The sequence below is a fragment of the Pararge aegeria genome, chromosome 13 (genome assembly GCF_905163445.1).
Source record: "Pararge aegeria chromosome 13, ilParAegt1.1, whole genome shotgun sequence".
NCBI lineage: Eukaryota > Metazoa > Arthropoda > Insecta > Lepidoptera > Nymphalidae > Pararge > Pararge aegeria.
In genome coordinates, this window is record NC_053192.1 from 2,596,601 (window position 1) to 2,831,110 (window position 234,510).

A 234,510-nucleotide genomic window follows, 5' to 3' on the forward strand; every position below is an offset into this window, starting at 1 on the left:
TAAAACACGTCTTTCTACCATTTGCCTTCAGCGCATCCTTAGTTATTTTGGACATATCACACGCCGCGGATACGAGAGCATTGAAAAGTTGATAGTGGTTGGAAATGTAGAAGGCAAACGTCCCCGTGGCAGATCTCCAACCCGGTGGTCAGATCAACTAAGAGAAACTGGTGCCCGTACCTTCTATAACGCAATACAAATGGCCAAAGACAGGACCCGATGGAGAGAGATCTTATATGACAAGATTACTCGCCATACCAGTGATCACGATCCTCAGTCATAAGGGAGCGGCTAAAGAGAGAGAGTGATCGTTAAAGAAAGAGTCGTAATCGCATTGTTACTTGAACCGTGAACTGTGTGTTGAATTTCGGGATTAAAATATTCTATATCCTACCTACCTCGAATTATGAACTTAAAATCTTGCTGTCTTCAAAGTCGTTGTGCGGCTAAGATACAGACAGTGAGACAGGCAGACTGACAGACAGTCCGACAGACTGGACAGACAAAAATTATTCAAATTAAATAAATAAATAAAATAAATAAATATATTACGACATTACATCCATACGCCATCTAGCGCCAAAGTAAGCGTAGCTTGTGCTATGGGTACTAAGATGACTGTTGAATATTTTTATAAATAACATACATAAATAATTAGAATATACATATAAACACCCAGACACTGAAAAACATTCATGCTCATCACACGAACATTTTCCAGTTGCAGGAATCGAACCCACGGCCTTGGACTCAGAAAGCAGGATTGCTGCAAACTGCGCCAATCGGCCGTCAAATAAATAATAATAATTTTTTTTTTATATGCATTGAAATATATATATATATATAAATATGTATACAAATATATAAATTGTGGAAGCGGTGATAGCCCAAAGGTTAGGACTTCGGCTTCACTTTCGGGGGGCCGAGTTCGAATCCCAGCACACACTTCTATGTGCGTTATAAGTATTTAAAATTTTATTTGCTTCCAAGGTGAAGGAAATCATCCGTGAGGAAACCTGCCTGTGAGTTTTCTTTAATGTTCTACCATGTCACGCTTGGCCATCGCAGTGGACTACGGCCTAAACAATGTGGGGGGAGACCCGGTTTAATGGGTTTATATGATGATGATAATAATATAGATAGTTATATTAATAGTAGCTTTTTGTGGCAGAACTCGCCCGGGTCCTAGTCTTATTCCCCACATATAGCGGTGTATCATCAGCACTATACAAATACCTGAAGAAAAGAACCGAAAGGTATTGTACTCGCGAAATTGCTTTCGGATTTTTAAGTGAATTGATATATTATGCGGTCCATCAAAATCTACTTTAAGTAGGTATAATATGTAGAAAAATAGGACAAGGCCACTAATAAATAATTAAGGGTCACGAACACGCTTCTGAAAAACATAAACATATTAAAGCCTAAACATACACACACCCATAACCACACACACGCACAAACGCATATTTGCACATGCAATCCCTATCCCTACTAATATTATAAATGTGAATGTAAGTTTGTTTGTTACGCTTTTACCCAAAAACTACTAAACAGATCATCATTAAACTTTGTACACATATTCCTGAAGGTATTAGAAGTAATATAGGATGCATTTTATCCCGAAATTAAGCTCAGTTCTTTTGGGAGAGGCGAACAAAGTGTTTGACGATTTTACACCACAACGCCGTCAAATGATAACCGATTTAAAAACCTAACCTAAATTGAATGCCACATGTCTTTCGAAAAACAAAAACAAACGCAGACGAAATCGCGGGCAACAGCTAGTCAGTAATAGATTGTTGTACCAAATAGATTGTTGATTGTTGTTGTTGTAAGTAAAGGAAAACCTGGGGAGATATCTTAACTACTTCTACCGACGCAGCGGGGAGCGCTGTGGTTTTTAATTGGGAGGTCCCGAGCTCGATCCCCAGCAGAAGCAATTTGGGAATTTATAATTTCTGAAATTTCTCTGTTCTGGTCTGGTTCGTGGTCTGGTGTAGCTTCGGCCGTGGCTAGTTACCACCCTGCCCATACCGAAAATTGGTTTAGCGTTCCGGAATGTTCCGGATGTCGCTTAGAAACCGATGAGGGGTTATAGGTTTAATATAACTGCTATATATGGAGGATGCTCCGTTGTCGGAACGATACGTGCGTTAAGGAGCGCTGGGCAGATCTGTGTGGTGTAAAGTATAAAGATTGAAGAAATTATAAATTACACCATACATATTCTCCTGTTTTTAGCCCCGATGCAATAACGACGGGACGTATTAGTTGGACTGTTTGTGTGTGTGTTTGTGTGGGTGTGTGTGTGTGTGTATGTGCGTTTGATGAAATTCGGTTTAAGGTAGCCGCCACGATTCACATATTTTTCACACGATATGATATCAATTTGATATCACAATATGATCCTGCTTTCTGAGTCCAAGGTCGTGGGTTCGATTCCCACAACTGGAAAATGTTTGTGTGATGAACATGAATGTTTTTCAGTGTCTGGGTGTTTATCTGCATATTATAAGTATTTATGTGTATTATATTCATAAAAAAATATTCATCAGCTATCTCAGTACCCATAACACAAGCTACGCTTACTTTGGGGCTAGATTGCGATTTGTGTATTGTTGTAGTATATTCATTTGTAGTATATTCATAAAAGGGCTTAACTAGTAAAATAATGTACACTATATTTTAAATTCTAATTTATACCTTAATCACGGAGCAAATGAAGCTTTAGTATTCAATCAAGGTCGTCACTATTTACTAAGGCAGATTCTACATAGCGTTTACCAGAAACGCAGTAAGGTTTATAGTTAAGTTTGGCGTTTGGGCGTCCAATCGATATTTTTAATCGGAATAGTGACTGGCGGCATCAATTTGTTGGACGACTCAAATTGGCTGATTGCTTTGGTTTTGTCGACGCGATTTACCCATTATTATTGAGTTATTTGATAATTTCAACTATTGTCACTCTATTTACTTTAATAGTGGCTGTATACAAGAGTTTTTTTAACGCAAGTGAAACTGTCGACCTCAACTTATATAACTCTGTACGCTAAAAATGAAATGATTTTACCAAATATATACTGCATATATATTTGGTAAAATCATTTCATTTTTAGCGTACAGAGTTAAATCTATAATTATAATAAAACTGTAACTGGAAGATTTTTGTAAATTTAATATATATTGAAAATGTTGACCGGGGGATACTTTATAATCGATACTGAGTCCAAAACAGATTTATATTAAATTTCTGTCTGTCTGTCTGACCGGGCATCACGTGAACACTACAGAACGTATTTAAATAAAATTTGGTATAGTGGTAGCTGATATTCCGGGTCAACAAATAGGATACTTTTTATCTCGATGAACAATAAGTTTCCTCCGGGAAATGGGATAATTTTTTTTATCAATTTTACTTCATATCTCCGTTAAATTTGCACCGATTTTAATAATTTTATTTGTCGCTTCCCGCTCCGCCAATCGGCCGTTATTAATGGATAAAGCGGTGATAGCCCAGTGGATAGGAGCTCGACTAAACTTTCGGGGGGCCGAGTTCGAATATCAGCACGCACCTATAACTTTTCAAAGTTATGTGCGAAGTAATTAAAATATCACTTGCTTCAACGGTGAAGGAAAACATCGTGAAGAAACCTGCATGCCTGAGTATTATTAATATTTAATGTGCTTAAAAGTATGTGGAGTCCATCAATCCGCATTGGGCCATTAGGTGACCACGCCCTTAACCCCTTCTCATTAATGATGAGGATGAATGGATAAGACAGCATCCCTACAAGAACTATCCAGTTGCATCTTAGGTACTTAGTAACTTAGTAGCATGCTAGCACTGGCGATTGTAGAAAACGAAAAAATCTTTGGAGTAATAAATATAGGTACACAGAATTTAGAACATACAGAAACCGTGTACATGATTAATATTGAAGCATCAAACTCCACCTCAGTAGTGTTTCTCGAACAGACGGTTAGTCACTACGTTTCATTTAGCAGTAGACAGTAATTATTTTCGCTAACTAGGAAGGCTCAGAGTTACTCAGCGGGTGATCGAGAGAGGGCTATGCTACGACTATCTCTACGTGATCAAATCAGAAATGAGGAGATCCGTTGGAGAACTAGAGATACCGCTGGCGAGTCGAGTGGCAATAGGCAGGGCGCATAGCTCGAAGAACCGATGGACGTAACCGGTAAACGCTGTGTAGGTCGGCCCCCAACGCGTGGATAAATGACATCAGGCGAGTCGCTGGGAGCCGCAAGCGGCCCAGGACCGGGGATTGTGGAATTTTGGGGCGTCCGAACTGGGAATTATTAAAAAAAAACATACCTACTGAGTACTGGCAGAAGCAGTTTTACTAACAGTTGGTACCTCCACCTTTCTTTCGCGGTGCACATTTTGTTTCTTATTATTCGGTTCTAAATTTATTATGAAATAGCTTTTGCCCGCGGCTCACGTTAAGTTCAATTTTTGACGTGACAATGTCTTATAATTCGATGGAGCCGGCTGCACGCACGAAACAACATGACGTATGCGGCGTTACATCGCTTTGAGGCGTTCCATTCAAGGCTTGAAGTGCAAGCGAGAGCGCGGAACGAGCGACAAAGAGGCACAGTCGGCCTACGCGTTCGACATCTGTCTCTCTCCTACTTGAGTGAGCGATGCGTTCGCGTGGACAGCTTCTATACCATCATACATTTACATGTTTTCGGCTAGGATGAAGTGCAGTGAAAAGTGAATGTGGTTTCAATTGTTTATAGCAACGATAATATCTATCAAACGAATAAAATTAAAATTTTCTTTTGAAAAATGCAAACATTCCATCACTATTTTCTTACGACGTTGTCACGTTCAACTATCATCAGTAAGCCGACTTTACAGACAACCAATTTTTTTTTGGTAAATTTTAACTACAAAGTTTTGTCTTGCTGCTAGTAGAAAAATATGAACGTAAATTACCTACGAAATCTAAAAAGTTCATATAAATTTTCATCCCCTATTTGATGTCTTTCGAGGTTGAATTAATACCTACGTTGTAATAACTATCTGTGCAAAATATCAGCCCGATCCGTCAAGTCGTTAGAACTGTACGTTGTAAGATCAGTTAGTCAGTCAGTCAGTCACCTTTGCCTTTTAAATATAGATGCATGAATGAATACACTTTTATTGTACACCACACAAACATATAGAAAAATTGTAAATAAAAATTTAACGAAAAGTATACAATATATATGTATAATTATGTGATATTATGAAGTTAAAGTCAACGACCGTTCAGGCAGGAGGTTCAGCCATCCAGTTACCCGTCATCCGCCGTAACTGCGAATTACGAAGTCTTTATGCTAATGTCACACTTTATTATAGGCATATGGAGGACAATGCCTGTGTACACTAATTGCCGTTTTCACTAAACCTAGGTAACGCTAAAACCGGTTACATAATAATTAAAGTCAAAGTCAAAGTCAAAAATATCTTTATTCAAGTAGGCCCATAGGTGGCACTTTTTATGCGTACATAAGAATTACACGGTAGTGAGATGATGGCGATAACCACATTCGTAAACTTAAAACTAAAGCTACGAGGGTTCCAAACGCGTCCTGGTCTAAGAAAAAAGCCCACAACAAACTTAGCCGGGTGTTTTTTTTTTTTATCACAACTCACAATGTCATTTTAAATTATTAGAAGAGCAACCTGGTTAGAGCAATAATTTACACCCAAGCTTTTTTATCGTTTACGTAGTCCTTTATACTATAATAGGACTTTTCTATAAGCTTACGTTTAATACAAACTTTGAACTTTTTAAGAGACATCTCCAAGATGTCAATCAGTAGTTTATTGTAGAATTGTATGCAATTAAGGTGATGCCTAGAGAAAAAAAACGTTTCAGCAATTCATAAATGATTAAAAACGACGCTAGGCTCCATCTTAAGTTACGACACCGATTTGGCGGTCCGTAATGTTTAAAATAAATTCAGTTATTTTTTTTAATAAACTGAAATCCCTACGAAAACGGATAAATATGATAATGCAAACACAAAATAAGGCAACTCTGTGCAATCATAGACATGTTTAGTTATATGAGTGGAAATCTATTAGTGAATGTATCCCTAGGAATCTCCTTACTCTCCGTTAGTGATAACGGGATTTAGTCAATTTAAAATACATTATCTAAATTAAGCTTAATTTGCTATACTCCGCGAAAAGCAGGAGAATCTGCGTGGTGTAATTTATAATTTCTTCAATCCTTATACTCCACACCAAACAGATCTTCGGCAATATACCCTCTACGCACGTTTCGGAGATCATCCTCAGGAGATATTGACTTTACAATGAATAATTGTTAAGTGACTTAACAATTATTACATCATCCATCAAACGTAGAGTGCGTAGAGGGTATATTGCCGAAGATCTGTTTGGTGTGGAGTATAAGGATTGAAAAAATTGTAAATTACACCACACAGATTCTCCTGCTTTTCGCGGAGTATAGCAAATTAAGCTTAATTTTGATAATATATCATGGATTTCCGCAAAGTAACGCCTGCTTCTATCCAAAATTTAAAATACATTTTTACCAATTATCGTTCAGTCTAATCAGCGACAGCCAATCATATACGAGTAGATATTTAAGTATGGTGCACACGGTTCATAATTATTGACGCAGACATTGCACGGGTATACAAACATGATAAAATTCATACTGTCAAACATAAAACCTAGGTAGTTACTCCGAAGTGGTCCGTTTACTATTTAATCACGTATAATGTCTATCATAGATATCTTATAAATAAAATATAAATATACTGCGACAATACATACATCGCCATCTAGCGCCAAATTAAGCTTAGCTTGTTTTTGAGTACTAAGATGACTGATGAATATTTTTATGAATACTATAAATAAATACTTCTATAAATATATTCAAGAATATATTATTGAAGTATAGTTTATCCTTATAACATACGGATAAACTATACTTGAATTTATCTTCTTCTCAGTCGGTTCGCTCTTGTCAGAGCGGTCGTGGTCGTCATTTAAGGGTTGTGGCACGCTTAACTATTCGTCGCCACTCCTCTCTGGCAGCCTTTCTAGCACACTCATGTAACTTTAGTTGTTAACTTTAGTTTATATGACGCCTTGTCAATGCTATGTGCACTTGTAATTGACGTGTACACCAGTCCATGTTTTGTGTGTGTTATATTTAAAAACGTGTAACATGCATGTTTTTAGAGCTCTTAATAAATAAATAAATAAACATCCAGACAAAAAAAAAACATTTTTATCACACAAACATTTTCCAGTTGTTGGAATCGAACCCACAGCTTTACACTCAGAAAGCATGGTCGCTTCCTACTGCGACAGTCGGCCCTCGATAATACCACTTGTTATAAAGATTTCTATGTCTGGTTAGATCGCCGTCGTATCGTAGAAAAATAAACGTTGAATACTTAAATGTTGATATTTTAAAGGGCAACTGCGGAGTTTTTCGGCTGCTCAGTAAAATTATTGTAATAATTAACTAGCTTCAAACCCAGTGGTACCCAACATCATGAATGCAAACTCATTGGCTTCAAGATAATCTTCTTTTAAAGCAATTTTAAAACGTCATGTTTTTGTGGTCAGTATCAAAACAAAAACATGACGTTTTAAAATTGCTTTAAAAGAAGATTATCTTGAAGCCAATGAGTTTGGATTCACGATTGAAATTTGAATAATGCAATATTTAACTATCTTTATATCAACTCATTTACTTAACAGAAATTAAACGTCACTCGCACAAATTAAATGCAAGCCCATTATTGAGTCAAAACCCCTGGTATTATCTGCACGCGCAACAATTTCAATCCAGTTTTGGGTTTACGTAGTACTTAGATACAGAATGACCCGGTAAGCTTCGTACTACCTAAACAAATGAAAGTTGACAAAAGAGGCAATTTTCATATAAAATTATCGATTTTTATATATTTATAACTAAATGTATATTTAAACTATACTATACTTATAATAAAACTGTAACTGGAAGATTTCTGTACGTTTAATTTATTTTGAAAAATTTGTCAAACTTTAGGGATTTTTATAATCGATACTGAGTCCAAAAGATCACGTGAAAACTACTGAACGGATAAAATGAAATTTGGTATAGTGGTAGCTGGTATTCCGGGTCAACATATAGGATACTTTTTATCCCTCATAGTTTCTAAGCTTTATTCTAATTAGGTTTCGCAATGTAAGCAACATGCGTGGTACACGGACATACGCAGCGCCAGCGCAGGTGCTAGGTTCACACAATGACGTGTCAGTTTCGGTTCGATGCTCGCTCATTTTTTGGTTCACCTCAGCACATCTGATTATATCTCGCGTTTCCATTATCCCACGACATCGGAATTACCTACATTATAATGCGGGATATTTTAGAAATATCTTAGTATTGTTTGATTGCTTAAAAAGAACATAATCCACCAATAACCGGCCCATTGGCACGGGCTCTCCTTTTATTTTATTCCACTACAAGTTAGCCCTTGACTGCAATCTCACCTGGTGGTAAGTGATGATGCAGTCTAAGATGTTAGCGGGTTAACCTGCTTGGGAGTATGGCAGTCATAGTTCATACCCCTAATAGGTTTCGCGACATCGCACCGGAATACTAAATCGCTTAGCGGCACGTCTTTGTCTTCAACCAATAAACTAGCCACAGCCAATGCCTCCCACCACATCAAGACCTCCTCCTTCAATTACAATATCAAGGAGTTAAATTACAATTTAAAAAATCTAATCTAAACTCTTCTTAATTATTAATATTACTTACCTTTGTAATTGAGTATTATGTAAGTTTATAATAGCATCAATATATATTATAGTATATATATATGTAATGTATGTTCATGTAAGTTTTTTCAAAATTTTTTTGTAACTTACTATTTCGTGCGTATTATGCACCATCCACTTTCCACTTTTTTATCGGCTTCGCACGCTTATGTTGCCTTTAAAAGATAAGGCAGCCTTTAGCACTAAGTACACTGTTTTCCTTGTGTTTTTCCTTTTGTGTTGTGTTGCAATAAAGTTTTTCTATTCTATTTTATTCCATTCTCTTCATTATATTACCTACTACTTAAAAAGGTTTGTCTTTTTTATTTCACGTTGTAACGCAATGGATACCAGATCACACATTACAATAGCGCTTCCTCTTCCTGATTATTTGTTCGCGTTCGGTGCAGCTTCTTTTGCTAATATTATTATATACGTCTTCGTTAAGTAATAATAAACTAACTATTTTTAACGTTTAATATACAGTAAACGCTTTTATAATAAGACTAGCGGACCCTCGCGACTTCGTCTGCGTAGGTATGAGTCAATCGAGAAACTAGAAAAGATTTTATGATAACATAATAACCATCGTGATGCCATCCATTATTTTACGTGGTATACTGAGTTAGAAAGTTGTCATTATTTTACTTATACATCCTTACAAACTTTCGCATTTATAATATTAATTACTATGGTATGCATTCGATCGTTGTCCCATTTGCCTTGCTACTTGCTATTATTTGTGAAGAGTTATGTTCTTTATCTCCGACAATATTTATCAGATCTTCATTAAAATTAAACACTAGATGTTTGATAGTATACGCTTTCAAAAAAAAAAGAATTATTAAAATCGGATCAAATTTAACGGAGCTATGAAGTAAAATTGAAAAAAAAATTCCTCCCCTTTCCCGGAGGAAACTTATTGTTTATCGGGATAAAAGGTATCCTATATGTTGACCCGGAATATCAGCTACCACTATACCAAATTTTATTTAAATCCGTTCAGTAATGCCCGGACAGACAGACAGACAAAAATTAAATAAAAATCTGTTTTGGACTCAGTTCTCGATTATAAAGTATCCCCCGGTCAACATTTTCCATATTTATTAAATGTACAAGTACAGACATCTTCCAGTTACAGTTTTATTATAAGTGTAGATTTCTAAGGTAATATTGGACCTACCAATGCATAAGTTTAAAGAATATGTTAAAACACATTTATTACAGCGAGGTTACGATACAATTGATGACTTTATTAATGACAGGTTGCTTGGAAGCATCCGGCTCCGCTTTCATCTCTCACAAGATAGAAAAATGAATGTTAAAATGTAAAATGTAAATAGCTGATGTTGGAAAAGAGTAACTGCTGAGTTTCTTTCCGACTTCTTCTTGGTAGAATCTGCCTTCCGAACAAACAGACAGACTTGACGTTTCAAAAGTGCTTATATTAGGCCTACTTGAAATAAATGAATTTTGATTTTGATTTGATTAGGTTAGATAGGAACACGCACGCGTTTTCTAGCACGCTTCCCTAGAAAAAGCCTATTCACTCTAGCCTTGAAGGTACTTAAATTATACGAGGCAGGAAACACAGTTGCCGGGAGGGCGTTCCACATCTTAGCGGTACGTGTCATAAACGTTGATAAAAAACGTACGTGTTGATGGAATATCAACCGCATAAGGATGCCACCGCTCACGATGTCTCGCAGAAAAGATGTAAGAAAAGGATAGGCATTTTTAAATATAGAGACCTAAAACCTGTCAATTACCCGTTAATTCGACATCACAGCCTGTAAATATAAGCGTTGTTAAACAGAAGGAAACAATAATTCTATCAGTAAATCAATTCTGTGTTGGGCAACAAAAAATTCCCATGAATTAAACTCTATCTTTACTCGATCTGTTAACAAAAGAATCATGATATTATTCGACGCAAACCCATGTAAGTACATACATAATAATTCTTACTTAGGTATAGCAGGTGTCATGTAAAACGAAGACTGATGGTGTTCCTGCGCAGTGGATTATTGATAGGTAACGAGTGCGCTTGCGAGTTCCAAAGCTGAAGTATTTGAAGTTATACTTCTTTTGGCGCTTTAGGTAGAAATGATGAGAGTAAATTTTTACGATGCGACGACACTAAAAATCGACACCCTGAAGTTAGCTGTAGTCAACATTTAGTTTTTCAAAAAAGTTACAAACAAAGTAAAAGTAAGGTACGTATGTTTGCGTGAAAACTGAGAACTGTATTCAAGATATGTATTTATTTGTGATATTTAATTAAACTTAATTTATCTTGATAATAAACTTGATAATAATAAAACTTTCAACGTTTAATACGTTGAAAGTTTTTTCTATTGTAAGGCTCGTTTTATCTGCAAACGATAGAATAAGGCTGGTTGGCTGGTTAAAGATAAAATTTTTGAAAAATTTTTTATCGTATACACACGTTTTTTTTTATCTTACTGAAAAATGTTAGAAGGCTAACCTGTTATATTCAACCCATATCATAATCGGTTTTTACGTGGCATCGTACCAGCAACAAAAAATTATGTAGCGGTACTTTGTCGGTAGGGTGGTGGTAACCACTGCTGAAGGCTCCTTCTAGACCAGAGAAAATACAGAAGTTACAAATTGCCTCTGCCGGAACCTCCTAATTAAAACCAAAACGCTTGTTGACGAAAGTGGCAGTGGGTGGAGTACATGGAGCTTGGAGGAACGACTGACGTATGTGTTCCAAGGTGTTGAAATGGCGAATCCGCCTAGTGAAGCGCAGTCTTTATAGCCAGGTCAACAGAGAGCTTCGCAGTCGCGGCAAGCGAGTCGCAGAAGTCCACTGGATGCAGGACCATGGTGTGTGGAATATGACCAGCAGTGGGCGTGCATCGGCTGCGATGGTCATAAGTTGCTAACTGATTTCTGCGACTTCATCCACCCAGAATAAATTTGAATTTAAACGTATAAGAAATTCGTTTAAAATGTAAGTGAGGGATTTCGAGATGGTCCTATTAAAACATCGAAATTTCAAGTTTCTTTCTGTAAGTTACTTAGTCAGTAAGTCATTTTTTATAAGAAAAGGATGTACTGTCCGTACTGTTGTAAAGGCAATTCTATAAAGTATCAATCAAATGATAAAAATAAATGAATTTCATATGTAATTGAAAATTAAAATCGCATAAGGCATAGTAAGAAAGCTCTCTTTTTATGTGACACTGTCTTCATATTTTGTTCACGAACATATTTTTTTGTGTTATGTGGATCTAAAACTATGCGTAAGTCCTCTTTTCACGCAGTAAAGGAGAAATTGCTCAACGAGACTAGTAGGCAGTTAGGGACCCGGAATGAAATAAATTCAGTAATATTCTATGATGACGTCGTAAAACTATTTTTTTGGAATTTAAAATATCTATGAAATTCACCCACGAACATAATTTTTTTTTATAATATAAATATATATATTTGAATAATATAAACCAGTCACGTCAGCCCAAACTCCGTCCGGTAACCTCATACGTACGAACTGAAGCGTAAATAAACCACAAAACCCATGTACTACTTGTGCTATGTATTTCACATACACTATGAGAAACCTTCAAAACGGTATACAGGCCCCGTGGATGGACAGACAAAAAACAATTGCACTATAATTATTATAAGTGCCGGACGCAAGCGCCGCTGCCCAGTTTGACGTACGCAGTCGTGAAACGCACACCAGTTCTAAATTCAAATTTAAATTTTAAAAAGTTTTTTTTTATGTGATAAAATCACAGGCAAAGGACGAAAAAAATTCAGCATATTAAATTAGACTGCCTTATTTTTAATATAGCTATAATTTTCAGTTGATATTTATTTTTAAATAAAAACTTGTAAGCTATAAATAAAAGTATGTATGAGAGTTGACTGTATAGTTTATAGTAATTTTATAGGCTAAACAGGTTTAGCATAGGTCAGTGCCTTGCTAAGTGTGGTTTGTAGATAGGATGCGCTAGGTTTCTGCATTTCTATAAAAATGGATCGATTGCCGATATTGGTAAGTTACGTTTTGTTTATAAATTAAATCCTATCCTATCCTATCCTACTGAGCACAAAAGGAGGGTCTAAGTACATCCGCTGAAGCGGGCCTCATTACAAGATAGATCCTATCCTACTAATATTATAAATGTGAATGTAAGTGTGTTTGTTACGCTTTCACGCAAAAACTACTTAACCGATCCTCACGAAACTGTGTACACATATTCTTGGAAGTGTTAGAAGTAATATAGGATACTTTTTATCCCGACATTAAGCTCGGTTCCTTTGGGAGAGGGGATGAAAGTGTTTGACGATTTTACACCATAACTCCGAAAAATTATAACCGATTTAAATAATTATTTTTGTACTATAGAGGTATATGTGTTTAATTTTGCCCAAACTGTGGTTTGCGATAGAGGACAGAACTCCACAGCGGACAGCAGCAAATCACTTATTTAAGGCTTAGCGATACTTAATACTTAAATTTTTTTTAGAACTACAACTAAATTGTCACATGAAAAAACAAACGCAGACGAAGTCGCTTACATATGGGATTAAATTGTACTTAGTCAAATAATAAACTATGTAAAAATAAGAACTTCAAGTAACAAAAAAATATCGGTAATGAAAAGTTCGTTGAAACCAACAACACTTTGATGTTTGTTTTTACTACTCGTATGTCTATGAAATATCCATAGATAAGCACTTAACGAACTTTGACGACCTTGGCACAGTTGTAAGCACTTTGTTCTTTTAATGCGAGGTTCCGGGTTCAATAACAAGGCTGCTTGAAAGCGGGCCACTCCGCTCTCATCTCTCACAAAAAAAAATTCTAAAGATTGTTAAAATGATGCTGAGTTTCTTGCCGGCTCTTCTCAGTGGAATCTGCCTTCCGAACCGGTGGTAGAGTCACTACAAACAGACTAACTTGACGTTTCAATTGAAAAGTGCTTATTAATTAGGCCTACTTGAAATAAATGAATTTTGAATTTGAATTTTGTATTTTGATACCCAGCAGAGGCAATTTTGGAATTTATTATTTCTGAGTTAGCTTTGGTATGGTCCGGTTCAGCTGTGACTTGTTACCACTCTACCTTGGGAAGAAGCGTTACGGTTCAATGCCATGTAGAAAACGTACAGGGTTTCACCGTTTTATATTATCACTATCCACCTGATGGTAAGAAAACCATAGCCTACAAAAAAGGCAATCGTAAGCAGAGCATCCAAGGAACTATTCTTGCATCATGACGTAATGTGTCTACCAATCTTAGGCGTAGGTGCTAAGCCTCAGTTGTAATTACACTGGCAACCAAACCGTTCAGACCGGAACACATCATTGCGACAATGCTGCTTTGCGGTAGTACTTCCGCGGACGAGCTGTCACAAAAAGCTCTACAAAACCGGGTTCAATAGCGTTTTCTATAAATACGGCATAAAAAAAAGTGATGAAAAAAAAAAAAGTGTTGAATTTTACGTACCTATTTTACAATAGTTTGTTATCTATGACACAAATTAACTGTCATATCCCCAACCTCCATCTTAGCCTGCTACTGCGCCAAGTCAGATAGGATAGGAGTCCACGGCTAAGATAATAAAAAAAAAGTAAAGAATTTATATAATTTGTTATCTATTACACAAATTAACGTCTATGCTACGTTATTTACTCTGTAGAAAAGCTTTTATTACAACATGGCTTTTACCGGTTAATGGCACGGATTGTGTGACATGTGTCCTTCAAGGCACCTCCCTCGCCAGGGTTGCGCATCGTGACCTCGCAAGTAAACCGCCCACTCGATCCCATGGTCTTTCATTGTCAATGCTACAATTATAATGCTATTAGGAATATTACATAGTATTACAATGGACTAAATAGCGGCTTCTGACGCCATTTGTTGTACACTATCATCATTCAACAATCAGGTCGGTTCTCTCATATAGGAGAGAGAATTTTAGAGCACAGACTAACTTAGCAGCTTCAATAATGCATGCTCCAATTCAATAGTATTTAGGCGCTGTAATAGCTCAAATATTAAGGGTTTGCCTGATCTTCACCACCTCGCGTCTTAAAACTAACTCGTCTTGCTCATTAGTTATCCGTGGCACGTAAAGCTTAACCCCCACGCCATAGGTTTGTGGACACAGGGCGACATTTTATAGGGCGTATTCATTGCATTCCTGGGAAGTTGCTTTACTAGTTCTAGATAGTTGTTATATCTGCTTGGTTTCAATTATCTTATTTACTACTTACTTTATAAATTATAAAAATACAATATTATAAAATATTAAGAGATGTTATAAAAAGTAAATAAGGGTATCTATAGTCAAAATTTGAAATATGTAAATATTACTCAACTGCACTCATTGAGCATGGCCTCCGTAAACAATGGTATGATGTCACGAGTCGCGACGTGTGTGGGGCTGACCGACAAAATTCAGTAGCCTTAGTACAAAATTGAGATCGTTTTCGAGTATGGTAACTCCTTCCATTTGATCGGATACAAAAGCGGGCTGTTCGAGTTGTTGTAAATCCCAAATTGACTTGCAGTTTGTAGTCCCTGGGGCACCGAAGATATGTTAGCTCCCTTTGTGTGTTTTATCGATTCTATAATGGAGAGTGTTCTGAAGAGTTGTTTACATTGATACCTCCTTCCCTGTTCTCTGACCGCACCTCACGCCGTACAAATAAATTCCACCCTCATCATTTTGATGCCTGGTATTCGTCTACTATTCTAAATACCAGATCATTTCTACCGCGCACTTGCAAATTGTGGAACAATCTCCCATCTGATGTGTTTACTCCAAAATACAATCTAGGGTTATTCACGGGGCGGATAAGCAAATTCCTTAAAAGCCGGCAACGCATCACAAAATCAAAAGACACAAGTACAGGATTTGCGACTCTAGACAGAGAAATTCAAGTCCATTTTCTATTGACGATACAGAGTTTTATATGCGAAAACAATTTCTTGATTGCGACTAAGCAACTCTCGTACTAAGGCTACAGGCCTTGGCCGTTTACGCTATTGTGATTTTTTCGACCGTTTTATATTAATTGCCTCCGCTTATCATACGATCACTGTAGTTTTTGAATAAGCTAAACCCCCCATCGAGTCCCTGACACGGTGCTTAAATTTACATGTAACACAAAATAAAACGACAATTAATGTGGTATATAAATTTATAAATTCATTCATTAGCCTGGTTCTAGACGCCATATGCAAAAGTCTGTGAAACATTAAATAAAACATTTTGGCAAAAGTGGAAACGTTCTCCATTAAAGCAATTGTATCGGCTAATTCCGGTCCTAGAGATATGCCTTTCAATCCTAATAATTGAAAAAGTAAATAAAATTTTTACATTTCTAAAAAAAATTAAAAAATGTTTTGTTATTAGTTTTCATATTCTATTTTTTACTTAGTTAGAATTTTTTTATTTCAGAATAGCAAGTTAAATTTTATTTGTCGGGGGTTTTATACATTTTTAATCTGTGTTTATTTATTTTGTGTGTGTGTTACATTATAAATGTACGTTTAGAAGTCAACTAAGAGGCATTGATGTCATTATGTTTGTTTATGTTACAGATTTGTATAGCAGCACTAACATGTATTCTGCACTGCCAAGGTGAAGGAGAAACGGTTCTATCAGCTGTCTTAACTCCTAACGAGAAATCTCTGCTACGGCAAGGAAGAAGCTACTACGAGAGATATGGCTACGGTCGACCGTACGACAGGTTAGACGACAGACCGTCAAGGTGCGGCCGATGTGATGACGATGATGATGATGACGATGATGATTATGATAGAGGGCGAGGCAGAGATGACGATAGACGATCCAACAGACCAACATACGGCAGCAGGAATGACAAGAATGATAGAAATAAATACGATGATGATGATAACAGAAGATACGATGATAGAAATGATAGAAACAACAAAAACGGAACTGATGACAGTGATGATAGGAAACATAACGATGACAAAGACGAAAAGCCTCATCGAAGAAGGAACAAGAACAGAAATAGATACGACGAGAGAGACAGATATAGGCCTGATTACTACGACCGCTTTTTAAGGGATCCGTACAGAGATAGGTACGATGATCCATATAGGCGGCCTGCTTACGACAGGTATTACCCGGATAGGTATGACGATTATGGAAGAGATGGGTATTACTCTTCATCGGGTTATAGACGGCCGTTGTATGAGGACAGATATGATAGGGGTAGTGGATATTTGGATGGTTACGGTGGATATGGACCAGGAGTCGGACGAGGACCTCATGAAAGGTAAGATTGATTATAAAGCACCTATAATACAGCCTCTTGGCAACAACTTTTTGGATATTTCATTGCTAAGACTCTTGCTAGCATTTTCCCTCTATTCATGTGTTGATATGCATCCCTATCCCTATCCCTACTAATATTATAAATGTCAATGTAAGTTTGTTTGTTCCGCTTTCACGCAATAACTAGTAAACCAATCCTCATGAAACTTTGTACACATATTTTTGGAAGTATCAGAAGTAACATAGGCTACTTTTTATCCCGACATTAAGGTCAGTTCCTTTGGGATAGGGTATGAAAGTTTTTGACAATTTTACACCATAACTCCGACAAATGATAATCGATTTAAATAATTATTATTGCACTATAGAGGTTATAATATGTGTTTAAGTTTTGTTGCAACTTTATAAATAAAAAAAATGATAATAATAATTTATCGCTCAAACTTGTTGACTAATCAATCCACGTTGAACTGTCATAGCACACTCATCCCGCACAGGATGTGAAACCGTTACGTTAAATCAATCAAAATATATCATTATCCGGTCATTCAATGTATGAACCGTTTTGAGGGAAAGCGATGAAAATTGTATTGATGCGTTTGAAATGACACCTTAAAATAATGAATATACCTAGTTGACTATGTTCAGTGACCTCATTAAAGAATAACGGTGGAAAATTGGCAGTTCAGTTTACAAGCTCTTATTTAACGTGCAACGTTGGCATTACGGCTCAAAATATAGTCATTGATTTAATTACACCCGATTTCACCTATGCTATACAAAGCTTTGGAAATAAAACGTTCCTTTTGGGTAATTAAGCCATCCTTACGGTATCAGTTCTGCTCAGGAGTTCGAAGAAATTTACCCGATCTTCAAATAAATTAATCAATATAATAAAGTAGTTTACCCTTTAACTTGTTAATCAGTCTTCCAAATTTTGTTATGGATACTACTTTCGAAACTCATTGAACTATATCATTTTTTTATAGTTCTTCTCGTATTTCTGATTTGATTAAATCTGGATACTAAATAGTACCTATAGGATCCAACTGTCCGCCAGAATGACTAAGAGTTTTATTTTTTCCACATTAAGTCTCCTTGTTTGTAATAAGTTGAGTTAGTGACTAATAAAGATTGCAGTTAATGTCGGATGCGAAACAAATTACGCCTTGTATTTGCCGACACTAATTTCACCAATTATATATTTTGCTATGAGATGCTTGACACGTTGTAGACTTAGCATTGTTAGTGTTAATAAGTAGGGTTATTTCTCAAGAAAGTAATGCATTAATTATCATAATTATCGTCAGCTTATTAATTGTCCTACAGGACACAGGCTTTTCTTTCAAAGGACCGCTTAATGTGATCTCCGAGGCAGGGCGTTGCACAACACCAATTTCCTGATTCTAGGCTGGTTGTACGAATATTTTATCAATACATTGACAGATTCGTGGTCGTCGATCTGACCACAAGATGGTTTAAAAAGGCTTTATTATTCGTTTAGAGTGATTGTCTAGTATGATAAGTTGATATCTACAGATTTTTAATATCCAAGTACAACTTCGGCCAAGGATCTTTAATTTATAACTTATGATCTAGATGTGGGCACCCAAAAGTGAATCAACTCCCGGAAAGTCGCATAATCAAACCGTTTTGCTATTAAGTTCTCTCCATTTTCGAGATCATAAAATTTGAAGCACCATGACCTTTTCCGGGCTTTTATTTCCCAAAAAGTACTTAACTAAGCACTTGATTTATTAAAAAATGTCAGTTTCAGGCCATGGGATGAGACGTATCGGGGTCAGGCGGGCTGGGATTCGGCTGGTCGCGGTTACTACTTCGCTTCAGGTCGACCGGATTCCACTGCTTGGGGGCAACAGCAATACGCTAGGTAAAAACTGACTTTGTCTTGATTAAAACTAGCTATTTGTTGCTTATTTGCATACGCTTCATTAGAAAGACAACCGAAACCCCCCAAGCCATGTACTAAAGCTTAAACCTCAGCTTGGCAAGCGTGATGTACTTATGGGGACATCTTAGCCCAAATAATACTTACGGCATACTTACGCTCCTGCGATCACCTGCCCGTCACTTGCCTTTTAGGAAGACAACCTTACCGATGCCAAATACTCAGTTACCAACCATCGTGAGTTTCACTTTACCTGCAACCATCTCAAGGAACTAAAGTACGCTACATACTAAAGCCTGAACCTCACGAAATCTCATTCTGTGTGGAGACCCGCGCCCGAAGCTATGCCGGTAATGCGCTAATAACAAGGAATGTTTTCCGATTTTGTACAATTTTTATGGCAATATTTCCAATTTATTTTCCACTAAAAGTTATCATCTTATATTTTCAGGCCTGCTACGTCTAGTGGCGGTTTGCAGAACGTTGGCTACACAACCGGGTATAGTGGAGGATACAGCGGCTACAGGGATCCGGTATACCGAGGATCCGCGTACGCCGGGGCCGCTGGAGGATACCAGGATCTGAATGCAGGAGGATACAGCCAGTCCAGCGGCTGGCGTAATGTAGGGGAGCGAAGACCTTACCGGGATCAGAGGTTGACGTTTAATATTTTAAAGCCATGTTAACTTATTCCCCATTGTTACTCTGAATCCCTCTATTTAGTCTTGACATATTAGATAGTACAACAGTCAGTAGGTATACTCGCGATTTTACAGGTGATAATCATCATGTCTACCGATGGACGACCACTGCTGGACAAAGGTCTTCTGTAGCGATTTCACCACGGTCATGTACAACTTGAGACACGTTGGATGTCATGTTATATTATACAAAAATAATTTAAGGAGAATGCTCACATAAAACGGAATTAAAAACCAGTCTCGACTGGAATGATATTTGCCTCAGCTTTTTTGCTATAAAATATAAGCGTAACAAAAATATATAATTTTTAAATTCATATTCAAAATACATTTATAAGCAATTATAAAACGTAAAGCAGTAGTGACCTGTGACTCTACCACAGGCCCGGATTTTGCCGAGAAGAGCCTGGCAAGAAACTCAGAAGATTGCTTTTTTCAACACCATGTTGTAATTTACAATCTTTAGAATTTATCTATCTTTTGAGAGATGAGAGCAGAGCGGACTGCTTCCAAGCAGCCTTGTCGTTAAGAAATTCATCAATCGTATAGTAACCACGATTTATTAAATGTGTTTGAACACATTGTTAAAAGTAATGCATTGGTAGATCCAAAATAACTTTATTACCCTATATTATAAAAGTATATACTCAATCCCACAAATGAGTTCTGTACCTTTCGCAGTTGATATGCAGATGTCACTTACTTATGTCCCTTTATTCAATTATGTTATATATTATATAAAAATATTGCTTTGTGTTTTACTTCAGGCGAATAGCTGTTTCCATTCACTTCCATTATAAGCATACCCGTCCAGTATAAAGGTCATAAAAAACTGCATATCGTCTGCGAAATTTGCAGAAGTAATTTTTTGGGGTTGGGTACCTACACATGTTTTTATGACGTGATACCTAAAAATTTTGGACCCACCAATAATAAGTATCTACCTTAGGACCTACCATAAGTTTAAACAATGTGCACGGGCGTAGCTAGCTTCTGGTCTAAGAGGGGCAAGTGAGATTTTTTAGGACAGATCGTAGTAATACACTCTTTACACTTCGCCTACTACAAAAACAAACGGCTATCTTATAATAAAACTGTAACTGGAAGATTTCTGTACATTTAATATATTTTGAAAATTTTGACCGGGGGATGCTTTATCTTTATATCTTGTCTGTCTGTCTGTCTGTCTGTCTGTCTGTCTATCTGTCTGTCTGTCTGTCCGGCCATCACGTGAAATCTACTGAACGGATTTAAATAAAATTTGGTATTGTGGTAGCTTATATTCCGGGTCAACATATAGGATAGTTTTTATTCCGATAAACAATAAGCTCTTCCCGGGAAATGGGATGAAATTTATTATCAATTTTACTATACTATACTATACTAATTTTAATGAAGATCTGATAAATATTGTCGGAGATAAAGGACATAAATTTTCACAGATAACGGCGAGTCGCAAGGCATATGGGACAACGATCGAATGCATGCGTACCATCTTACTTATATTATAAATGCGAAAGTTTGTGAGTATGGAGGTATGGATGGATGGATGTATGTATGTATGGATCGATGGACATGTTTAAAGTAATCATTATTACTTTAAACAAGTCCGGGAGGCTAAATGTTTGACTGTTGAGGCACAAGAACCGCTTTTTGTTATAATTTGTCTATCAAAACACATTGATGCAGACGAAGTTACGCGGGTCAGCTAGTATATTTAAAAGTTAGCCAGCGGGACTGAATAGGTATAAAAATGATAATATATTTTTGTTATATCATAATATCTTGAGCTAAGTTCCTAAACGAGCATTCTCCTGTAATCCATAAACTCAATACATAATTTCCTTTCCAGCGGCGTGGCACATTTAGACACAAAAGTGACTCAAGAACAAGCCCCTACGTACGACCGTTACGGACAGAATCGACCGAGCTACCAACCGAACACGTACTCGCCCCAATCAGGGAGCTACTCGCAGAGCTCCTCCTCAACTCCTGGCACCAGCTACCTCTTCCAGAGAGAGGATGAGGTGGTTACGCAGCCAGACACCACTGTGCCTCCAGCGTAGGGGTACATAAAATTTAGGGTAATATTATTAATGCGAAAGTATGTTTGTTTCCAATCAACTTCATTTTAAACATAGAGTTTTTTGAAAGAACGGTGAATAACCTATGCTAATGTCTATCCCAGGATAACAAATTGTTCTCACGGGATTTGTAAAAGACGCGGACTGGCAAAACAGGCAACAGCTCTTTATAAATTGATATATAAGATTGGATAGATAAAAGCATTACTTTATTGAAGTCCATGACATGTAATGAACAGTAAAGCGAAGGTCACGAAAAGGCATCGGACTTGCTTCCTTACTTATTTTCAAGTTTAAATCAAGTGTGCGACCATTAACAAGACACTCAAACGGACTTTACTTTGGATTGGCCGCGCGCAGGACTCAATATAAACGCCGTCGCGAACGCAGGTTTTGTCGCCGCGATTTGGCTTTGCCTTTAGCGGCATTAAATCACAATACTCTTGCTGAAACGGGCAAGTAAAAACCTTTCACAATGATACGATTATTCCAATCTCAACACACTTATCTTGGAATTTAATTACTGAAAAGATGGTGAACTGATACATACAACTATGAAATGGTGGATGGTATATACATATATATATATATATACATATACCATTTACCGTTTGTATATATTTTAAAGCCAGCAAGCAACGCATCAGTGGCTCAAAAAATACAAAAGTGCTAGCGTGCACTGCGTTTTATAAAGTCTTCTTTTTAGGACATTATTTTCGAATTGGCTTATTACTCTTTTTGAAAAAGAGTATTATATATAGATATATTTATAACACGATAAATATAACACACTATTAAAAACCGAAGTGCATTCTTGCACACACACATTACCGGTACAACAGAGCACCTCCCACGTGCCACCTCCCAGAATGAGTAGTTTCTTATTGAGTGAATTGTAAATGAAAATATTACTTTTAAGTTATGCCTTTTGATCAATAAATAAGTTTTAAAGTTCGCATTTTTTATTATTTTCTAAAACCATTATTTTCTATTTCTTTAATGATATAACGAGTAACAAAAACTGTATAAAAATAAATGCACTGCTGACGGAGTCACCTCACTGTGATATATTTGCGGATCCTTGGAACACCGTTTGTAACCATTTTCTACAGTACAGTGAGAAATGTAATAGCACTATGTTTTTTGGCTTAACAATTTTTTTTAGTATTTTGATTAGATAGAATAATTACTATTAGGTAAAACTATTGTAAAGTTGATTGAATTGTTGTAATAATGTTTTTGTTTGTTTTTTTTTTTAATTTTTTCTTTGTTCTCGTTTTAATCTGCTATGTATTTAACGATGTTCGGTAACGATAGATCGGAATACAGTTATCACCTTATCTTCCCGCGGATGTCGTACGAGGTGACTAAGGAATATAACGAAGAACAGTCAGTATCGTCCTCTGTACTACTAACACCCTCCACTGCGATCACCAGCCCATCATCTCAGCGTGACGATTATTGATAAACCCTCCTGTTAAAGACGCCAGCCGTGAACTGTTATGATAGGCTTTTTAATTGATACCGTTACTTACCCCACTCGGGAATCGAACCCAAAACCTCGCGATCCGATCTAAAACTTTAACCACTAGACCAACGAGCAGTTTCTTTTTTTTTATTCAATAATATTATTACAATAAACTTTTAGGCCTACATTCACAAAAACAGGTGAATAATACAATCAATAATACAATAATAATACAATACAATAATACAATCTAGGCAGGTCCGCCCCGATAAATAGAATTGTCTCAGCTTTTTTAAATGCACAATTGTGCATTTAAAAAAGCTGATTATTTTTCACAATTCCGCTCTGAGTTATAAGCGCAAAATTTAAAAACTGTTTGTTACGTAATCCTCTTTTATTTTTATTTTTATTTTATTTTAGTTTGTAGTATCTTTTATATATTTTTTTAATTTATCTCTTTAGTTTTAGGTTCTGTATATTGATGAACGTCTATATTTCATGATGCATGCAGAGTTAGACTGTAAGTGGTGTATACAATGTAAAATTCAGAATATTACTGTTATGTTTATAATAATTTTATAACATTGTATATAACGTTGGCTTCCTAAATAAATAAATAAATATTATAATACATTATATTAAAATATTAATATGAAATTAGTCAAATATGATTCGAAGTACATTTCGACCTTGGAGATAAAATGCATATATCTGATAATAAGTAAGCAAGTGGACAATTGTACCGAAATCCACTTGGCGATTTCTAATCAATTGATTCACCGATATCGATCGAGAACGTGAGACATATAAAACATATCAAGCAATTAACGATATAATATTGCGATAAGATGATTATTTCGTTTCCACACCAACTCAAGTCCGACATTTTGTCCCCATATCCTTGTGGGTACCACGTAGGCAATATTACAGTGAGTGAAATTTCTATGGAATATTAAGATTTCAATACATTTGAAATTTCTTAAGACTCTTGTGGGGGAAATTTAGTGATAATCTTATCTGTTTTTCCTCTTGTTTTTATGTTTCATAATAAATAAACTCTTGCGTTTGCATCACTTATTTTAGGCGCAGTTTTTTTGTATTTGTAATTTTAATATAACAGAGGAAATACAGATAAAAAGTGTTTAATATTTAGTAGTGACAAAGACTAAAGAGCAATAATGACTCAAGACTCAGTGCTTACCGCTGAACCGTCTACAGCGAAGGCTCAAGTTAACCATGTGGAGTCAGCGGCTCATACTAACGGGGATGTGGAGGTCCGAGTGAATGGGAAAGTTGGGAAGAACGAGGAATCACCGGCTAAAACCCTGGGAAATGCAGAGGTGCAGATCCAACTGGTAAATGGAGATGAGACGTCGTTGCTTCAGGTTCCTGGAAATAGAGGATCTTTGCTTCATCCAGCAACTAAGAAACCGTAAGTATTAAAGTGATATAATTTTAGATGGATAAATAAACTCTTTATAATAAGCGATATAAGCTCTCTCGCTGTTCGCGGAGTATAGCTAATTAAGCTTATTTTTCATAAACTCTTTATGGCACACAATTAAAAGAATAGATAAGGAATATGAGAAATACGAAACAAAAACAAAATTAAAAATGCGCAATGGCGGTCTAATCGATTCTCCAGATAATGCTTATAATGAAAGAATTAATTATCAAGCAAATGAAACTGCAATTTCTGAATACCCTACGTAAAAGAACCCTACGCTTTAACTATCATAGATGCTAATAAATAAATACTATTATGCGCTCCGTTGCTGCGTGAAAGAGAGGCAAGAACCTAGCGAAATATTTTACTATACCAATGGAAATTATGTTGCATACAAAATGTTAGAGACTAGAAACAAAATTGCTCTACAGAAAATGTATTGGAATTCTATGTTTATTGCTTGCACGTTTGAGATATTTATAACTAAGCATGATTATTATTATATATTTCAATACTTTTATTATTCATAAGTCCCATTTTCGAGAAAATTGTAAAATTTGTCAACAAATAAAACTTCCGAGGCTTAATAGGTACATTATTGACAGTCTCTGGAACTTATCTGTAAAACCGAAAGGCTAATAGTTTTTCAGTAAGCCTTTGACATAGTTTTTACTGAAAGAAATCTGATACAGCCCTAAACATCAGATGCAAAATTAAAATTATGTGACTACTGTCACTTTTTTAGGTACGCGTAGAGTAGGTACTATTCACGTGTCGGTCTTTTATTTTCAATAGGGTTGTCATAAGTCAACACTGAGAATATTTTGAATTAGTTCGTATGAAAAAGAAAATTTGCCCCTTTTGATTTAATATTTTCACAGGGTGATATCTTATGAAATATATCCTCCTTTAATATTATTTCGTAATTCCGTTACACGTTGTATAAGTATTTTAGCCGCGTGGCGCGGCAGATCAGAATACAGTTGTCAGCACCCTTCCTCGGCGTCGTACGACGCGACCAAGGGAATATAACTAAACTTCAATGGGGCCCTCATGTAAATAATTTATCGAACAGGCTTAGTTCTGCTGCCTATGCGGTAAAGACCATACGCCATATGACCCACGTAGAAACTGCTAGACTGGTATTTAGTTACTTTCACAGCATTATGTCACACAGTATTTTAAAATAATGACAGTGTATAGTCAATACCTATTTGAAAATTTAATGTACGTTCATAAAACATTTCTTAATTTAAGAAACAATGTGACTGCAACAATTTAAACATTAGAAGTAAGAATAAACTTACAGTGCAATATACTAGGTTATATAAAATTCATAATTCGTTTAAAGGAAATCGCATACAATTCTACAATAAACTACCCATTGACATCTTGGAGATGTCTCTTAAAAAGTTCAGTTTGTATTAAACGTAAGCTTATAGAAAAGTCCTATTATAGTATAAAGGACTACGTAATCGATAAAAAAGTTTGGTTGTGCATTATTGCTCTAACCAGGTTGCTCTTCTAATAATTTTTCGTCAGCGTTTTCATTGCTACTACTACCATCTGGTGTGAACACCAAACCGTCTGCCCAGCGTAATGCTAATGGGCAAACAAAAGAGGCTTTGAGTATAGCAGTGGATTGTTAGAGGCTATTGACGGTTGGTGATATATTATTCCACATTATGAGCTCTTGTGTCGTCTACTATGATATCAAATCTTCTAAAGTCCTTGAGACTGTTACAATTTTGCAATAATAACAATTGGGTAAGTATATCAAGATCGCTTACCTAATTAGACTTGTATTTTGTGCTTATCTCATTTTTTTAATAATCATTTATCTATGCTAAATATGTAGGTAAATACATTTATGTTTGAATTCTTACAAATGTAACGCTGTTATTTAGATTGGGCATTATTGTTTTTAATTTTTATTGCTGCATCGATCTTCTTTTCTATCCCATTATACGTTTTATCCGATTGCTTGTGTGGATTATCCTAACTTTGGAAAAATCCGATGTAGACGGCCGATTGGCGCAGTTTGCAGCGACCCCGCTTTCTGAGTCCAAGGCAGTTGGTTCGAATCCCACAACTGGACAATGTTTGTGTGACGAACATTATTGTATTTCGGTGTCTGGGTGATTATCCTAACTTTGGAAAAATCCGATGTAGACGGCCGATTCGCGCAATTTGCAGCGACCCCGCTTTCTGAATCCAAGGCCGTGAGTTCGATTCCTACTACTGCATGTTTGTGTTATGAGCATGAATTTTTTTCAGTGTCTTGGTGTTCATCTGTTGGTGTATATAATAAGTATTTATGTAAGTCAAAGTCAAAGTCAAAAATATCTTTATTCAAGTAGGCCCACAGGTGGCACTTTTGATGCGTACATAAGAATTACACGGTAGTGAGATGATGGCGATAACCACATTCGTAAACTTAAAACTAAAGCTACGAGGGTTCCAAACGCGTCCCGGTCTAAGAAGAAGCCCACAACAAACTTAGCCGGGTGTTTTTTTTTTTTTTTTTTGTTATCGCCATCTCACAATGTAATTTTAAATTATTAGAAGAGCAACCTGGTTAGAGCAATAATTTACACCCAAGCTTTTTTATCGTTTACGTAGTCCTTTATACTATAATAGGACTTTTCTATAAGCTTACGTTTAATACAAACTTTGAACTTATTAAGAGACATCTCCAAGATGTCAATTGGTAGTTTATTGTAGAATTGTATGCAATTTCCTTTAAACGAATTATGAATTTTATGTAACCTAGTATATTGCACTGTAAGTTTATTCTTACTTCTAATGTTTAAATTATTGCAGTCACATTTTTTCTTAAATTTAGAAATGTTTTTATGGACGTACATTAAATTTTCAAATATGTACTGACTATACACTGTCATTATTTTAAAATCTTTAAATTTATCTCTCAATGACTCTCTCGGACCCATTTTGTAGATAGAACGAACAGCCCTCTTCTGCAGCACGAAAATAGTGCTAATATCAGCAGCATTACCCCAAAGTAAAATTCCATATGACATAATGCTGTGAAAGTAACTAAAATATACCAGTCTAGCAGTTTCTACGTCGGTCATATGGCGTATCTTCTTTACCGCATAGGCAGCAGCACTAAGCCTGTTCGATAAATTATTTACATGAGGGCCCCATTGAAGTTTAGAATCTAACGTTATTCCTAGAAAAACTGTCGTATCCTCCAGTTTCAGTTCCTCATTATTAAGTAGTACAGTGGTTTTTATTCATGTTTAGTTTAGTTGTATATTATTCATGTAAATATTCAACAGTCATCTTAGTGCCCGTAACACAAGCTACGCTTATTTTGGGGCTAGGTGGCGATGTGTATATTGTCGTAGTATTATATTTTAATAACTGAGGTATACGGCCTAAGCATCGTGCATGTCCCTACGCCCGGTACTAAGATGACAGATGGATCTTTAAAAAAAAAATAGAGAGATTAATAAAATGAATATTAAAGACACTCAGATTAAATAAATAAAATAAAAATTTAATTTAGAATAATATACATAATTTTTTATGAATAAAATACATAAATACTTGTATTATACAGATAAACACCCAGACACCGAAATACAATCATGTTCATTACACAAACATTGTCCAGTTGTGTGAATCAAAGCAACTGCGTTGGACTCAGAAAGCAGGGTCGCTGCCCACTGCGCCAATCGGCCGTCGGAAATAAAAATATACTTTTTTTCTCGTACTACGGGCGCATTTGATCGTTGCTTAAATCCGAACAAAGATTCGGGAATCAATTAGTGTTATTTCGTTATCATCGCTTACGTAAACGTATCTATAATCAATAGAGTTTCGAGTGTATTATTTACATGTAAATGTAATATCGGTGTTGAATTCCTTTGATAATACCTGATTAAATACTTAAACTAACTGTTCTCTATGACTTCTTATGTGGAGGATTTTGCTATCTAGATTACAGATACTTAAGCTACTTAGATTCAGTCAGGCTTGCTAGGAGTTACGATCGCTACTCAACTAGAGTACAAAGATTATAATTGCCATTTAAGTTATATAATTGCATTAATACATAGCAAATGGTATATGAGACTTATTGGATAGAACTTTAATGCTAATTGCAGTGATAGTTTGTAATAGTGTGTGGAAATAATGTGTTAATTATTGGATATTACGAACGTTAAATATTAACAGCTAGCAAGAATAATACATTGATACTGTGTTGATTGTTAGGCTGGGGAATTGACAATCAAAATCACATTAAATGGATGGTAATATCAATATGAGGTACGTTATCACTTATTAGCACTATTATTAACTCTTTATTTTTTTTTTTTAATGAAACAAAATGTTTGTATTACCTATTTTTTTTTTAAACGGGTGCGCTTGTCTAGTATATGCCTATTCACTCTTGATTTATAAAACGAAATGAAAACTTTAACGTCTTTAAAACCATCGCAGCGAGGCATAGTGACTTATCAGCTATTTTCCCTTTGAATCTTGAAAGTTATTCTTTGGTGAAGGTAAGCCAACTCAAGGAAATTTTAATAGCTTTACATCGATATAAGGAAAGTAAACAGTTCCTACGGGATTTGTAAAAAAAAGAACGCGGACGAAGAAAGCGGGCAACACCTAGTTTAGAATCTTCTTTACCACACTGATTTATCATATCAACGCATTACAGACCCACTACAGGGCACGGGTCCCACAATGAGATCCCACAATGAGAAGGGCTTAGGGCCTAGACCTAGATGGCCCAGTGCGGTTTGCTGGCTTCCACATGCCTTGGAGAACATTAAATAATAATAAATAACAATACTACGACAATACACACATCGCCATCTAGCCCCAAAGTAAGCGTAGCTTGTGTTATGGGTACAACGATGACTGATGAATATTTTTATGAACACTGAAACACATTCATGTTCATCACACAAACATTTTCCAGTCGTGGGAATCGAACGCACGGCCTTTGACTGAGAAAGCAGGGTCGCTGCAAACTGCGCCAATGGGCCGTCAATTGTGGAGAACTCTCAGGCATGCAGGTTTCCTCACGATGTTTTCCTTGAAATTGAAGCAAGTGATATTATAACTAAGTATTTAAAACGCACATAACTTAAAGCTACAAGTGCGTGCCGGGATTCGAACTCGGCACCCCGAAAGTGAAAGCGAAGCCCTTAACACTGAGTTATCACCACTGATTTACATGATAATTAATTTGTTATTAAAAAAGTAGGTACACTATCTTTAAAATGCTATTATCAATAAAGAATTTAAAGCCTCGTTTAAAGAAGGTCAATAAAGTTGTTCCTTATCAAGTAGATAAAATTATCTGATACTAATCTAGACTATCTGTAAATCATAAATTTGGTTACAATATTATTGATGCAGTACACTGAATTCGTAGAGCGAAACTGATACCTAAACAACAATGATTCAAAATTTTGCTTTTTTATAGGCACTTTGCCTATAAAAAAAGCAAAATTTTGAATATTTATTATTTATTCCACTACAAGTTAGCCCTTGACTGCAATTTCAAGTGGTGGTAAGTGATAATGCAGTATAAGATGGTAGCGGGCTAGCCTGTAAGGGAGCGCGACATCGCACTTGAACACTACATCGCTTAGCGGTACGTCTTTGTCGGTAGGATGGTGGTGATAACTAGCCACGGCCAAAGCCTCCCAACAGGAGATTTTTATTTTGTTATACTATCAGCATCATTATCAAAGCAAATCTCCCCTCAAAATATTAGATAAGATAGATATTTTTCCTTCACCGTTAAATGCGGCCATCTTGGACTAATTTTCATTAGACATAGCTGAGGACACTCCCGACATTACCGATATTTCCGATTCCGATTGGACGGCCGATTGGCGCAGTTTGCAGCTACCCTGCTTTCTGAGCCAAAGCCGTGGGTTCGATTCCTACATGTGTGTGCGATGTGCATGAATGTATTTTAGTGTCTGGGTGTTTATATGTATATTATTCATAAAAATATTCATCAGTCATCTTAGTACGCGTAACACAAGCTACGCTTACTAGATGGCGATGTGTGCGTTTTCGTAGTATATAAATTATTATGTAATTATTTATTCACCTTTATAACAAAATAAATCAAATTAAAATCGCACCCACACACGAGGCACGACCCATTCGCTTTTGCGTCGAGGGTGAAAATTCAGCGAACAGACTGCCTAGCCAGTAGCCTGCGCCGTTCTGTAGGATATTTAAAAAATAACGCATATACGCAAAATGTCTAGCGTAGGTAAATAATACCTAAGTAAGTAAGTAAGCTAAAGACTAATTCACAATGATGTGACTGAGATGACGACAGACGAAGTAGCGTAATCAATAATACATCTGCGCAAGCTCGGCCTACACAGTTCAATTTGTATTAATTGAACTTAAATTCGTCCGTTGCGGGGGTGCCACATGTCGACCTAGACACTCATATCTAAGGCTCTATTATGCATTTAGTAGCAGCAGATCTTTTTGTGACAGTGCTCGTCCAGGGAAGTACTACTTAATACGAGTGTACAACGAAACAAAAAAATTGTATTACTAAAAACTACTATATTAATATTAATAATAATAATAATAATAATAAAAATCCTTTATTGCCATACACTATTGTTAATACAAGATTAATAACTAAAAGAATCATCAATTAATATTAACAATATGGCAAATGGCCGCAAACTCAGCCTTATGCTGTGCATTAGCAACAATGCTCAGCGCTGATTTTCAGTCTGCACCAGTATCAGACTGAGCAAACAACCGCGACGCCCGAGTAAATTTAAGAAAGAAATTTAAATTAAAAAAAAATATATATTAGTTCCAGAGACACTCGTACGTCTTATGTGGCGCTTCAAATGGGTTCAAAACTTAACGTGTCTTTTATCTGTGGATAACTAGGCCTGTGTGTTAATCTTACCTCTATGGTAAGAGATCCTTTCAACAAAGTAAGATTTGATTTTTAGGAAAAAAAAGTTTATAACTATTGTTAAAATATTTTACTAACTTATTGATTGAAATAGATAAACTTAGTGACAGCCTTTTATTATTGTTCGCAGTTTATAAGAAAGTCACTACTTTTAAGGATTAAAATGGATAAAATCCAGTCGTTCTGTTTGTTGACTTTGGCAGAAAATGATTTTTGTACTTGATGTAGTACCTACACGTCGAACAGACAGCTAGGTATCGATATTTAAGTATAGATTCAGAACTTAATAACGGCGGATCCTTTATTATAATAAAACACAATGAACCCTACACTTCGTGTTATGAAAAATAGTTTCTATTTTACGTTATTTATTATTTATCTACTCAAAAATTTTTATTTAAATTTTCTTTAAAGTTGTCTTTATTATCTATATCCGTCATTATAATAATATAAGAATGATATAGAAAAACAATTAATTCAACCTAAAAGTACTTACAGCAAGAGCAAAATTTACAAAAAAAAAAAATTCAGTCGAGCCAAATTCTCCTGCCAATGTACCGATACTATTAAATTTAACAGACTTTGCCTTCTTAAAGTAGAGTTTTTCATGTAGTGGGGAGCATATTTCTTGTTCTGAAGTTCATAATAATTCTACTATGGTAAAAATATTGAACACTAACGGACCCCAGCGCCATCTGCAGGAGAAATTTGTGAATCGAAACCACCCCGGGTGCCACCCAAACGTTTACCAAAAGGAGGTATACGTTTGAGCCCTCTAGGAGGAGTTCAGTGACATACTCACGCACACTAGAAATATATATATAAAGATACAGAGCATGAGTTTTCATGTTAAATTTATAATTTGTCAATTCCACAGTAAATTTACAAATTATAACATACTCGTAACTTCGATCACAATTGTTAACTCACTCTCTTTTAGTGGCAGCCCTAACTGTGTCGTTTATTATTGATGAGACTGTATTGCGTTTGTATCTGTAATTGAAGACGTTTAGTAGGTTAATGAATTTACGATCCCTGGGTAGGTTTGTTGCCTAAGAATCTGAGCTTTTGAGGGCCAGATGAGATATAAGGTAATATAATTCACTTCTGTTTTTTAATCCGAAGACTCCTTCTTATCTTAGGGAAGGTTAAATTTCTTGGAGTGCAGTCGATCTTAGATCGAGTCGTACGCTGATTTTGAGCATGCCGTTCCACAAATCGAAGTTTAACAAGCATTCGTTCACTGTCAAAGCTACTGACTTGTGGAATGCACTCCCATTGAACATAAGACAGTCGAAGTCACTAGGCATATTTAAAAATACTGTTATTTACTTGCTCAATAAAGACGACTATTATTTATTTACCTACTCTAACTCATATTTAAATATTTATGGTATGTTAAAGTATATTTATTTTGCGTATTTAACAATAGTATTGTTGTATTTGTGTAGTCTGGTTTATGTATTAGTATGTAGTTATTTGTATGTTTTAAACAGTGTACCCCACCTTTTCGTTTTTCTTTTTTAGTCTAGTTGGCAAGTTGAAAATGGTACAAAATAGAGATACTGCTCTTAAAATTATGTACGATAGCTCATTGGATCCGGAATGACGTCTAGAAAAATGTGCCAAAAGCGTGTATTAGCACATAAAAAAAGTTATAAACAATTAAAGATGAAAAGAAAATGGCATTTAGTTTTTTGCCAATATTTAATAAACTATTAATATTTAAGAAATTTCCAAAAAAGATTCTGAAAGAGGAGGAAATTTCCAATAAAAATCTCCTGACTCCCGGAACTCTATCTCTTAACTTGTCAACTAGACTATTTAGTTTTCCTAATCCTAAGGTTGCCTGGCAGAGATCGCTACTTAGCGATAAGGCCGCCTTTTGTATCCTACGTTTTTGTTCTTTTTTATGTTTTTCTGAATGATGTGATGTGGTGTACAAATAAAGAGTATAACTAAATAATTAATAAAATATTATACCATGTGAAGTTACTTTAATGTGAAACTTTTTGCGTTATAACTCACGCACTATCCTCACCCAGCTCTGATGGCCTAGCACGTAAGACTACAGCACTCTTTCGGGTTTATCGAGGACAATTCCCGGTACATGTAACTTTTTGGAGTTATGTGCGTTTCAAGCAATTAAAATATTTCAAAGGGCATTTCTGTCGCGCACTTGCAAATTATGGAACAATCTCTGATTTGTTCCCAAACTACAATTCTAGTGTAATTCAAGGGGCAGATAAACGAATACCTTAAAAGTCAGCAACGCATCGGTGGCTGCTCTAGGGTTGCAGATGTACAGGGGCAGCGTTGATCACTTAAAATTAGGCGACCCGCTTGCTCGTTTGACCGCTATTAATATTAAAAAAAAAATCACCACCATTATTAATCTTTACAATTTTTTATTGTAAAGTCAACATTGTTTGCGGATGCCCCGGTGTCGAGGCGAATCGTGCGTACAGAGTACACTTCGGAAGATCTGTTTGGTATGGATAAAGACAGAAGAAATTATAAATTGCACCGCACAGATTCACCAGGTGGAGTATAGCAAATTAAGGATAATCTACATTGTATATTATGAAATTCCCAATATATAATTCCGAATGTATAAGTAACTGCTTTAAAATTCAGGTACACTGAGCGGTCTGAGCCTGACTCATTTTGTATAATTTATCAATTTCACGGTCAACATGTCGTCTTTCATTGAGCACTTGAGTAAACACTTTGTATTCAATTCAAAATGGCGTAAAGATAAAATTAACATTAACGAGTACATTTAAAGGCTGTTTCCTTGATATTCTCAATAATCTTAGTTGTTATTCAAAGCATATGTCCACTGTATCATCATCATACGCAGCCTAGTCTCCCACCTACCAGCCTATCCCACTTCTGAACACAGGCTTACACTCACATAGGTGAGACGGTATTAGAGCATACACCAACCACGTGTCTCCAATGCGGTTTGATGGGCTTGAACGCTAATTATCACAGGTTTATTTATTTATTTACCAACAAGTTACATACACTGTTTATCAAATCATCTTATTATGACATTTTAAATAAATAAATAAATAAATATACTACGACAATAAACACATCGCCACATAGCCCCAAAGTAAGCGTAGCTTGTGTCATGGGTACTAAGATGACTGATGAATATTTTTATGAATTATATATACATAATTCATATATATAATTCATAAAAATATTATCATCTTAGAAAATACATATAAACACCCAGACACTGAAAAACACTTATTGCTCATCACACAAACATTTTCCAGTTGTGGGAATCGAACCCACGGCCTTAGACTCAGAAAGCAGGGTCGTTGCCCACTACGCCAGTCGGCCGTCGTTGAACAACTGTACGTCTGTCAACCACAGGCGTAACACAAGAGACGAGTACAAGTATTAATTAGCTTGATCATGTTATAGATCCCTAAAGATAGAAAACTAAGTGGAAAGACAAAACAAAAATGAGGAGTAAGTACTGATATATTGGTAGGATACCAACGTCCGTTTCCCATATTCAATCCAACCGTAATTCGATGATAAGCTAATTAGCTAAGTTATTATTTTCAATCCGGTCGTTGGTCTACAGAAAGCTACCTTTTAAAAAAGGAAATTTCGATAAACAGTTAGTCATACGTTTGACTCAAGGGAGGGTCATGACCCCCCGTGAATTTCCCGTCACTTTTTATTATTGGTATTCACGCTATACAGTTATATTATTTACTTAAGTTTAACATACTTTGCAGCGTCTTAAGGTTAGTAACCGATTATCGTAAACATTTCATTCTCTAACCAAATGTATCAAAAAGTGACCTTGTGTAATTGTCTGGGTGTTAAAGAAATCGGGTACCACGTGTGAGGTCGTCTTTAACGTATGCAAACGTATGTTCTGACAACCTCTTAACCCGTATCCCATTGCAATAAGATCTTGAGTCGATAAATCCAGAACGCCGACTAAATTTGTGTAGCGAAAAGTATAGTTGCCACTGTACCGAAAGAAACCTGTGTTGATGCTCTGCATAGAACCTTATTGATAAAGAACCTAAAAAAAAATTATCTGTAGATAAATAAAATTCAGTTTTCAAATTAAGAGCTCTTTACTATGTCGATGTTTTGAAATTAAATTGAGTCCTTATTCTCACGAGACCTGAAGTTCAGTAACCAGAGCAAAGAAAATAATAAAGTTAGCACTGTGCTCGATTGTGTCTTCAGTTGGAAAACTAAAAACGTGAGCGATGACACAATGCGAGCTCTCACTTGACCGGTATCGTGTCTGAAGCCAGTTTACCGCCAACGCTTGCAAGGGTTCCATGTCAACCGCCTGGCGACGCGTCGGTTAATGACTGTTATACGTTACGTTAAACATTCCATTTTTAAATAAAAGTTACAACACAATTATAAATAAAACAAAAAAAAAAGTAAACGGAAATTTGCGTCATAGATTATATTAGTATCAAGTGATAGTAAAGTGATAGCCGAAATCGATAAAATTGATTGTTTTCTCGATTAACAAAAAGTTTTTGGAGGTTTTTTGTGTAGTGATGCATCAAGGGGAATGTGCATTGACGAATGTGTTATAATCGAGTTTTGGCTTGATCGAGGTGAGTGTCTTTTAGCGAATCCACATGGTTGAGGTCGATGACTTGAAGTTCGGCACGACTTTATTTTTATAGCCAAGCTTTAATTCATTTGATCTACGATAAATATCCTAGTCAAAACAAAAGGCAAGCTGGTTAAATTTGCTTTTCAGCGTAACTTACACTGTATAGGGATGGTGATTTTTAAAATGCTCTAGATACATTTTATTTTCTGTAGCTGCTACTAAAGTCTCTCAACAAACCAGACCTAAGGCAAAATAGAAATTATAAATTTCAAGTTGACCTATCCATCAATAATGTTAGCTTGGTTTAGTTTGCGTCCTCTCTGATATATCCTCATTAATTATTATTATGCGCTGACGATATGTTAATTAATAGCAAGTAGGTATACAGGCATTCTTATTTTAAATAATTAAATGTAAATTAACCAGCCAAGTAGAACCTTGCACAGATTAAGTATACAATTATCAGATGACTACTAAATAATTAGGCAACTCCATAACGCCAGAAGCAGAATCCAAAAACCACTTAAGAAAATTATTATTGGAGAGAGAATGCTTAAAGGTTCTGCCAAATAAGACACGGTTTTTGTACCACAGAAAAAACCGTGGCTAAATGAGGAAAGCACTCAGGCCGCGATTGACGGAGAGATGCGGATTGAAATCCTACCGGTCCAGAAATTCAATGCATTTTTAATTTATACATCGTCATAGTTTATGAATGAATGAATTAATAAATAAATAATAAATAAAATAAATATACTACGACAATACACACATCGCCATCTAGCCCCAAAGTAAGCGTAGCTTGTGTTATGGGTACTGAGATAGCTGATGAATATTTTTTTATGTATATAATACACATAAATACTTATAATATACAGATAAACACCCAGATACTGAAAAACATTCATGTTCATCACACAAACATTTTCCAGTTGTGGGAATCGAACCCACGACCTTGGACTCAGAAAGCAGGGACGCTGCCCACTGCGCCAGTCGGCCGTCAAACTAAAATGAATGAATACACTTTTATTGTACACCAAAGAAAAAAAGTAGTTACAGAGATATAAATACAGGGCAAGAGAGTATAATTCCATACATGCATTAATAACTTAAACATCCTCATAGTTTATGTCATTCATGATTAGGTTATATTAAATAAATAAAAAATAGCTTTTACATTTAGAGCAGAATAGGTTGTACTTCAGTGAACATTTTTCAAAAATAGTTAGTGTTTCTTCACAGAGAATGCTAATAAATATAATTTATCGATTTGGTTTTAATCGATTAATAATCGGGGTGAACCCGTTGCAGAACAAAAGTAAGAAATAAATCTACCATACTAAGATTTAAAAAAAGTATAGTGCTATAGTTATATAATGTTTACTTTATGACAATCACCTTTTTGGATCTTCCACGTATACCTGACATTGGCGAAGTACAACGTGCCGATTTGGCACACCTAAAAGGTTCAAAAGCAAAAAAAGAAGAAGAAGAAGGAGAAGAATACGTTACACAAGTTTATTTGGTTTTTGTGTGTATATATTAGTTCACATTAAGCAATTTTGTTCTGATATTTATGTGAACTTGCAACACCGCTAAGCTAACAAATGTATAATTAGAACGAGGTAAATGTAATAAAGAATGCAAAAAGCATGAAGGCAAATGCATTAATGACTACAGCCTTCAGAGATAAACAAAATATTTGGTGCATTCGTTTTTGTGTAAGTAATCATTGTTACTGTGAAGATAAAAAGCCTTGAAGCCGACCAACGTACACTTAACTCCAGTGTACACCTATGGAGTTAAGGGTACGCTGGGCGCTAAGGGTATACTAAGACTTTGTATATCATATTACTTTATATCGATGTGTTTCGGACCTGAAAGTATTTACCTACCGAAAGAGGCGAAGTTATGAAAGGGCTTGCTGTTAATAAATTATTATTTCAGTCGTGAAATATAAAGTTCCTACTTTTATCAAATTTGCGAGGAAACAGTATTTATTTTAATCATTTAAATTTATTATTTTACTTCACAATTTAGCTTTGAAACTTTTTGCATTCGCGCCATTTTTTAACTTTTTAAAGAAATGCAAATATTTTAATTCAAATAATAATTCATCTTTATATATTATATACATACATAAATTAATATTTTAAATTAATTATTTAAATATATTATTTTAAATAATTGCCCCCTTAATTTAGTGGTAAGCATGTTGTACAACGAGATCACGAGTGCCCAAGTTAGAACCACTAACATGTGAGCCGGCCAATACGCATTGGGGTAACGTGGTGGGTCTGTGCTCTAAAACCAGCAAGGAACCTATGAAAAGGCATACATTTTTGTTTTTTTCATTGACGGCCGATTGGCGCAGTGGGCGGCTACCCTGCTTTCTGAATTCAAAGCCGTAGGTTCGATTCCTACAACTGGAAAATGTTTGAGTGATTAACATGAATGTTTTTCAGTGTCTGGGTGTTTATCTGTATTTTATAAGTAAGTCATCTTAGCACCCATAACAGAAGCTTACTTTGAGGCTAGATGGCGATGTGTGTATTGTCGTAGTATATTTATTTATTTATATCATGTTTTTGAAGTTATACTTATTGTGGCTGTTGCTGTAAGGTTGGACAGTTAACTTTCAATAGTTAAAACAATATTTTTTTTCTATTGTTAGTGTAGTTTTTTCTACAAACGTAGAAAAAGGCGAAAGATTAAATTTTTGAAAATATTTTTATCTTGTTACGCCAAAGAAGTATAACTCCTAACGCGTGTACATAAGTACACAAACGTTTTTTTTATCTGTATAAAGGTAGAGGGAGTAAAATATAATATTGGATTGAAAAGAGTAGTGTTGTCACGGTTGGATGGTCGTGTGCTAAATTTTAAATCAATTGGATTCGTGAAAGATGTTTTAAAACTCTACTCAACTGTAGACTCAACTGCCTCGTAGGTTTTGATTAGCAAATTTATCTACAGGTCCCAAGTTCGATTCCAAGGTCGAGATTAGACTTATTAATTAGCTTCTGCCCGCGACATCGTCTGCGTGGACTGGAATTGGGTCTAAGGCTTCGATCGTTAACAATTTTTAATCCTACCACGGGAACTATTTGAGAGATCGGCATGGAAAGAACATGTCATTGTCCATAGCATAGGTGACATGCATACCAAATTTCAAAGCTGTCTGCCTGCGGCTTAGCTCGTAAACAATTTTAAATTTTCCCTCGGGATATCCTTAAGCAATAGGGATAAAAGGTAGTCTATGTTTCATTTCTATGTCAAAGGCTACATGCATGCCAAATTTTACCCAAATCCGTTCAGCTGGCCGGTTTAAACTGGCCAACGTAGTTATCACCCTAGCTGACCTGTGCAACTTCATCTGCACCAAATCAGTTATTACCGGAAAACACGAATAAAATGAAATTTTCTAAAAATGAATCCTAGCTAGATCGATTTATCGCCCCGAAACCCCCTTGAAAATCGTTGAGCCGATTCCGAGATTCCAATTATATGTATACAAGAATTGCTCATTTAAAGATATAAGATATAATATGTACTTATGAACGCTCCATAAGTGCCTGTGATAGGTCTACATGAATAAAGAATTCTTGATTATTTTATTTCCGGGGAAAAAAAAAATGTCTATGTGTTAATGCAGAAAATCTATCTAACTTCCAACATTTCGCATTTATAATATAAGTGGGAGTGCCTATTGACTTTTTCAGCGTTTATTATGTTTGTCACAAATCCGTAAGTGTTCCGGATTTAAAAATTAGTATAATTCCAGGCTCGGATCTGAGCACAGAGTTTAATTAACTCTGTGCTAAAGATCTCAGATCCGTTCAACCTTTTGGCTTGATTGAGGAACTGACACATCTAAACTATAATAACACGTAAATAAACAAACGAACACTCTTTCGCATTAATAATATTAATATGGATGTTATGGATGTTTCTTATATTATTTGTATGTATTATTTTCTTATCAAACCGAAGTTAAGTATTCGAACAGTTTTTATCAAATTCGTTAAAGGTAACGCATATATTTTTAACGGAATTTTGTAAACTAATTGCTCGTTGAGGCTACGGTTATCCTTAACGAGGAGTTAAGTAAGTTACCTAATTAGGAGGGAATGACTAAATATAAACATGAAGGTATAACCGCATAAGTAATCGCAATTACTCTAAATACGTCATCTATAATAATTAAATACCTGGTAAGAATTGCATTATTTGAAAACAGAAATTGGGACGATTTAATTTTGACACTGGTTTTTTTTTTTGTAAATACGTGTTTTTTCTACGTTGAAGATACTTATTTAGATAACTGCTTAAATAACTATAACGCAATTGTTCTAAGAACGTCACTTATTATAATTACTTGGTAAGAATTTCATGGCAATAATTGGAACACTAGAATTTTGACACTTGTTTTTTTAATAAATAATATGTATTTTTTCGTTGGAAATAGGTAATTATTTATATAAACTTGAAAAGGAAAACAATAACTACAGATATTTATATACCATTTGTTAGAGCAGTTTTCGAGATATGAGAGATAGAGATGATCATCCTGAAGACGAAAAAAAGTTGAAACTTTGTGACCTATGAACGGTTTAACAACTTAACCGATTTCGAATAGAAATAACTTGCATCCTGTTGGACTAGCATGCGCACTACGTGAAAATAATCTGTACCTACCCATTCAATCGATCAAATCTTTATTCAGTTTAGACTATGGATACACTTATTAATACGTTGTTCCTATTATAAATATGTCAATGTAATTTTTTTTTTTGCGCTTTCTCGCAAAAACTACTTCCTCATGAAATTTTGTACACATATTCTTGGAAGTGATAGAAGTAATATAGGATACTTTTTATCCCGACATTAAGCTTGGTTCCTTTGGGAGAGCGGATGAAAGTGTTAGACGATTTTACACCATAACTCCGACAAACTATAACCGATTTAAATAATTATTTTTGTACTAAAGAGGTTATAATATTATGTGTTTAATATTCCCCAAACTTTGTGTAGATCTGAATGCGGTTGGAGATAGAGGACAGAACTCCTCATTTAAGGCTTAGCGATACCGAATACTTTATTTTTTTTAGAACTACAACTAAATTGAATGCCACATCAAAAAAACAAAATAATGCAGACGAAGTCACGAAGATACTGTTATCTTATATTTCTTTGTAAAAATACAAGTAAACTTGTACAGTACAAGTAAAGAAATTTTTATGAATAAAGATTTGATTGATTGATTGAATGGGTCGAGATTCTCGTGGTACGCATGAGAGTTGAGACAGTTATTAGATAATATAGTTGTTATAAAATGGTGCGTTATGTAATTTGTGGTCAACCTACACATAATAAAGGTATTTTGAAGGGCTATCGGCACAGAATACTTGTGTCAGTAAATATTATAAGTTATGATGTCACCGGTGACTTTAGTTTACAACTGTTGATACTTGAGCGCTATTGTTTAGCCGTAATACCAGAATTGTAATACATGAGACCACAGATAATACTGAATTTGAGACCGCAGTCTCGAATTCGTTGGATCGGCAAACTCCTGCCTTTTTAGAAACCAGTGTACATATAGTATGCTAAGTCACGCTTAGCTTTTTGGTCAAAGCTCCTTTATGGGATACTATTTATTTCTTCCGGTATTACTAAGGTCCGGCTGAATGGTATGGGTCATGCTTGATCAAGAAAAGCAATAACTAAATCGATGCAATATGACAAATGTGATGATCCATAAAAGCAGAATGCCTTGCGGACATTAAGAAGAAGACAGTATGGGTAGAGTTGCTCTATGGAGCAACCTACTCCAAATCAATCTTGTGATAACGGCTAAGACACCGGAAGGTGTCTTTGCATCGTCCATACAGGACTCGATGTAAAGTAACTTCGCTGTAATCTTTAAACTTATGCATTGCTAGATCTAAAATTACCTTAGCAATCATATTATAAAAGCGTACCTATATTCAATCCCACAAATGACTGTACCTTTCGCAGACGATATGCAGATGTCACTAATTTGTGACCATTTCTTGTAAGTCTACTGTTAATATTCACTTTTTGTTTATTTCTTTATTTCTTTATTCGTAATCAACAGAGTTACAGTAAAAATATATTTAAAAATAGTTTCACTTAAATCTAAGGCCACAAAGATTACATAAACATAGCACTTGAAATAGCACGGTAAAGACTAATATGTTGTCTTACAAATACTTGGTTATTATAAATATATTGTGAAGCACAGTAAGTCTACCTATTTCTTTAAACTGCTCACGGAGGGATTCGCGTGATTTCAGTTTATTATAATTTATATTGATCGTACAGCTCTTTATTGCAATATGTTATATTCTTTCTTCTTCTTTTCTGCAATAAAATATCAAAAGTTTAACTTTAAGACACGCAACAGTGGGCAGTGACCCTTTCTGAGTCCATGGCCGTGAGTTCGATTCCCACAGCTGGAAAATGTTTGTGTGATTAACGGTGTCTATATTATAAGTATTTATGTACATTATTCATTAAAATATTCATAAGCCATCTAAGTACCCATAATGCAGGTTTCCTCACGATGTTTTACTTCACGTAGATATTTTATTTGCTTAAAACGCACATAACTTAGAAAAGTTAGAAGTGCGTGCTGGGATTCGAACTCGCTTCCCCGAAAGTGAAGTCGAAGTTGTAGTTTAAATTTTCGTTGCAAGTCCAAAAATAACAACTATTACTTCTATATTCTACTAGTCGTTTGCCGATGACCGCGTGCCTTATCAACGCGAAACGTGAACGAGTGTAGAAATAAAAGACACTCTTTATTGCACACGGCAGGCGAAGTGACTCAATCTACATTGATGCATTTCATAACACACCTTTTTATATAATAAATAATACTTACCACATCCGCACGTCCCGCTGCTATGCACGGACCATCTCTCCCATAGCAGAGATGGTTTTAGAGCATAGACCCAACACGCTGGTCCAATGTGGGTTGGTGGGCTCATCGATTATTGCAACAAGTTAGTGATAATAACCGGGACCGTAGCACGGGGATTGACATTGCCAAATTCCTAACTCCAAGCTAATACTGAAAATTATTTACCAAAAAAAACACAATAATGTGTTAAGATATTATGTCGTAAGACTACAACACGCAAACTCAAATATAAATTAATTAGGCAGTTAAATGAGACAACGTGTGAAATACTTAATCACTCATTTAAACGAAACAAATACAGTTAAACAAATTCAATATGTAACAAAACTATCGACATTGAAAGTAAAACACTGCGCTTGCGCCGGAATCTACCCCACAATAATCCTTTTTCTTCGCGCCCGCGCCCTCTTGACTCCAGCGCCGCCGCCGTGGCGCCGCTTACGTCATCGGGGTTGCCAACACGGCCCTCCTGCACCGTGCATGTCCCCAGGCACGTAGTAAAGTCCAGTAGGTTCCCATCACTTATTTGTACTATGAAGAACGTATCTGCAATTAAACATTGAATATTACATAGCAGTATAACAATTACATTTTTCACCTATTTATATTCCTTTAGTCTTAGGAATATTTGCTCTATTCTTTGCATCCTATAACAGCATCCTTTTCAAAGTTCTTTTATGCTTAAGTAACTTTATGAAATCCGCTGTTTTCTTATGCACTGAACTGCCTGACTCAGAAACATTGTCTTTATGCTTAGACAAGCTGTACAGATACCGTTCACTCCTTTAGTCCGAAGCAGTGCCTGTTCCAGTTTATACCTTTATACTTAGGGAGTGACTGCTTCAGCTCACTACTCCTACCTTGGAAAATGAACTGAACCTGCATAAACATGCAATGAGACAGATCAGCACACTCTATGGTATAAGTATATAAAAACTATAAATAGCGACTCATTAGACTATTCAAGAGATCAAACTAGTTTGGATTGAATTTAATAAAATGCCTTACTCAATTTTGCCAACACACATGTTCCTTGTTTAGGATCCATTTTAATCAATGCACCAATCATCAATTCTGATCCGCGGTTTAATATTTTCCGCAGCGGCCACTCCATCATATTTCTTATTGCATCTCTCACTGCCTCTCAAGTCATTGATTTGAAACCTATCTCGCCCCAAACACTTTCCTATTTGGAACGGACCCTTGAATGCTGGTAGTATCTGCTTTTTAAATCGAGGTTCGTAAAAAACGTACACCCATGGAGCCGATCAATTAGGTCTTCAATTCGTGACATTGAGTACTTATCTTTAATCGTTAGTTTATTAAGTGCCCGATAATCAATGCGAAGTCTCTTTTCTCCATTTTTTTTTTTTTGTATTTACAAGCAGAGCCAGACTCGCATATACCGATTTACATTATTGGATTATCTGAGCTTCTAAAGGTTCATTAACCATTTGCCTAACAATTATTTTATGAGCATTACAAGTTCTGTACGGTCTTAAATGTACTGGCTTATCACTGTTCAAATTGATAACCATCTCATGACCCTCGACTTTACCTAACTGTTCTATATTTGAGGGTATACATTGTTTATATTTATTAAGGAGCGGTGTTAATTCGTCTCGATGCGAGTTAGTGTTGAAACATAAAGGCGCATCGTTCACCATATTTCAAAATTGATCAAAATTAGTAACGTTTTGAAAAGTCAACGTGTCACCTATTCGTGTGTACATCAAATCAGATCGATCTGTTACGTTATGACCAATCAATATGTCGCATCCAGATAATTCATTAAGGATATAGACTTCAACGTCACTGACACAAGGAGAATCTAACTTGATGTTCACTCGAACTGTCTCTGACACTGTCTTGATACTATCATTTGAAAACCCTTGCAATGTTACCGGTACGTTCAATTCATTAATTTTGAAATTGCATTGCTTGGCAAAGTCAGATGTCATTACTTTTCATGTTTGTCTGTTGGACAAGTTTGGTTTTCCTGATTCTCTATTGAACGGTCTGATTTTTCACCCTTTGAATTTTTCTTATGAAAACATACGGATTCTGAGTGCCCTCTTTTCCCGCAAAATTCACATTTTAATATGCACTGTACTCTTTTATGATTGCCACCGCAATTGTAGCATTCTAACACCTTACGCATTGGGTTCGCGATAGTTTTGTTACATACATTCGGAGTTACCAAAGCGGAAATTACGGCGGGAGGTATTTGACTTTGAAGAGGTGTTATTACCTTATTGTTCAGCTCACGACTACCTACCCTGATTGACCGTCTGTCTACTCTGTTTTGGTTTATAAATGCGGCTATGCAAAAACCCAGCTAAACTATCACATGATTTTAATTCGCTAGCTTCGACAAACGCCGTTATATATTACTATCACCTATGTTACCTAATATGATAGAGATAATGTTACTTTCTGAAAATTTTAAGCATAAATTATCAATTTTATCTTTTTGTTCAAACAAAAAATCATATAAAGACTGATTTTCGATGGGTTTCCGATCAATAATATCGCGTAATAATTCAAACATATTTCTTTTGACTTTGAAAGTATTTAGAATTCTATTTTTCCAGTCTTTCCACAACCAAGCCGTCCACAGGTGATCATTCCGTAAAATAGACTCCTTAAGCTTGTTAAGAGCTGATAACGTACAATACTATCGGACCACCTAAACGTCGATGCATAAGATTCTATTATATTTAGCCAGGCAGTAACATTATCGGTTAACGGATCAATAAAGCATTCGTATTTGTACTTGCGGTTCCAGCATTGTGTAGTTTTACCCTTTTTCGCACTCGTGGTGTCATCGGCGGAGTCTTTGTGACCACTACTTAAGCTGCTCTCCGTCGAACTGCCACTACTTGACGAAGATCGTGTGCGTTTTGACAGGCGTTTGCGCTTATTTTTGCGTTTCTTGCCCATTTTGTAGGCTAACTGTTACACTAGGATGCGAGAAACGTATGCCACTTCTGATGTTAAGATATTATGTCGTAAGACTACAACACGCAAACTCAAATATAAATTAATTAGGCAGTTAAATGAGACAACGTGTGAAATACTTAATCACTCATTTAAACGAAACAAATACAGTTAAACAAATTCAATATGTAACAAAACTATCGACATTGAAAGTAAAACACTGCGCTTGCGCCGGAATCTACCCCACAATAATCCTTTTTCTTCGCGCCCGCGCCCTCTTGACTCCAGCGCCGCCGCCGTGGCGCCGCTTACGTCATCGGGGTTGCCAACAAATGTTTGGCCCGATGCGTGATTTTAACCCAGGACTTCGTGGTGTTGCAGCCACTAGACCAACCAGGCGGTTCTACCTACTTATATACTTACGAACCTACATATAAAGCGTTATTTCGAAATATTTACATTAGTACAAATGCCATATAGACTCTTTAGTTTATATTTTCGGTTTGTTTACTTTTCATTCCAATTAAAATTACTTCCCTGGTACAGATAAAAAGTATTATAATTAAACTCTTTGCTTTGTAGTAAATCACAAAGTGAACCACAGACGATATATCATAGGTAGAGACAATATAGAGAACGGCTATGCGTCCTACTTGTAGCTTTCTGCTTACCGCATGCTCGCAAGCCTAGTAAAATCATTTAATTTCAATTCATTTAATAAAAAAACTTTTATTAATTACTAGAAGATCAGGGTGAAGATAAGGCATACCGCTATAGCTTAGCGTTCCGGTACGATATCGCGTAGAAACCGATTTGGGGTATGGTATATTTCGCCAGTGTTACCACCGCTAAAAAAATTACAAGCTATGCCGCTTTCGATAAGAATTATTTTTATTCCACTACAAGTTAACCCTTGACTGCAATCTGGTAGTAAGTAAGTGATGATGCAGTCTAAGATTGTAGCGGGCTAACCTGTTAGCCGTATGGGAGTTATATTTTACCTACACTCCTATTCCGTTTCTAAGCGACATCGTACCGGAACGCTTAATCGTGTAGTGGCACGACTCTGTCGTTAGAGTGGTGTCTAGCCACGGCCCAAGCCTCCCACCAAAGTAAATAAAATTCAGAAATTATAAATGGTTCATACAAGTAGGCAGCTATAGATTCAGCTAAGTAAACAGTAAGTTATGCTTCGAGTTTATATCCCACAATAGAAATTAACAACTTTACAATTGTGTGCTTGTGCAAATAACACTTACCTACGGTAAAAATTGCGTTATAACGTTCCATTATCCATAACATTGGGTTTGACTGTTAACGAACTCTCAGTACCAGCCAAGAGGTAGGAAATTGGCGGTGTCAACCCACGTGCCTCGGAGAGCACGTTCAGCCGTCACGTTTTTTTTATTTTTTATTTATTAAATCGAAAAATACAAAAAAGTTTTCTATGTTCAATTTTAAAGGTGTAAAACATAAACTGTTAAGAGTTTTACCGTTACACCCTGCCCATGGTGAATAACTACATGCTAAATACTAAAATTATATTTATGCTAAACTAAACTAAATGATCATTAACTAATGACAAGTTATTACTTAACAAAGATATACAGTGAAATGTGGGTAGTTTAGTTTAGTTTAGATAAATGATTAGATAAAAAATGAACAAGGAGAGTACAAATTATTCGTATGTACATCAATTCTGTAGTATACGGTATTGACTATTGTATACGCACTGCGGTTATGATCACTAAAATGTTTGTGTGATGAACATGAATGTTTTCCAATGTCAGTGTGTTTATCTGTATATTATAAGTATTAGTGTATATCATAAAATACTAATGTATTCCCATTATAATATTAAGGATTGAACTTGAACGATAAAAAAGCATGGGTGTGAATTGCTCCAGCTTCATAGTTTAATATAAATAAACTGTGAGATAACAAAAAAAAAAAAATAACCGGCTAAGTTTGTTAACCAAAAATTGTACTCTCACCAAATTGTACTCTCTTGATATGTATTTATATCTTTGTAACTACTTTTTTTTCTTTGGTGTACAATAAAAGTGTATTCATTCATCATTCATTCATTTGTTGTGGGCTCTTCTTAGACCAGGGCGCGTTTGGAACCCTCGTAACTTCAGGTTTAAGTTGGCGTACGAAGTTATCACCATACCCTTACAATTATGTAAACATATATGTATGAACGCTTCATAAGTGCCTGTGATAGGCCTACATGAATAAAGAAATTTTTAATTTTTAATTTACAAAAATATTCATCAGTCGTCTTAGTAGCTACGCTAACTCACGGACTGGATGGCGATGTGTGTATTGTCGTAGTATTACTTTTTGTGCTAAAAGTCGTTAAAGCTCACCAGTCGGCATTGAAGCAGCGTGGTGGGTCAATGACATAAACATTTGTCCCCTATGACAGTGTAGGCCTGTGCCCATCAGTGGGGCGTTAAAGGTGGCTGAGGGTCACGGATAGAGCTATCAAATTAAAATCCAAAAATTATTTACTTCAAGTAGGCCGTAGTAAATAGTAAGAGCTCTTGTAAAGTCTGTCTTATTGTAGTGACTCTACCACTGGTTCGGAAACCGATTCTAATGAGAAGAAGCCTGCAAGTAACTAGACAGTTTCTCTTTTTCATATTTTTTACAATATTTTTTTTGTTTTGAGAGAGGTAAAAGCGGAGCGGTGTGCTTCCAAGTGACCTTGAAGAAATTCATCAATTGTATATTAACCTGTGGTAGACATTATCAAAAGAGTATTATAGGCTTTTTTTAAATATTGACTTGTAGAACTATTTTACCTATTTTTTTTATATATAATTTTGTTATAATAAATAAACAAATACACACCAACTTACTGGTTTTTGGCATTAAAGGTTAGATAAACTGTGAATAGATAGAGAAGTTAGTCAAGAATCTAGGCCACGTGTGCCAGTATTGCAGCTATAACCTATAGTTGGTTATAACGTATTAACTCTACTAGAGACGACGTTTTTATACGTAGCGATTAATATCTGACCTCCGAAAGACATAAAGGGCAATGTAATATGTTACTACAATTCTCTATGTTGGGCAAACGATTAATCACACACAAACAGTCGACTCTTTATATGCGAAAATAGACCTATAGGAGGAAGGAAGAATGATTAACAAATAGAAGGATAAAAAAAAGGCTAAATAATAGTTTATTTTATTTATTTTCATTGGGAACTATCAAATTAAATGCCATTTACCGGCAAAACTGGTAGTGTTTATATTATCTTTGGCGGATAACGTGTCATACCTTATTTAGACTCTGGATTCCTGTTGAAATGGAAGTCTAGAAACTGAACTTTTTTCATTTCGGGCCACGCTACTGTCTACACGTACGTCTCTATTGTCTTTGCTAATGCGTCAGCATAGTGTCTTATTATTTATTTGTGTATTTGTACATATAATTATTATTAATCAGCGTACCTATATTTTTATTCAATTTTAAAAATAATACATTTTATTTCAAATTTATAATTTAAATAATGATGATTGTAGCTTAAATAATTATAATATTTATTAAAGAATAAATTAAAATAGCAACATCATCAAACACATAAACAGCCTACATTTCATTAAAAGATGTAGCAATCTACTAAAAAAAAAGATACGACTAAATAAGCTGTGATCTTTGCCTGTCCTGAAGCAAAAAATAACAACATAACAAACATACTAGAGTATGAGATGAGAGTTAAATTTTCAGTTTCTCTAACTTTTATTAAACTTATAGATACCTAAAATTGGCTAATCTGTGTAAAGCCAGAGCCAAAAAAAAAAGAGTTGAAAGGCTGTTCAAACTGTTCTCTTTTTGAATGACTTTACCACCCGCGGTAAAGTAATGAAGTCTAGATGAAGAACGCCAATGTTCCGAACATGAGATATGAAAAAAATATTAACTATTTATTTTTATAATATTAATTGCTGAATCGGATTTTTTGTTAAGAATTTTCCGACGTTGTGTTTGTCTTTTATAAGTGTAAACTAGACCCTTCAATCGGTTGTTAACCTATCTGTTTCCCATACACAGAGACAATGATGGGAAGTTTTAATGCGGTAGGCCAACTTTTTTGTCACTTTCCCACTCCACGCTTATTGAGGCTTTGCTAGTTAGAAAAGCGATATTCACATGACAGTTTCCTAAATAAATATTAATTATTGTGAAATCAACATAATATGTAGGGATGCAAGAAATGCCTAAGATATCGATATATAACGTTCCGTTATTACAAAAATTAAATAAAATTGATTGTGATATATTGGAAAACGACTCTACTCGGGCACTGGTATATGGGTCAGCTTCCACCCGCTGCCAACAGGACGCAACTCACATCCACATGGCAGGCTTTTCAACACGGTTTTGTGTTAAATGTGTAAAAAGTATCATTTGTTTCTATAAACACATAGAACGAGTTAAAAAAGTACAAAGCCAGTGTGGCTGTACAAAGGATGTGTTTATAAAGGCTTGTCGTGTGCCTGCAAGGTGTGTCCGGGTGTGCCAGCGGGTGGTAGCTGACCTATATGCTGATGTCTATGTAGAGGCGCTATACGAGTATCGCAAGGTAACGATTTTGTTTTAAATACGTAACAAGTATTATTTGCTTCTATAAACACGTAGAACAAGTTGAAAAAGTACAAAGCCCCGTGTGGTTGTACTGGCTTGTCGTGTGGCTGCAAGGTGCGCCCGGGCGTGGCAGCGGGTGGCGGCTGACCCATATGCCGGTGCCCGTGTACCAACGTTTCGTGTCGCCGCACTGGGGATAGGGAATTCCGCATAATTTACTACCGGCCAGCTGTTTAATAAATATAATGCGTTTTTTTCCCACTTTTGTGTAAAACAACATACTAATATTAACTTATGCCACGTAACTCACATAGTCTCAAACCACACAGGGTTTGACGGCCGAGTGGCGAAGTGGGCAGCGACCCTGCTTTCTGAGTCCAAGGTCGTGGGTTCGATTCCCACAACTGGAAAATTTTTGTGTGATAAACATGAATGTTTTTCAGTGTCTGGGTGTTTATCTGTATGTGTAAGTATTTATGTGTATTATATTCATAAAAAAATATTCATCTGCTATCTTAGTACCTATAACAAAAGCTACGCTTACTTTGGGACTAGATGGCAATGGGTGTACTGTCGTAGTATATTTATTTATTATTTATTTATGCGATAAGTCATAGTAATTATTTAATTTTGAAATTTTAATCACACATAGGGTATACACACTTATTACACAGGGTATGCAGATGATAGAAAATGAAGAAAATCTCCAGTACGAGCTATAAATACTTAAGAGTAGGCTTTTTATAACTCTTACAATGCCTATCCTTGTCTTTCGTTTAAGCCCACCACACCGCATTGGATTTATGCTTTAAACCATGTATCCTGTGAGAGAGGAGGCCTGTGACCTGCAGAGGGACGCTAATAGCTCGACGATAAGATGTGTTTTTGAGTTCTACAACCAATAAGGGCCTAGATTTTATCTGGTGGTAGGCTTTGGCCGTGGCTAGTTACCACACTACCGACAACACGAGCCGCTAAGCGATATAGTGTTCCGGTACGATGTCGCGTACTAACCTATGACTACAATACTCCCTAACAGGTTAGCCCGCAATCTTAGACTGCATCATCACTTACCACCAGGTGAGATTGCAGTTAAGGTTGAAGTGTAAGAAAAAAAAAAAAAGACTCGATTCTTTTAAAGAGACCCGACAGAGCATTAAATCGCTTTATCCTACTATACAAGAGCTGCCGATGAAAAATTGTATTACGATGCAATTGAAGCTGTAGCTTCAATTGCATCGTAATACAATTTTTTTTATAAAAAGATAACAGAAGCTACTTTACCAACGAACAAAAGAAAAACGTACAAAAAAAATTGTTTTCAATTAATCATTTAGCTTCTAAGCACGTAAATCTGTGCTTACTCATCCGGTATTACGCCATACTCCACGCTGTTACTTTAACTCGTTTCGGTACCTGTAAAGGTATCTATCGGGCAATCCGTCAGCGTCGCAGACGAAATTTAATACTTCTATTATCATATCAACCCATTACCAACCCAATATATTGCACGGGTCTCCTCCCACAATGGGAAGGAGTTGAGGCCACCACAATAGTCCACCACGCTGGCCCAGTTCGGATTGATGGATTCCACACACCTTTGGGAACATTAGGAAGACCTTTCAGGTATTGTGAAGCTAGAGATTTTTACCATCGAACCCCGAGGCACCGTAAGGATCTGCATCCCTACGTGGTCGATATACCGCGGACGCGTACGAAGCGCTTCGCATCTTCGTTTCTGATAGTTTTTCTGCAATAAATATTCTAGCCATATTGCAGCTTATTGCAGAGATAAATATTTGAGTACACACGAGAGCTATGTAGATACTCATGTAATTTTTTATATGCCCACTGCAATCGAGCCATATTTATCAAGTTGGCAAAGACAGTTTAGTCTTGGTTCGCTGCGACTTGCGTTGAACGCTTCAACAGATCGCTCGTGAATAGAGCCCTTAACGCCCAAGCTTTGACTTGTCACAAGTCACAACCAAGGTCATGTGAGATAGGTACGCACAATATGCAGGTATAAGTTAAAATGTTGCTGAGTCACATCTTCAACAAAGTAAAGAACGCATGCTTACTTCATGATGCATTTATTTAGAATCCTCAGTCTTCTAAGATCCAGTGTTAGATAATTTTGAACCTACCAATGCGTAAGTTTAATGAATATGTTAAAACACATTTATTTCAGCGAGGTGAGTGTATAGGATACAATTGATGAATTTCGTAATGACAAGTGTTACAGTAAATTGAGTAAAAAGTGGGTAAATAATTAAACTTTTGATAACTATAAATTCATATTTGCCAGATATTTAATTTAATTAATAGATAGTTTTCAAACAATTAAAATTATATTTGATTAACAACCAATGTTCATGACATTCAGGTCACTGCATTATCGATACACTCCAGTCCTACATGGACTCGAACGATGCAAAGATACCTTCTGGTGTCTTAGTCGTTTATCACAAGGTTGCCTGGAAGCATCCGGCTTTGCTTTCATCTATCACAAGATACAAAAATAAAAGTTGTCACTAAAGAACAACTGCTGAGTTTCTTGCCGACTTCTTCTCGGTAGAACCTGCCTTCCGAACCGGTGGTAGAGTCACTACGAACAGCCAGACTTGACGTTTCAAAAGTGCTTGTATTAAGCATACTTGAAATAAATGTATTTTGAATTTTGAATTGCATTTTTTACCATACTGCATCATTACTTACCAACAGATGAGATTGCAGTTGAGCCTAACTTGTAGTGGAATAGAAAAAAATACTAACCGCCTTTCAGCTAACTTTTTGACGAAAATCAAGTCGATTGGTTGTTTAGTTAGGGCGTAAAGTACAAACAAACAAACACACATTTTCATTTATGATATTATAGTATAGTACGGATAGTAAGAATGCCTATATAATATCTTGAATACGGCCAACAACCTCCCCAATAAAGCCAGAACATACACCCCGATATGTTTCAGTTCAGTTTCATTTTTGTTTTTTTAACCTGGAAACTGGGAAGGCGCTATTCTTAAACCTTGCGACATTTTTTCGAACCTTTACTGTTTTTTCTACGAATGTTGTTAGTGCATTTTGTGACTTAAATTTTTATATTGATATATTTCATCAAAAGCTAACTATGCCGACACGTCGTCCCAGAAGATTATATGCGTAAGCGAAGCAATATTCTTGCAAACAATCGTTAAACCATTGCAGTGGGGCACACAAGGTTTTTAAATGTGATAGGCACAAAGTAGGAAGACTGCTTTAAATTGATAAATCGTCCTCCTATAGGTACTAGCTTGGTAAATATTTTAGGGTAGGCAGTGCTTTTGTACATGTATGAAGTACACGCCACTGAACCATTGATAAGCGAACAAAGAAAGTCAAGCTTACGAACGTATCCACGTAAATGTCGAACGTCCATGTCATCCCATCTTGCTCTGAACGTGTTGCGTCACGGAGAGATACACGATCTTTGTGACAGAGGCAGAACGTGTTGTGTTACCTTTTGTAGCTTTTAGGGTTCCGTAAAGTATAACGAAAAACGTTTCTCTATCCAAACAAATCCATAGTACTTACTACACCCGATTTTTTCTTTTAATATTAAACGAGAATAAATAATGCGTGACTGGAATGTTTTCTGAAGCTATGATGGTACTCGTAAGTTATTGATGCAGTCTAAGATGGTCACTGGCAAACCTGTAAGGGTTTTTAATCAGTTTAATTATATTTAAACAATATAACTAATATTGGATAGAAGCAGGCGTTACTTTGCGGAATCCCATGATATATTATGAATATTTAGCTCAATTTGCTTTACTTCGCGAAAATCAGAAGAATCTGTATGGTGTAATCATAACAATTATTCATTGTAAAGTCAACATCTCCTAAGGATGCTCAGGAAATGCCCATTGTACCTTTTCTTTCTTTATTTCAGTTGTGTTTGTTTATTGCTTTGTATTTTGTACAATAAAGTGTATTTGTTTTGATTTGATGCTCCGGTTTCCGAGCGAAACGTGCGTAGAGGTTACATTGCCGAAGATCTGTTTTGGTGAGGAGTATAAGGATTGAAGAAATTATAAATTACATCATAAGATACTTCTGATTTTCGCGGAGTATAGCAAGTTAAGCTTAAATTTTATAAATAAATATAATAAATAAATATACTACGACAATACACACATTGCCATCTAGCCCCAAAGTAAGCATAGCTTGTGTTATGGGTACTAAGATGACTGACGAATAATTATATGAATAATATACATAAATACTTATAATATACAGATAAACACCCAGACACTGGAAAATATTCATGTTCATCACACAATCATTGTCCAGTTGTGGGAATCGAACCCACGGCCTTGGCTCAGAAAGCAGGGTCGCTGCCCACTGCGCCTATCGGCCGTCAAATAAATACCGCTAACATATACGGTGCTAGCCTAGTGGGTACGGCTCCGGCTTTCCTTTCGTGGAGACCGAGTTCGAGCCCCGGCATGCACCACCAACTTTTCGGAGTTTTAAGTTTAATAGTATAGAGAGAAACTTTAATTTAAAAAATTTAAATATCACTATCACATAAACGGTGAAGGAAAACATCGTGAGGAAACCTGCATACCTGAGAGTTCTTCATAACATTATCAAGGGCGTGTGAAGTCTACCAATACGCACCCTGCCAGCGTATAGACTACGGACTAAGTCCTTCTCATTCTGAGTGGAGACCCGTCCCCTGTAGTGGGCCGGTAAAGGATTGATGTCTGATGATGGCATTAATTTCTCTTTGGAAATCGGAATCGGAAATCGGAACATCTTTGTCGAACTGCATATACTTTTTACTAACCGACATCTGAAAATCGGACCGTCCTGATTTTGATTCCTAGGTAGGCCGTGAGGTCCATAATTCCTTCTAATCATTCTCATTAATCGCCCGGTTTTGAACTGATGTTGTTATATAATGACAAGAATATAGAAAGTTTTCGACAACTTTTAAAGGATATCCGCTTACATGTTGAAAACTAACTTCAATTAGTGAGTTAAGTATTTTAAAATTTAAATATTCCAATGAGAGTGATAAACAATTTTAACGAAGCTATTTAATACCAAAATGGACATAAACTGTTCGAATTGAGTGATAGGATTTGGCTTACGGAATCATCATCTTGTTCTTTTTATTCTTCTTTGGGTGCCGTCTCCTTAAGAATTATAGCTATGGATATTGCCGCTCTTAATAAGGGGATCTTTCCGAACCATTGTCGTAGGTTTTTCGTGACAGATTCTATGCGGTCTCCGAGATGGCCTGCGATGTAGTTTCCACGTGAAATCAGTCGCTTGCGATTTCGCCAGCGAAAGATTGCCTGGCGATAGATTCGCCCTGTGTATGGACCCCTGTAGACACTTAATATCGACACCAGTATGTAGGTATTACACAGTTAATCCCCGGATTCAGGCCATACACTCGTTAAAACCTGTTTTAATTAGCGTGGCCGTCAATATACTTGGATACAGTTCATGGCCGTCTTCATCCTTAACCTATTAGTTTTCCAGTTCTGTCCAAAAGTTTGACCATAGACCCACCACTCCAATTAATGCAGGTTAGCGGGCTTTATATAACTTGTCAACCAAGCGTTCAGGATTGTCTCATTTATTATTTAAAATAATCGGAGCAATATTTTACGGGAAAAATAAACGGTGAATAAATTGGCAGTTAAAAGTGGCAGTTTGGAATAACAATCAGCAAAGACAACTAAACAATAAGAATGACGACAGTAACAAAGAATCGCTAAAATTATATACGATTCCACCAATCCGCACTGGGCCAGCGTGTTGGATTACGGCATTAACCCCTTCATATTGTCGGAGACCCGTGCCCTGCTGTGGGCCGGTAACGGGTAGATATGATGATAATGACGATACAATTCATGTGTTATGAAAAACGTATTTTTATTTATACTCCAAGGGAGATTGGTATTTTTTTCTTCTTTGTCGTTACACTCTTGACAGAGTGGTCGTGGTCATCATGAAGCGTCTTTGAGGGCAGATGTCACACGCCCCACGAGCATACGCCACTTCTCTCGGCTGGCCGAAAGCCTGGTGCACTCGTGCAAAGGTCCACCCACAGCAGACTTAATCTGATCGGTCCATCGATTTGTATTTATCTATCAATATATAAGTATAAAAGAGAAAGTATGTGGGTATGTTTCGCATAGGCTCCGAAACGGCAATTTCAATGAAACTTTCAGGGAATCTCCGGATTGACCTGGCGAGTAATCCTGTAAAGTTTGGTGACGATCAGAGCACTCCTATTTTTGAACTGTCAAACTGTCGAATACAGCTTTTATTAAAAATTTAATGATGTAAGATTATTGTTTTAAAAAAATAAAGCAAAATCTAGCCCGGCGAAACGCGGGCTGGGTACGCTAGTTTTCTATGAATAAAACTGCAAAATCTAGCGACCGCGCTACGACAAGTGAGACGCTGAATTCGAGATCATGATGTTACGTCTATATAAATATAATTTTGTACCGTAAGTATTTTGTTATTTCAGACCATCAGTTGCTCAGTTGTTTGTTATAATTACCAAAATCAAAGAATATTTTTTTCAAAGAATAAGCTCTAATTTGCCTATGACGACACGAGTACGGCCATGACACCCGGCGAGCGTTTTCGCGGGAAATAATTTTTCAAATGTAATTTTCAATTTATGTTGACCTGCAAAAACAAGTTATTTTTAGATACTTTCAAACATCATAGGGCAGTTTTAAAATTAGTCATCATGATAATAAACACTAACCAGTACCTTTTGCCGAATGGCTGGCCAGTACGTACTGCGTCTCAGACTTGGATTTTTGCTTTACTCTAACAAGATAATTTAAACCTTCCTCTGGAATCACACTATATGTCACTGTAAACTACATTAAAATCCGTTGCACCACTTCAAGTAGGTACACTTGAAAGGTCTACGCGTATCAAGGCCGGGAGCCATTTTGTTTTTATTCCGTAGAAGTAATTCCCTTCCTATATTTAAGAGTCGTCTGAATCTTACATATACGACTACTACCTCTCTTTGAGTGATGGCATTTGAAGTTGTTGCTTTATTATCGTTTGTAAACTATGTATTAAAATCTACTTATTTATATTATGTATGTTATATATATTATGTTTATTTTGTATTTATATATTACGTATATAATATATTTAAATTATGCATTTATTTGTATTACAACACTCTTGGCACTATCCCATTCTCTTGCTGTACTTAGTTCCTGTCTACAAAGGTTGCCTGTAAGAGATTGCTTGCAGCAATAAGGCCGCCTTTGCATGTCTACTTTAATAACTGTTAACTTACTGTTTCTTTTCCTGTATGTTATACGTGCAATAAAGTGTTTTTTCTTCTATTTAGAAGTAAAGATTTTGCGATTTGTTTCAAGTTGTTTTATTTAAAGAATATAAAACTTATATATAAAAAGATATTATGTTAAGCTTTTAAATCAGCCATAGTAACATGCCAACCAAAAATGGAGTGTCGAAGGTAAAAACACTCGTCATCTTGTCTCTAAGCCGGGCAATAACCATTAAACAATATATCGATATATTTATCGCATACATAATCACTTCGATATGCCACGCTCGCTCGATAAGAATACGTCGTTTTATGTTCAGAGTAACGAATACTAGAAGGAGCTGCCGCGCAACGAACGTCAGTTGTATGCCCAAGCGGACAAACCTGCAATCAGCCCACGCTCTCAGTTGCATCTGAGTGAGCTCATCACTTCGTCATATGCTATTTATGTTGTGAATAAGATACATGTAGCGCCAGTTTATGATATATCAAACCAGGTAACCAGGTAACTATTTATAGAAACCCTGTATTTTTCCGGTATAAAAATCTGCAATGCATTCCAATCCATAAATTATCTGTATGCAAAAATCAATCCTTTGCTGCATAAAAGAAAGATTAACTAACTAACAGTTCATTTGCAAACATTAACAGGGATTTATATTGTAACTTTGTAACCTTTTTACGCATAAAATTTTAAACGCCGCATTTAATTATGTAAAAAACTATACAGTCAAGTACATACAACAATTTATAATAGTAAAGACTCTGATCTCGAGCGTGGGGTAGGACCGATGACATCAGTTCTTGTACATGAATATTGATCACCTTCTATTTTTTTCTATGTTCTATGTTTTCTAACGAAAAGGTATATTATAAACTTATATGTTTTAACTTTTAATAACGGTTTGAATCCCTGATTCGTCAAACTTCGATACGATTATAGACCAATATATTTTCGTTTTTTTCCTGTTTTGTCTATGATAGGTTGTCTGATGCAGAAGCCACGAGTCACTTGCAAGGCCCACCCTGCATAACCTAGAATCAATTTCCGGTTTCACCTACTGATAACAGATGCATAGTGTATTTTAGGTTTCTATCTCAGAGAGATTACCATGTGAGAATCTATTTCTTTCCTTTATCTCACGTTATGTGATACAATGTTTCTTTTAATGTTGAATATAAGGTTTCGGCAAATTTAACGACCGAGCGCCGAGCGCGTCAACTCTCTTTGGGAATTGTAGTGTATGGGATGTAGACAGAGGTTGTGGTAGAGAGAAATGCCAGCTGTCAGCTGTCAACTGTCAAATGTCGACTGTCAACTGGGATTGGAATGGAAGAGAGTGGAATAACTGTGTTATTAGTTATGACTAGTATTTTACAGGAATTTACAGGACATTGTGTAAAGACTTCTTTCTACACTTATGGTAATGTCATCAAGATTGATGCATTGGTTTAGCCGAAGATAGGTAAAAACAAACAAATATCCACATGCTCAACATTTCTTATATAAACAGGTAGGTACTTGGGTACTTCTAAAATGTAAATTTAAAAAGCCATATAAAAAAATTACGGAATTACAAATTTATAAAATTGATAATTCCTCCAAGTGTAGGGAAAAATACTAATAAAAATTATAAAATTCTAATATGTATGTATTTGGACAGCTGAATGGCGCAGTGGGCAGCGACCCTGCTTTCCGAGTCAAAGGCCCTGGGTTGTTTTCAGTGTCTGGGTGTTTATCTGTATATTAAAATTAGTTATGTATATGGTATTCATAAAAATAGTCATCATATATCTTAGTACCAATATCACAAGCTATACTTACTTTGGGGCTAGATGGCGATCTGTGTATTGTCGTAGTTTGTTTCTTTATTTATTATTATTATTTTATATACAATGTTATATATATGAAATACTCACGATAATTTAATATCGTAGCTAAAGGAAATAGGTGTGGAAGAATGAAACAACTTTTTCCGGAATTTAATATGTTTTATATTAAGATATTATTTCAATTACATTTATAAAATGGGATTAGTTTTTGTATTAAATATAGCATAATCGCACAGTAGCTTTGCATTCGGTGTTTTAAGATCGTAATCACCATAAAGGTGGTATTTGACAGTAATTTATGATACAACACATTAGCATTCGATTCCTAATATATCCGGAGCCGCTAATAAAAGAAAGTCTGCAAGCGAAAGTAAACAAAGATGTTATCGCCCATTAGTCACTTTAGTCCTAAGGAAGAAGGCCAAGGAAAGTTCGAATTTGGAATAATATATTACTACCATAGAATGAGGAACATATAGAATCACCGTCATTTAGCGATTATTACATGCAGTGCATTGCAATGCATGTGCAGTGTATAGAGTTCAAAAAACGTGAAAACGCACACACACAGCTTCTAAAAGAAAGAGGTGCGTTTCGCGGTTCAATAGGCTACGGCTCTCCTACCGCCGAAACTGAAATTAGTATATTTATTTCATTTATTTTATTTAGCCCATATTTTGCGCACATCTCACTATACACACGCGGAATGTCGCTGGCTCACACACATACAAACTGTTACTGTTGGATTATGTTTTCCTCCATTTTATGTTTTACGTTTAGCATATTAAATAATAAATAATTACTGTCAACGGCTAAATGGAACGTACTAACCGCCTGGCCTGTTTGAGAAACACTACTAAAGTGGAGGGGTTTTTGATGCGTTAATATGCGTGTACACGGTTTCTGTATATACTTAATTCTGTGATTACCATATATATAAAACGGTGATAGCCAAGTGGTTAGGACTTCGGTCTCACTTTTGGGAGGCCGAGTTCGAATCCCAGCACGCATCGCTTACTTTTCTATGTGCTGTTTTTGCAACTGAATTATCACTTGCTTTAACGGTGAAGGAAAACATCGTGAGGGACCCTGCATGCCTGAGAGTTCTCTATAACGCTCTCAAGTTCCCGAAGTCGAAGTCCTACCCCCACTTCATATATTATATGGAAATCGAGCCATTAACTAGCGATATACGTACCCAAATTCGGCTGCGTAACAATTCCATTGTCTTGTGAGATATTTTCCCGCTTTATAGGTTTGTGTATTCTAAGAAACCTTAAAATAGTAGATACATTTTTGACGAGTCCCGCAGGTTGATTACGTATCTCACAACAGGCTTGCGACAGGCGTAAATCTACTCGTAGCGATATCTGCTGTCAAACTTTGCATACAATACAAAACGTGACGTTTGACATTTTCACGGCTTCATTACTTGTAGCGAAACGTTGGCTAAATCTAACGAGATAAATCAAATTAATGTTATTACGAAATTGTATTAGTAATCACTCCAAACTGCCCAAGATACTAAATCTTTAGTGAGCGAAGCAGGAGCGGAGCGCTAGTTATGCTATAAAGTGCACGCCACTGATGGCAGCCATCACGCTTCCCATAAACGATCGTGGCATTTGTATACGATTGGTGTAAGTGGAACTGCAACTCTTAATTTAGCGGCCGCAAGGTGATTGACTCCAATAACGCGTTTTTGGTAAACCGTAAGCACTCGCTACCGAAATAGGCATGACGATGTATGGAACGACGCGACCTGTCGTAGGGCCATTCCTTAGTGTATTGTATAGTATTATACGCTCGCTCGCAATCAAGCAGCCGTTTTCGAGTATAAAACTTTGTATCGTGAAAGTGTTTGCAGTGTTAGGCAGATTTGCCTTCGTATGAAATCGAATCCACGCCCTTGGACTCAGAAAGCTGGGTCGCTGCCCACTGCGCCAGTCGGCCGTCAAAATGGACCTAATGTCACTCGCTTAAAAGTCGCAAATCGGGTACTTCTGATTTTGGTTTTGCAAACATTCTGTCAAAAGCCCGAGCTAAAGAATAGTAGGCTAATTTGAGCTTTAACACAATGCTAATAAGATCCATTTTACTCAGATGTTCAAGTATTTCTGTTCTCGAAAATAACTCCTCGATTGCGAGCGAGTAAGTCTTGTACCACAGTTAATGTGCTGTTAGCGTTTAAATTGTCGTAAGTGTTATTCAATTATGCATAAGACTGATAAATATACAACGTGTAAATGAAAACCGAAGTAACTTCAGAGGCTTCAGAGATACATTATTTTCTGTCTCTGAGACTTATCTTCGAAACAGAAATACTAATAGTTTTAGAGTACACCACTGCCATAGTTTTTACTGAAAGAAATCAGTACAGCCCTTACATCACATGCAAAAGTGAAATCAAATGACTCCTGCAACTTTATTACTGTCACTGTAGGTACTATGCACGTCTCGGTCTTTTATTTTTAATAGGGTTGTCAAAAGTAAACACTGAATGTTTTGAATTAGTTTGTATGGAGAAATAAATATGCTTCTAATGATTTGATATTTTTCAACACACACAAGGTAATTAATTCCTTATGATATATACTTCTGCACCCTTGAACAGTATTTCGTATTCGGAGCATGGTTTTATATCATTTGCATACAGGTCCTAGAGTATTCGAACCTGTGTGTGGTGTCACTTTATATGACGTATTCCTTGCATGCCCTGCGAAGAGTTTTTAAGCAAGGGTATTTGGTTTACCAGGATCCGTCAATTATTACTAAAAAAAGGTCTGTCTGTTATACTTATTGAGAATACGAAGATGTTCGTTTATTAGGCTTGTCCTTTTAACATTTCTAGAAGTGTTCGTAGTTTGATACGATATAGGTGTAAGAGTTTTATTGCTCCTTTCTTTACTCTCTCTATAATTAATTATTGTCATCAAATTATAACCAAAACATCGCGTGTCAGTAAGCCGGTATTGTCATTAATAAAGAACTTCCGCTGCAAAGTTCTAAGCAATTGTTTTGCTTTCATTCCATTGTCCCTTCTGACTTCATAAATTCAATATGAATTGAAAAGATTTATTGATATTGTGAAAAAATAACACCATTGTATATAAGATATCTAAAGTATAATATTTATTAGAACTTTAGAACATTTTAAGGAAAAAAAGAGTCGTCTAATATAAAATATTGATTGTGACATCAGTTTACCAGGCAGTAAAATAATAATAGTAAAATGAAATCCTTTATTATAAGTACCATAATCAAAATATATTATTAAACAACTCCGCATTAGTAGGTTTTATTCATGTCACTTACGAAGCTTTGTCGGATAAATATAAAAAAGTTAATTCAAACAAAATGCTCAGTAATGTCTACATATTTTTTTATTCTATTCCAAAATGTTAATGAAAACCGAACCTACTTCAGATTTTCAGTTGTGGTACCTAGTCATTTTTTTCTATCGATTTAAATCTGCATCTGTAAAGCGAACAATTATTTAGTCAGAATAATATATGTGGTCAAAAATAACATATATCTGTTTTCGCTCTACAAATCAAAAAGATACATAGATTTTATAGCACATTTCGACTCGGTAATAAATAACAAACCAGACCTTAAATATATTGTCGTAGGTTCAAACCACAGTTACTGTTGTACCCCCTATTTCACCGCTTCCGAAAGGGGTCTACCTATACTACATGGGGGAATGCATATAATTACGTGAGTGTATCTGCGGAACACGGGCACTGGGTCATTGCCAGCGGCTGAAGATACACGCATTGAATGCACTGCTAGTTATACCTAACATATGCCTGGCATGACGTCATAAGTCCTAGACGAGCGGAAGGTGGAAGGATGATTAACGAACTGCATGAGCAATACTGTTATGTTAAAAAATGAAACATGTTTATAAGTTTTATTTATAGCCGTTTCCTTTTTTTACGTTGCTGTTGAACCGATCTTGACGGAATTTGGAACACATGTAGCTTGCATTCTGGACATGGACATAGGATAATATTTGTCCCACAAAAGCTATAGGTTTAAGTTTTCCGCAGGATTTAAAAAAAATCAGATAAAATGCAGCATTTGTTACCTATACATGTTTTTACTGCATAGCTTATGGTTGTGAAATTTTGCATGGAAATAAAATTAAAAATTCATTAATTTAGAAGGCGTACTTTATAAACACTTTTGAAACGTCAATAGTATGCATTCTGGAGTCAGACACAGAGTATATTTTATCCCAGAAAAATAAAGAGTTCCTGCGGTAATCCTGGAAACCTAAACGATACCATGTGTCCAGTCTCGACACTTGTACCCCTGATTTAGCTCTTGTGTCGTCTTCCAATACTCGCTATGGATGGGAATGCGTTGCGTGATTGAATAACAAAGATCTTTAAGAGAATACCACGCTACCGACAAAGACATGTCGCTAAGCGATTTAGCGTTCCGGTACGATGTCGTGTAGAAAAAGATTAGCGGTATGGTTTGGATATGATTAAGATATTCCCTAACAGGTTAGCCAGCTACTATCTTGAATGCATCATAACCACCATGTGTGATTTCAGTCAAGGGCTATCCCGTAGTGGAATAAAAAAGTAAAAAATGTGTCGCAATTGGGTTAGTCATAAATAGTACGTTTTTTTAAACGGCACACATTTGAAGTTGGTCACGTATCTACCGCGAACGTAATGCTCTTCCAAGACAGAGAAGCCATAAACGAGACGTGGTTAATCTCTTAAAGGTTACGCAGATAAATAATTATTCATTTTTCAGTAGGTTAATGTCACCCTATTTTTGCAACGACCTTTTTTTGAGTAATAGGAGCAGTCTCTTAGTATATCCGCGCAAGTTATTGTATATTTTATCTCCATGCTTTAAATCCTCTGTATAAGATTCTGAAACAATTATCTTATTGCCAACATTAAGACACCCAATTCCTATCCATAATATCATGCTATGTTTTTTTTGTCCCATCTGCGCAGAGTTTACTCAACAGACAGCCACATCCTTACCAACCGTATGAGTATCAGTATGAATTTCAGAAAAAGAACATCTGTTTGAAAAAAGAAAATTGTCATTCAAGCGCGCTACACTACCAGGAAAAAAGTAGGTTATTCGAATCCCCGCTATTTTTCTTCGATATTTTTTAAAGTTTTGAGAGCACACCGCCAGATATTTTAAACGCTGTAAAAGACATTTCAAACAAACTACAACGGAAAAATCAAGAAAGCCTTATGAAAAAGTGTATTAAGATGTTCCAATTGATGAAATCTTAATACGCTTTTTCCATACAAGACCCTTTGATATTTAATTATTCCCTTTGTATTAAAAGACTCATTTGATAAACCTACATTTGTGTTTTAATGCCCCTAATTATAGAATAGTTGCATAATTAACTATTATACCACTATAAGTTAGCAATGACTGACCTTACCTAAACTAACTTACGTTACTCTTAATCGCTTGATGCCTCGTCTTTGTCGGTATTGTGTTATCCTAGAGAAAATATAGAAATAATAAATTCTCAAATCCTGTCTGCCTGGGATTTAACCTCCGAACTCCGAATTAAAAAACACAACGTTTACCCTGCTGCGCCTCGTTGGTCGTCATCAAAATAAGTTTATTTGTCAGCGAACGTAACATAAATGTTAGCGAGAATGGACAAAACGTCAAAGAAAGATTGCAGTAATTTTCAAAGGAACCCCAAATTTTTCCGCCATCTACTTTAGCCCAATTTACGGGAAACCATAAAAAATATGTCAACCAGCGCGAAGATGTGTAGCTATAATGTCACGGTATTTCCGAACACAAAGACATAATGCCACGCGGTTGACATTCTACTAAATACCAACCTTATTATGCTTTAGCGATTTCATTCTGTCTTATACTCGTAACATCGGGGAGTGTTCCAAGGTGTAGTTTCATCATCTTCATCGATTTGGTAACTATGGGGCTCATAAGAAGGCTAATCAGATTTACTTAGCAAGGAAAACTTAGGGAGTATGTCTATGTATTTTATAATTAAGGTGTTTTTATAATTTGCATGCCATAGAATGGCAGTTTGTAGCACGTAACTTGTTATGTTTTATTATAAGACCTAATTTGCTAACCTGCAATCACGCAAATAAAGATTTAAATTTGAATTTGTGTTTCCTACACATGGCCGTACCCAGCTTCTGGTCAAGGCGGGGAGCAGTGAGATTGTTTAGGTCAGATCGTCCGCGGCTGTTCGTCCGGTCGGTGTGAATATGTTTTAAGAGGGCCCTCTGTAATCGAAACTGAAGCCGAAACTGAATTTTATTTAATTTTTTGTCTTTCTGACTATATCTTGGCCGCAAGGGTTGGTGGGTTTTAACAACTATTATCACAAGGTTCCGATAGCTTAACGTGCACTCCTGTCGTGTTTCGTCTTGGCCGTGGGTTCGGTTCCCACAACTAAATGTTTGTGTGATGAACATAAATGTTTTTCAGTGTATGGCTGTTTATCTGTATATAATAAGTATTTATGTATATTATTCATAAAAATATTCATCAGTCATTAGTACCCATAACACAAGTTACGCTTACTTTGGGGCTAGATGGCGATGTGTGTATTGTCGTAGTATATTTATTATTATTTATTATAACTGTACCTAAATTCATACATACCTACTAATGCAATCGTACCCTTCCCATTGACATCCGTCAATGACCACATTATAATAACAGCAACATTGTTTACAATTCCCAGCCTCATTAGTGATATTTATAATGATTATTCGTATTTTATCAGCAGCTTTTCTCTCAGTCTCTGTTTGGTCTCTAAATGAGCCCCATGTTTACAAACGAGCACTGCTAGGTTTATTTTTATTTGTGCGTGGACTTTTAGTTGGGATAGGCTTACCATATTGACTCCAAAACACTGAGCAGTAAGCCTGACTTGTTTGGTTTAATGATCTGTGCCAGCTAATCAAAACATTTTGCTATTGGGTCACTTATAGTGTCCAGAGTTTTGAGAACAAAGTTTTTTATACATCAAACTGAGTTGTGCAAAGTTAACCTATATCTGTGGTGCGAAGTAATTTTTTCGATCATAATTTAAAGTTTTTTTTGCTATGAAATTCATTAGGTCATTTATAGTGTCCAGATTTTCATTGGGTATTTTATAGTACCATAGAATTATAAAAATAAAACTGGTCCTATAGTAAAGAAACAAAATGGGGTTCAGTGAAGCGAAGGACTATGGGCTATTGTTTAGGATTTTGAAACAGCGGTCTGAAAGGTGAGTACGTAATAAACTTTTTTCTTTAAATATCTTTTATGTATATACTATACAGAGAGTGTTAAGAAAATCATAACATTTTTTATTAAATGATATATTTCTTTCTTTTGAGTAATATATATAAACTTCTAGCTCCTTGTGGTTTGAATGAAATAATTTGATTAATTGATTACATTTTACATATTCCTATTTTTCTAATACCTAAAGGCGGAGTTTCGGAAAATTAACGCCCGAATTTTTGTTCTGTAGGGACTGATTTCGAATAGGTTCCATTAAATTTAAAACTTCGAAAATTTTGGTTAAGTTTGATTTTAGTTGTTGCCTACACTCAACATTTTTTTTATTTGATTACAAGTTAGGCCTGTTCTGCAAACTCACCTAGTGGCAAATGAGGATGCAGTCAAAGATGTGAGCGGGCTAACCTAAAACATATGGATAATCTTTATATATATATTTCTTGTGTGCGTGTGTATGTCACAGAACTCCTCCTAAACGGCTGGACCGATTTAAATGAATTTTTTGGTATGCGTTTGGCTGGCACCCTGGATGGTTTAGATTCACAAATCAGCCCGACAGATGGCGCTGGGGTCCGCTAGTGTTTATATATAAAAGAAAGTTGTGTTAGTTACATCATTTATAACTCAAGAACGGCTGGACCAATTTTTATTATAACTCAATAAAATAATAAGTATTAAAATATAACTCGTAAAAAAATAAAATGATCCGCGGTACGAAGTTTGCCGGGACAGCTAGTATGATACAGTTCATATGTTATAGTAATATTATAACAATGGCGTCATATCTCTTTTATTAATTTTTCGCTCATATCCCACGCTTAACCTTGCCCGTAACATTATTATATCGCAGAACTAATATAGCAAAGATAAGTTTAATCGCCAATTTGGTGACGAAGGCCTTGTTATCTATTGCAGGTGTTCCGAATGTACCTTATAAAGATTGCAATGTATGTTAAAAGTCAAAGTCAAAATTTCTGTATTCAAATAGGCACTTTTGATGCGTTGATTGCTATGTACAAAACTTGTACATAGCAGTGATGGCGTTAACAACATTCGCAAACTTAAAACTAAAGCTACGAGGGTTCCAAACGCGACCTGGTCTAAGAAAAAGCCCACGACAAACTTAGCCGGGTGTTCTTGTTGTCATTTTGTAAGAAACGGTCAGACCCGGATCTACGATTATTCCAGCGTTTGAGATAAATTTTTTTTTTTTTTTTTTAATGTTTTACTCATAAAAACTCACAAATATTATAATGGTCGGCATTTTTCGTTACTGGAAGACAATCATCATCATCACCATATCACCCTTTATCGGCCCACTATTGGGCACGGGTCGCCTCCGAAAATGAGAAGATGTTAAGGCCGTAGTCCACCACGGTAATCCAATGCGGATCGATTGACTCCACACACCGTTCATAATCATACTCACATTTCAATCATTTATTTGCAGAAAACATGTCAAATTATAGATGTTACAACTTATACAGAACAATGTTTAGCCCATTTAAAAACAAGCAAATCTTAACTTAAAAATAATTAATAACATTCATAATTAGATTAATTACAATTAATTTCATTAAGGCTATATAATTTACATAATTAACTCTCAGGCATGCAGGTCTCTCAGGCATGCAGGTTTCCTCACGATGTTTTCCTTCACCATTGAAGCAAGAATTTTAATAAGATACTTAAAACACACATAACTTCGAGAGATCCGTGCTGGGATTCGAACTTGGCACCCCGAATATGAAGTCGAGCTCATACGCACTGCGCTATCACCGCTTCGGGAGACAATCAATAGTAACAATTAATATTACATTTAGCGTTATAAACATCTCTTCTATTCCACTACAGGGCTCTAAGACGCAATAGCGGTATGATAAAAATAATCGCGAGCTTACGATGACATATAATATGTTACTTTAGTTGTATATATATATATATATATATATATACAACGCTTAGAAAGACATTCGCATGCTCGCGAACGTAGAGTCGCTATCGAATACCTCGATGCTGCGAATTCAGAGTAAAATGTAACTTATACGCCTTGTTTTAAAGTTCAAATTAGAGCACTCTACAGGGTGTTGGGGTAAAATAAAGCCGTAGTAAGTACGGAATTGGCAACAAAGTAAGTGAGTAAGTTCCATATCATTTTGACTTTGTTTGTTTCTACTTTTAATGTAAATCTAAGGCCTCTGGTCTGGTCAGACAGGCTGCTAGCGTAGCGACGTATAAACGACACAAGGGTAGTAAAATCAAGCTAACCTTCAATAAGATTTTTTTTATTATATTTTTTTTTTAATGTGAAAACTTCTTTAGGGAAAATCACAAAGGAGGTAATTTAAATTTTTCTTTCATCTTGCTGTAAATCTTCAAATAAAGCTTTAATTTCTTTCGAGTCCACATTGGTCTCAACATATACCTAGATATAATTCACCCTTGCCGAGGCAGCTCTTATCAGCTCTATCAGCTCACACTTTTGATTTTTAATCCACGGGTTATCTCTGAATCTACAATTACATTTATAAGCTAATTTTGCGTTTCCCAGTGCGTTTTGATACTAAGGGTCAAGTTATCGACCGGATACATATTTGAATGTTTTCGCTTCCAAGTTCCAAGAATGACGTTATTGGCTCGAAGTAAACCGATGACACATGTGCTTAGAACAAACCGCTGCGCTGATAAATATGAGCTTTATATGCATAAATAATAACTATAGACTCACAATTAAGGCCGTGACGTGATCTAATTCGATGTAAGAACGTTACAAACTAAAACGCGACCTAAAATTTAATAATTAATTTTTTTTAAATTAAACATAACCATAAGCCAGTAATCCATGGATATAATACCTATATTATATGTATTTTTTTTAATGACAATGAAAATCTTACTCTAATTTTCGTTGGAGATAACAATAATTTTTTTTTATGTCAAGTGTCAGTAGTATCGTAAAGATAAAAAATAGTTTGTACGCTGATAGAACCTAATACATTTTATCATATAAATGTTGTTTGAAACGTCTACGAAGTTTTGCTCTGTTTATTAGCAATGGGCTCCCACTTTATACAAACTTTGATAGCGTGGTGTAGGATCTTGTTGCGCCATCTAGCTTCATATTATGTAACGTAAAGTGCTCTCCGCAGGCTCCTACGGCCGGAGTCGGTGCAAGGCGTGATGGAGCATGCACTGCAACACCGAGAACGCGTCGGCGTGCAGGACTTCGTCTTGCTCGAGGACTTCCGCTCTGAGGCTGCCTTCATCGACAATCTCAGGAAGCGGTTCCATGAGAACATCATCTATGTGAGTAAATCCCCCCACCATTATTTGTATTTTCTCTGTGTTTGCGCTACAGCATCACGAGCGCGCCTTTATGCAGAACTTCGTGCTGCTCGAGGATTTCCGCTCCTGTATCGAGAACGTCAAAAAGCCTTTCTACGAAAGTATTATCGCCCTCCAGTATCTGTATTGTCTGTGAGTTTCCCCTGCAGAGCTTAGAGCGCGTCAGTGTTCAGAACTTGCGCTGCTATATCGGCAATATCAGGAAGTAGTTCTACGAAAGTATCATGTATGTGAGTGAACCCACCGTTGTCTGTATTGTCTGAGAGCTGAAGTGCCGAGAGCCCGATGACGTGTAAGACTTTATGCTGCTCCTTTACAACCCAGACGACCATATCCGATTTTGACATCATCCGAGCGAGGGTTCTTGACTCTTCGTTAGGCCAAAAGGCCGAAACATCGACCGAAGCCGAGGGATCGGACCTCGTTAGATCGGTCTTCCCTCCTTTGCCCCTCATGTCAGGCCCGGGGAGCCAAACATGCTTTCGCGCTCGCCCCAATCCCCCGATCACCCTGTTGCTACCCTTAAGGTGGTTATCTGCGATCGTTCCCAAAAATTAAATGACAGGCGTTTACTTGATAAGTTATTCATCACAATATCAACTCATTACCGGCCCACTACAGGGCACGGGTCTCCCACAATGAGAAGCGGTTAAGGCCGTCCACCACGTCCACCACGCTGGCCTATTGCGGACTGGTAGACACCATTCACTTTTAAGAACATTCTGGAGAACTCTCAGGCATGCAGGTTTCCTCACGATGTTTTTCTTCACCGTTGATGCAGGAAAGTGAAGTCGACCACTCACTTTTATGTAGACACCACACACCTTTATGAGCATTATGGAGAACTCTCAGGCATGCAGTTTTTCTCACGATGTTTTTCCTTCACCGTTGAAGCGAGTAATATTTTAATAGCTTAAATGCACATAACTTAGGAAAGTTAGAGTTGCGTGCTGGGATTCGAAATCTGCCCCCCGAAAGTGAGGTCAAAGTCCATCCCACTGCGCTATATTTTTTTTCAAAATACACATATCTTAAAAGGTTTTAGGTTAATTGTATTGCCATACATGGCGTGCAAAATTTAAACATCATACAAATATGTACGGTATTAGGCAGGCAGCTTTTCAGAGTTATTTAACTTGACATGTTTACTTCTGCCGCAAAGCAGCATAGCTGTGTTCGAGCACTACTATTTTCTGGTCGCGGCTGCCGATTTAATTACAGGCACATGAGGGTTTACTGCTACAAGGCAGCAATTTTCAGGACGTGTTCTTTGCATGCCCTACGAAGTTTTGCTCTATTTATAGGCAATAGTTTTACATTTGCAGATGCCAGATGGGCCATCGGCTCGGTCCGCCAATTATTATTTAAAAATATATCAACATCATCATCATGTCAACCAATCGACGTCCACTGCTGGACAGGTAGGTTTTTTGTAGGGAGTTCCACAATACACGGTCCTGGGCCGCTTGTTTCCAGCGGCTCCCAGCGACTCGCCTGATGTCATCTGTCCACCTCGTTGGGGGCCGACCTGCACTGGGGTGTAAGTGGGAGGCTAGTACCAGTCAGCCTCCCAAAATGCCAACCTCACCTGCACATGGTGCACCCTGCCGTCTAACCGACGAGGCTCTGGCGCCTACAAGTGGCGGTATAACCACTTCAAATTGGCTAGACTAAATTGATGGCACAGACCGGTGTCGGGCAGCAGCGACGCCGGTGCGATCAGTCTAGCCCTGCGATGACCAACCCGCCAGCCCAGCGTGGTAATTATCGGGCAAATACTTTGTAAGATGGAGGAAACAAAGCCATATAGATATATAATAAATGACAATTAATTCTTTTCAGACCTATATCGGCAATGTACTGATCTCCGTGAACCCTTACAAGAACCTGCCCATCTATACAGAGGAAAAGACTACTCTCTATTACAAGAAAGCCTTCTTCGAAGCTCCGCCACATGTGTAAGTAATATGTATGAATAGTTTAACATCAAGCAATCGATATATATATAACACTCTTGGCACTATCCCGTTCTCTTGCTGCAAGTCCTATCTACAAAGGTTGCCTGTAAGAGATTGCTTGTAGCAATAAGACTGCCTTTGCATGTCTAAATTGTGTACTATATACTCCTTACTGTTTCTTTTCCTGTATGTTTCTTATTCAATCTGTAATTAAAGGATATTAATCTGGTTGGGTTGAATGGTAATGGGTGGGTTTTCAACAACCGTTGACCTACCTAGACCCGTGGCTAGAGCTGAGGTCCCTGGAAAATAAAAGGAGATCTAGGGATAGCTCCCTAGCGATTTGGGAAGTTACATAATTTTCTGTGGTCTAGCCAGTCTTTAGCCGTGGCTAGTTTTCCACCCGACCGACCTAGAGATGAAATCAGGTGATTTTGTCCGAAACAATGCCGCGTAGAAACTGATTAGAGCTATGGGATTAATAAATCTGTCATACGATCACCTGCCATACATTCAAGGACTAGAGTGTACTAAAAATATTGTAACGCCTGCTTCTATCTCACAATATTTGAACAGAAAATTTCGAAAGCTTTTCATTAGTAGCGGCCATGTTGCCTGCAACAAATCTTTTGTTATCGTGCCATTAATTAGTAATTTATAATATTACTAATCTTATCGCACATAATATATACTCAACTCGCTTACATTGTTATTTTCCGAACACAAACATGGCGGCCGTAGCCATTTTATTTAATGCCTTTGAAGCACCTTCAGCGGAAAGCATCGGAAAGGAACCTCCATGCCTGAAAGTTCTCCATAATAAATAAATAAATATAAATATGTGAATTTCACCAATCCGCAGATAGAGACTTACAAAGACTTAAAAAAGAGACTTTTTTTAAGTCTAGAGACTTTTAGTAATTCTCAAAGTCTTCCAACCCGCGCCTCGCCAGCGGATTAGACTACGTTCTAAAATACTTTATTTAAAAGGAGACATGTGCCCGGGGTCGGTAATGATAAATCAGCATAGCATCCGCTTTCAAAATAGCCTTGTATATTATCAACATGAAAGTTAATCGTGCTCTCCATTACCTAGAGCTACTTTGAATTGTTTCACACACAATGCTATCTGTATATCAGCACTCGATATTGATAATGTGCCGGTCAGTATCGAAGATAGAGTGGCCGTATGGTATTTACTGGGTTTATAATAATATAATGTTTATATGCAACGTGCGTATATTATGATAAAACTACACACGGTTACTTTGTTAACTCTCACCCTCTGCACGTACCTTTATGGCTACCTACAACCCCCAAACAGAACGGAGGTTATGTGAAACTGTGAACGGAACGGTTTACATGTGGAAAAGAAGTTTGCAAGGAACATTCTACACTTCTTTATGCAAAGGGCAACGCAAAACAAATTCAATAACTATTAGTAGATAATAAGATAATTTGACTATATTTATCTTCACAGGTTTGCAATAGCAGATAATGCCTACAGATCGTTAGTTTATGAGCACAGAGAACAATGTATTCTAATCTCAGGTAAATATGAATATAAGTAACTTTACTTTTTATTAATTTAAACTAGATTGCACTCTAAGAAAATATAATTTAGAATGATTACTTTAGGGAAAATTGCGAACCGAGTTAACAAGCTTCTTTTATGAAGTAAATCAGTCAGTTAGAAAAATAAATATCACAAAATAACAAAACCAAATTTTTCCTCAGGCGAATCCGGCTCAGGTAAAACTGAAGCATCCAAAAAAGTCCTAGAATATATAGCTGCACGCACCAAACATTTACGCAAAGTTGAAACAGTCAAAGACAAACTACTGCAAAGTAATCCTTTATTGGAAGCCTTTGGTAATGCTAAAACCAATAGAAACGATAACTCTAGCAGATTCGGTAAATACATGGATATACAGTTCAATTATGAGGGGTCACCGGAAGGTGGACATATCCTGAACTATTTATTGGAGAAGTCAAGAGTTATAAGTCAAATGTCAGGAGAAAGAAACTACCATATATTCTATCAGCTAATAGCAGGGGGTGATGCGGAGTTGATGAAGCACTTAAGGTTGCAGAGCAGACCGGAAGTATATAAATATACAACTGATTTGGTAAGTATGATGATTTATGTGCTTTCGAACAGTGGAAGAAGTGGATAGTTCTTCTCATTCTTGCTCTTTTCACACACTACCTTATGTTTCTGGTTGTGTGTATGTATGTGTTTTTTCCACACGTCCTAGACACAAGTGACGTTGTTAGTGTAGTGTGTCGAACAGTTCGTGAAATACCGACAAAGAGAACACGAAAGAGGGTAGTCAGACTCAACCTACCTACTTATATTAAAATCTTTAATATAAGTAGGTTCATATTGCTACTAACAGTTTCCGAATCTATACTAAAAACCGGGATTTAAAAAATTTGGGATATTTATCCCAAATTTTATTATTATTGTTTTGAACGTCTGGTTGATAGATACCTACATAACTTAATTTTTCTAAAACCCCAGACTTCGACTTCACTTTCGAGGAGGCGAGTTCGAAACCCTGCACGCACATCTAACCTTTCTAAGTTACGTGCGTTCTTAGGGTTTAAAATATCACTTGCTTCAACGGTGAAGGAAAACATCGTGAGGAAATCTGCATGCCTGAGAGTTCTCCATAATGTTCTCAAAAGTGTTAAGTCCACCAATCCGCACTGGGTCAGCGTGGTGGTACTACGGCCTCATTATTGTGTGAGGAGACCCTTGCCCTGTAGTGGGCCTGTAATGGTTAATATGATGAAATAAACGTAAGACTCTGTGAAGTCTCGACCCAATTAAATATAATGTAATTATAAACTCTGCACTCAGTTCGCATGAGTGCAATTACATTATTTTGACAGCAAAAGCCACATCGAGTAGTCTGTAGGACCTACCTAACTCATGTTTCTTCGTATTGATTTACAAATAATGTGGTTTACTTGTAACCACAGTGGTGTACAACCTTGGAATGAAAAATTTATGTCATTAAAATTCTTCGTTAGTAAATAATTTTAAATTAGGCGAGGAAAAATTACAAAAATTGTTTGTAATTTTTCATGCAACTAGCCTAAAAAACTATTTTAGCACATTTCAACCTAATTTTGCAGTTCTTTACACGTTCATACAATAAAATATCCGTTTTCATATCGTCGAATTAGTTATGTATGTCACAATTTGCAACTCCAAACTAATTATTGGTGGAATGACATAGTAGGTAATATTTATAGTTCAACATATTTTTCACGCTTGTCCAAGCGCCCAAATATTATTGATAATGTAGCTTAATTGATAAATTAATTCATTCCATTATCCATCTTCAGGTCACACCTGCAAGCCAAAAATTGAATGATGCAGAACAGTTCCGAACAGTCAGATCAGCAATGAAAGTAATCGAGATCGGAGAAGACGAGCAGAAGGAAATCTTCGAGATCGTGGCCAGTGTACTGCATCTTGGAAACGTTAAATTTGTCCAAAATGACAAGGGATACGCGGAAATTCTTTCGCACGATACAAATAGTACTAATGTTGCGGAGGTAAGATGATTTGATGTGATATTTCTTATTATTATGATTATTTTATCTTAACGTTAAAATTTTGCGATATCTAGAATCGTGTGTGTGTGGTACCTATTTAAACATCAACGTAAGAAATTTAAAAATTGTAGAAAAAAAAAAAAATTTACGGCCGATTGGCGCAGTGGGCAGTTACCCTCCTCTCTGAGGCCGAGGCTGTGGGTTCGATTCCTACAGCTGGAAAATGTTTGTGTAATGAACATTAATATTTTTCAGTGTCCGGGTTAGTTTATCTATATTTTATAAGTATTTATGTATATTATATTCATCGGCTACCTTACAAATAGTACCCTTATCATATGCTTGCTTTCGGGCTAGATGACGATGTGTGTATCGTCGTAATATTTTTTTTTACTTATTTAAAATTGTAGGAGACTCAAAAGTGTAGATATAGTCGACTTCCATGTGGTGTAAAATCCTTTTTCACTTTTCTTTTAATGCAGCCATAAGATACTACCACTGAAATGTTCAACGACAGCCTCTCCAATGTCAGTGACTCTAGTTCTTCTATGGATCTCCTCATTTCTGATTTAATCACTTAGAGATTCTCCTGACATAGCTCTTTTCATCGCCCTTTTATGAGGACTATGATTAGCGACCAAATTTGAGATCCGTAAAAGACTATAATTCCTAATGTTCCACAGCTCCTTAAAGTGAACTCAAGCAAATTGCGCGAGGCCCTTACTAGCCGCACAATCGAAGCACGCGGGGACGTGGTGACAACCCCCCTGGACTTTGAACAGGCTCAGTACGCGAGGGACGCCCTCGCGAAAGCAATATACGACAAGCACTTCAGCTGGCTGGTCTCCAGGCTGAACTCCTCCTTGGCGCCAAAACAAAAAGATTCCAGGGACTCCGTTATTGGAATCCTGGATATATACGGATTTGAAATATTCCCCAAGAACAGGTTAGTACTTCATAGGCAATAGGCGAGCCTTTATCTAATATAATAACGCACGCAATAACGCTTTTAATAAAATTTCTCAAACATTGACATCTTCTTTCTGTCTGAAGTTAGCTACAAAAGAACTATTAAAAAAGCTCTTAAGCTAATTGAAATATTCGTATTATTTCCTAGAACTTGATCAATATTTATTAATATTATTTTCTCTGATTAGTCATTTAGTCTTCTAAGTTAAATGTGTGTTCTCTTTCTTTCCTTTCTTTTGAATGAATGAATGAATGAATGAATACACTTTTATTGTACACCAAAGAAAAAAAAGTAGTTACGGAGATATAAATACATATCAAGAGAGTACAATTTGGTGACCTTATCGCTACATAGCGATTTCTTACAGGCAACCAATGGCGTAAAAGGAAAAAACATAGAAAAGAGGTAGGTGGTGCAATAAATAATATTTAAAATTATACAAATGTATAAATAAAATATATATATTATTGAATCAATCAATTAATTTTCTATTCCTTTGTTGTTTTTTTTTTTGTATCTTTTTTAATAGCACTAGAGTATTTTTTTTTTTTTTGCATTAAGGTAATGCTAATAGCTAGGACAGTTAATTTTAATTTTTGATTAGGTAGGTACTTTAGGTACCTACAATTAATATTATCTGTCATAGTAAGTGTTACTTGTATTTACATCGTATCGCCCTACTGTTCCTTATACTATAATGTGGGTAGTGTTGTGGATTACATAATAACCCCATTTTTTTCTTTTTCCTAAATTTAAGAGCTATTTTTGTAATATGTAATTTTTTTCTGTCCTAAAAAAATAAAAAATAAAATATCAGTACTTATAGTTTTCGGTTCTCCCATAATCTGTTATTGGTTCTTAGTCGCGATATACTTAAGTGGTTAATAGTCGAGCATTTTGTGACAGAGCTCGTCCGGGCAAGTACTATCGCGGTGCTTATTTCTGCCGCTAAGCAGCATTGTTGCAATGCTGTGTTCCGGTCTGTAGGGCGCGGTTGCCGCTGTAATTCCAGGCACGTGAGGCTTAACACCCACGCCTCAAACTGATGGACACAGGGTGGTGTTTAAAAAAAAATGTTGCAGGGTGTGCTCCTTGCGTCCCCTGTGAAGTGTTGCTCTGTTTATAGAAATTGGTTTTCCACCAGGCGGGCCATCTGCTTTGTCCGTCAATTGTTACTAGAAAAAATGAGATCACGTCTGAAATGCCGAGCTACAATTTAATTATGCTAGCATAAGCAATATTTGAATCATTGATAGATATTACAAGCAATTAAAATCATTAATAGATATTACAAAATATTACTCTCTTTATAAACAAAAAGCTGAAATTAACAATCTACTTACCAGAAACGGACAAAAATTAGTCATATCTGCATATCGTCTGCGAAAGGTGCAGAACTCCTTTGTGGGGTTGAGTGTACGCTTTTACAACATGAATCCTATGGAAATTCTTGACCTTCCAATGCATACATTAAAAAAAATTGGGAAAAAGCACCTAGTACAGCGAGGTTACTATACATTTGATGAATTCCTCAATGACAAGGTAGATTGGAAGCAGCCAGCCTCGCTCTCATCTCCCGCAAGATAGAAAAATGATTGTAAATGTTGATGTTGGAAAAGAGCAACTACTGAGTTTCTTGCCGGCTCTTCTCGGTAGAATCTGCTTTCCGAACCGGTGGTAGAGTCAATACAAACATACATACTTGACCTTTCAAAAGTGCTTATAAAGTAGGCCTACTTGAAATCAATGAATTTGAATTAAAATTTGGAATTAAAAAAAATACCAAACGGTTCTTGGTCCCAGAGTGTTATTTGAAGCGCAAAGGGTAAAACAGTTGTAGCTGTTAAGTATTTCTAAAATTATATTTACGACCAAAGAAAACTTGATCCTCAGTTTCGAACAATTCTGCATCAACTTCTGCAACGAGAAGCTACAACAGCTGTTCATCCAATTAACCCTCAAGTCCGAGCAAGAGGAATATCTGCGCGAAGGCATCGAATGGGTGCCCGTCGAATACTTCAACAACATCATCATCTGTGACCTCATTGAGGAAAGACACAGGGGTAACTAATCTTCCGACATTCAATTCAATAATTTGCATGTAAGGAACCTCTTTTTTAATGTAAAATAATGGGTCTATACTGTTTAAAAACCCTTCGATGTTTAAAACTGCTTCGACTTTTCGTGGCAGAATTCGTCCAGGGAAATACTACCGCCTTGCTTATTTCTGCTACCAAGCAGAATTGCGGTGTTCCGGTCTGAAGAACGTGGTTGCCGGTGTTATTACAGACACATAGGACTTAACACTTGAGCCTCAGACTGATGGACATGGGTCAGCACACTGCAGAAGGTCTAGCACAGACAGGAGACAAAAATTATATACCTTGATAACATCCCTCGATAATTCGCTCTAATTGCGTATTATAGCCAATAGCAGTGGCGTGCACAGGGTCTTCGGCCAGGGTATGCATAAAGCAGATATATAGCATAAAATATAAATATTCCCCTCCAATACGAGCTATATAAAATAATTTGGGTATGCAGTGATTTTGTGCATGTATGAAAGGAACGCCACTGGCCAATAGCAATAGTAACAACCAATTAGCAGGGCTAGCACAGGCAGGAGACAAAAATAATTATATCCCCTGACGTATTATTACACATATATGGATATTATTTCCACTTGTGCGCCAATGTTCTGAAAGTTGATGAAGCTGGTGGAGAAGATACATTTTTATGATTTCCCCGGGGAGATAATTGTTTCCTGCCCATGCTAGCATTGCAATTTGCAGGGTGTGTCCCTCGCATACCCTGCAAAGTGTTTCTGTGTTGATAGGCGATGAGTTTACAATTACCAACAGGTTGGCCATATGGCTATACTACTACTACTACTACTACTACTATAAAAAAAAGAAAAACCGCTTGTCAATTGTCTTTGAAAGTAGGGTTTAAAAATATATTTTACACATTAGGTATCATCTCAATCTTGGACGACGAATGTCTGCGGCCTGGAGACGCTACGGACCTCAGTTTTCTGGAGAAATTGTCACAGCGATTAGACGGACATGCGCACTTCAAGTCCCATCAGAAAGTCGACTCCAAAACGCAGAAAATTATGGGAAGAGATGTAAGCTATTTAAGAACCAATCTATCTATTACTGTTTAACTAAGATGCCTTTAAGGCAATATTATATATAAATAATTTTTCATTCCAATTCAAATCAAACATTTTATTTAGAAATGAACAGCAACTCTGGGTTAAAAAGGATCTCTTACTAATAATATCGTTTCACTTCTCATTTTCTGCCAAGATCTTCAATATGTAGCCTACATATTATATACCTAAGCTTAGTTTGTTGTGGGCTCTTCTTAGACCAAGGCGCGTTTGGAACCCTCCTAGCTTTAGTTTTAAGTTAACGAATGCAGTTATCACCATCACCTAACATTAGTGTTAACATGTCACGTTTTTTTTCAATGCTGTACGTTAACATTCCTCACAAGTTGGTCTTCGTGGTTTTTTCACAGGAATTCTGCCTTGTCCACTACGCTGGAGAAGTGACATACAACGTGAACACATTTATCGAGAAGAACAATGATTTGCTGTTCCGAGATCTGCAGAGCCTCATGGCATCAAGCGGGAACAAGATTGCTGGCATTTGCTTTAAGGTACTTGATATTGATTATTATACAAAAGTGTTGATAATAATCATATGACGAATTTACTGATATATAAATATACTACGACAGCAGTGGCGTGCACTTCATACATGCACAAAAGCACTGCATACCCAAATTATTTTATATAAGTCATATTGGAGGAGAAAATTTCCATTTTATGCCATGTACCTGCTTTATGCATACCCTGGCAAAAACCCTGTGCACGCCACTGTACGACAGTACACACATCGCCATCTAGCCCCAAAGTAAGCGTAGCTTGTGTTATTGGTACTAAGATGACTGATGAATATTTTTATGAATAATATACATTAATACTTAGAATATACATATAAACAAAGACACTGAAAAACATTCATGCTCATCACACAAACATTTACCTGTAGTGGGAATCGAACCCACGGCCTTGGACTCAGAAAGCAAGGTCACTGCCCACTGCGCCAGTCGGCCGTCATATTTGTGTAGTAAAGGAGAGGTGTGTTTGAATGTGTGATAATGGAAAACAATTCATTATAGGACCTTAACCTGGCTTCAAAGAAGCGTCCAGAAACGGCCATAACACAATTCAAAAACTCGCTAAATGAGCTAATTAAGATTCTCAGCAGCAAAGAGCCATCTTACATTCGCTGCATAAAGCCCAATGATTTTAAGGCACCAAGTAAGTTTTTTTTAAATATTCATTTGACTTGTCTTCATAAAAAAATTTGACAACACAAGAATTTTTAAAATACTTGTTGGATATTTGCAGATAGAAAAGCTGCATTCGATTTTAGATTGCTTTAGCGAATAGTGCGAATTAATCCTACAACTTTTATTTTTCAAATCTTATTTTCTTGGGTCCTTTATTTTAATGTCAATGGGTTATATTATTGCAAACCCTTTCTCTCTCAAATCGTATTTATCTATCTTATTATATATTACCTTGGACCCTTAAATTGATTGTAATTGAGCTATGCTATATTATCTTTATTTATACCACAATATATTGCTTTATTGAATGTAAGTTAAAATATATCTATATAGTTATATTATATAAGTTATCTCTTTTTTCTCAAACTTCTAGAAATACGAATCTAGTAATTTTATCTTATAACTGCAGTCTATTATTGTTAATCTTCAAAAACCATCAAAACAACATCTAAATTTTAATTCCCTAGTGTCCTTCGATGATAAGTTGGTTTCGCATCAAGTGAAATATCTTGGATTGATGGAAAATCTGCGCGTGCGCCGCGCTGGATTCGCCTATCGACGCACCTACGAAGCTTTCCTAGAAAGGTATGGCCTACTTATTGAATTCAATGCGTCATATGTTTTATTAAGACTTCTAACAACTACGCGGATATGTTACAAGAAAATATGCAAGTAAATCATTACGCCTTACCTCAGTGGAACTTTTGATAGAGCTTCAAGGATGAATTTAAGTTTCTTAACTTATTTTCTCTTCATTCCTTATTTAATATTTCAGATACAAGTGCCTCAGCCCAAACACATGGCCTAACTTCCGAGGACCCGCAAGACAAGGGGTCCAGTATCTAGTCGAATCGCTCAAATACGAAAAAGAAGAATACAGGATGGGGAAGTAAGTATTTGTAATATAAATCTTTAGCTTGTAAAAGATATCCAAATATAGCAGTAGATAAATATTTGCAATTAAGAAGCGAAATTAAATCTTATCAGCAAATGCTAAAACATAGAAAGTTAACTCTTACTCATATTTAAGTATGTTTTAGTGTATATTAGTTTATTATTTTTTATATTTATTATTGTTAGTATTTTATGTGTGTAATCTTGATAAGTATTGGTGTTTAATTGTTCGTAAGTATGTAAATAATAATAATACACCCCACCGTCCCTTGGTTTTCCTAATCCTAAGGTTGCCTGGAAGAGATCGCTACAAAGCGATAAGGCCGCCCTTTGTATCCTACTTTTAAGTTTATTTTTGTTGTGTCCATTGTTTTTTTTCCTATTTGTGGTGTACAAATAAAGTGTATAAATAAATAAATAAAAGATAATTAAAGTAAAAACTTCACCTCATTTCAGCACAAAAATATTCATTCGTTTCCCCAAAACACTATTCGACACCGAAGATGCATATCAGCTCAAGAAAAACGACCTAGCTACAATCATCCAAAGCCGTTGGAGGGGATACCGGCAGAGAAAACAGTATTTAAAGATGAGAGCCGCGGCCATTGTGATCCAGAAATGGGTCAGGAGGTTCCTAGCTCAAAAGCTAAGGGAAAGGAGAAGGAAGGCTGCTGACGTCATAAGGGCTTTCATCAGAGGTGAGTTAAATATTAATAAATTCTTGATCTCCAGCATCATTTTTTAACATAGATTTAAACTACACCTTGATACCTATTCTTTCAGATATATTTCAGAATCAGATTTTATCAGATTAACTGTAGGTCTAGTAAAGTTTCATAAACATTAATGAGACCTGAACATCCTTCAAATAACATTATCTCATGACGTTAGTAACTAAATCGGTCATCTTTTTATAACTGTTTCATTCCATTCTGAACGAATGAGTTCTGATTCATCATCATCATCATATCAACCCATTACCGGCCCACAACAGGGCACGGGTTAATAATGAGAAGGGTTTAGGCAAAAGTCCACCACGCTGACCCAGTGTGGATTGGTGGACTTAACACTTCTTTGAGAAAATTATGGAAAACTCTCAACTCATGCAGGTTTCCTCACGATGATCTTCACCGTTGAAGTAAGTGATTTTTTAATTAGGTACTTCAAGAAGCACATAACTTAGAAAAGTTAGAGGTGCGTGCTGGGACTCGAATTCAGCCCCCCGAAAGTGAAGCCAAAGTCCTAACCAGCGCTTCTGATTGAATACTTTTAATTCTGAATTCAAATGATTCAGACAGCAGGTTTCTCAGCCACTAATAATCACTTAACTTAATATTAATTCTACTTTATATCTCGTATTTAAATAGATGGAAACAATTGCATTAAGAGCATTGATTTAAAAAAATTGTATTGAAGTAGAAAAATATATAATCTCACCTATCTTCAGGTTTCATCACTCGCAATGGTCCAGAAACACCTGAAAACCGCCGGTTCCTCGGTATCGCTAAAGTCCACTGGCTCAAGCGACTATCAACCAGGCTGCCTACCAAACTACTGGACATGTCCTGGCCACCCTGCCCTGCTACCTGCCAACAAGCTTCGAAGGAATTGCACAGGCTTCATAGACTTCTGCTAGCGAGGAAGTACCGATTGGCTCTGACCCCTGCTAGGAAGAAGCAGTTTGAGCTGAAGGTGTTGGCTGAGAAGATATTTAAAGGTAATAGAGACACAATGTTACAAAGAACCTTAAAACTAGGAACGTTAAGTTTATAATCGCGCGTGAACGTAACGTGTGCGAACTAAGCGTGAAATGAAATGAAAATACACTTTATTATACACCTAACAGAAATTAAATTTTAAACAAAAACAACACAATAAAACACAGGTACAATGGCCGGCCTTATCGCTAAAAAGCGATCTCTGCCAGGAACAAAGGAAAGGGGAAAAAAACACAGACTTAAGGGTTAAGTTGTACACAAGAGCAGAGCAGTTACCAAATTAAAAATAAAAATATATAAATATATCATACAAAGAACAAGCCTACAAGACAAAGAGAACTGACTCAGAAGCAAAACAAAATAACTAATTAGGGTGGAATAAAATGTGTATTAAGCGTGTAATAAGTACTTACGAAACAACAAAGTAATTTCGAGAATACGCATAATTATTCGAAACGTTTCCAAGCACGTAAAAATTGCTGTCAGAAGTTGGTTTTGGATAATTCATAATAGGTACTTATTCAAAATCGATGAGCAAGTAACACTAACAAGAGTATAGATAGAACTCATAGACTATATAATAATAGACTAGCGTTTTATTACTGGTGAGGATAAGTTAATAGGTGGGTTAAGTTGGGCTACTATAAGTAGATACTACTATTATAAAAAGTATATTCTCCTTTCATGCAACAGAGGACGGTCTTAGTCAACGTATCGAAGTTTAGTGAGAGGAGAGACATGAGTATCTCCATTACATCCGGGGAAATAAACTTGCGCAGAAGATGTTACAAGCAAAATTTTGCTATACTGGACTCTTCTTCCGATCCATAATTACTCTAGTTCCCGGTCTCTAGTAGAATATGATATAGGGACTCCAGTAATGGTTCATGTCCAGCACAGGTCATATACACGACAATATTATTTTAGTCTTAATCTTCAATTTCAGCATCGGCGATAGGTTAAGAAAAGTCCTATTATATATAGGTATATACGTAATCCAAAATAAGCTTGTGTGTGCTCTAACCAGGTTGCTCTTCTAATAATTTTAAATGACAATGTGAGATGGTGATAACAAAAAAGAACACCCGGCTAAGTTTGTTGTTGGCTTCATCTTCAACCAGGCCACGTTTGGAACCCTCGAAGTTTACGAATTTGGCTATCGCCATCATCTCAATACCGTTTACACATTTGTCATGTAATGTACGAAATATGTATCAAAATAGCCATTTATGGGCTTTACTTGAATAACGATATTTTTGACTTTGACTTTGACTTTGTTATCAAGCTTTTTGTCCTCATATTTTGATTTGCATTTAAAGATTTCATCCACGTATTACAACGAATAAAAAATGTATTAAACTTTATAGGCAAGAAGAACAGTTACCCGAGCAGTATCCGGGAGTGGTTCGTGGACGACCGCCTATCAGAAGACCATCGCGTTCTGCGGAACACATTCATGGCTTCACCCTCGTGGCCAACGGGGGAACAGCTTATTGTGAGTAGTGAGCATGGAAACTTAGATATTCATATTTCTTCTGCATACCACTCGTCTATTGAAAATCAGTAAAGGTTAGAGACGGAGGCTGAAGGATCGTTCTAGTTAGCCTCGTGCTATGATAAAGGCGATCTGCATAGTTTAAAAGTTTAATTAGTCAGTTAAATTACATTTATTAGACATCTACCTTCAATAGTCCTAAAACCAACGCTTTTAATTGAAAAAGTATTTAAAAAAAAGGTTTCATGTATCTTATTTATTATCTTTATAGCTAAGTCAATATCATCGGCCTTACTAAGAATACAAGGCTTTTGTTATCGAAGCGATATCCTTATCTATACATATAATTTAATTGGATTGTCTGTTTGTAGTATTGAAATAACCGTTTTTTACTACATGTATATGCATATACATACATGTACTAAAATATTGTTTTAACTATTTTTGTGTCATTTGTCTGTCTGAGTGCGTTCCACATCCTAAACGTTTGACACGTGGATAAAAAACGTTTGACCTACTACTATGTACTCTTTATCCCAGAAAACAAACGGTTTATACGATATGTGTATAAAAACGAACGGAGAACCACAAAGTGAAGTTGAAATTGAGTCATGAGAATCTTGCAAGCGTTTTAACTAACTCTAACTCCGTTTCTCAGTACTCATGCGAGGCAGTGAAGTACGACCGCAGAGGGTACAAGCCTCGCGAACGCGCCCTCCTTGCATCAGACAAGGCCCTCTACGTCCTTGATGCGGCGAAAAGCAAGACGTATAAGCTGAAGCATCGCTTACCACTCGATGTGCTACGCGTCGTTGTGACCAACGAAACGGATGGGCTCGTTCTTATCAAGATACCGCAGGAGCTAAAGAAAGACAAGGTAACCTTTTTTTTTTCTCAAGGCATTTTGTTTATACCGCACTCTCAAGACAAGGTTCTGACAGCCGAATGGCGCAGTGTGCAGCGACCCTGCTCTCTGAGTCCAAGGCCGTGGATTGGATTCTCACAAATGGAAAATGTTTGTGTGATGAACATGAAAGTTTTTAAGTGTCTGGGTGTTTCTCTGTAAATTATAAGTAGGTATTTATGTATATTATTCATAAAAATATTCTTCAGTCATCTTGGTACCCATAATACAAGCTAAGGGGGATTCAAACAGATTGCTATGTAGACAATACCCCCAAATCGAACCATAAAGCCTTGATGCTCTGTAATTGTATTTTGCATTTCAATAAAACTGAAAAAATAGCAAAAAATTTAATTTATTCATTCAACCCCCAAATTAAATCGTACGAATAAATTATATTCTCAGACGATCGCGTTGTAAGCCAATTTAAAACTTAAGTAATATGCCTTATATCTCAAACTGACTTGTTATCGCTTGCATTACACACTCAAGTAATAAACTTATACACAAAATACATGTTGTTATTTCAGGGCGACCTTATAATTTCCGTGTCCCACGTGATCGAAGCCCTCACCATCGTCACAGACTACACTAAGAAGCCTGACATCATTGACATTGTTGACACTGGCAGGTGAGATTATAATCGCTTTTTACCTAATACTTTTTTTTTAATACCTCCTTTGTTGATCTTCCATACACGTGCCATTAGCGAAGTACAATGCGCCGATTTGGCACACCCAATAGCAGAAGAAGATCTTCTTATAGTAAGTATTACATTGTGTACAACGCCTTCGATTTTAAGACCTCCTATAGAGTTATTTTGAGCTATAGATTTGGAGCCCTCCATGCTGCTCAAAGGCGGGTTGGCGGACTTGATATCATCATCTAACAGCCGGTTCTGCGATGCACAGAGGTGCAACAACGCTTTATTCCTAACTCTGGATTGTCACTGAGAATTTCAGTAACGAATCTCAAAATCTACCAACATTTAGCCCGACTCGGGAATCGTTGTGTGAGCAAGAAAAACGTGTGCGAGCATAAGTTACGTGTCTTTGGTTAAGAAGTTTATTATTTATTCCAGCATTGTTCATAACCTCGTGAACGGCAAGCAGGGCGGCACCATCGAGGTGACCAACGGCCCGCAGCCAACCATCCATCGCGCTAAAAGCGGCAACCTACTTGTTGTAAGTTACACAATATGCCGAAGAACCATACAACCGGCCATTGACTTTGACGGCCGATTGGCGCAGTGGGCAGAGACCTTGCTTTCTGAGTCCAAGGCTGTGGGTTCGATTCCCACAACTGGAAAATCTTTGTGACCATTAATATTTTTCAGTGTCTGGGTGTTTATCTGTGTTTTATATGTATTTATGTAAATTATTCATGGTACAAATATTTATCGGTCATCTTAGTACCCGTGTGTGTATTGTAGTAGTATATTTATTAAATTGTCTTTGTTAGCGTTTTTTTATTTATTTTAAAGCATTAAGATAAATTTTGACAAAGTTTCAAAATGACTAAAATAACTTGCCGACTTTGCTTTCTGAGTCCAAGGCCGTGGGTTCGATTCCCACAATTGGACAATGTTTGTGTTATGAACATGAATGTTTTTCAGTGTCTGGGTGTTTATCTGTAACATAAGTATTTATGTATATTATTAATAAAATTATTCATCAGTTATCTAAGTACCCATAACACAAGCTACGCTTACTTTGTGGCTAGATGGCGATGTGTGTTTCGTCGTAGTAAGTATAAAAAAAACTCATAAGATCAAAGTTGACAAACTTTCCGGAATCCGAATCGGACTTTATTTCCTATCCTACCCGATATTCGATAAGAGGACTTCTGATGGGACTTAAAACTGAATTTATCTGAACTGCTTCGTTGCTGACGTTCATCGTCATCATCATCATATCAACCCAATACCGGTCCGCTACTGATCACGGGTCTCCCACAATAAGAAGGGGTTAAGGCCATAGTCCACAACGCTGGCTCAGTGCTTATTGGTGGACTCCACACATCTTTGAGAATATTATGGAGAACTCTCAGGCATGCAGGTAAGCTCACGATGTTTTCCTTCACCGTTGGAGCAAGTGATATTTTAATTGCTAAAAATGCATTAAAAATTTTAAGGTGCGTGCGTGCTAGGATTCGAATTCTCCCCCCCCAAAAGTAAAGTCGAAGTCTCACCCACTGCGATAGCACGCACCACTTTAAAATGTATGTGAGATACATCCCACCTACTCGGAAAATAGAGATGTGATAACAACATTTTATACACGCAATAAACCTATCGCACAAATTGTCATACTTTATGATAAAGAATCTTTTTTTTTTTCAGGTGGCAACCCCGTAAAGAACAGTATTTAAAAAAAACATCGTCTTAGCTTATAACTAATAAGTATTCGCCATATTTCAGTCAATTGAAACTTTTGCGACTAACCCCAGGTTCTGAAACGCTGTTGAAATTAAAGCTCAACTATCGATATGAATCAAAGTCGTCAAGCGAACAATCACTTTGATTGCGTTCCAGAAACGTTAATAAACGTCATTTCATGCATAAAGATAGCGTTGAATGTCAAAATATAAGCAAAATATTATTTATTTATTTATTTATACTCTTTATTTACACACAAAAAAATAATTCCGTTAACTTGGTATCATCCAATCACCACTTGTGAAACATATAAATATTTTCTCAGACGAATATTTGAACAATGACCATCGTTTCAGAAACTGAATGATAGTAGTCATAAAAAAATAACTCTTGCAATATGTATACATGTAGGTATAACTTATATGTTAATTTAAGTGTTATTTTTTTTTTAATACTTTTATATTTGCATCATTTATTTGTACAACGAATTTAACAGAGCACGATGCAGTGGGTTTTATTCGGTTATTAAAACATGCATTAAAATCCACAAGCTTATATATATATAATGTTAATATTACATTTCCCCATATTTCACTTCTATATTCAAAACAATAAATAGCAAAGATTTTTTTTGTATTATTATTGTCTAACAATAATTTCGTGTTAAGTATTTAGTATAAACCTACGCATTGTTATAAATAAAACCATAGTTACCTAAGTAATGACAATTTTATACATGGAATAATGAATAATGTAATTAAAGTTTAAAATATTTCCGTTTAATACTAATTGATGTTTGTTATTATAATAAATCGATTAACGTACAAAGTACTTAGTAGTTTATGCCATAGAAAGAAATAACTTTAACATAAGAGAATGATGTCCATAAAAATGAATAATTTATTTATATCTACTAATTAAAATGAAACTGCAAATTTTATGACCGACCACATTATTTCAGTAACTTATTAAACAACGATGGAAAGGCTATACAGAAAATAAAGTTATGAACAAAAAAAAAAAGTTTAAAATATAAAGACGGTAGGTTGGTACTATTGTTTATTTAAATGCTTTTTTTATAGACGTGGCATCGCGCCCTAATCCAAGTTTAAAAGTGTTTTGACACACTTCAACTGACAGCAACTTTCAAATGCCAGAGCGTAAAAATAATGCACAACTATTCCAACGTTATGCCACGTTTATTCATAAGACTAATATCAAAGCAATGCATTAATGCATTTTTATCTGTTCTTAGTCAGGCTTTTTCATCATTAGGTTTGTAAATGTGGTAGGTGTTGCCATATTCATTTTTTAACTTCCTCGTATACTTCGGGGAAAAAAAATTACTTCGGTATCTAATATTTTGAGTTTTCTTAAGTTAATAATGTTTAAGCTGAATCGAAGGTGCCTAAATAAGTGTACGTAGGTAGATTTAAAAGCTAAACTTTTTGTAAAAGCCGTATGAATAAAATACGAGTCACTGATTTGAATATCTAATCGTATCACGAAGGAAGCGAAAGATTATCGTTGATTTACAGCGGCAATGTGATGCAATGCTCTCTTATTGGTTGTTACTATTCCACTATTGGCTACAATACGCAATTAGAGCGAGATTACCTTATTTTAAGCCAATAAGAACAATTAGACCCTGAGCTGTAACTGTGCATGGTAAATGTGATGTTATCACAAAATTAAATAATTAGTAACCTTAGTACAAGATTTGCTCGCTCACAATAGAGGAGTCTTTTTCGAGTATTCAAATACTTAAAGCATCAGAGTGAAACGGACCTTATGGCCAAAAGTTAATAAGGCTCAAATTTGCTAGCAATTCTTCAGTTACGGCTTTTGGCAAGACATTTGTAAAATAAAAATCAGTAGTACGGAACTCGCAACTGTAAATGGAGTGAAATTAGGTCCATTTTACTTTGGCGATATTGATTTTAATATGCGAAAACTAATCTATCGTGAGCGATCAAAACTTGTGATAACGCTTCTCATCTTTGGATCATACCTATCATAAACATAATTCGACGGTGACTTGTGTTTCAGACATTAATGGCGGCGTGAACGGGCGAAGCTCGTGACGAACGGATAGTTCGCTAATTATTTATTCGTATACTTAGCCTTGGCCATAAATAGAACTAATTCACTTACTACAGGCACGAGTGCCTTAATTGTTATTGATAAACAAACTATTTATTGATAAGCCAGTTCCTTTGTAATTACTTTATAGAAATATACGTATTTTGTATAGAAATTGCTTTTTTTTTCTGATGACATAAAGAGAGATTAGCGTTCCATTTTCCTGCTTGGAAAAGGAAATTCATCTTACCTAAAAATAGTAAACGTAGAGTATATGATTGAGTATCTACCTACCTTTCCATTAATGAACATTATAGAAATATTTCTTTTGTTTTTTTCCTTTCTTTAAATATTAATTAATACCTAGTGCTACCCTCCCGAGCGCAAAAATATTCCATAATGAAGATTAGCGTAATGTAATCGAGAATTAAACAATAATGAATTTTTTTTTTCATAATAAACAGGTTTATAATATAAAATTTAATTTTACGTGTATAGTGCTACAAAAGTTATTTCAAGTAGACGTTGTTATTTTAGAGTTGGACGGGTGACATCAAACCAAAACCGTGGTATTTAGAACTCCCAACCAAAGTCCTATGTACAGCAAAGGACGTCAATCGATTGATATGATGATGATGATGAAAAGCTTTGTTGAAATCAGTTGCGATCACGAGAGAACGAGAGAAAAAAAAATAAAAAAAAAAAAAGATCACGTGAGAGTTACGTCTACCCATTATCTGTAAAGAAAAAATACGAGTAACGGATTGAGATAATTATCTTTTCGCTGCCAGTGAGACTGCAGTTAATGTCGCCTTCGTATGAACCATGCTTAACAGATTATAAAGTTAACTTGACATGAAATAAAATAAAAAAAAGGGAATATTACAAAAATACCACCATAATTAATTGTAATTTAATTTTTAAAAACTTAGGTACATTTTTACATTGATTGTAATATTTATACTATACAACAATCCAGACCTTGGCTACACCGCTACAAACTACAAAAATATTTCAGTCTTAAAAAATATAATAAGTATAATCAACTATTTGAGAGGGTGTGGGAAATTTTGACGAGGGGCTTAATAAAGCTCTTCAGCGACATCCTGGGTATGGCAAATTTGTTCCGCTAGCTATTGGGCTAACTTGGCGTGGTTATAGCATTTAAAAACGTTTATTTGCTAAGTTTCCGCTTAAGATTGTAAGTTGGCGATTAAATCCATCAACATAGGAGTAATGATAATAAATAGTTTGTCAGCTTTAAATTAAGTAATAATTTGTATCTAAGCGTTTTATCGGTTTGTGAGTGACAGGTCTCAAGTCACAGTTACCAAAGTAATCTTTTAAAAGACCGCTAAACAGACAAAATTTCTTCAATGCAGTGAACTACCGTTACCTACCTAAGTTTTGCCTGTGTCCCAGACGTTTATGAAAATCATTTAAAAACTCACACAGGGCAGCCACCAAACTAAGGATAGGCAGAAGAATAGAATTATAAGCACGCTTATCTTAAGCACTTCTTCAAAACGCCCCACAGCCTCTCGGACCATAAATTGCGTCTACTATCCATTGTCTACCAATATAATATTTTTCAACATACACATACATTCATACATACATAACTCGATACCCTATATGAACGAAGTATTCGCGTCCATCACCGTATGTATTGGATTAAACATAATATTTCAAATAATGCTTATTCAATAGTTTGTTAAAAAATTAAGCATATTAATTTAACTAGGAAAAATTGAAAGTAACGCAAATAGGTTTGTAAGTACAGCTTTTGGTGGGTATAAGAATCATTAGACACAATATAGGAGCCGAAATCGACGGCGACGGAGACGATGTCAGCTCAAACGAATTAAAATTATTGTAATCTGTAGTACAGGACTTGTAAGTCTAAAACGAGTGAATACATATGCTTCTAAGTCCAAAAAAAAATACATATGCTTCATTTGATTTAATGTTTTTACAGGGTGATAAATATACCTATGGATCCTTCAACATTATTTCGTGATTCGGATATACGTTGTATATTTTTTTTTAAAACTTAAAAACGTAGTTTGCTCTTTGTCGGGGTTTGTGTCTTTAAAAGAGGGGGAATGATTCGATATGTTTTATCGCAATATCTTGGAAGAGATTTGTTCTAATTATGTTATTCATTTATCAGGCCTTTATGTAGTGCCATCTTTTTCGCAGTTTTGCGTTAAAAAAAAAAAAAAAAAACTAGCATTGTTATTTATTCTACGAGTATTTTATTTGTTTAAGGTTTGTGTATCTACAGCATGATTGGCGTTTACTTCTCATGGTACTTGACTACAGCCCGTTTTCCCCAACCTATTTACCACCTTTGTACCTATCACCAATTGATTTTCACTAGGCATATAACCTAACTTGACTATGATTCTTGTCACGGTGTGGTTTTTTGTGTTTGTATTATCATAATTTTCACCTGTATTCAGTTTAAAAGTTCAATAAACATTAAGTACCGCCGAATCGGTGTCATAAATTTAGATGGCACCTAATGTCTTAATTCATCATCTAAGATTTGGTGAAACGTTCTTTTTCTCTACGCATCACCCAAATCATTAGGCAACCGATCTAAGCGTTTCCAAGGTTTACTGAAACGGGTATACGTCAATCTAAAACGCTTACGTCATACGTGGAAGAATAAGGCAGTTACACTTAAACCATGGGTCCATTATTACCTATTGGTACGGATTTAAAACCAACCTATAAATAAATTAATAATAAACACTGGTGCGCTGAAACATTTACGGGTACTCACTTTAAAATGAAAACGTACCCATGTTATAAATATATTGATACTCTGCCAAAGTAGAAATAACAAGTAATTGATATAAAACCTAACAAAAAAATGAGATTTAATATTTATAGTGACACGTATATCTACAAATTAAATACAAACAAGTTTTGAGTGATAAAATATATATAGATTCTCTAAATAAATAGCAGATTATGACTTATTTCATTGCAAATAAACAATTTTGTAAACTAATTGTTATAAACAAACTACTATATTGTGTGCTAGTGAAAAAAAATATTTAAGCTTAAATATCATAAGTACGTAACAGTTTTCGATTAAAGAAACACTGTCGCGCCAAAGAAAAATTAACCTAATGCCTCTCGATTTAGAGTCGTACATTCTGAAAATTGTTAGTAAAGGTACAGATCACCATCCCCCTTTATATTATTCCGCTTATAATGCAATCTACCCACACCGCACTTCCGAACATGCGAACTCAGGTGGTTGCTGCAGTTTTGGTAGATCTGGTAAGGGCTTCCACAGCATCAAAGGGCCTTCCTTACAGCAAACCTCAGGCCGCTGATTGCATGCCTTATTAATGCGTTCGTTGTCTTCGCAAAGGATCTAAGCCTGCGTTGCAACGGCGCATCGCTTTAATGTTGCATGACATATATGAAAAACGGTGTTGCACCAACGCAAAGCAACGCACTTACACCGATGCTTTATTAGTGCATTGCGTTGTGTCGTAGCAACGGATCCACGCATTTCAGTGGAGTGCATAGAGGGTATGCACAGGGTATGCAGATGAAATAAAATAAAGAAAATCTCCAGTACGAATTATAAATACATAAGTGTAGGCTATTTATAACTCTTACGATGCCTATCCTTAAGTTTTATATAACTCTTACTGGAGAATTTCTTCATTTTATATCATCTGCATACTCTGTGCATACCCTCTATGCACGCGACTGACGCATTGTAGCCACACCTGCGCGGCGTTGCAAAGACGTAATGCTTTTATGTGATATGCCATTTAAAATACATGGCAACGCACTAACACCGATGACTTATTAGTGCGTTGCGTTGCTTCGTCGCAACGGATCAAGGCATTGTAGTCCCACCTGCGTTATAAGCGTCGCAACGCTTTACTGTGGCATGTCATTCAAAATATATATAAAACAACGCATCGTCGACGCAACGCAACGCACTAAAGAGGCAGCAAAACTTAAGGGTTTTATTAGGGCGACGTCGGTAACAACGCGTTACAGTTAATAACTTTGTATTTCGCATGAAATACTTAATCTAATAATTTTAAATTGAGGAGACTGTCTTCGGCTTTGATAAAATTCAATACGCTTATCTAAATGAAGAATTATAAGACTTAATGTGTTAGTGTATATCAACGATGAAAATACGCCTGTAACTGAAGAACTTCGATAGCTTCGATAATCACTGCGTACTATGGGGAATATCATTTTGTACTGTTAATCATTGTGTAAGGGGAAGTCCCGCAAGCGACATCATGGGAAGCAAAATTAGCAAATGCGGGTTTCCTCCAATGTGGATAGTGACTAATGGAATTGCCAGCTAATATTATAGGTAAGTTTTGTAGAGTCTTTACCGCCGAATTAGTAAAAATATATCCCAAAAGCTTTATTTATATATACAAATAAAACTTATTTAAAAAAAAAAATTGTCTTATACGCCAATTCGATGTGTTCCCTCGAGACTAAAGAATACAGTTCTTGAGACACTCCGGCAAACAGTGGCGTGCACTGAGATATTTACCAGGGTATGCATACAGCAGGAAGATTGCATCAAATGGCAAAAATTCTCCTATACGAGTTATATAGCAATTTTAGGGTAGGCAGTGTTTTTGTGCATGTATGAAGTGCACGCCACTGCCGGCAAACCTTTCGCACTCTACACGACATGGGCAGGAGACATTTTCGCCACGGGGAAAAAAAAGATTTTAATTCCCATTTCATGAGCGCACGGCCGCAAATAACATTCCAATAATATAATTGAAATGTCAAATCACGCTTTCGCATGTAGCCATGTACTCTGGTGAGTTTATATAATGCGGGGATACATTTTTTCTTCCTGCCAAGCCTAGCCATACTGAATGCTTGCAATATCGACAAATATAAATTCTCCCTTACTTGAACTTGTAAACAATGCAAAGCAATGACAATAAAAATAATATCTATAGGTGGGGGTTAATCTGTAAGTAAAATAAACCAAAACATTTCATATATATAGTTTGTTTATATCTTCCAATATTAATGATAAAAATTAAAATAGGGAACTTCAATTCCATAAGTCACTATTTACAATCACAGAACAATCGCAAGTTTACATTTTTATCATATATTTGTGATGTATGCAAATTATTGCTTTTCGTGTAAACATAGTGTAAACTAAGGCCAACGCGAGACGTGATAAACAATTTTGACATTGAGGTTGATCGAGTGAAAAGGACAGAGTATAGTAACTGTCCTGTTCCCACACACGTGGCTTATTTTATTCTTTATCTCGTCTTGCTTAGGGTATAATTGAGTTAATAAATAATTGTACTAGCTTAAACCACAGTGCAACAAACAATACAGTTCACCTAACGAAGATTTCCGAAATGAGAGGCCGAACAGTAGCGCTACTGCACTTAACAAAATGCTAAGTATAGCACTAATTTTTAGACCCGCCAATTTTTGTTTACTAAAAATATGTGTGTACAAGAAAATTGACGCCAGTCACAATACATAGTTCTAATTGTTCATAGTCCTCACATTGCACGCGCAACGCCTTTTTCAGTACTGGCAATGCAATGACGTCAATGCTAATGACGTCATCAAGATTATTAGCGAATTATAGTACTGTAAGTTCGTCGTTCGATTGTAGCTACAATTTAACTATTAAGTAGCCGCTCAAAGTATTGCTATCATCCTCCTTTAAACAGAAATGTTTGTAAAGGATGGCTCTACTGTAAGTACTCTTAAATTGCACCTTCCGAATAAAACTGAAAATGGCTGGTTCGAATTCGCAATCTCTAAGGTCGCAAGCGGTAGGCTCTCGACCGTCCGCAGAAACCACATATGCCTTGCGTTTGTTATTACATTCGAAAATATTCTTTATTTCTATTCCTATAGTATTCCTGCCATTCTCTCGAATCCATCAACAAAATTTCTAGATTTTTTATATATTTTCTTTAACTACTGCCTACTTCATTTGCTACTTACACGTAAATTTAAATAAAGATATGAATAAAACCAAATAGGACTATTGATAAGTATATATTGTGCACAGTTAGCTGAAACTTGAAAGCCACTAGCCTGCCTAGCCTAGCATGAATAACTGTAAGTATTTTTACACTGTGATCATACGTCAAATATAAAGACTCGAGCAGAATTGCCCTTGAATTTAAAGAAGGCAATAAATAATAATTTACAGTACGCGTCACGAAAGTTGAAAAAGTAGCGACTACGCGCTTACCCCACGCACCGGACAGGGTACCGTAAGTTACAGTTGAGAATACACTGCCATTCAATTAATATACTGTTATTTTTTTATTTATGCGCCAAGTGAGCTTCAATTTCAATACAAAATAGAGCTTTTTTTTAATTATTATTTATCATAACTGTCAAAACAAATGTAGTGTAGCTTGCTTAGGACTTTAGATTACTGGTAAGATAAATCTATGATCCGTAGGCTCGGGCCAGTCGATCTCACAATCTATCTCTATCCAGCGCCTCTGATCACAGAAATTACATCATGGTCATTAACTTATGCATCTCGGTCTACCCCATATGTCCAGCGCAACATCTCAACAGCGGCCAATCGATCTCTGTCTGTCAGGTTGTGGCGTCATAATTGTTTTGGTTAGCTTTGAACATATCCCTTCCACTGAAGTCCATCAAAGCTATTGTTTATTTCATGGTTATATCTTATACGCGATAAGCTATCTCCTTTAGCACGGCACAATTTTTATCCCTCGATCACCAGTATTATCACTCACAAGTAATAAAATGTATTTTGCTACCTGACAAAGAACGCCAACCGGTGAAGACGAACTTTACCCCCGTTTGGCATTATAAGTATATCATTTCGACCTGTGCACTCTTACTGGGTGACTTGTGTACAACAGTTAAAGCATTATTTCCTTTGCCATACATGCACATGCCATACATGCACATGCCATACATACATGCCATATTGAAATGTCACCTGCAAATGCTAGCAGGGCTGCGGGCTGGTAAGATATTAATCTTAATTTATGATAAAGATTAAAATACAGGATATTGATTTCCGCTGCGCTTTTTTTTATTCTTATGTACAGTATCCGAGTAATATAATACAATGGATATCGCAACCATTCATTTTTCAACTTACGTTACGCAGACTGATTCTATTAAGGCATAATAAAAACTTCCCTTTTGTTTGGAAGAAATTAACTCTATATTCACTAAAAATATTATTACACGAGATATTTTTCTCTAATATAAACATTATTGTTCTTACAACGATAATAATTATGCTAAACATTATTTATATTTACATCTCTTTATATACAGAAAAGCATCTATTATACAATTTAGTTTGACATGGTATAGACTCTGACCGTTTAGAAACTTCCAATCACATGATTGAATGTTTATAGCCTTATGTACATTACCTAGAGGAAATGACCATTCCACGATCCACATTATATTCGAAATGTCTATGCTAATAATAAATGCACAAGAGTACGTTTGTTGGTTAACCCGCAACGTAAGGGTGAAGTACAGCGGAGTTATGCATGGATAAAGTTAATTATTTAAATTGCTAGAATGATATTCGTGGAAGATAGAGGATTCCTATGGAATTAAAAGTACATTCATACTAGCGAAATCTCAGCCAGGAATAAGTACACTATGAAAATAAGCAGTGGAATCACATTGTTATTTTTGAATAAAAATGATTTGGCTTTGAAAATGCCAGCATAGAAAAAATTAGAAATTTCTAATCGGCCAAAGCATAGGTAACTATCGCCATGCTTAATCCTTTGGTTATAACAAAAAAGTTTTGGTACGCACAACAATTTTTATACAAAATCAATTCATTTTTAAATCCATCAATACAAAACATTGATTTTTAAAACCAACGACGTTCGGAAATAAAACCACAGTTCACTAAATGCCCTTAACATGTATCCCATGGTCACAGTTAAGCAACTATACAGTTCAAAAATAATAATTTAAGTTTAATTAATTTATAAAAGACCTAAAAAAATCTCTACTATCTGCTGGCCTATTTCCAAACATATCCATCAAGACCAAACTACCCAACTAGCAAAGAGATCGTATAAAGGAGTTAGGTATACGTCACACATTTTCGGGAACACATGTTTAAGTTTTTGGTCAATTAACTAAATAATGGTGTAAGTGGGCGTCTATAAACTACGTGAGGTGTTTTTTTTAATTTACTGACCCTCCCTCCCCCCCTGGTGAGATTGGTGAGATTTTATTTAAGCCCCTCCCCCCATCCTTCAATCTCACGTGAGATTTTTCAAAATGTGGGTTTCTTACGTTGGATTGTAATTGTAAAAAGACCAATGGACCAAAATAGTATAATTTTTTTTTGTTACAATCAGAAAAAAATTGCGTGGTATTTGCCGAGACTCCCCCTCACTCCAACGTAAGATTAGATGAGATTTGACTCGACCCCCTCCCCCCCTTAAACATCTCACGTATTTTATGAACGCGCCCTAAATAATATTATTGTACACATGTATGTAAATCTTTGTATATTAAGTTCAGTCAAGATATTTGTGTACAACAGAAAAGGCACCGTAATATTATGTTATATAAATTATATACTGTCTATGTAAGACCGTTTTCGAACGGTATGATCGCTAAGCTATGCCATGGCCCATGATATTAGAATGTATACCACTTATTATAGTCAATATAACACTGAACAGGTTAAGCTCGCAAAACTGCCCTCAACGCCAGGTTTATTTGCTAGAAGTCTATATTATAAAACCGTCACTACCACTGTGTAACGATCAAAATGTTCTTTAACTTATTCCCACAAAGTATAGATCGCCGGATAAAAGTTTTAGGATAAAGCGATCACATGAACTTGCCATTATTTCGAATGATATGAGCTGCTATAATCTGTGAGCTTTAGGTAATAAGGTAAACAATATTGACATCTAAGTATGAATGAAATAAATGTGACTGTTATCTGGATTTTTTAATATTTTCAGGTTTATTCCACACATATTTCATTAAAAAGATACGTAAAAATTGTTCACTTGTTATAAATCACCTAAACTTCCAGAGTATAGTTATGAAATAGTTATAAGTTATGAAATATAAAAAGTGACATTGGGGTAAGTACTTTTGTAGAGTTGTATCAATTCAACTAATGCTTGTTACTTGTTTGGTAGAGAACCTATAACTAAATAACTGAAAAGAAGTGGAGTGCATTCGCGGAATGACACTGAGGGAACACCTGAATAATCTGTACCTTGCAACAATGAATTAACAAAACTTTTAACATTGTACTTCATCACAAATTTCATAACACTTAAGCACCAATTTTCACCGATAATATCCATAATAATACAAATCCAAATACTATTTCACTTGTCCCACAGTCTCTTGGTTAGTCTCTGTGGGTTTGAAACCCTCGGATTTGTATGGTTCAGTTTTGTAGTTAGAGTCTTGTGAGTTAAACCCGTCTTGCTTATCGTCCTGGTTGAAACCGTAGGACTTTGGTTTTGACTGCTGTTCCTGCTCCCTTTGCTGACGTCGTCGCTGCTTGGACCACAGTTCGTGGCAGTCTTGCCATGTTGGGAGTTCAGGAGCTGGCATTCTGAAAGATAATTGTATTATTTATTATTATACTAACCAGGTACCATGGTTCACATTGATTACTTGCGGTAAAAACTACCATTTCTAAATGCATGTTAAGATGTTATTGCCTGTTTTTATTGATAACATATACAGCTTATATGAACCATCTACAAAGGAGGTTGGTCTAAGGCTCTGTACCAACTCTTATGCTATAGCTTTTAGTACAGTATAACGTAGAGACACAGTAGCTTTGATCTCGTAATAAATGCCGACATCGCCGCCGGTTTACATTGCTCAATAGGTCGCTTACTACTAATAAGGCAGACTCTTTTTCTAGCGCTTTATTTACGGTGCCATATACAATACAAATAAGAGCCATTTTACTCCGTTGTTCAAATATTCGAAAACTACTCTTCGATTGCCAACAAGCAAATCTTGTACTAACAGCAATGGTTGAGATGAATGTACTTACTGATCTGGCACAACATTCTTCAGCCACGCACTCTTCAAGGCCTCCTCAGCGGTGATCCTCTTATCAGGATCCAACTCCAGCATCCGGTCGAGTAGGTGCAGCGCCGTGGGCGGCATGAACGCAAACTGCTCCCGCACGCAGCGCTTGTGGAAGCGCTTCGGTCGCAGCGTGTGCCAGAGGGGGAGCTTGACAACGTTGGGCCACACCCCAGGCGCGGGCGTGCCACACACCCGGGAGATCATTTCCAGTTGCATCATCTCTATGTTCGCCTGAAACGTATCAAAAAGTGATACAACTAATGCGGCGGATCCGTGCCTATAGGACTATCACATCATCATCATATCAACCTATTACCAACCGAAAAGAGTTTAGACCGTAGTCCACCACGCTGGCCAAATGCGGATTGGTGGACTTTGCATACCTTTGAGAACATTATGGAAAACTCTCAGGCATGCAGGTTAAAACAAGCTACATTTAATTGCATGAAGTGCACAGAACTAGCTACATGGGCGGAAAATCGGACTCGTCTGAAAGTGAAGTTAAAGTCCTAACAATTTAACTATCACTGCTTGCCTAAATTGCATGCCACTAGATAATTATAACTGCTTATTACTAGTTTTTTTCTGTAGTGATAACCCTCTTTTTGATAACTGAGAACACCTTACCTGAAATAATGGGTGTTTGAGGAACAGCTCTCCTAAAATGCAGCCCATTGACCAGACGTCGACGGCTGGGCCATATCTCTCTTCACCTAATAATAATTCGGGCGGCCGATACCACAGGGTGATCACTTTATTCGTATAGGGCCGCGCCCGATCCTCGGAAGACCATAGCCTAGCCAGACCAAAGTCACCCAGTTTCACCTCGCCTCTGAAAATTTATGAAGTGATCTTCATTATAATCCAGGTAGCAAGGGATATTAAAAATTAAAACTAAAAAAGGTAAAAAAGTAAAACTAGCAACATTCGATCAATTTCTTATAAAAATTTAATTAAAAAAGTATAATTCAAATATCTGAGACTTGTCGAAAATCGTGAGTTTCGATGCGAATAATTCAATATTCGGATAGATATAGCAAGATAATTATTCGAAAGTATTAACAATAGATACATGCAATATACACACACTCACTTATTATTCATTAGTATATTACTGCATTTGATGTCTCGATGCAGGAAGTTTTTTCTATGACAGTAAGCCAGGCCGTCCAGTAACTGTCTCATTATTGACGCATTATGTGACTCGGTAAAGTCCACCATCTTGGATTCCAATAAACCCATCAAATCGTGGTCCATATACTCAAAAACAAGGTAGAAAGATCCTTTGTCCTGTAATAATAGTCAAAGTATATAAGACTAGATGGCCTATACTTGGTATATTAATTACATACATTTAACTAATCGAGGTTACTACACGATTGATGAAATCCTTAACGACAAGGCTACTTGGAAGCAGGCCACTCCACTCTCATCTCTCACAAAAAGAAAAATTCTAAAGATTGTTAAACTTTAAAATTATGTTGGAAAAGAGCAATCCTGTGAGTTTCTTGCCGGCTCTTCTCAGTGGAATCTGCCTTCCGAACGGGTGGTAGAGTCACTATAAACATATTTAGCATATTTTAGTCGTTGGACGCCTAGCCACGAATGATCAAGCAGTGATATAGTCCCGTGCGAATGAACCGTGTAGTGACGGCAAATCAAAATACAGTTGTAACCACCCATCCTCTTCTCACGGACGCATACGAGCCGACTGAGGGTCCTAGTACGACCACCAATACCGTGATACAAACGTATAAGAGTGGTTTGTATTGACAAACCCTCCCTTTGCCTTAGTTACGACTATACTAAGCCGGAGAGGCTTTTGCAGCAGTATAGTCGTAACTAGTTATGACGAGTCAAATCACTATGTTTATCCAAATAATATAACCAATGTCCAAAGTAGAAGAGCCAAAGTTTACGTAATAGTAAACAATATATATCAAACTTAAACGAGCACACAGTCAACTTAAAAGATGAGGAACGAAAAACTGCGCAGTGCGCGCGGGGACGCTTCAGTCATGTGCCGCTTGGTCAGATACATCAACTCAGACTCATTATTTAGAATCCAGTGTCGTCAATTCAAAATTTTATTTGCTGCTTTAAGAATCAAGCTCATTCTTTGCAGTATTTAATTTCAGTATTCTACACAATATTTAATTTCGATATTCAGTAAAAAAAAATGGTTACAAACTCTGCAATAAAAAAAAAAAAAAAAAAAAAGACTGAAAACGTAACTGTTTTCGAAACGTTTCGCAACAATTATAAATTACATGCTACTAAAAAGTAAGCGCAAAAAGAATACTCGCGATTCTTTCATATTATTTAACGTCCCAAAAAAAATTACGTATTTTTTAAAACACTGTATGTAATTGATTTTTATTTTATTGTTTAGTTCAGTTTTGTTCCAAGTTACATTCTATGGTATTGCACAAATGTCAAAACGGGCCTATTACATTTTTACGACTATAGTCTATTATATTGATGATGAAGAGGAGAATGTCGGGTGGCAAGCACTTTTTATAGCTGTGGTCCACGCATAATGTAAATTTGCACGTAATTGCTGCCACGATCTGGTTCGGCTTTCGTATATGTGAAATGGAACTAACCTTTCTAAAGTCCAAAGCGTCTTGTTTGTCAGTGACGATTTCTCGCAAATTGACAATATTCTTGTGGTTCAGCTGCCGTAGGATCTTGATTTCCCTAACAGCAGTTATGGGGAAGCCTTCTTTTTCGTTCTCTAATCGCACTTTCTTCAACGCGACAAGTTGCCCTGTGTTCTTGTCGCGTGCTTTGTACACTTGCCCGTACGTGCCTTCGCCGATTTGCGTTATTACCTGAAAATGAAAAAAAAAAACAATCAATAACAGCAACGGTTAATTAATAAACTGATCTCTTATAATTAAAGTAAACCAGTATTTTATGTTTAGGGGCTCCCATACAACAGACATGATTTTTGTGCTGTTTTATGTGTATATGGAACCCTTCGTGCGTGAGTACGACTTATACTTGGCCGGTTTTTTTTAATCGTTGTTTTAAATAAGTCCGCAAACCAATAGATCCGTGCCCATGTGAATCTATTAATAGGCTGAGCATGATGGTAATAATAATAGTAGGTATAGTACCTGGAAGCCGTCCACACATTTTTCACCCCAATCCTTGGCGTGATGCGTGGGCGTCGCTACAGGTACAACTTTGGAACCACGCCTCTTTAGAATCCGCGGCCTTTTTAACTTCGTACCTGACTGGAAAATAAGACAGAAATATAAAGAAAACACTAAAAATAAATAATAAACAAGCCAAGAGAAATCTGTTTTTTTTATTGTATGTAAACACTTTATTCACCCTGCAGAAAGAGAATAGATACAAAACTTAAATAATTAATCATAGGTACAATTGGTGGTATAATGTCAGACTGAATAATAATGTATAATGTCAGACTGTGTCTACTTATGACAACCCTAATGAAGATACCCGACCGATACGTGCATAGTACCTTCGCTACGCATACCTAATAAAGTGGCAGGAGTTACTTGATCTTACTTTTGCATATGGTGTTAGGGTCTGATGTCTGATTTCTTTCAGTATAAATAATGCCAATGGTTTACTGAAAAACTATTAGCGTTTCGGTTTCATAGATAAGTCACAGAGACAGTAAATAATGTACCTCTAAAGCCTCTGAAGTATTATTTCGGATTTCATTTACACGTATACAGAATCATATACTGATATTTAGTATAGATTTTTGGCATAGTTTGTTAAAAGGACAGAGAGTAACTCACTACTTTCCGTAACCGTAATAAACGCCGGCAACATTATAAATTAGTCTCAAACTCACCGTGCTATCCCTGGCTTTCCTATTGCTGAACACGTGTGAATAGTGATGTGCGTGTTGGTGCATTGTTGTAGGCGTTGTGACACTCGTAGTCGTTGGTCTTGATGCGGGCGGTGGCGTAGAGCCGTCCAACTCGTCACCGCTCAATTCTTCCGAACCGGGTATTACTGGTATGAGAATGAAGAATGGATATAGAAACATGCATACTCATATTATAAAACACGAAAGTTTGTGTTTAGCTCTATTGAACCCATCTAGAAATTCAGTATACATGTAGATTGCATACTAGAGATAGACATCGAATAATACAGACAACTGCATGTTTAACATTTAAGCTAAAAATAATCAAAAACCCTAGGGGGTGAAGGCACTGAAGCTGAAATACAAGGTTTCTTAGTTTAGCTTCAGAAGCTTGTAGTAATATAATTTTTTAAGATTTCATGGATGCCCCATCCTATAAAAAAAGAAAACGTTTTTACTATATTGTTTAGAATTAAGATTTTTGGAAATAAACATTATTATTATATTATTATAATAGATATCACGGGGTAGCTACTGGTAAAAGTTAATTTATTTAATTATTTATGAAGAGCACAAACAACATACATGTTAAACATTTTTAAACATAGCACACAATTACATGCATTGATATGCACGCCAATTACAAGTGCGCATAGTATTGAGAAAGCGTCATGTAAACTTAATTTAGCAAAAAAAAAAACAATATAGTTTAATTAGTTTTCATAAATCAAAGCTTTAATTAAATTTATAGCGTTCGTTACCTATCCTTGGTTTGAACTTATTTTTGTGGAATTTAGCATAAAAATAGTTTGCATTCTAGAGACAGCTATGTGATACATTTTATGTCGAGACAAAAAGGCTTGGTTTCTAATATCCCGCATATTTAAAAACCCAAAATGAATGCGGACGAAGTCGCGGGCAACTGCTAGAATGCTCATAATGGACATGGTGACGATTAATGTTCTTGCACAAAGTTATTTACTAACCAGGCGGCATTGGCAAGTTCATAATTCCTGTCCGTTTCGGTTTTTCTGGCTTCTTCACGGGACTAGATGAGGGTGTACTGAGCGGACTTTCATTTGCGAGAGTTTTTAAGTCATCAACCTGAAAATACATTTATTGTTATAAAAAAAAGATTAAAAGACAATATATATATTTCTTGTGTGCATGTGTATAAATAAATAAATATACTACGACAATACACACATCGCCATCTAGCCCCAAAGTAGGCGTAGCTTGTGTTATGGGTACTTAGATGACTGATGAATATTTTTATGAATAACATACATAAATACTTATAATATACATATAAAAACCCAGACACTGAAAAACATTTTCCAGTTGTTGGAATCGAACCCACGGCCTTGGACTTGGAAAGCAGGGTTGTTGCCCACTGCGCCAATCGGCCGTCGTATGTCATTGAATTCCTCCTAAACGGCTGGACCGATTTGAATGATTTTTTTGGTACGCGTTTGGGTGGCACCCTGGATGGTTTAGATTCAGAAATCAGCTCGACAGATGGCGCTGGGGTCGATTTATAAAATTATGATCTTTATTATATTTTAGCTTAAAAGTTTTAATTAAAATTCCCAGTATCTGATTTCAAAGTTGTTTTCTTATTTATAGTTATAATTTACAGACCAAGCAATGGTCTGATGGAAATTACCATAAAGCCATCGTCAATAAACAGATCAACACTTCACAGTGCATGCAAAATGCTACAAAGTACTACTCTGTGTCCATTAATCTGAGGCATAGGTGTTAGCTTCATATGTAACTGTAATTACACCGGCAACCATGGCCTTCATACCGGAATACATCAATGCTGATTGGCGGCAGAAATAAGCATGGCAATAGTACTGTCCCGGAAAGCTTGGTCACAAAATGCTCTACTACTACTACTATTCCTATTACTAACCATTTATTATCTATGTAATATTAAAGTATGTAGTATACTGCATAAATATGTATATACTTATATATATTATGTATAATATGTGTGTAGTATTAGAATTTATGAGTAAGTAGTTTATTATAATTATTTTGTATATATATAAATATATATTTTTAAACTTAAATTGCTGCACCAACCCGTTACTCCGTTTTACCTAACGTCAAAGGTTGTCTGGAAGAGATCGCTTTAGTGATAAGACCGCCTTTGCACGCTTTATTTTATTTTCTAAGTTTCTTCTGTATTTGTGTTTAATTTGTATACAATGTGTGTGTGCAATAAAGACTTCAAACAAACACACAAACAAACAAACTATGTGCATATCATACGCATCAACCAACTTCTATGCTATATAGAAGTTGATTTCCCACTGCTGGTCATTTATTTCTCCTATTTTATGTCCCCAAGTTGCTCCAATGCGGCTTGGCGGGTGAAAGAAACATTACGGCATTATTAAAGTCAACCTACCTGTGTGTTAGGCGGCATGGGTAGTTTGGTAAGGCTCCGGGGTTTCGGCGGCGGCGGTTGTTGGCTTGTGATATATACAGCTTCGACAACACTCCCCCCAAATTTGGGGGGTGGGGGCAACGGCTGGCAGGGGGCTGACGAGGGGACCGCCGGCGGTGGGGTGAATGGTTTTGGTGGAGGCTGTTTACAAGAAAAGTTAAAGAGATTCAATAAAGTCAACTCTATTCATATTCCAACTACTACTATAAACAACGGCCATCGAAAAGATAACACTTTCATTATTTGCGTGCGAGAGAAAAAGAAGAAATGTCCACATCCGACTTACCTCCTAGTTACTGCAATCGGAAGCCTTCCCGTTAGCAGTGGACGTAGCCATACAGGGTAAGAAGTAATTCGACGTATTACTTGCAGAACATTATAGGGAGATAAAATGCAACCAATATGTCCGATACATAAAGGGGCTGAATACGATCGTCTTCGAGATATTTGAAAATTAAGATTTTTTCATGAATCACCCAGAATTCAAAATAAACCAGAACTATTAAAAGCACATGACATGTTTGGACACTTTAGGATTTATATTTGCTGAGATACAGCTTCGAAAATAAATTTTAATAAAATCAATTCAATTAATAGTTTTGTTTTATTTTGGACTTAAATCTCACATTCTGGGTGATTTTTTAAAATAAGTTATTGTTCAAATATCTCAAAGATGATCCATTTTTGACCATGCATATTTAGGACAACATTTGTTACATTTAAGCTCCGCTAGCGCAAGGATTACGTCGAGTTCCACAACCCTGTATACAGCGGTTTCTGCCGATACGGAACCAGCCCCGACAGTGGCGCGACCCGTTCCGAAACTAGGTTAGACTTCGTCTGATGGAAGCGAGACTGCCTAGTAAAGGATGGTCTACAACATCTGACTTACCTCCAAGTTACTGCTGTCAGTTGCCTCCCCATTAGCAGTGGGCATGGCTATATCTGGAGGTGCGGGCGGCGGCGGCGGCAACGGTTCCATTGGTTGCACGAAAGGCTCCGGCACAGAATCCGACTCTCCATCCGAGGGTGGCGGAATCGGCATAGGAATGTCTACTACGTCAGGCTTTAAGTCGATATATTCGCCATTTTCTTTGCACGGGAACTGAAATTTTTAAAAATTAAATTATACCTACTAATTGTACCTTGGTTTTAAATTTATTTTTTATGATAATATGGTGTTCTGTGTGAAGTTTTAAACAGAACATTTTGCAACAATATTTAATTTTTTTTTTATAATTAAATATTTCAGTTTTTTTAGAAATCGAGTTGTGCGGTAACTGTGCTAGTATAACAAGTCACAAGTTTTATTATTAAAATGCACACCCAAAATCAGAATTTGCTTATACACGCTTTAAGACATTCTTAATTGTTACCTTACTCTATATATGACCACGCGAATGCTCCAATAAGGTTCTCGTTTTTCCACGAAAAACACCGCAAAGCTCAAACAATGGAAGTAGTAGACAAATACTTATTCATACTTGTGGTGTGAAGCTGTCAGCGGTAGTGTTGGATAGCTCATCAATGGTAAGTGTTTCGGGATTGTTGGACATAGAGGCAGAGCTTGACGCGGCCCCTTGGGACTCCTCCTTTTGTTCCAGGATCTCTTGCAGTTTCTAATATACCGGGACAGAACTTGAGTTTAGAAAAGCCACAATTCCCATTCCAAGTGCTCAGCACAGTGCTCGCAGGACTCCTCTCTTACACCGCTTTAACGGTGGTAAGAAATTGTTTTACATTACAGACCATAACAATAAATAATTAATTATTATAGTCTGTTAATGACATTTTCGTAATTTCGGTAAACTAACCAAACATTTGAACATAGCATGCAATATGAAGGTCGTTTATTAAAATACGAGTGCATAAGCGGTAGACTTTCGTCTTGCAGATATAGACTCAAGAAGGCAGGAATATGCTGGGTTTTAAGACATTTAAACATCGAGAAGAACAATATAAAAAATGAACTCATCATTATACTTATGCTCTGTTTTCTTGAACTGTCTTATAATTTAAACAATATTTCCATTAATTTTTTGTTTAAAAAAAGTTTTATAAAATGATTAAGGTTTACTACCAACACTTTAAACAGTATTATTATGATATTGTTAAAGTTTTGTTTCAAAATTATTATAATCTTTATTTCTCGAGGTATGCCAAATTAACTGTAATTTTAAGCTAATACTGTTTAAAGCTATGGTAAGAAACAGCGAGAAATAAAAAAAAAAGATAAAAGGTTGTTTGAATTATAAAAACACGCAAGAAAAAGTATAAAACATAGTGCAAACAATATTCAACATTCAAAGGTTTACCAGAAATTCCCTTGGGAGCCTTCATTTAATGTTGTCTATTTTTCTGTCGTACAAGATGCAACAACAAATCTCGCTCATGCACGACATTCAAATAAAAGAAATTAAATTTAAAATATCAAAGATCCCACGATCAAACTTCCTTTACACCTGTCAAGTAAGTTACGTAACTACGTAAGTTTTTTTTTAAGAAAATACAGTAACAAACAAACAAACGCATTAACAGATTCGTTCGACCAGTAATGAAAAACAAATGTACCGTATATGATTCATCGTGGGCAAAAATAATAGGAACAATTTTATCAAATTAATAAAAAAAAGCATGACTATGCTTTATCTTGGTGTATATTAAATAACTTGAGAAACTGTGAAAAGTTTTGTTTGTAAATAAGATTCAGTGGCTCTGACATCAGCTCGGTTGGCAACTGTGGTTAGTTAATGCTAACTCTCTGACTCTCCATCCGCGTTATTTTATACCTACCAAGATACAAGCCAAGAATATTCAAACGTAAGACTATTAATTGCCATCCCGTGGTATAGAAAAGCATGCACTAATTTGTCATAAAAAAAACTTGGGACAGTTCAACTACTTTAAAATCAGCTAAACATTTATTCAAAAAACATTTAAAATTATAAAACTGAAAGCATTATAAACTAACCTTGGCACGTTTGTGTTTGTCCTTCACCAGTTCCGCAAACAGGCTGGTATCGCTGATCTTCTCCTTGAAGTCGATCTTGCGTTGGAGCACCGTTGATGGCGGACTTGGTGATTCGTGTTTACTTCTGAAAGTCATTAGTAGAAACAGTGATTTAATACCACTAGCGATTTAAATTCCCGCGACCTACGATCGGTAAGTAAATTTATCCAATACTAACTACGTATATATACCCCGACCAACCGCTTCACGTCGCCCGCCCTATCTATGTTGTTAAAATAAAAATATCAAAGTACAAGATTTGCAACTCTAATACGAGTAACGTTAGGTCCATTATACTTTGACGATACAGAGATTAAATAATAAATTAATAAATATATCACGTCAATACACACATCGAAATCTAGCCCCAAAGTAAGCGTAGCTTGTGTTATTGAATAATTTATGAATAATATACATAAATACTTATACACTGAAAAGCATTAATGTTTATCACTCAAACATTTTTCAGTTGTGGGGAATCGAACCCACGGCCATCGACTCAGCAGGGTCACTGCCCACTGCGGCTATCGGCCGTTTAGTTAGACAGCGTTCGGCTAGTTTGACATGTGAATAAGACTCCTCGATTACGAGAAAGCAAATCTTGTAGTAAGGCTACGGGGACCTAATAAACCTGAGCCTTAAATAGAATATTTCCCACATGCCGTACGTCGACCAATGAAAATGGATAAGTTCATCCTACTGTTTTTTTTTATTCTACTACAATCTCAGCCCTTGACTGCAATCTCACCTCGTGGTGCATGTGATGTGCAGTGATGATGCAGTCTAAGATGGTAGCGGGCTAACCTGTTATCCCGGGATTATGGTATTCATACTCCTAACCGGTGTCTACGCGACATCGCACCGGAACACTAAATCGCTTAGCGACACGTCTTTGTCGATAGGGTGGTAACTAGCCACGTCCAAAGCCTCCCACCAGACGAAAACTGTTACTTTACTGTACCTGTGCCTGTCTTTAGACGCTTCATTGTGTCTCGCGCGATGCCTCGGCGGCGACGAGGAACGTCTCCTGCTTCGCGACCTTGTGCGACGCCGTTTCAATGAACTGCGACTATGTGACCTGAAACGTTAATTTATGTAAATGCCTGATTGCCTGATTTCCTGATGATAAGTGGCAAACCATCGCCTATAAACAGAGCAACACTTCGCAGGGCATTCAAGGAACACATCCTGTTCCAATCCATGCGTTGAACAAGGTTGCTTGGAAGCATCCGGCTCCGCTGTTATCTCTCACAAGATAGAAAAATTAATGTTAAAATGTAAAATGTAAATTGTTTATGTTGGAAAAGAGCAACTGCTGAGTTTCATGCCGGCTTCTTCTCGGTAGAATCTGTCTTCCGAACCGGTGGTAGAGTCACTACAAACAGACAGACTTGACGTTTCAAAAGTGCTTATAGTAGGCCTACTTGAAATAAAATAATTTTGAATTTTGAATTTTTGAACGTGTTCCGCTCATCGCATTCTTAAAAGTATTATGGTTTTGACTTCATTCGGCTTTTGCGTTCGGAAAGTTCGTGATTGTACCCTATTCGATAAGTAATATCCTGAACAGGATCAAACACCCGATTTTCTACACTCCATTGAACAAAGCTTTGCAACTCTGTACATATTTGACATGGGTGGTATTTCATCATCATCGTCAGCACATTTCAGTCGACTGGACTTAGCCTCTCCATTTTCTTCTACTGCTGGATAGCTGGTGAGTTGCATCCAGTTCTCCCCTGCTGCCTTGCCGATACTATCGAGCCATCGAGCTGGCATGGATCGATACCTCTGTATCCGATCCAGAATGTCTCGGCTCCACAGCCCGCCAGCACAGCTCCATCGTCTAGGTCGTTAAACGATTTCAGTGATTTAAGTTCGGTTTCTTATGGCAATCCAATGACAGCTATTAACTCCAAAGTCTAGTTTCTTAAGAAATGTATTAACCTTTTATCAAGACATGGCAAACTGTTGGTTTATGTACAAGATTCCTATTTTGTCACCTAACACCTCGCGTCTAAGTATATTTACGTAAATTTTCATAGAAATACCCATAAAACAATATCTAGAAAATCTATCACGGTTCGGTAAACGGCATTTGCTCTAAATAATTTATCTAGACATAGCTTTGGAGCTAAGCTAGATATATACAATAACAGCATAAAAACATAAATAATACGTCAAAGATCACGTTTTTTTTAACTAGGGGAACATGTTTACCTGTGGTGGGTGCGATCTCGGTGTCGCTCGCGCTCGCGGCTGCGTCTACGTCGCGGGCTCCGGCGCCGATGTCGCCGCGGACTGTACTCGCGCGGCCGACCTTCGTGCACCGGTGAATCTGGTGAGAGATGACAAAAAATATCAGTATTCAATCGTATTAATCATTATAAACCAAAAATTCGATAAAAACATACATAAATCAGTGATAGCTGCATATCATCTGAGAGAAGTACAGAAATCGGTCGTGGGTGACTGTACTTTTATAACATGATACCAAGGTAGTTTTATATCTACCTTCGCCTAAGCGAAGACAATGTGTTAAAACACTTTTAGTTAATCGTTGTTAATATAGGCCGCTCTGCTCTCATCTCTCAAAAGGTATCGTGCTGACATACGTCAGGCTCAATCTCTAAATATATAGAAGAAGCGGTTCGGAAACCTTTTCTTGTGTATGTAATATTACAGTACGTAATATATTGCATAAATATTATGCATAATATGTGTGTTGTATTACAATTTATGAGTAAGTAGTTTATTATAATTATTTTAAATATATATATATATATACATTAAATATTATATATATATGTATTATAAACTTAAATTGCTGCACAAATTAATTACGTATCTCGCGACAGGTTTGCGACAGGCTTAAATCTTGCAATCACTGTTTTCAAACGTTACTTTTGTTTATTTATTGTATGGAAAATGCCCTGCCGTTCCTTCGTCTTTCCTAACGTCAAAGGTTGTCTGGAAGAGATAGCTTTAGTAATAAGCCTTTGCATGCCCTATTTCCTATTCTAAGTTTCTTATGTAGGTATATGTGTTTACTTTGTATAAAATATGTGTGTGCAATAAAGTTTTCAAACAAAAAACACAACACAACAAAAATTCTACAAATTGTTAAACTATAAAATGATGTTGAAAAAGAGCAATCAGCTCAGTTTCTTGCCGGCTTCGTCTCGGTAGAATCTGCATTCGAGAACCGGTGATAGTCACTAAAAATAGACTGACTTGACGTTTCAAAGGAACCACTAGGAACTTGTAGAGGAAAAAACAATATTTTACGATATTTCTACTTGATGGCTGGCGCAGTGAGCAGCGACCCTGCTTTCTGAGTCCAAAGCTGTGGGTTCGATTCCCACAACTGGAAAATGTTTGTGTGATGAACACAAATGTTTATCAGTGTCTGATTGTTTATATGTATATTGTAAGTATTTATGTATATTATTTATAAAATTAAAAATATTCAGTCGTCTCAGTACCCATACTACAAGCTACGCTTACTTTGGGGCTAGATGGCGATGTGTGTATTGTCGAAGTATATTTATTTATTTACTTATGTGTGATTAAGCCACTCACCCGATATAATCATGACTTCATTGGACACTCGATGCGGCTCGTGCCAGTATTCGCGCCGGCTGTGTTCATAGTCGTCGTTGTCAGAGTCGATGGTCACAGTTTCGTGGTATGGCGGCACCAGCGGCGTGTGCGGGGTCGTTGACTTCTGCCTCCGCCTGAAGTAAAGGAAATAATATTTTAAAAAATATGCATGGACTAAGCAAAAAGAGTGAATTAATAACTGGGACCAATCTTCACAAACACCCACTGGTGATCATATTTTTAACAGACTTCCTTCAAAAAGCAGGTTATCAAATCGTTTTTTTTAATGTATTTATCACATCAAAAGCACCGAAAAAACTGCAGAGGTTTGTGATGGTGCCTATCTGCCACGATTACCTTAGGTGTTTAATTAGAAGAATAAAAAACCAGCTGTGGGGAAAACATACTGCTACATTTTACACCGATAGAAACTAAGTTTAATCTTTAATATTAGTAGGTACCAAAATAACTGAATAAACTATACTAGATATAACTAACTTCACTAAAAAATACTCTTTGAGTTTACGCTTAATGTTTTTAATGTTTACTTTTTGGATCAACGTTGAAGGTGTTCGAAAGAAGTCTGATCAAAAATGTATCTTGTTTTCCCTTCAATATCAGTTGGTACACTCTTAAAACACGAACGTTGTCTAGTAATTGTTTTTCTTAAAGTATTACTAAAAATATTGATGTATACAATACCTCCTCTCCGCACATAGTAAACATTATTGACAAAAATATTGACAATATTTTAGATCAATACATCAATTCTTCAACACGCCTCGCAAACAGGCAAAAATTGTGTAAATTTTTGACCTCTAACAATCTATGAAAATTCTATCAAAAACTATGGAAGAATTTAAAACGGTTTCAAATCAGTTTTCATTTTTTGTTAGTATTCAGTTCCTCTTTGAGATATTGATAGATTGAGGCATAATCGCGTCATATAAAGCATAATGTGTTATTGAGTATATATTATCATGTTAATTCATGCAGAGGTGTTAATGGGCCAATTCTTCCCAGATATTATTACTGACATTACGGTGGAAGGTCAACTATATGTGTTAAGAATCATATAGTGCGTTAAGTCGGTCGCCGGGCAAAGTATTGGTGCGGTGCGGGGAGGAAAGGGGTCACCAAACCGTTACCCGAGAAGGTCATTTCCGACTGTCTATACTCTAAATAAAAAGTTATATTCATCAAAGATTGCTTAAATCGAGTATCATAATTTTAATTTGACGTTGCAGTGTTACAATACTCTAAAAAAACCAAGCCAGTATTGCGAGCAGGCGAATCTTATGCGAAGCGTACTTTAATAATATAAATCAATCGTTTTTAGCAATATCACTTTCAAACGGAATGTATTACGGGACTACTTTTAAAGATCAAATTCATCCACACTTCTACAACAAGCGAACTTGGCCAAATAAAAAATTATAATAGAATTTGCGACTTTACATCGAGTGACATAAGGTGCATTTTGCTTTGACGTTACAATGTTTCTGTACTCGAAATGGAATACACGAAAATTTAATACTAAGCGTATTATTTACTGTTTTTTTTTTTTATTAAGAGGATGACTTATTTAGTTTGTTTATATTTATTTTATCGCGCTTGTTTTTCTAATATTTTAAACATACTTTACACTAAAAAAATAATAAATAGATTGTAATGATTGATGTAAACACAATATAAGCTAGAAAGAGCGTAGTGTAGGTTTGTGTTTTGATACTCAAATATGACTACATTGGCGTATAGTTTTTTTTTTTTTTTTATTTACCGATACCATAACTATAATAATATTGCGGGTAGACGAAAACGATACCGAATATTAACTTGAAGCTTTTTTTTTTTTACAAGTGTCTCAAACACAAAGTTGACTAACATGTAAAAAACTAAAAAATAACAAGCCAAGGATGAAATTAAATATATCCACATTGCCTCTGCGAGATCGTTCGCGATTAGCGTTATCGGTAATCTCACGTGTAAATGACAAGTCGTCGCCCATAACGTGTGGCCGACGGTATCGTATTGGTCAGTGAAAACGTCTCAGCAATCTTACAATGCCCCAATTTTTTATTAAGTTGTGCTATAATACGGGGAATATCAGGAAAAGAATAGCACTACTTAATTCAATCTGCCATGATTTTACATTACTTAATTTATTTTAAGTGAAAATTAACGAGTCGGTGTCGGTCGATGAAAAAACGTCCTAATTGAATAGAAGCAGGCGTTACTTTGCGGAAATCCATGATATATTATGAAAATTAAGCTTAATTTTGCTACTCCGCGTTAAACAGAATCTGTATAGTGTAATTTATAATTTCTTCAGTCCTCATACTCCACACCAAACAGATCTCCGACAATGTACCCTATACGCACGTTTCGCTCCGAAACCGGAGCATCCTCAGGAGATGTTGACTTCATCTTAACAATTATTCATTGTAAAGTCAACATCTCCTGAGGAGGCTCCGGTTTCGGAGCGAAACGTGCGTAGAGTGTGGAGTATAAGGATTGAAGAAATTATAAATTACACCATACATTCTCCTGCTTTTCGCGGAGTATAGCAAATTAAGCTTAGTTTTCATAAAAACGTCGTAATTGACTGTGCCCGCGCATTCCAATTAATATTTTACTCTTACCCCACTGGTTGAATAGATTGGAAAACACTTACCTCATCAAGTCGATACTGAGCATGGAATTAGAATTACATCAATATTATTAACAAGCTGTTAGTATTTACATACACATACAAAAAAATGGGACGTACACACAGATTTTTTTTGGGGTTTTATCAAAAGCAATATACCTAGTATAATGAAATCAAAATGGCGATTCATCGATGGACCAAGATGTAAGATCATGCAATAGAGTTCTCCAGTATATGAATTTCCATTGAGAGAATAGTGAACAGTTTTAAAAACTATGTAAAATGTACACACATATTTATAATGGGTTAATTTTTTTCATAGTTTTATCAAAATAGACATCATAGTCTATGACATCATCATAAATACAATATTATTCATCCATTGACCAAGATGTCAGATATCATGCAATTGAGTAGAAATCCAGTAGATGAATATCCATTGAAAGTATAATGAAGAACATAGAAAGTATGTAAATAATAATATTATATTGTACAGCAATGACACTCCATAATTTTATAAAAATGCGAAAATGTGCTTGTTGATTTATCCTTCTTTTCGCAGCAATAGAAAAACGTTAATATTTGCAGAGTTATAGAGCTATAGGATGACATAAGTGATTTTTTGTCACAGAGAAACAAATCCCAAAATCACAAGCTTTGCATAGAAGCTAAAAGTCATTGTACTTTGTTAAAAATCAATCGAATCTTTAATCTATATCTATACATGTATTATATATAAAGTGTTACGCAGGCATACCCAAGGGATAGCTATAGTACGCCAGCTATCCATCAAGCCGCCGCCGTATGGCATCGTGTTCGAGTTACGTTGACCCAGCGAAATCCGATGGCGAGCTTTGAATCGTGATGAGAAACCTTTGTTTCCACGCTTTCTGTGAGACATTAAATATAACCGGTGATAGCCTAGTGGTTAGGACTTCGACTTCACTTTCGGGGGGTTCCGAGTTCGAACCCCCTGACAAATAAGCCGCAATACAGCATTTTATGTTGAAGAAATATTAAAAATTAACACTTCTTTCAAAAAAGAGGTGTTTAAAAAACCACGGGAATCTTATTTAGACAAACCTTGGGCCTCAACAGCATGTTATTAGTTTAGGAGAGAAATTAATATTACGGGCGTACGGGAGGCGTCTATGAGTAATGTATCAGCGTGGATAATACAACATTATGTAACAACTGTTAATTAACTTGGGGGAGCTGCGGGGCACATGTAGTATATTCAGTATATTTGATTATACATTGACAGGTATTATTTATGTATATTAGACTGCAGTGGTTGAGCAATGTTAACCTAACTTAGTTATTGGATGGGTGTTCAACCTGACGTCGCCAGACGCCATTTTACTTTCCTCTAAGCCTCAAAGTGCAGTTAGTGGTTATTATTACCAACACCTGATAATGACCTAAGAGAATGTTATTGACTGTGTAGGCTGCATCTCTCACACAGGCAATGTTATTCATAATATGCAGAATATTGATGTGTGTGCGGCCAGCCTTAGGAATTCATAAACATAGCCCACAAAAAAGCAGCGTGGTGGGCAAAAGCTCTATATCCCTTTCAAGCAGCAGTGGGAAACTTATTAGTATGATGATATTTTTTAAATGAAAGATAAGCACACTAACACCTTAGTTTAAAATCAAAATAAAAATTAATTTTCTTACCTAACAATAGGTGATCTCTCCCGACGTGGTGAGAACGGCAGGGCGTTGAGAAGCGATGGCTCTCTATGAAGTGACCTGTGCAGAGGTGACACGTCATGTTGTCTCATTAACGGTGGTGTTGATGGCGATACCGGTGAACAGGAACCGTTTCTAAGCGGAGAGGAAGCTTTCTCCCATTCACTGATTGGCACATGAGTATAACGTTGTGGTGTTACTGCCCGCATAGGCGTCCCCGCTGGAACATTATCGTCTGGTGAAACGCTTTCTAAACTGGCGGTACGAGAACGGTGCTTAGACTTCCTTTTCCGTTTCTTTTTTTCCTTCTTACGCTTTTCTTTCTTCTTTTTATAGTGGAGGTCCTCAAACTCGGGGACAGGCTCCTGATATTCAACGCCGCGCCTTTTCCTTGCTGCAGAAGAAGAATCACGGGTGAGTGTGTATTCCTCTGCAGCCCGACGGCTTGTTGTAGTTACAGATATCTTGTTGTCAAGAAATGTACGTATAGAGTGAGACTTTCTGGTTCTATCCAGATCATCCGCAATGTGCCTGCCTATAGAGCTTGCCTCACTCTCGATCTCTCCAGCCTCCGGGGCGGAAAGATCTTCAGAACTGACATCCGAATACTCCACAAGGGGTTTAACAGAGTTACTAGTAGCATATGATTGTTCATGGGTACCGCTGTGGCTCCTGTACTTCTTGTGGGAACGCTTCTTGTGTTTTTCTTTGTGGTGCTTGCTGTGTCTCTTGTCCGCACGTTCATACCGCTCCATTCTGACCAGGGCGGCGTCCGCCCGTGTTGCTCTTCGCTCTACATTAACTGCAACATTAAATATTTAAAAAAAAAATTAAAATTGGAAGCTCAAAAATTTTTCTATGGATTTAGATTTTTTATCTTAAGTTTTTCATTTCCCTTTTTGTCAAGCTTGCTTAAGGTAAGTAACACTTCAAACTTTGTTGCTAAACTACGAACACCTGAGGCTATCTAGTATCTATAGACTGAATCTGGTTTATGTATATAGATAGCCAGTAGGTACTTAACTAAAGGTCATCAGAGTTCACATATTCCATGATGGTGAAAAAAATATTGTAAGAAATTCCACGTACAACACTCGTTATTATCATATAAATTATGCATTTAAATACCTATTTTAAGGGGTTAACATAAGCGATTCTAAAAATATCCACTTGAAATCGGAAATTTGGCTAAAAATTAAATGGACGATAAACCACACACGCTACTAGCCATGCATACTACTACGCCACTGAAATAATTAAAAAGAACTTACCTCAATGATAAAACGGACGTGGGTCCGTCGAAGGCACGGTTCTTATTTTTGCAAATTGGTATTTGGGTTAGACAGGAATATTTCCTATATTTCGATATTTTAGACGGGCTTTTGCCCGCAAATAAAAGGTTATTCTAGTTAATTATTGCTTTAGAAGCTTTATTTTGCTAATCATGATCATAAATTGCGCATAATTCATGTAATTGAATCGGATTCTTTTTTGTGCAAATTCAAGAACGTCGATTTCTAGTCGTCGGCCATTTGCTTTTTCATTCCATTACAATTCAACAATTTCATCATTTTTGTAGGGTTGTCATGTTTAAATGACAGTTTAGTTTGTAAAATATCGTATCCACCATATGACAAATGGAATATCGATATTCATAAATTTGCAAGTTAGTAATTATTGAAATCGAATAAGCACAATTTCGATTATCCATAATAATTTATTGAATCAATTGCACATAAAATATACCAAGAAATGTTAAATTATTGCTTATTCTTAATTTCCGTAGTTTTTTACAACACGATAAAAAATGCTTCATGCATTTTTTAAAACAAGGCAGGCCAACCACAACATTTGCACACGCACACAATAACGTATTATATTATATTTTGATTTGTAATCTCATCATCATCATCAACCTTTAACAGCCTACAAGCGTCCACTGCTGAACATAGGCCTTTCCAAGGGCGCACCACCACACACGGTCCTCTGCCTTTCTCTTATTTTTTTATATGGGGAATAATTCCCTAGAGCAAAAGTTTTCTCTTTTAATAGTAGTTTGAATGAAAGACGCATTACAATAAACGTTTAAAACGTGATTAATCGATTAAAACTTTGTATAACTGCATAACGATATATTATCGATAACCAAATATTTCAAGGGCTACCTTGTCATATGTCAAAATGACAGTTAAAATCATCAAAACGCGCCAAATTTAAATTTTATTTTTCAATTCTAAACATTATTGTTACGGCCTAGTTATTTGCATAGCTTTAGTATCAAAGATAATATATATCGAAGTAAATATTTAATATGTTACTATTGATTTGAAGACTCAACGGGAAAAGCAATAAATACGACTTTTTTTGTGAAACTGATATCAACGCCATCTTTTGGGTTTATTCATTTATTTCAAACCGAAGAAGATTTAAGTAGACAAAGATAATTATAATTCATCTTATTAATAATACCAACTGAAAATGCGAAACAATGAATTAAACATTTTTAGATATTATTTTATTCTTTTTTTCTCAACCTCTTTTGCCCTTTGTTTACGCTTTTGGCGAATGTGATATTTACATAAGTGTTGTAAAATTTCTACAAATTAATACAATAATTTTATTCGATTACATAGCAACCCTATTTAATGTTTGTATCTTCTGCGCCTAAAATCTTATTTTGTTTAATCTGTCTTTAACTTAAGAAGAAAGATTGCAATTTGCGACATATTTTGCATCTGTGCTTTCGTGTTGCGTCCTTCGCGAGAAGGGAATATTTTTCTAAATAAAATTAATTATAACACAGAATTTACCTCTTTTAATGTAACTACGAAATGCAACAGTTGCATTGGCAATCAAGTTTAATTTAAAATATTGTTTGCCGCTCCAAAAACCGGTCGTTCTGACCCCTCAGTTCACGGCATCAATCTCATTGCAGTCTCCCAATATGGAAAAGAAATTCCAAATATCTTAATTGGCTGCATTGTTTGGTATTCTTGTGTGGTTTATATAAGCTTTGATAAAACATCTTTTGGCCGTGGTGTGTGATAAAGTTTAATTATGATTGTATGGATGATTTCGAAGTCATTGAACCTTTGTGCGGCGTGCTGACATTGTGAAATTTCGATTCGGAAGTATGTAAATAAACATGAACGATATAGCTATTAAAATAGTGGAATCTCCGAAGGACCGGTTGGCCGATGTGTCTCCGTCGGAGATAGCCAGCGAAAATGAGGTGGACCCCCTTTCTATTGACGATCTTAAGGACCCACTATTGTTGACTGACAAGGTCGGTGAAGATAAAGACAGCTGTGATGATGATGCCAAAGTGCCTGTAAGTGAGGCGGGCAGGCAAAGCGAAAATCCGCAGCTCTGTGAGACTGCTCAAGGTATTGCATTCTAAAGTAGTTATTATTTAATTTATTGCTAGCGAATTTTTTTTACACTTAGCCCTCTATGGTATAACTTTTAAACACTAACCATTATCTTGATATCCTATTGGGTGGACAGCCTTGCGTATCTGAAGAGTGATAAGCTATTATAAGATGATAAAATATGGTTATGTCACATTTGATTCCATAAGCCAATTTTTTTATGTTAAATCTGAGTTACTGATTTAGAGTCCAACTTGTCTTTGAGAGCAATGAATTGTTCTCTTATAATTTATTTTCACCTGCTAATAATTGTCTCCCATGGTCCAGGGTTTGCTAACTAAGGTTTTTAATTTACAGATCATGATGATGAATATAATTATCAAATATGATGAAATTAACTTCTTAATTTATAAAGACATGCACAATTTAACTGAGAAAGGAAGGCTCATATAAACGTTAATACAACTAATTTAGTTTTTTATCTAACAAGTAACCTTATGAAACAAATTCTCCTAATAAGTAACCTATTGGTTACTTGTTAGGAGAATTTGTTTCATTTAAAATTAGCTAAATTTGATCAAACTATGTTGTGACTCAGTCGGGTATTTAAATCAATAAAGAAACATTCTCCTCTAAAAATTTCCTAGAGTTTTGCATATTATTATATAATTTTTTTATATTATTATATCAAACCAAATAGGTAAGCATTGTATTAGTTTGTTTTAGTTCATTAATTTATTTAGTGAGGGTCATATAATGAAAGCTATGCAATCAAATCAAATATAACTGCAATAAAGAAAATTGTACAGAGTTGTAAAGACTGGGCACACAGACATGTGATAACACTTCATGAACAATATATTAAAGATGGAACCATGTAGAGCTAGTTTAGTGTAGTTAAACACTTTATCTTAGAAGGTGAATGTGTGTCAGAATTTTTGTTTTACATTCTCCTAAGATATACACCTACAATAAGCAACATGCTTATATCATTAGTCCTGAGAGAAGAATAAGAATCTTAAGACTTAAATTAATGTGGTCTGTTTGCACGCTGTAGCATCCTGGTTAAGCAATCTAATCTCAATCTCAATCTGTTGTTTTAACTTCACTGTACATTAAACAATTTGTAAGTGCAATACATAATCTATTAAATAAGACCTATAATTTGATATCAAATGATGATGATGATTTGTCTAAAGTTTTGGTATTATGGTCTATCAAAGCCACCACTTTTCTTAGTTATTCATCAATTTATAAAGTAATAACATAAAACATACACACTGTTAATCATACTTATTATGTAATACATAAAACTAGAAGAAGTGGTCCAAAGCAGTTTCAACATTTACATAAAGTCAAGGTAAAGCTTCAGGTCTAAAGTCCAAAGTCTGCATTAGAATTAAGCATCCCTCCAATGCACAAATAGTTTTTATTGAAACTGAAATTGATTAATTTTATTGATCCAATTGCTTAATAATCAGTTGGTCTTTGCTTTTATATGTCATTGTTTTATAGATTACTAGCTGTTGCCCGCAACTTTGTCCGTGTTTGGTATTATTTTTGGATGTGGCATTAATTTTAATTGTTGATCTAAAAAAAATTGTAGTATTCAGTATGGCTAAATGAGGGGTTTGCTGCTGTCCGCTGAGGAGTTCTTTACTCTATCTCCAACCACGCTTTTGGGCAAATTAAACACATATAATAACCTTTGTAGAACAAAAGTAACTATTTAACTATAATTTGTCGGAGTTATGGTGTAAAATCGTCTCCCAAAGCAACTGAGCTTAATGTTGGTATAAAAAGTATCCTCTATTACTTCTAACACTTCCAAGAATATGTGTACAAAGTTTCATGAAGATTGTTTAAGTAGTTTTTAAAGCGTAACAAACAAACTTACATTGACATTTATAATATTAGTAGGGATTTCTCTGTGGACTACGGCTCTGTGGGCTCATATATGCATTGAATGTGAGACATTGGCAACTGTTACTATTTATCTAATCATTTACCCGCTGGATATCTGGGTTTGGTCTTGGCTTAATACTCTGTCTCGTTGGTCATGTTGTGAGCATTTTTGACTGCAAATCAAGAGGCCCTGGGTTCGATGCCCAGGTTAAGCCAATGAATAAAAATTGAGGTTTTGTATCAATAAATTAGTACCAGTCTGAAGATTGGAAATTGGTAGTGAGTCAACCCTGTGCCTTGGAGAACATGTATAACTGTCGGTTATTGGTTCTGCCGTTACATTGGACTACTGAAGTGAGGGCATCGAGAGTGCTGCTCCGTTTGTGCACTATATCCCGCAAGATTGACTACCGTGGCAAAAATTGGTCAGGGAGACTTTGTTAATGCACATGTATAGTTTTTTGCCAGTTTATTGCAACACATGTACCTTGTGTGCGAAGCTTATAATAGCATACAATATGCCTCAACATCTCATTTAGCAGCTTTTGGAGTTGTTTAGGTATATGCTTGATGACAGTCTTTATTAATGTAAAACAATAGGTAATGGGCTCACCTAGATAGGCAAATATGATCATGTTTCTGAATTTCGATAAAAAGTCAAGTGGATTCCTACAAGTCGTCACCGGGATCTCCATTTACTTTCGCTTCTGTACTGTGTGTCATTTCATTTAAAAACTCCGTCATACTTAAAAGAGAAGTTTGCTTTTGTTGAAGGGCAATCCGGTCTAAGATCGTGTCGTGCCCTGACACTGAACATGCCTTTCCACAAAAGAAATTTTTTATAAACATTCATCTACCGTACAAGCCATCGAATTGTGGAATGCGCTTCCTATGAACATACGGCAGTCAAAGTCATTGGCGATGTTTAATAGTATTTATTTACTTTTATCTTAAGCATTTATTACATGGTTTATAGTTTATTATTAGTTTTTTTTTTAAATATTTATTATATATTAGATGTATTTGTGTATATTAGTTTATGTATTAGTATTTAGTATATTCATATGTATTTATTTTATTATGTATTTATTTTATATTTTGTACCACCTGCAGCTTCTTCTCCTCTTTTTTTTCCTAATTCTAAAGTTGCCTGTCAGAGATCGCTACTACGCGATAAGGCCACCTTTTGTATTCTACTTCTTTTGTTTCTTGTATAATTCTTAATGTGGGGTACAAATAAAGAGTTATAATAATAATAATAATAAATACTATTTCACTAAGTCACAATATGTGACATGGACTTTGTGCTGACTACACCTAAATTTTTTACCAGACCAATGAATTAGTAATGTGATTTGAAAATTAAGAAGTTCCTGGGTACATTCACCAAAATGATTTCTATAGATAACTGATATGCAAATGACATTTATTATACAAGGAAAATTAAAGCCATTTGTATTTATTTAGATTATAAAATAACTTTGGTATGTATGTAGCTACAGTTATAAAATTTCAGAAGCGCAGCTAAAAGAAGTAGACATCCCGGTAGCTATAACAGAAGAAAATGCAGCAGCTGTAGAATCTAACTATGAAACAAAAAAAACAGGGGCTACAGACATCATTGGGTTACAGGCAGAGGAACACATAGAACTGAATGAGAAAGAAACTTTTCGAAGGATTGAGAGTGTGAAGGTAGAAGTGAAATACCCAGTGGGGCCTGATGTTGAGATGACAGAAGTACCGGTTGGGAGGATTGAAAAGGATCCGAAACGTAACATACAACCTGTAAATGGAGATATTAGTAAGGTAAGTAAGAATTCGTTGTGCAAAAGCGATTAATACGGAATTACTGAATTTATGGACTCTGTCTTCGATCGACATTGCTTTATCACAAGACAAACGTGGACACTACACAATAGCATTATCAGAATCCCCCGCTTTCTTACGTCCTCTACGTGGTTTCTGCCCACGACCTTGGAGGTTTATGGAATGATTTATAGGCAACAAAAGTCACCTTAAGTCGCGCTCAGTCTGTTAGGAGATGCCCCTAGAATAATGTTCTCTCGGATTTCTGAGAGTCTTGGAGAGAGAATTAAATTGAATTTCTTAGAGGCTTGGTTAATTACGCGTCAAGGCCGGGGTTACTTTTTTTACCGCTGAGATACACATTTATGCATCCCTCCTGGAAGTAACGAAGAAACTCTTCGCTGTTTCCGGAAGGTCATGTGGAATCGCTAGATAAAATAGGCCAGAATACCCACTTTTTCGACGTATATGGCACTACTGGGTATTAGATAAAGTAGAAGTTACTGGATCTCATTCCCCAGAGGCTCACTTCACCGGCCCACTACAGGGCACGGGTCTCCTACAATCAGAAGGGTTTAAGCCACTTCGCTGGCCCAGTGCGAATTGGTGGACTCCACACGCCTTTGAGAACATTGTAGAGAACTCTCAGGCATGCAGGTTTCCTCACGATGTTTTCCTTCACTGTTGAAGCAAGTAATATTTTAATTGCTTATATCGCACATAGCTTAAAAAGTTAATGTGCGTGCGCGGATTCGAACTGGGCCCCCCGAAAGTGAAACCGAAGTCCTAGCCTCTAAATAGGCTATCACTTCTTCTGGCTGTATAAAAGTAATATCCAACTTATGTCCACGAGATTCCACGGGGTCATTACATATCCTGCAATTCAGTAAAGTTACGCCTTCTATGCAATATTCAATTCTATTAATCTATAAGTGTTTCTCCAGGAAGAACAATCAACTAAAAGGCGAGCCAGTGAAGACGTTGAGAAAGAATCGCCCCTCAAGAAGCTGTGCGCCGAAGTGGAGAAGACGTTCCCTCAACATGATATAATGGTAAACGATTACATACAGACAGCAACTAAGAACAATGTAGACGAAATACAAAGGCATACGGAACAACTACTATCAGAGATACAGACTTTGAGAGAACTCGCACAAAAGAAAGAACACGAGTGGAATAATATACTACATCTTAAGAAAGTTAAAGAGGAAATATTACTAAGGCTTTTGAGAAGAAAACAGGTTTTGTCATTCGAGAAAAACGCCGAGGTGAATGGTTCCGAACGCAATGATCCATTTGACTATCTCAACCAAGCGAAGAATCTAGCCATAGACAAGAGCGATGAGATATCTGGCCTGTCTATCAAACAGCCTGGCTCTATGATTAACCCGCTCATCCAGCCAATTATGCCTGTGACGTCGCACTTCAATCCAATGTCAGGGCTGCCGCCTCCGTACGACAAAGCGGCCCATATGCAAGCGATGCCGAAACCGGTCTTCCCCCAAGGGCTAATGATGCCTGGCCCAATGCCTGTATTCCCTAGAGATATGAATGGTCAGCTGACCAACAGCTACGGTTTGCCGATGGGCAGACAAGGGCCCACGAAAGACGTTAAGTCGATTATAGCGGATTATAGGCAAAGGAATCCCGACATCACGCCAAGACGCGGTAGACGGATGAAGGGCATGGTCAACCCTAATATGATGAACACTCCTCGGCCTATTGCCCCGAAGATGGACAACATGAACAATTTAAGCAATCTCAACATGCTCTTCAATAATTTAGATATGGTAAGTGCAATGATTTTATACATTTAAGGTACATTTAACATCATCAACGCCACAGAACTTACAGAAACCGTGTTCGCGACTAATATTTAAGCATCAAAAACCACGCCACTTTAGTATTGTTTCTCGAACAGGCGGTTGGTCAATTTATTCCATTTAGCAGTTGACAGTAATTATTTTACCTCTAATGTTCTAAATATTTACCATGATGAGAAAAATGTTGTGAGCTGGCAACATTCCGCGGGTTTGATGTCAGACGAGCGCGGGGCGTTTTCACTGTTTTTGGACACGATGCACTTCATGTGATAATGGCTGAATAAGGGTTGTATTTTTTTTATTCACTAAGGCCCAAACAGTTTACTTAATACTTAAAATTTGACGGCCGATTGGTGCAGTGGGCAGCGAGCCTGCTTTCCAAGTCCAAGGCCGTGTGTTCGATTCCCATAACTGGAAAATGTTTGTGTGATGAACATGAATGTTTTTCAGTGTCTGGGTGTTCATTTGTATATTATAAGTATTTATGTATGTTATTCAAAAAAATATTCACCAGTCATCTTAGTACCCACAACACACAAGCTACGTAGTATATTTATTTAAAAAAAAACACCTTGTTGATAGAATGTATTTGCTTCATTCTATGACCAACCCATTACCGACCCACTACAGGGCACGGATCTGTTAGAATTAGAAGGGCTTAGGCAGTAATATTATGGAGGGGTCAGTAATATTATGAGAAAGGTTTAGGCAGTAATATTACGGTAAGGCTTCCTTTCTGTGACCGAGTACGATCTCAGCCCCTAACTTTTCCTCCTTAAACCTCTAACTTTTCAGAGTAATATGCGGTTAAGGTCACTTGTTGTTACAAAAAATGGAGCCGCTAGAGGCAAGCGGCCCAGGACCGTCAGTGGCGTGCATAGAGGGTATGCACAGGGTATGCAGGAAATGAAGAAAATCGCCAATACTAGTTATAAATACTCAAGGGTAGGCTTTCTATAACTCTTACAATGCCTATCCTTAAAATTATTATAACTCGCACTGGAGATTTTCTTTACTTTAAATCATCTGCATACCCTGTGCATACCCTCTATGCACGCCACTGAGGACCGTGTATTGTGGAACTCCCTACAAAAGACAATGTCCAGCAGTGGACGTCGATTAATTGAGATGATGATGATGATTGTAAAAATGCGGTGATAGCCTTGTGGTTAAGGCTTCATGCCCTACCCAAAGGCTACACACCACCAGGTTAAGTCAAAGTTATTATTTATTATTTATTAAACTCTTTATTTGTATGCCACAGCATTAACATATTTAAAATATAACTAAAACAGAAACATATCGAAAGAAGTAGTAATACAAAAGGCGGCCTTATCGCTTAATAGCGATCTCTGCCAGGCAACCTTAGAATTAGAAAAAAAAAAGAAGAGGAGAATGGACTGCTGGTGGTACAAATATTAAAATACATACATGCGAATAACTACATGTTAATACATAAACTAGTGTACACACAAAGATAAAAATTAAATAATATAATTAATATATAAAAATAAACTATAGCCGGAAAAATGTAATAGGCCCGTTTTGACATTTGTGCAAGACCATAGAATGTAACTTGGAACGAAACTGAAAGAAACAAAAAAATAAAAATCAATTACATACAGTGTTTTAATAAAAACAGTTACGTTCTCAGTCTTTTTTTTTTTTTTTATACTAGAGCTGTAACCATTTTTTTACTGAATATCGAAATTAAATATGGTGTAGTTATCTTTACTGCTAAGAATAAGCTTGGTTCTCAAAATGGGTTCTAAATAATGAGTCTGAGTTGATGTGTCTGACCAAGCGGCACATGACTGAAGCGTCCCCGCGCGCACTGCGCAGTTTTTCGTTCCTCATCTTGTAAAGTTGACTGTGCGCCCGTTTACTATTACGTTAACTATGGCTTTTCTATTTTGGACATTAATTTAAACATAGTGATTTGACTCGATTTTTGTGTTTGTTGTTATATAGTACTAACTCTGTTTCAACATGTTGAAAAGTCGACGTATAATCAACAGCCAGTCACGCGTATTGGTTGTGGAGTTAAAGGAATACTTTGAACGAACGAACACTTTACAATACATAATAATATCAATCAAGTACTGATACAAACTTGAATTGATTTATCGTGAGTATCGAGTACAGAGTCTTATGGTTCCATAACTAGTTACGTCGCGATGACAAATGTCAAAACGGGCCTATTATATTTTTACGACTATAATATATATAATAACAACACTTACATATTTAAATACTATAACATACAATAAATGAGTAAGTATATACGTACTATTAATAGTCGTTAACAATATAATGGGCCTTAACTGCTCTTTTAAATATAATAAAGTTAGTGGAATAAAAAAAAAACAAATTTCAGCTTTATTATTATAATAGATTGAAATCATTGTTTATCTTTATAAACACGTTACAACTAAAGTAACTTCATATTATAAGATAATAAACAAGCATTACATGCTAAACAAATAACAAGCTGGACGGTAGGTCTAATTGAATTGATGTAACGGCTGAGACAAGACGCTACCGCCGGAATTGGGTCAAGGATTGGGAGTAATGTGAATTCGACATTCAATACTATTGAACAACGATATTTCTGCTCTGGTCGCTTAGCAACATAATATTCGAGTAGAATTTGTTTGTCTACTCATTTGAAATTTTCCTTCTTATATACAGACAAAACACATTTCAGTTTCGAAAACGGCGCCATTCAGCCGCCATATTTTATGAAACTAAAATAGCCGGTGTCACTTGGGATGATGTAAAGCAGTTTACAAGAAGCCAGAATTGGTTACCAATAAAAAAAATAGTTGAGGATGTCATTTTTTTACGTTCATTTTATATGAGGACTGAAATAAACAGGGTGAAATAAAAAGTGCCAGAAAACTTTCGGCCTGTAGTTGTTTACATTAAAACTAACAACCTTTGTTCTACGACTTTTTTTTAACTCGATAGTTTCAATATTCAATATATATTGAATAGTGAAACTATCGAGTTAAAAAAAATAGAAAACCTTATTTTATTTGTGTTTTCCGGTAATAACTGATTTGGTTCAACGAAGTTGCACGGGTCGCTAGTTTTAATGATATGAACTATAAGCATATGTATATCAATTATGTATTTAAGTATATGTCATGTATATCAATTATTTATTTTAAAACTAATGTTGCACTATCCCGTTTTCCGTACTAAACATGTTTCATCAACCAAAGGTTGTCTGGAGGAGATCGCTTCAAGCGATAAGGCCGCCTTTACCCTTATATATTTATTTACCTTTTATTTTGTTCAATTTGTTTTTTGTTCTTTATGTGCCATAAAGACTTTCTATCTAACTATCTATAAGCCCGAGAGCTATCTGGTATTTTTTATCTAACCATGTATAAGTTATTATCATTTATTTCAATGGAGTATGAAAAAAATAATTATATTTATAAACAAAAATAATGCATTCAAAATATTTTGATAAAATCTCAATGACTCTTGTATTTTTTTTAACTGACTGTGGTAATGCATTTCACATAATACTTTATCTCTGTTTCTAGAACCAAAAGGCGATGTTGGAACGCCTCCAGCAAATCCAAGCTGGCGGTCTACCGAACGGCCTCTCCTTCAAAGACGTCCTTGTGCAGTTCGCCAACATGCAGCAAACCAACGTTGGTCTCATGCCCAACCGACCGCTAGAACTTAACAGACCAGACCTCCTCAGACCAGACCTGCCCAGACCAGAGAGAAGAAGGGAAAGAAACCAAGAGGAAGCACATATGTCTGTAAAGCAACCTGAGAGGGTAGCTACCTCAAGTCCAAGGTTTGTCTCACTGTATATTCTTGCTTTCTCTAGACAAAAATTGTGACACTCTGGTTATTGCTACTTTGCTGCGTGAAACAAGAATAAACTAACGAAGTAGCTTTCTTTAACAGCTTCTCAAGTTTAAAATAGAAGCACGCTTAGAGCGTAAGCACACGGCGTATTTTTAACGCGCAGACGACGCGCGTATTAGGAACGCGCGTCTTCAGCGCCGTAGACGCTGATTGTTGCGTTTACATTATACAATATCCTAGTAATCAATCAGCGTCAAGAAATGAATCTGGCAGTTCACTCCTAAATGGGGATAGCAATGAATCGGTTACAAATGACTCCGATATCATATCTGACATGTATGATGATATTGAATAAATAAATCTTATTCTCTTATTAATAATCAAAGTGCACTTGTCTTTTTAAGATTGATTTAGAACTGTAACTGGTCATTAAATAAATAGGTACATAATAAATAAATAAATACTGGTTGTTTTCTTACCTCAATGTGATGAGTTACCGTTCTTCTGCCGATATACATGATCTCATTACTGTATTTTGGCGAGTTAACTCCGGTTTTAGATACAAAAAAAGTTCTTGGAATGACGGATATGACACTCGATAACACTGAATTCGAGGAGTTTCTGATCAAAACGCTAAAGCTACGAGCGACTACAGCGCGTATACGCGCAGTAGAGGCGCGTTTCACGATCGCCCCGTGTGCTTAAGGTTAGAAGGTTGCGTTCAAATCTCGTATGAAGCGCGTATACGCGCGTCATCTGTGCGTCGCCTGCGCGTATAAAATACGCCGTGTGCTATGGCTCTTAGGGCCTTTCAAGTAAAGTGGAGTTATGTCGGATAGTTATTCAATGCTTTGTCACACTTTAAGTGACTGCACCATCCTAATGTCAGAACGTGACAAAACACTTTTTTTTAATTCCACCACAAGTTGGCCGTTGACGCATTTGTCGGTCGATTCGCGCAGTTTGCAGTGACCCTGCTATCTGAGTCCAAGGCCGTGGGTTCGGTTCCCACTACTGGAATATGTTTCTGTGATGAGAATGAATGTTTTTCATTGTGTGGGTGTTTATATGTTTATGAATGAATGAATACAACAGCACAATAAGGTAGAACGTACAATTCGGCGGCCTTATCGCTACATAGCGATCTCTTCTAGGCAACCAAAGGCATACAAGAAAATGCTATACGAAATTAGTAGGTGGTACAACAAACATTAGTGAAATATTAGGATTTTAAACTAAATTAACATAAAATAAACATATAACATAGACCATATTAAACATAACATATTAAAGCTATGTACAAAAATATAATATTATATATTCCATACATATATACAAACATATAAACATACAAATACTCTTCTATAAATACATAATTAAAAAAAAAAATAATAATAAATATTAAAAAAACCCTCAAAAATATAAAGAATACGAAAAAAACAAAATAGAAGTTTATTCTAAGTATATATGTATATTTTTGTTCTATGTACTTTTTGTGGTGTGCAATAAAATTATATTAGTACATTCCTTCATTCATTCATTATTCATAAAAAGTAATCATCACCCATAACACAAGCTACGCTTAATTTGTGGCAATGTGTGTATTGTCGTAATATATTTATTTATTTATTTATTTATTTATTCATTAACTGCTATCTAATCTGGTAGTTAGTGATAAAGCAGGATTAACCTGTTAGGGGGTGTGGCAGTTATATTAAACCAAACCCCTAATCCGTTTCCACGCGACATCGTACCGGAACGCTAAATATCTTCTCTTGGATGTTGTAACTAGTCACGGCCAAAACTTTCAATTGGTTAAGATCAGTGACGATTCAGAAATTATCAATTACAATATTTCCTCTGCTGGGAATCGAACCCGGGACCTCCTACTTTAAACCACAGCGCTGAACAATGCGCCAAGGATGTTAACAAGGAAATAATTTTCGCGGAGCATAGCAAATTATGCTTAATTTTCATAATATATCATGGATTTCCTCAAAGTAACGCCTGCTTCTATCTAATATTCTATCCAATAATAAATGTCGAACGTTTAGTTTAAAAGAACTTAGAAGAAAAACTTATGATCATCGTTACTATCTTTCAAGATTGCCCCCACCACCTCCGTACCCTGAAATTTCACTCCTACCAGTCACCACGAGTCAAGAGACTTCTCAAACGCAACAACAAAACTCTTTGCTCCACGGCATTTTAACCAAGGTATGTTTTTTTTTTTTACATATCAACATTATTTATGGCTACAAACATATATTTTTTCATGGTATTAAAGTGCTTAGTTACTGTGTACGAGTTTCGCACGCTCTCAATCGTAATCAAGTATCAAAACACAAATGTCAGAGTGAAATAAACCTAATACTGCCTGTTTTAAAGTCGGAATTTCCGTACTCCTGATTTTTATTGTACAAACGTTACACTAGTACAAAGTTAAGCTTTAAGTCGATGTATATTAGATCCATTTTACTCTGACGTTTTATTTACTCTGTACTCGAAAACGATAGCGATTGGCAGCGTTCAAAATTAATACTAAAGTCACCGTACTTATAAATCAAACAGTATAAATTGAGTATAGCGTTGCAGTTTAAAAATAATTTGCTTGTTTGATATATAATTTATATTTTTATTATTTACATGCTTCTGCTCGCGTTCTTCAAACGTGTTTATTAAAGTAATGTATATTTCTTTATTCATGCAGGCCTATCACAGGCACTTATGAAGCGTTAATACATATATGTTTACATAATTAAAACTAAAACTAGAGGGTTCCATACGCGCCCTGGTCTAAGAAGTTGAGTTATATCGTTTGAGCAATCCTTATTATATTAGGATTTTTCTATAAGCTTACGTTATAAACTTTGAACTCATTGAGAGACATCTCAAAGATTGTATGAAAAAGCCTTCGAAACATTTTGTCTTTTTGGCTTATAAGTACGGTTATTGGCTCTTTTATAACGGTATCAGACGGTTCATTAAATAAGCATGATAAATGTGTCATTTTCTTATAGTATAAATGAATCGTTTGTTTCCGGCATTATAAATTTCATTCTTTTCTATTTTTTTTCTTTTTTAAAAATCTTCAGCTATATAGAAATAATTGCAATTCAGTTGTCCGTTTGTTAACGCTCATAGGAAATATGGTCATTCTAATTTATACAAGGCTAGCTGGCAAAGGTTGCACTACAGTATCCATAATAATGCTTGATTGATACTTTTAAAGGAATAACTGTACAAAGTTGTCATAAAAATACGCAGTGACAACCATAAAATTCAAAAAATTCAAAATTCATTTATTTCAAGTAGGCCTAATATATAAGCACTTTTGAAACGTCAAGTCTGTCTGTTTGTAGTGATTCTACATCATAAGGTCAATTGGCATCGTGGATTAAGAGGGGAGAAACAAAGATTTTTTTATTTTATTTGTTCTAACCTTACCTTACCTAACCTACATGTATGTATTACTAATGTAATAAATAACTAAATATCAAACCAAACGAAGGTCATCTACACAGAATCAGCTAGCTGTAGCGCTGGTTTACGAACGAATAAAAAAAAAAATAATCGATCGATTATTAGTTACACTTTCTATGTTTGGCATCTTAGCAGCCCTTCCCAACTTGCTTTGTATAACATAAGGCCGGGCGCGCATGGCTTAAGTTTACTGTTAGTGTAAGTTTTATACATTTTCGCGTATAAAGACTAGAGCAAAGTGGACCATATCAGCTAGTTTTAGAGTAGGTAATCCTGCCACTTCTGCCCAGAGAGCTTCCTGAAGAAGCTTACATACAAGAGCTATTATTGTTTTTGTTTTTATGTTTTTTATTTTTATTTTGTATTAAATGTTAATTGTAACGAAACATTATAATATGCATGAATATTCAATTATGGTTAAAAATTGATAATGCGCGCCATGTCTTAGTTATCACTACGCCCATAGACTATGTCCACCGCCATAAAGCTTCGCATCGTATTTTAAATTTGGAATTAGCTTGAATGGGTGTTGCCAACCTTGCAGCCGGCGCCTCCCGCGTCTCAGAGTTACTCGCCGACGTTGGCTAAACTGCTCACGTCCCCGGAACGGAAACAGAGTACCACCACACCGCCGTTGCCATCTTTCGGTCAGGCCAAGGTACCAACCTCATGTATGAGATAAAAAAAAAACAAATTGGTGTTCCGATTGGCCTCGATCATTTCAAATTCAAAATTTAGTTTATAAGTCCTTATTAATTTGCAACATTTTCTTTAAACGATTGACGTTCGAAGATCAAAACACAACCAATGTACCAAAGCCAAAGCACCACATTCCAAATTCAAAATTTAGATCTAAGACTGTCTTTCCATCAGAGATGTCGGATAAAGGGCGGAAACATAAAAAATCGCCTTTATTTTCATAGATATTTTTTCACGTATTCAATAAGCTAAGGTTTGTATATGTAACACATTCTGGTGGAAAAGCCAGTGAGGGTCTGTTTTTGATCTTGAATATTTTATAAAACGCGATTTATTCCAAATTCAAAATTTTTATTAAGTATTTATTTATTTGCTCTTTAAAACAGATGTCAATCGATATTACCCCAGTGTATGAAACAAATGTTTTATTGCGCCATCTTGAGTTTTCTAATATTAAAGAATGGCAATGCTCATTTTTATTCAACATGCCACTTTCATTTTCATATTTATTACATATGCAATGTTTTCAACTTTTGTGTATGATTTTTTTTATTAATTAATTTATTATTTTGCAATTTTTTACATAGAAAAAAAATATTGGTTATTGTCGTATTTTGTGTGTAACAGAAGTGAAGCTTTCTTTGGGTTCTTTTTTATTTTGTTTACTAGCGGTAGCGACTGCACGTTCATTTTACGACCCACCGCGTAGCTCCCACCGTGCTCGCAAAGGTCGTAACGAGACGTTAATTAATTACCTTATAAAAAAATGTTTTTTCTAATCCCAATGAATACGACCTATAATGGCTTAAACCAGGTTCTAACAAATGAACTTTTATCCCCCCGCCCCTTCAGTTTCACTTCTAAAAAGAGATGCTGATCTCTGCGTACACGTGAATTAAGCTTAGCCCACACTGCGAAAAAAAACCGCGCGATTTTTAATCCGTATACGGAATTTCACCATGCACAGCTACTAAAGTTGCGTTTTTTGACAATACCCATTTTGGCGTTGGCGCACGTCTACACTTTAATTCGCACCGCACTGCACCGCGTAAAATGTATCCTGATCAGTTTTAGTTAAAATTTCAAGTGCCGTTATAATCTATAAATGATTGATTGCAAGTGTTACAAAATGCGGAAAAAAAATCGCGCGTTTTTTTCTTCTAAGTGCGGGAGGGCTAGTTTTTTTTTCTAGAGTTCAGAGGAGACGGACATTGGTGCTTATTCTGTAAGACACAAATCTCTAAAGTATATTTAAAGTGAAGCATCTAAAAGTAGAACTTAACCAGCAGTGCACATTGCGACAAGGATATCAATAATTTTAGACCTAGACCTTTAGACATTTAGACCTGTCTAGACCTGTTTAGACCTGTATGTAGATTGATTTCTACGGCCTTATAAATAAACATGGAACTAAGTCGGAAAACTTATTCAGTGTTTTGTCTCACTTTAACTGAGAGAACCTCTCATATGTTATTGAGCCTGATAAAACATCATCATAATCGACCCTTTACCGGCTCTCTACAGTTCACGAACTCTCTTAATATAATAATGAAGATGGTTTAGGCCGTAGGATGAAGGCAGTGAAGTGCACTAGGTTTCTTACCAAGGTATGCATACAGCTGGAAAATGACATAAAATGGCATAAAACCTCCTCCTATACGAGCTATAAATAAATTTTAGGGTAGGCAGTGCTTTTGTGAAAGTATGAAGTGCACGCCACTAGGTGAAGGAAATGATGAAGGGAAACATTGTGAGGAAATCTGCATGCTTAATAGTGTTCTATAATGTTCTCAAAGACGTGCTAAGTCAATCAAACCGTACTTGGCCAGCGTGGTGGACTACGGCCTTAATAAACTTTTTATTCAGTGAAGAGTTTTTAACTTTTTAACTTTTTATTCAGTAGAGTGGAAATGACAATGAAACACTTGTAAGAGCGTAGCATGAATTGTTAAAAATATTGTTTTTTTTTCATTTATTTAACATTAAAAAAAGCGTTTTTATATTAAAAATGTAATTGTTATTTATAATGAAAAAGTTTTTAATGATAATAATTCGTAAGTAGGGCTAACAATAGTTGTAAAATCCAAAATGCACGCCTCATAATCTCATTCATTACAATAAACTTGAGATTATTTGTAAATAATAATTTAACTACTTCTAATTATACCGTGAAAAGTAATAGGCTTCTATTCCTCAAAATACTGAAGCCTATAAAAAAAAACCGACTCGATAAGTTAAGTATTTCGCTCGTTATGGTGACCACAAAATACGGGATCCGCACATAGACACGGACGTCCAAGACAGAACTTTTTTAAACAATTTTTTGATTAGTTTAAATAATATAAAGAGATTTAAAAATATCATGAGTGTTAAAAATAGTACACACGGAAGTCCAAGACAGAACTATTATAAACAATTTTTTTTATTAGTTTAAATAATATAAAGAGATTTAAAAATATCATGAGTGTTAAAACGTTAAAAAAAAAGTGTTAAGAAAAAACACTATTTTTCTCAACATTTGTCTATTTATGTTTGTCTAATATAAAAGCAATAAAGAATAAAAAAGTGACATTTTAAGTTGGAGAATCACTCGGTGTGCGTTAACTGACAGTAATACCCACCTCAACGCTTCGCTTATGAGGCGTGCAAAAAATAAAAATATTTTTATCGTTACGCAACGCCATTTCAAAGTTACATCGTCCATAAAATGACGACTATGAACGCATTTTTTTAACCACCGAATTTAAATATTTGTGTCCATCAAAATGAGCACCAGTGACCAGTTGATATATTGGGTTTATGTTCTGTGAAAATGCTTAGTGAAAGATTTATTTGTCGATGTTTACGCAGAATTGCGGGGAGATCACCATCACGCCGGTACAGCCACCCGCACCTGAGCCTCAGCCTGAAAAACCCGAGGTTGTGCAACTGGTGAGTGAAAGGCACACTCGCACCAATAGTTGGGTTAATATTACGTAACACCGGCAGGGTGATTACGTATCTCACGACAGCTATGCGACAGGCGTGAATCTTGCAATCACTGCTGTCAAACGTCACTTTTCCATACAATAAATAAACAAAAGTGACGTTTGACAGCAGTGATTGCAAGATTCACGCCTGTCGCATTGCTGTCGCGAGATACGTAATCACACTGCCGGTGTTAAACTTCGAGTTAAAATTGGAATTCTATAATTTTTTGTGCCAATGAAAAGACAAACACAATTAGTTTATTGAATTGAATTATTTTACGCTGGTATTATAAGTGCCGTTATATAATCGGACTTTATGAGTGAGCTATTCATTCAGTATCTTCTACAACACTTCGTCTACCTCATATCTTTAGTGAGAAGACATTTTTTGTTTGGGTTGTTTGATCATTGAAACTATGCTTCGATTTGGTGTCATTGCATAGTAAGTTGGTCACATAAGCTCTCTCATTAAAAAATAACTAATATAATTTAACCCTTCAATATTGCTAGGATAAAGATTTCTATTAGGATAAAGATAGTTGTAATTTAACCACATATTAGCATCGAACTTTGAGTTAAAAAAAGATATAACCGTGCGTGGTGCAATTGGGTCTAAATGGCTCGGCTCTCAATGGAGAGATTGATTTTGACAGTGTCGACATTGACATTGTACCTAGACAAATAACATTTCTAAGTTTTTGTTTAATGGTAAGAAAAAAACCTTTAAATGAAAAAAAAACAAAATTCTTGTTAGGTTTTTCTAATTTTTTTCTTTATAATGTAACAATAAAACTTAAAACTAAACTAATTACTTTAAAAGTCATGCCCGCGTGTATTAGCTTTACTGGGCAACAGCTCCTTTTTTATTTTTTTTTATTTTTTTATACTCTTTATTTGTACACCACATCAAGTCCGGAAAAAGAAAAGGAACACTTCAAGAATTTAGTAGGATACAAAAGGTGGCCTTATCGCTAAGATCTCCTTTGAATGTTGCCCCTGTTTTTATTTATATAGGAAGAGGAAGAAAGTGGTGCATCCGAGGAGTCCGCCGGCTCGGGCGCGTCGGCGGCGTCGGCGGTGTCCGGCGGCTCCGGCGGGCGGCTGGTCATCGACGAGGGGAGCGAGGACGCGCCTACTTGCCAAGGCTGCCGATCGCGACTCGCGCAGTTCGTGTGCGCCGGCTGCGCCAACCAGTGGTACTGCTCGCGAGATTGTCAGGTAACAACCCTCCTTTAAAGTAAAACGGTTTTATTATCGTCTGATCACTACTCAGTTGCGTGCACAGGGTTTTTGACCAGGGTATGCATAAAGAAGGTGCATGGCATAAAATGTGAAAATTCCCCTGTAACACGAGTTATATAAAATAATTTTGGGTATGCAGTGCTTTTGTGCATGTATGAAGTGCACGCCACTGACCGTACTCATGGAATTTGCTTATAATTTCAATATATTGTTGTACGTCAGAAATGGTTGGATGCATGTCTAATGTATCTACAACAAATAAATAAATAAAGATCGATTGAAACGGCTATAACCCGCGCCATTAAATATATTATGGAACGCGTTCAGACTCCTTTTTATACTTTTCAAATTTTTTCTGTGTAAACACCATATTTTTAGAAGTAGGGGATCAAGAATAAAACTATTTACATGGCAAAATTCGACAAATGTCGAAAAATAAATTGTGTGATTACGTTCCGGCTTATACAGAAACGAAGTCAAAAATACATATACATATATAATATACCTACCGACCTCTGAAATATAGTTATTGCTCTTTGTACCAATCCGGAACTCCAGACGACAAAATAAATTGAATAGAAATTAAAAACAATAATCAAATATTAATTAATAAAGTGGGCGTATCAATTTTGATAAGCTTAAATAACAACAACCAGTGTTAATGTACCAGTGTAAATATCATTTTCCTCCCTACTTTATTTGATTGACTTTATAATAGTCTAATTTAATACTACAATTGTGAGAAGTTTTATTCGCGAGAGTCCGTGGAACTTTAGTCTGGATCTAGAACTTTGAGAGCTCGCCATGGTCCTTTATAAAAGGTAGCCGATGACTTGCATCTCTTTCGCCCAATAAACGGGTGTCTCGTGTATTTTTTATTTCATTTTCATCAGATATGGCTGACATAAACTAGCAAACATGCCACTTGCCAAATCGCAATCGTAATCTCACGGCACAATCCAAAATCATTGTATGACAGATTGAATTAAGCAATGCCATCTCTAACTACAGGGAAGAGTAGCAAATAGATAGCACTTGTAAATTCAATTCGCCATCCACAAATGTTGGATTTCGATTTTGGATATTGGATAGAAGCAGGCGTTACTTTGCGGAAATTCATGATATATTATGAAAGCTTAACTAGCTATACTCCGCAAAAAGCAGGAGAATCTGTATGGTGTAATTTATAATTTCTTCAATTCTTATCCTCCACACGAGACAGATCTTCGGCAATGTAGGGTACATTACGCACGTTTTGCTCCGAAACCGGAGCATCCTCAGGAGATGTTGACTTTACAATGAATAATTGTTAAGAACAACTATTCATTTTTCATTTTATAGTTCTTTTAGATTATAATTGGATTAGATTGATTAATTATTAATTTTTGGTGTAAGTCTTGATCTCAAAATGTCACCATTAATTTTAAATTTATTTTTAGGTGGCAGCCTGGGATGACCACTCCGAAATGTGCTCGGGGTAAAGAAGAGAAACTGAGATACTATTTTAGCTGCAGAATGCAAGTTATGAAAAAATCCACATTAGTGATGTGCCTACTCCATATAGAATTTGCGGTCGATGCATAAAGTGTAGTTTTTAACCTAAACGTAGTGTTGCGGTAAATCGAGTATCGAATCTCTATATATTTTTTGGTTTGCTGCACAATGATTAACTTTGGTTCAGCGTTGTACTAAAATAGATTGTCGATACTGTCGATATCGATATTATTTATAAAGCATTAATCTCGATAGTTTCGATACTGTTATTTTAATTAAACAACAGAATCAAAATAAATCATGTTAGTCACAAGTTATTATTTTATGTCTACTATTTTTCAGTATTTTACACCTCTGAAATCAATTTCTCGAAATTCGCTATTTTTACGTGCTGATGGGATAAGACGGAGTTTTTCTGTTGATTTTATGAATGCTCTAGAATTACATTTTTTTTTTTCTTAATCAGAAATATTTGAAGCCCTTTTGTAAGTCAAAATATCCCATCAATACATGATCACAATTTTATGGGACCTAAGGTCTCTTTTTTGGTACTATATTCCTAATGTTTTTTCGTGTTAGGTCATTCCTTGAGGTTGTGTGTATGGTATATAACTTGTTATGTGGAGATATAAATCATACAGATTGAGGTATTAAGACGAATATCGTATAGCCGTTAGAGATCGGAAGATTAGGTCTTAGTGGGCTTATTTGTATTGAAGTATTCTTCAATTCTTTATCTTACAGATCCACCTAACGTTTCTCCAACGTATTTTGCATCAAGGTTTAATTTAAAAACATTTTTTCGAACCAAAGTAGGTAAAAAAATTACAAAAAAAAAAAATATCTTCATCAATTAACCTTTTTAGAAATATATATATATTAGCTTCGTACGCTGTTTTTTTGGATTTTCATAAATCCTTCGGGAACCGTACATTTTTCCGGGATAAAAAGCAGTCAACGTGTTATGCAGGATAAAATCTATCTCCATTCCAAAATTCAGTGAAATTGGTTAGATTAACAAACATCCATCCATCCATCCATCCCTACAAATTTATAATATTAGTAGGATTACAACCTTGTGTTCGATATAAGAAGCAAGTTCGACTTCCGTATTTTTGGGATTTCATGGTTTAAACGGGCCTTCCCATCTCTAATGGTAACGAAGTAGTCATAAAATATCCGTATCAAAAATCTGTATAAAATAAGCACATACCATCCTGAAAACTGCGATAGCACGTTTGAGCAGCCTTTCCTCGGACAATTTAATATTGACCTTATCCCATTCACATAAAGTTTCAAATGCATCAATAAAGTTTGGAAAGGCAGCAAAACTTTATGAAGAATATGAATATTTTTTTAATATTTTTGTGTGTGACGATTTGAGCGCGAGTAGAGAAAAGATAAAAAATATACTAACTGTTCTTTTTATACAGATATTAAATCTGCATTATATTATTTATCTGGTACCGCTGGGTTTAGTTTTTAGCGTACTAAATACGACTCTATTTGGATGGGATACGAGCGATATTTGTTTATCAACGCTAAAAGTGCTCGAATGCATATTGTCATATCGGCAAAATAATCTTTCACTCATCGATAGAAAACTTAAGAGAAAAAGATTACCTTCATTAGAAACATAATAATATTATTATATTATATTGTGAGCCTATATTAGTATAAGAATAAGTCTTCACGTATTATTTAACTTACCAAATATTTTGTGCCTTTCTATCTATGTAAGCGATATAATAATTTTATGTAACAATAAAATGTATATACAGGGACTTATGGTAACTAATCGGCTGTACACAAATCCTACATTGATTTGGATATGTCAGACTAAAATTTAAAATGAATAAAAAAATTACTTGTCTCTGTTACTCTATGGTGATATTTTTAATCTGTTTTTTTACTTTTTACTTAATAAGATTTTAAAGAATGAAGTATCTTTGGGTTCCTCTTAGCTTTGTGGATGTTCATAGGCTATAAACATAAATATAAATGGCAAGCGGTGTTACTGAAGACTTCATGACAAGGGGTGATACTGAAAACTTTTTGGCAAGCAGTGGTACTGAAAACTTCTTGGCAAGCGGTGATACTGAAAACTTCTTGATAAGCGGTGCTACTGAAAACTTCTTGGCAAGGGGTGTTACTGAAAACTTCTTGGCAAGCGGTGGTACTGAAAACTTCTTGGCAAGCGGTTGTAATGAAAACTTCTTGGTAAGGGGTGATACTAAAGACTTCTTGGCAAGCGGTGGTACTGAAAACTTCTTGGCAAGCGGTGGTACTAAAAACTTCTTGGCAAGCGGTGGTACTGAAACCTTCTTGGCAAGCGCCGGCGTAGGCAGATTCTACCGAGAAAAAGCCGGCTGAGAAACTCTGCAGGTGGTGCTCTCTAGCATCAACATTTTATAAACTAACAGTAAATTTTCAGGGGAATTTTCATTTTGAGATGAGATCAGAGCTGACAAGCTGAGCTTGCAAGCAACCTTGTCATTAAGAAATTCATCAATTGCATAGTAACCTCGCTTTTTTGACAGATCTATAAATTATTTTAAAGGTTTTTGTACAGGCCATTTAGCACCATTGATTCGGTATGAAATTGAAATCGTAACTACGCTATGAAATGAATTTAATTACGTTAATTTTGACACACACCATTTTAAGCAGTTTGACGCCACAAAGCGTGGTTGCGATTTGAAGGTCATTGCGAATTGTCCAACACAGTGTCCGAGTTTATGTGTACGCCGATATATTATATTTGTCTGTTTGTGCGATATCAGTGTATCAAAGGAAATAGCTTTGAGATAAATCACCCGGACGTCATATGTAGACTCTAAATAATTTAGCCTTTTTGCAAGGCCTTCGGGCTTCTGTTTCTCGCGCCACCTGTCGATACCACAAATCGAAGGTAAATAGGCTTCATCATCACAAAAATGTGATAGCAGTTAATCGTGAGTTAAAAAAAGGATAAAGAAATTATTTTATACTTAATTAAAGCGTTAAAACCCAAGAACTTATTTTCTTACTTTTTATTCTCCTGTATGGGAAACTGTTCTAACGATTTTTAACAACTCGAAGAGACTATGAATAGACAAACAAAACAGACATCCAAAAAAAAAGGTAGATAATAAAAGCGTACACTGTTAAATTCATTAGCCTCTACATCCGAATAAAAATGATGTGCGAATCACAAATTTAATTATGGGTACAGTTGAAACCAGAACACAGCAATGGTGCTTGGCGGTAGAAATAAGCATGGTAGTATTTCCCCGGATGAGCTATGTCACAAAAAACTGTTCTGGGTAATACTGCGATAATGTAATGCTTTATTTCGATATATTGGGTTTACACTGACATTTCACAAGCACCCAAATTAATGAATATGTATCCGACGAATAATCGGGAATCCAGAACCTAAAATGCGCGTAAAATCGATTCCCTTCACGCGCGTATCAAAACGATTAATATATTTTGTATTAAGTGCGTCGATACTCAACCACGTATATGAAACAAATGAGGTTCTTGAAATATATCCTAAGGTTAGGTGTTTAGGTAGATTGTAATTAATATGTAAATAAATTTAATTTGACTCTGGCACATATCCTCAAGCGAAGCCACGCGTTTTGAGTAAAATCAAAGTGAGTGTTTAGTGTACCCAGTACAATTTTGCCGACAACACAGGCAACATAAAAAAAAAATATCTGATAAACCATGGCTTTGTGACGGCCATATTAATTATTAATTACTGCTACATCATTTCATAAACCGCATGGCGTAAAGAAAGACAACTTAATTCAAATAAATTGCTCACCACGCGTGGCGTCGCATTGTGAAGCCTGGCGTGTTGTCAGTGTCATGCTTTACTTTTGTGTTTAAATAAATGTGAAAAGGTCGTGCGAAACTTTAGCGGATTACTTAAAGTACCCACATTTTGTGACGTCAAATCTGGCACATCTTATACTAACTGTCAAAATTTACGACACAAAATGCAGTTACGAATTCGTGATTATTAATATCTTATGAGATTCTAATTCTAGCAATAAGCTAAGTTTGGCTTCGTGTCATACGAATGCGTGTCCTTTGAATCGAAGGCTTAAACTGCGCGAGGGAAAAGGGCAGAATTACTAAGTGTCCTTTTCTCTCGCGCGCAATATATATGAAGGTTGTTTTACTTTCTGTATGTCGTCTCGCTAGCTTTACTTTAGAAGATTTCCGCGACTTATAGACTGCTACATGCAATGAGGGTAGATGCGTTTAATTTATATTTTCTATGCCCTACCCTCATTGGACGCCGCTATAAATAGTAATAGTAATTATAAATAATAATGAAGTCGCGTGGTTGTGTATCTACAATATGTAATAGTGGATCAAATGTAACGACTAAAAAGGAAAATGTATTTATTTTTACAATAGTTCATGAATAAAACGGCCGGCGCGAAATACAAATAACGTTATGTGTATTCCGCGCCGGCCGTTCAGTTATCTACTGATTTTATAACGGAGAGTGGTTTGTACCTTTCTGCCGTGCAAAAATGGCGAGTTTTTGACATTTTGCAAAGTTTCAGCCTTGTCGTGCATCTGCAAAAGAAGCTTTACCTACGTATCTTAATTTTTTTTTATGTCTTTCTCTTTCTGATTTCCGAAAAAGACGAGTAAGATACGTAGGCCAACAACAAAATTCAATATGCTATACCATACGTTGCTGTCGGTAGAAGTATGACAAAATCCTGCGTTAGTATTCTAACGTTACGCCACGTCTAGTATTGAGGGAGTAACTAGTAAGTCTGTCAAATTTGTATGTAAAAAGACAGATTTACTCTAACGAGGATGAGACGTTCATTAAATATAAAAAGTCACACTAAAGGACACCAGTTGGTCGGCGGCTTTCCTGTCCTCCTTAACGGTCGGTCGCGTTTGTGTTGGATTACTCCCTAATGCTTATTTGGTTGTACATACAATTGCAATAATTCAGCCAGCGGGCAAACTCTGCTGTTAAATACCAATAATTTTATCGATCCACTTTGACACATTGTCATAGCAGAACGCCTCCTTTTCCGCAGAGAAAATTGTGAAAAAAAACATCCTTTTTATTGGGAAATAGTTTAATTAAGCGTATAATTTATGTCTGTCATAAAGCCCGATCACGTCAAACTTTCATAATGTTTAACGTGATAAATCCATTAACGCCCGAAAACATGCACGTGCGAAAAAGTGTGACGCATTGTCACGTTCCGCCTGCGCCGAGCATGCAAGCGTTAGAGAGGCACGACTGGCCTAAGCGTTTGACTTGTGACGCATATGTTTTCTTATGACGTCACGTAAAACGATTTTACGTACAAGCAATTTATTGTATGCACAGCTGAATTAGCACGAACGACTTTTAAACTTAGCGTGGCGATGTAATAATGCAGCGTTTTGTTAGGCCACTCATAACATAACGGTTATTTTTCGATTTTTTTTCTTTCTTGTTTCAATTCGCTTACAGTACGCGTGGTTTAAGTTGGCCGGACTGAAATCTGCTGCGCAGACGTAGTACCTAGTACTACAATGGTTTACCTATTTACCTACATGGTGGTGTGCACAGCGTTTCAGCGTAAAGCAGAAAGGGAGCACAAAATGGTAAAATCTCCTATACTCGAGAAATTTAAATATTGTAGGGTAAGCAGTGCCTTTGTGCATATATGAAGTGTACACCACTGCATAGTAGTACATACATACATAGTAGGACATTCCACGACAAGTCGGCATGACAGTGAGATGAGATGAGGTGGGGAATGGAGTGCGCGTCTTAGAAACGTGCCTTTCGTAATTTTAGTGCGGCACTCATTCATTTTGGACATATTTATCTATATTAATCTTATTTACGTTGTTGTTACCAAAATTGTTTTAGGATGTATTTAAATTGTTATGTCGACATGTCACGGGAACGTGTGGAGAGCCAACTCTAGGCCGGCTAACTAAGAATGTGGTAACTGTGCAATAATTTCATTGCTCCTGCACATAATAGTTTTTATAAGACATCACTCGTCCATGAATGTAATACTAGGCGATTGCTTGATCGTGTTAGACGTGCCTAGGGATGTTTGACTGAGGCATGGTTCGAGGCACGTTAACATTTGAACACCGTTTCTATTAACTACCGTAATTTGCAACTTACACAACGCCTCACGCATCAGTTTGCACTACTGTTTAACGCCATCTATTGGGCAATCTTGTTATCGCAATGTACTTTCCAAATTTTGGAATCAAAAGTTTATTGGTTTTTCTTTTATCATAATAATCGTTATCTAAAAAATAGTTGCTGAAGGTCAATATAATTGAGCAATCCACTAAAATCTCACTATTAGTGATTGGGTCGCCTTTTGCTTTTTAACTATGTTTATTTTGTCCTATACTTTTGGTCCGTTTTTATGCATAAAGTTATTTAAATTAAATAAAATAAAATATATTAAATATGTTTTGAAATAACACTAAAAACATACCAGGAACATTTAACAAAAACAGATATGATACACAGCTTATAAAATTTTAGTTTTTAATTTAACCACAGAGTCTAAACTCTAGGAACGTGACAACTGACAGATTAAAATAATAATATGCCTAGTTTATGCTTGTGGTGCAATCTCGCATCTCTGGAGCCCAAATGTTCCTTAACGCGCCCACCATCGGGCCATATGTAAGGCGGGTATAAAACCGTACCACAATTCCTAAAATAGAGTTTAGACATCCAAAAAGAGCATATATATGCAAATTAAATTTTGATCGTAATTAATGAATGCAAATTTTTGTCTATTTATTAATTGTACTAGGAGTTCATAAAATTTAGTCGGTTCTCGATTTGAGGACCTACTTCCTCATGGACATGGCAGTGTGGATAGTCTTATAAAAAAATATTATCAGGAATCTTCCATCACATTTCGCTTTCCTTGAACTAGCTTTGTCTTTTTTTAATAATATATGTAAAATATATCAATAGAATATATATAAAACAAACTGCCTACATTGTAACAATAAACATACTTAATCCCTTTTTTTCTTACCTGTCTTATAATTTTACTAATATTTCTAAAATAAAAAATAAAAAAAACCTACATCCCATAGGTTCAATACAGTTGTTTTTTTTTTTAAACGTATAAAGTAAAGTAAAGTAACATTTTATAAAACAGGTAAGAAAAAATGGAGTATACAAACAAAGTGTTTAATTCTATTTTTTAAAGTATATGCCTCGCTCGCACTGTAAAGAGATAGGTGTGTTTATATAATATTGTGCGTTATTTAATTATATTTCATATTGTATAGTGAAAGCTTGCGAATTCATCGTTAAAACTCATATATGTAAATTCTCCTATGCTCTTTTGTTTTGCTTCTCTTTACATTCAAGGGTTGTTTACCACAAATGGTTATTTTATATTAACTTAACAACTGCCTGTCTGAGAGCCTCGTCTCGCCATATACAGTGAGCAAATAGAGAGTCAGACACGAAAAAAAAATTTAAAACTTGTGTTTGCTTTGAAATTGGATTTTTTGCTTCACACAATATGAGGAATGTGTTTCGAAATAACAATTTATTTGTTAAATTTAAAAATAAAAGATGGAAAGTGCTACTTTTAATTCCAGAAATTAGAAAGGATTCCAACGGGTTTAAAAGAAATAAAATAACCCTTACGAAGACTTTTAAAGATTAGTTTTTTTTGATACCTGCGTATACTGAAATTCTTTTTTTGCACTTTACGCACACTATATATTCACACAACTATCGAGTATTATGTACATACAGACCGTTCTATTTTCTATACGCCGTGCCAAAACGTAATTAAGTTTTTATACAGACCAACAAATCAAAAAGTACTTTGTTTATTTTAAAGTAGAGCCAGCGGGATATCGAATCTTAACCAACTATGTCGTTAATTGCTTAAGAAGGTAAAGGACAGTCAGTATAAAATCTAATGAGAGGTTTCGGCCGTAGCTAAGTTCTAGCTCACAAATTTTACCCCCTGATTATATCCACTGACAATGGATGAAATTTACTTGTCCACCTGTCAAAGAAAGGCGACAGGGTAAACAAGAAGTTACAAAAAAAATATACGGAGGTCCGTATATTTTTGGATCTTATATCCACAGTGGGCACCGTGCTCGAAGAGTAAAACTGTTGGAGACAGTGCCTGAGTAAACAAGCGCGGGGCCCGTAGCTTTCTTTAAAAGAGCCCTTGATCTGCTATGGGTTCTTAAGTGTAAAGTAGTAAACATACAATTCAATACTCAATACGTATCTTAATTACATTACGTATTTGCTATCTAAAGGTTACAATTTTGTGTGTTAACATTATGTTCTTTCTCCGTGGAGGAAATGTCACCTGCCCTCGCCCTGCAGTGCTGTTGATAGATTTCCTACTTAAAAGGAATTTAAATTGTTTTGAGGCAGCTTAGGTGATAGATTGTTCTAGGGTTTCCAATAAAGACTACTTTGCCTTATCTGAGGTGACGCGTTTCTGTCTTATAGCTCATTGAGGAAGCATCGGATTTGCAAGTTATTCCATCAGTCTTCTGAGTCTCTTGAACATAACAGTAGTAGTAGAGTTTATAGTAGTAGTTCAGCTTTTTGTGACAGAGCTCTTCCGCTCTTTTTTTTATTTACTAATTTATACTGATACTAGCTGTTGCCCGCGACTTCGTCTGCGTTTGATTTTGGTTTTTGATGTGGCATTCAATTTAGTTGTAGTTCTAAAATAATTTAAAGTATTCAGTATCGCTAAGCCTTAAATGAGGGGTTTGCTGCCGTCCGCTGAGGAGTACTGTCCTCTATCTTCACATTGATCAGATCTACACAAAGTTAGAGCTAAATTAAATACATATTATAACCTCTATAGTACAAAAATATTTATTTAAATCGGTTATAATTTGTCGGAGTTGTGGTGTAAAATCGTCAAACACTTTCATCCCCTCTTCCAAAGCAACCGAGCTTAATGACGGCATAAAAAGTATCCTATATTACTTCTACCACTTCCAAGAATATGTGCACAAAGTTTCATGAGGATCGTTTAAGTAGTTTTTGTGTGGAAGAGTAAAAAACAAACTTACATTGACATTTATAATATTAGTACGGAAGTATCGATTTCTTCCAAGCAAAAACATTTTAATTAAAATAGAAAATTTACTTTAAACTGAACTCGACGACACCTAGATATGAGAACTGAACTCAACCATACCATAGTACTATCGCTATGCTTATTTTTGCCGCTAAGCAGCATTGTTGCAATGCTGTGTTCCCGTCTGAAGGGCACGGTTGCCGCTGTAATTACAGGCACATGAGAACACCAACGCCTCAAATTAATGGACACAGGGCGCCATGTTGCAGGACGCGCTGCTTGCATGTTTACAGGCGACGGTTTTCCACTTACCGTACTTATTTCGAGTCCTTGAGATGTGTTATTTCAAGGTTAGACAGTAGTCAAGCGTTTACTAATATAGATTAATAAAAATGTCCTTTTCTCTCGCAGGTCACCTACGTCAAAGTTAGTTAAGGGTCTTTAGATCCCGCTGCCCTTACTTTACTTACAGCTATTATTTATGTACCTACTAAAATAAAATGATAAACACTATATTATGTTCGATTTATAAATTTCCAAATGTGCAAACGTGCGTGTCATCGATTTATTCTTTATTTAAGTATATTCTTTCTGACAAAAGAAAACAGGTTGATTGTTTGGCTATTTAGTTATTGGCTCAATTTCCGTTACTCTCGATTCAACTGTGTATTTCAGCCAATCATGAAAAAGTGTCAGCCAATCAGAAAGCATTACTGTCGCTGTCATTTGACAAAAACGGTTTTTCAATGTCAGAGTCGCCCAGGAGCAGTTATATTTTAATATTGTTTTCGCTTTTGATTTAAAATAACAATCAATCCCTGATTTAACGTCGAGGCATGTATTCAAACAGTAATTTCCAAATAATAACCACTGGCGTCTAGGGAATGCGTTTTGTGACGCACATTTTGTGGACCCTTTACACGGGATATACGTTTTTACGTTACAAAATGGGATTAAAGTAAAAAAGTATTTACCGCGATACCGATGAAAATAAAATTGCTTTAAACGTTCCTTGGATAAGTAAATTATGGACTTTCTCCCAGATTTTTTTGGCGTTAGGGGATTCGATATGTCGCCATATTTTAATAACTCCGTTCGCATATATGGAAATTTGTAAATAATCAAAGTATACAGTAGCAACATATTTTTGTATAAGATTTCTGTGTGCTACGGACGCGGATAGATTTAAGAAATTTCGGATATTTGGATGATTTTTTTAGGCTATTTATTGATGCTTATGACTAAAATCGAATGTTTAAATGAATTAAAATTAGTCCTTTTAGATGTATAAGGGGTGTATGAGAAGCTGTAAAGGTACGTAGGCTAAGAGGCGGGTGTCTGTAGCACGCAGTCATCGAAACATGTCTTTACTTTTTTTTTCTCTTTTAAACGCTAGTCAAGTGTTTCGTTACCTACATACTGTTTATGTATTTTGTAACTTATATGATGTTATATAAGAATATATTAAATCAGTACTGTCTTTGAAATATGTCGTTTTTTTCACTCTCCGGGCATGTGTTGTTGAATATATCCTGTTCTCGTATCATCTTAACAGATGGGCAAAAGGGTTATTTAAAAACACTAGATGAGTATTTCATCATCATCATATAAACCAATCACCGGCCCACTACTGGGCATGGGTCTTCTCCCACAATGAGAACAGTTTAGGCCGTGGTCCACCACGCTGTCCCAGTGCGGATTGGTGGAATCCACACACCTTTGAAAACATTATAGAGAACTCTCGGGAGTGCAGGTTTCTTCCTTCGCTTTCCTTCACCGTTGAAGCAAGTGATATTTTAATTGCTTGAAACGAAGTAACTTAGAAAATTTAGAGGTGCGTGCTGGGATTCGAAATCAGCTCCCTGAAATTTAAGCCGAGGTCCGAACCACTAGGATATCACCCCTCGGTAAGTATATACATGTTAAGATATAGTTTTGAAATTGGTAGTATATTTTTACTTTTTCACGCGATTTTTGAAATTGTTAGTATGTTTTTAATTTGCGTAAAGTGGTGGTTTACAAATTTCGACAAAAGTTTGCAAATAAAAACCCAGCCAGCCCAACTACTTTGTAAGTCGGTAATCGTAGGGTTCCGACCTGAAAACAAGCGGATCAAGTCAAGTCGCAAGAAACAGTTAAATAAAAATAAAATAGAAAATAATTCGTTTTATTAAAATATCATTCACCTATATACAAAATACAACATTATAACAAAAGAGTGACTAATAAGAGTTTCATTACTATAATATAGTTACAGTCTATAAAAATAATCTCTTACAAAAATTTAAATAATTAATAAACAACAATTCGACTAATTTTTAAGTTATATAAAGGTGTAAAGTCATCAACAAGGTATTGCGATAAAACGTTTAAGGTACGAGTCTAGCTTTAGCTTTATATATTTTATGCAAGTCGTAGTTTTAAGGCACTTACGTAGAGTTAGGATAGGTACTGCCTTTAAATGTAGCTTTGTCAGAGAATACTTCAATGCCGGCTCCGACGAAACCGTTTAGGCATGAAAATCCTGACAATGAAAAGAACCGTACCAAAGGCGCCAGGAGGGACAAAAATGAATATTTTATTTATATAATGCGGTACTTACACCATCAACATATGACGGCACGCGGTTTAATCGGTCGGATATATATTTTGAAAATTACCGCGAAAACAGTGAGACTGTTTGCGAGGCAATTTAATTTTTTTTTGTTATATTTAACGCTGTGAAAATATATTTTTTTTACATTTAGTTTTTTTTATATTATTTTTTATATTAATTCAAAAATCAAACTGAAAATTAGTCTTGATTCCCTAATCATAGAATTCATCAGAAAAGTCACTCAATGACTTCTATGATGAATTATTGTCAGTTGGTAATTAACTTTACTTCGTATACGTTAAATAACTCAGTATAGTAGCTCCTTCATCAGAGTTAAATCATACACTTCCCACGCAATTAAAGAACAGATTTACAAAAGAAGGGGAAGTGGTAGTCTTCCCCGGACGAGATATATCACAAAAAGCTGTACTACTTTTAGAAAATTTACAAAATGTGACTGATTTCGTTCTATCCCTTTCGCACAATATACGGGCGAGTAAATGTTTTGCGAATTTGATGGCACCACATCGGCCGCCTGTTACATATACATTCTGAAAATCGCGCGAGTTATAAATATTTTAAATTAACGAATTATCACATACAAGTTTATTTTGGCTCTTATAGCCCAATTTAAATGAAGACAGTTTTGTCTATGACTACTATCATCGCTTAAAACATAATTATTGTAATATTGTCCACGATCGTTCTCAGAATTATAATTTTGTTTTTAAGACAGACTTTAGGGTATGTCATACTAACTGCAGTTTTTATTAATATCTGCTTTAAGGAATGGTAGTTGATCATAGTTTTTTTCGTACAAGGTTTTTAAATTTCGGTGGGAAATTCACGTCTACGCTAAATTTAAACATCTAATTTACTATCATACACGGTGACTTGGTTTTCGTCGTTGAACGGTGACTACCAACTAATCTGACATTATTACGAAAAGTGCAATAACTTTCGTTTCTGAAGTTTTATACATATCAAAAATCAACAAAATGAGATACTTTGTCTTCTTGGACAGCTTTAAAGTCTCATTATCAACCCAGTACCGGCCCGCTACAGGGTACGGGTCTCGCCCACAATGAGAAGGGTTTAGGCCGTAGTCCACCACGCTAGCCCAGTGCAGATTAGTGGACTTCAAACGCTCTTGAGAACATTATGGAGAACTCTTAGGTATGCAGGTTTCTTCACCTTTAAAGCAAGTGTCACGTGTCGCAAATCATACGTATCGCTTCTAAATATCTATCGCGAATCAAGTTTATACTAAAATAGCGACAATATCCAAGCCAGGTATTCGTAATTTCCTGCATAACTGACATAACTTCACTGTGAAGGTTCGTCAAACTATTATTTGACATAAAAATTTGAATCTAGTTATTGCATTTATCGTAAGGTGACCATAACAATATGTTTAATGGGCCGTTGATGGAAGACGATGAAAGTCCCTGTATATAAGTCAATGCACCTTACCCTATACACTAAATAATAGCACCTTTTTGTACCTTCTATGTAGATACAGTCAGATTGTAAATAACTAATATTGAGCAGTTTTCAACATATACATATACATATAACATATAGAGTTTATAACAATATTTCGATTATATCAAAACTTGATCAAATCTAAATTCTTAATAAATCAAAACATGGTTATTTTATGCACGATTTCATTCTGTTCATATACTAGCAACCAATACACGCACGTTTGCAAAACTGCATGCGGGCATTTAGAAGTGATAAATAATAATTATATCAGACGCGTGCTTTTCTCAGGCAAATCTTTGAATTTCCTGGACCTTCTTTACTATTATATGCATATACACCATCTTCTTTACGAAACCAGTATGCAGACGCTATCATGCCTTTCATCGTCTGGAAAGGATCTGACTTAATATACGAGTAGACATATTGATTGTTTGTATGACGTCTGATAGAACTACATTAAACTAATATCTCACTTCTGATATAATAGAAATAATATCATAACATGCCCCCTAAAATATAAAAATATTCGAAAACAAATTATGCTTATTTCATTTGAAAAGAATAATATTATGTAAATACAAATTTATCTGAAACATTAACAAATAAAAATAATAAAATATTAAAAATGCGTCAATATTAATATTAGATTGAAGTATACAATATTTAACCAATAGTGAATATCCTATAAATAGTCTATTCTCCTAAGCTGACTAAAAATATTGAAAAGTCCCAAATTTTTCTCATAAAAACGCGTAAAATATAGCTTATACAGACGCAATTTTGCAATAATACAATTCGAAAAAAAAAATATTTAAAAAAAACAGACTATAGTTATTCGTTGCAAGACTAATATTACATTTATTTTAATTAAAAGTTAATATATGTAAATAAACAGTCTACAAAGTGATGTTTTATGCATTTTTTGTACTTGAGGACTAAATAAAATATTCTAGTTATAATAATAATAATCTATGAAAAATATATGAATAATTATTTCTTTTATACGAAAATTTCTTAACCTATGCTACGAGAGATAGTAAATTTTTAGTCAAATTATATATTTTTTTCGATTAACACCATAATTCTATAAGTCTACAAAGTGCGCAAAGACTAGAATCTATTATATAAATTACGTCGGATGTCTATATAACACCTGGCGTTATGCACATATTTACCTCCAATATAATATTTATGCCAAAAGTAGCAAAAATTACAGTTAGCAAAGTCATTGCTGCGTAAAGTTTGCAGCGAAATGTTTGCTCCAAGGACTTTGTCGGGATATTGTTTGCGGCTGTAGTACGAGTTAGCACCCAGGGAATCTTATGAGGATATTGGTTCCGGCTTAAATTATGCCTGAGTAAGCAGTCAGGGACTCATGTCGGGACATTGTATGTGGCTGACATTATACTTGAGCTAGCACCTAGGACTCGGAATCGAGAGATTGTTTTGCGGCTGACTTTTTGCCAGAAAATTTGTGGCTTAGTAAGCGTCCATCCCATGCCAGGGCTCCATTTGGCGTACAGTTTCCGGCTGCTTATTTTCCCAAGTTAGCGCCCAAGGACTAATCTCGAGATATTGATTTTCAGCTGACTATTTGAATATTTGCATTCAACTGGACTTAGTTCTGCGAATAGTTTGTGCGCGCGTAAGCGCTAATCACGGCTCCTTCTTGGCATACAGTTTGTAGCTGACTTTTTTCGCCGACCGAACGTGTCGGACTATTGTTTGCGGTGGAATATTTGGCTAAGTTAGCATTCAAGAACCTATTTTTGCATAAAGTTTGCACCTAAGGAAGTATACATTCTAGTCCGAGGCGCCTTTTTGGCGTTCAGTTCGCAGCTGACTAGATACCTGCGTTAGCGCCCAAAGTCTCATATATTTGTTGCTCAGTTTGTCTGATACGCTGTACACTAACACTATCTTCACACTACCTACGCAGTTGAGAGTCTATCTGAAAATGGGCTGCCACAAACAATACGCGTTACTAAATTGACAATAGAAGAAACCTTCCTGTGTAACAAATGTAAAAAATACAGGCCTACTTTGAACATGAAAATTTTGACACATTTTTACGAACTTTCATAATGAACACAATATTATTTAATCAACGTCTTATAATAAAATAATCCAAACATCATATCCTTGCTTAGCGAATTGAAAATGGATCATGCATTAGCATCGCCAAATTGTCAACTATTCAGTACTTAAACGTCATGTTATCACTTCGTTCAGCAACATTGAATACAACATCGCAACGCCCATTTGAGTCCAATTAACACGAGACCCACAGTTACCATATGAATGGGATGTTACAAGAGATTCTAAACACATTTTCGTATTTAGCAGTTCATTTTCCTACAAGTACTCGAATCACACCATTTAGGAATTCGGTCCAAAGCACAGTTCACGAGCCCAATTCATTTGACGGTAACCGTGTTATCACTCGGTCATAAAACACTCACGAGTCCAGGAGTCCCAGAAACACGAGTCACAAGGCCTCACTTGACGATGAAGATGACGTCACTGTCCCGCTCCAACTGCTCGTCGAGCTGCGAGGCAGAGAGGCCTCCCTGGCAGCACAGCTCGTCGAGGCAGACGAGGCCGTTGTAGGTGCGAGCTACGTACTGGCTGTGTTCACTGCGCAGCGAGGCGTTATCGTTGTGCAAGGTCACTGGGTACTGGAAGGAGGTTTAACATGTATTTAATGGTATTTTATCAAATATTATATAGATTTGATGAAAAGTATCAGTGACAATGGAACTCTTCAAAAATTACAGCAAATTAACCACTTGTTGCTATGGCATAAATAAGCATTGTCTACGCAAACACACAAAATGAAATCGCGCATGTTCCCTCGAAAGGGTTATTAAGTATATCGGAGTTCACCCACATTTTCTATCAAAGTTAGGAAGCAGTATAGTTTTGTCTCTACTGAAAACTTGTAGCACATAATGTTCATGCTTGTTTTATACAAAAATTCTGTTACAAAAATTTCTATATTTTTAAATTATACGATTGTCATGGGTTTTCTATGTCATTTATTTGGACGCTAAACCACGACAGATTTTCATTCAACTTTCGTCGGCCGCGGCTTCGCATGTATTTAGCCAGTACAACAATTTCGATTTATCTCAAACGACGGTTCACGGACGATAATTTTACGTGATAACGTGCGTTCGATTAGATGAGATGCGTCACAAGCCAAACGCTTAGGCCAATCGCAACTCTCTATCACTTGCTCCGCGTTCTCGCTTGCACGCTCGGCTAAGGCGGAACGTGACAATGAGTCATGCTTTTTCGCGCGTACAACCGGCGTTCATCGATTTATAAGACTTTTACACGTTAAAAATATTATTTCTTGTATAATAGTCCGGTCAATTTAGACATTCAAAAAGTTATAAAAGTTGTTATCGTCTTAATATGCACACGTTTCCACGCCACGTATGAGGTAGTGTACTTAGCGAACTTTTATAACTTTTTGAAGGAAAAAAAGTATTTTTACATTTTTTATAGATAGTTAGATACGATCTAGAATTTTAGTCTAAGGTAATAAAACTTAACGTTTTGCTGAAAATAGCGAAAAACTAATTTTCTTGACATTTGACCTTGAATAATTTTTATTCCATACACGGGAATGATGGGGAACTTTTAAATATTATTTATAATTGTGTTTTGAACAATTTTATTGATTTTCAGCTTGTTGGGATTTTATATACCTTCACTCTAATTTTTTGGTCTAGATGGACCGGACTATAAGTAAGTCTCTCACCTTGTACACCCTGCGTATTAGTCCTTCCAGCACTCCGAACAGCACCAGTTTCCGCTCGTTGATGGCCAGCTCCTGTGGCCGCATGCGGCGGCAAAGGTCGCGCACCGTGCTGCCGTACGACATGCCCGCGTACATGCGGAACAGGTCGCTTACCCGCGGCAGCTGCCGAGCTGCCAAAGTTCAGAGTAATATATCTGAGATTTCCCACCAATAAATAAATAAATGAATACTACAACACACATCCTCATTTACTCCGAAAGAAAGCGTAGCTTGTGTTATGGGTACTGAGATAACTGATGAATGATTTGTTTTATGAATAATATACATAAATACTTATTATGTATAGATAAACACCCAGACACTGAAAAACATTCATGTTCATCACACAAATATTGTCCAGTTGTGGGAATCGAACCCACGGCCTTGGACTCAGAAAGCAGGGTCGCTGCCCACTGCGCCAACCGGTCGTCAAGGCCGCCTTTTCTAGGCCTTTTCTTTCTAAATTTTAAGTACCTGTCATTTGTTTGTTTTATTAAAAATAGAGCAATTGTGATGATGTGTGCCGTTTGTATGACAGATCAGAATACGGGCAAAATTATGGGCGAACCATCTCGTTCGAAGAAGCATGGGCGAACGGGCGTACCCATGCCTCTTCGAACGAGATGGTTTGCCCATAATGCCCACTCTGGGCAGACAGGTTGCTGATAGCAGTAGATGGAAGTAGGTACCGTTCTTTGTTATATTTCTTTAGTCGCTGTGAACGAAACTCTCGGGGAGAGAAAAGGTGGTGACAACCATACTCTGATCTAATATCCCATTTATAATATTAGTAGGATTGAAGAAACGTTACTTACGACTTCTAGCACAGAATTCAACGCATTGCCGTTGCAGCCCAGCGCACCGCGTGAGCTGTCTTAACTTAGGCGTCGCACTGTACACCTGTTGCAAGGGAAATTAGGTTATCACACAAACAAATTAAATTGCAGACACCGTCTGTGATTTCGTAGTGAATGCCTCTTATCATATTGATTATTACTAATTGAACGATAATATGGTTTTATAATTTTTATTAGTGTTTTTACCTACAATTGGAGGAATTATCAATTTTATGTAATGATGTCCTCAAAGGCGTGTGGAGTCTACCAATCTGCACTGGGCACGTGATGGACTACGGTCTAAACCTTTCTCATTGTGTGAGGAGACCCGTGCCTTGTAATGATTTGATATCATTATTATCATCATCATTTCAACCTATTGACGTCCACTGCTGGACATAGGTCTTTTGTAGGGAGTTCCACAATCCACGGTCCTGGGCCGCTTGCCTCCAGCGCCTCCCAGAGACTCGCCTGATGTCATCTGTCCACCTCGTTGGGACCTTGTTGGACCGACCTGCGTTAACTAGTGTGGGGTTGTCATTCCAGCACCTTAGGACCCCAACGGTCTATCGGTTCTCAGAGCTATGTGCCCATGATATATGGGTTGATATGATGATGATGAAATAATTTACATAAATAAATAATAATAATAATAATAAATATACTACGAAAATACACACATCGCCACCTAGCCCCAAAGTAAGCGTAGCTTGTGTTATGGGTACTAAGATGACTGATGAATATTTTTATGAATTATATATACATAAATACTTAGAAAATACATATAAACACCCAGACACTGAAAAACACTTATGCTCATCACACAAACATTTTCCAGTTGTGGAAATCGAACCCACGGCCTTGGTCCACTGCGCCAGTCGGCCGTCAAAATAATAAAAAACGAACGACGCACATAAGGTTTTCATACATGTTAACTACGTATGGTAGATTACTGGTACTCACAGCACAGTACTGGAATATGGGCACGAGGGTCACCACTCCGTAGTACACGAGGTTCTGCACGCAGGCTCGCACCAGGCTGATCTCTACGTCGGTGAGAGCGGCTATCTTCGACACGTGGTTGAACCCGTCTATGTACGGCAGGATCTGGAACAAGCGGCTATCATCAAAATCACTACAGGTACTCCTCCCACAATGAGAAAGGATCTACTTAGTATTACTTCTTACGAAAATATGAAGTAAGTTTTTCGTAGATATCTATTAAAAAAGTATTTTTAGTAGTTTTCTTTTTTTAATTACTAATTACTTAACTAATGAAGTATGTAGTTACTTAATTTTTTTGACGACCTCGGTTGGACCCTTTTGAGACCTGCACGCCTTAGCCGTGTGTTTTTGTATATATATATAGACGATTCTTCGATATATATAATTGGAATCTCGGAATCGGCTCCAACGATTTTCATGAAATTTAGTATACAGGGAGTTTCAGGGCGATAAATCGATCTAGCTAGGATTCATTTTTAGCAAATGTAATTTTATTCGTGTTTTCCGGTAATAACCGATTTGGTGCAGACGAAGTTGCACGGGTCAGCTAGTTTACTTAAATAATGAAGTCGTTACTTAATTTTTTTTGACGAACTAGGTTGGACCGTTTGGAGACCTGCAATCTCTATAATATTGTCAAAGGCGTGTGTAGTCTGTCCATCCACACTTGGCAAGCGCTGTGGACTACCGCCTAACCCTTCTCATTCTGAGAGGAGACCGGCAGGGTGATTACGTATCACGCGACAGGCGTAAATCTTGCAATCACTGCTGTCAAACGTCACTTTTGTTAATTTATCGTATGGAAAAGTGACGTTTGACAGCAGTGATTGCAAGATTTACGCCTGTCGCGAGATACGCAATCGCGCCGGCAATGGGTGGATGAACTACATGTGGATGTGGCATAAGGTGAGAACGTCTTTGCGTCTTTTGCGTCAAACTAGAAAGCAATTTACTTTTATTATCTTTGACACAAGTGTTTTGTTTTTTGTTACCTAAAGTATATGCCATTTATTTTTATTATACTGATACTAAAATTACTTTGTTGCCTACTTGGATTAGATGGCATTTGAGATTACTGACAGCGAAGTTCGACGCCTGGGCTAAAAACATATTTAATTATTGGGCTTTCTGTTTTCAAGCATCAGCCGTGAATTGGAAATATGGCTTTAAAATGAAATCCTTAACTTATATTATAAACACGAAAGTGTATTTATCGGTTTGAATGTTTGTCCTTGCGTTAACTAGGTTTAGGTTTAAAGACATTTATTCCCATAAAAATACCTAAGTCACTTACATAGGAAACTTAATTTTCTATAATAAATTAATACACTTCGCCATTAGACTAAACTAAATTCAATTTTACTATCATCTACTCATTCAATGTATTCGTCTTTAAATATATTGGTATTACTTAATATATAAGAAGCTAATTTAGTTTTAAAGAGTTTACATTTTTTTATAAAATTTGGCGCCTTCAAAGGTAAGGGATTTTTACCATAATTTTTTCTAGTTTTAGGTAAGGTAAGGAAACTGGCTCGACGAGTTTTATTTTTCTTTTTGTGACAGTGACATCAGTGTGGATTGTTTTGTTTATTGATTTTCTAATAAAGATGCACGTGCTATATATATATATAATTGATGAATGTTAATTATTTTAGTATCACTATAGGTTTTTTTGTTTTTAGAAAGAGTTTTTAGTATTTTATTTTGAGCAGTTTGCAGATGAGCTAATCTTGTTTTGGTGGCACTTTACCAATCAAGTTGATTTTGGCATAGAGTAAGGAAGGAGAGTAACAAAGGCTACTCTTAATCCCTGGGTATGAAACCTCATTTTCACCTTGTCTCCACGCATGGTTTATGTAACCAGGCATTTATCGTCATCCCACTACCATCCCACCACAGGATCCACGCAGGTTTCCTCACCGACGTCTTCCTTAACCGTGGAAGCAAGTTATATTTAATTGCTCGAAACGCACATAACTCCGATAAATAAGAGGAATATTTATGTGCTTAAATACACTGCGTCAGTGTAAACATGTATAGGTTAAATCGGGACACTTTTTTCTTTAATTTTGTATGAGACACGCGCTCTTAAATACTTATAATTAATATAATATATGAAGCTAAAGAGTTTACTTAAACGCGATTATCTCAGGAACTACTGGTTTACTTTGAAAAATTCTTTCAGTGTTGGATAGCCCATTTAGCAAGGCAGGCTATAGTTTATATACCATCAATCTTAGACGAATCGGCGCATAGCACCAATGAAGAACGTTTCAAAATAGGGTTTTTTTTTCTTTTGGGAGTTTCCGCTGCGTGCGCGGAAACGGTTAAAGCTTCGATAAAAACATGTATGACAAAGTAAAAAGTAAAAAGTTCTAAAAAAGAGTCCGCGAAAGCATATATCCATAGGATATATATATATATCCAAGGTTGACTTATACGCGGACGAAATCGCGAAGGACCGCTAGTATTGATAAACATCCCAGACACTGAAAACCATGCATTCATCGCACAAACATTTTCCAGTTGTAGGAATCGAACCAACGGCCTTGAACTCTGAAAGCAGGATCACTGCCCTCTGCGCCAATCGGCCGTCGTAAATGCGGTAAGGCCGGGCTTACGTACGCGAGCCTTTATAGCGAGTCATCATGTTAAAAGGTGTAGGCGAACTATAATAATAAACCTATAAAACGGTCAAACAAGACAATAACTCACTTTCATTTTTGGTACACATAGGTTCGGTCCGAAGGCAAATTTGGCCAAGAAATTGTTTGGTTTGTTGAGGTTATTGCGATTATATTTGAACAGTGCCCAGTACCTAAAAACGACGGGGTGTTTTAAGTTCGACGTGGCTGTGTGCGCGTGTGTTGTGTGGCATCGTATTTTCCGAACGGATGAACCGATTTTAATTTTGGTTTTTTTGTTTGAAAGGTAAATTAGTCGGAAAACGACAATTCCTTTTCGTGCCACTTGTGGAACGAGTCGGTAGCACGACCAGGAATGGTAATGGTAGGCGGTAAAAGGTACGGTTCCCATGGGATGGATAGATTTGTTTTCGAGCCCCCTTAAATTATTATTTGGCGGCCGATTGGCGCAGTGGCGACTCTGCTTTCTGAGTCCAAGGCCGTTGGTTCGATTCCCAAAACTGGAAAATGTTTGTGTGATGAGCATGAATGTTTTTCAGTGTCTGGATGTTTATCTGTATACTATAAGTATTTATGTATATTATTAATTAAAGTATTCATTAGTCCTCTTAGTACCCATAGCACAAGCTACGCTTGCTTTGGGGCTAGATGGCGAGTGATAGTATATTTTTATACCCCAATCGCTTTAGTTTTTCACAGAACAAGAGATCGATATGTTTTTTTGCATAGTCGCGATTTACGAGATAATTATCCCTACCCGTTACTCGTTTTTATTTATCACAAACGAGATAATGGATATACATAACTCTCTCACAGTGTGCATGCTAGCCCCATAGCAGTCAGAGCACAGCATTATTATCTACAGCAAACCAGTTTAACTTATATCAATTATTGTACCTACTTTAAATTTCACTTGATTTCAAAAGCCCTATTGTTACGACATGACTTGAGACTTAACATTTAAACAGCAAAGGTTCAAGTTTATCACGACTCTACAACTTACTAATATAGGGACAATATTTATTTATACCCCTGACGCAAAAAAAAGAGAGGTGTTATAAGTTTAACGTGTTTGTCTGTGGTATCGTAGTTCCCAAACGGATGAACAGATTTTCGTTTAGTTTTTTTTTGTGTTATAGATAATTTTATCCCGAGTGTTCTTAGCAATTTTCATGAAAATATGTATTTGTATTTATTTGTATGAATATGTGATAAAATGTTCTTAACAAAATAAAAAGTCGCAACATATCCGCAGGGTGATTACGTAAATCACTGCGTAATAAAAAAGGCAGGGTTTTTTTAGGTATAACCGACAGTCCCCTGTGCAGATCATGCATGGAGGCAGATGAAAAACCGACTCACGTATTGCTCCGATGTAGAGGAGTAGCAGAGCAACGCGCAGCATACCTTGGCTCCCCAGCATCACTCCCTGAAGCACTTGGCGACCTGGGCGGCCTGCTAAGCTTCTGGAGTGAGCTCGGCTGGCTGGAGTGACCCAGCGGGGAGCTGTACCGGTGGCACTACGTACAACGGAAGGTTCCGGCCGACCAAGTACGGAGACAAGCCCAGAGAAAGAAGAAGAAGAATAATGTCTACGCATATGTCAAAGTCAAAGTCAAAGTCAGAAATATCTTTATTCAAGTAGGCCCACAGGTGGCACTTTTGATGCGTACATAAGAATCACACGGTATTGAGATGATGGCGATAACCACATTCGTAAACTTAAAACTAAAGCTACGAGGATTCCAAACGCGTCCTGGTCTAAGAAGAAGCCCACAACAAACTTAGCCGGGTGTTTTTTTTTTGTTATCACCATCTCACAATGTCATTTTAAATTATTAGAAGAGCTACCTGGTTAGAGCAATAATTTACACCCAAGCTTTTTTATCGTTTACGTAGTCCTTTATACTATAATAGGACTTTTCTATAAGCTTACGTTTAATACAAACTTTGAACTTTTTAAGAGACATCTCCAAGATGACAATTGGTAGTTTATTGTAGAATTGTATGCAATTTCCTTTAAACGAATTATGAATTTTATGTAACCTAGTATATTGCACTGTAAGTTTATTCTTACTTCTAATGTTTAAATTAAGTATATGAATACGATGATTGTAGTAGGTATATATGTGGGTAGTTTTATAATAAATGATAAACTCAAAACAGATTGTGTGTAACTAGCCAGTTTGTAATAAACGATTGCTCAGACTACGCGTTGATATTTTCCAGAATAGTTTTTTTGTGAAATTCATCGCGTGCAAGATGTCGGTTGGACGGTTAGGTTATAAAGTGGGTAAATAATTAAACTTTTCATAACTATCATATTTGCCTTTTACTTTTCAAGAAACGATTAAAATTATATTTGATTAACAACTAATGTTCATGACGTTGAGTTGGTGGGTATTTTGATATAAATACGACTGCATTATCGATACACTCCAGTCCTACATGGACTCGAACGATGCAAAGATACCTCCCAGTGTATTAGTCGTTTGTCACTTACTCGTAGTTCGGGGACGTGGACAACGTACATTGAAAGGATGGAGCAATATTTTCTGGCAAACGATGTAAAAGTTAATTTACAAGTGCCTAAATATAATTTCATTGCACACCGCAAAGAGAACATAAAAAAAAGAAAAGTATAACCAAACAACGTATCAAATTTGGCGGCCTTATCACTTCATAGTGAAGGCCGAAGCCATGAGTATCTCGTAGGGCGCATGTCCTGCAAAATGTCGTCCTATCCCCGTCGATGGTGTTATATTATATTATAGCACCATGTGACTGCAATTACTACGCAGTTTTATCCAACTATTAGTATGTTGACTTGCAATTTGGAGTCCCTGGGGCACCGAAGAGATGTTAGCTCCCTTTGTGTGTTCTATCGACTCTATAATGGAGAATGTTCTGAAGAGTTGCTTGCGTTGATACCTCCTTCCCTGTTCTCTGACCGCACCTCACGCCGTAGAAATAAATTCCACCCTCATCATCTGGATGCCTGGTATTCTTCTACTGTTCAAAATACCAGATCATTACTACCGCGCACTTGCAAATTATGGAACAATCTCCCATCTGATGTGTTTCCTCAAAAATACAATCTAGGGTTATTCAAGGGGCGGATAAACAAATTCCTTAAAAGCCGGCAACGCATCGGTGGCTCCTCTAGTGTTGCAGATGTTTATGGGCGGAGGTGATCACTTATCATCAGGTGACCCACTTGCTCTTTTGCCCGCTATTAATATTAAAAAAAAAATGTGGGTTGATTAAAATATCGGAATAATTATTTACAAAACCACGCTCGTACAAATGTGTTGGCATTATTATTTTATCGAAAATATGAACGTAATATTCTCGATTAAGTACATTTTTGATGTTAAGATATTCATAAATGGTATGAATTTGCATTTATTATTATCAACAGTAAATGTCGTGAGACACTTCAATTTCCTTGATAAATAAAGAGTACAGTTAGCAACGAAAATAAGTACATAATTTATCTCGAGCCTTTACGCGACACAAGTCTTCTAAAGAGAGGTACTAAAGAGTTTTTTAACCACTTTATCTGTATCAACCGATTTATGAAACTTTATTATGACGGCCGATTGGCGCAGTGTGCAGCGACCCTGCTTTCTGAGGCCAAGGTTGTGGGTTCGATTCCCACAACTTGAAAATGTTTGTGTTATGAACATGAATATTCAGTGACTGGGTATTTATCTTTATATTAAAAGTATTAAAATTTTCGTCAGTCATCTTACTAACCATAACACAAGCTACCCTTACTTTGGGGCTAGATGGCGTGTTTGTTGCCGTAGTATATTATATTATTGTTATTTATTTCTTTATTTACAAAACACCTTTTTATGCACACCATTATGAAGTTAGGTAAATAAAAGAAGAATAGAAATACAAAGATACCAAGAAGTAGAATACTAAAGGCGGCCTTATCGCTTAGTAGCGTTCTCGATTTAGCGTTTCGGCAGGGTGATTACGTATCTCGCGACAGCAATGCGACAGGCGTAAATCTTGCAATCACTGCTGTCAAACGTCACTTTTCCATACAATAAATAAACAAAACGGTTCGGTGTCGCGTAGAAACACTCGAGTATGTTTAAAATATAACAGCCATAATTCCTAACAGGTAAGCCCGCTACTATTTTAGACTGCATCATCACTTGTGGTGAGGTTGCAGTGAACGGCTAACTTGTAGTGTAATAAAAAAAAATGTTCTCATTATAAATGCTACCAAATACATACATGTAACAGTTGAAATGCAACTAATGCAATTTAAACTCGACTTACGAGTGGCATATAAACTTTTGGTATCATTCAGTACAGTAGTGAAAACCAATAGAAGCATGAGAGATGATTTTTTTGTTGACCGTACCTACCAGCCCACTTGTAGATTTGCTATTGTAGGGATAGTTTATTTCAAGTACTGTTCAGAAACCAGTCAATAACGTAGGTTATTTATTATTTGTATAACTATTACATTTTCCTTGTGTTTCCTATATGTATATATCTACGTATTTACTTTAAATGCATGCTGATTAAATATCATTACAATACTACAGTGTATCTGGTGGGAGGCTTCGGCCGTGGCTAGTTACCACCCTACCCAAAAAGACGAACCGCCAAGCTATTTAGTGTTCTGGTTTGATTTTGGGTGAAAATCGATTAGAAGTACATGATTATTATAATGGCCTTAACCCTTTATAGTTCAGCCCACTACCATCTTCAACTGTATCATCACCTACCACCAGGTGAGATAGCAGTCAAGTATACCTGTATACCTACATTGTGTAGTGGAACAAAAATAACAGGGAAAAAATTTAGTATCACAAGTTACTTCTGGAATTGAACCAGTGGCGTGCATAGAGGGTATGCAGAAGATATGAAATGAAAAAAAATCTCCAGTAAGAGTTATAAAAAACTTGAGGACAGGCATTGTAAGAGTTATAAAAAGTCTACCCTTAAGTATTTATAAATCGCTTTGGATGTTTTCTTTATTTTTTGAAATTGAATTCACATTCAGTCACCATTTCGTGGAGACAGAGTTCAATTCCCCAGATTGCATGCAATCTGTGATACCACCTTGCAATCCGTCGCTTGCGAATGACTTGCACCGTGTATAGACACCTTTAAACGTAAGTGGTATTACAATGTAACATGGCTATAACACAAGGGAGTATTCATAGGCATATGCCCGATTAGTTAATTTGTTCATGGTGTTATTACGGACCGCGTCACGCGAACGAGTTTGTGATTAAATTACCCGAACGGAATATGATGACGGAAATTCAAAGCCTTGTTTATTACATATAACATGAACCCCCAAAAGGTTAGGTTAAATGTAAATTACACTTTTTTTTCCTATTTGTTCCCTCTGACATGGGGGTCAGAGACTTTTTTTCATTTACTTAAATGTGAGCATTGATCTTACTTATATTCTTTACATAAGGTTTACTAATTTTACTTCTTTTATATTTATATCTATATATTATGATTCCTCTAACATTATTGAACTTAAATTACTACTGTATACTTTTTATACGCCATTGCAGTCAACGCTTATTTGGACTTTTAGGACAAAAATTCAAAACTCGTTTATATCAAGTAGGCTTACTCTGCAATCAATTTCGAAACCTCAAGTCGGTCTGTTTGTAGTGAGTCTTTCAACAGTACGGAATGCAGACTCTAAGGAGAAGCTAGCAAGAAACTCAGCAGTTGCTCTTGCCGAATATTAACTATTTGCCATTTAAGATTCACCTTCCTTTCTTGTGAGAGATGAAAGCGAAGCGGGATGCTGCCAAGCAACCTTGTCATTGACATATACAGGGTTAAATAAAAAATACGAAAAAGCTCTCGGCCTGTAGTTGTTAACATTAAAAGTGACTACTTTTGTTTTACAACTTTATTATTAACGCGATAGTTATTATATATATTCTCTCCTTTTTACTAATCTGTAACGCGCAAACCGCGGCTCAATCGTGCGGTCACTGACCAGAGTAGACGACGCTGTGACGTGTGCACAGTGTAACGTCATTTTACAGAAATAACATAATATATTTTTTTGTATAACATAAATTAATACTGAATTTTGAAAAGTATATAACCAAAGTTGTTAGTTTAAATGATAGGGATTACAAGAAGTAGAAGTTTACTCCCGTTTATTCATCATCATCATCAAGTCAACCAATCGAAGTCCACTGCTGGACATAGGTCTTTTGTATGGAGTTCCACAATACACGGTCCTGGGCCGCTTGCCTCCAGCGGCTCCCAGAGACTCGCCTGATGTCATCTATCCACCACGTTGGGACATATATTATCCCCGTTCCCGTTCCGTTTCCCGTTTATTATTACACATATATTATTTGGATATTATTTCCACTATTGCACCATTGCTCCGAGAGTTGATAAAGCTGTGGGAAAAGATAATTTTATATCCTTTCCCCGGATAGATAATAGTCTCTTGGCAATGCTAGCCTAGCTGGGCACGGGTCTCCTCCCGCAATGAGAAGGGGTAAAGGTCGTAGTCCACCACGCTGTCGCAGTGCGGATTGGTGGACTCCACACACCTTTGAGAACATTATGGAGAACTCTCAGGCATACAGGTTTCCTCACGATGTTTTCCTTCACCGTTGAAGCTAGTGATATTTTAATTACTTAAAACGCACATAACTCAGAAAAAATTGGGGGAAACAACCTAGAAAACTTAGAAAAGTGGGGCCAGAACTTAGAAAATTGGTGCCGATTTCGTATCCTAACACGCAAGGATTCGAACTCGGCCCCACGAAAGTGAAGTCGAGCTCCTGCTCACTGGACTATCACCGCTTCAATTACGAATATCTATAAATTCTCTATATATAAATTGGTAACATTCAATTTGAATTCTATTCTCTTTACAAAAAAAATCACTACAGTCTCAAGATTCGTGACGCGCTTCATATTCGTTCGACGTTCGACCACCCATCGGTAAACTATCTTTCACGTAAATTACGTACGAGAGAATTTTGCTACTTGTTTCTTAACATTATTGCAATTTTCTTAAGGATTTAAAATTTAAGGTGATTTACCAGCCTATTGTTACTAACTGATAATTCGTCTTTAACCAACAAAAAAAACCTTTTCTCTTTGTAATTTACACTTACTTACTACTAATTTTATATGTGTATGTTCGTTTGTTTGTTTGTCCTTCCTTCACGCTCTAACTAAGCAACCTATCGACTTGTTTTTTTGGCATAGACTTTAGTTAAAAGTTCCGAGAGTAGCATAGGCTATTTTTGGTCTTGGAACAATATACATTTCCAAGAGTGGTTAACAGGTTCCGTTTTAGTATTTCTATTGTACTTTTATTTTCCTAACTTCATAGTGGTGTACCAATGAAGAGTTAAATAATAACAGAAACCAGAAGCGTACATAGAGGGTATGCACAGGGTATGTAGATAATATAAAATGAAGAATATTTCCAGTAATAGATATAAAAAACTTAAGGATAGGCATTGTAAGAGTTATAAAAAGCCTACACATAAGTATTTATAGCTCGTACTGGAGATTTTCTTTATTTTATATCATCTGCATACCCTGTGGATTCCCTCTATGTACGCCACTGACAGGAACATTCGTATTTTTACATCGAATATCGTCCTTGCTTCACGTCTTAGTAAAACAACCAAAAAATTTATTACGGGTAACACCGCGGGGCGCAGTTAGCAGATTACAAGCTATCATGTCTTGAAGCCGGCCACCGAAGAAGTTTTAGTAGGTAGAAATCACACATAACCCAATTCTCCCCCCAAGAAATCGAGTATCTCATAATCAGTAAATTTCCTATACGTCAACAAAACAAAAAGATTACAAGCTAAAAAAAAAAGTAAACTCAAACAACGGTCCAGCGAGAAAGCGTCAAGTGTATTTGTTTTTCGTCACAATGTAAGGCACACGTGTTTGGACGTATTATGTGATGCAACTATCAACTATACTACGGCGTCGCGGTTGACTGCGCTCGAGTATTGGTTTACACGAGACACGTGGAAACGTTACAAAGTAACATCGCGTAATGCAAGCGTAGATTATTTGTTTATAAATAAAACTGTATTGGAATTAGCTGGGATGTGCGGGGGAGGCTAATAGGTAGTTAGGCCTCTCGTATTGTAAACCTCATTTGTTGTCAAAGTCAAAGTCAAAATATCTTTATTCAAGTAGGCCCCATAGGTGGCACTTTTGATGCTTACATAAAAGTGAGATGATGGCGATAGCTGTAAGGTTATCTTTTTTTTTTACTGATATTTGACCGGCCAAGCGGGTGGTCCACCTAACCATCGTCTACAAACATAGCAACACTTCGCAGGGCATGCATGAACGCGTCCTAAAATGTTCCGCTCTGTGTCCTGACGACTTTTAATAGCATTTATTCATCACATCAACTCATTGCCGGCCCAATACAGAGCACGGGTTACTCAGACAATGAGTAGGGGTTAAGGCCGTGGTCCACCACGCTGGCCCATTGCGGATTGGTGGACTCCAAACACCTTTGAGAACATTATGTAGAACTCTCAGGCATGCCTCATGATGTTTTCCTTCAACGTTGAAGCAAGTGCTACTTTAATTACTTAGAAAAGTTAGAGGTGCTTGCAGGGAACTCGAGCCCACGAAAGTGCAGTCAAGCTCCTACCTAATCCGCTATCATGCATTCACTTCGCCGCTTCATGTATTCACTCTTATGTACATATTTATTGTATGTTAAATTATTTAAATGTTGTTATTATACATACATTAGTTTATTTTTATATTAACTAATTATATTATGTAGTTTGTGTAAACTAATTTGAGTATACGTATGTAGTTATTCGCACGTACGTATTCTAAAGAATTTGTACAACCAGCAGTCAATTCTCCTCTTTTTTTTTCTTAATTCTCAGGCTGCGTGGCAGAGATTGCTATATATATATTATTGCTATATAGATATGCTATTTTTATATATTAATGATGTGGTATACTAATAAAGAGTTAAATAAACAAACCTGGGCTTAGGTGCGATTTCGATTCTGGCAACTGCCCACTTACAATCATCACTTAAAGTAATGTTATTTTAATATTCTTGACTTTTTGTTTTACAATTATAATCCTTTTTTATGATCTCAAGGCATGTCAAATAAACTGTGGACTTATTTAAAATAGTACTGCTTTATGCGATGATGCACCCTGTATCGAAACACGAAACTTCATAAACAAAGGCAAAGGTCGATATATATACAGCCTATGTAAATATACCATATACGCTATAACCATTGTCTGAAGCTTATCTGCCAATGTAAGCAATTAAAAAGTAATATATATTGTGTTATTTTGGGCTGTGTACGGGCTTTGTCTTTATCTACCTGATTTTTGTTTTGATTTGTTTGGATATCATTTGTTTGGGATTTCATTTGCAATTTAAAAAAAATCATCATATCAACCAATAGACGTCCACAGTGCGTGGCTGCCATTCCAGTACTTTGGGACCTCAACGTCCATCCTTTCTCCGAACTATGTGCCCATTTCAACATTTCTGATTTGATCACGTAAAAATACTCCGAGCATAGCTCTTTCCATCGCCCGCTGAGTGACTCTGAGCCTTCTTATGATAGTTAGCGACCATGTTTCGGAGCCATTGGTCATCACTGGCAACACGCACTGTTCGTACTTTGGTCTTCAAACAGTTTCTGGAACGCTGCTTATCCGAGTTGGATACAGCGGTTCACCTCCTTCTCGAAAAAAAAAATTCTCGTAATTTTTGCGAAAAGTTTCGTTTGTACCTACCTATCTGAAAAAGAGTTGGCAAGGTAACTTATAGAGGGCTTACCAACCATAACTTTAAGCAGTATTATTTACCTTGACGTCCTAAAGATAAGAATTATAATTCTAAAACAGAGCCAAAAATGTCTTAATTATAATGCTTCTCTAAGCAATGGAAGGAGGACTCGTACCGCAAGAACTACCTATACTATTAACTTCAATTAATGAATACAATTTTAGTGTACACTAAAATTTTTGTTGTGCCTTCCAAACCGGTGGTAGAGTCACTACAAACAGACTGACTTGATGTTTCAAAAGAGCTTATTAATTAGGCCTATTTGAAATAAATGAATTTTGTTTTTTTTAATTTTGGAAAGAAAAAAAGTAGTTACATAGATATAAACATAGAGCAAGAGATTACAATTACCCATAATTAATGTAATCTACTAAAAATCATATACAACATATATAAATATATAAATATGTAAATATATAACATAAATACTTATATCAATATATAACAAACTCAATTCTACAAAGTTACTTTTTATAACTGTTTAAGTTTTCTCCGAACAACGGATAAGTAAATAGGATATACAAAATCGAATTAATTATTTTAACTACTGTACTAATTTATCGTCCTCATTAGTCATTCTAAATATGATAAACTAGTTTGCAATAAAATCGTTCATTTAAGCGATTTTTCTGTCTATCTCTTATCAAACTTTCAAAGTTCAATGTTCTAATTGAGAGACAAAAAATATACTTTCCAAAATGATCAGAATATATTATGTTAATTAGTCAATTTAGTGATTCAAGATGAATACTAAATCTATAAGGTATTGACCGCAGAGCACGACAAAAACAATATGGTTGATCTATTTAATATGCGTAATTCAGTATGTTATTTAATGGCATCTTTTCTCGCCTCGGCTATGGAAATACTTCAACACAATTTGGAACGATTTAATTGGTGTAATTCTCATTAATTGGTAAGTTCTCTTGAGCTAGCAAGCAACTGTTTCACACCATAAACCTTCCCCCTGACCTTTTAAAAGCAAATTGGACCAGTATTTACTTCCACGTTTGAGGTTTGGGTATGGTAATAACTGTTACCGTTAAACCGGAGTCAAATTAAACCAGTCGTGGATAAAGGTGCCATTTTCTTCCGAAATTAATTTATTTTAACAAAATACCCGATATCGCTATCAGGCCCTCTGGGTATTATTTACTGAATGTTCAAATTGTTCAATGATTGAGCATGTATTAATTTTTCAACCACTATCTGCTGCCCGCTGTCTTCATTCGTGTTTATTACGGTTTATTACAGATCCCGTAGGAACCGTTGGTTTTCCTGGGATAGAAAGTAATATATGTTACTCTCCGTCCTTCCAACTAACTTTATGCCAAAAAGTTCATTGTTCACTTAGTTAGGGCGTAAAGGACTGACAAAAAAATTGGTTGTCTGTAAAGTCGGCTTACTGACGATAGTTGAACGTGACAACGTCGAAAATACTGATGGAATGGTTGCATTTTTCAAAAGAAAATTTTAATTTTATTTGTGTGATAGATATTATTTTCACTGCACTTCATCCTTGCCGAAAACATGTAAATGTATTATTGTATAGAAGCTGTCCACGCGGACGCATCGCTCACTCAAGTAGGAGAGAGACAGATGTCGAACTCGGAGGCCGACTGTGCCTCTTTGTCGCTCGTTCCGCGCTCTCGCTTGCACTTCAAGCTTTGAATGGAACGCCTCAGAGCGAGGTAACGCCGCGTACGTCATGTTTTTTCGTGCGTGCAGCCGGCTCCATTGAATTATAAGACGTTGTCACGTCAAAAAACAAAGACACTTTCTCATTTATAAAATTAGTAAGATTGTAGAAGTCAGAAGATTATGTCATAATAGAATAATAACAAAAAGTGTTATTACAAACCTCTTTACAAATATCCAAAGGTTTTAAGTTTCTTAAAACATTTTGCTACATAAACGGTTGAAGGTAAGCTACATCTTAAAGTCAAATTTCTATTCTTTTTTTTCCTATATAAGTTAGCCCTTGACTACAATTTCACCTGATGGTAAGTAATGGTGCAGTCTAAGGTGGTAGCGGACTAACCTGTTAGGGAGTATGGTAGTCATATATCGATTTTTGGAGAGAAGTCGTAGATGATCGGATTCTATGCAAATTAGTTTACCGACCTAGCTAGTTTATCTCTCCCCGACCAATACAAATGCAGTCTTATCATTTGAAGTGCTCGTCGTCTTTAACTAATAGACATTGGACCTTCCAACCTTTGTAGGTCTTATCAAATAACACACACAGCTTCTGATATAGCAAAAATAATAACTCTCACATGATAGAAAAATTAATGTTAAATTTGTGAACATCTACAATGTTGGAAAAGGGCAACTGCTGAGTTCCTTGCCGGCTTCTTCTCGGTAGAATCTGCCTTCCGAACCGGTGGTAGAGTCACTACAAACAGACAGACTTGACGTTTCCTATCTTGTGAGAGATGAAAGCGGAGCCGGATGCTTCCAAGCAACCTTGTCAATAAGAAATTCATCAATTGTATAGTAACCTCGCTGTAATAAATGAGTTTTAACATATTCTTTGAACTTATGCATTGGTAGGTCACAAATCACCTTAGGAATAGGAAATAGAATAGAAAAACTTTATTGCGACACAACACAATAGGAAAAACACAAGAAAAACAGTAATAGTACTTAGTGCTAGGGTGCAAAGGCGGCCTTATCACTAAAAGTGATCTTTTAAAGGCAACCTGAGCGTACGTAGCCGATAAAAAAGTGAAAGTTTAAGAAGCATCTTAGGTAAATTCGGTTTTTCCGTTATGCGGTACGAAACCCTAAAAATAACAGCAATAGCCCAAAAATTTAATGAAACCGTTCCACATATAACGACTTCAAAACGCTTTTATTGCTAGCACTGAATATATAATAAGTAGATTAATGTAGTTAGAGGCTGTAACAGTTTTGGCCAAAAAAACATGGCCGAATAGGTACCCATAAAGTATAGAGTTGATATGCGTACTCGAAAACTAAAGACCTTCTGTTGTTTGCCGTCTCTTCCTTGTTCATGAATCGCTTCCTTGTGGCACAGCGGTCATCTCTGTGATCTTATATGTGGGGAGGGGGCAGGTTCGAGCACCGGCACCGCGATTTATATTTTCTGATTTTGTTTTGCCTAGTCTGGTGGAAGGCTTTTGTTGTGTTTGCTGTCAGACGTGCCAAAAAGCGTACGTACGTACTGCGTAGCAACTGTAGAGACATGTGTTTAATAATATCTCTAACGGGTTAGCCAGCTGCCATCTTAGACTGCATAGGGTATGAATGCAAAGATGTACTAAGATAACTGATTAATCATTTAGGAATACCATACAATAATATATAATTTTGAGACCGATTGGCGCAGTGGGCAGCGACCCTGCTTTCTGAGTCCAAGGCCGTGGGTTCGATTCCCACAACTGGAAAATGTGTGTGATGAACTTGAATGTGTTTCAGTGTCTGGTTATTTATATGTATTTTATAAGTATTTATGTAAAAATATTCATTAGTTGTCTTAGTACCCATAACACAAGCTACGCTTACTTTGGGGCTAGATGGCGATGTGTGTATTGTCGTAGTATATTTATTCATTTATTTTTAAATTCTTCTCTTATATAGATAAACACCAAGAAATAAAAATAGACGCTATCATCCGTTTTCATGATGATTCTGTCGTGCCACTAAACATAATATATTAATATAGTGTAGCGGCACCTTGAGAGCTAATGTATTCAAACTGCATCATGTCAACATATCGCGCGTACACGTGGAGGGCTAAAGCTGAGCGTACACGTATGTGAAGTCCACCAATCCGGACACACTCATTAAATGTGGCCTCAGTATTCCGTGCCACTGTTTGGAGACCGGAATTCGGGGTGCCATTAACTTCGCGAACGATATTTCCTTTTAGTGCTGACATGGTAGGACTCTTCTTTTGAGGTACCCCCACAGAAAAAAGTCCATGGGAGGGAGCTCGACCGTGGTGGTCTGTTTAGACGGATTCATCAAACCTCTGTCAGCTTTACTCTGTGGTGCTAAAGTGTTTCGATATTCGAAAATGACTCTTGGACTGGGGAATCGATGACCAAATTTTTCGCATGCTTAAAAATATTCATAAAAAAAGTTTCCACTGAGAAGAACCCGGAAAGGAGGATATGTTTGGCCAGTCGAATAACAAACATATTATCTAGCTGTCCGCTTTATCAAAGAGGTGGGATGTGATAAAGTGGTTTGTTTTTAAAACCCCGTTGTTTTCATCGCGAAGGATATAAATAGATCTTTAATTCGGACGAGGTTCGTTGCGCTCGATCTAATTCAGTTAGCTCAGTCGTTTCATAATATAAATGATAGTGTTATTTTAATATTTAAGAAAAACACAAACATGCTGTAACTACGTAATATGCCAATGCTGTGTTTAATAGTGGATGCTTTTGATCTCATGCCTTACGAGAGATTTTGAGTCGTATGGTGACGCATTTAGAATCCTGAGTGTAGCGTGAGGTTTAGGGGCGCCCTGCGCTAAAACCTTTCTTTATTTATCTGCTTTTCACGCCACGCAAGACTATAAAATCAAGGCTACTATAATAAAAATCAATATAACGTTTCGTTGATTAGTTTTGGAATATTCCCGCTTCGGTGAATTGAAGGGATGTCATCATTCGTCAAAGCGAGATAGCAATATTAGGATGACCATCAACGAAATAAGGAATTTTCTAAATTCAAATCACAATACAACTGAACGGGATATCGGTCCAACAATACAACCTCGCTTGGCCTTATGAATCTAACTGTTGCCCGCTTTCTTCGTCTGCGTTTATTACGTTTGTTAAAAGATTTTTTTATAAAAGAAGATAATTTTGTTATGGATTTTGATTTAGAAGATAGAGAGGTTTTGTTATGGACTTATTTAATACGGAATATGACCAATTCCAAATAACAACAAGCCTTACGAAAACCTCCCAGCGTTTTAAATGAATGGTTTCAAAACAACTGCTTCCAAAAAGTTGTCATAATTTGCATAATAAAGATATAAAACGGCCGGATAGATAAACAATATATTTTTATTATTAATAAAATTTACATAAAAGCCTCTTTACAGATGAAATTCTTAAGACAAAATCATTGTAAATGCTACAACGGTTTTATGCGGTGGCGTCAGAATATAAAATAGTTAATTTTAATAATAGGGCTCAAACTATGTTCGACTTTATATATAAAGACGCAAGAAACGAAATAGATCGCAAATTACTTTTGTTGGTTCATATTTTATTTAAAAAACAGAAATTTTTGATAGTATTAGGAATAACCCATAAAGAAAATATGAATATTAAATTAAATATATAAGACGTCCACTGCTGAACGTAGGTATTTTGTAGGGAGTTCCAAATTCCACGGCTTTATGCAGGTAGATGCAGGATGTAAGATCCAACGGCTACCTCCGACGCGCTTGATGCCGCCTGTTCATCTCGGGTTGACCAACACTGCGGTTACCCGTGCGGGGTCACCCTTCCAACACCTTGAGACTCCAACGTCCATCCGTGCTCCGAGCTATGTGCCCCGCCCTTTCGACAATGGTCATAAATTAGTGACATCTGCATATCGTCTGCAAAAGGTACCGGGGTAATTTGTGGGATTGAGTATGCTTTTATAATAGAATTCCTAAGGTAATTTTGGACCTACCAATGCATAAATTTAAAGAATATGTTAAAACCCATTTATTACAGCGAGGTTACTATACAAGCATCCGCATCTCACTGCTGAGTTTCTTGAGGGATCTTTAGAATCTGCCTTCCGAGACTATTAGTACCATAGAGGAATAAAAAATTGCCACTGAATTGAGAAATTTCTCTAATTGAAGTAGTTATAATATATATATTACTAGATGTGCCCTGCGGCTTCGCCTGCGTAATTTTGGAAGGCAGCGTACTGCTACATAGTTTACACCTATAGTCATATATGAGATTTTTGTTTTTGATGAAAAGTATACTACATTATTTCTAATACCTCCAAGAATATGTATAAAAAGTTTCATGAAGATCCGTTAGGAGTAGTTTTCGTGTGAAAGCGATAACAAACAAACTTAAATTCACTTTTATATTATTAGTAGGGATAGGGATTTAAACGATTTTTTTGATTAAAACGGTTCAGCTTCTAGTACAGTGACGTAGAACGTAACAAATAACACTAAGCATTTGTTTATCAGAAGATTAACGTATAATTATCCGAATAAGAAATAATATATTCATTGTTTACAACTCTACCAGCCAAAACGTTTTTAAAAACGTCTATAGTACATTATTCTCTATACCTACTGTCTAGTGTGTATTTACATATAAATAGATATAGCATGTTATTTCATTGAATTACTATATAGCATACTTAATTACTGTATATTCAAGCAAAATATAATATAGGTACAGTTACGATAAACTCGGTACTTCAATGAAATAAACGTTACAGCATATTATGGTTCAAGATCAGAAGTGAAGTAAACAAAAAGTAAAAAAAAAAAAATCAGAATCAAATAGACCTTTTTATTAGTTGTGCACTATAGAGATCTTTCTCTGATCTGTTGGTGATCTGGATTTCCTCCGGTCTTGTCTGGGGGTTCGTTCTCGGATAGATACCACCCTACTGACAAACACGTGCCGCCAAGCGATTTAGCGTTACGGTACGATGTCGCGTAGACACAGATTCGATATGGGTTCAATATAAATGCCATACCGCTGACAAGTTAGCCCGCTTCCATCTTCACTAGAGGATTCCATCCCGGTCGATTTATCGATATTATATAGATATATAATCCCGGGTTTTCGGGATTACCTATAGTTAAACTCGGCATCCTGGGATCGTTCCGGAATTGTATTAGTAATGGAAAGTGGTAACGAAAACACAGCCATCAACTCAACCAATTGACGTCCACTGCTGGACATAGGTCTTATGTAGGAGTTCCACAATAGACGGTCCTAGGCCGCTTGCCTCCAGTGAAAAAAAAAACACAGCAAAACATATCAAATCTTTTAGTTTTGCGAGGACATAGAATATTTAAGTTTAAATGTTCAAAAAGGCGGTTATACAAAATCATACTTTCTCCTTATAAAATAAACAAAATAGGCATTTCTGTAAATAATTACTTAAACGACGTGTAGCGGGAATTTTAACACACTTTTACGCATAATCCAGTAACGGCCTTTGGCAAAAACAAATGAAATCAGCTGTGTAAATAACATGGCTGTCAACGTCAAATCGAAAGGTAAGTACGTTTCGTTTCACGCACATTTTTATTGACTTATTTAAAATGCATCAATCCCGACAATCCCGGTTTTCATTAAATTTGATACCGAAAATTTTGGGACTAAAATATGATTGGGATCCCAGTTTCCAATCATCACATACCAGCAGAAGAACAAGATTTGCTCGCTCGCAATCGATTAGTCGTTCTCGAGTACCGAAATACTTTAACATCGGAGTAAAATATACCTTATACGCATTCAATTAGAGCTCAAATTTGCCTACAATAAAATATATCATTTATCCGGCCATAATAAAAAACTAAACCACCTATTGCAACTTACAAATAAGGTGCCATGGAATGAGGGACTCGAAAATTTTACTTTCATGATTCAGAGTTCAACTCGAAAACGACTGCTCTATTGCGAGCTACTAAATCTTGTAAGGGTACTGGTCAAGTCAAGGGCTAACTGGTAGTATAGTACAAAGGAATGGTGTTTGATAAAAAAAAATAGAAATAGCACTCGCTTACCACTATTATATTAAGACCGCTATACATAATTACAAATCAACCAACCGTACAGTTTACAAACATCGGCGCCTTACTCAAGGTCTCCAACACTTCCATTAGTATGAGATTCGTAAAGCGCCTCGTTGGTTTAGCACGAGATACTGAGTTCAATACTATGTGCCGCCAAGCGATTTACCGTTCCGATACGATGCTGCGTAGACACCGATTGGGAATAGGTTTAACTTGTTTGTTTAATAAAAAAAAATCATTAATTAGTTCAATGTAAAAAAGTGGCGCATAGGTACACAACGATGCTATAGCTCAGAGGTTAGGATTTCGGCCTCACTTACAGGGCGACCGAGTTCAAGCCCCGGCACGCATATGTTATTCAAATTCAAAATTCATTTATTTCATATAGGCCTAGTTTATAAGCACTTTTGAAACGTCAAGTCAGTCTGTTTGTAGTGACTCCACCACCGGTTCGGAAGGCAGATTCCTCTGAGAAGAGAATTGTTGAAGTTTCATGTATTTTGAGCAATTATATATCATTTGCTTTGACGGTGTAGGAAAACATCGTGAGAAAACCTGCATGACTAATGCCCGTTTTCACCAAACCTAGGGAACGGTAAAATCGGATGCCTAATGATTTGGGTGATGCGTCGAGGGAAAAAACGATTCTACAACTCACAGACGAGAAGTAACTGCGTAAAGCGTCATCTAAAGTTACGACATAGGAACGGTTATGATTCGATAATTATTTCCTGAGAAGCTCTGATAGCCCAGTGGGTGGTAGGCTCGAGTTCACTTTCGGGGGGCCGAGTTCGTATCCCAGCACCTATAACTTTTCTAAGTTATGTGCGTTTCAAGTAATTAAAATATCGTATATTCAACGGTGCAGGAAAACATCGTGAGGAAACCTGCATGCCGGGAGTTCTACATATATTTTTTTTTTTTTTTTTTAATTAATATTTTTGAATGTATTAAGATTTCTTGATAAATATCTAGTGAACAGTGGTAAATTTTAAGCTTTGGAGTTTTAACAGTGATCACGCCCACCTGGGCGTGATCACTGTTACGCAGTTTCATACTTTTACAGTGATCATCGTTTCATTTATTAGTGGTTAAGTTATGTTAATGTCCACAAATAAATAAATATATAAAATATTGTTCTTAAAGGTTTGAGTGGAGTCCACCAATCCAATCCGCACTGGGTCAGCGTGGTGAATACAGTCCCCCTCCTCGTTGTGAGAGAAGACGCGTGCCGTGCGTTGGCCGGTAATGGGTAATATGAATAATGATGTCGTACTAAAGGTAGAGGCATTCATAGCAATTACGGTTGTAGTGATCAATTGCGCATTGTTCTATTTTTTATCCCAATACGGAAATGTTATCACTATAGCGGTGTTAGTTTTTTCGAAGCGGTGAAAGCCTAGCGGTTAAGACTTCAGCTTGCTTTATGGGGAACCGGGTTTGACTCCAGCTCAAACTTCTCTTCGACGGCCAATTGACGCAGTGGGCAGTGAGCCCGCTTCTGAGCCCGATGCTGTGGGTTCGATCGGAACTGGAAAACGCTTGTTTATGAACATTATGTTTATTTTTCATAATTATTCATCATTTATCTTAGTAGCCATAAAACAAGCTCAAGTGGAACAAGTGGACTCCAAACACCTTTGAGAATATTATGGAGAACTCTCAGGCATGCAGTGGCATGCATAGAATGTATGCACAGGGTATGTAGATGATATAAAACGAAGAAAATCTCCAGTATGAAACATAAAAAACTTAAGGATAGGCTTTGTAATAGTTACATAAAACTTAGCTTAGTATTTTTAACTAGTACTGGAGATTTTTTTCATTTCATATCTTCTGCATACCCTCTATGCACGCCATTGCGCATAGGTACACAATGATGCTATAGCTCAGAGCTTAGGATTTCGGCCTCACTTTCAGGGCAACCGAGTTCAAGCCCCGGCACGCACATGTAATTCAAATTCAATATTGATTTATTTCGTATAGACCTAGTTTATAAGCACTTTTGAAACGTCAAGTCCCTCTATGCACGTCACTTCAGGCATGCAGGTTTGCTCACGATGTTTTCATTCAACGTGCAAGCAACGAAGCAAGTGATATTTTAATTGCTCAAAACGCACATAACTTGGAAAAGTTAAGAGGTGCTGGGATTCGAAATTTATTTAATTGAATTATTCTAATTTTAATCGAAGTTTTGGGGTATCACCGCTTCTCTTCGTAGGTTTCGCTCTTATCGTGCCCTCTACTTGGCAGTTAGTGGATTGATGATAATGAAGTAGATATAAATAAATAAAATACTTTGATCTCTAATTTACCAATAGTAACAGTTAAACGTAAACAAAACCGACACCTCGTTCAAGGCCCCATCAGCTGTTGAATATTTCATTTTTATTCTCGAAACGATTTGAGTAGCGATTAATCAGCAATATAAATTCTATTTAAAAACCGGCTCGGTACGAGCTAGACTGGCAAACTAAGGGTTCCGTAGCATAGCAATATTAATATACAACACTACATATCTTATACTAATTATATCTTAAACAAAAAATTGCTAACTAGACCGTGATAATCTGAGGAACTTTTGGTCTGATTAAAAAAAATCTTTCAGTTTTGGATAGCCCATTTATCGATGAAGGCTACAAGCTATACATGATTACGCTAAGACCAATAGAAGCATAGCAACAATGAAATATGTTAAAAAATGTTTTTTCTTTTCTTTTCGAGAGTAAAAGTTTCGATAAAATAATGTATCACAAAGTTGTTCCCTTTAAAGGTTCCAAAAACATAGTCCGCGACATCATATATCTTTCTTTTAAGATTGACTTATACGCGGACAAAGTCTCGTGGGACCGCTACTGCTAGTTATCAATTTCTTTAATTTTCAATTATATTATTATGTTCCAGTTGTAGCAATCGAAATACAAATTCTGTAAAAATTACAATTCTCTACGTATTAAGGTTCAAAGGGTACAGTCCGCTGTCAGACGCTGAAAGGAGTAACGGACTGCTTAAGTCTGAACGGACGAGAGCACTGATGAACGGAAGGACGGATGGACAGACGGACAACGGACGCTTATTTAATAGGGTCCTGTTGCCACCCTTCGGGTACCGAATTCTAACCAAGATCTTTAATAGACACAACAGAGTAAAAAAATTTTTTCAGATGAGTATAGTATTTTATTTATATTTATTTTGTTATGATCTATGTTGGGAGTGTCTCTACGCGATCAAATCAGAAAGGGGAGATCCGTAGAAGAACTAGTGTTACCGACATAGATCAACGATTTAGGAAGCTTAAGTGGCAATGGGTGGGGCACATAGCTCGGACAACCGATAGACTTTGGGATCCCAAGGTGCTAGAATGGCGTCCCCGCACCGGAAAACGCAGCGTTGGTCAATCCACGAGGTGGACAGAAGACATTAAGAGAGTTCTAGGAGCCGCTAGAAACAAGGGACCCAACTCCGTGAATTTTGAAACTGTTTACAAAAGACCTTTGTCCAGCGGATGTGTACCTAAAGTGGATGTCCATCAGTTGAAGCGATGATGGTGATGATTATTTTGTCTAAGCTGCTCTTTCATCAGAAATCTACTAAGCTGTGTGGCTGAAGAGGTGCATGGTGTCTACCAATAAGCATCTTTTACAAAAGTAAGGGCATCGACTCTTAAGAAATTAATATGATTGGTTTAACGGTGAAGGAAAACATCGTAAAGAAACCTTTCCTGCTTAAGAGTTCTCCGTGTGTGAAGCGTGTAAAGTCTACTGTATACACGGTATACAAGGTACTGCAGTGGGCTGTTGTATACTATTTATAATTTTTTTTATTTATATTTTATTATTTTAATTGACTCTTATTCACTTTTTTTTTATTGGCATTTACTGTGTTCTACTTTTGTCTTATTGGTGCTATACATTTATTGTTGGAGGTGGGCGTTAATTGTTGCGACACAGTTTATACTACTGCAACAGTTATCGTGGCACCATGTTTATTGTGTCAATTCTGTACCCTTACCAATATTCTGAATAAATGAATAAATGAAATAAAAATAAATAATATTAACGGGGGTACCTAAGCATTTTGCTCAAACAAATTTGCCGAACAATAGGCTAACCCGGAAGAAGTATTTAACGTACAACCATATATTTAATATACCAGAATACTATAATCGTAGTTTATTTGTACATTTCAATTATTAATGAGCGTATTGTATTGAAATGAGATGGTAAGGAATTCTTTGAGCAATTTTATATGAAGTTTGTCAATTAGGTAAATGAGATTTTGCTAGGTAGACACGTTGAAAAATCTTACAGAAATTTCGGGGTTTAATAAATGTTTTATAACCTGCTCAATAGAACTGCCCCGTCGCGTCGGCCTAGCTGTCAGCATTTTCGACGGTGGATTATTTTTAAACTCTATATTTGAACACCACTATGAAGTTAGGCAAATAAAACAAGAATAGAAATAAAAAGACGGAAGTTGAATACAAAAGGCGGTCTTAAACCTTAGGATTAGGACAATATGACATGAGAGCGGACAGGTGGTGAAAAATTATTTTAAACCAACTTTCAAATAGCTAAATACAAATACATAAACAAAATGTTTTTTTTTCTCTTTATTTCCTAATCTAATTCCAATCGTGCAGTGCGACATTCTAAGACTTATAGTAGTATAGCACTAATAGTAGTATAGAATCAAAATCGGGTTTTTTTGCCTTTTGAGAGCTTCCGCTGCGTGCGCTGCGTAAACGGTTAACGTTTCGATAACACCATGTATGACAAAGGGGGTGTCCATAAATTACGTGAGGTGTTTTTTAAAATTTGCTGACCTTCCCTTCCCCCCAAGTGAGATGTCGTTTTCAAAATGTGGATTTCAAAATTGAGCTATTTGGTATAAAGCAAATATGTGGTTTGACAGTCAACAGATGTATAACGTGGAAGTATGAATGATTTATTTTTTGCTTTCGAACGTATTAGTGTTTGATCTTTATCGTATAACGATTACGCTACAGTGACCAAAATAGTATAATTTTTTTTGTTTTTAAAAATTGAAATCCGTTCCTTACTACAAAGTAAGATTACGTGAGATTTGACTCGACCCCCTACCCCCCTTAAACATCTCACGTTTTATATGAACGCCTTCACTTTTCAAAATTAAAAAAAAAAAATCCGCGACTGAATTTGTCTATCTCTTAAGGTTGACTTATACGCGAAGTCGCGTAGGACCGATAGTATAAGATAAACAGTCGAGGCATTTGTTCTTGGTGCTTTGGCACACTTTGCGATTAGAGTAAGCGCTTTGGACGCGCGTTAAGAAACTGTTCTTCATAAATACTAACCGTGTCAGTATTGTTTACTTCATAGGTACTTCCATAGTACGATTCTCAGATAATTTTAAATTCAGATTAGACAAGCTCGCCATCCATGGCGTGACGCACTATGCGCTATTCGTATCGTATATACTTAAGTACATACCTAAGCTATTTTTATTTACTCAATCTTTGATATGATGCTGTAACGTTTGATACATTTTGACGATCTGTTGCAGTCGTGAAAACTGTGGTCTTATAAGTGGGAGGACACGGGTTCGGGGAATTTGAAATAACGGAATTTTCGATGTTCTAATCTGGTGTGAGGCTTTTAGTAGTAAAGCTTTGTGTGACAGCTCGTCCGGGAAAGTACTTAAGCCATGCTTATTTCTGCCGCAAAGCAGCATTGTTGCTATACCGAGTTCTGGTCTGGTTGCAGGTGTAGTTACAGGCAACAGAGGCGTAGGTATATGTGGTATTGTAGGTTTTTTGTTACAAGTTTTTTTTTTTAATAAATAAATATACTACGACAATACACACATCGCCATCTAGCCCAAAAGTAAGCGAAGCTTGTGTTATGATTACTAAGGTAGCTGAATTTTATGAATATAGTACACATAAATACTTACAATATACAGATAAACACCCATACACTGAAAAACATTCATGTTCATCACACAAACATTTTTCAGTTGTAGGAATCGAACCCACGACCTTGGACTCAGAAAGCAGGGTCGCTGCCCACTGCGCCACTCGGCCGTCGGGTTATGGCAGATTTATTAAATCAAAACATCTAATCAGTTTCTACGCGACATCGTATCGGAAAGCGGCGACATAGCCACGGCCAAAGCCTCCCATCGACCAGACCAGAAAATTCGGAAATTATAAATGCCCAAATTACCCCTGACGGGAAGGGAGGTCGTCAAAAGTCTACCAGTATCTCACAGTTTCCTAGTTAGCTCGCAAATAAGTCTCGAGTTTTTTTTTCATCATTCAGGTTCTCCTTGACAGGTATTTCACATATGCCATACCTTTGTGGAATGCACTTTAATGAAATAATTTTTGGGAGGAGACCGGAGGCCCGTCTAGTGGGCCTTAATGGTTCGATACTGACGATGAACCGTCAAAAGTATTATCATCTTATCAACCTATACAAGGCACGGGTCTTGCCCACTGCGGAATGGTGGACTTCACACACCTTTTATTTATTTTATTTATTTATACTCTTTATTTGATTCCAAGTTGTGTACACATACTTTGGGTTGTAGCTTAGAACAAAACTTGTTATTACTTATATTTAGATCTACTTTTAGTTATTACCTGTTTTGTGTACCTAATAACAATAAACAATAAACAATTTGTACACCACTCAGAAAAACGAGACAAAAAAAAGAACAAACACATGAAGAATGAAGCAGGATACAAAAGGCGGCCTTATCGCTAAGTAGCGATCTTTGCCAGGCAACCTTAGGATTAGGAAAACTAAAAAGAAAACGAATAGGTGGGGGTACACTATTTAATACATACAAACGAATATCTACATACTAATACATAAACCAGACTACACAAATACAAAAATACTATTGATAAATATAAAAAATAAATATACTAATACATATCTTAATATACCATAAATACTTGAATATGAGTTTGAGTAGATAAATAAATAATAATAGTCGTCTTTACTGAGCGAGATAATGAGCCTTAACAGCATTTTTAAATATGCCCAATGACTTCGACTGTCTTATGTTCAATGGGAGTGCATTCCACAAGTAGCTTTAACAGTGAACGAATGCTTATAGAACTTCGTTTTGTGGAACGGCATGCTAAAAGTCAGCGCACGACTCGATCTAAGTTCAGACTGCACTCCAAGAAATTTAAACTTCTCCTAAAGATAAGAAGGAGTCTTAGGATTAAATAACACACCTTTGAGAACATTATGAAGAACTCTCAGGTATGTTGGTTTCCTCACGATGTTTTCCTTCACCGTTGAAGCAAGTGACATTTTAAGTGCTTAAAACGCACCTCAAACTTAGAAAAGTTAGAGGTGCGCGCTCGGATTCGAACTCGCCCCCCCAAAAGTATACACAAATAAATAACCATTTTCTCCGCAATAGATATTAGACACCCGACTGAATAAACTTTGAAATTGCCGTTAGCTATGGAATAATTCATCAAAACCACATCAAAACAAACCGGCTCTATTTATGTCGCACGGTTCCGGATTATCATTTCAAATGTTCTTCGTAGAGGCTGCATGCTAGCCGATAGTAAATTGATAAACTGATTTTTCGGATATGGCAAAAAAACTATGAAAAATTTAGTGGAAATATGTTCTATACCGATTCCGACCCCCAAAAAAATCCGCAGTGGTTTCAAAATTATCCTGTATTAATTGGATGTGATTTCCGCTTGTGTGCCAGTGCTCTGAGAGCTGATAAATATATATTGTCCCATAAAGCTGTGGGAGAAGATAAATTTCCCCGGGTATATAATTGTCGCCTAGCTAGCCGTGCTGGCCCATTCATTTGTACCTGTAAGCCCAGAGCTCTGGGTACAGGGTACTCATTCATGTAGACCTTGTCACAGGTCTGTCATAGCTGAAGGCATATTGGATAGAAGCAGGCGTTACTTTGCGGAAATCCATGATATATTATCAAAATTAAGCTTAATTTGCTATACTCCGCGAAAAGCAGAAGAATCTGTGTGGTGTAATTTATATCACGCTTTCGCTAATAATTGTTAATAACAATTATTAATTGTAAAGTCAACATCTCCGGAGGATGCTCCGGTTTCGGAGCGAAACGTGCGTAGAGAGTATATTGCTGAACATCTGTTTGGTGTGGAGTACAAGGATTGAAGAAATTATAAATTACACCACACAGATTCTCCTGCTTTTCGCGGAGTATCGCAAATTAAGCTTTATATTGATAATAGCTGAAGGCCTCATTTTTCTAACTTTCCTGTGTCGGATGGACAAATAAACAGACAAAGGCCGATGATAGCGCAGCATTAATTAGGTGTTATGAGCGACCCCGCTGCGTACAGAATTGGTCATGTTATATATTTGGAAGCGTGACCTCGTTCTTTGACACAGACTATTCATTGAGGTACTTAACGCGCTGGGCCGAACTATGATTTCGTTAAATTAGTCCCTCTGGGCCCCCAAGCAGATATAAAAAAAGAAATGGTGGCGGTAACGTAGAATCACTAAAATATTGTGTTTAAATGTGTAATGAAATACAACGTGTAAATGAAAACCGAAATAATACTTCACAGGCTTTAGAGTTACATTATGTACAGTCTCTGAGAGTTACTGTGAAATCGAAAACCTAAGAGTTTTTGAGTAAACCAGTGCCATTGTTTTTACTGAAAGAAATCAGACACAGCTCTCACACCACATGCAAAATTAAAATCATCTGACTCTTGTCACTTTAATAGCTACGCGTCGCGTAGCGTACGTACTATGCTCGTGTCATATCTTTTATCTTCAATAGGGTTGTCATAAGTAAAAACTTAGAATGTTTTGAATTCGTTCGGAAAAATTAATATGCTTCTTTTGATTAAATATTTTTACAGGGTGATTCCTTATGAAATATATTTTTGCATTCATTAATATTATTTTGTAATTCTGTTACACGTTGTATAATTCATGTATTATGTAAAACGTATTTTTATTTATATTTGAAGTGAGATTGATATTTATTTTCAATAAGGACATAAAACTGCATAATCTAGCGATTCGCCATGACAGGTGAAACGCCAAATTCAAAATTATGACGTTACGTCGAAAAAAACATAATTTTATACTGCTTGAACTTCAAAACCTCTAAACGCAGAGGTTTTGTCATCATAAACTTAAACTAATATTCTAAAGAGGAGAGTTTTTTTTTTTTTTTTTGTACCCAATAGGCTCCGACAGTTCTGGAGCGATTTTAACAATTCCTTCACCAAATGAAAACTAAACTATCTCGAAATAACATAGGCTTTCATTTGGCTCCTGAGGATGCTCCGGTTTCGGAGCGAAACGTGCGTTGAGGGTACATTGCCGATTATCTGTTTGATGTGGAGTATAGGGATTTAGGAAATTATAAATTAAACCATACTGATTCTTTGCTTTTCGCGTAGCATAGCAAATTAAGCTTTAAATTGGCAATCTTTGCCAACGATGTCGCGGTATCAATCTAATAGGTAATTATTATAATATATGCATATTGTATAGGTCTCTTGTTTATTATGATAATTTAGTCATATTTGTCCCGTTTGGCTTTATACGAAACGAATTATGTATAATGAAAAAAATATCGCAAAGTTATGAAGTCATTGAACTGTTTTATCTCTGCGTTCGTAGGTACATAAAATATGCTGCCTACAGTACTGACTGCATTGTACAATAAATGCTTGTTATTATATTTATTAGACGGTCTGTTAGAGCGGAAAGTTCGGTGTTTATAAAGAAAAACACAGATTGTTCTTAGCACCACTTTATTATATATATATTTTATAAACTTGTAATGTCCACATTAACCACTTAGCTATTTACTTGGGTTATACGAGTCGCGGAACCCTAATTTATTTATACTTTATTTGTACACCACTCAGAAAATCGAGACAAAAAAAAGAACAAGCACATGAAGAATGAAGCAGGATACAAAAGGAGGCCTTATCGCTAAGTAGCGGTCTCTGCCAGGCAACCTTAGGTTTAGGAAAACTAGAAAGAAAACGAATAGGTGGGGTACACTATTTAATACATACATATATCTACATACTAATACATGAACCAGACTACACAAATACAAAAATACTATTGATAAATATAAAAAATAAATATACTAATACATATCTTAATATACCATAAATACTTAAATATGAGTATACCCTAATGAAGGGTTTATTCGAGCCGGAGTAACCTTATCTTTAATATCCTTGCTGAAAGCCAACCGGCAGGCAGAAACCAGGTCCGTAGTTGGGCAGCAATTTCACTGAAGAATAAGAACTGAATGGATTTGGCAAAATGTATCGATTTTATAGGCCCATATTGCTGATCGACAATTTAATAGTGACGTAAATTAGGAAATAGCAAGTCATTAATATGCAGCCAGTAGCTAGGGTTGTCACAGGTCGTAGTGCTACGTGGTGATGGCAGATCAGAATAAACTTCTTTTTTTTTATTCCACTACAAGTCAGCCCTTGACTGAAATCTCACTTGCATAGGCAGTAGACAATTATCTCCCCGGGGAAAGAATTAATTTTTTTTCTCCCACAGGATTATAAACTATCAGAGCATTGGCGCACAAGTGGAAATAATATCCTAATAATATATTATGTGTGATAATTAACACGGGTAAACTTCCCAAATTCCATGTTTTGACGGCTGATTGGCGCAGTGGGTAGCGACCCTGCTTTCTGAGCCAAGGCCGTGGGTTCGATTCCCACAACTGGACAATGTTTGTGTGATGAACATGAATGTTTTTCAGTGTCTGGGTGTTTATCTATATATTATAAGTATTTATGTATGTTATTCATATAATTATTGAACATACATAACACAAGCTATGCTTACTTTGGGGCTAGATGACGATGTGTGTATTGTCTTAGTATATTTATTTATTATTATGTTCCCGTGCTTTACCAGGTGGACACGTTAATTATATAATTTTTGTTTCCTGACTGTGCCAGCCCTGCTGGGGGTAAGTGATGATGCAGCCTAAGATGGTGGCGGGCTAACCTGTTGGGGAGTATGCTAGTCATATCCCTAATCGGTTTCTATGCGACATCGCACCGGAACACTAAATCGCTTAGCGGCACGTCTTAGGTTGGTAACTAGCCACGGCCAAAGCCTTCCACCAGGCCAGACCAGAGAAAATTCAGAAATTATAAATTCCCAAATTGGCCCAGCCGGGAATCTAACCCGGGACCTCCGATCCCAGCTAGCATTTCTAACTTTTTTAAGTAATGTGAGTTTTAAGCAATTAAAATATCACTTGCTTTAACGGCGAAGGAGAACATCGTGAGGAAACGTGCATGCCTGAGAGTGTTCCATAATGTTCCCAAAGGTGTGCGGAGTCCACCAATCCAGACTAGGCCAGCGTGGTGGACTACGGCCTTAAGCCCTTCTCATTGCGGGAGGAGACCCGTGCCCTGTATTGGCATATTATTAATATTGTGTTATGTCGCTACTAAAAAGTAGTATGCGTGTGTCAAATATATAAATATGTTTAATGGCTTTTTATGCATAATAAAAAAAATAGCATGCTGCAAACCATAAGTAAGTGCGGGAAATTGTATACTCCTCCTTCCGCACAAAACGGGGTACAAAGTTTTTGCTTCACGCATTAATGTATGTATAGATTAATAAGTTTATATAAACTTTATGTTGGATAACGGCAAAGCGAAACAGCAATAATAATCCATTCATATTAAATTAATAATTATAATATGCCACGGTCTGTATATTAAGCTATTTATCGCCACTTTAAATAACTAATTGCTTATATCTGTTATTTAGATTAGGTTTGTTATGCTCTCGGGAGCATGTTTAATGGAAACAACTATGTACTGTATAATTAAAGTGTAACTAAGCGCCTCGCTATCATGTTCTCGTAGTGAAAGAATTACGTTAAACCTGACCAGACCAGGGAATTAAAATATTAAAAATTCTCGACTAGGCCCTGCCGGGGAAAAACCCCGGCCTCCTACTTAGAAATATTGGATAGAAGCAGGCGTTACTTTGCGAAATTAGAATTCCATTTGCTTAAACAGGAGGTCCCGGGTTCGAATCCCGACGGGGGCATTTTGAGAATTTATAATATCTGAATTTTCTCTGGTCTGTTGGGAGGCTCCGGCCATGGCTAGTTACAACCCTACACACAAAGACGTGTCGCTAAGCGATTTAGTATTCTGGTGCGATGTCGCGTGGAAACTGATTAGGGGTACGACAGAAAATTAAAAAAAAAACACTTTACGTATTTTATGGACGCCCTCCTGTCATGTTTTGAGCAAATAAATGAATTTCAATTTGAATAATGGTATGCAGTGTATTACCAATGGAAAGCAGTGATGCGGTTTAGGTGTAAACGCGCTAGCCTATAAAATGCCTATTCACTATTGCCTTGAAGTTACCCCAGTTATGCGTGGCGGGAAACACAGATGCCGGAAGGGCGTTCCACTCCTTAGCGGTTTCTATCAGAAACGTGTATAAAAAGTGATTTTTGCGAATTGATTGGGTGTACCACCGCTTATGGCGTCTCAGTGTTCTGTCTCAGTTAGCATAGGCAGGAGACAAAAATGATGTCCCCAAGGGATATAATACACCAACTGCCAAAACAAGGAAAATTGGAAATATTTGGATTTTGGATATTGACAGTCAAATGGCGCAGTGAGCAGCGACCCTGCTTTCTGTTTCTAAAGCCGTTGGTTCGATTCCCGCAACTGGAACATTAATGCTTTTCAAAGTATGTTAGTTCATATGTACTTATGTAATAAGTATTTATGTATATTATATTCATAATAATATTTATCACCTCTCTTAGAACTTTTATCACCAGCTATGCTTACTTTGGGGCTAGATGGCTATAATTCTATTGATGAGGTATATATATATATATATATATATATATAGAAACCCAATAAGTATGTAGGTATGGATTTAATCCATTCCCTTAATAATGCATCATCGTACCGGAACGCAAAATCGCTTGGCGGCATATCTTTGACGGTACGATGGTAATCGGACTAGCTTTACAAACTATTTATACAAAACGTATAATTTTATATCGCATATTTTGTTTGGGGGTCACATGTGGAGGTCAGAATTTCGGAGCCGTTGGAAAAGTTAGTTAATCGGGCAGCAGAACAAAGGATATCCAGAAATTATGAATTACCAAACTGCTTCTTCTTCGGGGATGGACCGCGGATCAACTTTTTTTTTTTATTTCATCATAATCAGCATATCTACCCATTACCGGGCCACTGCAGGGCATGGGTTTCCTACCATAATAAAAAGGAGTTTAGGGCGTAGACCACCACGCTGGCTCAGTGCGGATTGGTGGATTTATTTGTTATTAATCAGAACAACCAAAAGCCAATTACACTCATTAAAAAAGATAAAGTAAAAGAAAAAAGGAACAAAACAACGGAGCGGAAAAGAAAAACCTAATACACTCAAACCTGGGTAAATGAGAACTGGATAAGTGAGAAAACTCTATAAGTGAGAGTAATAGCCAGGACCCGTCATTTTAAGCTCCCAAAACCTCTATTAGCGAGAAACAGAAACCTTTGTAAGAGAGAGTCGTTTTTCCCTTTCGGACCTCCGTAAGTGAGACTGCTACTTATCTATACCTCTATAAGCGACACAGTCGAGCAAGCAATATTCGACAAAATTTATGAGTTAGAGAAAAACATTCAAAATACAAAAACAGAAACCCAAACGAAATTCACGGATTTTTTTAAATGTAAATAAGTTCTAAATAAAATTACATGTCTTGTTATTGCTGCGTACCTCTATAAGAGAGAAACGCTACCCATGTACCTGCATTAGCGAGAAACTCGGGTTAGTGAGAAACCTCTATAAGCGAGAATGAGATTGTGCTCCCTTGAACTCTCGCTTATCCAGATTTGACTGTAATTAACCATTATTAAAAAGAAAAACAAACTCAAATTAAAAGAATTACAGTACTTATGCCTATTTGAAGTAAATGAATTTTGTATTTTTGATTCGAGTGCCCTAAGTGGAGCCGGATGACTGCACTTCGGTTGCCGGAGTCGCGGTCGGTTGCGAACGAGTTCCCGTGACTCTGTAACCCGTAGCCAACGGCGTCTTGCGGTTAATCCGTTAAGACGAATAGAAATCATTCACCTACACTAATTTATCATCATCATCATCATTATCATTATTATTAACAATAAATAAATATATATACTATGACAATACGCCCATCGCCATCTAGCCTAGTAAGTGTAGCTTGTGTTATGGGTACTAACACCTTTGGGAACATTATGGAGCACTCTCAGGCATGAATGAATGAATACACTTTTATTGTACACCACATAAACATAACAAATTAAAAGTAAAAATTTAACAAAAGGTATACAATTTGGCGGCCTTATCGCTACATAGCGATCTCTTCCAGGCAACCAAAGGCGTAAAAACAGCTCAAGAAGAGGTGGTGCATTTAACTGTACTGTGTTGCAAATAAACATGCATAAACCTATATATACAAATATAATATGTTGCACGTTTCCTCACGATGTTCTCCTTCGCCAAGTGATATTTTAATTGCTTAAAACTCACATTACTTAAAAAAGTTAGAAATGCGAGCTGCGATAGGAGGTCCCGGGTTAGATTCCCGGCAGGGCCAATTTGGGAATTTCTCTGGTCTGGCCTGGTGGAAGGCTTTAGCCGTGGCTAGTTACCACCCTACCGACAAGGACGTTCCGCTAAGCGATTTAGTGTTCCGGTGCGATGTCGCATAGAAACCGATTAGGTATATGACTAGCACACTCCCCAACAGGTTAGCCCGCCACCATCTTAGACTGCATCATCACTTACCCCCAGCAGGGCTAGCACAGTCAGGAAACAAAAATTGTATCCCCCGATTATATCCCCTGACAAGGGATATAATTAACGTGTTCACCTGCTGAAGCACGGGAACATAATAATAAATATACGGGCTATATTTCAATTTTAGGGTATGCAGTGCTTTAGTGCATGTATGAAGTGCACGCCACTGAGTATCACCCATCCTGAGGCGTAGGTGTTAAAACCCACACAACTGCGCCCTTGGCGTGTCATCAAAAAAGGTTTATCATGACTGACAAGTAGAACTATAATGACTTATGTGCCTCATATTACACTGGCAATCACGCCCTTCAGATCGTGGCACAACAATGCTGCTTTGCGGCAGAAATAAGCTCTACTACTACTGTTATCGCCCTAACACCTGAACCACTGCGGTTTTCTCCGCTCTAGATCGCATAGTAACTATAATTAATTCCGATCAAGCAATAAACAATCACGCGAGGCGGCCATTAAAATTCATGAGCGAGTGCGCGACGATAATTCGCACAGACTGCGTTCGCACGGCCAAGCGTGTACCTTCTCACTATTTGCCTACTATTTATTGTGGTAATACATATCCATCACACTTTGAATCTTCTTTAACTATACAGCCCATCTTCATTATCATTACAACCCATTAACGGCCCATTACAGGGCTCGGGTCTCCTTTAGGGTGAAAGCCGTTATCCACCAAGCTAGCTCAGTGCGGATTGGTGGACTTCACACACCTTTGAGAAAAAAATGTAGAACTCTCAGGCATGCAGGTTTCTTCACGATGTTTTCCTTCAGCGTTGAAGCGAGTGATATTATAATTACTTAAAACGCACGTAACTTAGAAAAGGTTAGAGGTGCGGGTTGTTATTCGGACTCGGACCAACGGGACTGGGCTATCAACGCTTCTAATATACAGTATTGAAGCATAAATACCTATTGTGTAGAAGCTTACGCCAGTGGTAGCTTGGTAGAGTTTATACGATTTGTACATGAGTACTTGCAGGTGGGAACCGAAGAGTATATAATCACTACATTTATATCCTCAATCTCAGGATAAAGGTAAGGCTGTTATCTAATTAAAAACTTTAATTTTGGAATTTGATTCAGATTGAGTGACGACTGTCAAAATAGGTTCACTTGTGACATTCTCAAACGATGATGTTTTACCAACATAAAAACAACACATTTAATATTCTTCAGTTGCCTACGCTACACGGCATTCAATATAATTTATAGTTCGTTGTAGGTTTCTGCTATGTCTTAGCAGTAAAATATTTGAAATATATTTTTATTAGAGTTTTATTAGTTAATTATGTTCGTCGCAGTGTCCCGTGGATCACTGCGATCTTCTTAACGACAAGGCTGCTTGAAGGCAGGCTTTTAAATTTTCTATCTTGTGAGGCTGTGTCATCTCTCACAAGATAGAAAATTTAAAAGATTGTAAACTGTAAAATGATGTTCAAAAAGAGCAATCTGCTTAGTATCTTGCCGGCGTCTCGGTAGAATCAGACTTCCGAACCGGTACTAGAGTCACTACAAACAGACTGACTTGACGTTTCAAAGTTGCTTATAAACTGGGCCTACTTGAAATAAATGTTTTTTGTTATTTTTTTATATAGGCTATTTTATATATATATAAATAAATAGCTAGTGCTGGGGCCACGTCATGATACCTATATCGTGTGCACCAGCAATACAAAGATAATTCTTTTAAAGCAAATAAACTGTACATAACAGCTGTACAAACAATTAAACAAAATGGATGGAGTCATTGCGCTTTTGTTTTGTACGACACTATTGCTATTTTGGCTAAACAGAGCCAGTATTTTTGCTCTCTAAATCTAATCGTTTGATTGGAACACGAAATAAGTCTAACTGAGTACTGTGTCTGAGACTTCTGAAAACCTATTATCTTTTCAGTAAACTACTGCCATAGTTTTTACTGAAAGAAATCAGATACAGCCTTAAAATCACATGCAAAATTAAAATCTTGTGACTTTAATAAGTACGCGTCGCGTAGCTTAGGTACTATACGCGTGTCGGTCTTTCATCTTCAATAGGGTTGTCAAAAATAAATATACTTTTTTTGGATTAATATTTTACAAGGTGATTAATTATGAAATATACTTACTTATGCACCCTTCATCAGTATTTCATAATTCGGTTCCATGTTGTTTATAGGAAGGCTTCATAAATGCCTTCAAGAATATTGATTTTTATAAATTAATTCATATAAACTTATGTGTTATTTGTGAAACTTACTTGGTTGGTAGTGAGGTCCCACTGGTCAGCGACGAAGGACTGCCTGCTGTACAGGAACACGGGCACTTGGTGGTCCTTCACTGGCGCTGGGTCGCTGTTCACGCGGACTACCGTCAGGTGGGTAGTCGTCGTGCCCACTGTTGGACAACAAAGGTTGGAAGATAGAAAGTTACTAAGTTATACAATTTTCTACTTATGTTAAATTTGTGGAATTATTAAATTTTAAAAATGGCTGCTTCCGAACTGCTTGTACTAACATTTTTTTAACACGATACATTATATAATTAAATGTATTTTAAAACTTGTTTTATAATATTACATTTCAATCAATAATTTTACATTTCAATTAAATTTATTCAGCATATATATAAATATATGCTGAATAAATTGCAATTCAATTGTCAGAAGATGATGACGTCCTAGGCACAGCGATAAGCGTTGAAATCTTGTTAGTGGGAGGTTTTAAGGGGCAATGAGAAAATTCATTATTCCAGTTTGCGGTTAGTTAACGATTGGCAGACCAAGCTGATGAGCAATAGGGGGAGGGGTCCCCTTTCTGAGGGAGGTGTCAAGCTGTCCCGATCCCCACTATGTAGCGTGGGAGCCTTGGCACTCGGCTGGGGCGGTTGATAGACGTCCGGGATGTATACAACGGGTTCCCTGGGTGTCAACGAGAGGGACATGCGTCATGGTTTTTAGTTTAGGTATACAAGCCCGACATAACCTCTGTCCTGCCCAAAAGGACGGGGGTAGCCATAAAGCTGTCCAAAACGAAAAAAAAAAAAAAAGGGCGTGCAAGGAACACGTCTTCCAAAGTGCCACCCTGTAGGTAAAAAACATTACGTGCGTGTTATTACACCGGCAACCATGATCTTCCGACCGCGGTCCAGCAAGCCTGCTTAGCGGCAGAAGTAACTATGGGTTAGTATCTCCCGGACGACCTGTCACGAAACGACTACCACTGGCTTTCTATTACTACACATTAAATTTTTTGTGTGTTTGAGTGGATATATATGGTAGACTGCATTCGGATTCCAGGATACTGTTTATTTCCAGGGCAGGATAACGTACGTCTGCCGCTCGCTACTAGTTACTAGTTCACCCTTGATTAAGTAACGTCTGTCCGTTTGTCTCAGTTTTTTCGAACGGTCTAAACCGATTTTGACGGTGTTAAAGAGTGATGCAGGCCTACTCGCTGGCATTGTCGTAGGCAACAACTGTAGTTATATAAGAATGTACATGACACTACTGAGTGGAGTATACGCAGGAAGCTAATAAAGAATCAACAATTCAAGATTGAAATAAATTGCAGATTTAATTCTTAATGAAGAATCCTTAAGGCTACATAAAGAATGTGACCTTGATTTCAAACATACGTTTAAGATTTTTCCAAACATTACATTAATTCATCAACATCATCATATAAGCCCATCACCAGCCCACTGGAGCACGGGTCTTCCACTATGAGAATGTGTCAAGGCCGTAGTTCACCACGGTAGCCCAGTGCGGATTGGTGGACTCCACACACCTTTGAGAACATTATGGAGAACTCTCAGGTTTCCTCACGATGTTTTCCTTCACCGTTGAAGCAAGTTATATATTAATTAGTTAAAACGCACATAACTTAGAGAATTTAGAGGTGACATTCATAAATTTATTGCCCTGATACCTTAATAAGTAACGCCTAATATGAGGAAATTCCTAGGCATACATCGACTTTTCAATAATAGTTATGAGACACCTCAGAGTTGGTGAAACGTTTTTATTCTATAAACATCGCCTAAATCGTTAGACATTCGATTTGTGCGATTCCTAGGTTTAGTGAAAACGGCTAACCTGTTTGGCAGCTATATTAAACCTAATCAGTTCCTACGCGGCATAGTACGGATAAGTGATACGCTTAATCACTGGGCACCTCATTGTCAATAGGTACGTAGCCACGACCTAAGCTTCTACACCAGGGAATAAAACCAGGAACCCCCCACTTAATTTAATTTTTTTATTACACAACAGGTTAGCCCTTGGCTGCAATCTCAACTGGTATAAGTGATGATGCTGTCTACGATGGTAGCGGGCTAACCTGTTGACTATAGCAGTTATATTTAACCCGTAACCCTTATTTGTACGCGACATCGTAAACGAACGCTTAAACGCTTAGCGGTACGTCTCCGTTGGTAGAGTGGTAACTAGCCACGGCCAAAGCTTTCTAACAGACCAGACTAGAGAAAATTCAATTTCAGACGGCCGACTGGCGCAGTGGGCAGCGACCCTGCTTTCTGAGTCCATGGCCGTGGGTTCGATTCCCACAACTGGAACATGTTTGTGTGATGAACATGAATGTTTTTCAGTGTCTGGGTGTTTATCTGTATATTATAAGTATTTATGTATATTATTCATAAAAATATTTATCAGTCATCTTAGTACCCATAACACAAGCTACGCTTACTTTGGGACTAGATGGCGATGTGTGTATTGTCGTAGTATATTTATTTATATTAATTTCGGCAATAATAAATCCCCGAATTAGCCTTGCTGGGAATGGAACCCGGCACCTCCAACTTAAAACTACAGCGCTCACCACTGCGCGATAGAGGTCGACAAGGTTTTATTCAGGAAGATAGAGAGTATTTAATATTAAACGTTACTATTCCAAACGTGCGATAGCGAGCGATAGCTTTGATTGATATTTCATCAAAGTACTCAAAGGGTCAGTTCGGACTCAGCGGAAAAATCCTTGCTGCCTTCGCTGCGTGAGCAAATGATAAACGAACGCAATTGTGTAATTATAATATTACTACCTATATAGCGATAACAGCTGTTGCCTGCGACCTGCGTTTGATTTTGTTTTTTATGTGGCATTCAATTTGCATTCAAGTATTCAGTAGCGCTAAGCCTTAAATGGGGGGTTTGCTGCTGTCTGCTGAAGAGTTCTGTCCTCTATCTCCAACTACATTCATCAGATCTGCACAAAGTTTTGGCAAAACTAAACACAAATTATAACCTCTGTAGTACAAAAATAATTATTTAAATCGGTTATAATTTGTCGGAGTTATGGTGTTAAATCGTCAAACACTCATCCCCTCTCCCAAAGGAACCGAGCTTAATGTCGGGATATAAAGTATCCTATATTACTTCTAACACTTCCAAAAATATGTGTACAAAGTTTCATGAGGGTCGGTTAAGTAGTTTTTGCATGAAAGCGTAACAAACAAACTTACATTCACATTTATAATATTAGTAGGGATTCGTATCTTTACATTTTGGTATTTATGTATATCTATCAACACTCTTGACACTATCCCGTTCTCTTGCTGTAAGTCCTATCTACAAAGGTTGCCTGTAAGAGATTGCTTGCAGCAATAAGGCCGCCTTTGCATTTACATTGTGTACTGTATACTCCTTACTGTTTCTTTTCCTTTATGTTATACGTGCAATAAAGTGTTTCTTCTTCTTCTTCTTCTTCTTCTTCTAATTAACAAATACTGAGTAAATATACTACAACAATACACACGTCGCCATCTAGCCCCAAAGTAAGTGTAGTTGTGTTATAAGTACCAGAATAACTGGTAAATATTTTTATGAGACAATATCATATCATCATATCGACCCATTACCGGCCCACTACAGGGCACGTGTCTCCTTCCACAATGAGAAGGGGTTAAGGCTTGAGCCCACCGCGCTTGCCCAGTGCGTATTGGTGGACTCCACATACCTAAGAAAATATTATGTAGAACTCTCAGGCATGCAGGTTTCCACACAATGTTGTCTTTCACCATCAAAGCAAGTGATATTCTTTAAATAGGTACTTAAAACGCATATAAGTTAGAGGTGCGTGCTGGGATTCGAACAGCTGTGAAGTCGAGCTCCTACCCACTGCGCTATCACCGCTACAAGTTTAGAAAGTAAATTTTTATGAGTAATATAAACACAGATAACCAGACACTGAATAAAAATCATGTTCATCACACAGACATTTTTTCCAGTTGTAGGAATAGAACCCACATCGACTGTCAAACGAATTTTGATTTTTGAAGGTTAAATGCATGCCTTGGAATTTCCTTTGATTAGGCGATGCCTTACTTAGCTTGTCCGTCGTTAGTGAAAACAGGCATTATTGCCTGTCTAAACGGCTTCGTCGGACATCCATGCATATACTCTGTGATATGAGTAGTGATATCTTTATGAGTTCTGTGTATACATAACCGCATGTCTACTTGATGCTTATCAGTACTTTTGACCGAATTTTAGCAGACACTTTTTGACAGTTGTGATTACGATATCATCGCTATCAGTACCCTTAGTATGAAATTTTTGTATTCGCAATCGAATGCCTTTATTACAAAACCGATCCATCTATTTTTAAGACCGAACTGTCGTCGCTGTCGAGTAATAAGGGCCGTAGAGACTTCGTGAGATTTCGAATACTCCGCAGGCATTTTAAAAGGTAAAATGAAAATTGTTTATGTTGGAAAAGAGCAACTACGGAGTTTCTTGCCGGCTTCTTTTAGGTAGAATCTGCCTTCCGAACCGGTGGTAGAGTCACTACAAACAGACATACCTACTTGACGTTTTAAAAGTGCTTATATTAGGCCTACTTGAGATAAATGAATTTTTAAAAATATTAACCCCTTATAAGTTCAAAATTTTTTGTTTTATTCCAATTTAAATTTCGTATAGATCTGATGAAGACTTTCGGAGACATATTATTTTCTATAGCATAAATATGCATTGTTTAAGCAATCACACAACAAAAAATCACAGCTGTACGATCGAAAGGGTTACGCAAAGGTAGTCAGTAGGTATATCGGGGTGCACCTTTATTTTCTATCAAAGTTAGCAGCAGTTGCATACTTTTCAATACTAGAAGCTAGTTGTAGCACAAAGCAGTTAAGCTTGATTTATACAAAAAAAGCATTTCGTTGAGAAGTTTTTTTATTGTTTAAGCATTTTCTTTGTTTTACTTGACGTTTTCGTGACGACGTATTTCGACTCTCGTAAACGAGTTCACGATTGCCAGTCACCAAATATTTGTACTAAGGCAACATAATTCCACTGGTTCGTTTTACCCGGCGACAAGATAAACTCCGCCATTATAGCCTAATCAGCATGTTTCAAGGCGATATAAATTGTTTAAACATTTGTTTGTGAACATCGTTTGCGTAATTTTTAATATGTAAATCTGTACCGTATATATATTTGAAGTAGAGCTTTTTGTGACAGAGCTTGTCCGTGGAAGTACTACCGCAATGCTTTCTCTTCTCTAATCTTGATTTATGGGAACTGGGGGTATGTAACTGTTTTGGCGCATCAATTATCTAAGGAGGCCAGAAAACTTTATGACATATATTAAGTGTCCATTAAGCGTAGGCAGTAATGAATATAATTAAGTAGTTACGATGAGGGTGGCATGTTCAGAATTGAACAAACCCTCCATAAAAATTAAGAAGAAAAAAAAAAAGAAACAAAATGCTTTTTTCTGCCGCTAAGTAGCATTGTTGCAATGCTGTGTTCAGTGTCTGAAAGACGTAGTTACCGGTGTAATTACAGGCGTACAAAACTTACGCCTCAGCACGGCTAGCATGGGCTAGCATATATTATTTTAATATTTTTTCCACTGGAGCAAGAGTTTTCTCCTGAAAACTATATCCCCGGGGAAAGAATAAAAATTTATCGGCTTTATCAACTCATTTATTTAGCTTTATCAATTCTCAGAGTATTGATGCACAAGTGGAAGAAAATTTCAAATATAATATGTGTAATAATAAAAGAGGATAAACTTCTCCTATTCCATGTTCCCGTGCTTTAGCAGGAGGACACGTTAATTATATCCCCTGTTAGGGGATATAATTTTTGTCTCCTGTCTGTGCTACCCTAAAGATTGATGGACACAGGGCGGAAAATTGCAGTACGTATTCCTTGCATGCCCTGCGAAATGTTGCTCTGTTTTTAGACGACGGTTTTCCAAATACCATCTTCTGACCACCAATAAGCTGGGAAATCTGCTTTGTTCGCCAATAATAACCATAAAAAAGCAAAACATGTGTGTACTTTATGTACACCCGTTAAAAGTTATACTTCTTTGGCGTAACAAGATAAAAATCTTTTCAAAAATGTTATCTTTCGCCTTATTCTACGTTTGTAGAAAAAACGACACTAACAATAAATAGAAAAGAGGTATTGTTTGAATTATTAAAAGTCAACTATGTAACCTTACTTAGATAAACTAAAATGTTGACGCTAACTTCATGGTGTCGGTTTTTTGTGACGGTGTAAAATTTACTCTCACCATTTTTCCCTAACGCGCCATAAGAAGTATAACTTCAAAAATAATGCTTGCCTTTGGTGGTCCGACAGATTTGATTAATATGCGTTTTACGAAAACACAAAATTATATTTGCCCAGACAATTATTAGGGAAATACCGAAGAAGCTTAAGCTCGCAAGCGTCTACTCAAATTCAAATTCACTTATTTCAAGTAGGCCTACTTTATAAGCACTTTTGAAACGTCAAGTATGTATGTTTGTAGTGACTCTACCACCGGTTCGGAAAGCAGATTCTACCGAGAAGAGCCTCAGAGAGACTCAAGAAACTCAGTAGTTGCTCTTTTCTTACATCATCATTTACAATCATTTTGCTATCTTGCGGGAGATGAGAGCGAGGCTGGCTGCTTCCAATCTACCTTGTCATTGAGGAATTCATCAAATGTATAGTACCTCGCTGTACTAGATGCGATTTTTACACATTTTTTAAATGTATGCATTGGTAGGTCAAGAATTTCCTTAGGAATCATGTTGTAAAAGCGTATACTCAACCCCACAAAGGAGTTCTGCACCTTTCGCAGACGATATGCAGATATTACTAATTTATGTCCGTTTCTGGTAAGTCGATTGTTAATTTCAGCTTTTTGTTTATAAAGAGTAATATTTTGTCTCACAAAGACTATATTGTTATAAATATATTGCGAAGCTACTGTAAGAATACCTTTTTGTTTAAATTTTTCACGAAGCGATTCGCGTGATCCAAGTTTATATACTACTGGACATAGGCCTTCCCGAGAGCGGCTAGATGAGAAAATCAAAGGAACGTGTGTGGTGGACACACGTTCCTCTGCTATTCTCATCTAGCCGCTTTCATCTACGTTTCAAGTCGCAATCGCAGTTTCGAGTTGCAGGTTCAAAACCCGTCAGTTCCGATGAGAGTAAGTTCTTAACAATTATTCATTGTAGCAACATCTCCTGAGGATGCTCCGGTTTCGGAGCGTGACCAGCATATAAACTTATGAAACATTATAAATTAATTAATATACTACGACAATACACACATCGCCAACTAGCCCCAAAGTAAACATAGCTTGTGTTATGGGCACTAAGATGACTGAGGAATAATTATATGAATAATATACATAAATACTTATAATATATAGATAAGCACCCAGACACTGAAAAAACATGAATTTCATCACACAAACATTGTCCAGTTGTGGGAATCGAACCCACGGCCTTGGCTCAGAAAGCAGGGTCGCTGCCCACTGCGCCAATCGGCCGTCCCAGACATTATACCTAAATTACCAACAAACTTGGTATAACGCACTGCGAAACTGGTTCAGATGGTAAGTGCAAATTGGTCGAACTAACACTAATTATTTGTCGAGATTATTAAGCTGATCGCATATCACCAAGAGCTACTCGCATTTATTTGTAATTTCTAAAACTAAATATTATGTCATCCGGTGAATTTAATTCTTACCCATTTAAAATTTTATTTCAGCTGCCCACGACGATGTACGTTTTCATTAACGACGAAAAAAGCAATGCCTAAATAAGTAACGCCTAATCTAATGATATTCCTAGGCATACGTTTCACCATCGACCAATAGTTATTACCTAAGAGTTGGTGAAACGTTTTTTTTCTATAGACAACATAAATCTGCTAAGGCTCATTTTCTCGCTCAATAAAGACGACTATTATTTATTTACCTACTCTAACTCATATTTAAGTACTTCTGTACATGTTAAAGTATGTATAAGTATATATACTTTTTATGTCTATCAATAGTATTGTTGTATTTGTGTAGTCTGGTTTATGTATTTGTATGTAGTTTTTCGTATGTATATGTTTTAAACAGTGTACCCTACCTTTTCGTTTTTCTTTTTAGTTTTCCTAATCCTAAGGTTGCCTGGCAGAGATCGCTACTTAGCGATAAGGCAGCCTTTTGTATCCTACTACATTCTTTAAGTGTTTGTTCTTTTTTTTTTGTTTTCCTGAACGATGTGGTGTACAAATAAAGAGTATAAATAAATCATTAGGCACTCGATTTAGGCCATTCCTAGGTTTAATGAAAACGGGCTTTTGTATTACGATCACTAAGCTGTATCTAGACGAATTCCTCCGCGTTTTTAAACAAAATCCCTGGTAGTATTCTTGGGATAAAATTTCACTAGGATGCAAGCTATGTATAATGTGTATGCAAAGTTTTGCGTGCATGCCATGCCATGCATATGTCACAAAGCTATTTTTTGTACTTTTCTCGAATCCCCCGGGAACGATACTAGCTTTCCGGGATAAAAAGTACCCTTAGTCCATCCCCTAGATGCACGCTATATATGTATCAAATTTCATCAAGTTTGGTGCAGTGGTCAAGCCGAACATAGCCGAAAACTATTTATCATTAACGAGTCGAATCGGCCCACTAATGGGCACGATATCCTTTCAAAATAAGGAGGGGTGAGGCCGTAGCGCCACGCTGGCCAAGTGCGCAACTTTACACTCCTTTAAAAACATTATGGAGAACTCTTAGGCATGCAGGTTTCCTCACGATGGTGTTCTCCACACTATATAATATTATAAATATAGAACCGATTAAGAACGCACATAACTCCGAAAAGCTAGACATGCATGCCAGAGATCGAACTCAGTCCCCCGGAACGGAAGTCGAGGCGTAAAGTTAGAAACTACTAAGCTATAGCCGTTTGAACTACAAGTATGTATAAAACTAAAATTCCAATGCTTTAATTTGAGTCGAGTCGATTTTGAGTCGATACGTTGTGTGAGCACCATTACGATGTTTAGCGGTTGCCAAGGCGGACGAGTATTGACTGTTTTCCTCATCATTCGTAATATTCTAATTCGTACGCATTTCAAGTTTACTCGTTTTGGTAAGAGGCCGGCCTTCCGAGTCGTTCATTAGAGTTGTCACTTCAGCGTACGAGCAAGCGAGTGTCCGAGGAATTGGAGTATATTGAGTAGGATATTTATATTTTTTTTATCTCGAGTTCATGACTGCATTGTTTCGTCCTAGATGGCGCTACAGTCGCTATGAGACTGACAAAAAGGCGGCTGATTTGCGCAGTGGGCATCAACACTGTTTTATGAGTCCAATGCCGTTACACTGACATTGATTTTTGTTTTGTATTTTTTTTCTTGTTCCCGTTTTCATCTGTATAATTTAATCTGCTATGTATTTAATTAGTGTAATTGGTGTTAACCGTACTAATTGAATTAAAAAAAATAATTGAAAAACATTCATGTCCATCACATAAACATTATCCTGTTGTGGGAATCAAACTCACAGCCTTGGACTCAGAGAGCAGGGTCGCTGCCCACTGCGCCAGTCGGCCTTTGAGAACACTATGGAGAACTCTTAGGTGCAAGTATTCCTCACGATTCGTTTTGCATTGCTGTTAAAGCAAGTCATATTTAATTGCTTTTATTAAAATGCAGAAACTACTGGGTATCGAACTCGGTTACTGGGAAAGCGATGCTGAAGTGTTAACCACTAGGCTACCACCGCGTAGTATTATATATATACTGGTATATATATATCTCATCATCATCCGCAATCTATTAAAGTAACACTGCTGGCTACACACAGAAAACGTTGCCAACCCCCGTGTCTCAGAGAGCACGTTAAGGCAGCGGTCCGGGTTATCATCCCCAACTGTAACTATAGTCGTTAAAGCCCACCATGCCACATTGATAGTAAAGCTTTTCCAAAACGCCAAAAGAAAAAAAAGGCACCGGATATTAGAGCATAGATCCGCAAATTATCTAACTTCGGAAAATTCTTTAACAGAAAATACACATTACCTTACAATGTTTGGCAAAATCCGGGATTCGAATGCAGGACCTCGTCATCCGTTTTTAAACACTAGACCAACGGGGCAGTATATCGTGTAATAGAAAGTATATAAGTTGCTCGCGGACGTAGTGGCGGAGAACCGCTAGTTACTAAAACGATTATGTTTTTATCGTTCGTTCGTTTTACGGTTCGTTCGCTGAAATAGTTTGCAGCACGCCCACACGCTGGAGACTATGTGAAAACAAAATAAATAGATATAACATTTATAAATTACATTTATTTATATACTGTCAGGTGTGAGGCTTCAGTCGCGGCTAGTTACCACCCTAACGACGAGGGTCTAACAAGCTAAAGCAAGCGAATCAGCGTTCCGGTACGATGCCACGTAAAAATACTAGGGCTAAGGCTTTATTAGCTGAGTTTCTTGCCAGCTTCTTCTCGGTAGAATCTGCCTTCCGAACCGGTGGTAGAGTCACTACACACAGACAGACTTGACTTTTCAAAAGTGCTTATATTAGGCCTACATATATAAATAAATTTTGTATTTTGAATATAAATTACATATCCATAAAAATTAAGCTGACTATCATCTTATACAGCATCGTCTCCTACCACCAGATGGAATTGCATTCAAGGTCTAACTTGTATAGGAGTTAAAAAAAAACTTATTTTTTTCATCGAAACAACGAAAACTCATAATTCTTAAGTATTAATCATTTAAATACTACGAAACGCAACGCACGAATATCTACTACGGGCCCACGGGGAAGTAGCCGACGCCTACCATGAGCAGACCTTACAAACTATTTTAGCGAACGCACAGTATTTGCGAAGCATATTTAGAATTCTAATGATATACCATTACCTACCGGTGCAGATTGTTACCGTGCAGATCACCAACTTACTGCAGATAAAAATCAAGGCATATTAAATCTTATGGTAAATAGCAATAAAGCGATCTGAGTTTATATTATAAGTTGGTTGGTGAAACAATAGGTGTGTAAAGTAAACGCGTAATTAATTGATTACCGCAGTAAACACAATGTCACTCGTGCTCTACAGTTATGGCATTGCTTTATGATATTTGACGACCTCCGTGGCACAACGGTGGGCGCTGTGAATTTAAGTAGGAGGTCCCAAGTTCGATTCCCTTCAGGGACAATTGAGAAATTGGATAGAAGCAGGCGTTACTTTGCGGAAATCTACGATATATTATGAAAATTACGCTTAATTTGCTATACTCCGCGGAAAAGCAGGAGAATCTGTATGGTGTTATTTATAATTTCTTCAATCCTTATACTCCACACGAAACAGATCTTCGGCAATGTACCCTCTACGCAAGTTTCGCTCCGAAACCGGAGCATCCTTAGGAAATGTTGACTTTACAATGAATAACGGCTTTGGCCGTGGCTAGTTACCACCCCATCAACATAGACATTCCGCTAAGCGATTTAGTGTTCCGGAACGATGTCGCGTAGAAACCGATTATTATGACTACCATACTCCCTAACAGGTTAACCGGCGTCCATCTTGGACTGCGTCAGCACTTACCACCCAGTTGAGATTGAAGTCAAGGGCTAACTTGTAGTGGAATAATAAAAAACAAAATGTTGTCTATGGTTAACTATCTATACTTCTGTCTATCTATATATATAAAAGAGAAAGTGTGTGGGTATGTTCCGTATAGGCTCCGAAACGGCTGGACCGATTTCAATGCAACTTTCAGGGAATCTCCGGATTGACCTGGCGAGTAATCCTGTACAGTTTGGTGACTGTCAAATACAGCTTTTATTTACTATGATGATATTCTATTGTTAGGTGTACATGGGTGTAGATAATGATCTTCACCTGCTCGAGAAGAGAATGAATACGGAAAGAAATAAATGATTTAATATATTATGAGACTTGAATTAAAAATTTAATGATGTAAGTTTATTGCTTAAATAAAATAAAGCAAAATCTAGCCAGGCGAAGCTGGGTACGCTAGTATTTTATAAATTCGACAGTGTCTTTGTTTGTCCTTACTTTACTTCCTAACTAATAAACCAATCGACTTCATTTTTGGCATAGAGTTAGTTGGAAGGACGGAGAGTAACAAAGGCTTTTTATTTATTTTTTATCCTGGGCAAAAAAAGGTTCCCTCTAATGTTCTAATCGTTTGCCAAAAAAATGGGGAAGTTTGTGAGCTAACAACAATCCGCGGTTGTGAAGTGAGGCGTACGCGGGCCGTTTTCACTGTTTTCGAACAAAATGCGCTGCATACAATAAATTACTGAATTAGGGTTATGTGTGTTCTTAATTCTAACAATAATGTTTACTTCTAAAAAAAGTATTTTTTTAATATCATTGGGACGGATCAAGCGTACAGCGTATTTTGGAATTTGTGGGGTGTACCATATAAAAAGTCCCAATCATATTACAAAATGTGAAAATTTGTATATTTGAATGTTCCTTACTCCTTCAGGTGAAAGTTGGAAAATGTTTAGCTTTTAAACCCTGAATTTAAACATATATTTCACTGTATTTCGGTAAATTCAAAAATTCCCACAAGGATACAATAGCCGAAATTCACTCGCTCGCGTACTGTAGCCAATTAACTAGGCTAGCAGGTTTTTTATATATAATTATTTAAATTTTATATTATTACTAGCGGAACCAAGCGCCATCTGTCGGGCTGATTTGTGAATCTAAACCATCCACCCAAACGCATACCAAAAAAATCATTCAAATCGGTCCATCCGTTTAGGAGGAGTTCAGTGACATACACACGCACACAAGAAATATATATATAAAGATTTGAATGTAAGCCCTTAAATATCATTTGCTTTAAGGGTGAATTCAATATTCTACGTATATTATTTGTAAATATATATATTAATAATCTATTCATCAACTAACATATGTGGTAACACGTTATATGTATAAACGCTTCATAACTGCACGTGATCTAAATGAATTAACCAATTTAAAATTTTGAGTAAATATGAATTAATAGATTCAAATATAAACAAATGAAAAGTTAAACGCGACAACCGTAATAAAAATGCGAGGCATAAAGCTATTATACGTACGATATTTAATTGCGTTCATTTAATTTCTTACAGTCAAAGAAAATAAAGCCTAATAAATTTTCATGGGAGGAAATAAACCAAATATACAATTTCCAATAAACGAATAAGGTTAATAGTTATGGCTTCTGTTTTGACAGAATATCCTTTTAAGATATCGAACTAACTAATCAAAGAAAGTCTGAGGTAAATGGAGGGAGATATATTATGAAAACGGGAAAAAAAACATCGCTGGCCTTTGATGAATTTTGACTACAGTACCAAAGCACAGACGTACGTACATACGTAAGTACGGTGAAAGCTCTCCGCACGGCTAGCAAGGGCAGGAGACTATTATATGCCCGGGGAAAGGATAAAAAATTTTTCCACAGCTTTATCAACTCTCAGAGCACTGACGCACAAGCGGAAATAATATTTAAATAATGTATGTGTAAAAATAAACGGGGGTAAACTTTTCCTATTCCAGTCCCCGTGCTTCAGCAGGTGGGCACGTCAATTATATCCCTTGTCGGGGGATATAATGTTTGTCTTGTGCCCGTGATAGCTTTGCTGTAGCTTTAACTTACGGGGGGACCGATTTCAAGCCCAACGCACCTCTAAACTTTCGAAGTTACGCGAGTCTTAAGCAATTAAATATAATTCGCTTTGACGGTAACGGAAAACATCTTAAGGTCCTGCATGTCGTGATTTACTAATCCGCACACTGTGACTACGTTGTGGCCTAAACCCTTCTTATTCTAAAAGTGCCCTGTAGTGCCCAATAATGGATTAATGATGACGATGATTGCCGAATACTGCATTAATATCCGTTGCGTAGTTTAAAAGATCCTAAAACAACTAAAAAGTTCCACCAGGCTATCGACGACTTCCCTAAGGCATCTTTTCCATTACACGGTTGTTCAAACGTACGGTGTGTAAGCCGTACGGTTGAAAAAACGTGCTAGCTTGTACATGATACGGCAAAATCACCGCGCGAGACATTGGTAAGTACTGGCTAGTAGCGCTTTTTACTCGGGCTGTGTAGGACGTGCTGCGTCATGAATTTTCTTACGAAAAAAAAGATTATAGTTGCTTATTACATATATAGGAAAAAGAAAATAGAAAAAAAAAGGGAAGTAAGGTTTTGGATACATCCGATTTTAGAAAAAAGGGAGGAATATGGCGCGTTTCATACACTTGTCAAGAATCAATTGAGAGAAGATGAAGACAAGTTTTACAATTATTTTAGAATGCAGAAAACTACATTCGACAACTTGCTCCAAAAATTATCCCAGGAACTAAAACATCAAGATACTTTTATGCGAGAGAGTATATCGCCCGCAGAAAGATTGGCTGTAACTCTGAGGTAAGTAGGTACAAAATTAAATGACATATTTTAGTTTAAAATTGTTTATTGCACACAAACAAAATTATTACATGTAATTGAATTTTAATAATTATTAATTTAAGAACAAGTAAATCAAAAAATACACTACGCTGAAAATGCTACTCAAGTGCGGTACTAAAATCGAATTCGTCTTCAATAGAAACTTGAGAATCTGCCGAGATACTTTCCGCATTTACACTATGTACAGATAATTGTGATTCGGGTCGGTAGTGGATTGGCTCTAAACCAGAACCGTGTCCAAAATCATGAGAAGACGTCTGTGGACGACTTATTCCATAGCTCGATCTAGCAGCTGTAGAATATCCATATGTTGACGATTGCGCATTTGAGGATGCTGTACCACTTAAATATCCTTGATGGCCTTGATCCCATTGGTTTCTTGATGTAGGTATATACTGAGTACACTGTCTTTGTTGAATATTTTTAATTATTGAAATTACTTGAAACTGAAAGTCTATCATATTTTCATCACTGAACTTGTCAACTGTATCAGCGATTCCCATAAAAAAGTTCATACTACGGCTTTTCTTTTTCTCATCTCGTTCTGCTGAATCCATAAACTTCATAAACCTAATGTCAACTTCACTTAGTTCATTTTTTCTTTTTTTTTTAGCCCTTTGCGTCTCACTCCGTTCAGTGTATCCCGAGCTTGATTGATTCGGGACTGCACTATCAAAATTTTCATTACTGAGGCTAGAATCATGAACATGTTCAGTCATGTTAGAATCGGTCTTGCGATGCTCAACATTTTTTTTTAGGAACATCATTTCATCATAGAACATATATTTTCTTATTTTTTTTGCTGAAGAACCAGACTTACATTCATTAATTTTTTTGTCATATTTTATCCAGCTATCTTTCATATTGGTCCACTTCTTCATCACCATTTGCCCTGAAAATAAATAAATAATAATTATTAAATTCAAAATTTATGAAAACCCCCGACCTAAACTGAATCGACCCCGACCTAAAATGGGGTTTTAGTATTTGAACCTGAACCGTTTTGTTTTATATTTCAGGTATCTAGCAACAGGAGATACCTTTACTGACCTATACTACAGCTATAGAATTGGAATAAAAACCATAAGTTGCATCGTACGTGAAGTATGCCACTACATTTGGTTAGAACTGTATAAAGAATATATGAAAATGCCATCTAAAGAAGACTGGCTACACATTGCAAGCAAATTTCAAGAATCTTCCAACTTCCCGCTGTGCTTAGGAGCGGTCGATGGAAAACACATCAGACTTATTAAGCCAATTGATAGTGGCTCGATGTTTTTAAATTACAAACATTTTTTTTCTATAGTTTTGATGGCAGTAGTAGATAGCGATTACAACTTTATATTTGTTGACGTTGGCGCCTACGGAAAGGAGTGTGATTCCAGTGTGTTTAAAGAGACCCCATTTTGGAAAAATTTAACAAACAACGGATTAAATCTACCCGATGCAACACGTTTGCCTGGAATTGACTACGATTTGCCATATGTGTTCGTTGCGGACGAAGCCTTTGCTTTGCATTATCACTTGCTTCGTCCATTTGGTGGTCATCAGCTTGATCAATTAAAACGTACATTTAACTACAGACTCACAAGAGCGCGAAGATTTGTTGAATGTGCGTTTGGCATTTTATCCAATAAATGGCGAATTTTTCACCGGCCAATGAATGTGTCCATCGATTTGGCAGTTGATATTGTGAAAACATGTTGTGTTTTGCAAAATTTTATACATAAGCAGGAAAACTTTCAGTTTCACAATGCGAGTGAAAATGAGTCCACCCTTGATTCAGAATCGGAACTAATCCAGTTACCTATCACGAATGCAGTTCGCGGAAGTTTGGCGGCTAATGAAGTTCGCAACAGATTTGCACAATATTTTGTATCTAACGAAGGTCGCCTCTCCTATCAAAACAACTATGCATAAGTAAAAAGTTAATAATTAAATATCTGTAACTTACCAAACTTGTTTTTCTCATCACCACTTAAATCTTCAAATGTGGGCTGGAAATGAATAAATATTTCTTTCCAGGAATCATATTTAAGCCGCTTATTTTTATAATCGTCGATGGTCTTATCCCATATTACAGGCCTTTCTTGAATCAACGTAATTAATAATTCTTGATTTATGTTCATTTTATAATAAAATCGCGAAACAGCGTATATAAGCGGTCACGAATCCGTGCGTACGTCCGGCACCGTCGACACACCCCGATAGACTGCCATACAACACTGGTGAAAATCACGCCGTGCGTAGACGCGGCGCGCCGAGGGGCAGTCACGGCGCACGCGGCCGCGGCGCCGTGCCTTGGCGCCACCGTGCATGTCGACAAGCTCATATAGTGATCCATACCACACTGACGACCGTGCCTACACGCGGCGAATTAACCGTAGATTTTCACGGCGAGAAACCGTGTAATGGAAAAGAGGCCTAAGACCTTTGAACATTTTGGACAACTTTGGAATATTTAAAACATCAATTTCTCCTGGTTTTCCAGGAAACCCAGGAGAAATTGACGGCCGATTGGCGCAGTGGGCAGCGACCCTGCTTGCCAAGTCAAGGCTGTGGGTTTGATTCCCACAAGTGGAAAATGTTTGTGTGATGAATGTCGTTCCGTGTCTGGGTGTTTATTTGGATATTATAAGTATTAATGTATATCTATATAAATAAAAATGTTATGTTGGTGTGAGTGCGCTTCAAAAACTCAAAAAGTTCTGCGCCGATCGAGCAGAATATTAGCATGATATTATAATACGAATCAAAGATTGTTTTAATCTATTTTTCTCAACCATTCAATCACAATGTGCCACAGCGAAGCATGGCAGGGTACAGCTAGTTATTCATAAAAATATTCATCAGTATCTTAGTACCCATAACGCAAGTTTAAGCTTACTTAGGGGCTAGATGGCGATGTGTGTTTTGTCGTAGTATATTTATTAATTTATTAAAAACTGTTTGTAACGGGCAAAGTGGAAGAAAACGTCCGAGATGATGAAGCCCTATTCGTTGGGCAGATGAAACTCGCACCATGAAGCAGACAAGTCAAGATGGTATCCGTGGCAAGGATCACGACCCTCAGCAGTGAGGCAGACGATGCATGGACAAGTTTAAAAGATCTAAACGTACAACCAGCGGTCGCGACTTCGTGTTATACTATGTAAAGATTATCTGATTCTCTTACCAGTGAGCGTGCACATTCTTCGACTGTTTATGTCATGTAGAACCTGTCTCATTAACCCGCTAAGGTCCTTCGCGTCACCAGACAACGACTGCTTTGACAGCCACTCCGTTTCTAGCTCCATTGATAACTAGAAAAGGATTGCCTGAATTAATCATCACTGATTATTTGGCTAGTTTTGACTTATCTACTAAAACTAATATGACGTGTGTGTTTCAATAAAATCTTTAGACCAGGGGTTCGCAACCTTTTAATTCCACGGCACATAAACAACTTTAGAAATTAGTCTAGCTTATTGAAATAGATAAGTACCTGCCTACTGGCACATAGGTAGATAGGCACAAAGAATAAAATACTCACATTTTCACTAAAAAAAAAATAACAAACCGTTAAGTATTAATAAAAATTTAACTAACCCATATCCCAGCGCTGTGGAATGCGCTCCCAATCGACATAAGGCAGTCTTAATCTGACAAAAATCACTATAGTTTTCATTAAAGACGACCTGTAACCACCTGTAGTATTTACTGTTATTAATGTATTTATGATATGTTAAAGTATATATTAGTTTATTAGTATTTTTTTATACTTATTATATTATGTATTATTTTATTTGTGTAATCTAGTTCAAGTATTAGTATGTAGATATTAGTATGTATTTTTTTTTACTCTGCACAACCTGCAGTCTGTTATCCTTTTATTTAACCTATCCTAAGGTTTCCTGAAAGAGATCGCTACTAAGCGATAAGGCCGCCTTTTGTATACTGCTTCTGTCTGTGTTTTGTATACTGCTTCTGTATTTTTTTTTGTGTGCAAATTAAGAGTATAATTAAATAAAATAATCCAAATATAATTTAATTAAATAAATCCTAGCAATGTGATTATTGGGTGATCACCACACAATTTTTCAAAGCTAAAGCTAAGCTATTTTTTTTTTGGCAAATCAATAAATTCACGGGCGGTAGAATGAAATTACTATTGTCGTTTTTTTTTTTATATGAAAGAAGCGCCTGGCGGCGCGTATCTCTTTGCTTTCTACGGCCTACCAGGTTGGAAAGCCCAGTCCAATTTAGCTTTAGCTAAAAGTTGAACATAGGACCTCCATTTTTCTAAGTAAAAAAGGCTAATATGCCTTTTTACTGTCCAACTCACAACTTTCTTTTATACATATATAACATAAATACTTATAAAATATATATAAACACCCAGACACTGAAAAACATTCCTGTTAATCACACAAACATTTTCCAGTTGTGGGAATCGAACTCACGGCCTTGGAATCAGAAAGCAGGGTCGCTGCCCACTGCGCCAATCGCCCGTCGTGGGTGTCGCCGTCGGGTGGGTGCTATTATCATCTGCCGTCACCGCATGGCACAAATATAAAAAAAACTAACGGTCCCTCGCGGCGTCTGCGTATAAGTCAATCTTAAAAGATAGACATACTTTTAAAGGGAAACACCTTTGTCGAACACAATTTTATCGAAACTTTAACCGTTTACGCAGCGGAAGCTCTAATAAAAAACCCCCCGATTTTTAAAACATTTTTCAAATTCAAAATTTCTTTATTCATGTAGGCATATCACAGGCACTTATGAAGCGTTCATACATAAATGTTTACATAATTGTAAGGGGATGGTGATAACTTCGTTCGCCAACTTAAACCTAAAGCTACGAGGGTTCCAAACGCGCCCTGGTCTAAGAAGAGCCCACAACAAACTTGGCCGGGTAATTTTTTTTTTGTTATCACCATCTCATAGGTGCTATACTTTTATTGACCTTTTATTGAGGGTGATGATGTATAATAATATAACCTATCCTCGATAAATGGCTATCCTCGAAAAAAAAATTTTTCAAGTCAGACCAGTAATTCCTGAGATCATCATCATAACCCATTAACACTACAGGGCACGGGTCTCCTGCCACAATGAAAAGGATTTAGGCAGAAGTCCACCACGCTGGCCCAGTGCGGATTGGTGGACTTCACAGACCGTTGAGAACACTATGAAGAACTCTCAGGCATGCAGGTTTCCTCAAGATGTTTTTCTTAACGGTTTAAGCAAGTGATATTTTTTTATTACTTAAAAACGTACATAACTCAGAAAAGTGAGAGGTGCGTGCTGGGTTTCGACCTGGGCCCCCCGAAGTCGTAACCACTGTGCTATCACCGATCTATCACTTTGTCTGTTTACTTGAACACGTGAGATCATCGCGTTCAAGTAAACAAACCAACTCTTCACTTTTATAAATTAGTATAAGATTAAATGAGTGGCCTTCATGGTGGCTTTTAAAAGCGTAATAGTAATTATACTCACTAGATATTCTGTAAGCTTTTTGACAAGTGGCTCCAAGTGCACAGTTCGGGCCCAGGCGTCACACACAAAGCACAGGTTGAAGTAGTATGCGTTGCGTGCATACTTTTTGTTGTCTATCCGCACAGGAAAGCCCAGGATTTTGGATCCCAACAGTGTGCTGTGGAGCAGAATTATCAATGACTTAAATAATTCATGTATACCGGGACTTCGCAACCTGGGCGCCATATAAAGTACAGACTTTATTATGCGTCGCGGCCATCAGAGCGCTCCTTCTGCACTTACAAAAAATCAAGAAAAATACTTTTTGGATAGTCTTTGTGAAGCAGCGTCACGGCTTGTGAACTGTGTGGAGATACACAAAGCTCAGCCATCCCATTGATGTGGTAGTCTTATTTTTCTTATTTTTTTTTGGTTTTAGTCGTTTTATAATAAAAATGTTTTTTTTTACGCCTATCCGCCTAACTAACAAGTAAATAACTATTTTAACTATCTAGGTTGGGGCGCGACGCATGGAAGGCACGAGAGCCCCAAAGAGTTTGATGAAGGGCACTTTGGAGGGGCGTAGAGGCCGAGGACGACCTAGGGGTCGGTGGAGTGATGGAGTTGAAAGGGATATGAGGGATCTGGGAGTTCGGAGCTGGAAAGAAGCAGCTTCTGACCGCCTCAAATGGAGAAATATTGTTGACCCAGGGCTGTAGAGCTTTGATGATGATGATGATGACGTAAGAGCGCAGGCGCCGTTAAAAATTTCGTCACTTGTAAGTGTGCCGCTAGCTTAATAATGTAGGGGACCCCTGATCTATACAAATAAATAGACTCGCACTCATAATGTTCTTGTGATAATAAATAAACATGACTATGACTTATATACCTATATTTCGTTTTTTTTTTTTTTAATCGCATGTTTTGGCATATAAGGTATCTTATGTCGATCCATGAGATAAAAACTACATATATAAACAATATACCAAATTTTATCATGATTACTTCTTTACTTCTTTCACTAGCGGTAATAACCCAATGGGTAAGACTTCGACTTCACTTTCGAGGGAGCGAGTTCTAATCCCGGCGCTCACCTCTAACATTTCTAAGTTATGTGCGTTTTTTGCAATTTAAATATTCCTTGCTTCAACGGTGAAGGAAAACATCGTGAGGAAATCTGCATGCCTGAGAGCTCTCCATAATGTTCTCAAAGGTGTGTGAATTCCACCATTCCGCTCTGGGCCAGCGTGGTTGCCGCCTTAAATTCTCACTGTGGGAGGAGACCCGTGCTCTGCAGTGGGCGATAATGGGTTGATAGTATGATGATGACGTCTTTGGGTGAACCAAACCCAAATAGCGTTTAGGCGATAGGTACATCTTATTTAAGCACAAAGGCAAGCACGTGCTAAAAAAATATAAAGATATGGGAGGGCCCATGTATTCAGATATTCACTGCAATACCCACAATGTTCAGGATGGCACTTAGATCTTTCATTAATTAACAGTATTATTGAAGCTAAATACCTAGTTTCTTATCAGTAATCATTTATTCTCATAACTATTATTCTTCCTTCCTATTAAAGTATTCATTTTCTAAAAGAAATCTTTAAAGCCCACCAACCTGCTTTAGAGCAGTGTTGTGGGTCTGTACTCTATAAACCTGACTTCCCAAGGAGTGAAATAAAACAACTGGACTGACTCTAATACTGTATATTAAGCATCTCTATAATTCATATTACTTGTTACCTTCAAATGACTCTACTACCAGTTCGGAATGCTGTCTTCGGCAGAGAAGACCACTGGCAAGAAACTCTACAGTTGCTCTTTTATTCAATCAATTAAAACAACTTATCAACACAATTACAACATTGTCATATGCAATAACGCTAGGCCCTTTGATACAAGACATATTTTAAGACAGGTAAAACATAACTACTATTATCACCTATAACATCAGGACTTTTGGAACAAGTTGTTTGTATAGAGCAACCTCTGCTACATAAACTGTCGGTATAAAGTTATGCTAGGGCTCCATATATGATACCTAAATAAACCAAGGGATGAGATATACTTATCTGATGTAACATCAGGTACACCCATAGTACCAACAACTTTTAACGACTCCATCACCAGTACATACGACTTGTTTCGCCACAACAATATTTCGTTAAGTGTATCGTTTCCATTATAAATCATCTCAACCCAATTTGTAACGTTCTATCCACAATACTTTACTTAATCTCCTTCTCTTAATTAATTCATTTTTAAATCCGTCCTCACTTTTCTTTGCCGCCAATCTAACTTGTCAAACCCGCGTCTCCCGCCATAGATCCTATACTTTTATTTGACAGTTTACTAAAGTCCATTATTCTATTTTCAATACATTATCAATGAGTATACAAACTATTATTTGTTGATATATTTAATATAATCATCGGGTTTATCATAGATAAAGTGCTGTAATTCCCTATTTCCTAACACGGCCATTCTGACAAGTACTTCGTTCTCGAAGTACATAGGGTTATTCTTTTTAGGTATATGTATTGTATCATAAGTCTTTAGGTTCAAAGAACATCCTTATAAATACATCATCTTATGTACACCTCTATAAAATTAGTTCATGGTATATAAGCATAAAAAATCATCAAATCAGTTACATTCTGTATACACTTTTATCAATAAACTGTAAACAATATTTTATCAAAAGATAGGCATAATCATAACATTTTATAATTAAAGTGAAAGAGACCAAAAAAAAATTATTTCATTAAAATTCCACACCATTTTACATATTACAACAATATAATACTTCTAATAAAGTAAAATGATTAATTTTCAACAATGTAAATCAAAAATACTCATTTTCATTTATCTTGTACATTTTAACATGTACAATCACAATCCAAATATTTCCATCTCAATATAAATCTCAAACAATTTATCCTTTTGCCTCTAGTCCAACTTTATCAAAATATCCACACAGGTAATTGTATTTCCCATAAATTCTGTCATTAACATTGTTAGTCTCATTTAGTCACAGATGCAATCGGTACAGTCTAATAGTCAATCCAATATATACCAAAACACCAACACCCACTGGTGATATCAACAACATCATCACTCTCAAGTGATATCAATAACGTCATCACCCACTGGTGATATCAACAACATCATCACTCTCAAGTGATATCAATAACATCATCACCCACTGGTGATATCAACAACATCATCACTCTCAAGTGATATCAATAACATCATCACCCACTGGTGATATTCATATTTTTTCCACTGTCCAAGTCAAGTAATATATAAGATAAATATAAATAAATTAATATAAAAACGCTAAGATGGAATTATTTCTATTAGTTTACATCTTTTTTTTTATCATCTCATCATAAAAGCCAAGGTTTATGTTTAATTGTTATTTCTATTATTCAAAGATTATTTCAATCTAAACATCAATTAAACCACCTGTTTAACAGAATATAATCTAATTATTTATAATGCAACTAATATATTTTCCTTTGCAGCAGCAACATTATTTTGTTTATACATAATTGTATTTTATTTATATCATTTTTAAGAACTTCTCTCAACATCATACTGAAAGATCTCTAACCTAACCTAACCCACAACATTTAAGCTGACTCCTAATACTTTTCTTCACACAACCCAACATATAAACTATTTCATTTAGCTATTCAGTAGTAATTTTCCCTATATGTATTGTTCTGATACATAATCATATTCTATTCTATTCTACCAACAAAATTTTTTTTTTTTTTGTTTTGTTTTGTTTTGTTTTATGTGTATTCTTTTATATGTTCTGAATAATTTACATAATCTCTCCTATCTCGGCTTTCCTGACAAGTACTTCGATCTCGAAGTACATAGAAAAGTTCCTTAATAAAAGTTAACAGCTCGGCTAACCTGACTAGGTAATTATTGAAAACTGAGCACACAAACATAAATTAAAAATTAACACACATTCAATTTGGCTAACCTGACTAGTTGCTTAATTTAAACTTGAAAGCTTGTATGAAATAAATAAGAATTATAAGAAAAATCTATTACACATTACGTTCGGCTAACCTGACCAGTTAATTTATTTTAACCTGGACAGACTAATAAAATAAAACCTAACATAAATTCTATTTGTCTAACCAGACTGGTTAAATAAAACTTGATAATTCAAATTTATCAAACTTATTACACATTCTGTTTGGCCAACTTGTCTTGTTGGTTTTCACAAACAAACTTAAATCAATTATATTTTGGACTTAATCATTTCAGCAAAATATACAAAGAGCCACTAGTCCATATCAGTTTCAGGTAATAAGTACTATCTTTCAAAAGTAGAAATCACAAAAAGATAAAATAAATAAAAATATCACATCAATTGGTTCCCCAAACCACATATCCTTCAATGGAATTTTACCAAGTCTGGTGCTCTGTCTCCAGAGTGTTTCTGTTTTAGCACATACCAGCTATTAGTTAGACTTCATCAAAAACATCAAACCATGTACTATATCCACATTTGCCGGGATGGTTATTAATTGGTTCCCCGGACCACATATCCTTAAATAGAATTTCAACAAGCATGGTGCTTTGTCTCCAGAGTGTTTCTGTTTTAGCACATAGCAGCAAAAAGTTGAGGCATCATCAAAAACATCAAATTCTTTATTATGTCCACATTTGACGGGATGGTTCTAAAAAAAGTAAATCTGCATTAGAGAAAGGCATAAATTGGACATGAATAGGATCCCACTTCTGATGCTAAAAAAATATAAAGATATGGGAGGGCCCATGTATTCAGATATTCACTGCAATACCCACAATGTTCAGGATGGCACTTAGATCTTTCATTAATTAACAGTATTATTGAAGCTAAATACCTAGTTTCTTATCAGTAATCATTTATTCTCATAACTATTATTCTTCCTTCCTATTAAAGTATTCATTTTCTAAAAGAAATCTTTAAAGCCCACCAACCTGCTTTAGAGCAGTGTTGTGGGTCTGTACTCTATAAACCTGACTTCCCAAGGAGTGAAATAAAACAACTGGACTGACTCTAATACTGTATATTAAGCATCTCTATAATTCATATTACTTGTTACCTTCAAATGACTCTACTACCAGTTCGGAATGCTGTCTTCGGCAGAGAAGACCACTGGCAAGAAACTCTACAGTTGCTCTTTTATTCAATCAATTAAAACAACTTATCAACACAATTACAACATTGTCATATGCAATAACGCTAGGCCCTTTGATACAAGACATATTTTAAGACAGGTAAAACATAACTACTATTATCACCTATAACATCAGGACTTTTGGAACAAGTTGTTTGTATAGAGCAACCTCTGCTACATAAACTGTCGGTATAAAGTTATGCTAGGGCTCCATATATGATACCTAAATAAACCAAGGGATGAGATATACTTATCTGATGTAACATCAGGTACACCCATAGTACCAACAACTTTTAACGACTCCATCACCAGTACATACGACTTGTTTCGCCACAACAATATTTCGTTAAGTGTATCGTTTCCATTATAAATCATCTCAACCCAATTTGTAACGTTCTATCCACAATACTTTACTTAATCTCCTTCTCTTAATTAATTCATTTTTAAATCCGTCCTCACTTTTCTTTGCCGCCAATCTAACTTGTCAAACCCGCGTCTCCCGCCATAGATCCTATACTTTTATTTGACAGTTTACTAAAGTCCATTATTCTATTTTCAATACATTATCAATGAGTATACAAACTATTATTTGTTGATATATTTAATATAATCATCGGGTTTATCATAGATAAAGTGCTGTAATTCCCTATTTCCTAACACACGCTCTTCAGACAGCGGAGACGGCGGCAACGGTGTGTAACCAAATAACTCTTAATGGAAAAAATAAATGGGTATATAATGTAATATATAAAAAAAAGCACTCAGGCCACGCAATATAAATAAACAAATAAATAAATATATTACGACAATACACACATCGCCATCTAGTCCCAAAGTAAGCGTAGCTTGTGTTATGGGTACTAAGATAACTGATGAATAATATACATAATTACTTATAATATATAGATAAACACCCAGACACTGAAAAACATTCATGTTCATCACACAAATATTGTCCAGTAATGGGAATCAAACCCACGGCCTCGGACTCAGAAAGCAGGGTCGCTGTCCACTGCGCCAATCGGCCGTCAATATAGAGGGGTTTTAGGTCAGAGCATTAAAAAACACTATATATTCCAGCATTATGCTGTTTTCTAATAAGGACCTAGGAGTTGTAGACTGGCCTGGACAAACACTCATAATATTAGGTTAAAACCCAGTTATAGACATTCATTATTATATGCATAGCATAGTCAACATCTTACTACTCATTGAGAGTACCAGCAGTGGCGTGCACTTCATATATGCACAAAAGCTCTGCATACCCTAAAATTTTTGTATAATTCATAAACGCCAAGGATGATTGATGATTCCATTTTATGGCATCTTCCTTCTTTATGCATACCCTGGTCAAAAACCCTGTGCACACCACTGAGTGCACTCCTCCAAATGGGACCCTTTTGAAGCCCTGTTTCTGAGTCTCACTATATATTCTTTACTCAAATGCAACTTTAACCTTATTAGAAACAGTTTAGGGTTTTCAACCCTGTGATTAAAGATGCTGAATTCACTCTCGATTGCTCTTAGCCCTCAGTACTATGGCTTGTGTCCAGCAGTGAGACATTAATAGGTGGATGATGATTGACGAAATCAATTAGGCAGTTTTACCTTAAGAAAATACATACTATGCTGGCAACCACTTCCTTCAGACCTCTGACACAAAAAACTCTACTCCTACTAAAAGTTGACTAATAGTCTCTTATTGTAATATGGTCCTTCGGAAAAAGTAGATTGAAACTTTCATACTAGATGATGCTAAAGTTTCTATAAGACTGTTAAAAAACATTCATTCATTTATTTATTTATTTATTCATAAGACACACCAGCATTTAATTGTAACTACATTCATGAAATAAATATATATGTGTTAGAATTACAAATTCTGTCTAGTACCATTACAATAATCAATTATAGGTGTATACAGCATTATCGTTGTTATCTCCGGTAACAATTTAAAAAAAAAAAATTGAAAACTTAATTATTTAACTTTAGAATATTAAAAATAATAAGAATTTATAATTAAGATTATTTATATTTAATTTACAAACAATTTTCTTCCCAGAACTTTCTAGGGTATCGTGAAAGATATCAATGTCAGGGTTGGCCAGGTTGTTGCAACTATTATATGTCTGCATCTGAGGTATAAAAGCCCTAGCTTAGTTGGTAAAGCCCTAAGGCTTTAATGGCCAGAGTTGCAAGTTGAAATCACAAAGTTTATATTTACATTTTAATTTTATAAATGTAAATTACGATTTTAGGTATGCCAAGTTCATGAATGAGGATTGTAAAGTTTAAATCAGCATTTTAAATTATAATAACAAACAGATTCCACTTAATTGTAATTGCAGTAGAAATTAATTAGAGGTATTTAAATGCATTGAGAGTCATAAAAGTTTTCAAATAATTAACATCTATTAAAAATGCATTATTAATCATTACCTTACTATAATAACATTAAATATGGCATTCAACATTTTGTATTGTCTGTTTACCTACTTACCAAAATGTTATTTAATATACATTTTGGTAAGTAGGTAAACAGACAATACAAAATCACTTTGCCTTGGAGATCATGATGAGCCATTAGTCCTTGTTATCATCAGTAGTATGTGATAATAACTGTTAAAAACCCACCAAACTACTTTGGAACAGAATGGTGGGTCTATGCTTGGAAATCCTCTCTCCTATGAGAGCAGAGGGTTATTCCCAGTAGTGGGTGGCATGCTGATTGTGATTGATGAATTAAGGAATCATAAATTTGATGGTGATTCCATCAGATTTCCAACATTTTTTTACTGAGCTACATTGCCACTTACAGACTGATATATAAACACAGATATCCTTAAATCTTTGTGGCTCACGCGCTTCCATCTTATACTGCTATGCCACCTGATGGTAGGTGATCGCCACCTACCATCAGTCGTAATCAATCTTCAAGCAATTTGTTAGGAAAAATAAAAACAGAAGCCTTTTAAAAAACAATGATAAAACTCACACAGTCAATGTGCACCTCTGCAGCTGTACTTTAGGAATGATATAATGACTGACAGTGTCGAAAATATCCTTAGAAATATAGTTCTCAGGAACTTGGCAAGTTATTCTGGGACCCGCGGTTGGGTGGAACTCGCAGAGAAATATACAGCGGATAGGGCCTTCCTGCCCGCATCCCTCGTAATATTTCGAGTTCCCATCCATCACGAATGAGCCAACGTTTTCACACATTAACAAAAATTTACACTCAAATTCACAAAAATAACCTATTCCATGAAAGACACCTCACACATTTAAACACAACGGTTGCACATAAACACATAAAAGTTTAATTTAACTAAAATTTTAAAAGTAAGTTTGTGAAACACGCAAGAAATGTCATACCAAAGTTAAGAAAAAAGACGCACACAACTGCCTCTCTCCGCAAAATATAATCAACTGACCAAAATATGGCAAATAAAATCTGAATGAAACTGTCATTTTTTAAGTTTCTACTATGGAGGGTAGAGGTAAGGAGAGTCATCTGTGTATATGAAAAAGTGTCGTCAAAATGTATTAAATTAGGATGGCGCCACATTTGCATCAGGGTAACTCTTAAAAGAAGCGCCAAATATAAATATTGTTAGAGTAGGCTTGAAAAATAAACAAGGAAGTATGGAGATACAAGGAAGTAAGGTTATATTTACCACAATATTTTGTACAACGTAAGTTGTTGAAATTCTCAATAATTAACTACTTTAGTCGATAATGGCATTAAATTTTTTAACTCGGCATACTTCAATTCATCTACGATTGCTACATTCATACCATACCCTGTGCATCCACCAGCGCCATTGTGGAGGATTTTTTAACTGTTATTTAGCGCAACAACTGGACACTTTTTCCACTTTTCTCCCATATAAGATGACTCTCCTTACCTCTACCCTCCATAGTTTCTACTCAAGTTTGACAGAAACGGGTTGTCGAATTATTTAAGGCTGCTTTCACACAGTCAATATTATTGTCAATATTTTATGCCAATACTTCAACTCTTCAATACGCCCCGTACGCTGCACAGTCAATGTTACTATCATTATGCAGAATATTGACGTGATTGCGGGGAGCCTTAAAATAGCACAGAATAATACACGACAGGCTTCTACATTGCATGATCTTCCCCAACAGGGAGGGTAAAACCAAGATAGGCGTAGACAACCCATCTCGGTCTATGGACAAAACCTGTGATCAAAAGGCTCCAAAAAGCGAGATTCCAAAGCAGTAAACAGTTTAAAAAATGTGGACTTACAAAGTCACGTAAATGTCAGAAGTCAGAACAATATTTGTTTTTAAAAGATGTCTGGATATACAATTAATATATTAATTGGAGTTACTGGCAGCGTTGCATCAATAAAATTGCCTTTACTTGTCCAAAGTTTAATCGAAATTAATCAGAATGAACCAGAATATTATTTTGAGGTTAGGTCAATATTTACTTTTGTTTAAACCACTTGGAAATGTAAATGTAAGCTGCTATATGATACATAAGATTTGCTGTTTGCGAAATAATATTTCTAGATTGCCCCAGTCGTAATGATGAAGGTATGGTTTCTAACCATTTAGCTCATCATTTCCTCACTGTACTAGTTTAAACATCAAAACAAACAAAACTAAAAATGCAGCTTTTTAAAAGGCGGATTACATGTTTTAAATTTCTTGATTCCTATTAGGTAAAAGTAGTATGCACAGAACATGCAAAGCATTTCTTCAAAACACCAGACTTACCCCCGACCATTCCTGTAATCGATGATGCTACAGAGTGGGAGAAATGGAAGGGAAGAGGGGATGAAGTAGTTCACATTGAACTGGGGAAGTGGGCTGATATGATGGTCATTGCACCACTTGATGCAAACACACTTGCTAAGATTTCCCAGGTAATTCAACAATTACCATTTTGATCTATTTACTATATTTTTTTTCCATGCCATGTGGAATTTAGTAGGAAACATTTATTAACTGTGTATAAATTTACCACATTTTACTGCAAAAAGCAATTTTGATCTTAAATTCATGTGAGTATATGCTATTTTATTACTGATTGTGTTTTGGTTAAACTTTCCAAGTAATTAATATTTAAAAGTAGCTTCAAATAATACAATAATAATGAATTTTTTCAAAGCAGTCTATCAACCTCAAACTATTGAAATAGGCTGTCAAATAAGTATTACTTACCTAAGATTATTCAGCCACCATTCGAATCTACAATAGTTACAATGCCTAACCATATAAAGGTGCCAATTCAGTTGCACAAATCACAAAAGAAAATGAAACTAAATTGATAGGTCTTAATAATAATCTAGACTTAAAATGCTTTCCCTTTCAATATTGATTGGAAAAGGATAGTAAAATTTTGAGATTTTTCAATTTATACAAAAAACATTGTGAGGCTGTTCCTATTTAAGACATGTTAATTTAATTTTGTTTAGTGATAGGTGTATTTAAAAAAGATGCACCAATGTGTTTTAAAAAAATCACATAGTGAAATTGCAGTCATTTAAGTATTCATCTAATAAAAAAGGATTTACAATGAATACTTATGCCTTCTTTGCTGATGTCTGGTGTTTGAAAGTCTGTTGTATTTCACAAACTTCTGCAAACTGGCTGTGGCTGCTTCCAACCAATATTTAAACAATGTTTCTTTTAGGGTATATGTGATAATGTGCTAACAAGTACAGTGAGAGCCTGGGACTTATCCAAACCCTTGTTATTCTGTCCGGCAATGAACACCAGGATGTGGGAGCACCCTATAACTTCTGTACAGCTGACAACATTGAAGCTGTGGGGGTATACAGAGATTCCTCCTATAAGTAAGACTCTGATGTGTGGTGACTCAGGTATGGGAGCCATGGCAGAGGTAGATGATATTGTCACCAAGATAAAATCTACAGCCCATAGTCTTAAATTAAAAAAGCTGTGCAAATAAAACAACAAGTCATTTGTCAGTTTGTGAAATTTTAATTACAAAAGTTCATGCTTCACTTGCATGAACTAAGGGACGAATTGCGATGTTATTATAGTTAAAAAAACCGGAAGTTGGCATTGTGGCCTAAATGCATTTGTTAAATTTAATTTTAAAATTAAGAAATCTGAGTAACATTAACCAGAATTTTAAATTCCCATTCATCTAGTTAAGGTCACCTTTAAATTTTAATGGTTCTAATCTAGACTTAATCTTTAAATCTGTACTGTGCACAATTGGCAGCCAGCCCATGTTTAATATCACTAACACATTATCAAAATTAAGCTTAATTTGCTATACTCCACGAAAAGCAGGAGAATCTGTGTGGTGTAGTTTATAATTTCTTCAATCCTTATACTCCACACCAAACAGATCTTCGGCAATAAACCCTGTACGCACGTTTCGCTCCAAAACCGGAGCATCCTCAGGAGATGTTGACTTTACAATGAATAATTGTTAAGTCATCAAGATGACTCACAGATTCTCCTGCTTTTCGCGGAGTATAGAAAATTAAGCTAAATTTTGATAATATATAATGGATTTCCACAAAGTAACGCCTGCTTCTATCCAATATCACTAACACAAACAAACACTAGGAGTTGCAGTATGTTGCATGTTTGAAAAGCCCACCATTCGCATGGGAGCAGGGAGTTTCATCTCCATAACTCTCCTCTATGAGAGAGGAAGCCCCATATGGCCCTACGGGAAAAGTTGATAACAAAAAGAGAAATTAGAGTCAGAATAAAATACATAAGAAAATCGTAAATGTATGTTTTATTGCATCACGAATACTGTTTCTAAGCTAGCATACATGCAGTGAACAAAATAATTCTCCATGTACACATCACATACAAAATAACTATACAGTGGGAAACATTACTATAATAATTAATTATAATAAAACTACACAAATTGAAAATGTAACTTTTTAAATGGTACATGTGAATGAATATTATATATATTTTATGTGGTCTTTAGTTGATCATTACGTTGAATTTTGTTTTCATTAAAGGAATTTTAATCCAAAGTTAAACAATGCTTTTTTCACACGTACATTTAAAATTGTTGCATAATGTTAAATGAATTGAACTTTCTTTTGAAGAACTCAATTGTAATATAGTTTAAGAGGTTAAACAATGATCATATCTTTAAGAATTTTATATTCATATTAAAATTATTTGTTTTCACATTTGAAAAGCATTTCTTTTATTATTGTTCCAAAACAACCCTGTTATTAGTAACACATCCTTTGAAACATTGTTCATGTGTTAAATAATTTGTAATTTGTATCAATCAGAACATAACGCTCAAATTAAAATATAAGTGCACGAAAGCACCTTGGGTTTGTGAGCGCATTGTTTTTAATCTGTTATTCTTATCTTGCGCAATTTGTTGGTTCCACCCCCTGACCAAAGAGATGGTTGGATCATTAGAATTAAGGCTCTGATTCTTTTATTCTCAAATATTACTGTGCATGAATAATTTCGACTTAAACGCTGTCACCTCTTTGTACCTTATATGCCACTGTAATAGATAATAAGGGGACAGGTAAAAAAATTCCTTTCACTTATCAATATTCAACCCATACAAAATTGGGTTGTATGATCACGTATCCACCTTGGTTGATCCATTGATTCAAATTTAAAACGCTTATTATTTGGAAATATTTTGTAACTACTGAAAGAATACCCCATAAAGATAAGCCAAGCAGTAGCATGCATACAGGGTATGCACAGGGTTTGCAGATGATATAAAATGGAGAAAATCTCCTGTACGAGCTATAAATACTTAAGTGTGGGCTTTTTATAACTCCTACAATGCCTATCCTTAAGTTTTTTATAACTCGTACTGGAGATTTTCAATTTTAAATCATCTGCATACCCTTTGCATACCCTCTATGCACGCAACTGAAGCCAAGTATCTGATTCTTGAACATTGATCACGAAGAAAAAAAAAACTGGTCAGGTCATTGTGAGCAGCTTACAAATATTAGTCGTTTTGAACGCGAATGATTTGTAGATGTTCAAACTTAAATTTCTTACAAATTAATAATTTATTTATTCATGCAATTAATAATTAACTGTTCACAAACTTAAAAACAAACTGCTTAAAAATAAAATAATATATTATTGTATGTACCCTAACCATAAATTAAATTTTCTCGATTGTGGTAAAAATGAAAATTAAAAAAAAATATGTAAATAAACGATATTACAATATTCGATACAATTATTCTGAATATAAATTGAATTTGAATCTCAAGCTTCTCGAGTTCATATATTATTATGAATATTGAAAGAATAACAAATAAAACACTATAATATAATATTTACAATCAATATTTCCATTCGATAAAAATGATACTTGACACTTAAAATATTTACAAATGAACAAAATTGAGTGTCGTGTGCACACGACGACATTTATACGCGATTTCAAAACTATAACGAGATTCGCGTTGACGATAACGTTTCCACCGATGGACACCCACACACCACCCACTGCTGGGCATAGTGTCTCTAGAGTTTTCCTCAGATCACTATCTTGTACAGGTTGTGCCCACTCTGCGTTTGGCTTGATTACGTCCTTCCACCTGTTAAACCAACATTACCAAATGCGACTCAAAGCTCAACCAGTGTTTTAAGCTTAGATAGCCTAGGTGTAAAGTCTCATGTGAATGTAATTACACTGGTAACCATGCCTTTCAGACTAGAACCTGCCTGCATTGTGGTAGAAATAAGTACAGCAGTGTACTGCCCCGGACAAGCTCTGGAATTCAGGAGGAAAAGATGTCACGAATCTTCCAGAAAGACTTGAGTCTTTCGTATTATGACTGGCTAATTCTAGAGTGCAGTTCTTAAATATAGCGATTTCCAAATTGACTTCACAAAATATATATCCTGCTGTTTGGTTAAGATGTAAAACCTGCAAGCTAAAGTTTACCTTATTACAATCACAAGTGCGTTATTAGAATTTCAATGCCGCAAAACCCTGCTAACACAACTTCTATTCTTCTCTCTGGGTTTCTCTTATTTTTATTCATTACGAACGTCCTCCGTTAAACCTCTTTTTACAGCATCAATTGGAATAGATTACGAATTTCGCCGTATTTTTTATTTCTACGGGCATATTAATAGGTTAGTGTTAGATCATTTTTAGGTTTTTTCTGGCGAATATATCTTCTAGCTTTGTAGCCATCTTTTTTAAATTACTTTTGAGCATCATATTTTTATGATACTTACAAGTTAAGCTCGTTCTTGAAGCAAATACGCGCATAAATGGCGTCGTGTGCAAAAAACTCAAGTGCCAATTATATTGTACACAAATCTCTAGACTTAATTGAGCTGTAAGTAGTGCTGTCCTTTTCACACTATTCCCCGCGAAAAGAATAGCGCTATTATTTACACACGTCAATTTAGAAATTTGTGTACAGCAGAATTGTCACACCTATCTGGATATAACGAAATAACTAATCAGATCAGTTGAATCTAACCATCCAAATTATAATCTATTTAAATTAGTAATTATAATAATTAATTAATTAATAATAATCGTTAAACTTCAACTACTCGTATAAAAAACTGCAGATCGTTATAAAATACTTAAACTATGGAATTTGTCATGTTTTAACTTTACAAATGCTGTACATGATACCGTCCGTTCAAAATGCTGAGCGCAAAGGACTTCGTCAAAAACAATTTTAGAGCATCAAAAATTTATTTTGATAAAGGACACTTTTATCCTTCCACTTAGAGTTTTGAACGGACGAACGAATATAAAAGAAAACAGAATGGAGTTTAATTTCAGATAAGAACCTTGACAGTCTGTTAATTTTGACAAGGTTCCTTATTTTTAGCATTTCTAATAGAACAAAATTAAAACTCGTAAAATAAATATATTTTTCAAATTAAAACAAAGCAAGCGAAAAATTTATTTTAAAACTCAACTCAATAGATATTACGTTCATAAAAGCTGGAAAATAAGTGGAGATTGCTTTTAGAGTTGCCATATTAATAACAAAATGATGTTGCCAATTAGAAAAAAAAGAAATAAAAGTTACAAGACATACGTATAACGCAGTATTTTAACTTAGAAGTGCTCCATACAAACACGTCTTTATCGGTTACAAAATAAATAATAGATCTAGGTATATTTTTGTTTATAAAACTTATCCCTTACAATCATCGAGTTAACATAGCCTATGGTAACACGGCTCCATAGGTTGGTCCCGTCATTGGTACCAACGTTGGGATGCCATATCCCAATATTGGTGGTGACAATCCAGCACAAGAAACCAACCCAGAAAGGCCAAATCCCAAAGTTGCTTTGGGTGCTGGCCAGTTATCGTTCCGCTATTGTGTATTATTTATTGGGGCCAGCGTTGGGCCCAACATGTGGAGCCGGCCTTATACGATTATAAACGTGTAAAAGTTACGTTGGATTATACAAATTACAAAACTTGGATAAAAATTGTGCGTATATAATAATATAATTAATATTACAAAGGCCATTTCATACAATCTAGCGGTACTAAGGTTTTTTTCTACTTAAAACAAATGCGCATAGTGTCGTGTCATCTCTTTCTTAAACACTGTGCGAGATCGAGACGGCAGTATTGAACTGTGCAAAGCGCAAGAGCAGATCCAAGAAAAAAGCAGACTAAGACTTTATATCTCTTTGCCCCTCCTACCCTTTTGATTCGCACGAAAAAATACGTTTTCTATAAGCTCCTTGGCCATCTGACATTTTATAGTATTTCGTCTGCGATATTGACTACTGAAAAAAGTTTTGGTCCTTATTTCTCAATACAAGTTACGTACTAATCAAGTAACTTTATCTCCAATTGTTATTACTCGTATATGTCTTCTGGCTTAACATTGTTGCAAATAATCCCTACAGCGGCTTTACATGGATGCAATCGTTGCGAAGAGCATGCCGGTTTTACATCGTTACAAAGAGTTTCTTCCTCTTTAAAGCTTTGCAAAGATTTCGCGGGTTTGATTCGTGTCAAAGAATCAGAAGGCTTTCTATCGCTGCAAAAAATCCGATGCAAAGATGCCGCCGGTTTTTAAAGCAAAATTTACAAATCCTCTCCCTAGATCCGCTCTCGTCGACGCGTTCATTAATCGTAAAAATCCAAAAAGCTAGAAGCCTTTCCCTTGTAAAAGAAATTATAAAATTTGTAAACGTTCCTTAGCAAAATATCGTTGTGTCGTGGAATGAATTGAGGGCGTATCAAATTTTTAATGTCTTTTTATCACTTATCAAAATAGTTTGACGCTCAAAACGGCAATCATCGAATAATATTACAATCACAGCAGTACTTCTTAACACAAATCAATTGCTTTAGTTTATTATGGACTATCCAATCTTTACCAGTGGCAAAAACTGCAGTTGATTTAAATTGTAAAAAACCTGGTCCTGTACGAGTTCAATCAAACTTAGCGGCACGAAGTGCTTTTATGCGTATACGACATGCTCACAACTTCACTCGGATAAATTTACAGTTGAAAATCTTTTGTTGTCATTGTCATCCTAATTTAGGTTTTGACATTAGATGACCGTTATTGTCGACTAACAATTAAACATACTGACTGTAGCATTGAACGCACAAAAATCGTTGCATCCAGGAAAATGGAACGTTCGGAAATGTATGCTATTATCCATTTGCAGTTAGTCGTTCAGAAATTACTTTTCTTTATGCGACGACGTGGCGGTTGTGTCTCACGTGTGCGTTAAGTCGGTCATACAAATTCGGTGACAAGCCTGGCGTGGACAGCGTCCTTTATATCATAAAAGCATTACCTACCCAGGATTTTTTCCAATTTACATCATCTGAATAAGTGTCTATCCTATTTCCAGGGTGGGCACGCCCCTCGGTACAACACTGGTATAATCAATAAGAGTTAAAGGCACCCTTTGATAGCGTTTTATTCGAGTTATAGCTATTTAACAGTATTTTAACTCTAATTGCTTTTTAAGTTATTTAAAATTTACGTACTTAGTTCCGTAAAAGCGTAAAGCATACTTTACAGATTTTATCTCACTTTACAATATCATAAAAGTGGCTTGATTTTCTTGTCAATAGTAATTTAGATTGATTACTGTTCATTTATTAATAACTGATTAGATCCTATAATCTTTTTTTTTTTTTTTTTTTTTTAATTTATAATATTTAGTTTATGCGAAGGTTTCAGTCGAAACAGCCGAAAATCGGTTG

General features: G+C 36.2%; 9 protein-coding genes across 15 annotated transcripts; 5 read left to right on the forward strand and 4 right to left on the reverse strand.

Annotated features, from left to right (window-relative positions):
- Positions 1-12,692: 12,692 nt before the first annotated feature.
- On the forward strand, positions 12,693-22,340 carry LOC120628895 (stress protein DDR48). The gene is made up of 5 exons (XM_039897559.1): positions 12,693-12,842; positions 16,405-17,108; positions 18,879-18,998; positions 19,468-19,671; positions 21,570-22,340. The coding sequence occupies exons 1-5, from the start codon at positions 12,822-12,824 to the stop codon at positions 21,781-21,783; spliced, it is 1,263 nt and encodes a 420-aa protein (XP_039753493.1). The 5' UTR covers positions 12,693-12,821; the 3' UTR covers positions 21,784-22,340.
- A 1,807-nt stretch (positions 22,341-24,147) lies between these two features.
- On the forward strand, positions 24,148-91,092 carry LOC120628541 (unconventional myosin IC). 5 transcript variants are annotated; one of them, XM_039896935.1, is made up of 21 exons: positions 24,184-24,198; positions 24,423-24,701; positions 70,372-70,528; positions 72,410-72,525; positions 74,006-74,076; positions 74,263-74,654; positions 75,883-76,095; positions 76,779-77,041; positions 78,959-79,128; positions 80,038-80,192; positions 80,591-80,731; positions 81,257-81,398; positions 81,898-82,015; positions 82,206-82,319; positions 82,781-83,022; positions 83,772-84,041; positions 85,410-85,537; positions 86,196-86,414; positions 86,972-87,072; positions 87,523-87,625; positions 88,783-91,092. In XM_039896935.1, exons 2-21 carry the CDS (start codon positions 24,448-24,450, stop codon positions 88,795-88,797), a joined length of 3,384 nt encoding a protein of 1,127 aa, XP_039752869.1. In that variant the 5' UTR covers positions 24,184-24,198; positions 24,423-24,447; the 3' UTR covers positions 88,798-91,092. The 5 variants fall into 5 exon arrangements, with proteins under 5 accessions (XP_039752868.1, XP_039752869.1, XP_039752872.1 ...); XM_039896934.1 differs by having other exon boundaries at positions 24,148-24,701; XM_039896938.1 differs by lacking the exons at positions 24,184-24,198; positions 24,423-24,701 and adding an exon at positions 28,734-29,012.
- Positions 43,434-46,502, reverse strand: LOC120628542. The gene is made up of 2 exons (XM_039896940.1): positions 46,043-46,502; positions 43,434-43,784 (listed from the first exon to the last, which is right to left on the reverse strand). The coding sequence occupies exons 1-2, from the start codon at positions 46,179-46,181 to the stop codon at positions 43,540-43,542; spliced, it is 384 nt and encodes a 127-aa protein (XP_039752874.1). The 5' UTR covers positions 46,182-46,502; the 3' UTR covers positions 43,434-43,539.
- Positions 91,093-96,944: 5,852 nt separating the features above from the next.
- On the reverse strand, positions 96,945-119,865 carry LOC120628543 (cyclin-dependent kinase 12). Of its 2 annotated transcripts, XM_039896942.1 has the most exons (18): positions 119,557-119,865; positions 118,947-119,087; positions 118,271-118,679; positions 113,920-114,074; positions 112,558-112,675; positions 111,299-111,415; positions 110,299-110,422; positions 108,812-108,946; positions 108,220-108,432; positions 107,289-107,468; positions 105,856-105,973; positions 104,852-105,015; positions 104,139-104,258; positions 103,623-103,850; positions 102,110-102,306; positions 101,644-101,848; positions 100,979-101,247; positions 96,945-100,525 (listed from the first exon to the last, which is right to left on the reverse strand). In XM_039896942.1, exons 2-18 carry the CDS (start codon positions 119,038-119,040, stop codon positions 100,288-100,290), a joined length of 3,084 nt encoding a protein of 1,027 aa, XP_039752876.1. In that variant the 5' UTR covers positions 119,041-119,087; positions 119,557-119,865; the 3' UTR covers positions 96,945-100,287. The 2 variants fall into 2 exon arrangements, with proteins under 2 accessions (XP_039752876.1, XP_039752875.1); XM_039896941.1 differs by having other exon boundaries at positions 118,271-119,087.
- Positions 119,866-121,048: 1,183 nt separating this feature from the next.
- Positions 121,049-141,717, forward strand: LOC120628950. Of its 2 annotated transcripts, XM_039897643.1 has the most exons (9): positions 121,049-121,671; positions 125,078-125,367; positions 126,312-127,157; positions 130,748-131,010; positions 133,130-133,241; positions 135,052-135,165; positions 138,057-138,137; positions 139,190-139,393; positions 140,857-141,717. In XM_039897643.1, the coding sequence occupies exons 1-9, from the start codon at positions 121,431-121,433 to the stop codon at positions 140,896-140,898; spliced, it is 2,193 nt and encodes a 730-aa protein (XP_039753577.1). In that variant the 5' UTR covers positions 121,049-121,430; the 3' UTR covers positions 140,899-141,717. The 2 variants fall into 2 exon arrangements, with proteins under 2 accessions (XP_039753577.1, XP_039753578.1); XM_039897644.1 differs by lacking the exon at positions 135,052-135,165.
- A 13,377-nt stretch (positions 141,718-155,094) lies between these two features.
- Positions 155,095-225,714, reverse strand: LOC120628649 (GATOR complex protein NPRL2). Its single transcript, XM_039897189.1, has 8 exons — positions 225,300-225,714; positions 217,131-217,287; positions 214,822-214,948; positions 197,111-197,247; positions 159,692-159,835; positions 158,708-158,792; positions 157,854-158,023; positions 155,095-156,762 (listed from the first exon to the last, which is right to left on the reverse strand). The coding sequence occupies exons 1-8, from the start codon at positions 225,524-225,526 to the stop codon at positions 156,583-156,585; spliced, it is 1,227 nt and encodes a 408-aa protein (XP_039753123.1). The 5' UTR covers positions 225,527-225,714; the 3' UTR covers positions 155,095-156,582.
- Positions 211,134-213,599, forward strand: LOC120628651 (protein ANTAGONIST OF LIKE HETEROCHROMATIN PROTEIN 1-like). Its single transcript, XM_039897191.1, has 2 exons — positions 211,134-211,601; positions 212,663-213,599. The coding sequence occupies exons 1-2, from the start codon at positions 211,294-211,296 to the stop codon at positions 213,564-213,566; spliced, it is 1,212 nt and encodes a 403-aa protein (XP_039753125.1). The 5' UTR covers positions 211,134-211,293; the 3' UTR covers positions 213,567-213,599.
- LOC120628652 lies at positions 211,598-214,069 on the reverse strand. Its single transcript, XM_039897192.1, has 2 exons — positions 213,601-214,069; positions 211,598-212,535 (listed from the first exon to the last, which is right to left on the reverse strand). The coding sequence occupies exons 1-2, from the start codon at positions 213,773-213,775 to the stop codon at positions 211,742-211,744; spliced, it is 969 nt and encodes a 322-aa protein (XP_039753126.1). The 5' UTR covers positions 213,776-214,069; the 3' UTR covers positions 211,598-211,741.
- Positions 225,715-226,585: 871 nt separating the features above from the next.
- On the forward strand, positions 226,586-228,678 carry LOC120628741 (phosphopantothenoylcysteine decarboxylase). The gene is made up of 3 exons (XM_039897341.1): positions 226,586-226,750; positions 227,002-227,205; positions 227,976-228,678. The coding sequence occupies exons 1-3, from the start codon at positions 226,628-226,630 to the stop codon at positions 228,252-228,254; spliced, it is 606 nt and encodes a 201-aa protein (XP_039753275.1). The 5' UTR covers positions 226,586-226,627; the 3' UTR covers positions 228,255-228,678.
- The last annotated feature ends 5,832 nt before the right edge of the window (positions 228,679-234,510 follow it).

What these genes read in the sequence shown, in the direction of transcription:
- LOC120628895 (XM_039897559.1), top strand. Translation starts at nt 12,822, where the DNA reads ATGGATCGATTGCCGATATTG. An exon ending in TGGATCGATTGCCGATATTG is followed by an intron (nt 12,843 to 16,404) that starts GTAAGTTACGTT and finishes TTTATGTTACAG; the next exon opens with ATTTGTATAGCAGCACTAAC. An exon ending in GGACGAGGACCTCATGAAAG is followed by an intron (nt 17,109 to 18,878) that starts GTAAGATTGATT and finishes AAAAAATGTCAG; the next exon opens with TTTCAGGCCATGGGATGAGA.
- LOC120628541 (XM_039896934.1), top strand. Translation starts at nt 24,448, where the DNA reads ATGACTCAAGACTCAGTGCTTACCGCTGAACCGTCTACAGCGAAGGCT. An exon ending in CATCCAGCAACTAAGAAACC is followed by an intron (nt 24,702 to 70,371) that starts GTAAGTATTAAA and finishes TGCTCTCCGCAG; the next exon opens with GCTCCTACGGCCGGAGTCGG. An exon ending in CAATGATTTTAAGGCACCAA is followed by an intron (nt 81,399 to 81,897) that starts GTAAGTTTTTTT and finishes TTAATTCCCTAG; the next exon opens with TGTCCTTCGATGATAAGTTG.
- LOC120628542 (XM_039896940.1), bottom strand. Translation starts at nt 46,181, where the DNA reads ATGGGCAAGAAACGCAAAAATAAGCGCAAACGCCTGTCAAAACGCACA. An exon ending in CACCACGAGTGCGAAAAAGG is followed by an intron (nt 43,785 to 46,042) that starts GTAAAACTACAC and finishes GTTTAATTGCAG; the next exon opens with ATACGTTCTTCATAGTACAA.
- LOC120628543 (XM_039896941.1), bottom strand. Translation starts at nt 119,040, where the DNA reads ATGGAGCGGTATGAACGTGCGGACAAGAGACACAGCAAGCACCACAAA. An exon ending in GCGTCTAAAGACAGGCACAG is followed by an intron (nt 110,423 to 111,298) that starts GTACAGTAAAGT and finishes AATGACTTTCAG; the next exon opens with AAGTAAACACGAATCACCAA. An exon ending in CTGACAGCAGTAACTTGGAG is followed by an intron (nt 107,469 to 108,219) that starts GTAAGTCAGATG and finishes TCTTGTAAACAG; the next exon opens with CCTCCACCAAAACCATTCAC.
- LOC120628950 (XM_039897643.1), top strand. Translation starts at nt 121,431, where the DNA reads ATGAACGATATAGCTATTAAAATAGTGGAATCTCCGAAGGACCGGTTG. An exon ending in GCTCTGTGAGACTGCTCAAG is followed by an intron (nt 121,672 to 125,077) that starts GTATTGCATTCT and finishes ATAAAATTTCAG; the next exon opens with AAGCGCAGCTAAAAGAAGTA. An exon ending in GTAGCTACCTCAAGTCCAAG is followed by an intron (nt 131,011 to 133,129) that starts GTTTGTCTCACT and finishes CTATCTTTCAAG; the next exon opens with ATTGCCCCCACCACCTCCGT.
- LOC120628651 (XM_039897191.1), top strand. Translation starts at nt 211,294, where the DNA reads ATGAATTTTCTTACGAAAAAAAAGATTATAGTTGCTTATTACATATAT. An exon ending in AGATTGGCTGTAACTCTGAG is followed by an intron (nt 211,602 to 212,662) that starts GTAAGTAGGTAC and finishes TTTATATTTCAG; the next exon opens with GTATCTAGCAACAGGAGATA.
- LOC120628652 (XM_039897192.1), bottom strand. Translation starts at nt 213,775, where the DNA reads ATGAACATAAATCAAGAATTATTAATTACGTTGATTCAAGAAAGGCCT. An exon ending in TGATGAGAAAAACAAGTTTG is followed by an intron (nt 212,536 to 213,600) that starts GTAAGTTACAGA and finishes ATTTATTTTCAG; the next exon opens with GGCAAATGGTGATGAAGAAG.
- LOC120628649 (XM_039897189.1), bottom strand. Translation starts at nt 225,526, where the DNA reads ATGTGTGAAAACGTTGGCTCATTCGTGATGGATGGGAACTCGAAATAT. An exon ending in AAAAGCTTACAGAATATCTA is followed by an intron (nt 214,949 to 217,130) that starts GTGAGTATAATT and finishes ATCCTTTTCTAG; the next exon opens with TTATCAATGGAGCTAGAAAC. An exon ending in CCATATTCCAGTACTGTGCT is followed by an intron (nt 158,793 to 159,691) that starts GTGAGTACCAGT and finishes CCCTTGCAACAG; the next exon opens with GTGTACAGTGCGACGCCTAA.
- LOC120628741 (XM_039897341.1), top strand. Translation starts at nt 226,628, where the DNA reads ATGTCTGGATATACAATTAATATATTAATTGGAGTTACTGGCAGCGTT. An exon ending in AACCAGAATATTATTTTGAG is followed by an intron (nt 226,751 to 227,001) that starts GTTAGGTCAATA and finishes GATTCCTATTAG; the next exon opens with GTAAAAGTAGTATGCACAGA. An exon ending in CACTTGCTAAGATTTCCCAG is followed by an intron (nt 227,206 to 227,975) that starts GTAATTCAACAA and finishes TGTTTCTTTTAG; the next exon opens with GGTATATGTGATAATGTGCT.